The sequence below is a fragment of the Oryctolagus cuniculus genome, chromosome 8 (genome assembly GCF_964237555.1).
Source record: "Oryctolagus cuniculus chromosome 8, mOryCun1.1, whole genome shotgun sequence".
NCBI classification, from domain to species: domain Eukaryota; kingdom Metazoa; phylum Chordata; class Mammalia; order Lagomorpha; family Leporidae; genus Oryctolagus; species Oryctolagus cuniculus.
Window position 1 is genome coordinate 46,091,149 of NC_091439.1, and position 237,105 is coordinate 46,328,253.

At 41.5% G+C, this 237,105-nt stretch overlaps 2 protein-coding genes and 3 long non-coding RNA genes across 8 annotated transcripts; 3 read left to right on the forward strand and 2 right to left on the reverse strand.

The window, feature by feature from the left end:
- Nucleotides 1–11,461: 11,461 nt before the first annotated feature.
- SYNPO2 (synaptopodin 2) lies at nucleotides 11,462–232,499 on the reverse strand. 4 transcript variants are annotated; one of them, XM_070047672.1, is made up of 7 exons: nucleotides 232,401–232,499; nucleotides 231,863–232,004; nucleotides 214,379–214,457; nucleotides 50,687–50,838; nucleotides 46,871–47,673; nucleotides 42,440–44,613; nucleotides 11,462–14,954 (listed from the first exon to the last, which is right to left on the reverse strand). In XM_070047672.1, exons 2-7 carry the CDS (start codon nucleotides 231,880–231,882, stop codon nucleotides 14,409–14,411), a joined length of 3,774 nt encoding a protein of 1,257 aa, XP_069903773.1. In that variant the 5' UTR covers nucleotides 231,883–232,004; nucleotides 232,401–232,499; the 3' UTR covers nucleotides 11,462–14,408. The 4 variants fall into 4 exon arrangements, with proteins under 4 accessions (XP_069903773.1, XP_002717269.2, XP_051675764.1 ...); XM_002717223.5 differs by lacking the exons at nucleotides 214,379–214,457; nucleotides 231,863–232,004; nucleotides 232,401–232,499 and adding an exon at nucleotides 203,069–203,209; XM_070047673.1 differs by lacking the exons at nucleotides 11,462–14,954; nucleotides 214,379–214,457; nucleotides 231,863–232,004; nucleotides 232,401–232,499 and adding exons at nucleotides 34,695–36,614; nucleotides 203,069–203,209.
- LOC138843507 (uncharacterized) lies at nucleotides 18,506–25,000 on the reverse strand. Its single transcript, XR_011378273.1, has 2 exons — nucleotides 24,878–25,000; nucleotides 18,506–24,085 (listed from the first exon to the last, which is right to left on the reverse strand). It is a non-coding gene; the product is annotated as an uncharacterized lncRNA (long non-coding RNA).
- On the forward strand, nucleotides 25,073–32,242 carry LOC103350837 (uncharacterized). The gene is made up of 2 exons (XR_518699.4): nucleotides 25,073–25,640; nucleotides 30,744–32,242. It is a non-coding gene; the product is annotated as an uncharacterized lncRNA (long non-coding RNA).
- LOC138843506 (uncharacterized) lies at nucleotides 63,706–73,609 on the forward strand. The gene is made up of 3 exons (XR_011378272.1): nucleotides 63,706–63,749; nucleotides 64,094–64,197; nucleotides 71,924–73,609. It is a non-coding gene; the product is annotated as an uncharacterized lncRNA (long non-coding RNA).
- Nucleotides 177,320–183,414, forward strand: LOC108178129 (EP300-interacting inhibitor of differentiation 1). The gene is given in 7 exon segments (XM_017347547.3): nucleotides 177,320–177,331; nucleotides 182,635–182,679; nucleotides 182,681–182,697; nucleotides 182,699–182,777; nucleotides 182,780–182,846; nucleotides 182,849–182,947; nucleotides 182,950–183,414. Coding segments are annotated over 7 exon segments (627 nt in total). The 3' UTR covers nucleotides 183,258–183,414.
- Nucleotides 232,500–237,105: the final 4,606 nt, after the last annotated feature.

Consider the following 237,105-nt stretch of genomic DNA (forward strand, 5'->3'; position numbering starts at 1 on the left):
CCTTGCAGTTCTCTTTGCTTGAAATGCTCTTTCCCAACTCCTTACAAAGCTACACATCTCATCCTTGACCTTAATAAAATCCTTAAAATATCAAGTGCTTTGAGAAGGTTTTCAGATACCTCTTTATAAAATGACTGCTACAGTTTGAAGCTAATTTATCTCTTCTGAAACTCATATTGGAGTTTTATCACCATCGTGAGATATTCAGAGGGTAGAAACTTGATTCACTTCTGGTGTTCAAACATGAACCTTTGGGAGATGACTGGAATTAGATAGGGTCATCACATGGAGTTACTAATATAGTATACTAATGAATGCTAGTGGCTTTATGAGAACACACACACACACACACACACACGTATGCTCCCTGTCTCTTGACATGTGATGCCCTGAACTGCACAGGGACTGTGCCAGTATAATCACCATAATCACCATAATCATCAAACATAATCACCAATTATGGACCCTTAACTTTGGAACCCCAGAACCATGAGTTAAAATGTATTTTTTTTTTTTTTTTGGTAACTTACCCTGCCTATGGTATTAATATTATTAGCAAGAGAAAACCAACTAACACAATGGCCTTTCTCAATTAATCTCACTTTTACCTATGGCTTATTGTTTTCTTGGAGCTTGTTTGTTTATTGGTTTTTGTTATCTGCATTTCGTGCTATAGTGGAATTGGTAGCTCCATGAGAGCAGAAACCTTCCCCACCTTGTTCAGCACTGTAGCTTTTGTGCCTTGCAGAGGCCCTGCAACAAGTAGGCACCCAGTAACTATTTGTTGGAGGAATGAAACCTGTTGTGGCAAAAGTTGATTTTGAGATCAAGAAACTATAGCACTCTCAGTTTATTCATTCACTCAACAACCATGTATTGAGGACATTCCATGCAGTCACTCCTGTTGACTGCTGGACTGTTGGACTGTTGCCTGTTTCCTGTTGGAAAGTAAGAGGTAAGAAAAACCATTGTCTCTAATATCAGGTATATATGAGTCATTATGGCAAGGGTAGGGAACCTTTTTTTCTGACAAGGGCTATTTGGATATTTATAACATCATTCATGGTGGACCTTACAAAATTATCAGTTTAAAATTAGATTTATTCAATTTCAAGTCCTGTGTGAGGTTGCCTTGGCATGACCAGATCAAACAATTTTGCAAGCTTTATATGGCCCATGGGCTGGACATTTCTCACTTCTGCGTTATGGAAATGCAAAGAAGTGACTAAAATGTTATAATGAATGAAATGTTTAATGAACAATGTTTAAGTTGTTCTTGGAGAATGAACAAGTTCACCAGCTAGGGAAGGAGGAGGGCATTTCAGAAAAAGGAAAGGGTTTTTCAAAGACAGAAGAAAGGGAACATGAACAACAGGACTGGATAAATGGATTGTTGACTATTTGGAATGGTGGTGGAAATTAGAGTTGGAAAGAGAAATTGGTGGGGTAGATGCTGCAGCATAGTAGGTGAAGCTGCTGACTGTAGTGCCAGCATCCCATATGCGCATTGGTTCAAGAACTGGATGATCCACTTCCAATCCAGCTCCCTGCTAATGTGCCTGAGAAAGCAGTGGAGGATGACCAAAGTGCTTGGGCCCCTGCACCCATGTGGGAGACTTGCAAGAAGCTCCTGGCTCCTGGCTCCTGGCCTTGGTCTGGCCCAGTACTGGCCATTGTGGCCATTTTTGGGGTGAACCAATGGATGGAAAATCTCTCTCTCTGTCTTTCTCTTTCTCTCTCTCTCCCTATAACTCTGCCTTTCAAATAAAATAAATAAACCTTTTCAAAAAAGAGATGAAGAGAGAGATTAGTGCTTGATAAGGCAGAGCTGTAAGCCTTCAGGAAGAAGGAAAAGAAAACCATTTGAAAAGCTTAAGTGACTCGGCATGAACAGATCTGAGTTTCAGAATATAATTACTTTAGAAAAAAAAAGAACTAGGGGCAAACAGTCATAGTATGACTCTATTTTAATAGTTTGGGTAATATCAGAAGCTCCTGGCTTCAGACTGGCACAGCTCCAGCCATTGCGGCCATCTAGGGAGTAAGCCAGTGGATGGAAGATCTCTCTCTCTTCCTCAGCCTCTGCCTCTCTATAACTCTGCCTTTCAAATAAATAAACAAATAAATCTTTAAAAAAATAGTTTGGGTAATAAATAATGGCAGCCTAGAATTGGGTAGTAAAACAAGGAGGAAAGTGCTTATACACTTAGTGGGTGACCCTGTGCATTTTGTCCTTGCTAAGTCTCCATGCCCGTTCTGTAAAACAGGAGTTTGACTAGATACTGTCTATGATTATTTTCTGTGTGATGATCCCATATGTTAACACACCTTAGGATTTCCTTTATAGTAAGTTTGTCTGTCTGGCTTCCCAAACATGAGGAGGTAATGTCATCTACATCTTCTATAACGCGTATTTATATAAACAAGTGCATATTGAGTAGGCTGCAAAAGAGGAAGTCCCAAATTCAAATCCCAAGAATTTCACTTTCCAGTAGCATGACCTAGTCAGTTATGCCTTCTGTGCCTTAGTTTCTTCATCTGTAAAAATGGAGATAACAATACCAATTTTAAGGTATTTAAAATATTAAATGAGATGACAGAGCTGAGTTTTTAGTGTAGGGTTAGAAACATTGTGATTGTCTATAAAGAATGGCTCATCATCATCATCATCATCATATCATCACTCTTTCTGCTTAGTAGAGTATTTAACACCTGGAAAATACTTAATACTTCATAATGAGTTATCAGATGATTGTAGTAAAGGAGAGTAACGATTCAGGTAAATTATGCCCACTTTTCCTTAATTGTTTAAATAAGATATTTGTTAATTATATAAAAGTATATAAGTAACAGCAAAGTCTCTAGTAGAAATCTTCACCTTGCCATTTGAAATGATATATGTGATGAAATTGGCTTTTGTGTGTATGTGTGTGTGTATGTGACACTTTTCCTAATAATTTCTATTTGTTTTCGAAAATGCATAATAAATAAACTCCTGCGAATTTCTGTTTGCCATAAATGTTCACATATCCTATTGAAAGATTTTCACACCATTTTTGAACTTAAGCTATTTATGTGTGTGTCATAGACTGGCAATTTTCAGATTACAGAGCTGCTTTAGTTAGACTGAATTACTGGCTTTTTCTGTTACACTCTTTTGCAAGCACAGATTATTATACAACTTCTGTACTGTGTTTTCCTTCATTTTATGTTTCTCCACTTTGGGAGAATTTCAGAATGGAGATAATTACATAGCACTACATATAGCTATCCCTTCAATTGCCAATGACATCACCTCTGTCTGTAAATTCGGAAGGGAGGAGCAATGTTAACATGGCCATGTCTGGAACAGCATTGACTCAGCTCTACACACATCAGGTTCCTTAGGATCCAAAAATGAATTCAATAGTGCAGTAACACCAGTGTTTGAAAATTGCATTGTACCAATGATGGGATAATATTGCCATTTTAAATCTTGATGTTGAGCTTTTAAAAAAAAGTTCTCTGACCAGTTGTTTGAAGAAAGAACACAAGGTTGAAGGGAAAGGAAACTTGATCTCATTCTGGCTTTTAAAATCCCTCCTTGTATTTCATTACATACTTTGTAGATTCCCTTCTAGCTGAATGGTCTGTGAGGTCTGAAAACCTACCAAAGATATTTGTTTTAGTTCTTAATCTTTCAAAAATAATTTTTTGGTTTCAAAGCATTTTCATGGCATATTCAATTTTAAATACATTGAAATATATATTCGAGATTATTTTGCAAGGATGAGGTCTTGGATCATGGTGCAGGAAAAGAATCTAATTATTTCATTTTCCCAAGACTACATAACTTTATGTGTGCCAAACGTAAGTTTTCTAAAAAAGACTGCTATTCCTGTAAACCAGAAAGTAAATGTTCCAAAGCTGCAACCCCATCTGTTCCATGTATTGGTGGCTTGGAGAAGGTCAGTCATCCTGGTGTTCACTCAGGCATTACCATCTTCCCAGAAATCAGGAAAGTGGACTGGCAACGGTCACTCACCACAGGTCTCTGTTCTTCATCTGGTGAAGGAGTTAAGAGGAAGAGGCAGCTGACCGTGAAGGCATGTGTTTGGGATGGGGAGGATGTTCAGGTAAGAGGAGGTAGTACAGTGGCAGAGAAGGCTGGGCAGTAATGGGGAGGGACATGCCACTTTGGGGATATTCTGATGTTTGGCAATTTAGTAAAATATTCTCAGAGGAAAGGCAACATGATTGCCTTTTCACATGAAAAGACCTTTATTTCCTTTGATTGACGTATAATAATTGCACATTTTTATGAAGTATAACATGCTATTGGAAAATCCGCATACAACGTACACTGATCAAATCAGGGTAATAAGTATATTGATCTCCTTAAATTTTTTTTTTTTCAGGCAGAGTGGACAGTGAGAGAGAGAGACAGAGAGAAAGGTCTTCTTTTGCCGTTGCTTCACCCTCCAATGGCCGCCGCGGCCAGTACGCTGCGGCCGGCGCACCGCGCTGATCCGATGGCAGGAGCCAGGTGCTTATCCTGGTCTCCCATGGGGTGCAGGGCCCAAGCACTTGGGCCATAGTCCACTGCACTCCCAGGCCACAGCAGAGAGCTGGCCTGGAAGAGGAGCAACCGGGACAGAATCTGGCGCCCCGACCGGGACTAGAACCTGTTGTGCCGGCGCCGCAAGGCGGAGGATTAGCCTAGTGAACCGCGGTGCCGGCCCTCCTTAAATGTTTATCATTTCTTTGTGGATTTTCTAGTTATTTCAAAATATATAATATATTATTGTTAAATTTGGTCAGCCTATGGTGCAATAAAAGACTAGAACTTGCTCTTCCTAGGGATCTGTGTCATTGCACCTCCTGACCAACTTCTCTCGAGTCCTCCCCCTCCTCACCCCTCTGCAGCCTCTGGCTATCACTGTTTTACTTGCAACTTTATTAAGAAAGTTGATCTCATTTCGAAAGACCTGACATCCCCTTGTGACTTCCTCTTCCCCCAAATCTGTCTTCCCCAGTGCTGCCAGAACACACGTCCCACAACACAGACGTGATCATGCCAATGCCTTGTTTAAAATCCTTTAATGACTGTCCCTATTGCTCTGTAAAAGATGAGCAAACTATGGCCAGTGGGCCCAATTTAACTGAAGGCTGTTTTTGTACGGATGGTGAGTCACAACTGGTTTTTAGAGAATTCTATTTCATGACTTGTGAAAGCCATCTGAAATTAGAATTTCCATGTTCACAAAAATGAAGTTTTGTAGAGCCACACTCATTCATCTTCTTAGTGGCCGTGGCTACACTATACTACAGAGGTAGAGCTGAGCTAACATTTAATAGTTCCATAAACCTAAAATGTTTACTATCTGGCCTTTTATGGCTGTTTACTTCGGTCTAAAGGATAAAATCCTTTGTTTTCTGATTCTTACTTTTTCATGTAGTGAAAACACAGGCTGGCCTGGAATTTATCATGACCATGCTGTTCCCTACTTGAGATGGCTTCCCTCTGGGCTGTGCTCACCCCTACCTACCCAGCCTTTAAGACTCTGCCATAAATTCCTCTAGAAAAAGTTCTGTGAGGAACCTCCCACCCGCCATGGGTGGGTGTCTGCTCTACTGTGTTCTTGTAATAGTTCATGCATGCTTGTTCTTGCCTCCTTGCATCATACCCTCAGAACTGTCAGCTGCCTTGGGACAGAGATCACAGCTTACTTATCAGTGTATCCAGCACTGAACACAGTGCGTGGCACAGACTAGCTAAATGATAAAGGATTTCTGAGTGTCTCAATAAATGAATGACTCCACCTCCCCATGACAGTAGTTTCTAGGCTGCCACCAGATGGAAGTGCTTCATGTGCCTTTGTCAGAGTAATAGATTCTAGAAGAGTTACTAAGCATCCACAGACTGCGGCCTTCCATTTTCTTTCTTGGGCTTTATTCTTAAACTCCACGTAAGAGTCTGTAGCTACGGACTGTGGTGAGCCCATTAATATTAGTTTTCCAATCAGGGAGAGGATTTGAATTTATTTGGTGCCTTTAAGAAAATTCCAGGTATATTCATTATGAAGAAAAAAGTCTTGGTGCCGGCATTGAGTGCAGTTGTTAACCTGCGACTTGGAATGCCCACATTCCATGTCAGAGGGCTTGAGTTAAAGTCCTGGCTCTGCTTCCTATCCAGCTTCCTGCTAACCCACATCATGGGAGGTAGTAGGTGATGACTTATATACTTCGGTCCCTGCCACCCATGCAGAAGACCCAGATGGAGCTCCTGGCTCCTGGATTTGATCTGGTTCGGTTTCAGCTTCTGTGGGCATTTGGGGAGTGAACCAGCAGATGGAAGATTTCTCTGTGTCTGCCTCTCTCTGTATTTCTTTGCCTTTTAGGTACATAAATAAAACTTTTTTTTTTAAAGAGAAACAGAAAAACGTCTAGGGAAAAATAGAAATATCATTCAATATTATTAAATCTGTGGATGACTCATCCACATTGCTTGTTTCTCTTTGTTGAGAAATTAAAAACCAGAATGAACATTACCTTCTGGCCTTTAATTTTGATGACTTTCATGAGAGCCTCAATATTCTTAGATTAAAATCAAATCTTGCAATTATAACCGAGTAATAATAAGCTAGGGAAAATGCTAAACTTGGATAATTTATGCTTGAAGGGATTTTTTTGGTATGTGAATGCAATATTCATGTTTTATGGAAATATTTGTGATGTAATAATCAATGATTTCATTGTAATAAAAATGTTTAATACTTATGACTAAAATTCACTATTCCTCAGGTTGCCCTATCTCCATTCATCTTTACTTATACAATGACCCTTTTTAAAAAATATAAATTTTTTAAATAACAAGGAGAGAGGGAAAAAGAGACCTTCCATCTGCTGGCTCACTCCCCAAATGGCCACAACAACCAGAGCTAGGCCAGGCTAAAGCCAGGACCCTAGAAGTTCAGCTAAGTCTTCCACATGGGTTGCAGTGGTCCAAGTACTTGAGCCATTCTCTGCTGCCTTCCCAGGCACATCAGCAGGGAGTCAGATTGGAAGTGGGGCAGTCAGGACTCCAACCAATGCTCCCCTATGGGATGCATATGTCACAAGCAGTGGCTTAATCTGCTGTGCCACAACTCCAACCCTAGAACGACTCTTTTTAAAATGTGCTTTGTGTAATAGTAATAGTCATCCTTGCTAGGATTCGTGTTGAAACTTAATCTGCAGTGCAACAGAATGAAAGCTAGAACCTTTCAGAGGTGAATAGGCCTTCAGGACTTTGCCCTCATAATGAGACCAATGCCTTATACAGGGGCTGGAGGGGGCAAGTTTCTCCTTCCGTTCCCTTCTCTGAGTGTAGCGACAGCAACAGGCGCCATCTTGGACGCAGGGAGCAGCTCTCACAAGAAACCACACCTGCCAGTGCCTGGATCTTAGACTTCCCAGCTCACAGGACCAGGAGAAAATACACTCTGTTCCTTATAAATGATCTAGGTTCAAGCATTTTGTTATTGCAGCAGAAACAGATTAAGACAATTCTATAACTGGTAATGACAAAATAAAAACATTTAATGAACGATATGAGGCTTATTTTTGAAAGAAAAATATTTATTCACACTATAAAAAGTGACAGTTAAATGTATTCTTCATTGGCAACTTCCTTAGGCAAAATATTGTAGGATTTATTCATACCTCTGATTTTTTTCTACATCATAGTATTTTAGACCTTGAATAGTTACATCTTATTTATCAATGTCTCCCTTTTTGTGCAAAATGAGAAATACAGATACATGTCTTAGTCAAACATTGTATGAATGAACTGGTTGAATCATAATGAGAAATATAAGATTTTCAAAAACTACAACAGGAAAATACTGCTGGACATAAAACCTCTCAACCCTTATCCACCTCCCCAACTTTTTTTTTCTGTTTGGTTATTTTCTTTGTCAAGTTCATGCTTAACTGTGCATTGAACTTTGGCTATTTTATCACAAAATTAGGGTTGTTTTTCTTCTTAACCCTCTAAAACTTTCAATAAATCATAGCTATTTTGTGATGCTACTAGTCACAGCCCTAGTTACCATAGAGAGAAACCAGAGAGATCATCTGACTCCAAGGGTAAAGTAGCATTCAACTGGCATAAAGGCCCAAGTAATTATGTCTGGGCTCAGAGCAAGGCACTCCAGAGTGTGGTGCTCCTGCTCTGGCATGCTGAGCGCTTCCAACAGCAGCAGACAGCAAGGCCTCACAGACAACTCTACCTGAGCTTCTCCCATCCTTCTGTCTCCCATCCCTCCTTCCCTCCTAGAGTGAGACACAGAAAGTGGAATCCCAGGGGTGGGTTTTATGGTGTAGCAGAAGAAGCCCTGACTTGCGATAATGGCATCAGGAATGCCTGTTCAAGTCACTGCTAGTCTCTCTATGGTCCAGCTACCTGCTAAACCGCCTGGGAAGCTCCAAGTACTCCTCTACCCATGTGGGAGACCTGGATGGAGTTCTTGACTCCATTAATAAACTTGTCATCCAATACTGTTGCTAAGCTGCCTTTTGGTATAGGAGTGTCCCACTCCCAGGAGGAAGCAATGCAACACAGAAAGGCCAGGAAGAATCCCAACGGACGACCTCACTGGGTTTCCCTGCTGAATCTACGACCTTCTGTCCAGTCACATGTCTATACATCTGTCCAGTCTTTACCAAATGTAGGCGTGAACACAGTTTCCCCCTGGGGCCTCTGAGTCTTCATTTCCGAAGGCTTACATGTCTGTAAAACTGATTACATAAATTCGTTACACATTTCTCTTGTGAACCTGCCTTTTGTTAGAGCAGTGGTAGCTGCAACCCTTATGAAGGGTGAGAGAAGGGATCACACCTTTCTGCTTGTGTAGTAACAAGCTCTAGGAAATACTTTCCCCCTTATTTATCTATTTATTGTTTTTAAACTAGGATGCCTCTGTGTCCTATGTACTGGACCTGCAGAAAACTGCGGTATGAATGACATGTAGTTTAACAAGAAAAACCACCAAGCCAGCAGCCTCTTGAAATGAGGCTCGTCCCGACAGGTCAGGGAGCAGCTTTGAGAGCTGTGAAGCTTCTGCAGACTCCTGGGTTGAGGTTTCCTTTGCTGCTCTAAAATTGGTTGCTCTATCCGAGTGAGGGCAGGGATGGAAGAAAGCGTAGCACTTTACTTTCAAACATGGGCTCTAGAAATACCTCTGTGTTGAAGAATTATCCCTGGAGAATCCATTTTTAGCTCAATTATCTAAATAAAGAATCTTCCTTTTCTAGTAAAGGTGATGCTAAGAAAAGGCCATGCAGAAGATCCTGTCTCTACCTCTGTATGTGGATAGCTATGTGGACAAGCCTCTCTGGAAAAATCTGGGCTTAAGTAAGATTGTGCCTTTGCCTACATATGGACCATTGTAATTTGTTGGGTAGTTTAGGACAAATCTCACACTTATTTAAACCATCATGGTATGGCAGTCCCACTTTTATGAAGGCTTTTCGTCCCCTCACATAAAAAATACAGAGTGAAAAATGCTGAGGTGAGCTGAGTTTTTTCCTGGTAGAGGGGCTGGGAGCAGAGGGAATTTGATGAAGAAGGTTACAGAAGGAAGGAAAGAACACTCCAGCAAGCCTTCTGGACACCTTTAAAGCAAATGAATCCCACCCCACAGGAACATATACTGATGGTATTCCCTCTTATTTCTTTCAAAATATTTATTTATTTATTTGAAAGGCAGAGGGAGAGAGATAGAGATCTCCCTTCTGCTGGTTCACTCACCAAACAGCCTCAACGGATAGGGCTAGGCCAGGCGGAAGCCAGGAGCATGGAACTCAATCTGAGTCTCCCAAGTGGGTGGCAGGCGCCTAAGAACCTAGGCCATCTTCCCAAGCTTTCCCAGGTGCTTGAGTAGGAAGCTGGATTATAAGAGGAGCACCTGGGACATAAACTGCACTAATATGGGATGCCAGAGTCACAGGCGGTGGCTTAACCCATTGCACCACAATGTCGGCCCAGTCCTGATGGCATTTCTTATGTCAATTTTCATAGGAGGGCGTGATTGAAAGTGTTTATAAATAATGAAATGCCCCTTCATGAAAAATACTGATGTATTAAATTTGAGATGTCCTTTATCTTGTGATTTGCCAAAACTGCTTAGGAGAAGGGAGCCCTATGTTCTGAACACCTCTGTTATGTGGACTACGGACAAACTGCCAGGTCTTGAGGCTTTGCTGTTGCTGTCTGCCTGAGAATCTTGCCAGGGAATTGAACTCTCCTTGCCTCAGGCTGCCTGTTGGCTCCATATGGAGATGATATTACCCACCTCTTAGTAATGCTTTGAACTTCATAAGTTACTGGACACCAGGAATTCCTCAGAGTAAAGGGGCTTTTTCCATGGAAAAACAGTATTAAAAAGCTGTGCTGTGTGATTCCAGTTAACCAGGGAGTTCACATTCCGGCTGATAGTTTTAATATTCTGTAAAAGAGCCAAAGTCATTTTTCAAAATGTTTTGCTTAAAAATGCCTTTTTATGGTGAGGACTTGAGTCTACAGAGGGTAATCTTGGGCCAGCCTAATGGGGACAAATAATTGGAAATACTAGAATGACAAGCATGGCTTTAGAAATTCAACCAGCGTTTGTCAACCATGTTACCATTGTCTGTACCTGGACTTAGGACCGATTTTCAGTATACTAGTAAGGAAAGAATTAGTTAACATGAATATCTAAATAAGTTTGGATTCTAAACTTCATACCTTACTTGTTAAATTGATCCTATTTTTCAGATAAGGTTTCAAAGAAATTTTTAAATGTCACAGTAACAAAGAATTTTTTGCTTGGTCAAACTTTAATCAGGCTTCTGAGTCTTCTGCTAGACCCATCTGTACTTCCACGTAAAATCTTATTTTGGCAAAGAGCCTTGCTAAGTCAGTTTGCCAAGAATACCTCCTCCCCTTCTCCAATATCTGATGACCCTCCAATCTCAGTAGCTCCTCATGCAGCCCCCACCACCACTACCACCTATTAAGGCTGGTCACCCTGACCTCTCTTTAGTAAGAACCCTATTAGGTTGTTTCAGCCAGAATGCTCCCTACCCCTGGTGTTTTGTCTTGGTAACTTTCCATCTATTGACCAGTCCCCCCCACACACCCTGCTCCTTGGCTCTGAACTCCCTCTTGTCTATGTTTTGTTCAGAGTCAAATCCAATCTCTACCCCGTTACCACAAGACCCCATTGCAGTGGTCCTGAATAAAGTCTTCCCCACCATGCTGTAACAGGGGTCAATGAACACTTTCTTTCTTTAACAACAGTTTAAAGGTTTCCACCTAGCATGAAATTATTTTGATGTATCTGGAAGCTACTATGGAAAATAAAATTTAAAAATATGTAGTGGATAACAGTGAATCTTCTTTGGTATAAAGAACAATTTACAATAATTTTTAATAAGGAAAAATGAAAGGTTTCTTGACTTGATGTTCAAGTTACATTTATTACTAACATAATTTTGATTTTCAGTATGCATCTTTCATATACAGTCTGGATAAACAGAGGTTGAAATATCTATTTAATTATCAGGAGAACATAGTCTGCTTTTTAGTAGAAGTGTGGACAGTGGAGTTACTTCCGCTTTGAATAGAACAAAGTGTGAAAATCTACCCTCTTTTTAAAACAAACATTTCTATAATTCCTCTCTAATTATTATAACTAAGCCATTTGATAAATTTAAGTCTCAATTTATATGTGTATACACTTAAACCCTAATAGGGTGACCCTTTCCAATGTGTGTGACAGTGCCCAAATATAAGAGACATATTCAGAAATAAATGGACTTGAATCTGTGCATTAATAAAATTCAAAATACAGTACAAATTGTAAGTCAACTTAATAATGGACTCACACATGCAATGATATACTTAAGCTCAAGATGTAGAAAAAGTGCCAAATTAGTGCCTCTATGACTGGTATACTTTACTTTTACAGAAAGTTCTTTTAATCCACAATAAAGCGTGACCTCTTCCTACTCATGTGATTGCTACTATGAGAAAAACGTCTTGTGAAAAACATGTCCTCTATTTACAAAGCAACAACTCTTCCTGGTATTACTGAGAAGACAGACCAGCTTATTTTACTTTTTTTGTGCTGAGTCATCTAGATCTTCTATATGTATAGGAATTAGATCTCAGTGTGGTGGGTGTCCTGTCTCAACCATTAGCTTAAGTGGAAGCAATCTAACTTTGTCCATTTGCAGGTAGGCTAGAGAAAAATAATCTGAGTTTGACACTGGTATTTTTGCTTTTTCAGAATTTTCATCTGCAAAGTAGAGTTTCTTGAAGCATTCATTTTTAATAAAATAGGGGAAGTTCATTTCCTTGTGAGTGAAAAATGAGCAGCTTTCCTACCATGTATTATCTTTTCTGTGATGTATAGAATAGATTCAGATAATGCAAATAATTTTGATCTAATGCAAAGGAAGAAGAGTGTTTTATAATAATATTTAAGTTTAAAACATCTACTTCTCTCTATTTTGAGTCTAGTGAAAGTTCTAGTGAACACGACAAGTATAATGTGTATCAACTGATGGAAATAACACTAACACTTGTAAGAGAAAGCAATAAAATGGAATATGGTCCTAACAAGCAAAATCTTTTCCACTAAATCCTCCATTTGTTAAAACTTTCAAACCTAGAATGATTCAACCACTATAATAAACTTTGAACCAAGTAAGGATTTTAGGTGAAGGATTTCTGAGAATATGCTGACAGACTGATCCATATACCAGATATTATCTTTTAAGATTTCATGGAAATTTGTGGAGTCACTAACAATATTTTACACCTTGAGGGAATTAACACTATATCAATTTAAGATGATTTAACAATATAGAAAATATTTATGTTTTTTTTCTTCCATAACTGAACAAAGTACTATTTGGCTGGTTCTACCACTAAGGTTACCTTTAAAAAAAATTATTTTTTCTAGCCTTGAAGGTAAGGGATTACTTGCACCCTGGAATCTTTTAAATTTTATTCAATGAAAGAGAACATCATAATGATAAATTCGAGTTACAAAAGCAAACAAAGCAAAATTATCGTATTTAAAAACTTGAGCAAGTTTTGAATACTCAAGATTTTATTTAAAAATATTCTAGATACTTGCTTACTGTGTAAAATTTTGAATGTCCTTATATTTAGTGCTTTGTGGGTGTAGTAGTAAGAAGTGGTGTTGGATCTGATTGTTTATTATCAAGCTACAGAGTCATGGGTTAGGGGATTGATGACACAGCTGTCTAACTTCCTTTGAACATCCCACTAGCACCACTAGTTACATAGGCTTCCGTGGCATGTTTCTTCTAATCAAATAAGTGGTCATGACCTATACTTTCATAATAACAGGCATATTCATCTATCATTTCCTTAAACTCATTAATAGATTTTTTTCACATCAGTCCTCCCTCCATGTAACACGTAACATAAAACCTGCTGCCCAGCAATTCCTTTTGGGACCTTTGATGACACAGGCAGTGACACTAGTTACCTAATTCATTCCTAAACTTAATCTGACATTTGTAAAATGAACAACAAAATATGGACAATGCATCAAAGGTCATTTTACTAACGAGAGCATCCCAGAATATCCAAGTTGATAAGGAACTAAGATATCAGATAATCCAATTTTCTCATTTGATAAATTGGGATATCCAAACTCATAGCTACTCCTGTCTCAGGCTGCTGGCTCTAAATTAGATTAAAAATAAATCCTATACATAAACCTTTCAATTCTCCACACATTACATCATTTACCCCCCAAACCCATCTGAAGTGCCTAATAATCATATTCATTTACATTGATTACATTGATTTTTTCTGAGAACTCCTATATTTCAAAAAGAAAATCTTAATTTTACTAGACATAAAGTGTCTCAGACAAATGCTTGAAATAACACTAAAGAAGTCACTTTTTCATAATCATTACTCATTAGCAGGTTCCCAATGAAAATTTCTCCAGAATTATATTCATTGTTATTACAGCTGATGATAATGAGCACACCATATTCCATTCATTCCTTTCTGGACTAAAGCACATTCAAGAAAACACTTAATTTCATCTAAATTCAGTAGAGTTTAGTTGATCAGACCACTCATATAAATGTAATTAAGATTATGAGTTACTTTTAAGTGCCAGCACATCAATGCAAAAAATAAATTTTTTTCAGAGAAATTCTCAGTGCCTCACCAGATAAGGAAGTGATTCATGCTCACAAACCCCTATACACACATAAACACACAAATGCAGATCAATAACCTATAAGAACAAGAAGAGGCCAGAAGTGAATCAAAATCTACCAGAAAAGTCAAAAACTCTACAAAGGAGCATTAAGAAAAATCATAGTTGGCACATGATCAGTTCTTGTAACTTTCATGTTTGGCGTCTCCAGCCCCTTGGGTGTGGGTTATAGTTGTAATCAGCTACTGGAAGACAGTAATCAGACCTGGTTTCCAAGGACATTATTTCAGAATCATTTCTGGAGACTGGCCTATAACATGCATATGGCAACTGGGAACCATATTGAGAACTGCTGGACTTATTATTATTATTGGCTAGGGATGTGACATTATATTCTTGCTTTCTAAATGAGCTGATGTTGGCCTTCTGGGTTTGAGGAACATAGGAGAATCTCTCATTCCAATCTTGTGGAGGCCCTGGAAGCACCTTCCTCCGAGCTGCTGAGACCACATTTGCCACAATGGATTCCTGGATGTTTCTAGGTCCGAAGGCATCATCCACTAGACCAAGGGGAGACTTTGCAGCCGCTTCCCAAGGGGTTGGTCTCTTGCTTGGTTTGTCCATCCCATCAGCTGACTTGCTAGAGTAGTTATAAGCAGGTTGGTATCCCCAGGGAGATGTTGTAGAAATGGTGGGTGGCATAAATCTTCCGGGAACAGAAAGGGAGCGCCCAATCTCCTAAAAATAATAAAAATATTAATATAGCTCATTCATGCATTTGTGCTGATTATTATCCCAAAATATTCATGGTACCATTTCCACCTTCTGCACGAATCAACCTCCCACAATGCTTAGTCTTAGAGCCCGCACAGGAGATGGCTGTCGTGTCTTACTAGCTCTGGTCTGCCACTTGACTCCTTGTCCTCACTTGGCCTCCTAGCTGCTCTCCCTCTCTGAACCCATGACACCAATCGCTGCCATCTTTCTGAAGCACAATTCACGGCTGGAGCCCTATCATGGGTGAGAACCGCCTTAGCTTCTGCCCGTCCCAAACACATTCATATCTATTCCCTCAGCTCACCCTCATTCCAGTTCTGTCTTCCTGGCACAAAATAAATAAAGCATGTTGATTACCTTAGAAATGGGCCATAAGCTACTGTGCCTTTTACTTTTCCCTTGTGACTTTAAAGCCATCTCATTTTGGTCCAGTGAATGTAGCAAACACAAACAAGAGCTACTTAGACCAGGAATGATAGAGTGGTTGGCCTTTGACTTCTCAAAGATGACACGGATCTTTATTTCATAAGCATGGTGCATTGCCCACGTCTCTGAGGATATCATTTTGTTTATTTCATTTGTGCTTGTTTCCTTCCTTTTCATTTATTACATTCCCGTTTCTTTAAGACTTAGTGTCCCTGCAACACCCTGCTAGATGTTCTGCTTGACTAATACACAGCAGCTGAATTTATTGAAAGCTCTTGTGTTCTCTCCCATTGCAGGTTTTGCATTTCCAGGGACCCTGATTCCTGGCTATCCACATTACTTCTTTCTGTATTCTTAATTCTGGGTTATTTTCTTAGAGAAACCCCTGGCAAAAAGTAGCAAGGGCACACCTGGGGGAAATGAGTCAACTTTGAAAGTATCAAAACATTGTGTTTTTGAACAAAAGGCCCCTGCTTCAAAATTGTGTTCAGATTTCATAAACAGTTTCCACAGGTTTAAGCTTAATCAAATTCTTAACTTTAAAGTGAATAGCAACACCTGGACTTAAGCAAAATATCTAAAATGCAAATTTTTTGTTTGTTTGTTTTCCCTATTAGGCAAACAGAGAAGGTAGATGATACATTCTTGGTTCACAGATGAAAATTAAGGGGGTAAATATAATGGAAGTGAGTTCTCTGTTTTTAATCATTAAAACTTTACCAATAATGATGGAATCCTAGCAAAAATCTTATTTTAACTCATTTCTTTACCTTAATCCCAGAACTAGTCATAAATCCCCTTCACCATTAAGTTGATGGGGGTAGAGACCAGACACTTAGTCACCATTATTTAAGGCTTGGTTTCTATTCTACATTATTTAAGTGTTGCCTTAAAAATCATTCAAGAAAAACTTTTTTTCTTTTAACAGAGAGAGGTAGAGTCAGAGAGAGAGAGGTCTTCCATCCGCTGGTTCACTCCCTAGATGACCACAACGGCCAGAGCTGCGCTGATCTGAAGCCAGGAGCCAGGAGCTTCCTCCAGGTCTCCCACATGGGTGCAGGGGCCCAAGGCCTTGGGCCACCTTCTACTGCTTTCCCAGGCCATAGCAGAGAGCTGGATCGGAAGAGGAGCAGCTGGGACTAGAACCGGCGCCCATATGGGATGCCAATGCTTCAGGCCAGGGTGTTAACCCGCTGCACCACAGCGCTGGCCCCTGAAAAACTTTTTGAACACATAATATTTCCAGGCACTTTCCTATAAGCTAAAGATACAAAGATGAAGAAGTTCTTGCTCTCAAGAAGCACAAAGTTCAGGCCTATTTTTACCTCCATGGGGGCAAGTTAGTCAGTCATAGAGGAGGAGACTCTGTCTTGACAAGAAAAGGAAGAATGTTCTAACTTGTGAGTAGTATTAAGATTCAGTGTGATGAAGAAAAATTGAACTATTTTCTGTAGTGTATGTCTGTACCTCCCTTTTATCCCTGCTAATGGAAGAGTGAGAACAACAGTTTTCTACAGGATCCCTGGGACGATTTTCCCGTCCCATTGATAACTGCCTGATGTGGTCTTTGATCAGATGTAGAACATCAAGGGCTTGCTTTATCAGGTCTTTAAAACAACAGAGAGTTGAGAGTATGGCAATAGATAGAGAGATCTAAGGCTCCACAGATCTCTGTATGGCTAATAACTGGAAAAAGAAATAATTATTAATATATTTGAAAGTATTAAGTACTGTGTGAATGCTTATATGACAGTGACAAGATATCCAAAATGATAGATGAAAGATAGGAATTTATTTTCTGTTCTTTTTCCCACCCACTTTGTTTGAAAACCTTCAGAACTGAAATGTAGCAGAAATTAGAAAGTTAAAACATTGGTGAGTAATATCCTAATAACGAGATTAGAGGATTTTTGTTTCTTTTAGCTATGGTATAAATGTCAATCAATTGAATGTGTCAGGAGAAGAGTGAAATTTTGAAGCATGATTTGGAAGAGTAGGTTAAAGCTTTCTAAAGAGAAATTAAAAATAGCATGGAGGTTTAAAACAAAATCCCATGCAGAGTCCGCATATGACAATTTCAGCAGCAGTGTTGATTGTGAGAAAAGAAAAGCAGTCAGCTCAGTGCACAATGGTTATTGCTCTTCCATGTCTTATTCAGACTGCTGAACACTTTCCTTCCAGGGCTAACAATAGAGAAGAAAATTATCAATTATCCTAGACGAGAGATTCAACTGTGATATAAATAAATCAGCCTTTAGGCATATAGTTATTTCTGTTTATGCCCAAAATATTGCAGACCTCTGGTCTCTGCCTAAATCCAAACCCTAATCTTAACACACAAAGCAACTTCACGTCTTATTCTCTGATGTCATTTCCTTCTGTCCAGCTCTGTCCCTAGGCTCAGGCTGTTCTCTGCCTGGCTGACCAAAGGAAGCCACGTGATAGCCCCTGAGCCAGCAATGACCCAAGGGATCTGAAAATAACAGAGGTGTTTCTTCTATTTTGAGGTTTGAACGTCTGATGCTAGCAGCCAGTGTATCAGCCTGAGTTGTCACTCCCACTGTGGACTGAATTATTATCTGAGGAATTTAAATGTTGTATATGAGAACACTTAACTGTAACCAATATGCTAAACTGGCTTTACCCATAGCATTTCATCCAATTGCTTCCTTCTTTTTCTCTCCTACCACCATTTAAATTGCATTAAATAACAGAAGCTCTTCCACCACCACTGGGTGATGATGAAACAGGTCCTCGACATTCTGCTTACCTTTAGGAGTAATTCTAGGGTGACTTTAAGTCTCCCAAACCAGTCTTATTTTGAAAGAGAAGGTTCCATCACCTGTAATCACAAGCTCCAACTTCAAGTGAGATCTCTTCTGCTTCCCCAGTGGGGCCAATTTCATGAGGTTCAGTCCCTTTAGGGAAGGCCTCACTGTTGGCATCTTCACTTGCTCCCTCCCCTGTCTCTCCAGCTTGCTAACTCTGCCTGCTGGCACCCTGGGTTGAAGGGCAAGGATGGAGAAGAAGGAGGCCAGAGGAAGCTTTTCCTTACTTTGATAACCTTCTCTTCTGGCTTTTTCCTCTTAGGACCAGTCAGACCCAGAGAGGGACACTTTCCTGGGATATTGGAAGATTCCCATCATGGGGTACATTTTACCTGTAGGCTTTGATCCATCCCAATCTGTCTTTGTTCTAGGGGGTAACGTGACTTGTCTGTACTGCCTTAAGCAGCTGTCTATTTATGGCTTGTAGCTACCAGGATCCACTGCCCCTCTGGAGAGGCCCCATGATGACACCCTCCATCCCTCCCTTGCTCCTGGCCTGTACTGGTCCATGGGTAACAATTCCATCATTTGCCTGTGAGGATGTGGCAGCACATTTCCTGTTTTTCATTTTTTTTTTTCTCCATAATAGTTTGTTAGCCTGTACTTCACCCCCAGCTTTCCCAAGAGGGCATCAGATCCCAGTCCCATTCTGACCTCCTGCCCATCCCCATGCTGGCCTCTCATGTGTGATCTAAGAAGCCACCTTGATACTCCCACAAGACTTGAGATATAGGGATGGAACCTTCACTCCAGCTACTCCCAACACACACATCTACGACACTCCAGAATTCTTCACAAAATCCGCTTTCCTTGGTGTATCAGGTGCCCTTTAGTTACCTGGACCTGGCTGAAAGGTTCAAGAGTTAAGTAAGTACCTTGCTACCATTTCCTTTGTAAAGTATGCATTTTAGTCTGGACTCTTACGTCAGTGTGTAATGTCCAATGCGGGCTTTAGGTGAAACTTCAGCCTCAATATTCTGTTAGGCTAACATACCATTTTCGGTAGAGCATTAAGTTCTCTTGTTTGTCTTTCTAAAATGAAATAGGGGTGGGTATATAGTCTAGTAGTTAAGAAGTTGCTTGGGAGCCAGCGACGTGGCTCACTATGCTAATCCTTCGCCTTGCGGCACCGGCACACCAGGTTCTAGTCCTGGTCGGGGCACTGGATTCTGTCCCGGTTGCCCCTCTTCCAGGCCAGCTCTCTGCTGTGGCCAGGGAGTGCAGTGGAGGATGGCCCAAGTCCTTGGGCCCTGCACCCCATGGGAGACCAGGATAAGTACCTGGCTCCTGCCATCGGATCAGTGTGGTGCGCGGGCTGCAGCGCGCCGGCCGCGGTGGCCATTGGAGGGTGAACCAACGGCAAAGGAAGACCTTTCTCTCTGTCTCTCTCTCTCTCTCACTGTCCACTCTGCCTGTCAAAAATAAATAAATAAATAAATAAAAAGCAGTTGCTTGGAATGCCCACATCCCCACTCTCAGTGTGCGCTTCCTGCTAATGCACAGCCTGGGAGACAGCAAGTAACATCTCAAGTAGTTGGATTCCTGCTATCCAAAGCGGGGATTGAACTCCTGGCTCCTGGCTTCAGCCTAGCCCAGCCCTGACTGTAGCAGGCATTTGGGGAGTGAACCAACAGATGGGATCTCTCTCTTTCTGTTTCTCCAATAAATAAATGTCTTAAATTGAAATATAAACTAAACTTGGATGGAATTTTTTTTCCTACTAATTAATTCTAAGGAACCTCTCTAATAACTTCCAATAGTTGTAAAGGGTTGAAACCTCAGTCTGCCCTGAGGCCCTGCTCTTGGCAGAATCTTGCTTGTTACCAGGGCATCTTGGTCAGTGCTTAGGTTCTGGTTTAGGAGAAATTCTTCCCTACATGGAACTATCTTTACTGCACATTCAGTCATTCTTTCACATATTCCCAGTTTCTTTCACCCTTTTTGAATACTTTCACCATCCTGTTGCTATCTTTCATTTTCCATACTAGGAAGAAATAATACCCAGTATTTATTCCCTCAAGTTTTCTGCATCCCTTTTCCTCCCGTTTGTTGGATAAGGCCAACACAGCTATGATGATCTTAAGCAGATGTGTGCACTTACACCCCAGACACACCCATGTGCTGAGTGAAGACATCCTTCAAACTCCCCTGAGGACTGTGGCATTCGGCAGTTGGCATAGTTCATATTGCACCTGCAACATTCAGTCAGTGTGTTTCTAGAGCAGTCTGTCCTTTAGGACTTCAACCCATGAGAGAACATGCCAATATTTAGCCAATCCAATACAATTATGTAGTGAAGGGTGTAAGACTTCCACTGAACTCATGAATCACTGGATGTTCTATATCGCCCTAAAAGACTAAAGAAGCATTTTCCTACCTCTGCCTTTAGTAGTAGCCAACACTGATACATTACTTACTGTGTGTAGGAAATTGGTATTCTTGCTTTATGTGGCATATTTCATATATCCTCGCAACAATCCTACAAAGTAGACACTATCACTATCCTGCAGATGACAATTCTTGAAGAGGATAAACAACTTAGCCAGGGGTAGAAAGCTAATAAGCAGTAGAATAGAGAGTTGAACATAAACGCCTCATACTAGAGCTGTGAATCTAAGATTGGACTGTACTTGCAATGAGATTCTTTTGAGAGAACATCCTCTTTAAAAACAGTCAAGTTCATGCAAACTAAATGGAATGAGATCTTAGAAATTTTGGAAAGGTAGGGTGAGAAGAATCACTGTGTTCCTAAATTTGTGTATATAAAATGCAAGAAGTTTGTATTACTTAAATAAAATTTTAAAAAAGGAAGTATAGCAATTAAAAATAAAGAAATTTTGGCAAGGGTCATTTACATTGTGATGAGTGAATATTTGGCAGTTTGCCATGTGTCACGAGAACAAGCAGGTGGCCAGTGTAAAGGAAGCAGAGTACATCAGATTTAGATGCACTTCTGCCCCTTGAGGAGAAACAAATATGGGGCTCTGCATTTAGGAGCAAAGCTCAGAGCAGCTGAGGGTCTTTCTTGGCTTAATAAAAATCATCTTTTTATGCCAATTGAATGTTGATTTAGCCATACAGCTCATTAACAAAGTAGTGTAGTTAGCTTCCTTGTTGAACTGTCTGGTAACCAACTTAACTCGCCAGGAGCACTTGACACTTGAAAACGAAAGATTCTTTGAGGTTTACGTTTCTAAAGCAATGTAAATAGTCCTAGAAGCCAAAAGAGTTTAATGCCTTGAAGTTCAACTGTATTATGTCATACACCTTGAAAGCTATAAGGTTCCCTTGGCTGAAATCCTGCTTATACATGCAGTGTAGAGCAAGGATCTTCAACTGGTAACTATTAGTCCAACTCATTTGACTTCTTAAACACATAATCATTAATTACCCAGCACGGCTATTCCCAAAGGCCCAAGAAAAGTAAAAAGAGCAAATGGTATATCTTTTGACCTTATAACCATTGATTGGAATTTCTGAAAAGCAGAGATCCTAGAAGAGACACTCAAAGAGAAGAAAGCACTCAGGAAGCACAGGCATTTTCCAAATTCCCACTTGCTCAGATCAAAGTCTTTGGAGTCAGTGTGGACTACCCCCCATCTTACACTCTACGCCTGGTCTGTTAGCACTGACCATACAATACATCTAGTATCTGACATTTCTCATCACCTCCATGGGTACCATTTTGTACTAAATTGCCAAATACTCTTGCCTAAATTATTGACATTGTCTCCTGATTGGTTTTCCCAGTTCCATCCTTGCCTCACTCAGTCTATTCTTAATATGCCAGCCAAAATAATCCAGTGAATCTCTACATCAGATTATGTCACCCAGTCCTCTGATTAAAACCTTCCAGTGGGGGCCAGCATCATGGTACTGCAGATTAAGCCGCAGCCTGCAATGCCAGAATCCTGTATGTGTGCTGGTCATGATCTGGCTGCTCCACTTACAATCCAGCTCCCTGCTAATGTGAATGGGAAAGCAGCAGAGGGCAACCCAATTTCTTGGGCCTCTGCCACCCACGCAGAAGACCCAGAAGAAGCTCCTGGCTCCTGGATTCAGCCTGATCCAGCTCTGGCTGTTGTGGTCATTTGAGGAGTGAAACAGCGGATGGAAGACCTCTCTCTCTTTCTATCTTTCTGTGTAACTCTGCCTTTAAAATAAATAAACAAATCTTAAAAATGACTTTCCATTGGCTTTAAAAAGGAAAAATCAGTCTTTTTATTGACCCATAAGACACCACAAAATCTCCTGAGCAACTCCCTTTTTCCGTAAATATTTATTTATTTATTTATTTGAAAGGATCAAGGGAGGGAGAGATATCTATCTTCCATCCACTAGTTCACTCCCCAAATGGCCACAACAGGCAGGGCTGGGCCAGGCCAAAGCTAGGAGCCAGGAAATTCTGGGTCTCCCATGTGGATGCAGGGGCCTGAGTACTTGGGCCATCCTCTGCTCTCCCAGTCACATTTCCAGGCAGCTGGTACAAAGTGGAGCAGCCGGGATGCCAACTGGCACCCATATGGAATGCAGGTGGAGGCTTAACCTTTTAGGCCACAGTGCTGGCCTTGAGCAACTCCTTCCATCCGACTTCATCTCCTTACACTCTCTCCCTCTAACTGTGCTCCAGCCAGTTAGCAGCCTTCTGCTCTTCCTTGAACACACAGACAGGAATACTGCACACCTCAGGACTTTACACCTGCTGATCCCTCTGTCTGAACACAAAACCCTGGATGCAACCCCCACCTCCTTTCCTTCAGGCCCTACCCCAACATTATCCCATCACTCTATTTGGCTATTCCTTCACTCTCAGAATTCTCCACCTCCCTTCCCTTAGGTTTACATCCTCCTAACTGATCAATTTTTGACTTTTTTTTAAGTCTTTTTCTTTGTGAAATTAATTTTCATCTAAGGGTGAAGGTTTTTTTTGTTTTGTTTTGTTTTGTTTTGTTTGTTTTTTGTTAAGACATCCCTAGACCAGTGACTGGTGTCAGAATAGTAGGTGCTTAGTAAAATATTTGTTAAATGAATGAATGATCATTTCTATATCTGGCTGCCATAAATCAAAAATTTGGCTATCTTCACTAAAACTTTTGGGCAGTTTGAAAGGTGCAACCCTTCCCACACAGGGTTCAGATAATGGGATTCATACTACTAGACTCCTCCCTACCATATCCTATATATATGTGTACACTCCAAATCATCCTTAGCAGGTAAATTAGGTTGAATAAATATTTATGAATAAATCAATTTTATAAATAGATGTGATTTTTTAAATGCAATTAAATTGATTTTCATTCAGATCCATGGAAGTTTGAGAGTTTGCTTTGATCTCACAAATAAGAAAAACCTTAGAGAATTAGGCATGAATTTTGAAGAGAGCAAGATTTAAAAAAATAAGAGCTAAGAAGAGAAAGATAATGGACACTGAAATTAATTAGGACTGGAGAAGAGAAAACTGAGTGTTGTCTTCCCTTTTATCATGACATTGCAAGCAGATTTTACAAAATGGCAGCTCCTGCTAACCAATCTCATAGGATCACTCCCAACTGTAGTGAGTCTTCCGTGACAATTTTCTTGACAGCAGAAGCAATCCAACATTGGAAGACATTTTTGCATACAGGTAGAATCCTTTTATCCAGAGGCCATAAGTATAGGACAAATACTCCCCTTAGGTGATTTCAATACAATCAAGTTTGAAGGCAGAGGGCATGAGGACATCTTTAAGGTCACTTCTCTTCTAGTCTCTTAATAAAATTCTCTTCCTCACATTCCCTTAAACTTAAAATGCATCCTCCAAGTGGAGTGTTGGGAAATTCTGTTGTAGCCTTCTCCTATCTAGAAAAGGGAGGAGAATGATCTCTTATTAGGAAGAAGTTCACAGTAGTATTCTGCCTGTGAAGAGCAGGACAGAGAATCAGGACTAATAACCTGTATTTTAAAATAGAAAAGTAGCCAAGTAACCACACATTTTAAAAACAGTTCTATGGGGGCCGGCACTGCAGGCTTAGTGGGTAAAGCCTCTGCCTGCAGTGCTGGCATCCCATATGGCACCAGTTCAAGTCCTGGCTGCTCCACTTTTGATCCAGCTCTCTGCTATGGCCTTGGAAAGCAGTGGAAGATGGCCCAAGTCCTTGGGCCCCTGAACACGCATGGGATATCTGGAAGAAGCTCCTGGCTCCTGGCTTCGTGGCCATTGTGGCCAACTGGGGAGTGAACCAGCAGATGGAAGACTCTCTCTCTCTCTCTCTGCCTCTGTGTAACTCTGCCTTTCAAATAAATAAATCTTTTTTAAAAAATGATTTTGCATAAAATTAAAAAAAAACCAGTTCAATGAATGTAACCAACATACTAACACGTGAAGTAAGTAAGAGAGAGAGTATCTCATCTTGGTTCCATCACTATTATCTTAGACTAATTGTGGATTAAATTTTCTGTTCGGAAACAATAGGCTTTCTAAAAGTTGTATGTTTTGAGGAATTTCTCTTGTGAGGATACTTAAGGGTGGTAAATGACAGGGGAAACTGCCAGCATGTTGTATTAGAAGGGACAGGAGTGTGAATATCACACTGACCTGGGAGTCCTGCCTTTGCCTCTTGTTACCCAGGAGTCGATCTCTCCAAGCCTTACCTTCCGTAGCTGTAAAATGGGACTAATGCTGTCTACTGTAGAGATTGCACTTCAAGACTGAACGCCACGTAGCATAACAAATAGTGATGATTTTTGTTACTATGAGAAGAAACCGTGGTTCTGAAGGTGTCAGAGACCTGACAGGACCTTTTGTTCACAAGGCAACTGCATAGGCAGGCTGCCGACCTGGGATAAAAATAGGACAGACTTGCCTTTGAAGTGGCATTAGCAGCGCACGCCTGAGATGCCGCAGTGCCAGCCCCTGCCCGCCTCCCCGCAACAGAACGCAGGCAGCTAGGCTGGCCAGGAACATTGCCACTGACCTCATCTCCCTGCTAGGCCACAGTGGGCCAAAGAATAAACTTCTGGATTTTTTTTTAAACTTCTGTTATAAAAGAATAAAAATAACCACACTCAATTTGAGGTCATGGAGATTGATGATAGGGAGGAATTTGTTCTTATATTTCTGGGGTCCCTTTCCTCCTAGACGTAGTGGTAACAACAATAACTGAACTGTATAGAATTTTTCCTGTAGGCACAGTTCTAAGAATTGTATTTCTATGACCTCATTTATACCTGATCTTGGCCAAAAGGCCAACAAACAATAACAATTACTATTACCTCATTTAGTTCTTTCAATAACCCTACAATCTTTATATTGCCAATAAGAAAACTAAGAGGTAGAAATTAGACATCTACCCTAAGTCACACAGGTGATACTTTACGTGTTTGTACAAGGAAAATTGGAGCTTTAAAGCCACAGGTAACAAAATTTAATTTGAATAATGTATTTTGGGGCATTGAATCTGTCAGCAGAAAAAAATTGTGGCAGTAACAAATTTTGTCCTGTTATCTTTTTTCAAAAAAAAAAAAAAAAAACAACTATGTCCCTCTACAACTTATAGCCTCTAAAAATACTCCTATTAATATGACTTTTCTGTTTAAATGGCTGGGACTACCATTTTAATTTTTTGTAATTTTTGGGAGAAAACCCTACTTAAGTGTATTTTTATGTAACTGGTTTGAACATAAAAATAAATCTTTGAACACATTTTCAAATATTTTGTGAAAAGTTGTATTCTCCTCAAGATTTAAATAGTAAAAGTCATTCATATAGAGTCCCACAATAGAAAAAAATAATAGATGTCAAAAGTTCTAATTCCATCATTTTCTATAGAAAAAAGGTTAAATTTCAAAATTAATTATGTTGATATACTATGAAAATTTTTTCATTCTTTTAGAGGTTTATTTGTTCATTTGAAAAGGGGAGAGAGAGAGAGAGAGAGAGAGAGAGAGAGACCTCCCATCCACTGGTTCCCTCGCCAATGGCTACAATGGCCAGAGTTGGGCAAGGCAGAAGCCAGGAGCCCAGAACTCCTTCTGGGTCTCTCACATGTGTTTCAAGGGCCCAGCACCTTGGGACATGATCCACTGTCTCCCAGGGCATGTATTAGCAGAAAGCTGGATCAGAAGTGGACTATCCAGGGCTTGAACCAAGCACTTTCATATGGGATGCAGGTGTCCCAAGCAGCAAAGATGCTGAGTTGAATGCTCACCTTAAAATCAATAGACTTTTGACCTTGTGGGAAGTTTTGATAGAGAAAAAATACAGTGTTTGGCACATTCTAAACGCTTAATAAAGGGTGGTCATCATTGTTAGCATAAAAATTAACATGATTGGGTGGGCATTGGCACAGGCTTAAAGATACTAACCTTGAATGCCTGCATGCCATATTGGGCTACATGTATTTGAGTCCTGGCTGCACTTCTGACTCTAGCTTCCTACTGAAGTGATCACTGGGAGGTAGCAGATGATGCTTCAAATATTTAAGTTCCTGCCACCCATTTGAGAGACCTGGGTTGAGTTTCTGGCTCCTGGCTTTGGCTTGGCACAGCTCTGGCTGTTATGGGCATTTGGGCAGTGAACCAGTGGATGGAAGATCTCTCTGACTCTACCTTTCAAATAAATAAAAGTAAATAAAAAAATTAGAAAATTAACACACTATACACTTTATTTGAGTTATAATTATGATTAGTTATAAAACCCACTTAAAATGTGTTTAACTATGTGAATATAGCTTTAGCTGTCCATGATATCCTAAAAATATTTCTTTCCTAGGCCAAATCAAACAAATGTGTTTTCTCTCCTCATTCACAAAAAGAAAAACTAATGTGTACATGGTTTTAGCCCTGGAAAGGAAGTGAGGATGGGTTGAGACGATGTTGTATAGATTACGTGCTTGCTATTTGAAGTAGAGCTAAAATTCCTTAAGCAAACTCATTTTCCAAGTAGAATGGCTTTTGTTTCTTAGAGGAGAATTTTACCAGCTAAGATTTTTTTTTTTTTTTTGACAGGCAGAGTGGACAGTGAGAGAGAGAGACAGAGAGAAAGGTCTTCCTTTGCCATTGGTTCACCCTCCAATGGCCGCCACAGCTGGCGCACCGCGCTGATCCGATGGCAGGAGCCAGGTACTTATCCTGGTCTCCCATGGGATGCAGGGCCCAAGCACTTGGGCCATCCTCCACTGCACTCCCTGGCCACAGCAGAGAGCTGGCCTGGAAGAGGGGCAACCGGGACAGAATCCGGCGCCCCGACCGGGACTAGAACCCTGTGTGCTGGCGCCGCAAGGTGGAGGATTAGCTTAGTGAGCCGTGGCGCTGGCTCAGCTAAGATTTTAAGAACAAGTATTTTTAAGAAATGTGTACATGCAGTTGACAAGCTTGGATCGCCCTTTGCCTGATAATAGTCTCAAAACTTCCCACTGGTGTGTTTCTAAGCCACCACTTTATCATAATGCTTCATTACATTAAAAATTCCTCATTATATTAAAAAAACTGACAAATCAAAGCTTGTTGACAACCACACAACATGTGACAACATAATTTCAAAGATGCGTAGAATACAGTATGAGGAAAGTGACTTACAATGTCTATGCAATTGTTCTTCCATCTATTTTATCCCAGAGTTCATTAAGTAGATCCCTGGGTTTATATCCCAGGCCTTGGGGAAATTGCTTAACTTACCACTCTTTAATAACTTAATAACTTAAGATTTGGGGCTGGCACTGTAGCGCAGCGGGTTAATGCCCTGGCCTGAAGCGCCAGCATCCCATAAGGATGCCGGTTCGAGACCTGGCTGCTCCACTTCCAATCCAGCTCTCTATTGTGGCCCTGGGAAAGCAGTAGAAGATGGCCCAAGGCCTCGGGCCCCTGCACCTGCGTGGGAGACCTGGAGGAAGCTTCTGGCTCCTGGCTTCAGATTGGCTCAGCTTCGGCCATTGCAGCCAATTGGGGATAGAAGACCTGTCTCTCTCTCTGCCTCTCCTCTCTCTGTGTAACTCTGACTTTCAAATAAATAAATAAATCTTTTTTTAAAAAAAAGAAACTTAAGATATATTGACAAATTGTATTTATGGTTCCCTCATCTAAAACATGGCTCCAGAGTGATGTTTAAAATTAGGAAAAATAAATGCAACTCTCTATCAGAGAAGAAGTCAACAACTTGCTTCCTTAAGCTCAGAGTAGAAAAAATTGTGCTTAATTCCCTTCCCATATCTCTCTGGTCCAAGTGCTAAGTTATGTATACTTATATCTCTCTTGTTTGAAGGAACTTACACAATAATAATGTATGAAGTGATTTCAAAATGTTCATAGAAAACAAAATCAAATTATTTTGGTACAAAAAATTTTTTGAAATCCACACTTTTTTATAATATTCATTTTCCATGAATTTTTTGAAGATCCTTATTCGAACATTTCATGTTAGAGACACAAGGCAATGCCATAAGTATGTGGGATTTTCAAGTGAATGGTTGCTTTGCTGGAATAGATGGAAGAACCCCAAGGGGGAAACAAGATTATTAGAGAGTATACCATGAAAGCCATGATCATGTACTTTTCAAGTACAACAGGAAATCTGGAAACACCAAGTATCATTTTTCAAAATCAGAGGCATTTATCCCATTTGAAAACATGAATCCCCGATTTATTTGTAGTTGAACCTTTAACGGTTCAAGGGAAGGTATTAGAATGCTTGCCTACTTATCAAACTTTTAAAAATAAGAGATCAAATACTTAATTTTGCCCCTGATACTAGCTGTTAATAGAGCTGTTTTCCTTTGGCATAGTTTTCTTCATGTGCTCACAAAACTGTAACATGTAGTTATCTTGACACAGCTTTGCACATTTGGGACTGTGGGAGCTACACTTTATCAAACGTATCTCATTCTTTGCATTCCCTTGACTTCTCCTCACTTTCACATTTGCCCTCATTTTGAGATGATGCTAGATATATACGTGACTCTTCAAGTGCTAAACAATTTTCTCATTTGCAGTATTAATTTGTGTAAATGCACTCATAAATTTACAGAATACTTATGAATTAGCCCCAAACATTGCATCAATCACTTAGCTGTTTTGGATATATAGTCTTAGCCTAATATAAAGGATAACTCCTGGAGGCAGCACAATGTATAGATTCTCATAATTACACTTTTGAAAGCTAGAGGAAGAGAGAGCCCTCAGCAAGCAATACTTGTCTGAAACTCTAATACAACCAACTATCCATTGAAAAAAAATTTCTAGAAAAGCATGAAAAATAACCAGGGCTTGTCTATTTGTAAAAAGAGTCCTGGGGCCAGTGCTGTGGCGCAGTGGGTGAAAGCCCTGGCCTGAAGCGCCGGCATCCCAAATAGGCGCCAGTTCGAGTCCTGGCTGCTCCTCTTCCCATCCAACTCTCTGTTATGGCCTGGAAAAGCAGTAGAAGATGGCCCAAGGCCTTGGGCCCCTACACCCACGTGGGAGACCCTGAAGAAACTCCTGGCTCCTGGCTTCGGATTGGCGCAGCTCATGCTGTTGCGGCCAATTGGGGAGTGAACCAGTGGAAGGAAGACCTCTCTCTCTGTCTCTACCTCTCTCTGTAACTCTTTCAAATAAATAAAAATAAATCTTTTCTTAAAAAAAAAGAGTCCCAACTGATATCAGTCACAAAGTTCCTCCCTAACCTGTTTTGATCTGTGTCGTAGAAATCGTTACACACTCTAAGATAGCGGTATGCACTTTCACTGTTATTCCAAATCTTGCCCACTTCAGTATTGATTGGCGAGTCTAATACAGGTGAGTTCCTATAAACACCTAAGTAGATCATCATTTATTGGGCTCCATACAACTTTACTCCCTCTCCACAAATCTCCAGCTCTCTCCTGTTAGTCTTTTCTCCTCCCACTGGCAAATGCACAAACATACATCTCATATTACAGAACTTGCAGACACATCATCATCATTTTTGTTATAGAAATAAACCTTCCTGGATTAAAGGCTGAAAACAATGGGCCTGTTGGGGTCAAAGTTGCTACAGTGTAGGCCTACCTGTTCCTTTGTGCTGCTCACACTTCTAATATCTAAGCCAGGACCGACTTTGCTTTTTGTCGACCCATAACATTATTTGCTCAAATTAAAATGCTAAGTTAAAACAGAAATAACTAGGATCTCTCTCTGAGACAAGTAAAGTTCATGAACTTTGTTTTACGTTTGAAAATTCTACAATCCTATTTATGTTCATGCCAAATGTTTCAAAACTCTCCTTGATCCTAGATCCCCAAATAAGAATGTTTTGCTTACTGCCAGAGAGATTTAAGTTAGTGATTAGAAAGGCCAACTTTGATTGACAATAACTGCAGCCAAGGGAAGGCATAACAATCCCTTTTGCCAGAGATCAGAAAGAGCAGCAAGGAACTTGCGACAGTCCCTTATTCTAATGATTAACCTGTGTCTTTCTGTTTCTGGAAATATTTATGCTCGTCGTTGATTAGAGGCAGGGGTCAGACATCAAACACATCTCAAGGTCTTTTTCGTTCTTCTGCTTAAGAAAAAGCACATGCAAAGCAAATTACAACGCAACAAGCTTGAGAAGCACCTTCAGAGCCGGGAAGAGTTTGCTGCCCTCTCCTGGATGTTTGAAAACGCAGCAAGATGTGCGCTCCAGGGCCTGTTCCTCCCGCTTCAGACAAGGCACCAGCAGCCGGCAGTTTGCAAGCCTGGCTGGCCCGGACCAGGCGAGCAGAATAGAATAAAGCTGACTTAGTGTTTTTGGCATTAGGAAAGGACTTTCCTTAGTGTGGTTCACAACCCATTAGTAGCAGAATCACCTGGGGTGTAGAAGGGTACTTCAAAACATGCATGAGAAGATGGAACTAAACGATAAGCTTAATTTTCTTCTCCCCCACCCCCCAAAGTGAAGTCCATGCTTATGTTTTTCATAATATGCATTTTCCATGAATGTTTGAAGACCTTCATGTATTATAAAAAATAAAGAATTCCTGATCCCCAACCAGATCCAGTGACTCGGAGTCTCTAAGATGGAGCCGGGGGAATCTAAACTTCTGCCTGGGAACAAAAGTTGTAAAACTGCATTAGAACACTTTGGCGAGGCCAGCGGGGGCCGGTGCTGTAGCGCAGTGGGTTAACGCCCTGGCCTGAAGCGCCGGCATCCCATATGGGCACCAGTTCAAGACCCGGCTGCTTCACTTCCAATCCAGCTCCCTGCTATGGCCTGGGAAAGCAGTAGAAGATGGCCCAGGTCCTTGGGCCCCTGCACCCTCATGGGAGACTAAGAAGCTCCTGGCTCCTGGCTTTGGATCGGTGCAGCTCTGGCCATTGCAGCCACTTGGGGAGTGAACCATTGGATGGAAGACCTCTCTCTCTCTCTCTTCACCTCTCCTCTCTCTATGTAAATCTGACTTGCAAATAAATAAATAAACTTAAAAAAAAAAAAAACACTATGGAGACGATAGTTTGCTCAAGCAAATGTTATGTATATAAAGAAGTTGTATTAGTTCAGAGCACAGGCTTCAGTCCCAGCTGTTCCACTTCTGATCCAGCTCCCTGCTAATGCACCTGGGAAAGCAGCAGAGGACTGTCCAGGTGCTCGGGCCTCTGCAGCCCATGTGGGAGACCTGGATAGAGTACCAGGCACCTGATTTGGCCTGGCTGGGCCCCAAGTGTTGCAGTCATTTGGAGAATGAACCATTATATGGAAGATCTCTCTCTCTCTCTGTCACTCCGCCTTTCAAATAAATAAATAAATAAATCCTAAAAACAAACCAGACAAAAAAATACAACTGTGGGAAGATTGCTCTGGTACCTGAAATAAATCCTTTATTTTCTATCAACCTAACCTATTCCTTAGTGATTCTTAGCTCCAGAGGATGGTTTTGTGGACTTTACCCATTTGAGATACTCTAGAAGAAAAAGGACCAAAAGGTCTCCAAAGCAAGAAAAAGCCATACTTTTGTTTTGAGATGAAATTAAGTAGCACAAAAGGGAAACTAAATTAATTGTGCTCAAAACAAACAGTATTTTGGATTTGGATGAAATTTTCAGTCTCAGCTTGTTTTGATTTTGTTTTTTCCCTCAAGTTCAGTCCCAACTTCTGCTCATGACTCAGAAGGATTCTAGAAGTACCAGAAAAGCCACAAAAATTCCCCGGGTTTGAAAGGCAGCTGGAATGTCAAGTTCCTCCCTCCATCGGTCACTCTGCTTTGAATTGTTTTTCATCACTGGCCTGTGAGCTCGGAGTTTGCTCTGTTCAGGCGGAGGGTTCACTCTGTTTTTGGAAAGTGATCACGCTTCTCAGGCAAGGGGATCAATTACTCTCAACAGGCCAGGCTCCTGACCCTTTGTCCTAGGACAGAGTTGGAGAGGAGGGAGAAGGACAGCTGTGCGCTGTGCCCGCACAGGTCAGCCACTTCTGTGAGAGCCCAACTGTCGCAGGTCTGAAGTGGGGTAGGCTCAGCGACAGGGTTGCCAACTGTTCCACTTTCTGTGCGCCGGGCCTATTTAGGCTTCAGCTATCCTACTAGGATCTTACTTCAGGCTACCAACTACCCTATTTTGAGAATATGTTTGATTTATAAGCATTTCCCCAGGACAGTTCTTTTTAAATTGCTAAATACAATACATTTGTTCTAGGTAATATTGATACTTTCAGTTGCACACTGTCTTCATGGTGGAGTCTCTCAGCTGATGCTTTTTTTTTTTTAACTAGCAACCCATCTATTGTTCATGGCATGCCCTTTACATTAATAGCAAACATTTGCTATTTGCTGAATACTCTCTCTGTGCCAGGTGCTGTTCCACACACGTAACTCAGATGGACTCATTTCATGTTCACAACAGCTTGGTGGTGCACCTATCACTGTTCCTAATTCACAGCTGAGCTACTGGGGCACAGAGCAGCTGGATTTTTTTTCTTTTCTTTCTTTTTCTTTTTTTTCTTTTTTTCTTTTCTTTTTTTTTTTTTTTTGACAGGCAGAGTGGACAGTGAGAGAGACAGAGAGAAAGGTCTTCCTTTACCGTTGGTTCATCCTCCAATGGCCGCTGCGGCCGGCGCGCCACGGCCAGCGCACCGCGCTGATCCAAAGCCAGGAGCCAGGTGCTTCCTCCTGGTCTCCCATGGGGTGCAGGGCCCAAGGACTTGGGCCATCCTCCACTGCACTCCCGGGCCACAGCAGAGAGCTGGCCTGGAAGAGGGGCAACTGGGACAGAATCCAGTGCCCCAACGGGGACTAGAACCCGGGTGCTGCAGGCAGAGGATTAGCCTAGTGAGCCACAGCGCCGGCCACAGCTGGATCTTTTACCAAAGGTCTCCCAACTAGCAAGAAGCAGGCCTGGCAATAAAGACACAGGCAATTTGGCCTCAGGGCTCACACTCTACCGGCTATAGAAATAGGCCCCTGTGTGTTTAGTGTTCACATGCATTTCTCACCTGATCATACATGAAGTTCATTTAAGAAATGGTTACCTTCTGCTTCTCCTAAACCAAATCCCATCTTTTTCTTTTTAATTAAAAAATTGGGGGAATATTTTTCCACATTATTGTGACTAAAATTTGATAGATTTTTCTCATCGTCATTCTATTTTTCCTTAATTTGCATGGCATAAAATTATCACAGCTCTGGTAATATATGATGTTAGGTGGCTGGATAAAGTGGGTGTCTGAGCAAATAGGTCAAAGGAAATGAAAGCTACAGCTTACCTACAGTGTACCCTACTTGAAAGTGCCTATGGTTGGAGCTACCAAACTAAGACTTTTCAGCATGTCTTACTCTGAGTTAGAAGGTTCAAAGTCACTTTCGAGCTATTTCACACTTTACTAATTTTGCAGTGTCTGAGAAAGTTAACGCTCGGACTTGGTGTGGCCCTTGATTTGTTCTCCACCATCACTCCCTAATTAGGGGCTCAATGAATTTAAGGCCATGAAGGTCAACAAATACTCATCTAAAGGGTTTTTACATTAATCCACGTGCTCACATCTTTTTTTACCTTCAAGTTAGTGAAGCGGATGTTCAAAACCCTAAGTTTAGAAGGCGTTACACTAGCTCCCCAGGAGATGGGTTCAAAATAACAACGAAACAGAGTTTAAGGGGAAACAAAGATTGGAAAGCACACGATGTGTAAAAATGTCCTTGCTGGGAAGCAGTTGACAGAAATAACTGTTGAGAAATCCTCCAGTGAGGGCACTGTGGGACAGGAAGGGTGTGCTGCCTCCTGCACATCCAGGTGCCTGCTAGCTCCCCAGCTGTAAGACAGCAGTGGAGGCAAGGTCAAGATAGCTGAGAATATGTGCTTCCCTCAGCATTACTCTGTGCGGGCTTATTCTTACCACAATGCCTCAAGTCACTATGGCTTTGTAGCCGGCCAAGCTGAGTGCTAATTGACTGCTTAACAGGAAAGCTGCCTGGATTCCATTTAGTCTGAATGGCATAGAGCCAGGGGAACATTTCCCTTTCTGTAGACTTAAGATTTTGAATAGGGCCGGTGCTGTGGTGCAGCAGGTTAAAGCCCTGGCCTGAAGCGCCGGCATCCCCTATGGGCGCCAGTTCTAGTCCCAGCTGCTCCACTTCCGATCCAGCTCTCTGCTATGGCCTGGGAAAGTAGTAGAAGATGGCCCAAGTGCTTGGGCCCCTGCACCCACGTGGGAGACTTGGAAGAAACTTCTGGCTTCTGGCTTCGGATCAGCACAGCTCCAGCTGTTGTGGCCAACTGGGGAGTGAACCATCAGGTGGAAGATCTCTCTCTGTCTTTACCTCTCTCTGTAACCCTTTCAAATAAATAAAATAAATCTTAAAAAAAAAAAAAAGATTTTGCTTGAGTTTTCTAAGTTCTATTCCTCTCCACTTCCAGACCCTGGATATCACCGATTCATCCTGAAATTTAAAAAAATGAGGGACTTTTGGGAGCTCATTCCAAATCACTGTTAAATTCATCTTTTCAACTTAGAAAATAGATGCTTCCTCAGATCGCTTTCCACTCCAACATGCTGTCAGAGCAAGTGAGTTTACGAGCAATCTTAGGAAAGGGGGGGTCCTTCCTACTGTCACTCAGTGTGGTCAAAGTCATCAACAAAGCAAACACAGAACTCTCGTGGTAGCTCAGTCCGGCAACTCAACAGTGAAGAAGTTTCAGGAAGCGGGATTACAGAGGGTCTAACAAGGCTGGAAACCAGGCGGTACCCTAGGAAGTATGGCTTGGATGTCACACAAAAGTCTAAGCCTAACCTCATCTGCTACTTATATATTGCTTAGTAATTGTTAGGCAAGTAGCTTAGATTCTTTTAACTCTTTATACCTTTCTGTAAAACTGGAGTAATATCTTTCTTTTCAGCATAATTCTGAGAAATGAAATCACAGTGCAAAATTAAAAATGCAGGTTGCAGAGCTGGCGCTGTGGCGTAGTTGGTAATGTCTTGGCTGCTCCACTTCCTATCCATCTCCCTGCTAATGTGCCTGAAAAAGCAAAGGAAGATGACTCAAGTACTTGGACCCCTGTACCCACATGGGAGACATAGATGAAGCTCCTGGCTCCTGGCTTCCTATCTGCCAAGCTTTGGCCATTGCAGCCATTTGGGGCGTGAAGCAGTGGAAGATCTTGCTCTCTTTCAAATAAATAGATAAATATGTATTTAAAACTGCATGTTGCATACTAAATCCAGGGTTCATACTTAATATTGTATGACTGTATGAGCAAGTTATTCAGTGTCATTGTACTTAGAATCCCATTTCTAATCAGGAAAATGGGGATAGTAATGATTCCTATTTCATGAGGACCATTGATAAAAAGCAGTGATCTATGAAAGATACTTTGGCACAATCTGGGGCTAGATTTGAGCTCACTTTAGGTACTTATTATTATGTGAAATATTTAACACAGTTCTCAGCATACAATAGAAAATTAATACAAGAGCTCCCCAAACCCACCTCTTATCTTTTCCTCAGTCCTCGTGAGGTTGCTTGAATTACTGTCACAGCTTCCTTCCCACCCATGTCATCCTGACTTGGACCCAAAAGCTTGGCTCAGGTCTGTTGGATGGCCTTACAAAGAGATTATTCCACTAAATAAAACTACCAAAGATGCCCTGACTTCTAAAATGTATCCGGAAGACAACAAAAAACAATGTGCTTTTTTTTTTTAGGTACTTTCGAGAACATTTTTCTGTTTATTCCTAGAATGTGCATCTCTTGTTTTTAAAATTTCTTTCATGAAGAAACCATTCATTAATAGTTGTTAAAAGGCACAAGAAGTAGGAGCAGTGAACACAGATTTCTCCATGGCCGCTTGAGCACTATTATTTTGAGTATTATTGTCAGGTAGAGGAAGGAGAGTACTCTGGAAGCAGGGTCTTTGTGCTCTTTGGATGAAGGATCTTGAATTTGTTTCATCAGTCATGAAGCACATGTACCTAAGATAAATACATCAAGAATGATAAAAACAGGGGTTGGTGCTGTGGTGTACTGGGCTAAGCCTCTGCCTGCAGCACCTGGCATCCCATATGGGTGCTGGTTGGAGTCCCCTGCTGCTCCACTTTCAATCCAGCTCTCTGCTATGGCCTGGGAAAGCAGTGGAAGATGGCCCAAGTGCTTGGGCCCTTCCACCCACGTGGGAAACCCAAAGGAAGCTCCTGGCTCCTGGCTCAGCTCCAGCCATTGCAGCCATTTGGGGAGTGCACCAGTGGATGAAAGTTCTTTCTCTCTCTCTCTTTCTCCCTCTCTCTGTAACTCTGTCTCTCAAATAAATAAATACACCTTTTTTAAAAAAATACTAATACAAAGGAAATGGTAAGGAGCTTTAAATAAAAAACAAAAACGAGAGGTGGGTATTTGGTCTGTTTGTTAATTTGCCAGTTAAGATGCCAAAGTCCCTTATTAGAGTGTCTTTGTTTGAGTCCTAGTGCAACTCCTGATTCCAGCTTTCTGCTAAAACACATTCTGAAAGGTGGGTGGTTCAAGTAGTTGGGTCCCCACTGCCTACTTGGGAGACCTGGCTTGAGCTTCTTAACTCATGGATTGCTCGGCCAACTCCCAGCCTTTGTGGACATCGCAGGGAGTGAATCAGCAGACGGGAGCTCTCTCTGTCTGCTCTCCTCTCTGCCTTTCAATAAAAACAAAAGAAAACTTGAAAAATTATATATATATCAGTAACCAAAAAATCACTTAACTGTAGAATCCTATATAGGCCTTTCACTTTTTATATTTTAGATGCATTTTATTAGTTGATAAAACATTGATTACATCAAGAAACTGGGAAATGTTTGGCAGGCATCAGTATTTTTAATTAAGTTTCAGTTCAATTGCCTGTGAGTAGTTCTAAAATTTCCAATGCCCAGTGGTAGTTTAGTGTACACATGTGCATACCTAGAAACATTCTATTTTTTAAAAGTTCAGGAATGATCAGCACCTGCTATACCAAGGAAAGGGGGATTGTGATTCATAGGCTCCTGTGGACGGTGGGCTGTCATGGACCTGACAGTCACAGATGACTGACCTCTAATTTCTGTACATATTTTTGAGAACCATAGCAGGATAAACAAGAGACTGACCTCTTCCACCAATTCTGCCTGGAGTTTGGGTCCTGTGGGAATTTGTTAGTTTGCCTGTGGCCCTATGCCAACCCTGGTGGGAAGTCTAGAGAAGAATTCAGTTCTGTTTTTCCCAGAACACTTGTTGATGAACTCAGCAGCACCAAAGTGTCGCATGGGTCTTTGAGTCCCCCCGAGTCCAATGAGACTGGGGACATAAGACCAGCGAGGGTCAGTACCTCTGGGAATACAATGTGGGTTCTTAGAATTTACATCCTTTTCTCATGAACTTATCAAAAAAGTCTAAAAACAAACTCAACAGCCCTGACTTCAGTAGAGAATGAGCACACACCCCACCACTTCCCTTGGGAAGCATTTTAAGCATTTAGCTGTTCAGAAAACACTTCTTTTTGATGATGGTGACTTCAAATATGCTTCCTGCCGAGTTGGTGGTGACTCATCAAACAGCACCACTGATCTCAGGAATTCACTCTTAGAATGTAGGTGCTTACAGGGTCTCTAATTTGTAAGTATATAAAACTATACACAGCAATGAAGGTTTTATTTGGAAGATTAATTCCAAACTGAGGCTGGCACCGCGGCTCACTAGGCTAATCCTCCGCCTTGCGGCGCCAGCACACCGGGTTGTAGTCCTGGTCGGGGCGCTGGATTCTGTCCCGGTTGCCCCTCTTCCAGGCCAGCTCTCTGCTGTGGCCAGGGAGTGCAGTGGAGGATGGCCCAAGTGCTTTGGCCCTGCACCCCATGGGAGACCAGGATAAGTACCTGGCTCCTGGCTTCGGATCAGCGCGGTGCGCTGGCTGCAGCGGCCATTGGAGGGTGAACCAACGGCAGGGGGAGGACCTTTCTCTCTGTCTCTCTCTCTCACTGTCCACTCTGCCTGTCAAAAAATAAAATAAAATAAAAATTCCAGACTGAGACACTTAGCAGCCACGTGTCTTCTGCTCTCAAGTGGCTTCACTGAGAAAGAACCACATAGAAGGCTTGGCATGCCTGGCAGCAGCAAACCAACCTTCAAAGGTCTAACCGCACTGCTGCATTTGGGAAAATCCTCCTTACTCCACCTCACTCCTTTAATGTAGATCAGTAAATGGAAATCAATAGTTTTCCATGTCTCAGATGCGACTCTTGGCACCAGGCTAGAATTCAGGTTGTGTGATATCCCAGCTGTCCCACGAGGCCTGCTTCCTGAAAGTCAGCACTACCCCAGAGCAGTTCAGTGGCCCTGGCTTATTTTAAGGAACTGTTTGTAACTCGGATTGATTTTGCTATGGTTAAAATTGAGTTACTTCTTGTGAAGATTAAATGAAATAGTTAATGCAAAGGCATGATACATGTTACTAACTCATACAAGATGTATTTTGAAATGCAAAGTTTCACATGCTCTAGAGTAACAGCCCACATATGTCTTATAACATATAATCCTATAAGTGTATGCTGTATATGCTATCTACTATCCACATGCAGAAACAATGTATATCTTCTCTCAAAACAGAGTGTGTCTATTATTAAAACGTTAGAAATAAAACCGCAAATAGTCCAAGATTAAAGTGGCAACCTCACCAGTTCTGTGATCCAGTGTGCCCTCCTGTAAGGGGGGTGGTGTGTGTGCTAAACTTGCATTAACCTTTCTTCCTGCTCGAATCTCAAGCATGCATTCTCACTATGGCACACCATCCTCACCAGGAAGAGAGGTTGGAAACATTAATAAGGGGAAAGTCATGGAAAAAGAAATTTGTTTACAAAACTGCATAAAGTCAGTGATTATGATCACACTGTAGTCGATATTTCAGTGCCAGTATAAACCATGCAGTGGAGTCCTTAGGATGATGCCCACAGGGCGTCTAACACAACACAGGCACTCAGTAAATGACTGCTGCCATTATGCTGACAACGAAAACGGACTTCATGGGTGCTTTACATAGAAATAAAGCTAACAAAGGACAGAGGAAGATGCAAGTTGTTAAAAACAAAGCAAAAACTGCCTCTCCAAGTCCCATAACCAGCCAACCAACTACTCAACCAACCATCATTACAACAAAAACCAGCAATGCTCAGACTACAAATGGTGCCTGGAGAGAGGCTGATGCCCTGGGTTCTAACCCTCCCACCTGATACAATGATGTCACTTTCATAGCCTCAACCTGAAATGTGGTACATACAGCTCCCTGGAGGGAAGAGGGAAAGGAAATCTCTCTTACGCCAGGGAACTGCCTTAGTCCTCCCTCCCACTTCCATATGCCTCAGAGGTCAGGCTCTCTGTTGTGGATATTGTTTTAGAGTTTTCTCTTCTATAAAGAGGGATTACATGGTCCAAGATGAGACCTATACTACCAGTTCCCAGTTGAGGTTGTACATGCTTTGACCGCATGCCTGGCATGTCTCTAAGAAGCTTTTTGGAAACCCAAACAGTGCCAGGATGACTGGAAGACACATTCATGTTAACTGTGTCTTTAGTCATCAACTCCAAATAGGGACTCTGCTAAGACTGCCACCTGTCCAACAGGAAATGGACTGAAAACACTTCTCATTCCTGCATACCGCAAACCACTGGACAACTGGGAATATTTCTAGGTCATTACCATCCTAGCATACTTTGAATGGATGGTCTTAAATTGACTACCTGTGTGTTCCATGCCTTTCCTCTAGCATATGCTGTTCTTTAAATGCTATGTTAAGAATGCAACATTATGAAAATTATCTCCCTTCCTGTTTCACCTTAAAAAGACTTTTTTTAGTTAAAAAAATACAAAATCCACAGCACTCAACAGACTTCCTTTGCAGAAAATAAATAATACAAACAATTGTGTTATATGATAAAAAGAACACTTTTTCCTTTATCCTCTATTGATCTTCTTAACTGATTTCCCAAAAAGGCAAATAAAAGATGGAACTACAGCCTGTGTTTGTAACCTACTGGTAAACTGCCACCAAAGACAATGGAACATTTTCCAGAGAAAAAGCAGAAGAATCAGCTCCATCATTCCTCCTCTTAGTGTGTTGTGTTTTAGAAATACCTAAAGCCTGCAGTTTTATAATGTATAGAGACACGGGTACACTTGAAAAAGGAAATTCAGATGTTACGAAAAATGACTTAGAACAGGTCATATAAAGAAAACTTTTTTTTAAAATACACACATTGAACAGAGAAAGAAGAAAGTAATATTTTAATAGGGTAGTGAAAAATATAGCAGATTGACAGTGTCAGCAGAAAAAGAACAGGATTACAGATATTTTCAGAGGATTAAATGGTACCATGTACCCTCAAACCAGGCAAGTTTTTATGCGAAGTCTGTAAATGTATCTCCTGCTTAGAGTAGACGGTATTCTTTGGAACTGCCCTAAGTGCTTTATAGTTCTCTACATTAATTCCTGTTGAATATTTTCCATGGTTGGTCAGACTCAGACTTAAAATAGAAATGAGAAAGGTCTTCAGGTTTGCTTTCAGTAACACTATTAACTTCATAGCCAGTTGGATGATGACATGCTGTATGACCAATCCAAATATACAAGGTAACCTTGCCTGGATTATCCTGGTCCATCAAATAATAAAGTGAAGGTGCGAGAATAGAAATGGCAAGGAACAGTGGGAGAAGCAGCTGTCAAGAAGCAAAACGAACACAGGAAGAAAATCTGTGAGGTCACTCAGACACGGTGCTACTGACCGTGTGTTCTCACCCTACAGTCTCCATGCACACGGGCTCCTCATGCTTCACCATCAGCCTCTGCAGTCAGGAACCCTTCAGGTCCCAATCGTGTGGCTTCCCAAGGGAAAATGACAGCCAGCCATTCACAGCTCTTTGAGCTTCCTTCTTTGACTATGTGACTTTGTTATCCTGTACTTTACCAGTTGCCTCGGCTGCGGAAAACAAACTGATGCTTTCATGGGCAACTGGAGATGCACTCACTGAGTTCCTTAAGTAACAGGGGAAGAAAGATGGGACTCGATCTCCGGAGACAAGGATCCTCTTGCCCTATCCCATTTACTTCAAATAGGTCTTCTGAAATGAGTTAACAGGCGTGAAAACACTGGGCTCTTTAGAGAGCCTAACATGTCATGAGTGCTTAGTAATGACCAAGACCCTCTTTCTTACTCACCACCCGCTAAACTACGTGCATCCCCACAATCCCCAGAGGCTCTCCTCTGTGACATCAAACAGGTGGCCGAGGTTGCCAGACCAGAGCTGACCCCTGTCCTCTACAGATTTCCCACTCCCATAACACTAGCAATAGAAAAAGAAAGTCTCAGTAAATACATGTCCTATTTTCACTACGTTTGAACCTTTTCACCATAGGCTCACAGCAGTTCTGTTACATAAAGGCCGTGTTCCAATGTCTGATAACACTGATCACTGTCTGTCAAGTGGCTAACGCATAAGTCCTAAGTATCCTGCTTACTTAACATATGGCACATGTCTATTTTGGGGTGCTCCCAGATTTTTTTAAGTGTGCAAAGTAGATATATGTGTGTGTGCGTGCGTTAAGTCAATCTGAGTTGGATTTTTGACTCATTACAAATATTATACTCCTTGGACCCAGATTGGGAGGTGACATATCTGAAATTAAGTAAGTTGAGGACTTGCTTGGCATTCTCAGGGATTCAGGTAACACTGCAAACAATTCATTTCAAGCAAAGTGGACACTCAGCTTCAGCTACAAGATTACTCTTCCACAATGGATGGTTTCCACACCTGGACTGTGACACCACTTTTCTTGGCTGAGAACTTCGGCCTCGGCGCCACAAAATAAGATGAGGAGGCTGATCCTTGCTTTGGAGAAGTGGGGACGCCCACGGGCACGGGGGATGCGCTGACTGGTGAGCTGGCCTCTGCAAAGTAGGGAGGCTGAGAGGTATAGGCTGGCACTGAGTACACTGAGGAAGCCTGCACATTTGTGGGTGAGCCAACATTCACTGGTCGGGGAGGAAGAGCTTGCTTTATGGCCGGGTTGGAGTTGACCTTGGCTGATGCCTTCTGGGGGAGGCCATCCTTTGCATCGGGAGGTTGGAAAGTAAACAAGGATGCATTGAGCTGATATGGTTGGTGCTTCATGACATCCAGAGCATTGAGGGGTTTCTTGCCCTTTTTCTTGCTCACTTTAGAGGCTTGTGGGGCTGATGGCTGAGACTTGACAGCAGCCGGTGGGTAGGAGGGGGAGTGGATAGGATTGTAGGCCACAGGAGGAGGGGCTCGGACATTGGAGGAGTACTTCCAACTGGCTGGAAGAGATGGAGTGGGAGACTGAGCTCGGGCAGCATGGGCTTGCACTGTGTCTGAATCAACCACATACTTCTCCATTCTTGACTGCCTTTTGGCGAAGAGCTGGGCTCCTTTCCCACTCATTCCAGGAAGCTCATTGGATGGTCCCACTGCACCTGCATGGGCATTCACTGTTGGTGTGGGAGCTGCTGGCTTCGGTGTATAATGCTGACTGGCTACTGCTGCTTGTGGTCCTTTGAAGGGACCAGATAGGTTCAGTGCACTCGCAGGCCGGGCAGGATAAGCAGGCTGAGCTATTTTGATGGAGGAAACCATCGGGCCCTGCGATGCACTTGACATAGGGAAGGCAGGAGGTTGGGCTGGAGTCACCCCTGGAGACCAGACAGGAGAAACAGGAGTGACAGGCTGGGAGGAGGAGGACTTGACTGCAGGTTTTGGAGCAACAGGAGGTGGGGTCTTTTGCTTAGCAGAGGAGCTTTGCATGAAGTTGCAAGCTTCTGCCCCTAGGCTGAGATAGTCTTCTTCAGGTCCGGAATCGCCTCCAGTGCCCCGTTTGCCTTCTGAATTTTGAAGAAGGGACAGGAGTTCAGGATTCGGGCTGACTTTGGGCTCCTTAAAAGTAAACATGGGTTTTGTTGTGCTTCTCCTCTTGGCTTCCTGCAATATTCCTGTTCTTTTCGCTGGCACTGCGATCCTCTCATCCCGGGAAGCTATTCGCTCAGATGAATCGTAAAAGGCTGTATGGGACCACGGAGCAGGCTGCGGCCATGGCGGGGGCTGTGCGGGGCCAGCAGTCGGACTTGACACCCCTCTGGAGAAGGCTTCAGGTGGAGGAGTGACCGCAGAATAGGGTGGTGGCGCAGGAAAGTCGGAGATGGGACTTGTCATGTTGCGGGTTGGAGAGAAGGGGGTTGCTGGCTGGTTCACAGACCCTGGGAAGGGCTTGGCTGTTCTGTTCATCGGGTTCATCCTCTGCGCCTCTGCCGTCTCAGACACCCCACTGAAGCCATTCTGCTGCGGCACATGGCCGGGACCAGGGCCCATCTGGATGTAGCTCCTGCTCACAGAGCTCTGCACCCTCACGGATTCCTCTTCCTTTCTTTGGTAAGAAGTCGTGGTTCTCAGGCCATCCGTCTGGGCAGCATCTGGTTCTCTGCCTGGCATTCCGCTCACCCTCTCCTCTTCTTTCTGGGCTGTGATCTGATCCATTCTCTCCCTCCTCTTGGCAAACATGAGGGCTCCCTTTCCCGTCGTGTCTGGCAACATCTCCATCTTGTCGTCTCTGTTCAGTTTCTTTTCAAAGTCCACCAGTCCAGAATCCCAGTCAAAGTTCACAACTTGTGTGTTGTCGTCAACGTCAGAGAGTAACTCTTCATCCACCTCCGACTCGCTAGTGCCCAGAAATGCAACTTCACAAGTCTCCTCCCTGTCCCCTTCTTCCTCCTCCTCGTCTGCCTCTCGCTCAAGCTCGCCAGTACCGTAGCTGACTAGTGTGTATTTCCTGGCCCTCCGCCGGCGCTTCTTAAACATCAACACCCCCTTGGAGTTGGGGTTGGGGGCATCTGTTAGAAGAAGGGCAATGCTTTTGCATTTAGATTTGGCTTCTTTCACCTGCTTTTCTGACAGGCTTTCACTCCTCCTGAGCCCTAGGGAAAGAATAGAAACAGTAGTCAGTTGATGAGCTCAAGGCAGATTCCTCAGCAACCCAGAATCTGACTCCCATTGGGGAAAAGGAGCATGGGAAAAATTCTAGCAATTGGACTGAATTTTGAAGAAGCGCATACTTCTACAATAATATACAATCAGCCCTCTGTTCCATTTGCTTATATAAATATATTTTTATCTATGCTGATTACAATAGACGTTTCGTACCTTTGTTTCTCCATGGGTCCTTATGCTTCCACAGTAAAATTGGCTAGTAAATGCCAATTAGTAGTATAAATTAAAACTTTAAAGGGCATAATTTAAGAAAATGATTTTTAAAAAACATGACAAGACATTCTTTGTACTTCCATATTTAAAAAATAAAATGTCAATATAAAATTGTTTCCAAGCATTCTAAAAAGGGGAGAAGGTGTCTCAACAAAAATTTTTAAATCTTTCAAAATGTAAAGAATTTAGATATTTGGGGTTTCTTCCTCTTTTTCTTTAAATTTTGACAACCATCTCAAATTTTTCCATTTATAGCTATAGAATTAATATCAACTCAAAACACTGAACTAATAATTTATTGAGTAACTATTTATAATTCAGAAAACTAGATCATTGTGAGTACATGTAATCAACTTTAGGTACAAAGTTGTCCAGATAAATTTGCTCATAAATATATTGCTTTTTTGGAAATATAATACTCTATTAATTGCAGCAAGAATAAGTGTAAATCTTGGGGGAAATGTTTAAATTACATGACTTGGACCCTTTTTTAGAGTGTATAAAGAATGATACAGGAAAAATTATATTTAAAATTTTTATTAAAAATAACTTGATGACTAATTAATTTATATCAGCAGTTAATCATAATCATGTTTTCAGTGAATCACAAAGTTTTTAATTCCTCAAAGCAGCTAAATGCAAATCCCATAAAAAAATTAGAATACTTTATACTAGCTATTTTGGTCACTGGAAAAAGCATCACATTTAATGGTTAATGAAAAAAAATCTGATGAAATAATTGAGTAATGAAATTATAGCTATTCACTGGTGATCAAGTTTTATAGAGAAAAAATAGTTCAGAATGTGGTCACTACTAAATGTGACTCCTTTTTTGACTAGTGTTATACAACTTATTATTAAACTGACAGCCACAGTTGTTGCTAACTTCAGTGCCAACACGTAAAGTATGTGAATGCCGTCTTAATACTCCTGTTCAATATGCTATAAATGTGAAGATGGCACACAGACGCTTAAAGTATAAGGGATGATTAACAGCACTTGCCAATAAGGCTACAAATGGCTATGCTAAAAATAAGCTTTGAAAGGAATAACAATAGTTTAGAAAACTTAGGATATGACTTTGAATAATGGAGTTCACAGTTCCTGAGAATCATTCACACAGTCAAGTGCCTTTTCCAGTCAGCCTTTATATCCTCAAATGAAATTCCCAAATTTGTAAAATATATATATTTATATACATATTTGCATAATATAAATACGAAAGAAAACCACAAAAGTCGTAATACCCAACTGCAATTCTTATTCACCTTCTCTTTTCTGTGCACACTTCTCTGAATAAAACCAAAATGCTGTTCAGAGCCTTGAATGTAAGTTTATTTTCTGTTGGGGGACACCGAGATGCGTCCCTGTGGCCCGGAAGGCAGACTTCTGTGTCTAGAAGGTGGATGAAACACTTGCCGTCTAGTGAAGACTGGCAAAACGGAGGGGATCATGTAACTGCTCAGCCTGACACGTGTCCTTGTCTGTCAAACGCACTTCTGCAAGCATCATCAAGCTGCAGAACGACTTTTTTCAAAAGGAGGATCTGCTTTTAATATTAGCGGTGGAGCCTGTATTTTAAAGACAGCTCTTTAAACTCAGACACCACGTGATCTCCCACAACACTCTCTTATGCTATGGCAGCATGAAATAGTACAGCATTGGGAGACAAATTGAAAAGACACTCTGACAGCATTATTTTCTTGGACTGTGCCTGTATCTTTGTAATGAAAAAGAAATTCATGAAAAATCTTTATATCTGCTATGAAGTTCAAACACACTGCTTCCCAGGCAGAATTTGTGAAGTATACTTAACAATTTCACAATTGTTATTTTGTGCATTAATCACTTTTTTAAAAAAAATGCAATGGGAGACATAAAAGTCAGCTTTTATACAAGCAAGTGTCATGCAGGCAAAGCAGCAGCAAAACGCCCTACCCTCCCGAGCCCCTGCTGACAGCCCGGACTTACGCGCGTGCCTTGCTCTGTGCTTGTGAGGTCGGCTGTGATCCTTTTCCGAGCGCGCAGCGTCTCCCTGCTCTGTGCCTTCTGATGAGACGGCAAAGGATACCAGAGAAGGAGGTGCTTCTGACTGCCCTCCTTCCACTGGGGAATCCACACACCCCTTCCCTGGCTGAAGCCTGCACCCTTCCGTCTTCTGCCTGTCAGAGCAGTCGAGGATCACTTCCACTCGGGGCAGCCCCGCGTCTCCTGCTCCACTTCCCTGGGTCACTCGCAGCTCGCTGCCACTGGAGATCTGGATTATCTTGCTGGACCTCAGAGAAGGGTCTGGCTTCTCATAAGTAGCGACTGAATTTATGTGGATAATCTTGTCGTGCTGTGAAGTAGGGTGTGGGTCAGGAGACTTAGATTTTTCAGCTCCCAAGAGAGCCAGCACGGGGCCCTCGGATCTCTGCTGTGAAAGGGACAGTTGTAGCTCCACCACAGGGCTTGGCTGCCCAGCGCCTGCTCCTTCCCGGAGGATAATTTCTTCTGCCAAGTCTCCCCCTTGGGAGTCAAGCACTCGGGGGGCCCCGCGGTAGCTGAGGCCTGTTTCTTCTTCAGAGTTCCCTGAACAACCGGGACCACTTCTTTGGTCCTCAGCTGGGTTAACTGCCACCTTGGCTGGTACCACGAAGAGCTCTCTGTGCTGGGTGTTTGTGGCTGGGCGAATCTGGAGAGTGGTGCTTTCCACATACTCCTCTTGTGTGAGATGCTCATGGCTTTTGTTTTCGGTTTCAGAGCTCAAAGCCTCACTCATCCCACTGGATGGTCTGCACACAGAAAAACAAATCCAGGCAGTTAAACTGGAGCATGCTACACCTGCCACACAACTTTTTGACATTCATGATGTCTAAGCCGTGTGTGGTACAATCAAGATATTCCCTCCAAAATGTCAACAGCCACATGTTTAAAAACTAAAATTGGCAACATATTCATATTGTTATTTAAAGAATGTCCATATATGCTTTTGGGGCAGCACAACAAAAGGCTTACAAAAGATTTTGAAACCTAAATCCATCTTAAATTCAGCTTTTGTTTTGAAAAGTACACGCTGTAATTACATGGATGCCTACGATCTGTAATAATTTGGGTATTTCCAAATAACCATGTTTGCTATCATGTGACAAAACGTTTCAATGTCTAGACATCACAAAGTCACATAAACATATCTAGCAGCTTCATGTCAATCTTGAATTACAGATGATTCAGGTTACCCCTCTGGAGGCTGTGTTTTCTTGAAAGGAATGAAATGCAAGCTGTGTTTTAAGCTCTGGTGAGAATGTGTTTTGTAATAATGGACCCCAGCCCGGTGTTCTTGTGTAAAGAGAAATCCTTTCCATGCTGCAGTGAATCATGAAGTCATGGAGTATTTATAATTTGAGATGTCTCCCCTTCTCCCAGCTGAACCTGCCTCTTGCAGCATTTTCCTTTTGGAATCTTGGAAGTCATACTGCTCCTTTATCTCTCAACCAGGGACCCCAGAGCTGTTGGCCACAGCCTTTTGATTTTTGACCTTTACCATTCCCAGCTGGCTGTGCAAATCTGGGTCTGTGACAAGAAGTCATGTCAATTTAGAATTGAACAACATCTCTAAACCTCTAAACTCTACATGCTTTCAGAAGAGAAGCGCCATTCATAGAACAGCATAGAATCGTTACAGGGCTTTTTAAAAAAAGGTTTTTTTTTTTTTTTTTTTTTTTTTTTAAGCAGAAATGGCTATCTCCTCCTTCAAAATGCACCCTGACTCATGCAGAGAACATCCACTGAAGGACGTGTGCTCCTACTTCTTTCTACCGTATAATTCATGCCATAGTAAAATTTCAGACGAAGGTCCCAAATATTTACTTGTAACTTGGCTTTTGACTACATTAACAAAACAAACAAAAATAAACAAATTGCTGTTTTATTCATGCAAGTAACCTGAAAATCTTTTTGATAAAATCGTATTTATAAAAACATTATGATATAGTATTTAAAAACATAATGACAGCAAATTAGATCATTCTGATATAGGAAATGATGAATATATGCTAGGAAATTGAGTTTGAAGGTATCAAAAGGTCAGAGAGTTTTAATTTACAAAGCCTTGGGATTGAAGCAGATTAAATCACTTTGAGTTATGTTAGCAGTCAATTGTGAAGCTGAGAAGAGACTGGAATACAGGCAAATGGGCCAGAAAAACATTAACATTTATCAATAGATAAAACATAATGTATATACGTGGATAAAAATCATGAAAGCAGGACAGAGCAGTAAGAGAGACAGAGAGACAGAAAGAGAGAGATTAAAGCTGTATACCTCAAAGCATTTTCCTTGTCTATTTGGGTACTCAATTCCACAACTAATGTGTTCTAATTATATAATCATTTATTTTTATCTTATTTTAATACAATTTAAGATAACAGAGACCTAACCTGAAAGGAGCTTTAACAAATAATAATCTAGACAACAGTCCAAGGAAAGTAAAACATCTGTCCTCTAGTGATAGCTGATGGGAATAGGAGTAGGAGAAATAGTTAGTTGCAGAAACCATATTCAGGCACCCAGAGCGGTGGTGATGGTGGTGACGACAATGCTGCTGCTGCTGTGGCCACAGGACTCATTTTAATTTGGGATTCTGTTATGAATCCCATCAAGTAATTAGATATTTTGTAAAAAGTCAACATACTCAAGAGAAAATAGTAAAAAGCATGATTCCAGTTATTAAAAGCAGCAGAGAACTAGTCACCAGCCTATTTCTGAGAGTAAATATGTACCTAAGATTCAGCTTTAAACTTGCAAGGATTTTCCCCCATGATAGCCATCAGAATCAAAACAAGGATCAGCAGGGGAAGTCCCAGATGACAAAGGTATTTCAGTGAACTTGACCTCATTACGTCACTAAAGACACTAAGAAGTAAATAAATTAGAAAAGATGTTTTACCCCATTTTGGAAATGATTACACATTCCCGAAGAAGGACATTTTCAAATACCTCATAGGCTTGTTCCTGTTAATGGCAAACATTGTAACTACACTTGGCAATATTCCTATTTTGGCCTAGTGATAAAATGCTAACATCCCACATCGAAATGCTTGAGTTCAATTCCCAGCTCCTGCTCCTCACTCTTGCTTCCTGCTAAATGCACACCCTGGGAGGCAGTAATGCAGGCTCGGACACTGGGTCCCTACCACCCACAATGAAGACCTGGATTGAGTTTCCAGCTTCTGACTTCAGCCTCAGCCCTGCTTCAGCTGTTGTGGACTTCTGGGGAGTGAACCAGAAGATCAGGGCTTGTTCTTTCTTTCTCTCTCAATTAAATAAATATTTTGTTAAATAATAGAAAAAAGGCAAGCAGCTTTACAAACAAGTGGGATCCAACAGCCTTACACATTGGGCTTGATGAATAAATACTGAGATGAGAAATACCAAGAATAATGCTAGATTTCCTCTGCTGTCACAGATTTCAGCCACCACTTTAATTCATCTGGGAATCATAATTGAGTGATCTTGACCCACGGCAAAATTCTGACCCCTGTAAGGCTCACTTCACTGAGTCTTGTAAGGAGACTGAGTACTCTAAAATGCATAAGATTTTAAAGTTAATTCTCAATTAACCAAAAAGTTCAATAGAAGAGAATGGCTCATTTTTCATGCACTTGAGTGTTTCTGTTAAAACATACTGACTTTCTACAAAACACCACCAATTTCCCCTTAAAGGACAAATATCACATAGTATGCACTAGAAGTTATTGTTTCTATCCACTAACAAGAAAAAAATATATGCCAACGACTCTGTTGTACCTTTTGATGAGCATTTGGAGAGAGTCTGTTATACTTTCCATGAGTTTGATGACTTCAGGATAGGTGAGATCTGCGCAAGGGTTGCCATTGATAGAAACCACTTCATCCCCTTCACACAGCCCAGACCCAGAGGCTTTGCTCTGGCTTCGAATCTGAAGGAAAAAAGGAGGCAGAGTTAAATCATACAGCTTCTGAAATCCATCCCACCATTCCCGAGAAACAGGATCTGCAAACTTTAAAACAAACCCCGACTTTTATTCACCTGTTAACCTACAAGACCATCTTAGACACTTCTCCCCAAGCCCCTGCAACCAAACACACACAAAATTCATTATGTACCAAAATGTCAATATTTAAGTCAAGACATTGCACATAGATAGATGCAAACAAAGGAAACTAAGTCAATTTAAAGGAACCAAAAATAAAGCATAGGGAAGCTTAGGGAAAGACATGAGATGTTTGATTATACATTTAAAATAATTATTCCACATTGTGAAGTTTTATCCCAGTCAGAAAGTGACTTCTCTCATTACCAAGAATTCAGAAAGTCCCTTGCATTGCCGAGAAAGGTGAAGCACTGTAACAGTAAGGAGATGCAGACAGGAGAACTATCCCAGTTCCCTGAGAAAATCAGGTAGCCAGGATGGTAGGGAGTATGACAAAGAGAGAAATCCTTGCTTGAAATCAACTACTTAAGACATGGTACCAAGCAAACTTCAACAAAAAAGACAGATGAAGATTACTATGCAAAAAATAAAAATAGGCTTGCTGTAAGGACTGCATCATACTCTAGTACAGAATGACGTAGAACAACAAATGAATAAAAACCTAAATGAGGACTGTATACCATGGGAGATGAGAAATTCAGTGGAGTAGAATAATGGCAGATGGTTCCCTCCAGCTCCTCAGAGGCTTAAGGAGAGGTTGATAGCCCATGTAATTATAAGTGTAAAATGAGTTATTCTTCACCTGCCCTTCCAGGCCCAATCTCTGTCTTCCACTTACAGGAGTGTGGAGGTCTGGCCTCTCACAAACACACTGGCTGAGTTTCCTTGTAATCTGGCTCCTGGTTGGATTTGGTCAATAGGAAGCAAGAGTAACACATCAAAGAGCAAGGGCAATGAAAGACCCGAGTATGTATGTTTTCCCTGCAGGACCTGCTGGGCGGTTGTTGGGCAATGGATCCGTCCTGTCTGGAGAGTCGTAACTCCAGCCAGTCTGCCCCTTAACTCTCACTGTGTTCCAGTGACACACACTATCCCTTCGCATCTTCTGGCCTAAGGATAATAACAGCTTCATGCTCTTGGTTTCTGGGTCCTTCGTTATCTTTAGTTAGTTCTCTCAAGTCTGCTTTGGGTGCCTGCGTTACATTATCTTGAATTATCTCTTTGAGCATGCCACCTACTTCTTGCTGGGATACTGATACTAATGTGCTTAGATTACGTTTTATATTTTAAAAGCTTACTAGTTCTCAATGAGCTTTGTTTTGTGATCATAAAATCTCAAATTTACAAAACTTTCAGATACTTTTCTAGACATTTTCTACCTATCTGCCTATTAAAATTCAAATTCTGAGTTCAGAGGTAAACATCACATCTTAAAGAATGTCTCCATAGCCAGGCTTATTTCTGATTAAGCATGAAATATATTTCAACTTATCTTTCATAGCTGCCCATTAGTTCCTGCTAAGATCTTGGTTAATAATTAATATGTTAACTGATATAGGGTTAAAGTGTACATCTGCAAGTGTGTTTACATTTTAAATGACATTTTTGAAAGCCAAAGGATATCCTTAAGAGCCCAAGAAATGGCACTTCTAAAATTTGAAGCAATTCAGTTAGTTTTGTTCTGGGATGGACCACCATTTCTAGTCATAAATTATAATCTGTGGAAGGACTTAATCTTTTCTGATGAATCATTCTCATTACCTTTTTGGAGGAAGGATATATTGATTTATTAGGAAATATTAAATGAACTCAGTATTTCCCAAGCTATATACATGGAAACAAAGAATACAATGAAAAAGAATATTCACATGATTCTGGAAACATTCACTTTATTGCCAAGCATATTTGTTTTGTTTTGTTTTGTATAACATATTTAAAATAAAGGATCAGAAAGAGTTGTTAATCTGTCAAGGATAAGAAAATATCCAACAATAACCATTTAAGTGAGAGTTGGAGATTTTTGCTTACATATAAATCTGAATTTTATTTAAAAAGTAAGGTTACTTTGAGGCATTAAATAATGGGGTTAGATGTACTAGAAGCCAAATGGAAAATTCATCCTTTAGAGGACCAAAGAAGTTTTATGTTGACAAAACAGATACGTCTTATACTCTGTACCCACCAAGTCCCAGCCTTGTGGAGGAGGGTTCTCTTCACCAGCAATGAATTGTCTGAGTTTTGAACAGCTTCATAGGGTTGCAGAACCAGATGAAAAATTCATTCTTGGAGAATAAATAAATCCTAACCTTAACAGAGCTGTCTATCATCCAAACATGTGTTGCTTGCTGGGAAAAGTGCAGTTCATCATTATGCTTGTCAAGTAGAGCTTTTCATGGTATCCAAACAAGCCAATGCATCATGGTGCGAGTCGTTAGCATTCCTCCACAGCACACATTCTAAGGTCAACAGTTAGAATCAACTGCTGCCATTGTGTTCGCTGCCCTTTTACATTTGTCTGAACAGCAGGAAATATTTTTCCCTTAAGAACCATGTTAAATAGGGTGAGACCTGCCTTGCTACAAAAACTTTTCCAAACGTTTAATCTTCATTTTTCATAAAACCACTACTTCAAATAAATATGGTGTGACAGAGTCCCTGATGCCCAGACGTGTCCCTTGCAATCACCAATGTCATCAATCAGGTGCTGTTCATAAGGGTGTTCTAAAGGATAAACATCTACTAGTGTTTATAAGGTTCTTTCCTTATGTTTTGTATAATTTTTATTATTTATGTATATGTTATATGTAATTTTTATTTTTGTATAATTTGTTTATATTTTTATAATTTGTATAATTGTACATTATGTGTATGAGTAAAAACTCCATCTCTTGAAAATATTCTCACCTGTGAAAATGAGACACTGTCATCTGCTAATAATAATTGATAGAATTAAAAAGGAGAGAATTATCCAACATGGGGAAGAGGGATACACAGCAGACTCAGAGAATGACAAATGCCCTAAACAGCACTCTGGCCTCAGAATCAGCCCTTAAGGCATTCAGATCTGGCTACAAAGCCCATGAGAGTTTCTCAGGCATGGAAAGCCAAGACGCTCTGGCAAAAAAATGACCTAAATGAAAGATCTCAGCGAGTGAGATCCCGGTGGAAACAAGGGGCCATCAAAGAAGGAAGTACCTTTCTCTGAAGGGAGGAGAGAACTTCCACTTTGATTATGGGCTTGTCTAAATAAGATTGGAGTTGGTGAACTCAAGAGGCTTCCATAGCCTTGGCAGCTCATGACAGGAGCCTCGGGTGATTACTGACGTCATAAATAAGCATGTCAACTGTTAAATCAACAACAGGAGTCACTGTGCACTTGCTCCCCATGTAGGACCTCTGTTCTTACTGTGTTGTACTAAGAGAATTAACAGTAAAACTAGTATTCAAACAGTACTTAATACTTTGTCTGTGTGAGTAAAAACTGTTGAAATCTTTACTTAGTATATACTAAGTTGATCTGTATATAATGATAATTAAAAATGAATCTTGATGAAGAATGGGATGGGAGAGAGAGTAGGAAATGGGATGGTTTGCAGGTGGGAGGGAGGCTATGGGGGAAAAACTGCTATAATCCAAAAGTTGTACTTTGAAATTTATATTTATATTTATTAAATAAAAGTTTTCTATTAAAAATACATTAAAAAGAGAAAATGAGACAGAGACACTGTCAACAGCAAGTTTGGATATACAAATTGTTTGGCATTGACAATGCAATTCTCTGTCAGTGAAAAGAATCTTCTCCTTGGTCATTAGTCCTACAGTCATAAAATGTATGTGATAGTGGGAAAGAGTATCTGCTCTTGAGGGGACAAGCCCTGCGTCTCAGTGTTGCAGCTCCAATGCTTACTAGCTGTCTGAATACCACCCTGTGCTTTAATTTTATAAAGTGCAAGATAGGACTAGTAAATTTTTGTGTCTATACAGTTAATGAAGAATAGAAACGAAGAAAGCTCCATGGTGTACATATAGGCCATAGCTTACTGAGTGCTTAAGAAAGGAATAGTGAATACATGTGTGCTGCTTTCCTGCCGCCACTCCCCAGCCTCCACCAAACATGCCAAGTGAAGAAAAACTGTGAAAACGTTACTGCTTAGTCTACCAGATGTGTGAGAACGTCTGCCATTTATTTTCAGTTTTTATTCTGATCTTTGGCATTATCTCATCATAATCTAAGCTAATGTTTTATCTCTTTCCTTTAGTAAATATGCACTGCATAACTGACCAATGGATGAAGGCAAGCTTGTTCATTATGTTTCCCAGCATGAATAATAACATAATTAAACAATATAAATAACTAAATAGATAATTTATTTTCATTGAACATTTACTTTGGTTAGTCTTTTTCATCCTTATATCACTTATCCTTACAAAACCTGTATGAGAAATGTAAATATGCTTGCACTTGAACATGGACTGATGGACTTGCCTTACCATTATTGTACAGATAAGAAAACTGAGAATTAGAAAAGTTAGATACTTTGCCTAAAATTGTACAGAAATTAAACCCAGGGAATCTGACTCCAAAGCTTATGTCTTTAATCACTACACAAATTGTCATTTTAAGTCAACAGTCTAAAATTTCTACCATAAACCCTAGAATGAGGAAAGAAAAAGGAGAAAAGTACTGTGAGAACAACTGGCATGGGCAGTAAGTAAACTCAGGGAAAAAAGCAGAGGGACTTGGCAGAGGTGATAAACATTTACCTGGTTAGGCCATGAACTAACGGTTAGGAAAGACAGGTTTGGTTTTGTTGTGTCTTGTTTCCCTTCTTTGTCATCCTCTTAATATTTTAAGTTATATACAAAGTTCTATCTAAAGACTGAAATATAGGTAATACCATGATTCAATGCATCACAAATTCAAAATTGAGAACAATTATCATTTGCAAACTGTGATTTGACACAATATACCTATGTGAGCACACAATGTAATTCCTTTCCCTTGAGAAAGATCTTTCAGTGACCTCATTTGTTGGGCATTGCCTAAAATCTCCATTACAATATGGCGCCTGGTGGATGTTTGAGGGGCGTGTTTGCGGCTGCTGTGGTTAAGCTATGTAAGGTCAGACCACCGGCAGGGATAGGTCCTCTTTGGTTCCGGACACGTGGACAGTGCGTGATCCCTATACTTTGCTTAAGATGCCCCTGTGCGTGGTCCACCCATGCCTGCATGACCTTTTCGCTGATTGGCTCCCCTACTGCGCATGTCTTTTGTAAGCTTTATAAGCCTGTACACTTCCTCAATAAAGTAGTTCCTGCTTTGACAGAACTCACGGTGCTTGCAGTGTTCTTGACCCATCGACCTTATCTTTCCCGTTCGCCTTGTCAGGGAGCGCTTATACTGCTCCTGCTGGTCAGGGGACAGCCTCAGGCTTAAGACCCCAACACTCATTCCACACCTAATACATCCAACATGAGTTCTTATCCATGAAATACTGTATTTGCTTTCAGTATCTCTCAGTTTAATGAGGCCACATAACTAATAGATATTGGCAATGTAAACATTTACTGAATTCCATGTTCCACTGCTTATCACTTCTTGATCCATTCAAGGAAAATTTTTTTTTTACTGCAACCAAGGGAAAATGGAAGGTTAAGACTTTCCTGGAAAACTGAAAACATTATTTGCGTTTCATAGCATAAATCCAAGAGTTTTAGCTATGTTAATTTAGTCTTAGGGAGAAAAATTCCTTGGCAAAATGAAAAAAAAAAATAGCTCCTTTTCCTCTTCTGTTTCTATATCTTTATTTCCAAATCATCCAGGACTGATTGGAAAGCAGGTATAAAATTTGAATTCATGTAAAGCCTTGCATTTAAGCTTTTTTGCATTGTGGATAATGTCAATTATGTCAGCCTGGAGTCAGAAGAACTACAATTTTACCTCAGAAGCTACATTTTCATGTACAATTTACTGACAAGTCCTTTTGGAAAATGTCAAAGTTAAGAGTAGAACCAAGACAATTTCTGCCTTTAATTTCCCTACCATAATCACTTGAAATATAGGAAAAAGAAAGGGAAAATTAGCAGGAGTCTAGCCTATCATATGTGGGACTATTCTCAATCCATACCATGAAATTCCAGGGACCCGGCAGTAACTGAGAGAGGGAGACAGTGTGGATCGCAGACAACAACTACAATTTTAGAGATTAAGATATTTTAATAAAAACCAAAACTAGTCTGTGATTTGGAAGCTCTTTTGTAACTGCAGACCTTCCTCAGTTTTCCACTTTGAGCATTTGAGTAAATTTCCTTGTGTCTGTGAGACAAAATTTAATAAGCATTCCCTCACCCCAGAGGCCTCTGAAACAGAAGCCCTTGGTAGAATATTCTTCAATTAATTGACAGTGAAATAGTCAGTGGGAGGCAAAGCAGAAGCAAAGATAATGGCAGTTGAAGCTTTAGAAATAAGTACATAATTCTACTTTATAAGGATTTGGTATCCCAGTGCCAGCATTGTGGCGTAGCAGGTAAACCCACCACCGTCTGCAACGCTGGCATCCCATATCTGTGTCCTAGCTGCCCCACTTCCTACCCAACTCCCTGCTGATGGCCTGGGAAAAGCAGAGGAAGGTGGCACAAATGTGGGAGACCCATATGAGGCTCCTGGCTTCAGCCTGCCTCAGCCATGGCTGTTCCAGGTATCTGGGGAGTGAACCAGCAGATGGAAGAACTCTTTCCCTCTTTCTGTCTATCCCTCTCTCTGCACCTCTGACTTTCAAATAAACTAATACATCTTGAGAAAAAGGGGGTGAGGCTTACTATCCCTTAAAGGGGATGTTTTCCTAGTGTAAAAGTTGAGTTCACCAGCTGTTGGGAACTCATGTTTACAGTGACACATTACTTCTACAAATCACACAGCAAATGGCTAAATGATATTTTTGGGACAAGAAAACAAAATCAGTATACAACAGAATAAAAACAAAAAAAACTAACTAAAATCTTTATTGAAGAAAGCAAAACTGTATCCTGAATAGTGCAGAATGTCAAGCAGTAAAATGCAAAAAAGAAAAAAGCCTTGAGAAAATATCTAGAATATGAGGTTAAAAATAAAAAATGTAAATATTAATTGAGTAAATTAGCTATCATTGGGGAACACAATGGCAAATGCTTTGAATGGACTGTTCAGCCTCTTTCCCAGGCTACTTCTACTGTTCGTTGTGTGTGGCAGAGGATGAGAAGATAAAATAATATTTCACAGACTCGCCCATAGCTAGAATTGTAGGGGTGACACAGTTTCAACACAGCAGGTGTGCCTTGCAAGAAACTTGTTTTTGGGATTCAGTTGAATGCAGAAAGATATTAGACTGTGAGACATTAGACTGGAACAGATCTAGTGGATGATTTTACTTGGATTCAGCAGTTCTACTGGGAGCCTCTTAATCCCAGAGCACAGTTTAAAAATATATAACCCAAAGGACTGGCACTGTGGCACAGGAGGTTAAATCCCTCCACTCGCAATGCTAGCATCCCATATGGGTGCTAGTTCAAGTCCTGGCTGTTCCACTTCCTACTCAGCTCTCTGCTATGGCCTGAGAAAGCAGTAGAAGATGGCCCAAGTACTTGAACCCCTGTACCCACATGGGAGACCCAAAAGAAGCTCATGGCTCCTGACTCCAGTCGTTGTGGCCATTTGGGGAGTGAAGCAGCAGATGGAAGACCTCTTTCTCTCTCTCTTTAAGTCTCTACCGCTCTGTAACTCTTTCAAAAATAAAATAAAATAATAAATAAAAGTATATAACTCGAGACCCAGTAGTGAGCTTGTGGCTTCCTGGCTCCCCAACTTTTATTTATTTATTTATTTATTTATGAAGGCAGGGGGAGAGAGAGCACTCCCACTGTTCCATTCCCTAAATGCCTACAATGACCTAGACTGGGCTGGGCCAAAGTAGGGAGCCTGGAATTCAATTCCACATGAGTTGTAGGAACCCAATTACTTGAGCCATCACCACTGCTTCCCAGGAACCGGAAGTAGGTATAAAAATCAGGTACTGTGATATGGGATGCAGAAAGTTTAATTGGAGTCTTAACCTCTAGGTGAAACACCTACCCTCCCCAATCCCTACTCCAGTTTCTCAATTGTGTCAAATGCTGCTCATCCCTTAGGTAGCAGTTCTACAGTGTTGTTTGAAATAATTCCCAGAGGCCCTTCCTAAAGTCTGTGCTTCTAGATATTTAAATGATTCTATTTATTGCAAATCAACCTTGAATTGATTACAGAATTAAGGGCAAACAGAAGAAAAAAGAGGAGGAGCAACTGTTTCTCAAATTAGAAATTTGGAATAAAAAGCATTTGGGGGTTAATATTTCATGGCAGTAACAGATAATTCAGAAACTTATGCCACATAATTATATGATGTCATCATCTTCTCAGAATTGAAGAGGAAGGGCACAGAGGGAATTAAAATGGGAGGACAAGAAAGGATGTTTAGAAAGATCATTGTCAAGTTCATACTAAGAAATTGATGATGACAGAAGCAAAAATGTTGTGAAGACCTTACAAGGAAGAAAAGTGAGATGATGATCAACATGCAGAGTTGTTTTAGACCAGTGCTCTCGGAGAAGAGCAGATGCTTCCTAAAAGGTAACAAGGCTTTTCTCCATTACAGCACCGATTGGCAAGCGCATAAAAACCGAATACGATGGGGCTGGCACTGTGGTGCAGCAGGTTAAGCCATCACTTGTGACACCAGCGTCCCATATTGGAGCACTGGTTCAAGTCCTGGCTGTACTGCTTCAGATCCAGCTCCCTACTAATAATCCTGGGAAAGCATTAGAAGATTGCTTAAGAACTTGGGCCCCTGTCACCCGTGTGGGAGACCTGGCTTTGGCCTGGCTCTGCCCTGGCCATTTAGGCCACTGGCAGAGTGAATCAGCAGGTAGAAATCTCTTTTTCTCTTTGTCTTTTCTTCTCTGTCACTCTTTCAAACAAATAAAATAAATCTTTTTTTTTTATTTGACAGAGTTAGACAGTGAGAGACAGACAAAGAGAAAGGTCTCCCCTCCGTTGGCTCACCCCCCAAATGGCCGGTGTGGCCGCAGTCACACCGATCCAAAGCCAGGAACCAGGAGCTAGGAGCCAGGTGCTTCTTCCTGGTCTCCCATGCGGGTGCAGGAACCCAAACACCCGGGCATCCTCCACCGCCCTCCCGGGCCACAGCAGAGAGCTGGACTGGAAGAGGAACAACTGGGACCAGAACCCGGCGCCCACATGGGATGCCAGCGCCACAGGTGGAGGATTAGCCAAGTGAGCCACGGTGCCACACAAATAAAATAAATCCTAAAAAGAGAACTGAATAAGGGATTCAGTTCTATAAATTGTCTAAATAATGAATAAATATTAAACTGTATATTCAAATTAGACCTTGGGTGCAAATGGACATGGACACTAGGATTTTTTTGATTATTCTACATTCAACACCTCAATTCAAGCTCAAAAGTCTATTCTCATATCAGATTTTCATTTAAAGATTATGAGTGCTTCTGTCACTAATCATATGAGGGTAATTCAAAAAGTAGTAGAAAATGGAATAAAAGATAACTTTATTTTGTTGCAAAAACATTTTGAAATCTGTGCAGTCTTTTCATAACATGCATTTTCCATAAACTTTTTGAAGACCCCTCAAATGCATGGATTTCAACAAGTTTTTGCACTAAAATAAACTTTTTCAGGTACCCTCTTACATATCCAGATACTGAACCCCCCCAAAAAAATCTCCTCTTCGATGGTTGTCTTTACCCTGAGGGATCAAGTCACCATAAAAGTAAAAAGCATTTCTGGTAGCAACTTTGGAAAGATTCCCGGGCTAATAACTATCTTTGACAGGAATGAGGTCCCTAATCCATGGGGCTACATACTTCAGAATCTGCATACCACAGTGATTCCACAGGCAGAATCAGTAGGAGCTGTTATAAAGCAGCCACCATGATGCTAGAAAATCAACAAGGACAAATATGGAATGGTATTCTCTGCTTTCCTTTCGTTCTTAAGAATGTAAACATCTCAGCTCTTTCAGAAAAACATGGATGGACCAGGGCCTATGGAGGACATGCCATATCCTTTCTATTTTTTTATGGGGTTAAATTGTGAAAGATCACACAGAGATTTCTGAACTATAGGAAGGTTCTCTTTATAAACATTTATGTAAAATATGAAAAAACTATTTTAAAGAGCTCATAAAAAAGCACAAGTAAACATCAAAAAGATTAGATAAATAAGTAGTTTACTTAATCAGCATTACTAAGAAGAGAGAGCAGAACTGAACTATTTGGATTTCCCAGATCTCTGTTTATTTTTATTAGCTGGACATACAACTAGCAACTAGATAATTATTATGATAACAAGAATGCAGTTATTTAAATAATCTATCAGCTCCCAACTATCATTCAGGTGTTCAAAATATAGTAAAAAATAAAGCTCATTGAAACTGTGCATTTAGAGACACTGTCTGGGTCATTTTCTGAATCTATTTTATAAGATTCTGATAAAGTTCTTTGTTTGGCTTGCAGAATATTAGGAACAGAAAAGAAGCATGCATCCTCTATGCAGGAAGATATTACAGCTAATATTCGTGCCAAAGTCAGAGAGTAAAAGTCTAAATTTAAAAACACAATCGTCTTAGCAGCAACTGAGAAGACTCAGAATCAGGGTCATTAGATGAAGGTGTGAGAGACTCTCTCATGTGCAACAGGAAAATAGGATTAAAAGATAAATTTATTTTCATGTGCAAAATTTTTGCAATACACGGCCTTCAAAAAGTTCATGAGAAATGTGTAGTATTAATGATTATACTTTGGGAGCCGGCACTGTGGCGCAGCAGGTTAACACCTTGGCCTGAAACATCGGCATCCTATATGGGCACCAGTTTGAGTCCTGGCTGCTCCACTTCCAATCTAGCTCTCTGCTATGGCCTGGGAAAGCAGTAGAAGATGGCCCAAGTGCTTGGGCCCCTGCACCCAAGTGGGAGACTCGGAAAAAGCTCCTCGCTCCTGCCTCCTGGCTTTGGTTGGGTGCAGCTCCGGCCGTTGTGGCCAATTGGGGAGTGAACCATCGGATGGAAGACCTCTCTCTCTCTCTGCTGTCCTCTCTCTGTGTAACTCTGATTTTCAAATAAATAAATAAATTTTTTAAAAAAGGTTATGTTTGGATTTCAAAGAAATTAGACCAAAAGAAATTAATCTTTTAATTACATTTTCCATGAACTTGTTGGTATTCTCTTAAAAATGCACATATAAGGTACATCATGGTGCTTCCATTTTGGAAAAAAAAATCACAAAAAATCATTAACGAGATTTTACAAATTTATAAATATTTTGCATAGTTTTCATTCAGAAAAGTTATGTTGATTACACTGAACATTTACTGTAAAAGAGAACTGGGGAAAGACAATATCATCAATTTCAACATAAAAATCTTAAGTGTTGAGAAGATGTCAAATTCACAATAGTAGACAAGAGTTTCTTAAAATTCAGGTTTTTTTTCCCTGAAAGCTTAAACTGTCAGCTGTTTTCCTGGAAGTGATGGGCCTGCTTTGCCCATTTTCTAGACAATATTGATACCCAAGTCTGAATAACCATAGTTTGTCAATAACTCTAAAGTAAATATTACATCCCTTGAGAAAGATAGCTGGTTTTGCTTGCAATTCAAACAACTATACAAATGCTTCCTCAAGATAAACGCTGTATTTTACTAATCAGCCAAAGTGCTTTCCATGTTGTCATACAGAATATTAAAGATTTAATAAAATTCAAACTTGTACTGCTTCATCGAGGACATCCTTGTGTGAAACAGGCATCTTGTTTTTTTTTTAAGTCAAATGCATGACAATGAGGATTATAATGGCTACTAGTACAGTTCAGTGTCAATGCCTTGAATGCTACGGGGAAACTGTGTCATCCACCATTGCTTTTGCACTATTAACACAAATGTCAATATGGTGAAAAACGCAAATAGCATCTTATTATTATTATTATGAAAAGTGATTGTGCCTAAAAACATCTAAGACCACCAGATGTCTGCAGACCATGCTTTGAGAACCACTGACTTAAAGGGGCAGGGATTCTATGTGACAAACATCCTTAGCCTCTTGAGTATCTGAGGGGGAAAGGAGCAATGCATGGGCAAGCAAGAATGGTCTGACCTAGGGAAGAAAGGCTGGCAGAAGCCAGGAAAAGAAGTCAATTAAGGGCTGTGTACTGAAAGAGCACACGGAAAAACCATGAAATCCATCTAAAGATCACTCTGATCAAGGGAGATGGAGAGGCAAACAGTTTCAGCCCAGTTCTAGGAACTCAATGTCCTTTGTGGAGATAAAAGTCAAAGAGAAGAAGAAAATCTTTACTGGGCTGGAAAGTCAAGGTTGCTTTGGAAAGCACTCCATTGAGTTTCCAAATCACTGGCTAGCTGAAATTCCTTGAGAGCTGAGGTTGCAACACAAAGATGTTTGTATCTCTTAGAAACTGAAATACGTCTTGCATGCAGTAAGCCTGCAATAGATAAGTGCCAATTAAATGACACTATCAGAAACTGGAACTTTACCCAAAAGTTTGTCTTCAGTTTCCTAGGATGTGGCTCAACAGGCACTCCCAAACCTACTACTTCCTATTTATTTTTTCTTAGTCCCTTTTAGGTACAAGATTATTACAGACTATCATATGATAAATAGGGAATTCCTAGTGTGCTCATAACTGGCCCCATTGAATATTAGATGTCAGAAATAAACTCAGGCACTGAATCTTCCCCAGTAAGGGCAATGGTTATACCATGACTCAATAAGCAACTCCACAGCTGTCCCTGCCAATCATTCCATTTCACCATCATTCCTCCGGCCCCATGAGAGGTAAAATCCCAAGGCAATCCGTAAAGCTTGAAAACATTCACTATGTATAGGATTGGTTGCAATTCATGGGGATAAACACATGCCTGGCAGCAGAGGAGGTGCTAGAGCTGAGGTGCTAGTGCAGTGCTGCTGCATTTCCTATGTGCCCTGTTTGTCTTGGCAGGTCCATGTGAGCTGAACTGGGCTGGGGGAGTGATTTCCAAATCCTGTACTTCAAGAAGGGAAACGAGGCTCATGCCAAATGTCTTCTGTGTCCATGTATGTGTACTGTCGATGCACTTTCAAACCGGTCATGCTCCCTGCTATGTTTGACTCACAGTTCTCCTATTTATTTCTGATTGTAGCCTTTGTGAATGTCATCAACTTGCCAACAAGATCCCGGAGCACAGCCAGCCAAGGAAAGCCTTGGAAGAACCCTTAGCCGTTCTCCTTCATCACCCAGCCAGAGGTCTGTGTTCAGTTTATTTAAGGACCTGGACTTGGAACCTGAGGTTTTGCTTATGATACCTCATTTGAATGATCAGTTGAGCAAGTAATTATATTACATATTAACTGATGCCTTTTATGTGACAGACAATGGCATGGGCTCCAGAATACAGTAACAAATAATGTTCTCAAGAGTCTCATATTCTTAAGTTATTGTCACTGCCTCCCAGGGCCTTTGTTAGCAGGAAGCTGGAGTCAGGAGCTGGAGGCAGGCATGGAACCCAGGTACTCTGATATAAGACACAGGCACTCTAACTGGTATCTTTACCACTGATGCTCACATGGGAGACCTGGACTGAACTCCCAGATCCTGGATTTAACCTTGTTCCAGCCCCATCTGCCTCAGGCATTTGAAGAGTTAACCAATGGATGGCAGAGTTTCTCTCTCTCTCTTTCTCACATATACATACATACATACATACATACACACACACACTCACTCTCTCTTCTTCTCAAATAATTTTTTAAATTCAGAGTATAATATTCTATGATTGATTTAAAAAAGTAGATAAACTGCAACCCAATACGCTAACCTTTATGAGTAAACAGCATGGCATGGGAGCACATAGCAGGGCCATCGAGGAAGCTTCTTGAAAGAAATAATTTCTGCTAAAAGACAAGCATTAGCCTCATGAAGTGGGGTGAAGGAAGCTGAAGTGACAAACGCATAGGGCCCAGCACACGGTGAATGCTCAGCCACTGCTTGTGGGAAGAGCCATCTTTTCACAACACAATGTTGCCTCATATTAACGCTGTAATATAGGCTGGAGTACTCAAAACACTTATTGTGTAGGTGAGGGTACAGGTGTACCCTATAAAATGGTTAGGAAGAAAACCTCCTTCTTGCTATGTAATGTGAGTGAGGTTCACAGACCAACAGTTTTGGATCACTTTGAGGCTTGTTAGAAGTACAGAATCCAAGAACCCAGACTTATGAAATCAACATTGGCCTTTTAACAAGAGCTTCAGGTGATTTTTATGCACATTAGGGCTTGAGACTGTGCTGTATAAAGGCTCACAAACCAATAATAACCTTCTAGGAGAGTGGTTTGCAACTTATGGTGACCATTAGGCTTTCCTGGGGAGGAATTTCAAAGTACAGAAATCCAGTTTTATTCATCTACCTTCCTGAAAACAGAACCTCTGAGGCTGGAACCCATGCACCTAATTTTTAATGTGCTTCCCCAGGTGATTCTTAGGCTAATTGTTTGATAAAACATCATATTATTATCTACCTTTTTCCTATAAAATACTTTAGAGAAATATGTTAGGAGCCAACGAACTGTGTGTGTGTGTGTGTGTTTATGCATGTGACAAATAGGCAGATTTTTATTTGATTTTCCTCCAAGGAACTACATCATTAATTCTATTATGTTTATTCTGTGTTTTAAGATTTAGTTATTTATATGAAAGGCAGAGCAAGAAAGGGTGGGGGAGAGATTTTTCATTTGCTGGTTCATTCCTCAAATGGCTGCGAAAACCAGTACTAGGCCAGGCTGCAGCCAGGAGCCTGAAACTCAATCCGGGTCTCCTACATGGAAGACAGGGCCCAGGTAGTTGTTCCATCTTCCACTACCTCCCCAGGAACATTAGCAGGGAGCAGGATTAGAAGCAGAGCAGTCAGGACTTGAACTGACACTTGGATACGGGATACCAACATAACAAGCAGTGGCCCAATCTTTATTAAGTTTCAAATAACCATACTTTCCAAGGAAACTAAAAGACAAATCTATAATTATTATTTTAAGATTTTTAGCCTGTCTTTATTTTAATTATAGGATTTTTATTACTCTGTAAACAAAGATGTTATGAAGCTAAGACTCTCTGGATCAGAAGTACAGACAATGTAAGCTAGTGTACGGCTGAAGATTACCACCAATGTGGAAATACTGCCACTCAAATTCCATTTGTTAGCAAATCATGTTTGCAAAATAACTAGCTCTTCAAAAACATTTTATATGAGGCAAGGTGTTGTGGCCACAGTGGTTAAGCTACTGCTTGCAACAACTTTGTCCCATATGAGAGCACAGATTCAAGTCCTGGCTGCTCCTCTCACAGTCCAGCTTCCTGTTTATGTCCCTGGGAAGGCAACAGTAATGGCTTAAGTACTTGGGTCCCAACTCTGTGGGAGACCCAGATGAAATCCCTGGCTCTTGGCTTCAGCCTGGCCTAGCTCTAGCTGTTGTAGCCATTTGGGAAGTGAAACAGAAGATGGAAGATCTCACTCTCTATCACTCTGTCTTCTAAATAAATATTTTAAAAAGATTTATTTATTTATTTATTTGAAAGGCAGAGTTACAGAGAGGCAGAGGCAGAGAGAGAGGTCTTCCATCTGCTGGTTCACTCCCCAGATGGCCTCAATGGCTAGAGCTGTGCTGATCTGAAGGTAGGAGCCAGGAGCTTCTTCCAGGTCTCCCACGTGGGTGCAGGGGCCCAAGGACATGAGCCATCTTCTAGCTTTCCCAGGCCATTAGCAGAAAGCTGGATCAGAAGTTGAGTAACCAGGACTTGAACAGGCACCCATATGGGATGCCTGCACTGCAGAAGGTGCTTTACCCACTATGCCACAGTGCCAGCCCTGACATTCAAATCATGATTTACTTTAATTATAAATTTTTATTCTCTACCTGATCACAAAATTTAACTTGTTGAAGATAAGGAATTTCTATCTGTTCTTGATTTTCCTTTGAAGCTAATTATGATGAAATTTAAGTCTCCTCCTTATTAGTACATAAACCCAAAGCAAAGAAATGGAATTACCATATTCTTGTTCTGTTAAAAAAATCTCCACACTAATTTAGTTATAAATAATACGACATCTTCTAATATTTGAAGGAAACTGAACTATCAAACGGCACATAAATATATTAAAATAGTTTAATAAGAATTAAAGTTCAGAATAAAAACATTTTATTTAAGTCAAACAAACAGCACTCTACATAATTAGGCTCTTAAAGAAAAAAATAAACCATATTAATTTGTCGAGATAAGACATTCATAATTTAAAAATTAAGTAATGCTGAGCCTTTTCTTGGCATAAAAACAACTTGGATTTGAATGAAATCCTCCAATTACCACATTTTTTCAAATCATTGGTTTGGTACCCATCTCTCAAAATAATGCAGCAAAAACTCTACTGCTATTATAACATCATTTACATTTGCTAAAACATCTCATTCAAAGCTTGCTTTGGGAAGAAATAGAAAGCCTAGGTAATTTAAACCAACATGCTGGCAAGTTTGCACAGCTCATTTCAGCTCAGTGTTGAAGGCATTCATTTGTCCACAGGTATGTGTGCCTCAGACACAGGTACTGTTCTGGGCATCGTCCTAGAATGAACCCAAGAAGGACTTGACAGTTGACCTCTATCTGGAAAGGCTAATTCTATGGCAGGTCCTATGGTCACAGGAAATCACAAGGACTCACAGCGAGAGGGGCACTGAACCCATCAGAACTGACAACCCAACAACAAATAGATTTTAAGCTCCTAGTATGTGAAAATTAGTATCTTGTGAAAACTGTGACAAGGAAGATCACAGAACTCCTAAACAAAGCCTCTGGGACAGGAAAATTGTTTCATTTGTTTGGGCTCCTTTCCTCCCTTCCTCCTCTGTGGAAAACAAGAATGTACAACTTAAAGGTTCTTTTGAGCTTGAGTCTAGTAACTGAGGTATCCAGGCTCCAAGTAGGGTTGCCTGAGTGGGAGAAAGGGTGAGATGAGATGCCCACTTCCTTAGCAAGAGGAGCTAGTTTGCCTTCTTACATACTTTTTCTTTTCAATGAAGGAATTGTCTGGCTTCTATTTTGCTGTGTGTGAGTATGTGTGTGTTGAGTGGTACAATAGAAATGTTTATGATCCTCTGGACACTAGAGACCATCTCTTTCGTCTCACATGAAGAGCTACATTGCTTACTGTGATGTCCATTACCCTCAGAAATCCCCATAAGTTACAAAGATAGCAGTAAAATAATGAAGCCACAAGGCAATATATTAAGTGAACCTGAAAAATATGAGACAATTTAGAATGGCCTCAAAAATTGTTACAAGTGCACAGTAAAGATGACTTTGGTTGCTAATAAATGTAGATGGGAAGATAAATGGTTTTGGGAGACCATGTCTGTAGGTGCCAATACCTTAGCCACAGCAGTGACCCTGGCTCTCACAGCTAAATGGCAAAGCTGTGAACATGAGGGAGAAGTCACTCCCAGATATATGTACTACAGAAATGAAGTATTACAAGTTTTACAAAGAAAATAAAGAAACAACCAAGATGCATGTTCCTTTGGGGACTGCCTGAAGTTCATTATCTGGTATACAGATAGCAGTGATGTACACTAGCTCTTTAGCAAGTTCCTCCTCTATATTGATACTTTCCTTGTTGTTGGCCTTGTCTTTTGTTTAGCTTTATGGGATGAGTACCACAGATTGAGAGGCTTTCATTATTTTTGTCAGCAAAATACATTCTTTTATTTTCTTTGCAGCAGCTGTAGCTTATAAATTCTAAGAAGCTGACGGCCACTGATTCTCTAAGGAAGCCCCAAGGCACCCGTGAGCAGCGCTGGTGCTCACAGCCCACATAGCAAAGCTATCCCCGCAGCCAGAAGACGCTTGGAGTTGGGTTTCTGAAGACAAATTCACTGGATAATTAGTGTTCTAGGAAAAGACCAGTGTAGTCCACTCTGTTCCTGAAATGTTAGTTGCGCTTCTTCTTCATTGACTGCTCGGATTCCATCTTACACCACTTCTGTATCAGAATCTCCTTTTCTCTTTCCATATTGTAAAGTAAAGCCACAAAGAACACCAAAATTCACACCCTCATGTTCAAGTTTTTCTTTAAGGTTTCTTTACAGATGCATCTGGTAGCAAGAAATACATCAGCGGAAATGTGGCCCAGTGGACTGCAGCTTCTTCTTACTAAGGAAGCCCACATCTCTGCCTTTCTCCCATCCAGGTGGTTCTGGCTGGAGCTTGGACACCTCAGTTTCTCTCTAGGGACATACAGAGGGCCAATACTGTTTTCTTTTAATTACCAATTTATTCTCTGTGTAGAATATAATAGTTATAGGTGCTGAATGTTCCAAGTGGATATAGATATTCCTAGACTAGCTTGATATTAAAGCTCTTTCAAATTAACCAGTTGGTTGTTCTCAGTAACTACTTGCACACATTGTTTTCCAACAATAGATATGTATTTGCCATGTTAAAACTTTGCTCAGTTATAAAGAAAGCTAATTGTGAACAAATCTTAGACCTGGGAATGTTGAACCCTAAGTCAGGAACACAGAAAGCCAAAAAGCAACACAACTTGCCCTACAGAAGTCCCGAAAGTCTCAATAATTTGTAGCAACAGTTCCCTCTTAATACAAGGATGAGAGTAAGGCTGAAAACAGGAATGTTAGCTCAATGTCTGTTTAAGACATTAGATCCTCCCAGTATCATTTCCTTTCCCTCACGGCCAAGTGAATGACCTTTATTCACCCTACTGCACACCAGCCACAGCTGAGGGTGAGTGTACCTTATGATAGAGGGGCTTAACTGAATGATTAACTATTGGATGGGTGAGACACCTACCCCGACCCCAAGTCACCTCTATCTGGGCTCCGAGGACTCCACAGCTGGACTTGATACACTTTAGGAAGGTGACTGGAAGACACTCTTTAGTCAGTGAATAAAAATAGTGATATTACAGCTTTGCCAAATAATGGCCCAGCCTGGTCACTCTACAGTAAACAGACTGCCAAGGAAATCAGTCTTCTCATCTAAAGTAAAGTCTCTACTGTAAAAGCCAGAGTCCAAAGGAAAAAAAAAAAAAACTAGAAAACAAACACAGATACTCTGCCGAGAGATGAAGCCATTGTAACTATTCTCACTAATGTCTCCAGAGCAATGTCCAATTCATGAAATACAAATATGATGATGTAAAAAAGAATATGGACAGCTCTGGGCAATTAAAACTATGTTAGTAGAGAATCTGGAAGACAATGTTGAGGTCAGTTGCTAGAGTTTCCCATAACCTAACATGTCTGAGTAACAAGACAAAGAGACCAAAAATAGAGGAATAGGGCTAAAAAATTTACACAGGATGCACACAAGTTGTCCTTATATGAATAATAGAAATTTCAGAAAAAGGAAGCAGTAAGTGAAATAAAGAAATCATCAGTATTATAATTCATATATATGAATTATTCATATATATATAATTCATATATTACAATCCAAGAAAATTTCCCATAATTCAAAGAGCAGGATTTCTCAATTAAAAGGACACACATTAGATGAAAAGAACGCTCAAAACAAGGCATATCATCATTAAGTTGCATTAAAAGGTCTTATAAATTTCCAGAAGAATAAGTTACATGCAAAAGATCAAGAATCAAATGACTTTTGACTTTTTTTTAAAGATTTATTTATTTTATTTGAAAGTCAGAGTTACACGGAGGAGAGGCAGAGAGAGAGAGAGAGAGAGAGAGAGAGGTCTTCCATCCGATGGTTCACTCCCCAATTAGCCACAATGGCTGGAGCTGCGCCAATCTGAACCCAGGAGGCAGGAGCTTCTTCAGGGTCTCCCACGTGGGTGCAGAGGCCCAAGGACTTGGGCCATCTTCCACTGCTTTCCCAGACCACAGCAGAGAGCTGGATCAGAAGTGGAGCAGCCGGGTCTCAAATTGGCACCCAAATTGGATGCTGGTGCTTCAGGACAGGGCATTAACCCAATGCACCACAGTGCTGGTGACTTTTGACTTCTAAACAACAATGCTAGGAGCTAACGTTTAGACCAGTATCTTCAAAATTCTGAAAACATTTTGTTTCAGGCTAGAATTAGATACCTCATTAAATTATCAATTAACTGTGAGCATAATGATATCATCATATACTGTAGGTTTCCAAAAATTTAGCACTCATTACCCATGGAGAAAAGTGCTGAGAAAAAGAGGCAGAAAAGCAAGAAAAAGGAAGACTTATGGGGTAGGTATTTTGGCACAGTGAGTTAAGCAATTCCCATATCCCTTACTGGAGTACTAGTTTGAGTCCTGGCTACTCATCTTTGGATCCAGCTTCCTGCTAAGGTATCTAGAGAAATGGTAACAATGGTCCAAGTATTTGCGTTCTGCCACCCGTGTGGGAGACCCAGATGGAGTTCCAAGTTTCTGCCTTTTTGCTGGCCCAGCTCTGACTATCGTGGACATTTGGGGAGTGTATCAGAATGAACCTTTTCTATCAGTTGGTCTATTCTTATTTTAACTAATCCATGGCAGGACCCTAGGGCTAGGGCACCTACATACCACCCAACTTCATGGGGGTGTGAGCACACTGGACACATGTGAGTGGCACATAAAGCCAAGGACAAAGCAAATGGCGGGTATGAAAGTGTGAGGACAGAAACAGCAGTGTGGAATAAAATTCAACAATGTTAGCACACAATTCCATTCCACTTCACTCCCTTGAAAATCTAGACTAACACACTTGGGCCCCAGTGACGGATTTTGGATGCTTCAAGATTTTTCTATGTCTCAACAGAAGTTGAGAGACAGAAAAGTAAGAAAGAACAAAAAGACATGGACCATCTGTGCAAATGACAGGATTTAACCCCAGAAAGTGAAATTACCTATTTTTATTGCTTTTAATTTGCTAATCTTTGCTTCCTTTCTCTCCTGTCCACCTCCCTTCCCCTTGCTCCTGGAATCCAGCCCTGGCAACTCAGACCATGATGAGGTCATAGGCTCCAAAATATGGCCATGGTATGAAGGTGGCAGCATAAATTTTTGAACAACATTTCAGCACCACACCACACTGCCGAGAAGGGAGACTTGTGTAATGTGAGCAAGTATAGCTCATGTCATTTTATTAATCCAGGGTGATGACCCCTGGGCTTGAATTACGTGTGTGTGTGCGTGCGTGTGTGTGTGTGTGTGTGTGTACTTCAGTTTCCTATTCTATATGGCAGTTATCAAGAAGTCTTCCTCGGGGCTGATGCTGTGGCACAGCGGGTAAGGCTGCCGTCTGCAGTGCTACCATCCTATATGGGTGCCAGTTCGAGACCCAGCTGTTCCACCTCCGATCCAGCTCTCTGCTATGGCCTGGGAAAGCAGTAGAAGATGGCCCAAGTCCTTGGGACCCTGCACCCACATGGGAGACCCGGAAGAAGCTCCTGGCTCCTGGCTTCGGATCAGCACAGCTCAGGCCGTTGCAGCCAACTGGGGAGTGAACCAGCAGATGGAAAACCTCTCTCTCTCTCTCTGCCTCTCCTTCTCTCTCTGTGTAATTCTTTCAGATAAATAATTTTAAAAAAATTTTTTTAAAAAAGAAGTCTTCCTCAGCTCAGACAGTCCAAGGGTGTGGAGACAGATAACTTGGTAACAAGCCTCACTCTGGATTCTCACCTATTAGCAAAGTCCCTGACATTTAATGCAAAGAAAGGATGAAAGGGGAATGATCTTTTCCGAGCTGGGAAGGGAAGGCAGGCATCTCTGTGGGTTACAGGTGATCTTCCTAAGCAAGGGGGCAATTCCTCACATCACTTCCTGTGTTAGCTCCTTGTTCCTTATCACCTCCTTAAGTCACCAAACCTTGCTGCCTGGCAGGAAAGACTGATGGCTGGGACCTGGCCTGCTCCCTGCCTCTCCCTCTGCTCGCCTTTCTCCCAGGGAGATCATGCTCTGGAGTGGAAGAGCCCTTCCTGAAAGCTCTTCAACTTCTCTTTCGCTAGTTCCTTCAGGTGAAAAATGATTTCTTGGGCCAAAACTTGATGGGATCTTTAATTCAAAACTTTTTTTTTTAAAGTACCAGCATAAGTGCAAACCCCTGAAGACAGAGGAAGGGCAGAAGGAAACTACTGTCCATGCTTCAACTCTTCCCTGCCTTCCCCAGGATGTCCACTCAGTCTTCAAATCTGATTCACGCTTCACACCCAGGGCATATGGCACCTCCTCCCTGAAGCCCTCCCTGATGATACTTTGCTATTCTCCAGGCAAAGGTTTTTTTTTCAGTCTGTGAACCTGTTAAAAATTACTCTGGGAGGCTGGTGCTATGGCATAGCAGGTAAAGCTGCCACCTGCAGCACCAGCATCTCACATGAGCACTGGTTTGAGTCCCGGCTGCTCCACTTCTGATCCAGCTTCCTGCTAATGCACTTGAGAAAGCAGCAGAAGATGGCCTAAGTGTTTGAGCCCCTGCCTCCCACATGGCAGACCCAGATAGAGTTCCAGGCTCCTGATTTTGGCCTAGCCCAGTCCTGGTGCTGTATGCATTTGGGGAGTGGACCAGCAGATGCAAGATCTTTCTCTTTCTCTGTCTCTCCCTCTCTCACTGTCACTCTGCCTGGTCAGATATATAAAACAAATCTTTCTAAACAAAAACAAAAATAAAAAACACTTGCAGATTCCCTGAGTTTCAGGAGTTGTGAGAGCCTTGAGAAGTTAGTATTACCCACTTGGTTTTTCAGGGAGAATAACAGCGGTTAGGACCCTGTTCAAGGTCACACAGCCAGGGATGCATCGAGAACCAGGACAATTATTCTACTTTCCTTTCTCTGTAAGATATCAGTTTTGAGTCAGGCACCAAAATGTTAATACGCATTTAAAAGAGAACGGCAAGTAACACACATTCAAATTTATTTGTTGGCTTCAACTTTTGTTTACTAAAGTCCTCAGGCTCCTGAAAAGCAAAAACTACACTTTATAAAAGTTTACTTGCTGTTCTTTCCTCTTTGAAGACAGGTCTTCAAAGAGGGAGGTGCCTTTCTCTGAAGGGAGGAGAGAACCTCCACTTTGACTATGACCGTGTCTAAACAAGATGAGTCGAAGAACTCAGGGGGCTTCCATAGCCTTGGAAACTCATAACTGGTGCATAGGGAGATTACTGATGCCATAAACAGGAGTGTCAATTTGTGAAGTCAACGGCAGGAGTCACTGTGCACTTACTCCTCATGTAGGATCTCTGTCCTTAACGTGCTGTACACTGAGGCTTAATGCTATAACGAGTACTCAAACAGTATATTTCACTTTGTGTTTCTATGGGGGTGCAAACGATTGAAATCTTTACTTAATGTACACTAAACTGATCTTCTGTAAAAAAAAAAAAAAAATTATCAATTCCCAACTTGACTCTCACTGGGATTAAACATGACAATAGGTCTGATCTGATTTCATCATCATTTAAAAAAAATCATCTATTATTTTTCACTTTATGTTTCTGTGTGGGAGCAAACTGTTGAAATACTTACTTAAGGTATGCTAGGCTGATCTTCTGTATATTAAGATAATCGAAAATGAATCTTGACATGAATGGAGGGGGAGAGGGAGTGGGAAGGGGGGGGTTGTGGGTGGGAGGGACGGTATGGGGGGGAAGCCATTGTAACCCATGAGTCGTACTTTGGAAATTTATATTCATTAAATAAAAGATAAAAAAAAAAAAGTTTACTTGCTGAATTTTCTCACTCTAAACACACAGAATGATATCTAAAATACGTAAGATAACATAATTCTCTTTTGTTTATTCACCAAGAAGGAAAGTTTGCCTTAAAATGTGCTTCTCTGCTAAACAGCTATAACCTCACCAACTGAACATCCACACTCACAAACAGAAAATCCAAAATGTTTTGGATTTCTGAGCAGTGTGGACTTCACATTTTAGGAACAGGGATGCCCAACTGGTATAAAGTCCATATAGATTTCATCAAATCTGAGCAACTCCACTATTTGAAGCACTTCTGACAGTCCAAGCATTTTTGAATAATGCCTCATCCATAAACAAGCTGCGAATTCATACTTCTGAACTACACAAAGGTGGTGATGTTTAGAATATGACCAAGCCAATGAGGTAGAAGAATTAAAAAGGTATGAGTCAGCTCAGGGCTTTGTAATGCCCCTGATTAACTGCTATCTATTTTCAGAAAAATGTGATTGTCAAGAAGGGCAGTTAACCAAGTCCTAGATGACTCCCAAATCTAAAAAGCAGAACCCTATGCTTTCATAGTTCCATGCCAATAGCTCTCATGCCCTCCCACTACCAAAATTCTAGTGCTGTCTCCTCCAAAATTCTCTCCTCTTCTCCCCAAATCCCCCAGAGCACTATGCCAGGAAGCATGGACATAAAGATCTTGGCAACAAGGGGACCTTCCTCCCAGGGTTAACTCTAAAGTAAAGAAGTAACGTGGGAGAACAGAAATACTCCATTTAAATGGACTGAGCCCACATCCAGCAGACTAATGGAGGGTATTAACATATCTAAGGAAAGAATGTGTTTTTCTGAATGCATTGTCCAGAAACAGAAATTTAGAAATAATCAGAGATCAGCAATGCCTTCAAAAGCACAGCCCAGGAGACTTGCTCTGTCCCATAAGAACTACAGGTGTGTTCAGTGGGGGAGGTAAACACAGCAGAACTGGTTTGGTTTTTAAGGGAAGATACAGCATTGGCCAGAAGATCGCACATGTCCAATCTTCTTGTTAATGCTGTTTCCCTTTCTCTAAAGAAAGCAAACAGAAATCCAATTTAACCTGGGGCTTCTTTGTCTTCAGGAAGCATGAGTTAGTATCCCTCACCCAATTACAGCTTGAATAACACAAGATTAGTTACCAATATGCTTAGCTGAGGGCCTGCCCTGCCTGGACTTGCTACATATACAAAGCTAAGGCCAAATTAAGAGACCTTTTATTATCAGCTAGTTGAGTCAACTTTTCCACATCCCAACTTTTTCTAATGTTTTTTTAATTCCAATCAAATTCATTGACTTTTTCTCAGCTTGCAAGTCAACATTCTTTTCCTTTTCCTTTTTTTTTTTTTTTTTTTTTTTTTTTTTTTTTTGCAAACACCCTGTAAGGCTGCCACAAAACACTCCAAACATCAGAGTAAAGGAAAGGGTTTATTGGGGGAAACCCGACAGGGAAGGGGCGAAGAGGGAAAAAGAGGGAGAAGGAGAGTGTAAGAGAGATATCAAGAGAGAGAATGAGAAAGATCAAGAGACACAGAGAGAGAAAGACTGAGAGAGTGTCAGAGAGATGGAGAGGGGAGAGAGAGAGACAGAGAGAGAGAGAGTCAGAGACAGAGAGACAGAGAGGGAGAGAGATCAGGAGACAGAGAGAAAGAGAGCCATATGTTCAAGAACAAGTCCTCTTAAAACTTTGCAGGGGTGAGGGGGTGTTAGAGGGTAGGGGGATGGAAGTGGGAGGTGGCCAGGGAAGTAGAAATAGCAAATCTCATTAGGATGGGGGTGGGGCTGACACCAGTGGTTGGGCCATATGGCGATCTGGCTTCCAGTGGTATCCGGAGCATAGATTGCGCCACAGATAAGACTGCACCATTTTACTATCACATCATGCCTGGGTTACATTTATTTTCTTTCTACTAAAGTATATCTCTCTTTTCAAAAGTACACATTGCCCTATTTTATTTAATCACTGTTTCATGTCAATATAGAAAGAGAATAAAAGGCAACTGTATCCTCTATATGCTCAGGGTTGGGTTGGCAGACAGAAAAGCAAGTTATAGCAGGGGTTCAAACAGTTCACTATCTGGATTTAAAAATATTTTGCACCAAGATACATACACTAACTTGTTATATCACGTTTCAACATATTCTAGTTGGAGGCACTAAGAAAGATAAGTCCCTATCAGAGCATTACAAACTTTGCTAAAATTGAAGCAAGAACAAAACACCCTGTTTATGTGGAAAATGACCCCCCAACAGCAGTTTATTAACTGATAAATCATTTTAAGAAGAGACTATGCTGAAGAGGAAGTCCACAACAGCAGACCATCCACATCAACTTGTATGTATTCTACCTGAAGGACCAATGGAAGGGCAATGAACACAAAAACAATGGCCAACACCAGACATCTCCATTGGTTCAGCTTACACAATTCTGACTGAAAAATCAAAGTGGAGTAAACTTTCTGCTTGATGGGTGTCAACATTTTTGTGTCCAGATCAACTGCAAGCAACAGCAGAGATTTCAACAACATTTTCAACCAGTGGGATCAAGGTCCAGAAACATTTCTTTAAAGAATTGTAACAGGAAGAAGAATACAGACTTACCAGCGTGATCCAGAAGACAACAGTACCATCAAAGCAATGGCTACCAAGAGGTGGAAGTGGCCCAGTCAAGGCAAAAGCAGACTGGTCACAGGAAAAAAATGGCAATAGTTTGGGGGTAAGTGGAAGGCATTTTGGAGGCCCAAAGAACAATAATATTTGCTTCTTTGAAGAGTGTCTTGAGAAATTTGAGCCAAAGCTTTAACAGAAAAACTCCCAGGAAAGCTCACCATAGAGTTCTTCTCAACCACGACAAAGTTCCTGTTCAATCCCTTCATCAAACAAGAGCAATTTGGGAAGTGGTTTGCTGGGGAATCATTAGGAATCCACCGTATGGTCCTTTTCACTTCTTTCTGTTTCTTGATCTTAAAAACCTTTAAAGGGTATCTGTTATTCCTCAGTCAACAATGTAACAAAGTCTGTTTTAGCATGGTTAAATTCCCAGGATCCTCACTACATTGCTGGTATTGTCACTTACAAAAGTGTATACACTTGATGGAGCTTATGCTGAGAAATAAAGGGTTTTTTTTTTTTTTTTTACCTTTTTTAATATCTAGGGGTTTTATTTGAAAGAGTTACAGAAGGAGGTAGAGACAGAGAGAGAGAGGTCTTCCATCCATTGGCTCACTCCCCAGATGGCCGCAATAGCTGGAGCTGCACCGATCAGAAGCCTGGAGCCAGGAGCTTCCTCCAGGTCTCCCACGTGGGTGCAGGGGCCCAAGGACTTGGGCCATCCTCCACCGCCTTCCCAGGCCACAGCCGAGAGCCAGATTGAAACAGGAGCAGCCAGGGCTAGAATCAGTGTCCATATGGGATGCCAACGCTTCAGGCCAGGGCTTTAACCCACTATGCTAGAGTGCCAGCCCCAGGGTTTTTTTGGTTTGCTTGTTTTTTGTAAGATTTATTTATTTATTTGAAAGTCAGAGTTACACACAGAGAGAAGGAGAGGCAGAGAGAAAGAGAGAGAGAGAGTATGTGTCTTCCATCTGCTGGTTCACTCACCAATTGGCCACAACGGCCAGAGCTGTGCCAATCTAAAGCCAGGAGGGAGAAGCTTCTTCCAGGTCTCCCAAGCAGGTGCAGGGACCCAAGGACTTGGGCCATCTTCTACCACTTTCCCCAGGTCATATCAGAGAGCTGGATTGGAAGTGAAGCAGTTGGGACTCGAACCGGTGCCTATATGTGATGCTGGCACTGCGAGCAGCGGCTTTACCCACTACACCACAGCGCCAGCCCCATGTTTTTACCTTTTAATTCCATTTTTCCCCCACAACCATTTTGAAGTCTCCTTGCACATGTGGTAGAGGCAATAATACAAGTATCCTAAAGAACACAAGCATTGTAAAAGTGGGGGAGATGAATTCAGTTGGGGGGTCTCCTTAGAGTAGGCGATGCCCGAAGTAGATTTTTCAAGATCTATAAAACCCACCATTATGACCAAAAGGGAGAGGATATTCAAAGCAAGGGGAACAATATGTGGAAAGACAAACATGTGTAAATGAACTGGGAACCACAACACAGCTCAAAGTTTCTAAACTGTGAAGTGGCAGAGAGAGGGTCATGAGAGGTATAAGACTGGACTGATGGGGAGTGCATGAAGTCTGTGGATGCGCTGGGTGGAGTCTGGACTTGCCCTTGTAGGTGCTAGGAGCTCAGAGAGGTTCAAAGCTTTTTAAGTGCAAAAGGGTAAGGATCAGCTTTACTTTTAGAAAGGCATCTTTACTACCAGTACTGACAGAAATGGAGACAGAGAAAGCAGTAGACAGCTAGGTAAAGAGACACACAGGTAGATATGAAAGAAGGTGTCTAGAAAAGTCCAGACCTACACTGTCCAATACACAAACCACAAATGTAAGACATATATTATTTTAAACTTTATAGTAGCAACGTTAAAAATGGAAAAAGAAATGGGTGAAATATATTTTAAGAATTGGCCGGTGCCGCGGCTCAATAGGCTAATCCTCCGCCTAGCGGCGCCGGCACACCGGGTTCTAGTCCCGGTCGGGGCGCCGGATTCTGTCCCAGTTGCCCCTCTTCCAGGCCAGCCCTCTGCTGTGGCCAGGGAGTGCAGTGGAGGATGGCCCAGGTGCTTGGGCCCTGCACCCCATGGGAGACCAGGAAAAGCACCTGGCTCCTGGCTCCTGCCATCGGATCAGCGCGGTGCACCGGCCGCAGCGCGCCGGCCGCGGCAGCCATTGGAGGGTGAACCAACGGCAAAAGGAAGACCTTTCTCTCTGTCTCTCTCTCTCACTGTCCACTCTGCCTGTCAAAAATAAAAAAAAATAAAAAAAATAAAATAAAAAGAATATATATTTATTCCAATATATCAAAAATATCTTTCCAACACATGACCATAATAAAATTATTAACGAGATAGGAACATGACTTAAGTTTTTGAAATCTGATGTGTATTTTCTACTTATGGCACATTTCAATTCAGAATAGCTCAGGTACAGACAATAAAAAAAATGAGGCATTGGATGTAGGACAAGAAGGAGGGTATACCTTTCTAATATATTTATAAAATGAACTGGAGGCCGGTGCCGCGGCTCACTAGGCTAATCCTCCGCCTTGTGGCGCTGGCACACCGGGTTCTAGTCCTGGTCAGGGCACCGAATTCTGTTCCGGTTGCCCCTCTTCCAGGCCAGCTCTCTGCTGTGGCCAGGGAGTGCAGTGGAGGATGGCCCAAGTGCTTGGGCCCTGCACCCCATAGGAGACCAGGAGAAGTACCTGGCTCCTGCCATCGGATCAGCGTGGTGCGCCGGCCGCGGCAGCCATTGGAGGGTGAACCAACGGCAAAAGGAAGACCATTTCTCTCTGTCTTGCTCTCTCACTGTCCACTCTGCCTGTCAAAAAATAATAAAAAAATAAATACATAAAATGAACTGGACAGAAATTGGTTAGTAACTGATTATATCAACAAAGAAATACTAGCTGAATATAGTTTTTTACTTTAGAAAACTTGCTGGATGATAGTTCTAAGAACTAAGCTAAGGAAACGAGTTTAGAGAAAATAATATGATGAAATTGAGTTGGATTTCAGGTGTGTGTGTGTGTGTGTGTGTGTGAACATGCCTATTGAATATAATAATACCAACAGCAGACACAGATAACATTTGATATATGCTTATCAGTCTTCCAAATACTTTTTTGTAATGAATATATTTATTCTTCAACACTCTGAGTTAGGTTCTCTTACTGCTGACATTACAAATTGTAAAACTGAGGTATAATGAGAGCATATCAAAATGGCCTACATGAAAGATCTCTTTGAGTGAGATTCCAGTGGAAAGAAGGGGTCATCAAAGAAGGAGGTACTTTTCTCTGAATGGAGGTGAGAACTTCCACTTTGCTTATGGCCTTGTCTAAATAATGATGGAGTTTGTGGACTCAAAAAGCTTCCATAGCCTCAGCAGCTCATGGCAAGAGCTTCGGGTGATCACTGACATCATAAATAAGAGTGTCAGTTGTTAAATCAACAACAGGAGTCACAGTGCACTTACTCCCCATGTAGGACCTCTGTCCTTAATGAGTTGCACCATGAGAATTAACGGTAAAAGTTGTTTTCAAACAGTACTTTATACTTTGTGTGTCTGTGTGGGTACAAACTGTTGACATCTTTACTTACTATAGAGTTGATCTTTTGTATATAAAGTTAATTAAAAATGAATCTTAATGAAGAATGGGATGGGAGAGGGACTAGAAGGTGGGACGGGAGAGTGGGAGGGTGGGTATGGAGGGAAGAACTGCTATATTCCAAAAGTTGTACCTATGAAATTTATATTTATTAAATAAAAGCTTTCAAAAAAAAAAAAAAAACCTGAGGTATAGAGAGACTACGTCATTTGTTTCATGGTTGTCAGGGAGAATAGCTAACGCTTCAAACTGGGTGGTCTGGCTCCTAAATTAAAGCTCATGGACGCTGGAGCTTAAAAACACTGGACACTGCTGCTCTAAACGGAGTCTATGGAATCAGAAAAATGCCAGTTCAAATAACTCCTCCACTTACTGGTTGTGTGACTTTGGGTAAGTTCTTTAATTACCAACCTCCAGTTTTCTCATTCATAAAATAGTTGACATAATATATATACAAGGCTCATCATAGTGATAGACATACAACAAATACCAAGTAGCAGCTGTCATCCTTATTATTATACACTCATATATGGAGTTGGCAGTGAAGACTATCCAAATTGGAATATTTATTTTCCTTCAGATACCTCACACAGTATATGGTCAAGTCTGCTTTTTTTTTTTTTTTTTTTTTTTTTTTTTGACAGGCAGAGTGGACAGTGAGAGAGACAAAGGTCTTCCTTTTCCGTTGGTTCACCCCTCAATGGCCTCTGTGGCCGGCGCACTGTGCCTATCCGAAGCCCGGAGCCAGGTGCTTCTCCTGGTCTCCTATGCAGGTGCAGGGCCCAAGCACCTGGGCCATCCTCCACTGCACTCCCGGGCCACAGCAGAGAGCTGGACTGGAAAAGGAGCAACTGGGACAGAACCGGCCCCCCGTCCGGGACAAGAACCCAGGGTGCCGGCGCCGCAGTTGGAGGATTAGCCTATGGAGCTGCAATGCTGGCCAAAGTTCTGCTTTTTGAAGCAATAGCTTGAATGCATTCCAAGGGCAAATGTTTATAAAGAACTGCACAGATGAGAGCTGTAGTTAGAGATTATCCTAAATCAGTAGCTCAAACAGTTGTGACCATTTAGATCATGACACAGTACAGCTGAGTGTTCAGAGCTTTCATATACATGGAGAATTACATTAGGAGTAAAATATCTTTATTTACTTTCAAGAATCTAAAAGATCAGATAAATATATTATGAGAGCTCATTTGTTGATATATTTTGCATTCATTTAAGATTTCAAAAAATGACAAATAAAAATTATTCATCAAACAAGGCTCCATGGTCATTTGCCCCAATTCCAAGAAAATTTAATTTCAAAGTCTGAATATTTTATATCCAGTTCAGATAATCTCATTCTTGCATGGGAAGACATTTGGATAAGATAATGGAAGCCAACATTTCAAAAATTAAATAGGCAGGGGTCAGCCTGTGGTGTAGTGGGTTTAGCTACCTTCTTCATTGCCAGCATCCTATATGGGTGCCAGTTTGAGTTCCAGCTGCTCCACTTCCCATCCAGCTCCCTACCTATGTGCCTGAGAAAGCAGTGGAGGATGGCTCAAGTGCTTGAGCCCTGCACTCATGTGGGAGATCCAGATGAAGCTCCTAACTCCTTGCTTTAGCTTGGCCCAGCCCTGGTCATTGCAGCCATTTGGGGAGTGAACCAGTGGATAGAATATCTCTCTCTCTCTCACTCTCTTTCTCTCTCTCACCCCTCTCCATCCTTCTCCCTTTCTCCATGTAATCTTGATTTAAAGTAAATTAATAAATAAATCTTTAAAAAAATAAATAGCCAAAAACCATAAGCAGGGAACATCTTGCTCTACAAATCCTAGGGTTTTTAACTTTAGATTTCTAAGATATAAGAGAATTTCATGTCACTTCCCACCATGCCTGTGGTCATGTAATCTAACTTTACATTGTAACTGAGGTCACAGTTAACCAAAACTTTGCTTTTTCCTGGATGATGAGACACTGGGTACACAGTTTCTTAAGTAGTTTCTAAGAAAGTCCTTCAGTCACGAATTAGTATCCAAACACTCATAATCCCCCAGCTCCTACGTTGACTCCACAGTGCTCATATTGATGTACTGAATCTAAGTGTCATTCCATTCCTCAACTCTTCAAATTGCATTTAGACAGCAGGTCTGTTCCTCCAAACTGGGACTGAACCAATTACTCACTTGATGCTGTGAGTGCCAAGTTCTGTCAGGAGACCTAGCAGCCCTCCCCTCTACAAGATGTTCCAGGGGCCATGTACCTGGCTTGCCCAGCAGTCACAGCAGATGAGTAACAAGTGTGTTTATAGATTTTGTGGTGCTCCAGCTGTCACTGATGTCAGTGTTTTCAGCTAAAATTGATGTATTTTTGGCTAGCAACCTCATCCCCTGGGCAGTTCAAACATCACCAGCAGGGTCCAATGGTGTGAGGAGGCCACACTCCAGAAAAGGAAATTAGACTCTCAGAAGGAACAGAACTACTCAACAGAGGACAGACTAACGTGGCAGAGACTGACCTAGAATTTCTACTGTAGAACCAAATGTTCAATAAGAATCAAAGGAAATATTAATCACCTCAGGGACAGTGCATGGGATAAGGCAGCAGGACAGGCCTACGCCTGTGTCTCTTCTGGCTTCCTGGGTAAGACAAAGTGAAGTGCTGACTCACTCCAGCTTCCATTATTGGAAGTCCAAGGATGAAACCTGGTATACATACTGAGACTATCAGAATTTAAATGGATATCCACTGGAGACTCTTTAAAATTTAGGAAATTCAGAAAAATATGTCAAATAATAATAAAAAAGAAAATGAGGGAAAATATGACGAAAGGAAATACACCCTGATATCAGTCAAGCAGCAGATATATAGAAACACACTAATAAGGCAGAGCTTATAAAGGGGAAAACTATGTCCTGAGACTCTCCAGGCTATGACACTTGCAGACTAAGAGAATCAGGCCTAAAGAGCAAACTGGAGACAGAGATAGGGAGGTACTGACTCCACACAAGTATTCAGCAAGTGGGTGATCCAAGACTTCAGTGGTGAGATGTTAGCGAATCTCAGAAACTCATGCTGACATGTCACCAAGCTGCTACTGACAACTGAATCCAATGAGACATGATTTTGCTTTTGAGTTTTCAACCAGTTGAAATAAAAAAGACCCCATAAAATGAGGTAAAGTATCCAAAGGAAAAAAGTTTCCCAATAATTTTTAATCCACTAAAATTATGTTTCTCCACACGGCCAGTCTGACATTCTCTATTGTGTTTGCTACTTCATTTTCACCTTGTAATGGACTTTTTCCTTTTAAAGAGAACACATACACACAATTTGATTTCTTCCCTTTAGTTCCTCCTTCTTTATCAATTCTGCAAATCAGTTAAATGGATTAAATATTTGTCTCATGTTTTTCAAATACTCAGAACAAATATTCACTTCCTGCTAACTTTCATATCTACTCCTACTGCCTTATAGTTCTGCTTCGTTTGGTTTCAGTGGTTTTCATAAGAAAGTTGTTGACCTTCGCTTAACTACCTTCCCAGTTTCCAGAGTGGAGAAGGCTTTCTTTATGGTCAGAGTTGGATTAGAACTTTCTTCCAGATAACAGAAGATGCATCAGATCTGAGAAGCAAGAGAAGCCAGAGATAGATGCAGAGTCAGGGCTCAAAGCTGGTGGATGGTTAAGAAAGCAGCTGAAATAGGAGGGCTCAGAGACCAGCTTAAAAGGTTGGGCATGGGCTACTGGGCCAGGTCAGCAATCCCAAACCTAAGAGACAATAGCAAATCCAAGAGCAAATAATTCCAGATTAAGTGCATTTAGGAGGTTGGTGAGCAGGTCATAGAAAGAGGTCAGCAATAGGGAGAGGCACCTTAAGCAATTGCTTAGAAGAGTATAGTACAGCCTAAAGACCTTAGAGGTTATCAGAGACCCTTCTAAGGGGTTGAGGGGTCAAAGCAATCTCATAATAATAGTAAGGCATTTATCTGTCCTTTTAAATATTATGCATATTTGGGAAGATTTTGAGAGGCTACAGGACATGTGATGGCACCCTCACTTTGATAGATAATGTAATGTGTCGCTCCCCCATTCACGGAGGAATGACACAGGACCCTGCGCTGTTCTTTTGTCTGCTCGGCTCTTCCTGGGTTTGCTGCTGGTCCTTCCCGGGTTGGCTGCCGACCCCTCCACCTCCGTGGAGGGGCGTCACCCCCTGCCACTTTCCCCGCTTCCGCGGAGGAGCGGCACACTGCCGGCCAGTTATCTCAGGGGCTGCTCAGGTGTTCCTTCAGATGTTCCTGGTGCATGTTGTCTCTCTCCTCCTTTATAGTCTTCTTCCACCAATCCATGCTCTGCTACCCACACGCCGAGCACGCTGCTCTCCTCCAATCAGGAGCAGGATCAGCTCCTGCAGCTTATCAGTCAAGTTGGCGAGAGGCAGCTGCGTAGAAGTTTACTCCTCCCCAGCGCCATATTGTGGGAGAGCAGATGCATAGAATAAGTCTTAATTCCAGTAACTTAGTCTAGTCTTAGTAGCTCCCCACAGTAATGTGAGCCACCTAAACTGGAAACTTCATTGTCTTCTTTGATTCCGGATCTCCCACATGGGTGCAGGGGCCCAAGGACATGGGCCATCTTCTACTGCTTTCCCAGGCCATAACAGAGAGCTGGATGAGAAGAGGACCAGCCGGGACTAGAACTGGCACCCATATGGGATGCCTGCACTTCAGGCTAGGGTTTTAACCCACTGTGCCAGAGCGCTGGCCCCAAGGCTGCTCCACTTTTGACCCAGCTCCCTGTTAATGTGCCTGGGAAAACTGAGGAAGATGGCCCAAGTGCTTGGGCCTCTGTACCCATATGGGAGACCTGGATGAAGCTCCTGGCTCTTGCTTCAACCTGGCACAGCCCTGGCCTTTGTAGCTATTTGGAGAATGAACCAGTGGATGGATGATTCTCTCTCTCTCCCTCTCCCTCTCTGAAACTCTGACTTTCAAGTCAATAAATAAATTTTAAAAAATCTAAACACATCAATATTCTGGCTCAGCTTTGATGAAAACTTTGGAAAAGCACTCAAATGATGTCTGTGTTTGCAGCAAGTCTTACAGTTCCCTCCATTGATTAAAATAAATAAAGAAGCAGGATGGTCACACACACAAAAAGAGTCATTGAGTTAAGAAAGACTAGGCTTTGGAAATTGAACTTCAAGTCTTAGAACCTATTATCTTTGTTGCATCAGTCTGTGTTAACACAGGGAAGTTGATCTGGAAAGTTTTTCCTAAGAGGTTGAATCTCATTCCCCGAACACAGCTGAGAGTCTCAAGTCTCCATCTCAGCCTCCCTTCTCAACACCACTGTGTCTGTTTCCTTCCCTCTCCCTGGGTGATAATCTCTACAAAAACCAGGATCTTGTCTGTTTTGTTCATCACTTATCTCCAGTATCTGGCACAGTCTACATATCAGTGCTGTGTAAACATTTTCTGCATAAATGATTGAACAAAGAACTTCACTTATTCCCAGGATCAAGCAAAAATGTCATTTCCTGGGTAACACCCCTCTTCCCTTTCTTGGACAGCCATCGCTCCGGCCTCTGAGCACCTGCAACACTGCACATTCCTCTGCTAGAGATGAAGGAAGTATTTCCCAATGATCTGTCACATGCACTGTGAGCTGATATTTATATGCTTTTTTCATCTCACTCATTCAACAACACCCTGTGAAAGACATCTTTACTTGTATTTACAGATGAACAGAGTCAAAAACCCAAGTCATGTAGCCACTCACATGTGGCAACACTTGTATTCAAAGTCAGCTCCATTTCCCTCTTTTGTAAAACCCCTTTTCATTAAAACACACTGGCAAATGACAATGTACTTGAGGTCCTATTTATCAGTTTATAGGTTGTCTTGACTTTGGGGACAAAGTCAATATGTATTCATCTTTATATTCATAACACTGAGGATGGCACCTGCTATACCATACTTAACACTGAATTATAGAATACATGAATGATTATGGGTCAGTCTAGAGATGGATAGGTAACTTCCAGCCTCAAGGTTTACTCTCAGGGATTCTTGTTGTTGATGTCTCCCCAGGACAGCTTCTGCTTGTATTCCTGGCTAAATACAAGTTGCCCCCAACACACACCAACTCCTGATTTAGCCATTTATATCTTTTGGTCTCTGCCACAACATTTACAACCACTGAGTACATCTGGCTCATGTCTACCCCAAGAGATATTTCTATCTTAGCGAATCAATGAAATACCGTGGAAGCATGACCATGACACACCTCTTTATTACTTGGAACATAAACCTGCTTTCTTTATTTGCAGCTGAAGTCACTGCTAGCAGTAGCTGTCAGTCAACAAGGTGAGCTAATGACTCTGGAAGATTCTCTGGGGAAGTCAAAAATGGCCTGCTCCCTGTCTTCAGATGCTTTCAGGCTTGCCGAGGAGATGTGATCACACATGAAGTAATCAGCAAGTGGCGCAACCAAGCTGAGAATCCCAGGCCAAATTTAATTACAATTTGAGGCCCTGACTCTTGGACTTGAGCTAGCCATGATCTTCACTCTTCCCAGTAGCACTCCAGAAATTTCTGCATAAGCTGTTCACACCCCCAAGAAGTTGACAGTCTATTCTTTAGCTGTGGGCACAAGGTGTCACACATATAATCAGGATCCAGGGACTGACTTTTTCAGATGCATTCAGTCTTCTGGCAACAGCACCAGCCTAAAGCAGCCTGTGCTACAGCCTGAACCCGCTCAAGATGACTTCCCCAACAAACTCCCCTGACAGGCTACTAAGATCATTGTTTCCAGGAATTCAAATTCAATTTTCAAAACCTAGTTCTAGTTAATGTAATGATCCTTTTGTTGCGTGACTATTTTTTATGGGGGTAAAACCAAGAAGGGAATTGTAAAGCATGATGTTGCTTGTCATAAACATCAGTTGAGGGCCCTTGCAGAGTTTCCTCAAAGCTGAGCCTTCTATAAAGGTGTGGAGACCCTTAAGACTAAAGTATTTAGATGCTTTTAGGGGAAGGGGAGAGGTGTATGGTGCTTACTAAGGATTCTTAGCCACTGGCCTCTGCAGAGATGCCTGAAGGTGCTTGGAGAGAAGCAACTCTGCTATAGCTCTAACAGAGAATCTTTTTTAATATTTAATTAATTAATTAATTAATTTGAAAATCAGCATTGGGGCCGGTGCTCAGTGGGGTAAAGCCCTGGTCTGAAGCGCCGGCATCCTATATGGGCACCGGTTCGAGTCCTGGCTGCTCCTCTTTCAATCCAGCTCTCTGCTATGGCCTGGGATAGCAGTGGAGAATGGCCCAAGTCCTTAGGCCCCTGCACCCACGTGGGAGACCCTGAAGAAACTCCTGGCTCCTGGCTTCAGATTGGCGCAGCTCCAGCCGTTGCAGTCATCTGGGGAGTGAACCAGTGGAAGGAAGTCCTCTCTCTCTCTCTCTGTCTCTACCTCTCTCTGTAACTCTTTCAAATAAATAAAATAAATCTTAACAAAAAAGGAAAGAAAAAAAGAAAATCAGCATGACAGAGAAAGGAGGGAGTCTTCTATCTGCTGGTTTACTCCCCAAATGCCCAATGGCCACGGCTAGGTCAGGCCAAAGCCAGGAGCCCAGAACTCCATCTGAGTCTCCCAAATGGGTAGAAGGGACCCAAGTAATCATCTTCTGCTGCTTTTCCAGGCACACTGTCAAGCAGCTGGGTCAGAAGCAGAACAGCTGGGTCTCCATCAAGCACTCAGATCATGCTAAGTATCACAAGCAGCAATTTAACCACTGCAGCACAACACCAGCCCCTGACAGCTATTCTTAGGGAAAGAAGAGCACAGGATGTGTAGACCTGAAAACCGTCATTACAGGATGAATTGAACCCTTTCCTTCTCTCAAAATAAAAACTATAGTCACTTAATAACTTGCAAATAAAAGTCCAAATTCTCATCAATTTTTTGCAGAATAATTCATGGATAAACTGTCCTTGGAGCCCTTCAAAAGGAAATGTTGGGTGTACTTTCCAAAACTTCATTTAGAAATAAAACAGAATCCAAATGTCTGGTCCTGGAGGCTGAAGCAAGCAAGCCCCATTTTTAGCCTTCGGTTTCACTCAATCTGCTGTATAAGGCTATGCTGGGAACCTCTGCTTTTACGGAAGTTTCCCAGTCTCCTGTGGAGCAAGACTGTTTCATCTCACATTTATCTGCCTCGCAGGGAACACCTTCTCCCTGTGCCCAGAACAAAAAGGCCGAACTCTTAGTGTAAAGATAAAAAAAAAAACAAAAAAAAAACCGTACAATATGAAACCTAAAATCAAAACTAACATAGAACAAATGAAACAAAAAGACACACAGGTGGACATTCATGAAAATTAACTGATTTGTCAGAAATATTGGCAAATAAATTCAGTTTAGGCAGTATTTGCTCTTGTTGTTTAAACAAATGGAATTAAAATAACTTTTCATCTCATGAAATCGATCCAATGTGTATAATAGCAAAAATATTCTGTTATATTTGAGTTTGAACTCAGATTTTCCCTTTTAGTCACTGTATGACTTTAGGAAAAATAGTGATAACTTCAGCTGACATTTGTTGAGAAATTATTACACGTCAGGCACTGAGTACTTCTCCTATTACATGTTTTCTGAGTCATTTTCCATTTCTGCAGGACTATGATGATAATTTACTCCTTATTGGTTGTAAAGAAGGTAGAAAAGGCATATAAAAGAACTAGACAGAGTCCCAGGGGCCAGTGTTGTGGCACAGTGGATTAAGCCAGCCCCTGTGACACTGGTATCCCATAAGAGCACCAGTTCAAGTCCCAGCTGTCCTACTTCTGATCCAGCTCCCTGATAATGCTCCTGAGAAAGCAGCAGAGAATGGCTCAAGTGTTTGGACCCCTGCCACACATGTGGGAGACCCAGATGGAGTTCAAGGCTCTTGGCTTCATCTTGACCCAGCCCCACATATTGTGGCCATTCAGGGACTAAATTAGTGGATGGAAGCCCCCCCCCCCCCCATTGCTCTGATTTTCAAATATACCTTTACAAAAAAGAACCACACATGGAATAGGTGATTATATAAAAGGTTATTTTCAAAATAGAGTGGAACACAGTAGCAAAAGCACCACTAATGTATTTGAAGAGCAACAGAACCCTTGTTCTATGTTTCAATAGTAAGTGAAGGATAGAATCTCAAAGCACTGATTCTGGGCCCTGAGACATTTTAATAAATAAAGGAAATAAAACTAACAACAAGTAATGCAACACTGTCTTTGCATCAGAGTGAAATTCTAAAGAATGAAAAGCGTATTATCCAGTTTCTCCTTGATGTTATTTCAATGGGACATTCTATGTTTTGAGAGAAAATAACCTATTAGAGGCATAGGAGCAAATTATTAGATCTTTGTTCATTTATTTCACTTTCATCAAGTTGTGCTGTGAACTTGATTTAGTCCATTTCTTTCCCATGTCCATTGAGATGTCCAAAGACAACTCATTACAGATTTTATTTAACTGTAATTTCACCTACACCAGTGCTAAAGCTAATGAGATATCTAAAAAAGACTTTGACTTGGCAAACTCAGCGAATTCTGTTGGTTTTATTAAGTGAGACATACAAAATATTTGCAATACACATGAATGGACACCAGTAATCCACTGGAGGTTTCTGGCCCATTCATAGATGTTCCTAGGAGAAGTTGTTGGGAGCTCTGGGGGCAGCAGTAACAGCACATGGGTAACATTCTGCTTCCTGGTTCCTCTCATGAAGCCAGAGCACTTATTTAACGGGAGCTGAGATGGGAAAAGGAAGAGCATGTGCACCACTCAACCTGAAATAGAACGTGGAACAATGTGGGAAGTAAAATTCCCAGCCAGAATCCTTCTCAGTACAGAACTGTTCTCTGCCACCCATAGTGGTTTAAATTAATCCCAAATAAAACCTGGAAGTCTGAATCCTGGACTAAATCACCGAGTGGAAGATAGTGCAATTGTTCACAGATGCTTCTTGTCATCTATAAAGCTGGGAATGGGCCAGTGACATTTCCAGAGACACCTTTATTATCATCAATGCCAATGAGGGTCAAGTTTCCGTTGACTTTTTAAAACCACATGAAATCTTAGAAATAAAGAAGGCCAAAAAATGTTTAGATCTTCTCCATGGTGGTGTTGCACAGACACTTGCTCTCTGTTGGTTATCTGTGTTGCCGGAGTTCCTGTTTGTCTTACTCAGGGTGACCTAGCAGAATGTGTGCTAACCTCCAGGAACCTTGGCCTCCAAACTCCAGTTTGAGTTGACATTTTTAAACATGCCGAACTTATTTTACAATCTTGAGCTCATAAAAGAGTAAATGAGCAGAAAAGAAGCAAAAGACTGAACTGGATTTCTGGGTTGTACATTTATGGTTATAGTTTCCACTGTGACTGTTTGAAAATATAGTGTGAGAAAATGTGTCATGTGGTGTGAGAGTATTTTATAGGCTGAGTCAGTTTTAGAAAGGGTTGGGGTCATATGGTGGGTTTAAATAATAATGTTAAGCTTTGAAAAGACCTCAAATTTTAAGAACAAAGGTCTTTTATACCTTGGGTCAGGGTTTTTATCTGTATATGGACAAGCAGAGGGGAAGAAAGATTGTGTCTCAAATCACACACTTGTCTGTAGAATTTCTAATCCTGATTCAATGGACAAACAAGGAAAACCCAACAGTTGGAGGTGCACCATCAAGCTAAGATTGCTAAATAGCCAGTCTCACAGGCAGGCTGAACAGCTGGCTTATTCCCTGTTCCCCCCCACTTTATGAACGGCTACAGAATTATGTAGTAAACAATGGTGTTCATGTGAAAAACAGCTCAACAACCTGCCTTGACCACAGATAGCCAAATGTGGATGACATGGCACAGAATTAGATCCTAGATCAGGGATAACATAAGGACACTGAACAGACTTGTGCACAGGGCTCAGCCCAGGCAGCAGATGTTAAATAAGACACTCTGGATATGTACCCAGCATTCAGTAAATACTTGTTGATTAATTGATTGACTTACTGATTGACAAAGCAGTCACTGGGCACGCCAAGTTGAATGGCAGGGCTTTGACATTAACTCTATTAATATGTCAGCAGCTTAGGCAAGTCTCAAAATTTTCCTGCCACAGGATCGTCATTTCTACCACACAGTGGATAATCACCTTCCTGTAGTAGTCACAAAGAAGAAGAGAAGACTGAAAGAAAAGACAAGATTACCGGTGAAGTCTGAGGTTCCCTTCTCCAATCAAGAGGAGCCAACGACAGCTTTTGCAAGGAGCCAAAGCTTGACAGCTCAGCTGTCAGTCTCCTGAAAGGAGAGACAGAGGGCAAACCACGTTCCAGGAGCATGAGGCACGGCCAGGCGCAGGGGACAGGCTGGGCAGCAGGGCTGGAGGACTGGCAGAAGCTGAGGAACGCTGAGCAGACAAATGGAATCAGGATGAAGAAACCTCAGGAATTTTCTGTCTTTAAAATCTTTCCCCTAAACCCTGCAACCCCCCTTGGAGCAGCGGCTCTCAAACTCTAGTGTGCATAAGGATCACTAGGACATTTGATTTGTACATAGAGTGCCAAATCCTACCCCCCAGACTCTGAACTAGTAGGTCACAGCTGGAGCCAGGAACCTGTATCTTAGCAAGCTAGCCACAGGTTCCTGTAGCAAGAAGTCTAGCACCACACCCAGAGAAGTATTGACGTAAAGGGAGACCATCAAGCTCTGTACATGGTAACGGCAATGACAGACACCAGTGATGGCCCAAAGATGACACTGGATTTTATATCCAAACTGCTCTAATTTGGATTTCTCAGTGTCTCTGGGACCAAACATTCAGAAACCACTTCCTGAGTGTTCATCCTGTGAAAAGCATTGACCTAATGGATGCAAAATAGACAAGGATAAGAACAGTTATGTGCACAAGGAACTACAAAACAGGCTGACTTGGATCATCAAGGGCTTAGGAGGGAAGGAGTGGTTCTAAATGCTATGAGCTGAGAGAAAGCACTTTGGCATTGGTGCTATATGCAGTGAATTTGGAAGGAAGCTAGGACTGCATTTGTGATGTAGAAGGGTACCACAGGTAGACATGATGGCCCAGAGGTAGGGAGTCTTTTCCTACCAAGGTTCATTTGGATTTTTTTAAAAGACTGATCTACTTATTTAAAAGGCAGAGTTATGGAGAGAGAGGGAGAGAGAGAGAGAGAGAGAGAGAGAGAGAGAGAAAGGTCTTCTATCGCTGGTTCACTCTCCAAATGGATGGAGGCTGAAGCCAGCATCCAAGCACTTGGGCCATCTTCCAACGCATTACCAGACACATTAGCAGGGAGCTGGATCAGAAGGGGAGCATCTGGGACTTGAACCGGTGCCCATATGGGATGCTGGTGTTATAGATGGCAGCTTAACCCACTAAGCCACAGCGCAGGCTCCCATTTGTTTATTTATAACATCATTCACGGGCCATACACAATGATCAACTTAAAAATCAGTCTGCTACAGATTTATTGAATTTCAACTACCTCCTGCAGTTGCCTTCTCAGGGCCTGACCAAATGATTCTACAGACCTTGTAAGACCCACAGGCCTTACATTCCCCACCCCTGGAAGACAAGCAGTCTAAGAATCCAGAGTGATGGCATAAGAGTTGCCTATGGAACGTGTTAGAATGGAGACAGGAGGCAGAGAGAGCAAAAGAGAAGGCTAGAAAAGTGGGCTCTGGCCACTGCTTAGGGGACTTTGAATGACAGGATGAAGACGTCAGACTTTGCTCTTAAGGCAACGTTTTAATTTTTAACTGAATAGTTAATATTTAATGCTTACCTCAAACATTATTAATAACAGCTAACATTTTCATAGGATACAAAATTTTAAAAGGACAAGATGGTGCATAAGGTAAATTTCTGCTTCGTTCCATTTCTGTCTTCTAGCCATTTATTTTGGAAGCAACTAATGTCACCAACTTCTTTTGAATAGGAAGGATCACTTGCAAAAATAGCCGAGGGCCAAATATTGGTTGGACTGGGGTGGGGAAGAGAGAGATTAATGACAGAGGCTTGAGTTTGGTGATCATTTCAAACGTCTAGCTGATGGAAGGAAAGTTTGAAGCAGAGCACTGTGGGCGTATACATAAAGCAGATCCTGAACGGACATTTCATAGTCCTTCACTTTCAATGCCCAAACCACATACATACAAAAGCAGGAGTCCAAGATGACTTGATCCTAGACTTTAGGAATGGTTAGGAGGGGGAAGTTAGTTTGGGACACAGAGATGGGGAGGCTGTGCAGGAAAGATGAACTCTATTTTGGAAAATTAAAAAACCGTTTATTCATTTTTATTTATTTGAAAGGCACAGGGACTGAGAGAGAAAGAAATTTTTCACCCACTGGTTCATTCCCCAGCTGCCTACAACAGCTAGGGCTGGGCCAGGCTGAAATCAGGAGTTAAAAACTTCATCAGGGTCTCCCACGTGAATGGCAGGAACTCAGCACTTGGTCATCATCTACTGCCCTCCAGGTGCATTAATCAGGCATCCAGGGGGCAGAGGCAGGACTTGATCCCAGGCATCCTAATGTGGGAACTACGCATTCCAGGCAGCAGTTTAATCTGCTGAACCACAATTCCTGCTCCTATTTTGGGAATTTTTGCTTGAGGTAATGCAAATAGACGCCTAAGTGTCAAATATTGCACTGGGGGGAGGGGAAGGGCACACAGCTTGGAATGGAGGTGAAATATATAGTGGGGAGTCAATAGCAAAGGGACAGTGGTCATTAAAGCTGCAGGATTAGATGAACTCAGTGAAGAATGCATAGAAGATAAAGAGGCCAAGTGCCAAAAATCCCCGCATGTAAGGAGGAACTAGAAGTGGGGCAGCAGAGACTGGGCAGCAATGGTGGAAGGGAGGTGAAGAAAGAATCTCAAAGGGAGAAGGGGGCCGGCGCCGTGGCTCACTAGGCTAGTCCTCCGCCTTGCGGCGCCGGCACACTGGGTTCTAGTCTCGGTTGGGGCGCCGGATTCTGTCCCCGTTGCCCCTCTTCCAGCCCAGCTCTCTGCTGTGGCCAGGGAGTGCAGTGGAGGATGGCCCAAGTGCTTGGGCCCTGCACCCGCATGGGAGACCAGGAGAAGCACCTGGCTCCTGGCTTCGGATCAGCGCGATGCGGCCATTGGAGGGTGAACAAAGGGCAAAAAGGAAGACCTTTCTCTCTGTCTCTCTCTCTCTCACTGTCCACTCTGCCTGTCCAAAAAAAAAAAAAAAAAAAAAAGGGGGGAGAGGGGTGGGAGTACTTCAGGTCAATATCATCATCATGGTAGGAGGCTTGTGGTTCAGTAAGAAAGAGCAGAGCACAGCAGAAACCACTGGGCCACCTGGAAATGAGCAGGTCACTGATGAGCCCCCAAGGGCAGGACAGATGAAGGGGGGCAAGGATGTGGGGGACCCTTCTTTGAAGAAATCTGGGGTGAAGAGAGGCACAGAGCATAGGAACCGGAAAGGGAAATATAGTAAAGGACTTTCTTCACAAATATAAGGGAAAGGTTGACTAGACGGGAATGAGTAAGAGCAAAAGTAGCAATGAAGGGAAGTAAGCCGCGGGATTTGTATCTGATCACCCCGGTCATCTCAGCAAAGCAGCTGAGGTCACCTGTGTGTTCTGGGAGAATGTGTTTCTATTAGGAAGTTTGGAAAGAAAGGAAGAAAGAGAGAGGAGAGAGAGAGAGAGAGAAAGACAGAGACGAGAGAGAGACAGAGAGAGAGAGAGAAAGGAAGAAATTTGATAGGATACTGACATGATGTGAAAGGAGGAATTTTCAAGAGACACAAAAGATCCACCTGAGGTGGGACTGAAGAAGTTACCCCTTGGAGAAGCTTCCAGTCATGCCTAGACCTTTCTTCCACTTTCCCCTCCACAACCGCAATCTTAAAAGAACTGAAGTTTAAGAATTTGGCTTCTTTAGATAATCTGTAAACTGTGTTCCAGAACTACTGTGTTCTTTCAGAGCGCCACAGAAGTGGAGAGAGGAACACAGAATGTCTCCCAAACAGGTCTCTGCATATTAATTCCCAATCTTTTTTATTTAGACAGCTTATGAAGTGATAGTTTGAAAGAGAATTTAAATACAAAGCAACTTCAAAAAGTTCATGGAAAAATTGAATGAATGTTTATTTTGGTGCAAAAACCTTTTTGAAATCTGAGGGTAAGCATTTGGTTTAGTGGTCCAGCATCCTATATCAGAGTACCTGGGTTTGAGATATGGCTCTGCTCCCAATTCCAGCTTCCTGCTAATGTGCACCCTGCAGGCAGCAGGTAGTGGCTCAAGTAGTTGTGCTCTGTCACCCATGTAAGAAACCCTGGTTGAGTTCCCAATTCCCCTCCATTTGAATGAACAAGTGGTTGGGGCCTATAGGAAGGAATGAAGGAGGGAGGGAGGGAAGGAAGAAAGAAAAGAAGGAGAGGGAGGAAGGAAGAAAAAGAAATAGCATGTTTGGTACTGTAAAGAGGTACATATCTAAAATAAAAAAAAAAATCCATGATAGTTTTTCCATAATATGCATCCCCCTTGACCTTTACAAAGATCCCTTGCATGCATGCATTTCAAAAAAAATTTTGAATCAAAATAAAATCTTTTAATTCCATTTTTCCATGAACTTTTTGAAGTTCTCTCACTTATCTATCAATTGTCCAATTGTGATTTGCTTATTAGCACTCTGGGGAAACTCCAAATGGCATTCACAGGCTGGGAGATGAAAAGAGACAGCAGGTCTCCCTGCATGGACATCACTACCCGGGATTCTCCCACAACACAGCCACAGGCTGTCCTGCTCCTCCCTTTCCTCCTAGACCCCTCCCTTTATCTGCACTCGCCCATCCTAGACTTCCCTACCTCCCCCAAATGGAAGAATGGCAGACACCCCCCTGCTTAGATCAGAGGCGGCTGTCACGTGGACATATCAGTGGTGGCTGTGTGTTCCCTGGAAGAGCGGGGAACCCCGCAAACACTCTCAATATTGCTCCCAAACTTCGTTGTGGGATATATTTTCATTTGGCTTTTGTGGCTACACTGTCCTGGGTCTCTTTTTGTCTTTTGTCTTTTTTTTTTTTTTTTTTTTTTTTTTGACAGGCAGAGTGGACAGTGAGAGAGAGAGACAGAGAGAAAGGTCTTCCTTTGCCTTGGTTCACCCTCCAATGGCCGCAGTGACCGGCCCGCTGCGGCCGGCGCACCGCGCTGATCCTATGGCAGGAGCCAGGTACTTCTCCTGGTCTCCCATGGGGTGCAGGGCCCAAGTACTTGGCCATCCTCCACTGCACTCCCTGGTCACAGCAGAGAGCTGGCCTGGAAGAGGGGCTACCAGGACAGAATCTGGCGCCCCGACCGGGACTAGAACCCGGTGTGCCGGCACTGCAAGGCGGAGGACTAGCCTTGTGAGCCGCGGCGCCGGCTGTCTTTGTTCTTAATTACACTCCAGTTCATGGGTAGATCTCTCCCTATAAAAAGTTCACATCATGCTGCCTCAAGCAATTGTGTTACATATGAAAGCGCACTGACATTTATTCCTTCATTCCTGAAATGAAAGTAAGTAACTTGGGAATTTTCTCATGATTTGTGATTTTATTCCCTGAGTTCTAGTGATGTGTCTGCAAACCCCACACTGCCTGGCTACTCCTTGGGCTACACAGCATTTGGACAAAACTCATGCTTCTGAGCCTATGCTGCCCTCAAGTGGTGCAGCTTGAGAATAGCCAACTACTTGTATTTTCTTCTGGAGGCAAACTGCATTTTCCATCCAGACCTGTTTGAAGAATTAATTCTTGATCTTAAAAATAATAATAATAATTATTATTATGGGCCAATTCTGAGAACATAATAATGAGAAGAAGAAAGGCAAAGAAGGACTTTACTTCCCAATATGACACCAAAAATCCAGCAACCACCACAGTTTGTCTGTGTTAATTATGGAGTACCAGGCTGCCTATATGTGGCTGTGGGGACGGAACTTGGAACTGAACCGGCTCCCTGTGCCTTTGGGGCCGGGCCTTGGCTCCTCTGGGGTTAAGTCCTCATTAGAACTCATGACCTCATGTTCCATAACACAGTTATTTGGAAACAAGGCCTTCAGAGCAAAACATTCAACTCTTCCCACGTGGCCAAGCCTTTACAAAGGGAGGTCGATAATTAAGGTGATTGTGGTAATCACAGTTCTGCTACAGGGAGAGGGTGTTGATGTGATGACCCATAATGGAGCTCTGTGGGCGCTCTGCCCTAATTGGCCACCATCAGACCCTCTAATGACCATGATTTACTTCCCCCACTGCTTATGAGGGAGGAGGAGACCACCAATCAAAGCCATGAGCAGCCTGCTGCTTCTGCTGGGGTGTTCTGTTCAGGGCAAGGCTTGGAGGGAGGTTGGCTGCAGGGCTGTGAGGCTACTCAGAGAAAAGCACATGTGGTCTTGTCCTTGGTGGTTTGTTACACTGTTTCTGGTATTTGGGGATGATTTTTGTTAATCATGAATCTGCCTCAATTATAAAAAAGTTTTTGATCAAGAAAAACGCTAATTCTCCTGAACGGCTCTTGAGTGAAGAGTTGAATTGGGCCAGTCCAATGAGGAGAAATGAGTTCTTTATCTGGTGACTATCACGCCATGGGGAAAACCCTGAAAAGGATACCATGTGTAGAAATCTGCCCTAGACAATCAGCTTTGCAAAGACCAGAGATGTGGCCTCAAGTGAGCCACATCTCCTTTCTGGCTCAGTTTCCTCATTTGTAAAGTAAGACCTAGAGGTCAGATCAGTGGTTCACGTAGAAGGGGTGGCCACACAGCCTGCAGACAGGAAAACCCAAGAGGCAGGGTGCATTTTCCCTCCTCTTTTTGACCAATACAGACCCACTTCTATCCATTCTGTAATGTGGAATTTGGAAACCACTGGATTAGAAGTTCTTAGAGTCCTTTCTTTCTAGTTTCGTTATCCTATGAAAGGGACAGACCCTGGGATGGTGGTGGCAACACTATTAGTGAAGTGCTTCCTTTTAAAGAATCTTTTGTGAAGTCACAAATGGTCTTGTTATGGTATGAGTTCAGATACCCATAAAGTGAGTTCAGTCTGATTCTGGAATGACGGTGTGTGTGTGTGTGTGTGTGTGTGCACGCATGTTCTGGGGGGAAGGGGAGGAATGTGACTGTGTCCCACTGGAGACTGTGTCATGGATAGCACCAGGCAGAACTCACCAGGCAAACCAGACAGTTCCTGGGATGAGGAAATGGGCATCCGGGTAGCTGCACCCTACGAGACTGGGGAAGGTCACAGTGGAGGGATACTCTGGAGAAAGTGCAAAGGAGCAAAAGCAAAGTAACACTCACCACTGTGTCTCAAGAAGACATCACAGATCACACTGTATAGACCGAGTGGGCCCCCAACAGAAAGACAGCTCAAAACGAGTTGAAAAATCAAAATTTCCAGAAAAATGGAAACTTTTCACTGCATTGTGCATGCAACTATGTCTGTTGACTCCATGGCAACCATCAGTAATAAAAAACAGGTGGCTGGTTTAAGTCTGTGGCCTCAGCCATAAAATGGGAACAGTAATACCTAACTTAGCTTTTTGTAAAGAAAGAAGAATTTTAAAACAAGTTGTTGTGAAATTAATTAACTTTTTAAATGTTCTGAGTGATCTTGGACTGTTTTTTCAGTGTGGTCCCATATATTTGTATGTTCAGCAGCTACAGATGATTGTAACTGATAAAACATTTATGTTGGTGGCTGGCGCTGTGGTACAGTAGGTTAAAGCCCTGGCCTGAAGCGCCAGCATCCCATATGGACACCAGTTCAAGACCCAGCTGCTCCACTTCTGATCCAGCTCTCTGCTATGGCCTGAGAAAGCAGTAGAAGATGGCCCAAGTCCTTGGGCCCCTGCACACACATGGGACACCCAGACGAAGCTCCTGGCTCCTGGCTTCAGATTGGCCCAGCTCTGGCTGTTGTGGCCATTTGGGAAGTGAACCAGCAGATGGAAGACTCTCTCTGTCTCTACCTCTCTCTTAACTCTGTCTTTCAAATAAATAAATTAAAAAAACCCCACATTTATGTAGGGGCTGATGTTTTGGCACAGCAGGTAAAGTCCGCAATGCCGGCATCCCAGATGGGCACTGGTTCATGGGCTGGCTGCTCCACTTCTAATCCAGCTTCGATCCAAGGAACTAGGAAAAGCAGCAGAAGATGATCCAAGTGTTTGGGCCCATACCACCCAAGCAGGAGACCCGGACTGGCTTAGCTCTGTCTGTTGCAGTCATCTGGGGAGTAAACCAATTGATGGAAGGTCTCTTTCTATATAACTGATTTTTTTTTTTTGAAAAAGATATATTTGTTTGAAAGGCAGAGTTACACACAAAGGGGGAGAGACAGACAGACAGAGAGACAGAGACAGAGACAGAGAGAGAGACAGAGAGATCTTCCATCCATTGGTTCACTCCCCAAATAGCTGCAATGGCTGGGCCAGGCCAAAATCAGGAGCCTGGAGTCTCTTTGAGGTCTCCCACAGGGGTGCAGGGGCCCAAGCAGTTGGGCCATTCTCTTGCTCTTTCCCAGGTCCACTAGCAGGTAGCTGCATCAGAAGCAGAGCAGTCGGGTCTCAAACCAGTGCTCATATGGGATGCCGGTGTCACAATGGTGGCTTTACCTGCTGTGCCACGATGCTAGCCCCTGTAACTGACTTTCAAGTAAATAAATAAGCAAAATCTTTTTTAAAAGTTTATGTAACTTCAGGACCAGAACAGGGCCTCATTTATTTTGGACCTTAATGAAAACTGAAAATTATGGTTAAGACGATACAAGGAATGAAGAAAGAAAAAAAAGGATATTTATGGTGGGTTCTTTTGAGGGGGAGGAGACTTTTTGAATATGAACTGGCACTTGCCCAATAGTATTCTGAATTCGGTAAAATACTCAACACACATGGATTAAATTTCCAATGAAAAACATGAAGCTTAAAAAGTCAGTGGAAAGTACTTGGCAAACACATATTTACATTTGATGAAGGGGAATTTTATGGGGGTTGGCCAAAACTGATACGCACAGGGTTTAACCCATCGTCACTCATCGTATTAACCACTGGTATCATACATTTTTTAATAAGGATTTATTTATCTATTTATTTGAAAGGCAGAGTTACAAAGAGGCAGAGGCAGAGAGAGAGGTCTTCCATCTGCTGGTTCACTTCCCAAATGGCTTCAATTGCTGGACCTATGCTGATCTGAATCCTGGAGCTTTTTCAAGGTCTCCCACATGGGTGCAGGGGCCCAAGGACTTGGGCCATCTACTATTGTTTTCTCAGGCCATAGCAGAGAGCTGGATCAGAAGTAGAGCAGCTAGGACTTGAACCAATGCCCATATGGGATAGTGGCACTGCAGGAGGAGGCTTTACCTGCTACACCTCGGCACTGGCCCCCATGCAGTGGTTTTCTCATATAAATTGACACCACTCTGAAAGGAAGCCAACCTCTGCGTGAAAGCAGTGTGTGTTGCACATGTTTGCCTTACTCTCAGTGAATGAACTGATAAATAAATGAAGACTTCCTATTATCTATAAGCCAATTTCTAAAATGCAGAGAAAAGCTAATGTCTATAATTCCCCTTGAGAGGTATATATGTACATAAATCTTTGATTTCATTATGATGATATTTCTAGCACGGTGAAAGACTGATACTTCTTAGATAATTTACTCATGGTCACACAGCTAATGAACAGTAGAAGAGAAATTCAAACTCAGGACTATTCTGCTCAGAAGTTCAAATATTTTCTACTCTATCTGCTGCCTGACAAAAGACTGGCAAGAGAGGAGAGACCAGCCAACTTCCAAAATATGAATTTCTGGTCCCATAATATCTAATAAATTTCTAACCTTCAAAGGAAAGGCACTGAAATTATTAGCACCTACCGTATGATGAAAAATAAATTGGGCCTCAGGGACATTTTTGTAGCTTGCCCAAGGTCATGGAGAGCCAGGATTCCAGCTCAGAGGTGAGTGACTACTGAAGGGTAGGCGATGGACGAAACGTTTCATGACATCCCTTTAAACCTGACAACAACTCTAGGAGAATTTTAGAAGTTATGGATAAAACTGAAATCAGCACTTAAGACACAAATTTGCTAGGTCCCCTTATGAATTAGTTTAGACAAATTAGTTCCTATGTTTTTGGAGGGGATAAAGGGGGCAGAAAGAACCCATCATAAATATCCTTTTTCCCCTCCTTCCTTACATATTCTTAATCACAGTTAACTTTTTTCTTTTTCTCTTTCAGTTAAAAGACACATAATAAACATCTGTTGATGGATTAGAGTAAGAGTCTAAACAGCAGCTGGTATTTAAATGACCCTTACTTGGGCCACAACAGCTGCCATAAGGCACTGAGCAAATCTCAGAAACCACACAGATCTGTCCTCACATCAAAGAATAACAACTTGTATTTTAAGAAGGAGAGAGCGGAGGAAGAAGAAAGGGGCTGATGGGGCCTTTCACTGGTGCTAGAACGCACTCACTCCCAAAGCCACTCCAGGTTTCTGGCACTGCACAGAGTGCCATGCTCACAGCTGACAAGTCTGAGGTGGCATAGGGTCACGCGGGTCAAAACAAGTGAAAAGACTCCATGTCCTCTGGATGCATATGGAAGCTTCTTTGAGAGAAGCAGAAGGGGTCTTTTGAGTGATTGCTTCATTCATACATTTGTTGACAAGAAGTTATAAAGCATCTACTGTGTGCAGGAATTCTAGGTGAACAGTCTGCTCTGCATATGCAAACACTCTTGAGATGAAAGGAACATCTGCAAAGCCTAATGTGGTCATAGATCAGACCACAGTCCCAAAACAACTTAACAATAAAGGTGATTTATTTTTAGCACCTTTTCGCTAACTCTAGCCTGTTTCTCAGGTGATTTGGAGTTGAAAGAGAGAGAGAGAAAAGAGGAAAATTAATAATTTTCTTCCAAAATTTAACAACATGCTTACTATAAAGAAAGCAATTAATGTTATAGAATTTATTGTGTTTAAAGATTTATTTATTTATTTATACAAAAGGCAGGGTGACAGAGAGAAAAGAGAGGAGCAAGGGAAAGAGAGACAGAGACAGAGATCTTTCATCCACTGGTTCACTCTCCAAATGGCTGCAACAGCCAGCTTGAGGCCAGGCCAAAGCCAAGAGCCAGGAACCTCATCCTGGACTCCCTCTTCCGTGTACGACAGAGACCCAAGTGATTGGGACATCATCCACTGTTTTCCCAGGTGCATTAGCAAGGAGCTGAACTGGGAGCCAAGCAACCAGGACTCAAACCAGTACTCTGCTACGGGATGCCAGCATCGCATATGGTGACTTAACCTGCTAGGCCCAGGATTCATTCTTAAAACACTCTTGTAGGGGCTGGCGCTGTGGCGCAGTGGGTTAAAGCCCTGGCATGAAATGCCAGCATCCCATATGGGCGCCGGTTCTAGTCCTGGCTGCTCCTCTTCTGATCCATTTCTCTGCTATGGCCTGGGAAAGCAGAAGAGGATGGCCCTGCACCTACCTGGGAGACCTGAAAGAAGCTCCTGGCTCCTGGCTTTGGATCGGCGCAGCTCCTGCCATTGCGGCCAACTGGGGAGTGAACTATCGGATGGAAGACCTTTCTCTCTCTCTCTCTCTCTCTCTCTCTGCTTCTCCTCTCTCTCTGTGTAACTCTGAATTTCAAGTAAATAAACAAATCTTTAAAAAAAAAACACTCTTGTAGTATAGACAAGTTTCTATCAACTAAAACGCTGGCAAGCACAGATGGACAGTGTTGGATGTTACTCCCTGTCGGGTTCTGGTGGGACCACTGGCTGAAGAACCACGCTGGCCACAGGACCCAGGAGACCGAGAGAAGCTGCTTGAGGAGAAGACTACTCTGCACCCGCACAGAAACAGCCAGTGAGGCACACGGGGCCAGCTAAGACTCTTGAGAAGTTTGGGGCTTCCTTCAGGGTCCGTATGGAAAAACAAACAAGGCCACAAGTTGCATGCTGCATAGTATGACTTCAATAAGTTAATCCTAGAAAAAATTTGAAGCAAAATTAACTAAATGCCTGCCTTAGCCACAACAAAATGAAAAAAAATTGTATTAAAGCAATTAATAGTGAGCAATAATGTCCTTGCATTTTTCTTATGTGGCACTTGGAGATTTGAAGTCTCCTGTATATTCCTTGCGCAAATCATACTCTTCAAAATATACTCTTGATAACTGTGGGGAGCAACTCGGACTAGACTGTTACTGGAATTAAGACTTATTCTATGCATCTGCTCTCCCACAATATGGCGCTGGGAGAGGAGGAAACAGCTTCTACACAGCTGCCTCCAGTTCAACCAATAAACAGCAGGACCTGCTCCTGATTGGAGGAGAACAGCGTACTTGGCATGTGGGTAGCAGAGTTGGGATTGGTGGAAGAGGACTATAAAGGAGGAGAGAGACAACATGCACCAGGAACATCTATCTGAAGGAACACCTGAGCAGCCCCTGAGAGAGCTGGCCGGCGGTGTGCCGCTCCCCCACGGAAGTGGGGAAAGTGGCAGGGGGAACCGCCCTTCCACGGAGGTGGAAGGGTCAGTAGCCAACCCGGGAAGAACCAGCAGCAAACCCGGGGAGGGCCGAGCAGACAAAAGAACAGCGCAGGGTCTAGTGTCGTTCCTCCGCGAAGAGGGGGAGCGACATAATGGTGCCGTGACTCGATATGAAGCCTAGGCAGGGTTTAGTGTCATTCCTCCATGAAGAGGGGGAGCGACAATAACTAAATAAACTAATTTGCCAAATAGAAATAGTGCTTCCCAATCAGTTAAATGTCAAAGACATCCATCTTAAGTCAGGATGTTGATCCTGTAATTCTTTGTTTTGGCAGTAACTGGATATAGCAAGATCAGTTTTCTATTATAGTCACTCCAGATCTATAATAATGAAATGAGATTATCTGCACTTGGAAGTGTATTTATCTTTCTGTATGTTACAGGCACATTTGTGACTGGAGAGTAAGTGAGGTGAATAAGGTAGATGCATGCAGGCATGTTATCCCAGGAAGAGACCAGTTTACTTGAAGGAACATAACCAAAAAAGAAGAATACAAAACCCATTCCTGTTTTATTGAGTACTGAAGAGTACTAAGGGATAGACTTATCTTCTGGTGACTACAGCATGGATCCTACTCAGAGACAATAAAACTTCTAGGGCTCTTGGAGATTTCTCCATAAAATGTCTGTTGTGTTTTGTTCCCATTCAATTGTGAGCATCTTGGAGCACAGTGGTTTTTTCATCTATGGGTTTTTGCCTGGTACAGAGTAAGCATTTGACATATAATTATTAAGAGAATTAAATCTGCTTATAATTCAGGATTTCAGGCGAAGCTTTTGCAAGAGGGAGCACAAATTCCAGCATGCCTCCAAGAAGGTTCATGAGTGAGATTATAAATTTTTTTTTTGCTATCATTATTAAACAGAAGTCCCACAGAATACACACAAATGGCATCTAATACTATTAATAGCAGGTAAATATACTTGAAATGTTGAAAGTACTCTTTTTCCTTATGTTAAGCACGCAATTTTCAAAAGCAAACATTCCCACAAAGGAATTCTACTATGCAACATTTAACTTTTTAAAGAGGTGGATTCTCATCTAAGATCATCTTTGGGGGCTATTTCTACTAATTTTTCATGTTTTAAAAAGTAATTGATATTTTACAAATAAAAAACTTGTAACTAACTTCCAAATAAACAACTATTTTAGTGATCTGGTAGGAAGAACCTGCAGAACTTAATAACCCCCCTGAAGACTTGAGAAAATCCAGGCTATTGGCTACTTCTCTGTTGGGATTTTCAAACTGCCCCAGCGAACACATGAAATATGCCAGCAAACATTAATAATAATGACCATAAATGAAAGTTGGCCTTCCCGGCCGGCTCCGTGGCTCACTAGGCTAATCCTCCACCTTGCGGCGCCGGCACACCGGGTTCTAGTCCCGGTCGGGGCGCCGGATTCTGTCCCGGTTGCCCCTCTTCCAGGCCAGCTCTCTGCTGTGGCCAGGGAGTGCAGTGGAGGATGGCCCAGGTGCTTGGGCCCTGCACCCCATGGGAGACCAGGAAAAGCACCTGGCTCCTGGCTCCTGCCATCGGATCAGCGCGGTGCGCCGGCCGCAGCGCGCCAGCCGCGGCGGCCATTGGAGGGTGAACCAACGGCAAAGGAAGACCTTTCTCTCTGTCTCTCTCTCTCACTGTCCACTCTGCCTGTCAGAAAAAAAAAAAAAAAAAGAAAGTTGGCCTTCCCTAGTCAGATCCAGAAGTCTCTGCTTTTCAAATTCAATGCTGTCTTTAGGGCAGCAGAGGGCAGTGAAAGCACTGTTTTAACAGAGAACATAAATCTTTTACAATCTGGAGGGCTGCATTTTATTTCCTTACAACTGTATTTTCCATTTTTAACCAATACCATACCTGCGGCTATCTGAAACACATTTTTAGTCTCAGATGCATTTTTGGGGTCACACAGTACTTTTACAAAGTGCAATGAAACGTCTACAGGCATCTTAACAACTTAAATTTAATACATTAGAAAAATATGTTAGGGAATAATGCTACATTGTGAATGTGGTTTAAAATCGGCCTACATTGTGCAAAAGGAACTAAAACATGCTAATCCATTAGAGATTGACTGTTGTGTTTTTATCAGCATAGAATTGGACGGCTACAAGGGCCCTTTGTGGCCAGCTAATGATCCGCAGCCTTTTTAATCGACCTGGAAAGGTCACCATCTCTTTTAACTAGTGAGAGGCTCAGATATCATCACAATAGTGGTCTCCTCACTCCTTTCATTCTTCAGTTTTTTGTTTGTTTATTTATTGCTCTACCATATCTCATAACACTAAGCAGTTGGCAGATCTCTGATGTTTTTATCAGAGTTCAAAGGTCAAGAATTTTCACCTGGAAAAGGTCTCCAGAAGTTTGTTTTCAGTTTTGAAAGGAGAGACTTCCATAGGTGAGGAGAAAAGAAACCCAGTTATACTACAAATATAGCAGTTCAGGATATAATTCAAGTTCTTGAAAAAGAAAACCCTGTCATTCCCCTATCCTGACCTCAAACCAAGCAGAAAACACTGCTCTTTAACCTCTGCAACACATGCAGATCCAGCCCTCTCTCCTTCTTAGAAAACACTGATGCTGTATCATGATCAGAAAGTCTACTGAATGGCACTGGAAAGGCTTGTGGGTGCTCTGTTACCCATGGCCTTTCAAGGCTGAGCTTTGATTTGGAAAATCTGCCACTTATTTTCCCTTCTGAGTTATGAGCGTTAACATTAGCCATGGTAATGTGTGGACTAAACGGCTCATGGTGAAACTATAACCACTGGCAGAGAGGACTCTCAGTGAAGCTAGGGCATTGCTGTAAGTTACACAGAAATATTTTGCCTCTGTACTTTGCTGATCTATCTGGAATCATGAGTTCTGATTGGTATTAGCAAGTTCAAGGGCCTCCAGTGACATTCTCCTGACCCTGCCATAGACTTCTTCCTCCTTGAAAGAATACACAGTGAGCCTGGGGCAGGACCTTCTGCTTTCTTTTTTGCTAGTTGGCTTCGCTGCTGCTGGCTTTGTTCTCAGCCTGTAGTCTCTCAGCAAGCCAAGGGCCAGGCTGAAATCCCAGAACAAATTCCTTCAAGGCCAAACAAGGCAATGCTCAAGGACTCTTTGGAAACCAATAACCAAGAATACTAAGCTATCTTACTTGCAAGTCACTTCGCTGGATGCTACATATTTTTCACCGAAATTAGACATTTTACGGGTTAGCTGTGTAACTTCTTTACACAGTGTATTCCATTCTCTTGCAAAGTTTAAAGGTTCATGGATAGGTCCATGTTTTAAGTAGACCACATTTTTTAAAATTTTATTTTTGAAGCCAAATCAAGCCTATTGTAGAGGCTCTGGAGGTAAAAACTTCACTTAAAGTGTTGTATATTTTATGGTTTCTTGGGGGGGGGGGAGATGGTTAATACCAATGGGAATTATCCAAAGGTGTGTGCAAAAACATGAAACCTCTTTGTACAGCAATTGTAAGGTCTTGTTCTATACCCCTTTCCTCAGTGGCAAATGGTTCTCTGGAAATCACCAGGAATAGGGACTTCCCCAGTTCACTTGTGGTTGTGTTTGCCAAAGCAGCCATCAAGCCTGAGGCCAAGAACCAAACCCAGTGGAATTTTGTTTTCTCCTGTGGTGAAATGCACTACCATCCAGCAAGGATTAGTCTCTGAGTGCAACATGCTAGTTTGAGAAACCTGAAGCCAGAGTTTCAGAATCCTGGCTCTAAAGCACACCTCCAACAACAAGAGGAAGTTGTCTGTTTGGAAAGCCCATTCTCAGGGAACACCAGAGCCGACAGGACAACTATAGAAGAAACGGGAAGCTCAGTGAACACACAGCTTACAGGGCTGTATGCAGGGTTTTGCTTCTCACAGGGGAGAGGGAGGAAGAAAAAAAAAGAAAGGAGGGAGGAAGGAGTGAAGATAACATAGTCATTACAGAGTGGGCATTCAAACACGCTGTAAGTTAAAACTTAGTAGCTGGGGCCAGCGCTGTGGTATAGCAGGTAAAGCCGCTGCCTGCAGTGCCTGGCAACCTATATGGGCACTAGTTCAAGTCCCGGTTGCTCCCCTTCCAATCCAGCTCTCTGTTATGCCCTAAGAAAGCAGCAGGCACATGGGAGACCTGGAGGAAGTTCCTGGTTCCTGGTTTTGGATTGGCCCAGCCCCAGGCCATTTGGAGAGTGAAACAGTGGGTGTAAGACTGTGAGACTTGTCTCTTTCTGCCTCTGCCTCTCTAACTCCGCCTTTCAAATAAATAAATAAATCTGTTAAAAAACAAAAAAAAAACGTAGTAGCTGAGTTCAATCACCTATTTTCTGAGACATTACATGGGAATAATCTCATCTATGTTTTAGAGCTGTCCTAAGAATTCATTGAGTTACTCTCCATAATCTACTTAGTGCACTGCCTAGAACATACCAAGTATGCTTAGTACAAGTTAACTATCAGTATTGCTGTTTTTAAGTGACTAGATAAGGAGGGAAAACACACATCTACTGAGAGATGTATCGTTCTTTAAACACTCTACCTTTTTTCAGCTAATCATTAGGAGTTTTATAAGGAAGGAATTCTTCATGTACATTGCAGGAGGCAGGAACCCTAAGAGCTGCATCAGTCTCTTCAACCTACATTTCTACAATCTGTGACAAATGAGGTCGCCATTTGTATACTCAGGTATTGCCTGAGTGTTGAGGTATGGGAGCTAGAGTGCAAGATGATAGGTGAATTCTCAAATAAACCACTTTTCTATTTCCTTTTTCACTCCAGCAGCCTGAATGAATGGTAGAGCTTCATAGCCAGCTTTCATCATTGAGCCCTTCTGTCTGGACTGCTGTTCTCTGATCCACCTAGATTAATCCTGTTCGGCCTGTCAGACACAGTTTTCCACGTTCTGTAATAGTGTCCCATCCCAGATGAGGTAGGTGTTCCCCTACTTGTTATTACATTAAGAAATTACATTTACAGAAAGTAAACCCATAGAGACAAGATCTGTGCCTAACCCGCACAATGTTCTAACACTTCAAATGGTGCTTTGATGGATAGCAGATTCCATACTAAATATTTTTAATTAATGAATAGGCAGATGCTATTGCATGGGGAAAGTATATTATAGAAACCCAATTGCCTTCTATGGCATATGGAGAGTGTATCTTGGAACATGAAAGACCCTTTGCCTCAGCATCAGGATGGATTTAGGTAAGAACACAATGGGCCCGGAGTTGAATCTGTGGGAATGAAAAGGACAGAAGTACTCTGCACACCAGACAGCAAGAATATTCTAGGGTTGGAGCATGGGGCATGGGTAGAATGCAATGCAGGAGGGATGGCATGAAGAAGGAAAGTGGGGGATGGAAGAGAAGATTGGCAGAAGTCTGGGTGCTATATGGGGTGCATCAGGCAGTGAAAAGGCCCTGACTAGGCAGGGGGTGCAACTGGATCCACAACAGGGATGTGCACTGTGCCAATCTGAAATTTATTATGGTGCTCTCTCCTGACCCCAAATACTCTACACTGAAATTTTTTATCAGCCTTGTTTTCATGATTGCACTGTATGGGAGGAGAAAGAGCAGATGGGGAAGTGTGGGAAAGAACAGAAGGGTTGTGTCCCAAGCTTGAGTTTATGCCTCAACAGAGATAAAAGAACAGCCACAAGATGCACAGTACCTCAGAAAGCAGGAAATCAGAGTCCAGCCAACCGCGAACTCAACAGAAGTTTGGGGAGCCGGCTCTGGGCTTCAAAAGGACATGAAATGGAAGTTTTGTGCCAATCTTAGCCAAATCTCAAGGACCTGGGAGGTCCTGGCTGATACCTGGGACACAGTCCACAATCCACACAAAGGTTAATTTTCTTGTCTGGGAGCCTTTTGGACCGTGAGCTCCCGGCAGGCAGGGGTTTCCTTACGTGTCCGAGTATCTGTATGTCCAGTGCAGTATCTGACAGTAGCTACTGTACGTTGAGTGTTGAGTGAGAAAAGAGTGGCTTTCCCACAGATCTTCTTCCTTAGGACACACCTAGGATGACTGAGAGAAACAAATGGGAGACGGGCAGCAGAGAGACAGAGAGATGGAGCTGGAGGCTGGCTGGAGCTGGAGGAGAAGGAAAGGGAGGAAAAGGAAGGAAAGAGTGACAGACACACAGGATAAGTATGGAACCTGCTTTGTAAAGCCTGAAGGCTTCCTCAGACGACATTCTTTTCCTTTCCCTCATTTTTTAACCTATCATTTCTCACTTATCCTCTAAAATTTCCATTGGTACCTGCTCCATGTGGTAGAATCACATTGTGCAGAGTTTAAAGCCTGGCAAAGGATGCTGATGGGTGGTCTTCTGCAAAAGCCATGAATGTCCTAAAAGACTGCAACCCCATCTCAGCGGGAGTCGGCATCACCTGGGCAGCACTCCATTAGTACTCACATGTCAAGGACAGGATGTTCCCAGGCCAGTTCTGGCCACTATGCTACCCATGTTTGCCTAATTGGTTTCCTAGGCCTTGAAGCAAAAAGCTTAATGCAAATTATTAGGGTAGAGGATCTGAGGATGTGGAAGGATACTTTAAAAAGTTTGCTGAGAAGGGCCAGCACTGTGTGTAGTGGGTAAAGCCACTTCTTGTTGCAGTGTTGGCATCCCATATGGGCATGGGTTAGAGACCAAGCTGCTCCACGTCTGATCCAGCTCTCTGCTATGGCCTGGGAAAGCAGTAGAAGATGGCCCAAGTGCTTGGGCCCCTGCATGGGAGACCAGGAATAAGTTCCTGGCTCCTGGGTTTGGATTGGCCCAGCTCTGCCTGTTTCAGCCATTTGGGGAGTGACCCAGCAGATGGAAGATCTCTCTCTCTCTTTGCCTTTGCATCTCTGTAACTCCGCCTTTCAAGTAAACAAATAAATCTTTAAAAAATATGCATCACTCTGGCCTCAGAATCAGCCCTTAAAGCATTCAGATCTGGCTAAAAAGCCCGTAAGAGTTTTTCAGGAATGGAAAGCCAAGACACTGTGGAAAAAAAATGACCTAAATGAAAGATCTCTGTGAGGGAGATCCCAGAGGAAAGAATAGGCCATCAAAGAAGGTACCTTTCTCTGAAGGGAGGAGAGAAATTTCACTTTGAATATGGTCTTGTCTAAATAAGATCAGAGTTGGTGAACTCAAGAGGTTTCCATAGCTTCGGCAGCGCATGACAAGAGCCTCAGGTGATTACTGACGTCATAAATGTGTCATTGTTAAATCAACAACAGGAGTCACTGTGCACCTGTAGGACCTCTGTCCTTAATGTGTTGTACTATGTGAATTAATGGTAAAACTACTACTCAAACAGTACTTTATACTTTGTATTTCTGTGTGGGTGCAAACTGTTGAAACCTTTACTTAGTATATACTAAGTTGATCTTCTGTATAGAAAGATAATTGAAAATGAATCTTGATGGAGAATGGGATGGGAGAGGGAGTGGGAGATGGGATGGTTGTGGGTGGGAGGGAGGTTATAGGGGGAAAGCTGCTATAATTCAAAAGTTGTACTTTTGAGATTTATATTTATTAAATAAAAGTTGAAAAAAATTTAAAAAATGTTTGTGGAGAAATGAGATTAAAAGGTAAATTTATTTCTCTGAAAACAATTTTTGAACTCTACCTGCCCTAGGACCTCTACAACAAAGGTTTTACAGTCTATGGAAACAAGTCATGACATTTGTCAACACTAATAAAAATACCAACTGACCCTCATTTCCCTGTGTATTTGAAAAGGAATAAGTAGAATCTGATGTCTTAAAATATAGACACAAAACTTAAAAATAATTTTAGGACAGGTCTAAATACATACGAATCCAAATGTCATAAGTTTTATTATCACAGATTTATTCAGTATTAAAATAGCAGTGACTGACAATACAGATCAATTAATCAGGCAAAATGATTCCTTAGCCTGGTGGTCTATATGCATACATCCTTAAATTACTATACTCCACTCTGAAATTGTTGATGGGGGTGCCGGCACTGTGGTAAAGCTGGTAAAGCCACTGCCTTCAGTGCAGCATCCCATATGGGCACCAGTTCAAGTCCTGGCTCTCTACTTCCAATCCAGCTCCTGCTAATGCACCTGGGAAAGCAGTGAAGGATGGCCCAAGTACTTGGGCCCCTGAGACACATGGGGAGTCCTGGAGGAAGCTCCCGGCTCCTGGGTTCGGATCAGCCCAGCTCCAGCCATTGTGGCCATTTGGGAAGTGAACTAGAAAATGGAAGATCTCTGTCTCTCTCTGTAACTCTGACTTTCAAATAAGTAAATAAATCTTAAAAAAAAAAAAAAAACTGTTCATGGGGATGAAATTTATTTTTCCCAGATGAAAACACATGTTTTAAATAATTTTTATTTATTTACTTAAGGAGAGAGAGACAGAGAGAGAGAGACAGAGAGAGAGAGATGGAGAAAAGGGAAGAGGGAAGAGGGAAAAGCAGGCAAGCACTCCCATCTGTGGGTTCATTCCCCAGTTATCTGTAACGGCCAGCTGGGGCTGGGCTGAGGGCCAAAACCAGGAGCCAGAGACACAATCCAGGTCTCTTATATAAGTGGAAGAAATTCACCACTGCAGCTGAGAACCTGAAGTAGCAAAAAGCTGAAATCAGGAGCGGAAGCAGAAATTCACACCTACATATTCCAATAGGGTATGTGAACATCTTACCTGCTAAGTTAAACACCTGCTCCTGCACATGTGTTTTAAATAGGACAGAAACTACCAGTCTGCACACACACTGTGCTAATCTAATAGGACTGATAATTGTGAGGGAGTTTGTGGAAAGTAACTGACTTTGGGCACAAAAATTTACTCTCTCTAAAGGTGTTACAGAAGTTCCTGTTTTAGGATGTGAGGTAGTAATTGAGTTCACTCTCAGATATGGTTAACTCTAATTCTATATCCTATTTTAAAAATGATCCTTTATTCCTTTCTTTCTTCACACTATGGGACACACCTATGAGGCAAACTGATGTGTTGCAGTTCTTACACGTGGCTGTACCAACCATTTAACATGGTCCTCAGCTTACTTGCCCTCAGATTCTAGATATTACAGATGGTTTGCATTCCTCAAGGCCAAGACCATGGCTAATGGGTGATAAAGAGAAAAGTGCCTATCATTTGAAAAAACTGAACTATAACGAATTGAACCTATAACAAGTTGAACCTATAACAAATTAAACCTGTAACAAAATATGGCTCAAGAAACCATTTCCAGGGACAGATGTTCAGAGTAGCAAGGGGGATGTGGGGAACTCACATCCTACATCAGAATACCTGGGTAAGAGTCCCAGCTCCACTTCCAATTCTGGCTCTACTTTTAATTCCTGCTTCCTGCTTCCTGAGGTCCCTGCCAACCATGTGGAGAATCAGATGGAGTTCTAGACTCCTAGCTTTGGCCTGGCTCAACTCTGGCTGCTGTGGGCATCTGGGGAATGAACCCATAGATAGAAGATCTGTGTCTGTCTGTCTCTGTCTGTATCTCAGCCTAGCAAATAAATAAAAATAAATGAATAAACAATTCTTTTAAAGAAGAACTCATTTCCAAACAAGGAAATGGAACTAGATCTTTTTGGGACAGGTGGAAGCTTTTGCCAGTTGTTTATTCTGCAGATTTCCCAAACTGATTTCTCAATCACTCAACACAAGATGAAAGGAAACAAGAATTACCGATTTCCAATTATTTGGAGCCACTAAAATGATACAAGTTTTCCTTACAAGTAAAAGAGAAATTATAAAAATTAGGGATTTGAGGATTATCCTGAAGTTTTTTATAATTAGAAAAATTTTACTACAGGCTTAAAATTTTAAAACTTTGAATGTCAGATGTCAGTAAGTGAATACTTTCATTATTATTATATTATCTCACATGTTCCCACTCTGCTTTCTTAGTTTGTAGGTACCTTTCATAGCTAAGTTTGTTTTTTGCTTTGCCAGAAAATTTATAGCTACTTAGTAAGTAATGAGAGGACTATCTGCCCCAAATACTAAAGTACAAAATGGGCTGGCGCCACGGCTCAGTAGGCTAATCCTCCGCCTGCGGTGCTGGCACACCGGGTTCTAGTCCCGGTCGGGGCGCCGGATTCTCCCGGTTGCCCCTCTTCCAGGCCAGCTCTCTGCTGTGGCCAGGGAGTGCACTGGAGGATGGCCCAAGTCCTTGGGCCCTGCACCTGCATGGGAGACCAGGAGAAGCACCTGGCTCCTGGCTTCGGATCAGCACAGTGTGCCGGCCACAGCGCACCAGCCGCAGCGGCCATTGGAGGGTGAACCAATGGCAAAGGAAGACCTTTCTCTCTGTCTCTCTCACTGTCCATTCTGCCTGTAAAAAAAAAAAAAAGAAAAAAGAAAGAGTACAAAATGTCAGAGGTGCATTAACAACACTTCCTTTATGAACTGGCTGTATTCTATCACTCTTTACTTGAGGCTTCAGAGGCTTTGCTTCATTTTTATTTTCCTGTTACTTTTCTAGTCACTTTCTACTTCCTTTGAAGACTCAACTCTGTCCTCTAATTCATAAGAGTTGGTTCTCTCAGGGCAAATCCTGGACTTTTCTCTCCAAAAGTGGTCCTTCTGTGAGCTCACCTGCTCCCAGGAATTCATCCATTACTACCAGGTGGATGCTTTAGAATCTAAACTGCAGGAACAAGTTTCTAGCTACCTAAAAGTCTGTTCTTTCTTTAGGACAACAGGTTTACAGGTAAAATTACATGTTTCCTACAAATAAGCTGGGTGAAACATCCTGCTAGATCTGTCCCTGGAGTGAAGACTCAGGTGGAGGGGCTGGTGCTGTGGCATAGATTAAGTCTCTACTTGTGGCACTGGCATCTCATACAGGCGCTGGTTGGAGTCTTGGCTGCTCCACTTACAATACAGCTCCCTGCTAATGCAACAGGAAAAGCAGAGGAGAATGGGTCAAGTGCTTGGACCCCTGCATCCATGTGGGAGACCCAGAAGAAGCTCCTGGCTCTTGGCTTCTGCCTGGCCCAGCCCCAGCCATTGTGGCCATTTGGGAAATGAACAGTTCTCTCTTTTGCCTTCTCTCTCTGTATCTCTGCCTTTCAAATAAGTAAGTAAATATTTAAAAATAAAAGACTCAAATGGAGTGACACAGAGTCTCATACTGGAAATTGATAAGAATGAGAAAATAAACCCACTTTTGTGGTGATATACTGCATTGCTTTTGACACCAAACATTTTAGGGGTATTTAATTATTTTCTGTTGCTTTGCACTTTTACGTCATTGACTTGGCAAATCTGCCAGGTAGACATGGCACTAGATGAAGGCAGAAAGCAATGAATTTGAAAGACCTTAAGTAGGCTTATGATTTAATAGAGAGGAAACTCACAGTAAACAAATAATCATAGAATAAAATAAAGTGCCAGTAAGAGGTGTATAGAAGATAAAATTAGGCTAACATGTTAGAGCAACTAGGCATAGGATGGTGGAGGCTGCTTTAGTAAAGGTAATTAGGGAATGCCTCTCTGAAGATAGAAATTTGAGTTCACAGCCAAATAATAAAGATATAGAGGTACAAAGATTTAGGAAAAGTTTGGTTGAACTCAATGGGGGAGTATACCCAAAGGCACAGAGTTTAGATAAGCTCAGATTGTTGGATGAGGAATGAAGTAAAGTCAAGTATGACTAGAAAGTGGTAAGAGGAAGAGTAGAAGGAAAATGAAGCAGTAAAACCAAGCAGAATTCATTTATCGCAGAGTTTGTAGGCCAGGATTTCTCATTCTCAGCCCTACTGACATTTGCACCAGGTAATTCTTTTTTATTTGAGAGGTGGAGTTACAGATAGAGAGGGAGAGAAAGCGAGAAAGGTTTTCCTTCTGCTGATTCACTCCCCTAATGGTCGCAACAGCTGGAGGCAGGCTGATCTGAAGCCAAAAGCCAGGAACTTCTTCCAGATCTCCCACGGAGCAAGGGCCCAAGCCCTTGGGCCATCCTGCATGGCTTTCCCAGGCCAGAGCAGAGAGCTGGGTCGGTAGAGGAGCAGCTGGGCATGAACCGGCACCCTTGTGGGATGCCGGCACTGCAGGCGGAGGCTTAGCCTACTGCCACAGCTCCAGCCTCCACCAGGTAATTCTTGACTGGGAGGTAGGGATGCTATTTTGTGCAGTATAAGATGTTTAGTAGCTTTCCTGGCTCTATCCACAAGATGCCAGTAAGCTCTCCCTCGTGGTGAGAAAGAAAATTATCTCCAGACACCAGCAAATGCTCCTGGGGGCAAAAGGGCCCGCAACTTGAAAAATCAGTGTTGTGAGCAAAGGTAGTAAAGTTGGATATGATTCTAAGGGCAATGGGAAGCCAGCAGACAACCTTACGCATGTAGTGATAAGATTTAATTTGTGCTTCAGAAAGTTTATGCTGACTCTGTGGGGAGAGACAAGAGTAGGATGAAATGAGAAGACCACCACAGAGACCCAAGTAGGAGGTTACAGACAAACATGGTAGTGAAGAGGATTCTTCTGAGAATAAGGTAGGAGGTGGTGACAGAAAGGAAAAGAACCAGGGGCCACTGCTGTGGTGTAGTGGGTTAACGCCCTGACCTGAAGCGCCGGCATCTCATATGGGCATCGGTTCTAGTCCCGGCTGCTCCACTTCCGATCCAGCTCTCTGCTATGGCCTGGGATAGCAGAAGATGGCCCAAGTGCTTGGGCCCCTGCACCCACGTGGGAGATCCAGAAGAAGCTCCTGGCTCCTGGATTCAGATCAGCGCAGCTCTGGCCACTGCGGCCAATTGGGGAGTGAACCATCAGATGGAAGATCTCTCTCTCTCTTTGCCTCTCCTCTCTATGTGTAACTCTGACTCTTAAGTGAAAAATAAATAAATCTAAAAAAAAAAAAAAGGAAGGAAAGAACCAGACAAGATGCCTGAGTTCTTTCCTAGAGCTTTGAAGTAGTTTGGCCCCCAAAGTCTGGAATGATAATGCCATTTATTGGTGTGGACGATTTGGGAGGAAATTTGTGAGGCCAGGCATTGGAAATCAAGAATTCTCTTCATCCTAGTAAGTTTGGGATGTTTATTAGATGTGCAAATGGAGATGTCAAGTAGGCAGTCAGATGAAAGAGAATGGTGCTCCAACAGGTCAGGATTGGAGATTTAAATTAATAAGCCATCTCTTGATGAAATTTGAAGATGAGAGACTGGGTGAAATTGCCTGGGGTCTTAGTGTCCTGTGGCTGCTGTGACAAATATCTATAAATGAGGGGCTTAAGACAACAGAATTTTATTCTTTCAGAATTCTGAAGGCCAGAAGTTGAAAATCAAGGCACTGGAAGGACTATATTCCAGAGACTCTTGGGGGAAATCCATTCCTGGTTTCTTCTTCTTCTTCTTCTTCTTCTTCTTCTTCTTCTTCTTCTTCTTTTTTTTTTTTTTTTTTTTTTTTTTTTGACAGGCAGAGTGGACAGTGAGAGAGAGAGACAGAGAGAAAGGTCTTCCTTTGCCATTGGTTTACCCTCCAATGGCCGCTGCGGCTGGTGCGCTGTGGCCGGCACACTGTGCTGATCCGAAGCCAGGAGCCAGGTGCTTCTCCTGGTCTCCCATGGGGTGCAGGGCCCAAGTACTTGGCCATCCTCCAGTGCACTCCCTGGCCACAGCAGAGAGCTGGCCTGGAAGAGGGGCAACTGGGACAGAATCCGGCGCCCCGGCTGGGACTAGAATCTGGTGTGCCGGAGCCGCAAGGCGGAGGACCTGGTTTCTTCTAGCTTCCAGTGGCTGTCAGCCATCCTTGCCTAGTGGTCTTTTCACTCCAAGTTCTACCTCTGTGGGCACACTGTCCTCTTCTCTTCTATCTATCAAATCTCTTATAAGGACTCCTGTCAGATTTATTGCCACTTGAATAATCCAGAATTTCTTCATCTGAAGTTCCTTAACTTAATTACATCTACAAAGTTGTGTTTTCCCAAGTAAGACAACATTCACAAGTTCTGAGAACTAGGCTAATGTGGACATATCTTTTGGTGGGTCATCATTCAATCCACTACACCTTGTCAGAGTGCACAGACAATGCAAAACGGCCACAGTTAGAGTCTTGGGGACTCTGATAGAAAGAAGTTGTTAGAGGAGGAGGACTTGGAAAATATGGCCAGGCAGTGCAGTGGTCATGGATCACAGATGACCAGTGAGGGCTGGTGGTTCATTTATTTTTTCCTGATCTCTCAGGTTTCTTTTGTACTGAATTTGCCCCAGAGTAAGAATAATAAATACTTCTTAAAGTGAAATGAATGTTTATAATGGTGTTCTAAAAAAGCATGTTACCCATGCCATTTAACTACCTTGGGATCATGGAAAAACCCAGAGGTAATCATCTACACATTTATTGCTTTAGGTGAGCACATGGAAAAACACAGGAGGGAAAAACTTGTTTTATTTTGTGCCAAGTTTTTACTCTAACAGTAACCATCACTCTTCTTTTAATTCTCCATTCTCAAGCCCACAAAGGGCTAACATTTGAAACCTATTTAGCAAATTCTTTGGAATTTGCAGCAAACTTCCAACGTTAAATTTAGGATCCAAACCTCTGTGATTGGTCAGTGAATTGGAAGGGATGGAGAGTAACGATTCCAAGCAACTGCTTTCCTCTTATGCCCTGATATGGTGATGGGAAATGTGCTTGGTGATGCAATTACTCCTACACTCCTGGGGAAAATACACTCATTGTCTTCTCACAAAAATAATGGATTCAGTGTTACCAACGACTTCATAGTGCAGACATTTCAGCCTTACTTGCTGGTCAATAAATATGTCCCAAAATCCTTTAAATGAAATGTAGCATGTAGGGTCACAATGTCATTTGTCTTGTAATATAAAAATTGATACCTTGGAGAAACACATTTTAAATCCAATAAAACTGAATGCATCCCCTCAAAATGCACTAATATCGTTCTCCTCTCCCCGCTAAAAAATCAAGTGTTGCCCCCTTAGTGACTGGAGGGACATTACAGGACTTAATCCTAAAAAAGTCTAGCAGGAGCAATTTGAGGGAAACATATCAACTTCTTACCAAGTCATCTTGTTTCTGGAAGGAAAATGATGATAGGGAGCAGTCTGTTTCCTGAGGTGGCTGAAGACTGCAAGCGCAAAGGATTTTCTACAATTTCCCTTTGCTCACACTACTGTGCACAACTTGGAATGGCTGCACAAATTGCCATCCTATACTGCCAAGCCTCACTCCTCCATTTCCCACCTTTATGCCTACCTACCATGAAGCTCTAAGGGGTAAGTAAAATTACTTAAGGCTGACATCTGCCTGTCTAGGTTCTTGAGCCTCCCAAGCAAGTACATTATATATTTAAAAACAGGCCATGTGATTAATTGGATGCTTAAAATCAAAGAGTTTGAAGTATTAATACATGTCTCAAGAAATTTGAGATTAAATTCTCTTTAATCATGCTCATCATGAATCCCCCCCATCCTGACCCCAAACACTCAACAAACACACCATACAAATGTCCAAACCAGTGCTTTGATTTGAATATATATGTGGAGGGACCAACAGGAATGTAACAAACCACATTTTTTGAGATGGGAGAAGGATGAAAACAATGCCCACTATTCAAGAATGCTAGGAGTAAAGTGCCTGGAAGAGCAGAAGTGTCAAGGACTTGCTGAGGGCAGGAAATGATGCACCAGTTGCCAAAAGTCAGAAGTTCAACAAGCAGCTCTTTTATGTGACTAGAGAATTAGCTCATCTCTGCTCACTGTGTTCTGCACATAAGTGGAGTGGTATTTTGGCAAGACAAGTGGCAGCATATTCTTGGCTTTCCCCATCAGATACCGAAAGGCGTGAGGATCAGTGGGTTCCAGTTCAGCCTCTGTGAACTTCTTTTGTGATTGAAACAGGTCCTTGCCCTTCACTGAGGCCTTCTTTCTCCATCGGCAAAACAGAACTTATCATGAGCACACGGATCCACTCTCAGGGTACTGATAGACCATCAAGTATGAGTGGATGTGGAAGGGCCTTGTCAGACCCTGAAGATGTAAGTTATTTTATTATGTACCAAAAGCAGTCATGATTGAGACCTGAGCCACTACTTAACACCTCACAATCAACCAGGACAACTCCTAAAATAATAGAGTATATACCATGTTTTTAGTGTGTCATATAGAAAGAATATTTAAAAATAATCTTTGATATAATGTTATAGTTGAGAGGGATTAAATGATGATCCAAATCACAGTTCTGGTAAATTCAGGAGCTGGAGTTTGGATCCAAATCTGATTCCCAAGAACATACCTTTCCACACTAGGTTGTGCTGGTCAAACAACAGAGAGGTAGTATGTGGACCCCAATTGCATGGGTGGGTGTGTTGACAGAATCTAGTGCACCTCTTCTCATCACTCATTCTCAAGAGGCTTTTCAAATCAGAATCATCCAGTGAGTCCCCTCCATGGAAGACTGTTATGAACTTCCTTTTGGAAGAAATCACTTGTGTTTGTGAGAGACGACTTTTCCAAAGATCCATTTTATGGAAAATGCATACTATGAAAAAATATACATGATTTCAAAAGTTCTGCACCAAAATATACATCTTCTAATTCTGTTTTTCATGACCTTTTTGAAGGCCACTTGTACTGTCCTGGTTCTCCACAGCCTCTACTTTCATGGCTACATCTCCTCAGTTTCCCTTCATGGATTTTTCCTCTACTTCCTGTCCCTTGCCCACAGACATTAACTTATTATTATTATTATTATTATTATCTTATTAAGATTATATCAGTCCCCTACTCTTTCTTTCAAATCAGTCCTCATCTACAGGGTTAAATTTCTAAATAGTGGCTTCACACCCCCAAACTCTTTCTACTCATTTCTGGTCTATCTACTTTTCGTTTTGATTTCATCTTACTCTGTGTAATCCAAGTTTAAACCTAAAATAATCTCTGATGTTTTTCCTTAATCTTCCATTTCTGTTGATTTTTTCCCTTGGTAGTGTATCTAGAATTCCTGCTTTCATTTTTATTTATTTAACACAAATCTATTAAATTGCAGGTCCTCGTGTCAGCAAAAGCTCAGGCCCTATTCTTTTTGTTCCTCTTGCACATGTTTGCCAGATTAAGGATCCTTGAACACTATTTTTTATTTTCCCATTCTTGTTCTTGACCTCCTAAGACAACTCTGCTTTATCTGTGAAATAAAGTGCAGGATCTTGGCCTGACAGTCATATCTTTATAACATCTGGAGTTAAGCAACCTTTCAAAATACTTCTACTTTTCTCTACTTGAGCCTGTTTCTCTGGCAGACTGGCCTTGTAATAACACTCTGTGCGTTCTGATCTCCGAATACTGGCTCCAACCCTTCCCTTTGCTAGAATGCCTTCTATCTTCTGCTTCTCTCCTGCGATTCCCCTAGAGCAGCAGGCCCACTTCCATTCCTGCCTTCTAAGAAGCTCTCCCTGGTTACCTCAGTCCACAGTAAAATGGGCAGAGAGAGCACATACTCTACTTGTGCAGCAGTTTCTGTCTCTGAGCCCATGCACCATCTAAGTATACCGCATTGTAGGAGGTCTGACATTAGGGAACTGAGTTGTCATTTGTATCTTGCACTTTCTGTGAAGCAACCAGCATCTTGCCATGGTGTTAAAGAACACAGAGTTTAGAATTGGGCTGTCCACATGTTAGCCATTGTTTTCCACCTGTGTGGCCCTGGGTAATTTGTCTTATTATGCTTCAGTTCCCTCATATTAAAGTAATATTACCTCTCTCTCATCAGGAGGATTCAATGAGTTACATGTGTGTGTGGTGCTTAAAACAGTGCTGGCACATGGTACTTGGTGTTAGCTGTTCTTCACACACATACACACATACAGGTATGGGAAGAGAGAGATAAAAATCATGTGAGACAACGGTTTCCAGACAAGTTTGTGTCTACGAAGGATCACTGATCAGCTGACCGGCTGGTTTGGGGAGCACAAGAATACCATTTGTTTGAAGAACGTGGAAGTATTTTTCCCTCTGCAGCTCAGTTTTCCAGCTAGATCATGCCCAGGGTTGCTGCAGCAGCTTTCTTCCCTTCCTGCTTGCCAATGACTGTTTTTGCTGAGCCAGAGAGATGGGCAGCACACTTATTTTCAGTCAGGATTTTGACCAGAATAGAAATGCCCATTTTTGGTTGAATATCCTTTCACAATGTGAGGCATACATGGTCCCTAGATGGTAATGATGCACCTATATAAAAGAGTGCTTTGTATTATAATCTGTGTTCAGTTTGAAAAAAGGCTCTAGGACTTTCTCCATGAATAATCTTCCCGCAACTTTAAAGAAAAAAGTGAAGGGGAGAAAAAGGAAAAAAAAATCCTGTTAAATAATGAAGACATTTTCAGGCACATATGTAGGCGAACTGCCAGTTTTTAAATGCCTTTTGTGGTAAAGATATATAGAGATTGTAAAACATCATTGCATGAAAACTCACTGATTTACACCTTCTAAAAAACTGAAATGAAATGGTTGTTTTGTAACATAATATTATAAAGCATATATATGAAGATCCTAAGTGATTGGGAACGCTAAGGATAAGTGAGATGCAGAATTTGAGGGGACAGCAGAACCATGCAGGCAGATGTGTGTTTAAAATGCCAGGAGGGCAGGGATGGACAAGGGCCTGCAGGAATCATGGCCCTCTGGTGGAGGAGAGGAGACAGTGAGTGGCACAGGCTCCCTCCCACCTTTGCATTCTGATCCATTCTTTACCAAGGAATCCAGGTTTGCTAGAGAAAAATTCACTGGAGAGGAGGATGAAAGGAGATCAATATCCCAGATTCTCCATAGAGCTCATCAATACCCAATGCACATTGGCTTATGAACTGCACATTGGTTGCCCTTGGTGATCTGTATTAAGTCTTAGGAATCTATAATATGTATGGTGACTTAATAGTTATACATGACAATATAACACATTCTATGTGTCACAAAGCACTAAAAGCCTTATAGTATGCACAATTATGAGTATTTTTAATTAGCAAAAGGAAAGGCTGCAGTTGGAGAAGGGCTGGATCCTGAAGAGTTCCTACTTTCCTTGCCTGAAGTTGAGAATACCTCTCCCATTCATTTCGGAGAAGCCAGTGGCTTTAGCCAATAATTTTTTTTTAACTTTTATTTAATGAATATAAATTTCCAAAGTACAGCTTATGGATTACAATGGCTTTCCCCACCCCAGAACTTCCCTCCCACCTGCAACCCTCCTCTTTCCCACTCCCTCTCCCCTTCCATTCACATGGATTCATTTTCAATTCTCTTTATATACAGAAGATCAGTTTAGCAAATATTAAGTAAAGATTTCAACAGTTTGCACCCACACAGAAACACAAAATGAAAAATACTGTTTGAGTACTAGTTATAGCATTAAATCACAATGTACAGCACATTAAGGACAGAGATCCTACATGAGGAGTAAGTGCACAGTGACTCCTGTTGTTGACTTAACAAATTGACACTCTTGTTTATGGCATCAGTAATCACCCTAGGCTCTTTTCATGAGTTGCCAAGGCTATGGAAGCCTTTTGAGTTCACTGACTCTGATCATATTTAGACAAGGTCATAGTCAGAATGGAAGTTCTCTCCTCCCTTCAGAGAAAGGTACCTCCTTCTTTGATGACCTGTTCTTTCCACTGGTTTAGCCAATAATTAATTCATTCAAATAGTCCATGAATATCACATGAACACCTATGCTGGCCCCTATGCTGGGCAATGTAGATAGATAGGAGGCAACACAAACTCATTACTGGCCTGCTCAAGACTCAGAATCTTACGAAAACTTTAGCAAAGAATTTGATAGCGCTGAATCCTATGAAAGGAGAATTACAGAGCAATTTAGAATCACAGAAATAATGGTGTGTCCTTTAAAAGCACCAAGATAGAATTCATGCAGGAAAACTTGCTTCATTTTTTCAATGCAGTTTGGGTGAACCCACCAAATGTTTTAGCTGAAAAATGAATAATGTGTTTAAATTCATACACAATGGGTAAAAAACATTGTCTTCCTACCCCTTTAACCTGGTACTTCAATTAAGTGATATTCCAAGGTCACTTCTGTTACATATCCTAAGGAAATTGCAATCTTTTTTTCCCCTTTACTCTTCATGTTACTTCCCAATAAGAGACAGAAAGAGATATTTACAGGAGAGAATATGGGCTTCACAGTTTTCTGGATTAGAATCCCAGCTCTATTTTCAAACCGTATAATTTTGGGGGAATCATTCAGCCTGTCTTACCTTCTCTTTTCTCCTATATAAAATTATGATAATAATTACTTTCAAGGTTGCTACACTATTAGAAATATATTTAGGCCGGCGCCGCGGCTCAATAGGCTAATCCTCCACCTAGTGGCGCCCGCACACCGGGTTCTAGTCCCGGTTGGGGCGCCGAATTCTGTCCCGGTAGCCCCCCTTCCAGGCCAGCTCTCTGCTATGGCCAAGGAGTGCAGTGGAGGATGGCCCAAGTGCTTGGGCCCTGCACCCCATGGGAGACCAGGAGAAGCACCTGGCTCCTGGCTTCGGATCAGCGCGGTGTGCCGGCTACAGCGCGCCGGCCGCGGCAGCCATTGGAGGGTGAACCAATGGCAAAAGGAAGACCTTTCTCTCTGTCTCTCTCTCTCACTGTCCACTCTGCCTGTCAAAAAAAAAAAAGAAATATTTTTATTTATTTAAAGCACCTGACATATAGCCTAACACAAGAAAACACTTGATAAATGATATATATTCATATTTTTTCTTTTCTGAAGATTATTTATTTGAAAGGCATAGCAAAAGCGGTGGGGAGAGAAGTGGAGGGGGACAGAGAGAGAGATCCTCCAACCTCTGGCTCATGCCAAAGTGGCAACAAGAGTCAAGGTTGGACCAGAATGAAGTCAGGAGTCGGGAACTCCATCTGGGTCTCCCATGTTGGTGGCAGGGGCCCAAGTTTGTGAGCCACCATTCATTCCCTTCTCAGGCACATTAAAATCAGAGTGGAAGGAGAGCAGCCAGGGGCAGGGATTCCTATCACTACTGAATAATACTGAATTCTTATTTGTTGGCCTGTATTTGTTTTTTTTTTAACTTTTATTTAATAAATATAAATTTCCAAAGTACAACTTTTGAATTATAGCAGCTTTTCCCCCCATAACCTCCCTCCCACCCACAACCATCCCATCTCCCACTCCTTCTCCCATCCCATTCTTCATCAAGATTCATTTTCAATTATCTTTATATACAGAAGATCAACTTAGTATATACTAAGTAAAGGTTTCAACAGTTTGCACCCACACAGAAAAATAAAGTATAAAGTACTGTTTGAGTACTAGTTATACCGTTAATTCACATAGTATAACACATTAAGGACAAAGATCCTACATGGGGAGTAGGTGCACAGTGACTCCTGTTGTTGATTTAATAATTGACACTCTTATTATTTATGACGTCAGTAATCACCTGAGGCTCTTGTCATGAGTTGCCAAGGCTATGGAAGCCTCTTGAGTTTGTGTTGGCCGGTATTTGTAAAAACGAAAAATGCACTAAATTGGGGCAAGCATTTTGCCTCGTGGTTAGGACACTGGTTAGGATGCCTAAATCCCACATTACAGTATCTGTATTTGGTATCCAGCTTCACTTTTGACTCTAGCTTCCTGCTAACGCAGAAAATGGGAATCAACAGCGACGACTCAAGTAACTGGGTTCCTACCACCTATGTGACATATTTTTTTTCTTTTTACAGATTTATTTATTATTTGAAAGGCAAAGTTACAGAGAGGCAGAGGCAGAGAGAGAGGTCTTCCATTTGCTGGTTCACTCCCCCCCAAATGGCCACAATGGCCAGAGCTGGACTGATCTGAAGCCAGGAGCCAGGAACTTTCTCCAGGTCTCCCTCATGGGTGCAGGGGTCTGAGAACTTGGGCCATCCTCTACTGCTTTCCCAGGCCATCAAAGAGAGCTGGATCAGAAACAAAGCAGCCAGGACTTGAACTGATATCCTTATGGGATGCCAGCACTGCAGGCAGTGGCCTTATCCACTATGCCACAGCGCTGGACCCTATGTGAAATATTTAAAGGAGTATTTAAAAAGGGTGTTGTGAGCATTTAAAGAATGAACCAGAGTACTCTCTTTCTCTGTTTCTCAAAAAAAAAAAAAAAAAAGATTACTATAATACCAACAGTAACAATTGAAAAAGTAAGGTTTATTATTCATGTTTGCAGTTTGACGTTACATTGTTTCTGGCATTTTCACTGATTTCACCAGTCCTCCTGGAACAGAATTTGAAAACTGATTATAAAATCAGCTGGAGTTAATTCAAAATACATAATTATAAGTAATTTAGATTCAGACAGAACATCCTCTTCTTTTCATAAATTACAAAGTTGAATGTTGGATAATAGATAAGAAAAAAATTTGATAAAACAGAGAGCTACTTCACTAAATTTCAGTATCAGAACAAACAATTTCATATGTGATAGGTGAAATCTTGGTGAATTTATTTTTAACTTAAAATGCTGACTTGATGAATTTGCCTATCTTTCTATTTAAATTGCCAAAATGCTCTGCTAGACAACTGCATGTACCGTGTGATCTATCTGCACCCTAATTCTTGTGTGAGGGGATTTCCAGTCCCTGCTTCTAACTATTGCAGAGCAGGGATCCAGAGGACCTCTCCGAGCACCCTTCACTCACTCCTGAAGGAGAACTGCCTTGCCTGACTGCCGAGACCAGAAGGGACTGAGGAAGTGTGGTTGAAGTCAGAGTCTCTCCAGAGACTCCTCATGCAGCCCACGTGATGCACTCAGGACACTAAGCTCTCTGCATCTTTGCTTGAGACTAGGTGAGAAGTGTGGTTCTGGATAGAAATATTGAGAAGTTCACTCTGGTTGCACATGTTGGCCACATTCCCAAATTCAACTCAACTTACTTCTTTAAAAAGTTCATAGTTCAGGGCCGGCGCCGTGGCTCAATAGGCTAATCCTCCACCTTGCGGCGCCGGCACACCGGGTTCTAGTCCCGGTCGGGGCGCCGGATTCTTTCCCGGTTGCCCCTCTTCCAGGCCAGCTCTCTGCTATGGCCAGGGAGTGCAGTGGAGGATGGCCCAGGTGCTTGGGCCCTGCACCCCATGGGAGACCAGGAAAAGCACCTGGCTCCTGGCTCCTGCTATCGGATCAGCGCGGTGCGCCGGCTGCAGCGGCGGCCATTGGAGGGTGAACCAGCGGCAAAAGGAAGACCTTTCTCTCTCTGTCTCTCTCTCACTGTCCACTCTGCCTGTCAAAAAAAAAAAAAAAAAAAAAAAAGTTCATAGTTCAAGGCAGGGTTCGTAACTTGGTTGGTTGAGCCACCATTTTGACAGCTGCATCCTATACTGGGGCACCGGTTTGGGACTTGGCTTTTCCGCTTCCAATCCACCTGCCAGCTAATGTGTTTGGGAAGTGGCAGATGATGGCTCAAGTCCTTGGGGCTTTGCCACCCATGTGGGAGACTCAGCTGTAGTTCCTGGCTTCTGGCTCAGCCTGGCCCAATCCCAGCTGTTGGGATAATCAGGGAATGAACAAGGTAGATGGAATATTTCTCTCTCTCTCTCTCTCTCTCTCTCCCTCCCTCCCTCCCTCCCTCCCTCTCCCTCTCCCTCTCCCTCTCTCTCCCTCTCTTTAGCTCCCATCACTCTGCCTTTCAAATAAATAAATAAACTTTTTTAAGCTTATATTTTAATTTTCACTCACATTCTATGTTTGTTTCTCAACTGTTGCCAATTTCAAGAGTTGATATTGTAACTTACAACTTATAATGAAAAAGCTTGTGCTTGGTGAGGTCACATGTGTACCCCAGTACACATGTAAACAGCTGATTCAGAATTTTGGTCCCAGCCTACTTGACTTTATAATTCAATTTCTTTTCAGGATACAGTACCAGTACTGCTTCCTTTTTTTTCTTTTTGTTGAGCAGCAAAAATAACAACTACAGCAATAATATTTCCAATTTGCTATCTCTTCAAATACTAGCAGTGTCTAGTGCTATGTTCTGAATGCCCATGCTGAAACTTAATTGCCAATGTGATGGTATTTTTTTCTGCCCTTTTTTTTTTTTTTTTTTTTTGACAGGCAGAGTTAGAAAGTGAGAGAGAGAGACAGAGATAAAGGTCTTCCTTTTTCCATTGGTTCACCCCCCAAGCAGCCGCTAAGGCTGGCACGTTGCTGCCGGCGTGCTGCGCCAATCCGAAGCCAGGGGCCAGGTGCTTCCTCCTGGTCTCCCATGTGGGTGCAGGGCCCAAGGACCTGGGCCATCCTCCACTGCACTCCCAGGCCACAGCAGAGAGCTGGACTGGAAGAGGAGCAACCAGGACAGAATCCGGTGCCCCAACCGGGACTAGAACCCGGGGTGCCAGAGCCGCAGGTGGAGGATTAGCCTGGTGAGCCGCGGCACCGGCCAATGTGATAGTATTAAAACCTAGGGCGCCTGGAGTGGGAATTATTTCCCGAGGGCTGAGCTCTTATGAACAGGATCAGTAACCTTATAAAAGGACTTAAGGAAGTGAGTTTGTCTCTTTCACCCTTTCTGCCCCTTCCACCAAGTGTGAGTACAGTCTTGGTCCCTTCCTGAGGTTGCAATAGATGCCATCTTGGAACCTGAAACTGAGCCCCCACCAGATAATAAACCTGCTGGTTCTTTGATTTTGAAACCCCCAGCCTCTGTAACTGTGAGGAACACTTCTGTCCCTTCAAAATTACCCATCCCATGGTGTTTTGTTACAGCAGTAGAAATGGACTAAGATATCTGGTACTACATAGTGTCTACTCTGACCATCCATTGGTATACATTGCCTCTGCACAGAGAAAGCACACATAAGAGTAAGACAGGAGCTACCAACAACAAGGACACAATATCAGTACAATCCTGCCTCAGTATACTTCCTCCCAACAAGTTTTCACTGTAGCATGATAGGCTAACCCTCCAGCTGCAGTGCCAGCATCCCATAGGGTCACCAGTTCAAGTCCTGGCTGGTTCTTTTCCAATCAAGCTCTCTGCCTATAGCCTGAAAAATCAGGGGAAGATGGCCCGAATGCTTGGGCCCTACACCCATGTGGGAGATCTAGAAGAAACTCCTGGCCATTGTGGCCATTTGGGGAGTGAACAAGTGGATGGAAGACCTTTTTCTATATTTCTCTCTCTCTCTCTGCCTGTAACTCTGCCTCTCAAATAAGTACAATAAATAAAAAATAAAAAAGAGCGGGTTAAGTATACATTAGCAGGAAAACTTGAACAAGTTTATACTTGGTTGTGTAGCAATGAACCCAGACTTCGTTGTGCATAGTTACAATATTTTCCTTTAAAAAAAAAAAAAACATTACTTGAAAAGCAGATTGACAGAAAGAGATAGACACAGAGGAAGACAACTTCCATCTGAGAGTTTACTCTCCAAATATCTGTAACAGCTAGGGCGGTCCAGATTGAAGCCAGGAACCAAGACACTCCAGTCAGGTCTTTCATGTGGGTGACTAGAACTCAAATATTTGGACCATATTGGCTGCCTCCCAGGCACATGAACAGGAAGTTGGATTGGAAGTGTCGAGTATCCAAGATTTGAACCAGGCACTTTGATATGTACCAAGCAGCAGCTTAATCAACTGTGCCACAGTGCCTGCCTTTAGCTTTGTTATTTTCACATTTGAGTATCTTTCTCCTTTTCTATAACCAATCTAGTTTATGTCTCTTTCTGGGACATGACTGCATTTGAATTGTAAGAGCTCATTTAATCACAGTTCATTTTCTGTACTCGTGGTACTCTGGGATTTGGAACCCCTCTGGGGAGGCACTGTCCTTCCCAGGGTGAGCTAGCTAATTCCTAGAAATAGAAAAGGACTGGTCTGCTAGCTCACTTTCCATGTGTAGACTACCCACCCCTGAGTTCATAACCCCACCACCTCTTTTACAGGCTCTTACACTCCGCAAGGCAATTGTTCCAGAGGTTAGGGACAGCAGGGCCACCCCTTGCAGCGCAGAGCCTGAAGAAGTTATTCAAACTATCCAGTCCTAAGCCTGCTCAGCTGCTTAGCTTTCCACACCCATTCTTTTCTGAGTGAACTACAATAAGGCTTCTTCACACGCTTTCTCCCTTTCTTCTGCCTCCTGCCTCGCCCTGGTGCTTCCCACCACGGCACTGTCTTCTGCCCCCTACCCGACAAGATGCTATTGCTATACATACACCAGGCACTTTCAGAAGTTTGTGGCAAATGGAATGATGAGATAATTTCATCTTGGCGCAAAAAGTTTGAAGTCCATCCATAATTTTTTCATGATGCACTTTCCATTAACTTTTTAAAATTCCTTGTGCTATACACCTGTTGTGTACTATGGCCCTGTGGAGACCAGCAAACCATTGTAATCACTAAAAATATTTTCATCCCCCTCTCCTCCATGAATTGATTTTCATGCTGTTGGGGGGACCATATCCCCCTTACTGACAACACATACTTGGGATTACCAGTGGTTTTTTATCCCTGACTGCACATTAGAACTATCCGGAAAGCTTTTAAATACCAAGGTCCTACTCAGAGATTTTTATGTAATTTGTGTGGGCTGGGACTCAGGGTTTATTTTTCTAAAACTCTCCAGTGAGTTAGATCAAGAAAGATTGCTCATTATGAGCAGAGAGAGGGGCAACATTAAGTGAGAATTCAAAACTTTAACCCTGTGGCAAGTTCACTAAGTAACACAAAAGGCTGTGTAGGTAACCGACCTTAGTTATAAATTGACATACATCAGTTCTTTCACACAGTACCAAAAGCTTGTCTGTTGATATGGATTTCCCATGTACAACTGAAAGGTGGATTAATTGGAGGAAGCATTTCTAAAATAAAAAGGAAAGTGGGCAAAGAACATGATTCTAGGAACACAGAATATGAAAGAGAAGCCCTTTGCACTTCAGAAGCAGCAGAGGGACATGACCTGGGACTAACAGGACCATCTAGAGCCTTCAGTTTGTACTTGGGATCCCAGGTGTAGGACAATGTGGTTCCTAGACTCCTGGTCTCAGCATCACTGTAGAACTTGTTAGAACTGTACGTAACTTGGGGCTAGTTTTGTGGTGCTGTAGGTTAAGCCAGTGCCTGTGACACCGGCATCCTATACAGTAGTGCCAGTTTGGTCCGGCTGCTCCTCTTCTAATCCACCTTCCTGCTAATGGGCCTGGGAAACCAGCAGAAGATGGCTCAAGTACCTGGGCCCCTGCCATCCACATGGGACACCTGGATGGAGTTCCAGACTCCTGGCTTTGGTGGGCCCAGTGCTGGCTGTTGCAGCCACTTGGGGGAATGAATCAGCAGATGGAAGATCTCTCTCTCTCTCTCTCTCTCTCTCTCTCTTCCCCTCCCTCCCCCTCTTCCCTCTCTGTCACTCTGTCTTTTAAATAAGTAAAATAAAAAATTTTTAAAGAAAAATATATGGACATACTTGGACCTTAATCCAGACTTGTAGAATCAGAAATGCAGGGGTGGGGATAGTGACCCGTGGCTTAGCAAAGCCCACCAGGTGGTTCTGATGCATGCTCAGGTCTGGGTATCACCTGTACTTAAATATGGTACTCATGCATCTTAGGCCACAACCACTGATTTTCTTAAGAAAATTTACCTTTTATTCCTATTGCTGATTGTTAGTCTGTACTTGGTTAATTTATTTTCCATTCTGCCTGGTGAGCCATAATGTTAACAATCTATTATTAGTGCGAGTTCCTAATTTTTTAAATTTCCATCTTTTAGAAACTGCTATAAGAAATATTCATTCAGATAGAGCTCAACAGCAACAATTTTTTTAAAAGATTCATTTATTTATTTGAAAGTCAGAGTCACACAGAGGGAATAAGAGAGAGAGAGAGAGAGAGAGAGAGAGAGAGAGAGAGAGAGAGATCTCCCATCAGATGGTTCACTCCCCAGATGGCCACAACAACCAGAGCTGGGCCAGGCTGAAGCCAAGGAGTCAGGAGCTTCTCCTGGATCTCCCACATGGATGCAGGGGTCCAAGCACTTGGGACATCTTCTGCTGCTTTCCCAGGCTCATTAGCAGGGAACTAGCTTGAAACTATAGCAGCCAAGTCTTGAACCAGTGCCCAAATGGGATGCTGGCATCCCAGAGTGCGGCTTCAACCACTGTCACAGCACCAGCCCCAACACTATTCTGAACCTCTTGTGACACAAATTCTAAAGACGGAAAAGAGCAGTGTTTTGTTGTTGTTTTTTTTGTTTTGTCTTTTTGCCTTTGCTTACAGAGCTGACCAAGGAAGCTTCCTTTTGAATCATTATGGAAAACATTTAAAATTTTGATCTTTTGCTGGAAATATCAGATAATCAAATCCCTAAAACTAGGGCAGCATTAAACAAAGTCATTTAAACTAAAGTGATAACAACATCCAGTCTACTCATTATTATTTAAATCATGTCAATTCCTGAGCTACAGTTGTCCTTTTAAAATTACACACACACACACACACACACACACACACGCACACTGCTATGAAAGCACTTCCTGTTAGGATTTAAAACACATCCCACATGCCAGAATTAAATTGCTCCATTCCCTGAAGTTGTCTTCACTGCTGTTTTAATTTTCCATATGGTTCAAAACTGCCTTTTACAGGGGCATAGGCTCTAATGCAGCAGTGTCACAGTTACCTCTCCTGGACCAGCTTTCTTAACACGACACTGATTCTGCCTTTACAGGGAGAGAAAGAGGGCTGAGGATGACAGAGGATAAAGAGCAGAATTTGAGGCAATAAACTTATTTCAGGTGGCTTTAATCAAACACAAGAGGACTGGACCTGAAGGTCACCTCCTCCTCTGCACTTCAAGAGGAAATGCTGCTTTAAATACCGCTCAAGCTATTGACATGAACACGCTCAGAAAATAATATTGCCTGGGAATCCAGACACAAAAACAAAGCACTGTGTCCCATTTGCTGTGCAGTTTACAGGAGAAAGCTGCACCACGTCCCACGTCTCACTGCCATAAAAGGTAATAGAACTCCGCTTGTGACCTTACTGTTCAAATATACATTGTGCCTGATGTAAACCATTTCCCCCATCTGGCTGTAAAAGAGATAATACAAAGATGACCACAGAGTTTATCACCAGACAGTCTGAAGTTCATAGCATTCAATCTGCTTAAAGATGAATTAAACTGACTGGAAGCCAAGTCACAGTGTGATCTCCTGTAAAACCTAAAACACCAGAAAAATATTCATCTTGATAGAACAGAGAGATCAGGAAAAGTATTTGGTTCAAGAACTGGAGCTTCACATAAATAAATGCAACTAGTCAGTCCGCTGAAACAACTGGTCTACTCCAGTCAAAGTGGTTGACCCAAATGTCTGAACCTAAATCTATTTCTTTAAACCCTACTCATTTTTACAGAAAAATAAAGTTTCTCTAAAAATTAATTTCACTCTTAAAATGCTCATAGCATTCTCTCAAGTACTTCATATAAGACACTTTGAAAAGAGAACATGCTAAATTATTTTGTCTTGGATTTGAAATGTTGGAGTGCAATTATAAGGAGTTTGCATACTTTAACTTTCTAGGATTTTACTATCTCTAAAAACTTTAATGAAGACATCAAATATACCAATTCTTACAAAGGTTAAAAACCATAAAAAGGATAAGCATTTAACTACTGATTTCATGCTACAGATAGAAATCAACAATGAGCTAACAGCATGTAGGGACCACATAGGAAAGCAGAGACCAATCCAGAAGATGACTGCCACACTGTGCAAAGCTTCAATAACAGTTGTTCTTATCTTTTTGGGCAGCAGATTTCTAAAACTGGGTCATAGAGAGAGCAAAAAAAAAAAAAACAAGTCCCTTATCTATCCTAGTCATCTCTCAGCTATATTCACAAACCTGCAGAGCTCACGGAACAGCACATCTTGAGCCCTCATTTTGGCAGCAAGTGTTATTTTATCCTGATGTTCTACCTTTCTTTCTAAACCTTCCAAGGGAGGTCTCACACAGAAAATAATATCATTCACACACAGCAGACTATTATCTTTAAGGTTATGGCATCTGGAGCTACTTATTCTATGCAAGTAACTTGCTTGCTGGATGTCCCTTCCTTTCCCTTTTTTTTCTTTCTGTCCAATATGTAGTCATTAGATGTTTAGGGTTTTTTTCCCCCTTACTTCATCTTGATTTGGGAGCATTTGCAAAGGGTTTTATGACATGGATGATTTTTTTTTCTGTCCATGTTTTATTGACTTTTGAGAACTAGACTCACGTATATCCTTTGTCAAAATTCTTTATCTATTTCTTGAAATATGACCCTCTGCAAAGAATACAAGAAATAAGTTAAAGGGACAGCATAAATCTTAAATATAGTCAGAACATATCACTATAAAAGCTTCTCATGTAAGTAATAATGATTATTATATCTTGGAATAGTGTTAAACAGTATAAATCATCATTTTTTAAAGAGTTATTTATTTATTTGAAAGTCAGAGTTACAGAGAGAGAGAGAGAGAGAGAGAGAGAGGTCTTCCATCTGATGGTTCACTCCCCAATTGGCCACAACAGCCAGAGCTGCGCCTATCCAAAGTCAGGAGCCAGGAGCTTCTTCCAGGTCTCCCACATGGGTGCAAAGGCCCAAGGACTTGGGCCATCCTCCACTGCTTTCCCAGGCCATAGCAGAGAGCTGGATCAGAAGTAGAGCTGCCAGGTCTCAAACCAGCACCCATATGGGATGCCAGTGCTTCAGGTCAGGGTGTTAACCAACTGTGCCACAGTGCCAGCCCTAATAAATCATTATTACTTAAGGAATAGCAATGCCAGGAGATAAATACTGTAAGTATGCTTGTTTGTTTTATGAAGGTACTGAGGTTAAGTGAGGCTAACAACTAGCCAAGATCATAGACAAGGAAGTGGTAGGCATGATGTAAACACAGGGCCCTGGAATCCAGTGCTTAACCATTACACCATCCTCTCTCCTGACTGTGTAATTCTGAATACTCCCTCTGTGGTGGTATGTTTTGAATTCTTCCTACTAATGTGTACCCTGAGATAGCAGGTGATCACTGAAGTCCGTGCACCTCTGCCACCCATGTGGGAGACCTGGTTTGAGTTCCTGCCTCCTGGTTTCAGCCTGGCCCAGCCATGGCCATTGTAGGCATTTGGGGAGTGAACCAGAAGATGGAAGCTCTCTGTCTCTCAGCTAAACTCCACCATAACATGTTTTTCATGCATTGTATAAAATTGCTAAACATACCCCACTATGTCACTGATAAACTAAAGCTTAGTTTTATGAAACACAATTCTATCCATGTCCATGGACATTAGCTGTCAACAGATTTCTAACAGAACCAAAACAACTACTTTAAGCACGCTGGATTAAATTTATAAAATTATATTATTATTTTTGTTACTGTTATCATTGGTTGGTAAAACACAACCTGAACCATCACCATAAAGCAGAATTTCTAATTTCTATCTTGAATCAGTACATAAGTTAGTGAGAAGCTCTGCCTGTTTTCATTTGATTCAAGTTGCTCCACCACATCCACTCAATTTCCTTTACTTATTATGAGGATCCATTGATTTCGGAGGAGTTGGAACTGGAAGTTGGGATAACTCAATTTGATGGGATTAAGGAGTTTCCTAGGAAGTACGACTTTCAGTTTTAAAATCAACACAGGTCCAAGCAAATTGCAATGAATTGGTACTCTAGGAATAGACTTGAAGCTTTATTTTCTTAATTTTCCCAATAAAATACCAATCTACCTGATGTGTATGATTTCACACTGAAAAAGCTATCCTAGATTAGGCCTGTGCAGCTAAAGTAAAGCTGACATCTAAGAAAAGAATTGATGGATAAAATCCCTCCTCTAGTCTGGGAATTTCTACATTCTGAATTGTGGTATCACAGCTTAAAAAATGAAACTTTAATATATAAAAAGGAATAATATTTATCCTAAACATTCTCCCTCTAACAGAAATTAGGTTGCACACAAGCTTGGTGTTACTTCCACATATGTACATAGCACTAAAAGCAACATGATTATCAAGCAATGTTTTGCTAATACTCAAACCTCAATATGAGCATTTATCCTGAAAACAGTCACCTTGAGAGGTTATAAACTTAACCCAATGGTGATGACTTGGCCTAAGGCAACTACTTTCTGAATTTCCTTTAGAGTCAGATTTTTTAAAAAATTATTTACTTATTTATTTGAAAGGCAGAGTTTCAGAGAGGTGGGGGAAGAAGGAGAGAGGTAGGGAGAGGGAGAGGAAGAGGGAGAGGGAGGGAGAGGGAGAGGGAGAGAGAGAGAGAGGGAGAGAGGGAAAGAGGGAGAGGGAGAGAGAGGGAGAGAGAGGGAGAGAGGGAGAGAGAGGGAGAGAGGGAGAAGGAGAGACAGAAACCATCTGCTGCTTATGTTCCAAATGGCTACGATGGCCAGGGCCAGGCTAGGCTGAAGCCAGGAGCCTGGAACTCCACCTGAGTGTCCCAAGTTAGTGGCAGGGAACCAAGCACTTACGCCACCCTCACTGCTTTCCCAGGTACATTAACAAGGAACTGAATTGGAAGCGGAGCAGCCAGGACTTGGACTGGTACTTGTATGGGATGCCAGGGAAGCAGACTGCAGCCTACCCACTGTGCCAAAACATGAGCTCCAGATTTATTTAACTTATAACTTACCTTCAATTTTTATGAAAATTCTATTAGGCGCATGAATGACCTTCTTACTTCAACTTATGTAGGTCCAATTAACTTAATTTTTTTTCTAAAATCAAATGCCTGCCTTACAAGTATTGCTTTGATCAACAGTAACATGTTGGCATAAGAAGACAACTCCAATTTCAAATACAGCAACTTTGGAGTGACAAGGTCTATATACTTGTTCCCCCTCTCTACTTAATGTATGTGAATTTAAAATCACAACTTTCAGGCCAGCATTGTGGCATGGCAGGTAAAGTCGCAGCCTGCAACACCAGCATCCCATATGTGCGCTGTTTCTTGTCCTGGCTGCTCCACTTCTGATCCAGCTCCCTGCTAATGAAGCTGGGAAAGCAGTGGAGGATGGCCCAAGCGCTTGGGTCCCTGCCACCCATATAGAAGACCTAGATGAAGCTCCTGGATTCAGCTTGGCCCAGCCCTGGCTATGGTGACCATCTGAGGAGTGAACTAGCGGATGGGAGTTTGCTCTCTCTGTCTCTCCTTCTCTTTCTGTAAGTTTTTTCAAAATAAACAATAAATCTTTAAAAAAATAGTCATACCTTTTATCTATCAACTAAACCACTAAACCACCCATAATTCCAGTTCTCATTCTAAACCCTTGCTTTGGTATTTCCATGCTGTCTCAATCCCATAGGTTGCATTTCTTGGTATTTGCTTAAACACTGGACCTCTCCCTTATAGCTTATATTCTCTGAAAATTACTTTTCACCTCAGGGCTGCTGTCTTCACCTCTAAGATCTCAGTTATCTTGGAACTGCTTCACGCCAGGGTCTGGGCACATAGTTGGTTGTGTGAGGTCTTTTAAGGTAAACTTGTCAAACACACCATCCTCTAATGAAAGAATTTTTAACCTCAGCACAAGTGACCTTCCAGATAGGATAATTCCAGGGGGAGGGGGTGGAGGATTGTCCTGTGTACTTAGAATGTTTAGCAGCACCCACAGCCTCCATCCACAGATACACGTTGTGACAACCAAACACATCTCTAGACACAGCCACATGTCTCCTGTAGGGCAAAATCGCCCCCTGTAAGGAACCACTAAACTGACACACAAAAGACATGGAGATCCGTTGCCCTCTTTGTAGGGTTTTAAGTAATACACATTATGCTGAGCCAGATTAAACTGCACTTAGATAAAAAAAAAAAAAAATAGATCCCTCACACTTAAACCAAATGAAAATCCAATTTAATTAATCAAAATAGAAAAATCTATATTTAGAAGCATAAACACTAATGATACATGCTGGGTTCAGAAATGTCCACTTCACTCTGCTAATATTTACTGAGTGTGCACTCAGTCAGAGACACCAAGCTGAACCCTGGGATTACAGTGGAGAACCAGACAGGATGGCTGCTGTAGAGAAACCTATGATCTAGCAAGTTTGGGACATGTGAACAATACAGTGAGACAAGGGTTTGCTTCAGACCACAACAGCTGGTAGGGCAGTCTATTAGTCACAGTTTTTATTTTCTATGTTTTATGATGTTTTGACATCTCTGGAGTTGGGAGGAGGCTTGTGTACTGGGGAGACAATGCCCCTCCCAGAGCTAGTTTATTCCACAAATAATAAACAACTCACCTTCCAGTACTCCTTTCATATGCAAACCAACCAATCTTTAATCCATATTCCCAACTATCTCCTGTGTCTAACTCTCACACACCAAGCCAGTCTTTATTTCCCCTGCCCTCAGTCAACCCAACATTAGGTGGTACCTAGATAACTAGGAACAGCTCCTCCGTCCCATAGCCTCCCAGAATTATTCAAACTAGTCAGTCAGACCCTATTTCCCGTGGTTCATTCATGGAAAATAGAACAAAGGCTGTGACCTATGTCATCCCCTTGTTCTTCCCTGCCTTCAGGATGGCACTGGTACCTTCCCATATGGCCACTCGTGGTGTGGCACGTCTCCTCCTTCAGGAAATAGAATAAAAATGTTCTATCAGTGACATGAGCCTCACCGTGTATTACTTATTCACCTTTACACATTAAAATCCTGTAGGTAGTCATTGAGACAGGTAGCATGTAGAAGAGAAACCCTAGTCAGTGATCAGAAAAGCTTCCTTGAGGAAGGATTAGAGTCATCAAGATAAATATATGGAGACATACCTCTTCCTCAATGGCGACACCAGTTTTCTTACCACTCTCTCCCTGGCCCAGCGACAAGCACATGGTAGATATTTAATACATACTGTATTTGTTAAAGAAATGAAGAAATGAAAGTTCTCATGCTGGAGTCACAGGACAGTCCTTTGGGTAACGACCTGAAACCAATTCACTCTTAATTGAGGAACAAATCTATTTTCTGACACATACAAATACAAGAGAGGACAGAGAGAGGGACATGTGCTTATACACACTGACAGAAGGACTGAAGGCTTCAAAATAAAAGGGAAGTTAAAATGCTTTTTGTATGTGGCAGTCTAGTATCCCTTAGTGTAATGCCAGCATGTTCACAATATTGTTGAAAAGAGTCTCTAAGGAGGCTAAATCATGAGTCATAAAACTCTATGAAGTAAAAGTTAAGAGAGTGAGTGTACATTTTTCATAGATTCATATATAATTATTTATAGTTTTTACTTTTCAGTTCAAAGATTCATACAACTTTTAGAAAAATTCAAAATATAAAGTAATTATGCATTTTAGTTTGGTTTCCACTTATCTAGAATATGTGCATTATGGAGATTGGTCCATTCTCTAATAATAGCACTCTTTATTAAATTAAACAATTTGCTAATAATAGCACTATTTATTAAATTAAAAATGTATAGGCATTACACAAGATTACAAAACGGCATCTCTTTCCTTTCTACCTATAAACTCAAAAATACAAAATTTCTTGTTTAATTTTAATTTTTCGTTAGTAAGACAAAGTTTCTTATAGAAACATATAAAGGCTAGCAACACATTGCCAACACTTAGCTCCCTCATTGACACGAGTGTCTTTCATGTGGAGGTACAAGAATCCAGGGAGACTTCTATCAGTATGAGGCCCCACTCTGTCCTTCCATGAAGAGCATGTTATAAGCATATTCTGATGCCTTTTGCAGTTAGCATGAGCTTCACTGCCACCAAATTAAGACTCTGTTCTTGGATATGAAAATAAAGCTCACTCAAAAAATATTCCTAAATAGGGCACAATGGTTAAACTGGCAATGCTATAAATACTGCAAGACCAAAGTGTATTTTTGTCTTTATTTCTCTATGCCAGACACTGTTAAACCAACTGTTAATACACAAACTTTTTTGTTGTTGTTGTTGTCAAGGAGAGTGTGCAGCTTCTTGAAGGCTATTTTAAATTCTGTGCTTCAATTCACATAAATATTTATGCAAAGGAAGGTGTCTGACAGTGAAAATCTATACAGTGTCATAATCCCTTTACACAGAGCAGTACTTTCACTGTATAGATCCTGCCGAAGGTAAAAACTCCCCTGTGGAAATCCCATCATGAAATGAGTGAGTAAAGAGGGGGAGAAAGGCAAGGTTATCATTAGCTCCACAGTTGACGTTTATAAAAACAAAATGTCTTTGTCACGAGGCCCATCCAGTGTGCCCTTTTTTGAAATATGCTCAACTTAGCATCTCAAGGGAAATATTACAAAATGATGGTGAGTTATTTTTCAAGGCATCTGAATGTAAGAACTTAAATATTTTCTGTAAATTAAAAAAAATTTCAAATATTTTAAGAGAATCTCTGAAGCAGAGAACAAGTGATTTATTAGTTTGGATACCTTGAAATGCTTAACAATTTAAAAGAAACACTCAGGGAGAACCACAGTGAGGCTACCAGTTAGAAACAAATTTTTGTAGTACTGTTCTGACTAGTATAACAACTTTTCTAGAAATGTCTTAGGATCATTCAAGAAACTAGTATTATTTCCTAGTGACTTTCATGTACAGTAAATAAATATCCTAAAATAATAATAGTAAAATAATAATGATATAGGTTGAATACATACTATGTGCCAGGTACTCCATTTAGTATTTTACATGGATATTGTGGTTAACCATTGAAAAAAGGTAATCATATTTTCTCAACACATATTTTCTGTAAACAGGTATAGAAACTGGCACTAAGCATTCCACATCCCAGAACTATCAAGGGCGGGCACAAAGACCAACACCCATTCAGTCTGACTACAACCTGGAGGCTCAGTAGTGAACAAACTCACTTCTGCAGGGGCAGACTTCAAACACTCCAAACAGTATACACATAGTTGTTCTGAAGGAAAACTGGGGGATATTTTTAAAGAATATAACATGGGGTCCTCAAAGGGGACATCAGAAAAGACTAAAGAGTAAGTGACACTGACTGAGAACTAATTATTAGTAGGATTTAGTCAGTCTGAGTGTTCCAAGCAGAACAGAGGGTCTGTGCAAGGGTGCTGACGCAGAAAAGACGTATTCTAGCACGGGAAATGAAAGGAAATGGGGATATCTGGACTGCATTAGGCAATCAAGAGAATGAAGATGGGCCTGGGTACATAGGCAGAGCCTCTCAGAGTCTGAGAGGTGCCTGAATTTCATCCCAAGCGCAGTGAAGAACAATGGAAGAATTTTGAGCACATAAAGGCATGCCCCTGTTTGCAGTGTAAAGTCATCTGGACTAGAGGGTAGGAAAAGCCTAGTTTGGAAGCCACCACAGGAATTCCAGGGGGCAGATGGTGGTGCTTAGACTAACAGTCACATTGAGGGTGGAGGCTTGCAGTGCATTGTGTGAGTACACTTGTGGTGGAGCAGATGGAGAGAGGCGTGTCAGACACCTCGTTCCACGCTTTCCTTAAATCAATGCTCAACTCCTTCCCACTTCTTTGTCTGACTGGTACCAGTCCTTTTGAGTTAACACCAGTATAAATATCCAACGAAAGGGAAAAGGGAGGAACACTACGAACTTGCCAGTTATTGTGAGTGATACTAGGCTGTAAGGAGAAAGCCATTTCCTCTGTGTTTCTACGTGGCAGTGATGGGGTTTGGTGGGGAGAATGGAAAATGAGGTGGAAGCACGTGGCCTGCCCCCATAAAACAGCTGTGGTACCACCTGATTGTCAAATTTTCCTTAGAATATGCTTCAAGCTGGGCGTCCTGGAAGGGTGTCCCTCTATTGCACTCATAGAAGGGTGAAAACTAGAGAGTTCAAATTACAACAGAATCTGAACAAGGTCATTTCCATATTATACTTTTAAAAGTAATACAAGAAGAATTAAAATGCTTCACTTATTGATTAAAATACCAAAAGCATTAAATTTTACAATTTCAGGTTTGAAACCTCCAACTAAAAAATAAGCAATTAAAACCCCATATTAAATGTCAGAGATGTTCAAAACACATTTTTTTTGCACATGTTCTGGCTATGGATCTTTGGGTTTAGGTAATCATCTCTGAGACAGCTTCCTCTGCAGACTGCTGTTAAAGGTATTCTGCACAAGATTTAGCCTCCTTTTCTTCAGTCTCTTTCCACTCACACTTAGAGCAATAAACTACTTCCCAACAGCCACCCTGGGAGTCTCTGTGTCAGGATCATTGAAGTGTGTGTCTGAATTTGGAATTGACTAACCAGAATTTATACAAAGCAGAGTGGCCAAAAGAGTGAGAGAGTGTTTTATACCTTTTAATATTAAGAACAGATGAGAGAATGGGGATGTTGAGCCAGCAGAAAAGAGCCTTTAGGAAGACTATTGTAACTGTTTCAATAATACCTTAGAAAGACTGTAACTTGGAAGGGTTGAATTTACTTTTGGTGGATAAAAAAGACAAAATAAGAACTAATGCTGCGGCCCAGGAGGGCAGTGGAGGATGGCCAAGGTCCTTGGGCCCTGCACCCGCATGGGAGACCAGGAGAGGCACCTGGCTCCTGGCTTCGGATTAGCGCGGTGCGCCGGCCACAGCGGCCATTGGGGGGTGAACCAATGGAAAAGGAAGACCTTTCTCTCTGTCTCTCTCTCTATCACTGTTCACTCTGCCTGTCAAAAAAAAGAAGAAGAAAGAAAGAGAGAGAGAGAGAGAGAGAGAGAGAGAGAGAGAGAGAAAGAAAGAAAGCAAGCAAGGGGAAGCAAATGTATCCTCCACGTAAGGAAGGTCTTTGCAAAGAAAAACACTCAAAATTCAAACAGGTTGTCCCAGAAGATGTGAACGGCTCAGGCTCCTTGTCCCAAGTGATACCTGCAAGCAGTTAAATGACCAATTTGCATTAATGTGTTGTGAGGTTTGATCAGTGAGAAAGGCATTTGACTGAAGAGTCAAGTCTCATTCTATTCCTGAGATTCACTGGGAGGTTGGGTATGTTTGCAGCATCCAGTCTCAGCATCCTAACAGCCACCAATTTCCATTTAATCATCCATGTAGTTCACTGGCATCTCCTTTGAGCATTGGGGGCCTGGAGGTTGAAGCTAGGCTAAGTTTTGGTGTACCCATTTCTCTGGCCACCCTGACTGGGTCAGGAGTGAACATATGACTTCATCCTTTCTTTATCCAATGGCTTGGGAATTCTGGAACAAATAGGCTTTCCTCCCACCAGCTATCACTAGGAAAACATGTAGCCTCTACAGTAACTGGCAGTCATCTTGGTAACACAGGGAGAAAGCCTGCCTAGAATGAAGTTTACGATAATAAAACCAAACAAAGAACTGAAGACAAAAAGCACTAGAGTGGGTCACAGGACGGGAACCAGCAGATCAGACCTTGCCTAAGCGAGTTCTCCCAACATACTTGGTAATTATATGAGCCAATGAAATCACCTTTTGATTTACGCAGTTGAATATATTTTGACACATGCAAACTCTGATTCTTATCCAAATATGTATAAAGTAATATCCCATCCTTGGAAAGAAAATAAAAAAGATCAGCTGTGCTTTGCAGCAGGGTTCCACTTAGCAACCAAGAGATTCCTCTCAAACTGACCTCTGAATCATATAAATCTCAATTTATAGATAAGAACTGGCTTTCATGGCCACCAGTTATCTCCTTCAGAACAAACCATGTTACCAATACTTCAACTAAAAACTTAATAAAGATTTAAAGCAAACTGAACACAGTTTTGTGGAAAACTTTCCATCCTAGCTGCATAATCTTAATCGTCTTCTTCCTTGCAGGACTATTGTTAGTGAGAAAAAGCACTTACAACCAATTTAGAAATCCTACAATATTAATGACCTTTGAGTTTACAATATTTAATGCATTAATAATTTCTTGATTTGCTTAAGATTTTGGTAACTTCTCAACACTAGAACTGTAAAAGCCATAAACTATTTTGCACACTCTTTTCCAATCTCTCATAATCTTGGTTCTATAGAGCTGGTATTTGACCCACATTAGTAAGTCACCCTTAACTAGGTTCACATTTTACCACCCTCCAATTATCTGTGGATTTAAAGTAAGAAGTGAAAACCACATGGTGTACTGAGCACAGACATTAGCATCAACCTGGCCTCTAGGATAGAACCCTCCCAGCTGCTGATTTGTGGCCCATTGATGTGCTGAGGGTGTTGATTTCTTTTCTCCTCTCAGTCTTCAGGGCAGCTGGGCAGGGACATGGATAGAACAAGACCCCACAGCAGCAGCAGCCTTGTCTGTTTGCCAAAAATGCTGTATAAATATTTTCATTTCCAGAATGTACTACCCTAAATACCACTATTTAAAGGTACTATCTTATTCCTGCTTTATTGAAATTTATATTGTCCATCTTTGGAATTCTATAATAAATACTGTCTTCCCAGCATATCAGTAAAGGAAGGTAAGGCTTCCCTTTGAATTTGAATTCAAAGAATTCAAGAAAACCCAAAAGTTATTTTTTTTCAGCACTGACATAAAATGTTTTCACTTGTCTCCCTTGAAAAATTATTTTTATATTATTTTACTCAGTTTTAAGAAAAGATAGATTTTAGTATTTTCTAATTTAAAAGTAAATTTGTGAATTTTCAGTGGGGAACATGTTCATGTACAAGATTCCCACAGCACAGAGAAGCAGGAAATGGTGGCTAGCACTGTGGTGCCGGCATCCCATATGGGCTCCAGTTCGAGTCCTGACTGCTCCACTTCTGATGCAGCTCTCTGCTATGGCCTGGGAAAGCAGTAGAAGATGGCCCAAGTTCCTGGGCTCCTGCACCTGCATGTGAGATGTGAAAGAAACTCCTGGCTCCTGCCTTTGGATCAGCACAGCTCTGGCCATGGTAGCCATCTGGGGAGTGAACCAGTGGATGGAAGACCTCTCTCTCTCTCTCTCTCTCCCTCTGCCTCTGCCTCTCTATAATTCTGCCTTTCAAATAAATAAATAAATCTTTTAAAAAAGAAGTAGGAAATGTTATTTTAAGGATCACACAAGGTCTTTGGAAAATTTGTTACAGACATTCTATAAAGAAGGGTGACTGCGACAGTCAAATGATCCAGCACTTAGAGCACCAGTTAGGATACCTGCACCTCATGTCCAAGGGCCTGGGTTCAACACTTAGCTCCAGCTCCTGACTCTAGCTTCTGGCTCCAGCTTCCTACTAAAGCACACCCTGGGAGGTAAAGGTAATGTATCAAGTGACTGGGTTCCTGTCTTCCATGGGAGAGACCTGGCCCCAGTTCCCAGCTCCAGGCTTGGCCATTGCAGGCATCTGGGGAGTGAATCAAAGGATGAAAGCATTCCCTATCTCTATCTCCAACTCTGTGTGTGTTTCTCTCTGCTTCTCAAATAAATGAATAAAAAAGAAAACGATGGGTTCCTGTTTTAATACGATGATGCCAGTGAACTGTGAACCACTTATATGCTACTTTTATTAATAACAGTTACTTAACTATTCCAGTTTTTTGTTTTTTTGTTTTTTTGTTTTTTGTTTTTTGTTTTTTGTTTTTTTGTTTTTTTTTTTTTTTTTGACAGGCAGAGTGGACAGTGAGAGAGAGAGAGAGACAGAGAGAAAGGTCTTCCTTTGCCGTTGGTTCACCCTCCAATGGCCGCCGCGGCCGGCGCGCTGCGGCCGGCGCACCGCGCTGATCCGATGGCAGGAGCTAGGTGCTTTTCCTGGTCTCCCATGGGGTGCAGGGCCCAAGCACTTGGGCCATCCTCCACTGCACTCCCTGGCCACAGCAGAGGGCTGGCCTGGAAGAGGGGCAACCGGGACAGAATCCGGCGCCCCGACCGGGACTAGAACCTGGTGTGCTGGCGCCGCTAGGCGGAGGATTAGCCTAGTGAGCCGCGGCGCCGGCCAACTATTCCAGTTTTGAATACAAATTCTTAAATACGAGTTCTTACATTTCAACTTAATGTTGACATACAAAACACCATTTTATGGCAGGCATTAATCAGAAATTCAGACTGTGCAGAGTTCCTTTGAAGATTTCTTATTTAATCAGGTTAAAAGACTTGATTATCTATAAAGCATTAAATCTGGATATTTGTTGGCTAAAGTAAACAAGAACCAGTCTAAGTAATTTAAGTTTTACAACTAGAAGATAAATCACATCAAGATGCTCATTTTTATAAGATGAAACATCTTACTTGATTATTAACAATAACTAGTCAGATACATATAAATTTATATGATCAAAACTCTGCTTTAATTCTGAAGACAGGAAACTTTTTAGAACATTTCCTTTCCCAAACTAGAATGTTCTTTTGAATTCACCTTAAATAATGCCTTCCTTTTTCTTTGTGGGGTGAATGGTGCCGCTAAGAACACAGGTAGGTCAAAGAAAATGCTCTTATCTATTTTGGAACATCCTGGGATCTTTGAAGCAAAAGTTCTTAAAAATAGTTGAAAGCACATTATTGGAAGTGTGCTTGGAAATGCCACCATTTCAGTTAAAAAAAAGATACCTGCTGGGGGGAAAGATGACAAAAATGAAAAGACAGCAAAATCAAATGGTTTGCAGCAGCTGGCACTTCATTCTGCTAGGTTCACAGCTTCCAAAATGGGTGATAAAAACAGAATGGTTTTATAACAAGTAAAAATTTTGACCAGTGGCAAGTATTTAATTCAGGGACAAAAAACCTGAAACTCACCAAATTTAAATTAATGACTAATACAGTAAGGAGTTTTCACCTAGGAAGTGAACAAATATTCATTGATTTTTCTATTATGTATTGGGGTAGCCCTACACTAGGCATTGCATAAAAGCCCGAGGCATTTGTTGGCAAACTCAGCCAGAGTTCTTGATTCAATAAGCCAAAGGAATGGGAATAGATGAATTGTATAGAGGTGGATACTAACGCGTGGGTATGGAGTTAGTTTCTGGGAACCTGATTTGCTTCCACAATTTCTATGCCTCACTTACTCCAGACTAATTCTGATCTACACAACAGAGATTAATTCTTCATACAATTTGCTTTATAGAGTGCTATGGATTCACTTCAATGCTGAATTGTTTTTTCCCTCCTAGGAGAAGTCAAGCTTCTTGGGAATACACTATGTACCTATAATAGTTTTCACAAAGGAACTTACCATTTTCTAATTGTTTGATAAAAATAATAATGACATAATGATCCCAGATAACTGAGGAATTAAGAATTCACATAAATTGAAATATCAGCTGTTGTAATAGTATAAGTATGAGAGTAAGGACCCAAACTAGCATTCAAAAGACCTTTGTTCTCATCTCAGCTCTACCATGGATACTCTGTGAACAAGTCACAAACTCTTCAATTACCAATTTCTTTATTTAGGAGTTTCTAATTCATCAGGGTAATCATGAGAATCCAATAAACTATGTTTTTTCTTGAAAAATTCTACAAAGTATTTATCTATATTGACTGTGTAACTAAGATGTAATATTATTCTTGTATCCTCATTAACATTACATAATAGATCAAATTTAATACTTCTTACAATAATAAAATTCTCTATGTAAATTACCTTCATTTTTATCCTTAATTCAAAAAATATCAATTTAAGTCATCTGTGTAAGTGTCAAAGGGATCATGTAAATAAGGCCAGTGTCTGCTAATAATAATTGATAGAATTAAAAAGGAGAGAATGATCCTACATGGGAAACGGGATACACAGCAGACTCAGAGAATGGCAAATGCCCTAAATAGTACTCTGGCCTCAGAATCAGCCCTTAAGGCATTCGGAACTGGATAAAAAGCCCATGACAGTTTCTCAGACATGGAAAGCCAAGACACTGTGGCAAAAAAACATGACCTAAATGAAAGATCTCTGTGAGATCCCAGTGGAAAGAACCAGCCATCAAAGAAAGAGGTACCTTTCTCTGAAGGAAGGAGAGAACTTCCACTTTTATTATGGCCTTGTCTAAATAAGGTCGGAGTTTGTGAACTCAAGAGGCTTCCATAGCCTTGGCAGTTCATGACAGGGGCCTCGGATGATTACTGACGTCATAAATAAGAGTGTCAATTATTAAATCAACAAAAGGAGTCACTGTGCACTTACTCCCCATGTAGGACCTCTGTCTTTAATGTGTTGTACTACGCAAATTAACGGTATAACTAGTCTTCAAACAGTACTTTATACTTTGTGTGTCTGTGTGGGTGCAAACTGTTGAAATCTTTACTTAGTATATACTAAGTTGATCTTCTGTATATAAAGATAATTAAAAATGAATCTTAATGAAGAATGGGATGGTAGAGGGAGTGGGAGATGGGATGGTTTGTGGGTGAGAGGGAGGTTATGGGGTGGGAAACTGCTATAATCCAAAAGTTGTAATTTTGAAATTTACATTTATTAAATAAAAGTTTTCTAAAAAAAGTCACAAGTCAGACATTTCCCTCTCAGAGGTGCCTGTAATCTAATAATGGCAATAAACCCAGAGATATCCACTCATTTAGCAAATAAATATTTACTGAATTCCACTAGATTACAGGAACTGTGCTAGACCCTTGCAACAAATAGAACAAATCCTGCGCCATGACTTCAAGCAGCTTGTGTTCTAGTAAGAATGGTAAAGATTTGTGGTGGTGTTGTTTAAAGCTGCAATTTATTCCCTGAAGATACGTAAATGCTGAAGGAAAATACGTCCAATCAAGTTTAAAAGTAAGGGTGTAAAGGAAGCAACGGAGAAGACAGAAGGTGCTAAAATATGGTAACTAGAACAACTGATGAAAATCTCAGCATCAAATTTATGTTAAAATTCTAATTATGATCTTTTCCAAGTGATCTGTAAAGTGAGGGGGAAGTCTTCCTAATAAGACTTTGGTAAGGATTAAATGAGGCAAACACATATAAAAGTTTAGCTTTACATCTGGCCTGTGATAAACGCCCAGTGAATGTTTCAGTACTGGTAGCACATATACAGCACATCTCATCTCTGCTTCACTGCCTAGACAATGTTATACACATGGCAGCTTCCCTGGAAATTCTTAGTTACAAGTCTACAGAGCCATTGTAATGAACATTAATCTAAAGATGTTTGTCATCATAAACATGTATTACAGCAGTTCAATGCTGAAGATGTAATTCTGATTTACTAAATTAACACCAGCCATTTGCTTTTGTTGTCTTTTTCTTCTAAAAGCAGGATGGAGAAAATATATCAGCAACCAAATAGACATATCCAAGACAAATCAGTGTGCTGAGGCTTGTAATTAATGGAGTTTGACATTGCTTATCAATCTATGTATGAAATATGATAGTCACTATTTAGTTCTATTGTAAAACTATACATATATTTTTTATTTCATTCATAGCACAGAGGAAAGTTATCGCAATTTTAGAGATCCTTGGGAGATAAGTGATGGACTCTATTTGTACAAACAGCAAGATGAAGATTTGGGGCAGAATTCAACTGAGAAAGAAATAAAGTAAAAATTCTTCTGTTAAAAACCAAGAGGTGGGGGCCGGCGCCATGGCTCACTTGGTTAATCCTCCGCCTGTGGTGCCGGCATGCCATATGGGCACCGGGTTCTAGTCCCGGTTGCTTATCTTCTAGTCCAGCTCTCTGCTGTGGCCCAGGAGGGCAGTGGAGGATGGCCCAAGTGCTTGGGCCCTGCACCCGCATGGGAGACCAGGAGGAAGCACCTGGCTCCTGGCTTCAGATTGGCACAGCGCTGGCCATGGCAGCCATTTGGAGTGAACCAATGGAATGAAGACCTTTCTGTCTCTCTCACTGTCTATGATTCTACCTGTCAAAAAAAAAAAAAAAAAAAAAAAAAAAAAAAAAAACCACAAGTGGTGGGTATTTTGTGCAGTGGTTAGGATGCTGTTCGGGACACTTGCATCCTGTAATAGCAATACCTGGGTTTGAGTCTTGGCTCTGTTCTCCATTCCAGCTTCCTGTCAACGTGCACTCTGGAAAGCATCAGGCGATAACTCAAGTAGTTGGGCCCCTGCCAACCATGTGGGAGACCTGGACTGAGTTCTGGGCTTCAGGCTCTGGCCTGGCCAAGTCCCACTGTTGGAGATATTTGGGTAGTGACTCAGCAGATGGGAGATCTCTGTTTCTTCCAAAATGAAAAATAAATAAGTAAAAAGAAAGAAAGAGCTAGCTTGCTCAATAAAAAAAGATGTTTTTAAAAAAAAACTGAAAGCCAGCTCTCCACTTTTGTTTTTTCTTAGGAAAATACAACCAAACAATAAAGGATACTTCAAAAGTTTTCTAGGAAAGATGTTTATTTTGCTGCAAAAATTTTTAAATCCATGCATAGGTTTTTTCATAATATACTCTTCCATTAAATTTTTGAAGACCTCTAATGTTCCTTTTTTACCCCAATATAATTAGCCAAGACTGAGAGTAGAAACCTCATGGTTTGGAGGTGAGCATAGTGGTGCCACTTGGGACACCCGCATCCTGTATCAGATGGTTCAAGTCCCAGCTACTTCACTTCTAATCTTCCCTGCTAATGCTCCTGGGAAGCAGTGGATAATGGTTCAAGTATTTGAGTCCCTGCTACCCACATGGGAGACCAGGATGGAGTTCCTGGCTCCTGGTTTTTTGCGGAATGGTAGCAGGCCAGTCAGGAAGAGCCAAGCTTGTTTGAAACCCCCCGGTTGCTTAGCAACCTAGCTCTGTCCTGGCTCAGCCCCAGTTGTTGCTGCCATTTGAGGAGTAAACCAGTGGTTGCAAGACCTCTCTCCATCTCTCTCCCTGTTTGTCACTCTGCCTTTTACATAAAATATATTAATAAATACATCTTTTTAAAAATGGGACTTCATGGCTTTAAAACTTTGAGACACTATTTGATTTTCTTAAAAGTCATCCATTTAGGGGCTGGCACTGTGGCGTGGTGGGTAAAGCCACTGCCTTCAGTGTTGGCTTCCCATATGGGTGCCGGTTCAAGTCCTGGCTGCTCCACTTCTGATGCAGCTCTCTGCTATGGCCTGGGAAAGCAGTGGAAGAAGCCTAAGCTCTTGGGCCCCTGTACTCATATGGGAGACAGGAAGAAGCTCCTGGCTCCTAGCTTTGGATCAGCACAGCTCTGGCCGTTTTGGCCATCTGGAGAGTGAACCAGCGGATGGAAGACCTCTCTCTCTTTCTGAGTCTCTCTGTCTCTCTCTCTCTCTCTCTGCCTCTATGTAACTCTGCCTTTAAGATAAATAAATATTTTTAAAAACGCATACATTTAATTGTTGCCTCTATAAACTTAGAAATATAAATAATTCAATTACCAAGCAAATTATTCACCTAAAATTGAAAAGATCCAAAGAATTGGTCAGTTCTTTATTTTTGTGGCAAATAAATAGTAGGCAACACACTGGAATTTTGTTTTTTGCTTCTCTTCCTCTTTCTGCTCATTCCCTCTCTCCTTTCTTTCCTTCCATCTTTCCTCCCTCTCCTCTTCCCTCTTTCTCTTTCATTCTCTACCTCTTCCTTTCTTTTTTTCTTTTTTCCTTTATATAGGCAAGGTCTGGGCATTTCCCTAATTGCTGGCAAAGAAATAGTGAAGAAAATAGAAACGGTTCTTTTATCACAGAGCTTATAATCTTCTATGGAAAACTGCTAATTACACAAGTGTGTTTATTACATTATAAGCACCATAATCAGGCAATAACAGTGTAGAATAAGAGCACATTGCTATGGAATGTAGCTTAGCTCATGAAGGAGAACAAGCAATTACGCAAGATTTCTGAAGTTACTTTAGGTATTACTATGTTTGTATTTATATACAAACATGGCCTGCACAGTACCCCAAGATAACTAGGTCTGAAGCACCTAGAAAATAGGTTCACACTGATATATGCAATAATGTCCCTCAGTAGCTGTTAATAAAACAAACAAATGAAAGAGTTAAAGAAAAGTTCTCTTTGTTCTGTGTGGGGGTGGCCTGAGATGTCTGGAGTAACGTCTAATCTTTCTAATGAAATGTCACGGCAGACATTTGGATGGCCTTAGAGCTGGTCTGGAATTTCAAGTCTTAAAGTGTTAGTTATGACCCAGTAAGACCTATGCTGTCTGTTCTTTTCTCACTTGCAGAAGTCTTTTTTTAAGCTTAGTATAGAAGGACCTATTTTAAATGTATTTCTTCCCACACAAATTTATATGCAAGTTGGCAGGCGTTCTCAAAGATCAACACTTCTGACTTCATCGTAAAAGTTTTTTCCTAACTGTAATCACAGATGACTGTTTTCCAAGTGCTTTTTATAAGTTTTTGATCCTGACCAATTAGCTAATAAACCCCTACATGGACTGATTAGTTCTGTACAAACAAACCTCTTGCCATAAAACATCAACACTCCTGAAAGGGTAACGCGTCAGCCATTACCGTCCAATTCTAATTTACTGCACCTCCCTGCCTTCTCCGGGAATGGCCCCAGGCCAGGCACGGAGCTCCAGGCTTGTTTGAAAGCTCCCCCCGGTTGCTTAGCAAACCTCCCGTCACAGGAGCCAGGCAGCCTGGCTTCTGCAGGTCCCCAGCACCCTGCAGACACCCTCCTCCTCCCAGGATGGGCTCTAAGAGTCACTCACAATGCACACAGTCAATATAGGGCCTTATCAAGGCAAAAGAAGAAGACAAGCTGGAATAGTTCTAGATCAATACAGTTTCCTGATCTGTTTCTTTACAATACCAGCACAATATAGGATGCTTTTACCCAATGTTGATAGCATTGTTACAGTTTATCAAAATCTGAATTTTATCTACATTTCTAAGATAACCAGGTGCCAGCAGCAGCAAAAATAGCCTTTGCAAAGTCTTAGTCATCTATAGAACATTAAGTACCCATGCTTCTTCAAAGTTTCATGATGGCTGTAACTTCCCAACCATTTGAGGGGGAGAAAAAAAGCTGTGGAATAACACTGTTAAATGTAGCCATGCTTCAGCATGGTCACACCGCATACAATAGGTATACATATGGCTGGCACATTTATACAAAGCAGACAGAAGCTCCACATTCAGAGGTCTAACACAGAATATCTCACAGCCATACTACAGCTTTATTTTTTCCCAGCAGCGAGGGCTAATGTTTTGAAACATAAGCTTCTATCTATCTATCTATCTATCTATCATCTATCTATCATCTATCATCTATCCATATCTATGTCTCAGTTTCCCTCTTATGCTAATTAAGGAGAGCTCTGGGATGTAGCATGGGAATGGGAGAAATTCTTATCTGAGACTCATGGCTTGAGCTGTACACTGGGCTCAAATTCTCCCTGACTGCATAGCTCTAAACAATTCACTTGACTTTTCTGGGCCTCAAGAAAACTCATGAGACTGAGCTCAAATGTCACATAACAGAATTGGTCAAAGTAATCTTTAGGATCCTTTCTTTTTTTTTTTTTTTTTTTTTTTTTTTTTTTTTTTTTGACAGGCAGAGTAGACAGTGAGAGAGAGAGACAGAGAGAAAGGTCTTCCTTTGCCGTTGGTTCACCCTCCAATGGCCACCGCGGCCGGCGCACTGCGGCCAGCGCACCGCGCTGATCCGATGGCAGGAGCCAGGAGCCAGGTGCTTTTCCTGGTCTCCCATGGGGTGCAGGGCCCAAGCACCTGGGCCATCCTCCACTGCACTCCCTGGCCACAGCAGAGGGCTGGCCTGGAAGAGGGGCAACCGGGACAGAATCTGGTGTGCCAGCGCCGCTAGGCGGAGGATTAGCCTAGTGAGCCGCGGCACCGGCCTAGGATCCTTTCTTAATCTATCATTTTATGCCTTATCAAAAATATGAGCAGACTTCAAAAAATCATGGAAAATGGAATGAAAGTTTACTTTGATATAAAACATTCTAAAAGCATGTACTGTTTCTTCATAATATGCATTTACTATGAACTTTTTGAAGATCCCTCATATGTAACAAGAACCCAGTAGCTACTAGTTAAGAACCTGAAGGTAAATACCTGAAGAATGTCAAATTTGGGAAGATTTAAAAATGTAGAAAACTCTCCATGGCAAGAATTTCATTCTGCCTCTTTGGCCAGCACCTGTGAGGGTCAGGCAAGGCTGCTCATGTTACATAATTAGTGAGATGGACCAAGATGGGTCACCTGCATGAAGTTTGGGTTTTGCTGAGAAAGAGAAAGCAGAAGGTGATAGTGCAGACTGCTGGGTAGCTTTTAAAGTGTGCCTCTAAGAAACAGGTCTCAGGCTATAGACAGCAGTGCACCAGGCAGGGGCTGGCAGAAGGCAGAGCAGTGTCACTTCAGAGTCCAGTTAACAAAGTGGAACCCAGAGTGGGGCAAAAGTATCCCTACTCTTTAGGGATGAACGCGCTGGAAGAAGGGACCTGCCCATGCACCATGGGGCTTAGACACATGTGGGATAGCTGCATACCAGCACCCTCCCTCCTCTAAGGAAAGCCGATCAGATTATAAGAATCATAATTTACGTTTATGACATTTTGTAGCTTATAGCATTTTACAGCTTTTGTTTTATTATACCACTTAATAATGTGCCTCTTCTAAAAGATTGTATTTTTCCTTTGTTTTTACAGCTAGAAACTTTGGAGGCAAAACTGAACCTCAGCCATCAGGGTTGCTGTGTATTCTTGTATAAAAGTGCGTGAACATTTCCAGGAGATACTACATTCTTTTTGTCTGTTCCACCACCATTAACCATAGCAGAAAGTGCGTCCCTCCATAATCCATAGCATTCTTTCCCCTGACCTCCAACTGACCATCCACAGCACTATCTAAATGCTGATTTTTTAGAAAAAAAAAGTATTTATTCATTGTTATTCATTTTAAAAGCAAAGTTGGGGGGTGAGAAAGACAGAGATGATTCATCTGCTGGTTCACTTCCCACATGCTGAAGCCAGGAGCCTGAAACTCAATCTGTCTCCCACTCAGACGGCAGGAGCACAGATACTTGGGCCATCACTGCTGCCTCCCAGGGTGTAGGTTAGCAGAAAGCTGCAATAGGGAGTGGAGCCAGAACTTGAACTGAGGCACTCCAACACGGGATGTAGGCATCCCTAGCAGCATCTTAATCACTGTGCCAAACCTACACATAATTCTTAACCTCCCTAAACATTTCTTAACCATGTCCTATTTTCTTCTACCCACGGCAGCGGCCATAATTCATATCGTTGTCATGTTCCACAGTTGAGACGGCTTCCCAGCAGCTCCAGACATATATCAAAAAGCAAAAGCTGGGGCTGGCACTGCGCTGTAGTGGGTTAAGATGCTGCCTGCAGTGCCAGCATCCCATTTTGCAGGCAAGCCTCAGGTCTAATTTATCTTGGTTTTCCAAGTACTAGCAAAAGTCCTGATCCTTCTGAAACATCAAGGTTTGGGGATGACTGTACTGAGATTTTAGAGCATTAAGGCTATTCCAGGCTATCTGTAATCATTACCCAAACCCACCCACGCAGGGTGATAATCACACACCCTACCAGTAAGTTTATGGAGAAATGCCTGTGTCTCTTACTTATCCTTAAAATGATGCACATTTCCTTTTTTTCTGTAAATACTGGAGACAGAATTAAATTGACTCACTTATTTGAATAATAACTAAATACAGTTGCATTCAGGAACCTTATTAGGTTTAGATTTGAATAAACTTGAAGGTGATGAATGTTGCTCTGGGAAAGCACCAGAGCTCAAGCTATCTAAGCCTCTGTCCTCATATAACAGCTTTAAAGGAAAAGAAAAAGTGACAAAGATCACAAGCCCTACATCCCTGGGGTCTGTGTTGAGGTGGAGAGCCTGAGATAGAGGTGAAGGCCATATACTATGACTGGCAAACAAATGCAACCGGGGTGGGGTTTGGGGACAAAAGAAAATATCAGTGTATTATTTCCAAGCAAGCTGGGCTTTTGAGATCAACAGTCACATGGTTTACAGCCAGTATATTACCAGCAGATGCATTTCAGTGGCAATTATGCAAGAAGGGCCTCACACACTAGTAAGTCCAGGTAATGAAGTTGTGTTTCGTTGGGTGTTCTTGCATTATCAGAAACGTTTTCCCTATTAATGCTTCCCTAATATTCATTTTGGACTTAATTTGGTGCTGAAATGACCACATTTTTAAAACAATAATACCCTCCACCAAAATACTCAATTACAAACACAGATTCCAGCAAAGTACTATATCTTGCCATGCAATGACATTAATGGAACAGCCCTGTGCATATCTCATGTGAGGAAAAGGAGAATCACCTACATTCCAAGGATATGGTTCTTGGACAACTACAGCTATTCAGATTGAGGATGAGATTTTATGTGCCTAGGACAGCAACTTTAGGACTGCTTCTCCAAAAACCAGTAATATATTCAGTATTCAAGCCAAATATGCTGGACTTTTACAACACAGATACTGACAGAAACAGGATAGGAGAGAAGCTGTGTTATCACCTGTAGAGTGGCCAAAAGGAAAATCTCCCTTTAAGACAGCAAAGATGCCAGCTTCCAAGTACAGAACTTTATGTGGCCAGAAAAGATATAATCTGAAAGAAAACACCACATCTTTTTGGAGATTCTTCAGCCTTTCACAATCTCTGCTTGGTGGTGTGCCATACATCTCAGGACCAGAGTTAATAGGTACCTAAAAACGTGAGCATAGATAGGGGCCGGCGCTGTGGCTCACTTGGTTAACCCTCCGCCTGCGGTCCTGGCATCCCATATGGGCGCCGGGTTCTAGTCCCAGTTGCTCCTCTTCTAGTCCAGCTCTCTGCTGTGGCAGGCAGTGGAGGATGACCCAGGTGCTTGGGCTCCTGCACCCGCATGGGAGACCAGGAGGAAGCACCTGGCACCTGGCACCTGGCTCCTGGCTCCTGGCTTCAGATCGGAACAGCGCTGGCCGCAGTGGCCATTTAGGGGGTGAACCAACGGAAGGAAGACCTTTCTCTCTGTCTCTCTCTCTCTATCTATATCTCTACCTGTCAAATAAAAAATTAAAAAAAAGTGGTCATGGATGGACAGAGAGAAGAAAACACCAGCAGGCATAATCCATCCAACAGCACTGACCAGGGTCTTGGCCTTCTCGGCTCTGAATTCCCTATTGGCTTCCATGTTACCAATACATAAAGTGCATGTGTGGGCAAATAACTCTTAAGAGCCATGTTATTACTAAAGGATTCTGAATGCTGGTGGTTTTGTAGCCTCTCAAATGAGAACACCTAAAGGCAATGCCAAATTTAAAGTTTCGATTTTCCTTGTTAGGGTTGTGCCACATGACCCACGCTCATGAAAAATGGGCAGAAGTTTACTGCAAGCAGGTAAAAATCCTGGAGTAAGGGTATACCTAAAACAGAAAGGATTGCTTTCTGGTATCTGTTTGCAAGTTTGCAGAGACCAGTGGGTCCTTAATCTGCTAGGGAATGCTACACACCACAGAGAGCACCTGGCTGCTGCTTTTCACCTTTCATATATATCATTGATTTACTGACAGATGTGTAAAATCAGCTGCATCGAGACAGCTCCTGTCAACCACACGCATACTGAAACACAAATTACAAAGAAGTGCAAATTATTCCAGCTGAGATCAGAATTAATTGAAACTTGGACTAAAAGTCTCCTCAAGACTTTTTTGAAACTCATGTGGCCACACAAACTTGTTTTTTTTTTTCAGTGCAGCCTGTTGGGGTGTCTGTCCTCTCCTCACGCAAGGATGTTTTCCAAAGGGAGAGATTTAGAAAGCTGAGGAGGAGCAGCTGCATTACAGAGGTGGCACAAAGGTTACAGCAACGCAAAGAGCCTGTGTCAGGAGCTGGCACTGTGGTGCAGCGGGGTAGGCTGCCATTTATGACACCAGCATCCCATACTAGTGTGCCAGTTTGGATCCCGGCTGTTCCGTTTTCAATCCAGCTTCCTGCTCATGTGACTAGGAAGGCAGCAGATGATGTTCCAAGTACTTTGGCCCCTGCCACCCACATGGGAAACCCAGATGCAGTTCCTGGGCCTGGCTTAAGATTCCTCTCCCTTTCTCTGTCTCTCTCTCTATCTTCCCCTCTCTCTCTCTCTCTCTCTCTCTCTCTCTCTCTTTCTCCCTGCCTATAAATCTTTTTTTTAAAAAGCTGATGTCAATCTCCAATAGTTCTGCAAGTACTTCCTCTCAGCTACACCCCATAGAGCCAGCATCTGTATGACAGAAGAGATGACACCCATCAGTTAAACAAAAACCTTACTGGTAGTTTGAGCTGGGGAACAAACTCTGAAGTCAGTATTTGGTTTTTAGATTCTGTTATTTGTGAAATATGGCTAAAGCATAAATTCCTGAAGCTGCCACCATGCTGTGTATGGCAGAAAACACTTTTTCCCCCAAGAAAACTATAGACAAGGAACCTGGATGCTCTAGTTTCTCTATTATATGTCCATAGAATTTATTATTTTATTGAAAGGATTTACCTTGTGTTATAGGCACAGATACACAATTAAAGATATGCACAGATAAGATTAGCAAGTCCAAAAATGGCCAAGCTATTTAACATAGATATCTCTAAATAAATGATCTTATTTCTTTTTTACAGACTGGGACAATTAGCTGTCTGGGATTGCTAAACGTAATGGGATTAGTACAAGACATTTTTCCTTGGAGTTTCAAATGTAAGACAATACTATGTCTCTATCTGATTATAATAGCAGCTTTACATTCACAAATTACAGAAATCAGAAAACACCAGGAGTTAATGTATTGGAAAAAGCTGTCAACCCTCTTTGGTTTCAAAAGTAAAGATGGCAAGTGACTTTTTCTAAGAAATCTGCAGGTTCCAGTGGAATACATAGGCAGAAAATATCTATTTCCCATGGAGATGTATGCAGGTAGAAAAGAAGTTTTTTAAAAAAAAGACAAGAATTGAGGTCAAAACCTGTTTGATCACCCCATGAGGCTAGAAAGCAAACCTCTGGCATTTCCTCAGGAAATTCTTTAGAAGGATAAAGTAAGGAGTGCTGCAAATATGGTATGTTTTTACTGCCAGAACGGATAGCCTACCTACAGATCTTGAACCAGAAAGTCAATCTCTTTTTCTCTAAAACTTACAGGTATCTTGAGGGAAAGAAATAGCCCTGTCCAACCTATAGAGGAATGTCTACCTTAGGCAGCACCTGATTAGGATCGAATAATTAGAACTGGTAGTGAAAGCAACTTGAGAGAAACAAATCTGCACATGGTAACTGGAATTACTCAATGGCTAAAATATTACATGGAAGTACAAAGATACATTTTCCATGTGAGCTTGTCTTTGACCTCCACTTCTTTCTTGTTTATTTGAATATTCTATAAACATATGCTAGACACTAAGAAAGGCTTGAATTATATTTCTTCTGCTTCTTAATTTTCAGAGAAATGAATATGATATAGTCCAAACCCTCAGCGTGCTCCCAATACAGTGATGGAAACAGATAAACAGATAATTGTGGAACAATGCGTTAAGTGACAAAGATATGTACACAATATCATGAAAACACTGAGGTAAGGTAATTAACTCTGGGCCAAGGTAAACTATCTGGGGAGGTGACAGCTATGTGGAAGAGGGAGAAAACTGCATACTGGGGGAGAAGCAAGAGCAAAGATAGAATAGCAAAAACAAAGCATTTGTGTGTGTGTACAGACACATGAGGGGGTGTCTAAAAGTTTGTAGAAAATGGAATTAAAACAAGTTTATTTTGGTGCAAAAAATTTTTGAAATCCACACATATTTTTGATAGCATGCATTTCCACGAATTTTGTTGAAAATTCCCTCATATTCATGGATTTCAATTTTTTGCACCAAAACAAATTTACTTTTTAATATTTTTTCCATGAACCTGTTGTAGTACCTTTGTATATCACATAAGAAGAATAACTAGAGGCAATCTGGTGTTGTTGTAATTTAAAACTTCAGTAATAATAAAAATAATAAAGATTAGACTGGAGAATGATAAGACATTGTTAACAAAGAATCCGTTTATCCAAGTTAAAGAGCTTTGGCTGTAGCTTCCCCTGGAGATGGGGTTTTAATCAAGAAAGTGGCATGAGCAGATATGTGTTATAGTTCTATCAGCCTGGCTGTTGTGTATGGGATAGAATTGAAGGCAAGATCCTGGGTGGAGGTACAGAAATATGAGTCTTGAACATTATCATGATAGTCAAACTTTTGAGAATGAAATCATCTCCAAGCAAACAGTGTTTAGAGTGAGAAGGCAGTAGACTGGCCATGAAACCCTAAAAATACTGACATTTAAAGACAAGGAAAGAACCTCAGTTGATCTCAGTAAGTTTTTCCCAGAGAAGAGATCATGCTTGATGAGGTCAGTTTGCCCACGCTGGTTGTCACGTACAAAAAGAAAACTGGATCACATGAGTCTTATGAAAATACTAATTTAAAATTTATTTCCACCTCAGAAAAAAGTTCTGTTATACAATTTTTAATAAAATTGGAGCATAAAGTATTTATTATATAGCACCAAAACTTCTACAATTTTTTTGATGTTTAAATGACTTCACAGTTTAGAGTTTAGAGAAAGACTAAGAAAATTATTTCTTTTCCTCTGTTCCATGGTGGGTTATTTTGTTTTTAGGGCCTATGGTCCAAGACAGAACATGTACTTGGTGGTGTGCCCATTGTAAGTGCCAAGTGTTCCTGATTATACGTGTGCGGCTGGATCACTCAGATAAAAGTTGTTTTTCATGACATGGGTGATCTCACCCACTCCAATGACTTCAATCAGCAGCTGTACACAGATGAATTACAAATCCTTCCTTTTCCCCAAGCTCTGAGTCCTAATGAACAATGACCTACGAGACATCCCAATTGTCCTTCAGGAAACCCATGCTCCAGATACATAAATGTGAACTCATTAGCTTTCTTGTGCAGCTGTTCCTTCTCTACAGGCATGGTCTTAAATAATGACACTAATATGTTCTCAATTACCTGTCATCCCATAGTCCTCTTTCTCCTTCACTGCCTCCCACATCTCTTCAACCACCTTATCCTGCAGAACCTAATTCTTTTGCATCAATGGCATCTATGTCCTTGTTCCTGCTCCTCATCCCTGTCAACTTTACTAGCACAGTAATCATAACAGCTCTCCCAGTTTTCAACCTCTCACCCACCCAGTAGATTGATCATATGATTCACATGGTTAAAATGTTTTTGATGGATTTCCATTGTCTTAATAAAACTGCAACTTCTCAGAAGGAAGCACAAGCCCCTCCAGGGTGTGGCTCCCACCTAACTCCCAATGGTATCTTTTGTGGGCTCTTGTCCACCCTCAGCCTGCTCCATATTTGGAGACTTTGATTAGAGCAAACCCCTGCACCCAGAGACTCTCAACAGAACGTGCTGTTTATGCCTTAAAGCTGCTGCCTCCAACAGTTCTGTGGTCCTCTCCTCCAGTCACAGACACATTTTTGCATTTCAATCTCCAGCTTCTCCTGCATATTCCATCTTCTAGAAAACTTCCTAATCATCTTCGATCATCCTCCCTTGCACCTCCACTGTCCCCGATACCATCAAATACATCAACACTTCCAAATCTTATTGCACTTAAACTGGTCATATATTTGACTCCTTCTACAATAGTGTCAGTTTTTTTGAAGAAAAGAACACTGTAACATTTATCTTTGCTTTCCTGAAGCCTATTTTGATTCATGATGAGCCTTTAGTTGGCGTTTATTAACATTAAAACAGTTTAAAAAGTTGATATCCAACGGGAATAAATTTTTCTCTTTTTATTCAACTACTTTGATATGTAAAAAGTAGCCAAAAATATGAGAGAAGAATGTGGTTAAGTACAATGACTATAAAGAAATTTCAGCTCAAAATCCAACTCTGGCCGGTGCCGTGGCTCACTTGGCTAATCCTCTGCCTGTGGTGCCGGCACCCTGGGTTCTAGTCCCAGTTGGGGCACCAGATTCTGTCCTGGTTGCTCCTCTTACAGTCCAGCTCTCTTCTGTGGCCTGGGAAGACAGTAGAGGATGGCCCAGGTGCTTGGGCCCTGTACCTGCATGGGCGACCAGGGGGAAGCACCTGACTCCTGGCTTCAGATTGGCGCAGTGTGCCGGCCATAGCGGCCATTTTGGGGGTGAACCAACTGAAAAGGAAGACCTTTCTCTGTCTCTCTCTCTCTCTCTGTCTAACTCTGCCTGTCAAAAAAAAAAAAAAAATCCAACTCTCATAATTCCAAATGACTGACAGAAGCACAAGGTTGAGAGATAAAGAGGCTTGATCCAGACCAGAAAGAATGAGTGTGGTGATCATCAGCACTTCCCATCATGTTAATGCCTTACAGTTAATGCCTTATAGTTGCCCTGCCTCACATGATGTAAGGATTAAATCAGCAAGTCCCTTTGAGTAAGTATTCAACAGGTACTCCTGAAGCAATCACCCTGTGCCCGTGAATGAGCCAGAGTCTGCATTCAAAGGCTATTCTCACTGGGAACACCATGCTCAAAATGGCAAAGGTCACTTCTGTTTGGTGTTGCTACAGAATTTTTAAGATGTGTATTTTGTTTTATACTGGTCTTTATTTCAGCCTCTGCAATCTGGTTGATACAATATTCTTTAACATGTGATTTGATGGACTTGGCTAAAATAGTTATTTTGAATTATCTTCAAAGTACTCAAAAGAAATTAACATATCACTACTTAATATATTAACTATATATGTCATGTTTTTGGCAAATACTTTAAAAACTAGATATACTGAGTTTAAAAAGCAAGTGAAAAGTTTATATCAATGTTTGGGTTCAGTGTTTTTTACAGGAGAAATTTATGTTATCTACAAAGTAGATTTAAGAATGTTTTCTTCTAAAAATTACTGTCTTATTCCACACAACCTAATTAAGGTCCCTTTCATCATAATTTTATCTGAACTCTATATGCTGTAGTGCTGGTCTGCAAATGAGTCATAAGAGAACTATTCCCAGTGTGTAGCCAATTCACCAGAGAAGCAAAAGAAAAACGAAACAATTGCCTTTTAAGGAAATCAAACCTGTTTCTAGTGATAAACCTCTTTCCATTTCTCTCTCAACATAGTCTCAACAAAAGAACAGAATACTATGAAATAGTGTATAAAATATAGTAGCTATTGGATGAACCACTCAGCCAAACACATCAGTAGGTTTGTTTAATGCTTTCTCTGTACCATAATCTATTATATACAAATAAATCATATAAATAAACACACCTGGGCACATGTGAAATGTTAACATAAAAGAACATTACTTTCCCTGCAAACGTTATGACATCTGGTTGCAGCTGGGAATTCTAAGTTGGCTACTTTGCTCAAGAGATTTATTTAAGAATCTTTTTTTGTAAAAAAAGAATTTTAAGTTTCTAGGGAATTTGTATAACATGAGTTTTTGCATGGCAAAGAATTTGTAGAAAAAGCTAAATGGAAAATATTGTTAAAGGTAGGATCATGCATCTTTCCATTAATTTCCTCCCCAACTCAAATTTGACAGAGGAACTGCCATATAAAGTTTGTGATATCTCTCTAACTCATCTCATTCTCTGAAGTTAAAAAGTGACAGAATGTAAAAGTTTAGTATTCAATGGCTTGATATTTAGCCATTTTTCCAAATATGAGGGTACTTTAAAAAGTCCATGGAAAAATGGAATTTAAGATTATTTTGGCACAACATTTTTTGATACATGTAGTTTTTCGCAATACACATTTTCCATGAACTTACTGGGTCTCAGAGTTTCTTTGTATCAAAATAAATTTTCTTTAATTCTACTTTCCATAAACCTTCTGACATACACTCATGTTTTGCAGCTGTTTTCTACCACTAATCTTTTGTAGTCAGTCTCTCAGAATGGACTACAGAAATGACACAACGTAATGAAATATTTCTTTGTAAACTACAAGTGATGATGCCTCTGCAGTAACCCAAAATATTTCTAACAGACTGAAATATTTTTATTGGCGTTGCTGCCTGGCAGTCATATGTAATAAGGGATATACATATACATATATGCAAACATATGTGTATTGAATAAAACTAGGCTTCTGTTTTGACCAAAATGTATCCTGCTTCTCTTACCCACATAGCAAAGCTACACCAGAAGAAATCAAAACTTTAAGCACTTGATTCTCATCTGTTAAGTCACAAAACCCATATCATTACTCACTCAGATTATAATGTGTGAATACTCTGAATTTGAGGGGGATTTTTGCTTTTTAATCAAATTATTTTTAATCTCCAAGATGATTAAAACAGACTATTTTGAAAACAACAAATTTGCCCTGGAATTTAAGGAACAGCATTTAAGAAAAATGGAAAGTTGACTATAAAAATGTATGTTATGCAAAATATCAGAGAAAGCATTTTAAAATAATAATTTGAAAACCTGATAGTACAGTAAATGAAGCTGTAAATATCTTGGACTTTGGGGTAGGCAAAATATTTGTTTAATAATATGCCAAAATAATAACTATTAAAATCAATGTTTGACTATATTAAAATTATTGTTTATCAAGAGAAACCTTAAACAACATAAAAACACAAGTTAATAAGTCAGGGGGTCATTCACTATTACATATAACTGACAATGTTTAATATGAGAAACATATAAAGTACCTATACTAATCAAAAAGGATACAAATAATTCAATGGGAAATTATTCTAAAGATATGAATAGGTAATTTATAGCAGAGAAAACACAACAGTCAATAAACATGTGGAGAGACAGTCCTTGATGGTCAGATGGATACGAATCAATACTACAATGAGGTACCATTTTATATCGAGAAGAGTAACAAAAATTAAAAAGCCAGTAATATAAAGTGTTGACAAAATGCACAGCCAGAGGCCGGCGCCGCGGCTCACTAGGCTAATCCTCCACCTTGCGGCGCTGGCACACCAGGTTCTAGTCCCGGCTGGGGCACCGGATTCTGTCCCGGTTGCCCCTCTTCCAGGCCAGCTCTCTGCTGTGGCCAGGGAGTGCAGTGGAGGATGGCCCAAGTCCTTGGGCCCTGCACCCCATGGGAGACCAGGAGAAGTACCTGGCTCCTGCCATCGGATCAGCGTGGTGCGCCGGCCGCAGCACGCCGGCCGCGGCGGCCATTGGAGGGTGAACCAATGGCAAAAGGAAGACCTTTCTCTCTCTCTCTCTCACTGTCCACTCTGTCTGTCAAAATAATAATAAAAAAAAATGCACAGCCAGAGGATTCCTTGTACATTGTTGGTGGAAATGTAATTCATGCATTCATTTGAAAAAGAATTGACATTTTCTCATTCACAAACCTAGACCTTGCAATTCCATTCCCAGCAATACAATGAAAAGAAGCCCTTGCTCATCAGCCTGTTCCTTAAACCCTGCAATATTTATTTTTGATAACACATTCTGCAAAATATTCTTTGTTCTTATAAGTATAGCAGGAAACGTGTTCTAGCAGCACAAGAGCAAAAACCCAGGAGCCACACAAATGCCCATCAACACAAGAATGATAAGTAAACTTTGGAATAGTCACACATGGATATTATACCTCAGACAAGACAAACGAACCAGTTATAAATGCAGGGTAGATACCGTGGTGATGTCTTTAGTAGAAAAAAGAAGTCCCCAAAGACTACAAATAACATTGTATCATTTTTATAAAGCTAAAACTAGTTAAAATCAAAATACCTACCTCTTAGGAATGCATAAATATTAAGTCAAACTATATAAGAAGAAATATAAGTGATGATGAAATAGAATTCAGGATCCTGGTTGCCACGGGTGGGGAAAGGCATGGGGTAGAAATCCATAGTGTAGGACAAGGGTATTGTCTTGTGTTTTGTTAGGGGAACTGAGTATACATGTGCTGGTGACATTATTAAAAATAACTTTAAAATGTGCTATGAGCAAGAATTATAGTTATTCATCTCTATTCTCCTGTTTTTCAAAGTAAAGTAAAAAATTTTTCGAACAAATAATTAAAAATTGATGATCCATGCCTCAAATGCCTTAGAAGGCTTTGAGATATTGAATGTATTAATTTATTTTTATGTTTTTCATATAACTCTAAAATTCAATATTTTTGACATATATAAAAACTTAAGTTTGGTTGATTGTAGTTCTTCTCAACGCCTCTGATTTTGCTGTAAGAGTTCCTCTCCAACACTCTCTCTCTGTCCTTCCAATACTCTAGAAAACACTTTCCTGGATCATCTTTTCCCTCAAACAGGTGCCAAGTTCACTCTCTGTTTTCTCACCAGTGACATCCTATTTGCAGCCTTTCTCACAGTGCCTGCATTTCTCAGCCAAACACTATGTTGCTTCCAAAATCCTTACCATTTTAGTGAGAAAATGTCACCAATATCACCCCACTACCAGGTGTCAAATACATGGGATTCTTATCTGCCTCTTCCTTAAACCTCTCAGTATGTATGTTTTTATGTATTTATGTATTTATTTATTTTTAAAGACTTACTAATTTTATTTGAAAGACAGAGTTAAGAGAAATGGAGAGACAGAGGGAGAGATCTTCCATTTGTAGGTTCATTCCCCAAATGGCCACAACAGCCAGAACTGGGCTAGACTGAAGCCAGGAGCCAGGAGCTTCTTCTGGGTTTCCTATGTAGGTGCAGCAAGGGGCCCAATGCTTGGACCATTTTCGGCTTCTTTCCCAGGCACATTATCAGGAAGCTGGATTGGAAGTGGAGCAGCTGGGAATTGAATCAGCGCCCATATGGGATGCCAGCATTGCAGGTGGCAGCTTAACCCACCACACCACAGCATCAGCCCCCACAGTATTTATTTTTTATAACACATTCCCTAAAATATTATTGTTATTATCAGAAATTTTTATCTTTCTAGTGGCCTCTTTTAACTTCTTATTTGGCTCCTCTTTTTCTACTTATACTTTAAATACCGTGAAAGTGTCCATACTCTGTTCTCTTTGCTTTATGCTTCGTGCTTTTCAACTATTATTATCCCCAGATTTTCTCTAGCATTTTCCATTCTCTTGCTCCCAGAGTGATATTCTTAACTCTCCATTAAACAGTCCCTTCTCTGTCCCACAGGTAACTCAAGTTCAATTTATTTAAATTCAATTTATTTTCTTTCTCCCATAACTGCTCTTCATTATTTAACACAATCTTTCAATAAATACAATACTCACCCTTTTGTCATCCAAGATAAAAGCTCCAATTTACTGTCAACTCTTTCCCTGACCTTGCCATCCATGGTCCAGATCTTTCTAATTTGTTTATGTTTCTTCCTTTCCATCCCTGGCGAAACTGGATTACATCCACAGTCTTGCTATTTGTCACAAAGGGTATGGTAGTCACTATTCTCCAACTTCCACCCTTCAATCCATCCCCATGTTGCCATCAGTCATGTTGCTAAGTATACATGAGATCATGATGCATTTCTGTTTAAAAATCTTTAATGAGAATTTAGAGAAAGAGTTTTTAATGAAGGTAATGCATTTGAAATAAAAAAATACTCAAACCCTAGCTCTTCTCAACCTCTGAGTTAATAAACTGAAGAGGTTAAAAAAGTATCTTTTAACTCTTTCGAGGGTGGTGGAGGATCAAGACATTAACTATGGTTTTTCTCACAACATATTTGCCTTTGATGCACACACAAAGACCATACAAGCTACGGAGAAATGTGGAGATAATTGAATATTATTATAGGAACATGCAAACGAGCTTTTATGCATGGACAAAGAAAAACAAAAGAAAACAAAGACTTGGGGGACATTCTGAATTCCATCTGATTGAATTGAGGCTACTGGGATTTATTGCAATGCTTATAAAGGAGGTCACCACATCACCAGAACCGACACTCTCTTCCGATGGTAGAGGTCTCTTCAGCACACTTGCCATTCCTTGACAATGCCCTGCTCATGCACGCTCCCTGTGTCTCTGCCTAGGTAAAGAAGCTACCTGTCCAATTCAGACCTCAGGCTGCAGCCTGAATGTGAACTATTCTGCTCCCTTATGCTGCTATGCAGAATTAATTTCTTCATGATTTTGTAGTACATTATTTATCATCTCTTTAAAGCTTTGTCACCTTGTTTATAAGTCAGCCTCTTCCATGGATATTTAAGTTAAGAACAAGGACAATGTCATATTCACCCTAGAATCTAACATAGCGAATGTTACATAACACAGCAATCTAATACAAAACAAATTACAACTTTATGCTTACTGAATTAAAAGGAATAACAAAAGCTGATGCTAAAAATTAGTTAGAAACCATAAATCTAGGATATATGGTTGATTTTATCCTAAAAAAGCTCTTCTAATGGTTATGGACCCAACCTGGAAAATTACTGAAAAAAAAAAAACTGTGGTTAAAGCTGCAAACAGAAATAATAATAATTGCTTAGCAAAACGCTTTCCTTTCAATGTTGCCTGCAATTTTGTAAGTGCTGAATGTCATGCAGTATTAATAGTGAGCTTGGCCAACCAAGACCTTAAAGTCATTTTTCTGAACCAGTATCTAGTTGGTATCACATTACAGAAGAGATTTCTTAAATCAAATGCAGAACGTTGAATGTACTGTTCTAGAAGCCAGGGCTTAAAGGTAGATGTGTGCCATTCAAAGGATAAACTTGAGGAAAAGAATGATTGGAATTCCTAGACAAGTCTTCATTTGAACAGCTGTCGTAGGAAGAAGGAGTAGACTGTTCTGTATTTCACTGAAGGCTGAGTTTGAATCAATGAGTAGAAGTTACAAGAAGGAAAATTTCATCTAAATAGAAAGAACAATTTTTCTTTGTGTATTGGTGACCAACAGTGAATTATTTAGATTTGATTGGATCATGTGATCAGAACAAATTTTTAAAGGCTGGCTGTTTATCTGTTAGTAATGTTGTAAAAAGAAGTCCCCCATCTAGGTAAAAGTTGAATCAACAGAGAAGTCTCTTTCAAACTCTAAAATGTTATGATCCTATTAATACTTTCCATATTTTTCAGTTGTTGCCATTCTGCAGTCTTACTTTGCACCTAAACTCAATCCTGTCAATCGGCTTAACCTGTCAATTCATGTCTGTGCCTCAAGGGAAATTAAATAAGCCTGTGTGCTCATGGTATTTTACAACTATCATAGAGGGAGACAAAAGGTCCCTGGATGAAAATGGGATTTGTAGCAGCAGCTCTGGTTTGGGACTTTGGGGGCAGGGGCCAACAATGTTGGCTTATGTTTTAGAGCAAAGTAGTCACTCCAACCTGGGTAAGCTTTTGAGACTGAATTCAAAGTCGGTGAGGATCATGAAATTCCAAACAGAAAGTAACAAATGCTGGCCCAACAGTGTAGAAAGGGGAACTCTTACATCCTGCTGATGGGAATGTAAATGAGTGCAGCCACTGTGGAAAACAGTATAGAGATTTCTTTAAAAAATGAGAAATGGAACTGCAGTGTGATCCAGCAATCCCACTACTGGGTATATATCCAGAAGACATAAAATCATTGTATCATGGATATACTTGCTTCACTATGTTTAGAACAGCACTGTTCACAATAACCAAAATATAGAATCTACCAAGGTTTCCATCTTTAGATGACTGGATAAAGAAAAGGTGGGAGATACACACATATACTGGAATACAATTCAGCTATGAAAAAGAATGAAGTCCAGTCATTTGCAGCAAAATGGATGCTAGTGGAGAACATTGTGTTAAGTGAAATAAACCAGGCACAGAAAACTAATCCCATATGTTTTCCCTCACAGGTGGGAGCTAAAACAAATCAACAACCTCAACTTGACACACAATGTTGATTACTATAGGCTGGATGAGGTGAAAGGGACAGAAGGAGTCTGGATCTATAAAATAGGGGAAGCTGGGTGTGGATCATTAACAGTGGCACATATATCACTATGAGATGTTAATAATAAAGGAAGTGGATTCTTTGTATGGCTACTTCACAATTTCTGTAAATTTAAAAATATTCTGAAATAAAATGTTTTTAAAAAGGAAAGAAAATGGAATTTGTAATCTCAATGAACATTAGCCCATACCCCATCTCAGCTAGAATTAATGATCTCAAAAGAGTTTCTGGATGTTAATTTCTAAATGCTAGACTCTGACTCAAAGATTTTATACAAACAGCAAAATGTGGAGGCTTTAATATTATCATAGGAATATGCCAAGAAACTTTTATGCACGCACGAAGAAAATAAGACAAAGAATGGAAGGATCAGGCATCAGAGAATAGCATACTGGTATTTCTACTCCAGCTGCTTGAAAGGTGACAGAGTTCAATAGGAAAACCAACGGTGAAGGGAGGAAAACAAAGATTGAATTAATCTCAGACATACATCTGGAGTTTATAAGACAGGCACAGAAAATGCTTTGTGACTGATCCATACTAATGGATGACCAAGAAAGTTCATGCAGTGATAATGCCGGCAATTCTCAATTATCCATGATAATAGGCTCAGGGATAGCATAAAATGATTTGATAAGTCTGATAATTCAAATATAAACTTGCTTCAAAATTTCATTCTTGTACCCATTAGCTTTTCTCAAATCAAAATATTTTCATAATTTCCTTTACTCACACTGCAATACAAGACAAATAATAAATAGGAAAATCTAAGAGGTTTCTCAGATATTTATAGAGTTTTTTTAATGTGCAAGAAATTATCAATCTTTAGGATCAAACAACAGTGAGAAACAGCCAGCACGCGCTGCTGCAAACACAGGATCCAACACTCAAGGCGGCAACCCAGAGGCGAGCGGACGATCGTGGAGATGCTAGCTAGATTAATGATTTGGGGCACATTGAAAACACTGACTCTGGAAGTGTAACAGAAATAGTGGGGTACAAAGAGGAACTGTGTTCAGGTCATCTAACAAGTAAGAGAGACCAGGAACACATTGAGAGCAATCAGTCAAAGCCATTGTGGAGTTCCTGTGTCATCTCGCTTGTACTTTGTGTTTCCAGACAGCCTCTAGTATGTGGACTTCAACTTCAGGCAAGCGTCTGAGATAGGGCTGCAGGCTGTGCTGTGGGAATCACACAGACATCCATGCAATCACAATGCCCCCAGAGACGCTAATCACTGGGTGTTTGTAGGCTGAGAAGCCCCAGCAGCAGATGTACCACTCCCTCCACTCATCCTTGCTCAGTAACAAGCTCACTCACCTCCATCTGCTCCAGCCTTCGCAAGGCCAAGGCATGGACCACAACCCACTTCACATCTGCCTCTACCATACTGGTCTGTGTATGAGAAGAAACAGGCAGAAAACACTTCTCCATAGTGCTATTGCCCACACTGTCACTGGACTCTGGCTTGGCCAATACTGTGACCTTCATAGAAAATCTTCCTACAGCCTCCATCTACACTCTTACTGTATGCTGGAATGAGACGTTGTCCCTGGGCAAGGCCAGGGAATGGGCATTTCTCCAACCCACAGGCTCTCCTCTCTTCTACACCCAAAGTGATATCAATCCCTAAAGGTTAAGATTCCCAGAGACAGGTCTGTAGCCCAGGATCACTCAGGACCAGCCCCATTACAACCACAAAACTCAACTAAAGGCCATGGAATGGAAGAGTTGTCCATTTCTACCAGTCTCATCCCTTCCATGTCTCACCATCCTGCAAGACTACTCTCTCAAATTAAGCATCCCTGAGGGTAAAGTTACAATCACAGGTGCTTTCTGTGGTGTCTCAGGGATGTCTGAGAGTGCACATAAGCCAGGCACTCTTCAGTGCGAGTGCTTCTGGAGGAGCTGGACTCCCGGCCAGGCTGCTAGGTGTGTGTATCTAGGGCCCCATGCAATGCCAGACAATCAAGCAGTCCCTAGACTTGATCTTTTAAAGCATAGATTATTTAGTTTCATTTTCTAAAAATCAGGTCAGGGACCATTTTAAAATTAAATTAGGGGCCTGGTGCTGTGGTGCAGCAGGTTAAAGCCCTGGCCTGAAGCACCATCATCCCATATGGGTGCCGGTTTTAGTCCCAGCTGCTCCTTTTCTGATCCAGCTCTCTGTTGTTGCCTCGGAAAGCAATAGAAGTTGGCCCAAGTCCTTGGGCCCCTGCACCCACATGGGAGACCTGGAAGAAGCTCCTGGCTCCTGGCTTCAGATTGGCGCAGCTCCGGCCATTGCGGCCATCTGGGGAGTGAACCAGCAGATGGAAGACCTCTCTCTCTCGGTCTCCACCTCTCTCTGTAACTCTTTAAAATAAATAAAATAAATCTTTAAAAAAAAAACTGTTTCAACGATGTGTTTCCTAATAGGAAGGTCTTCTTTTGAAATGGACCCTATAACTTTAGGAAAACAGTACTACAATGGTATTTATTAGCACTACTTTTTTTATTTTTTTTATTTTTATTTATTTTTTTTTTTTTGACAGGCAGAGTGGACAGTGAGAGAGAGAGACAGAGAGAAAGGTCTTCCTTTGCCGTTGGTTCACCTTCCAATGGCCGCCACGGCCGGCGCACCGCGCTGATCTGATGGCAGGAGCCAGGAGCCAGGTGCTTTTCCTGGTCTCCCATGGGGTGCAGGGCCCAAGCACCTGGGCCATCCTCCACTGCACTCCCTGGCCACAGCAGAGAGCTGGCCTGGAAGAGGGGCAACCGGGACAGAATCCGGTGCCCTGACCGGGACTAGAACCCGGTGTGCCGGCGCCGCTAGGCGGAGGATTAGCCTAGTGAGCCGCAGCGCCGGCCGCACTACTTTTATATATAGCTTTATCATCCATACACCTATTTTCCATACCTCTCCAAAGAGAGATCCAATTTGGTTATTTAGGATAGATTTTCTTAAACCTGATTTATCTATCTTGTCTTGATAATTCCATGGAAAGCCACACACCTGGTCTTCCTATTAATATCTCCTTGCCTACCACTTCTAAGATACTTATTTATGAAAAATGTTTGTTCTGAAACCATCTGGAAATTTGAAAGAACTGAAACATACTTGAAATTTTTTCTATCAAAAATTTTGACATTTTTTAAAGTTACAAATCACTATTAACATTTTTAAATGTTTAGGAATGGAAATACACTGTCAAGATTTGAATGTTACACCTACTTATTGTATCAGCAAAAAAAAATCTATATTGGCTAATATAATAATGAGTCACATGTATCAATAGGAAAATTCCTTTTTTATATAATAGTCCTGAATTAATCCACACATTCTTAATTTTCACACACACAAATAGAAGAAGTAAATTTAAGAAAGCCACCATATAGCATATGCTTGTACTGACAATTTCACTTCCAGGGATTTGATCTAGGGAAATGATCAGATAAGTACACAAACATATTTTGCATATATAAAAGTATTCATTTTAGCATTATTTTAATGGGTAGAAATTATAAATAACTTGCAAGTCTGGTAGGGAATGGAGTAAGCAAATTATGCTCACTCCCCACCAGGTAATACTCTACAGCCATTATAAATTGTAATGTAAATCAGTATTCAGACACTGAAAAATGTCCATGATCTGCTAATAAGGAAGCATATTAAGCAACATACTTTTTATATAGAATGGACTGTAAGAGTGATGGTGAGTTGGTATGTACGCAGAGAAAGGAGTCAGAAAAATTGTTTGCCAAGATGTTAATAATGTGTTATTATTGGCTAGTATGCTTTTTATATTGTTTTTATATTATTTTATCCTTCTCTGCAATGGTTGAATTATTTTTACAATGACAGTGTGTCACTTTTTATAATCCAAAAATAAAAGCTATTTTCAATTTAGAATTTTAATTTTTTTTTTCAAATATAAATCTTAAGGAATCTTTTCATGGAATAGGGTCATGATGCGATTTTTAAAAAGCCACAATTTGAGACATGGAGCTAAATTAATCAAGTCAAGTGTACAAACAACCACTTCTTTTTCTCTTTGGCATATTTTACTCAAATGAGAAAAGCTCAAGAACAGTTGAACAATTGTAAATACGTTGCCTCTTCTGTCCCCATAGTATTAGGGTGCTTCACTGAAGTGAATGGTTAGGTCAGATTACTGTAGCCATTTTAACAAAGGAAAAAAACGGTTTAATTCTAGGAGATGGTCCGTGTCCATTATCTCCATAGCATTTCTAGAAGACGAAAGAGAAGTAAATGTAAGCGCTATCAATGATGTTGCATTTAGAGTCCAGTAACGAAGTTAGATTTATAATAACATTAATTGTGCTTAAATCTATGAAAATATTGATTAAATTGGTATTTCTGGGAACTACCTTATTATTTAGAAAATATGTAAGGAAATAAAAACAAACATCTATTTAAAAGAAAAGAAAAAAAAACATTAGAAAATGCAAACTTTCATATCAATTCACTGAAATGCCATTTTAAGCATAAAAAAGGAAAATCAAGTGAAAGTATACATTAAATAGATACCATTATAAGGTTTTATTGCTTTTTATAAATACATATATCCTGCAAATTATGACTTGAAGAAATGCAAATAAACTTACCATTTTGAGAAAATACTTTCCTGTTCAAATTAACAGAGAAAATATAAGCATGCATGGGCATTTCTTTTTTCCTGTTGTCTTCTTGATTTCAAATAGACAAAATAGGTCTCAAAGTCATCTATTCTAAATCTACCATAATATAAATACAGTAGGTTGAGCCAGTTTCAGCAATGTAGTTAAGATAACAGTAAAGGTAAATTAGATTTATGCCTAGAACTCCCGATTCTCAGTTCAACCACTGGTCTTCTCATTAAGCCTCTCAACGTTGTGCCTTGCTACTACATATCAAGCAAAAACATGAAGACACACAAACAAATATATTTGTCACTATTATAATCACCCTTTAAATAAATTGTTCTTTTTAAAAAGCATCAAATAAAACATCAGCAAAGTCAGGCTTTTTAGTTCTTGCCATTCACACACTAAGAATAAAGATGCACATTCATTCACTCAACAAATATAAAAGTATACTTTCCACAGGTATAAAAGCCTGCTGTACATACCTAGTCATGCACACATGTGGCTTACGTTAATCATCCACCCAAAGAACACTATTTTAGAAGAGCCCAGGTGCTAGGAAAGATATGGTTCTCACTTTGAAAGAGCAGTATATAAAAATTGCAAACCTTTTAACTAGAAATAGGACTGAGAAACAAGTTTCTATATCATAACAAATAATAGGACTTGTGTGAATGCGAAAAAAGAACTCATACCAAGGACCGAAGAAGTCACCTCGCTACCATGACTCCAGGGCACTGGGGCCTTCGCTGTAACTCCAGTTTGTAAGATTATCCTTGTTTCAGGCTGTGCCACAGACCCCAGTCCCTGTCACCCCTGTACGCTTCTCCCTGCCCTCCATCCTTTCTAATCCTGCAGCAAAAGTATCTTCCAGCTTCCACTGGCATTTAGTGCAGATTACGAACTTCAACTCATAATTACATCCTCAAAGGTTTGAATGAAGTATATGAACTACTCCCAAAATAAATGCTTGTTTTGATTGAATGCAATTTTATCACTTACTAAATTAAAAATAAGGATCATTGTTAATCCATCAGTTTTATAAAAGTCTTTATTGCCTATCTATTCTGTACATAGGAGGAATTAATTAGAGGAATATTCTATTTCAGAAAAAAAGCAGGGGAAAAATCATACAGACTTGAGGGAAGACTAAACATGACATGTTTGTTAGAAAATGAGAACACCCTCACTGGAAGAAGCAAGTGGCCCACACAGGAAAGCTGTGTGGATGGTGGAAAGAGAGCAGGACCCTAGGGCACAATGGAAGGATAAAGGGTCTAGAAAACCTTACGTAGAGAATTCCATAAGTGAGGTGCTGGACAGCTAAAACGCTCCCTGAAAATCATGCAATGCCTACAAGAATGGAATAGCTTTGTAGGCTAATTCACCTCATCTCTGCTTCCAAAGACTGAGTATGTTGCTACCTTTCTGTGAAAAATACGCAAGAGAGAATTGCACAGAACTTCCTATATTCATTCTCTCTCTCTCTCTCTCTCTCTCAGACACACACACACACACACACACACACACACACACAGTCTTTGTTCCTCTTTCTTCTGCAGGTCATGCAACAATAGATTTTATGTCCTGGTTTGCTCAGGAAGCTTCTCCGGGAAAAAGAAGCCTATGAATATAACAGTGCAAGAAAAGAGAATGGGGACAGTGAAGACGAAGAAGAAATTTTCCTTCTCAAATGAGAAAGAGAAGCAGAGGGTCAGAGGAGGGGAAGATAATGAAGAACATAATGGAATAAATATCCCAACAGGAGCCTTAATCGTATCTGTGTCGACTCTCAGCCCTGCGTCTGCAGCCGATGGGACCCACGGTCACCTAGACAACATGGGCTGCAAGGTCACTTCGACATGCGGGAGGACTGAGTGACAAGCTTCCTCTCCCTGACTGCGCTCTGCCCCAGGATGCTACTACTCTGGTCAACATCTCCCCATCTGGCAGGCAGCCAGGCAAAAGATCCGAGCCCTGGGAATGGATCCCTGCACTCTGACTTCCTGCGCCAGCCAACAGATGTAACAGAATATTTACACAATTCAATCTAATAACAGTCACGCTGAGCACCCTCCAATGGAAAATGTTAAGTTTTAATGAAAGAAAAAAAAATACAGATGACTTCTATGATATTATCCACCACTCCCTTTCACAGATTTTGTTTTTCATTTTAGCTTGATCTTGACTGATGAAAATAACTCACCACTGTTGGAAGAGCTAAACACACCAAGGAGTGTAACACATTATCATTTACTTAGAAAAGGCAGCCTTATAAGAACATCTTCTAATTTAGAAGACAAGAGTGTGGGTGGGGACAGGGGAGGAAATGAAACGCTTATTGCCTTTTGCCAAAGGCCCTGGCACAGAATTTTCCTGACTCTTCAGAGATCAGTATCCTATATTTACTTACCAGGGACAATTTATTTTCTTTTGTATTTTCAAAGCACTTGAAATGATTTCTTCTCTTCATGATGATTTTCCTATGCTGTTTCCAATTAAAGGGCGATGGGTTATTCGGTAAGCACAAGGCAACATCCTGAAGCCATTAAATGCCACCTCACAGGGAGGGACCCCAAGAGCTGTTAGAAGTCCTCCAGTGACATCCAGGACTCAAAAGTACTGAACAGAAGACAGCAGATGTGCCTTGACTTTAAAAAAGTTGGTGAAATAAAATTAAAACAACCCCAAGAGTAACCAGAGTAGTCTGAAACGTCCCTTGCGCTGTTCCCGTGTGCTAAGGAATTTGCATGTATAATTTCCCACCCTGAGAACAGTCATTGGTGATGGCTGCTATCACTATCCTCATTTACAAAGAGGAAGCAGACACAGAGACAAGTACAATGGACAGAGTAACAGTCCACTTTCTCTAAACAGAGCTCAACAGTTATATGCCGTAAATTCTCGATAGCTTAAGGCACTTCCTTTTAAAAATCTATACTATTTTTAAGTGGGACAAACATTTCATGTTATTTACCCTTATAAAATACATTAGTTTTAGGATTCATTGCTATAAACCAATTAAACTGTATGAAAATAAATTCTGGTTGTAATGGATACTGCAAATGTTTTGTGAAATATCATGTTTTGGGGCTGGCGCTATGGCACAGTAGGTTAATCCTCCGCCTGCGGTGCCAGCATCCTATATGGGCGCCGGTTCTAGTCCCAGCTGCTCCTCTTTCAATCCAGCTCTCTGCAGTGGCCTGGGAGGGCAGTGGAGGATGGTCTAAGTCCTTGGGCCCCTACACCCTCGTGGAAGACCAGGAAGAAGCACCTGGCTCCTGGCTTTGGATGGCCGCAGCTCCGGTTGTTGTGGCCATTTGGGGAGTGAACCACCAGAAGGAAGACCTTTCTCTCTGTCTCCCCCTCTGTCTGTAGCTCTACCTCTCAATTAAATAAATAAAAATCTTAAAAAAAAAGAGAAATATCATGTTTAGGGGCCAGCTCTGTGGTGTAGAAGGTAAAGCTACTGCCTGCAGTGCTGGATCCCATAAGCGCTTTGTAAATTTGTGAAATAGCATGTTTTACTCACAGTTCGAGTCCCGGCTACTGCACTTCTGATCCAGCTCTCTGCTAAGGTCTGGGAAAGCAGCAGCAGATGGCCCAAATCCTTGGGCCCCTGCACCTGCCTGGGAGACCCAGAAGCCCTTGGTTCCTGGCTTTGGATTGGCTCAGCTCCGGCTATTGTGGCCAATTGGGGAGTGAACCAGCAATGGAAGACCTCACTCTCTCTCTCTCTCTCTGCCTCTCCTTCTCTGTGTAACTCTGATTTTCAAATAAATAAATCTTTTTTAAAAAGTGAAAGAAATATCATGTTTAGCAAAAATGAAAATTTGTACTGAATTAAGGAGTCATCACAGATGATTCTATCTGACTTAGTGCCTTTGGTTTTCATCTGTGTTTCTGGAGAAATCCAATTACATTATTGCTTCTCTTAATTTCCGAGAAAATAAAATTGGTACAGAAGACATGCTTACTTTTCTAATTACTACTTACTAATTATTTCCTTTACTGATTATTTCCTCTAATTACTTCCTCCACTAATTACAATAATAGCAATGATGAATGCAAACCCATTTCTGCATGATTACTGTGTGCCAAATAACTGCCTCAATACACAATCCTTACAAAGCCTTGTGAGATATTATTAACAGATTCTTTGAATCTCAGATCCCTGATCTATAAAAGAGAATACTCCAATGTTTTAAACCTACAAGACAGCAATTTCATTCCATAGCACCCCATTTTACAGATAAGGAAACTGAGGCTCAGGAAAAAAAAAAAAAAACATGTTTAAGCCACACAGTTAAGTGGTACCCAGAACTGAAATGCTTTTGTCCTTCCTACTGTGTCAATTTCCAAACAATATGTGAATAAAATCATCGCCTTTTGAAGGAGACCTGAAATTAAGACACACTAGAAAATATAACAACAACCCTCTTTGCTCTAAGTCTGATGCTGAAGTCAAAATAAACAAGACCTGTGTAGCAAATTCTCCTCAACACTTCTTACATTCCTATTCCCTCACTGGGAGAATCAATTTCAGAGGAAAAGGCAAGATTATTATAAAATTATTTTTAACCAAATGTCTATGTAAGAGGTGGCAGTGATTATCCACTCAAATAAAATGTTCTAGTGACTGGTCCATAGGCTGCTACACCACGAAAAGCCAAAATGGGTGAGGAAGAAATATGAAAATGCCAGTTCAAAGTTGTTCTCCTAAGACCAGGATGTTACTCACATAAGGATGGGAAAACAATCGCATGGCCAAGGTTCCAAAGAGAAGAGCTTTTTCATTTTTATGTCTGTGAAAAACTAGTTTTCTTAAAACAATTTCTCACGGGAATACGTGAAAGCTACATTGGCATCTGCACTGTTCCCTGAACATACCAAGCATACAACTGTCTCAGGGCCCTTGAACTTGCAGATCCCAGTGCCTGGAACTACAACTGGACTTCTTTAAAAAAGATTTATTATTTATTTGTTTGAAAGGCAGGGTGAAAGAGGGAGAGACAGAGAGATACGCTTTCCACTGATTCTCTCCCCAAATGGCCACAACCACCAGGGCTTGGCCAGTCTGAAGCCAGGAACAAGGAACTCCATCTGGTCTCCCAGGTGGGTGACAGTACTTCAGCCACCGTCAGCAGCTTCCCAGGTGCATAACAGGGAACTGGATCAGCAGTAGAGCAGCCAGAACTCAAGAGTGGCACTTCAACCCAGAATGCGGGCATCCCATTTATTGGTTAAACCCACTAAACCACAATGCCCACCCCACAACACCCAACCCCAACTAGACTTTTATGTGCACTAACTGTCATCTACAAAATAAGAATGAAAGGATCAGTGCTAACATTCAATCTACTTGAATATGGACTGACACTGGTACCCTGGGCCAGTATGGTCTGTGTGCTAGACAGTCACATACTTCCTGTAGTATTAGACCTCACCACAGAGGGTCCCTGATATGTCACAGTGGAAGACTTTTCTCATATGTTCATTTTCTTTCATCATTTTGCAATATATCGTTTTACCGTGATTGATGAAGTGATTTCCCTGTAATTATCTGGTGTGAACTAAATCAACTCACAAAATGACAAAGGTTTAACAATATTTCTGAAAGAAAGCCATTAATGAAAGATAATGTATTTCAAGCAAAGAACAAGAACATGACAGAGACGGCTCGCTCTCTCTCTGTTCCTAGTGCTACTCTGCACCAGTCATACTGGAAGGTTGAAGACCATGGCTGTTGAATCATGTGCAACCAGTAGGTAAAATATTCAAAATTATAGATTATTTGAAATATGGACTTATCTCTGCTGTTGTTACAGAGGAACTTTCCTTATTTTGATCTATGGTGCTAGCTTGTACTGGTGAGAAGCAAACAGGATTAGAAAGATATTTAACAACAAAGCATTCAGAATATGAAAACTTCTAGATTTGTTTCTTTCAAAAGTGACTGAAATCAGGCAACACTCTATTTAAAATTATACAGAATTTGGGGCCGGCGCTGTGGCATAGCAGGTAAAGCTGCCACCTGCAGTCCAGCATCCCATATGGGTGCCAGTTTGAGTCCCAGCTGCTCCACTTCCAATCCAGCTCTCTGCTATAGCCTTGGAAACCAGTAGAGGATGGCCCAAGTGCTTGGGCCCCTGCACCTACATGGGAGACCCAGAAGAAACTCCTGGCTCCTGGCTTCAGATCTGCATAGCTCCAGCTGTTATGGTCACTTGAGGAGTGAAACAGTACATGGAAAACCTCTCTCTCTCTCTCTCTCTTTGTCTCTGCCTCTCTGTAACTTTGCCTTTCAAATAAATAAATAAATCTTTAAATAAAATTAGAAAATTAAAAAATTATACAGAATTTAAACCAAAACAAAATGTTCAGAAAGATTTTTATGGATATAATTTGAAAATGGCTAAAATATAATATGGCAAGAAAGCAAGATTTTTTTCCAGAAAGTAATATCAAGGGTGCAAAGAAAAAAAACACTAGACATTGGTTTAAATAGTATTAAAGCAAATTGTATTTTGGATGACATATGTTGTACAGCTGGGTTAAGGAACATGTGTTTCTGGTCTATGTCAATTTATTGTACTTTCTACATTCAGTTTCAATACTGAAATAAAGAACTACTTCTTTAGAGACTTCAACAATGAGAGAAGCTGAAGATAAATTTTCAATTGTATGTTAATTATTTAAGAAAAATCAATATTTTACAGAAAATTGTATAAATACAATTACTGGTGGAACACCTGCATTAACAGGAATTAACAAAAAATAATTCTATCGTAAGGTTATGAAGGTGACACATCAAATCCATTCAGTGCACTGCTTGTAGGCAAGCTAATGAAGCAAAACAGATTGAAAGTAGAAATGCAAATGTGTAGCAGAATGTCATCAACATGGCTGACTTTATAGACTCATATTAAAATTATAATGAAATCTTTAAAACATATTGCAATGATGTAGTCTCCAGGAAAACCTTTTATTTCACATAAAAATGGATACCATTAAAGTTCAATGGTATCTCCTGCAAATCCTTGAAAGACTCATAGAAAATGTTTCACAGTTTTATTTAACAAATATGTGGATGTTCTAAATTTGATTCTTGGTCTCTAGTCACCTCACATTTTTAAAAAATTATTTATCTACTTGAGAAGCAGAGAGAGAGATACAGAAAGACAGAAAACTCCCATCTATTGGTTTACTCTTCAAGTGTCAGTGATGGCTGAAGCCAGGAACCAGGAATTCAATCCAGATCTCCCACGTTGCTGGCAGAAATCCAATCATTTGCGTCATCACCACTCCCTGCCAGTGTCTACATTAGCAAGAAACCATAGTGAAGAGCTGAAGGTGTTACCAACCCCAGATACACTGATATAGGATATGTACCTCTTAACAAGTATCCTAAATGCTATACCATATGCCCATACTGATAAATATTTTAGAGTAAAAACACAATATGTCCCCTATCAATAAATTACTTTGAAAACAACTTTAAAAAATGAAATGAATGAAAGAGAAAATGTTTTAAAAAGGGTTATCGAAAATGTTCTATAATTAGAGAATTTTTGTGGCTGAAAATTATCTAAGTATATTTTTCTTTAAAATGTTCCATCTGCACACTTAGCTACAAACAAGAATATCTAAATTGGTCTCATGTCTTCATGAAAGTACAGTGAGGATTTAACATCAAAGTATTAAAACATAGCCTCTTCCAATCAGTTGGTAAGAACAGAAGGACTACATCAGAAAAGATGAAAATCTACAGGTCAAATTGCAACAATGAGCATTTTGCAAGAACCTGAGCGGGTTCTACAAAGTCGCAAATGGTAGAGCTGCTGCAGCTGCATGAAGAGTGCAATGACCTTGCAGATGGATGTGATGCGAGGGCAACCTTCCGCAGGTGGAGGTAGACAGCGCAACCCGAAAGCCATTCCTGCGTCCCTCCCGCTACGGGCTCCGCCACAGCTCGAAGAGGAAGGTGCGACCCAGGAGGCTCAGCCAGTGGCAGCGCCAGCCAATAAACGCCTGGCCTTACTAACCCCGGGGAGCAGCCCAGACAGATCTCGTACCCAGACTCTGAAAGCGAGGGCTTTGATAACCGTGAGGAATTTGATAACCGGGAGGACTACGACAAGAGGAGCAGCTGAGTGGCACAGGACACAGAGTATCCACAGCCCTTGAAGAAGCCAACCAGATGTTTCTGGGCACATCCCAAGCCAGAGAAGCAGCCCTGGACGGCAGGTTTCAGACGCAGGAGCAGAGCCGCTTTCATCTGTTCGTTTTTATTGAAGAGCTTTATTCACTTCTGGTTGTCAGTTGTCTAACCCAAGAACTGGATTGTGATGAGATTATTGGTAGAGAGTGGCTGAATGTGGATAAAAGAGGAGGAAACTACGTGGAGGCTCAACATTCCGCTTTCTTTAGGGTTCATTCCAGATAGTTCTGTGCCAAGGAAAAATTTTATCTTCAAAAAAAGTTGTTTTTGTTTCTACGAATAGAAGACAATGGGACAGTGACTGCACAGTTATAAAGAAGCATAAAAGGAAAAGGAACCAGGACTGTTTTCAAGAATGCCCTGAAATATGATTTTGTTAATAATCCAGATTATTTTCCTTTCTTGGGAAAGATGTTTTCATATTTGCTAGGCTGAAAGGACAATTTTGCAAGAGTAATCCATGACCAAATCAAACTGCCAATATAAGAACCCATTATTATGTATATTATTATATATTATATATAATTATATAATAATTATGTAATGAAAAAAAGTGTCCGCAAGATTATTTGGATCGAAGGACTGTTGAGAAAACTTTGAAAGTTACACATTATGATCTATTTAACCTATGGTTTTCAAAGGCTAAATTTTCACTGTAAGATAAATTGAAAATTCTTAATTATTCAAAAGAATAAACAAACTCAAAAAAGAAGTATTCATCACAATGGTATATCCTGAGATGTGTTTCAAAAACATCTAAAATTATGCTGTTTTTTCATTTTGGTTGCTTATAAAGCTACTATGATCTGTAATTCAAGAAGATCCATTGTTTTTATCATTTTTTAAAAGTCAAAAATTAAGATGATAAACTTTTAGAAGTTTAAAATATAGACATTAAAATGTGAAAGTACAAAGAAAACAAACCTTCTCACAACCTCATACATTAGAGAAATTTTATCTTATTTGCTTTGTTTCTGATTTAACTTGACAGATCGAAGATTAGTTGACCTTCTTATTTTAAGAACTGCTAGTGAAAATTCCCAGAAGAAAGCCCTATATCTAAAAAAGATTTTATGAACAATTTTACTCTTGGCCTTTAAAGGTTTTAATCTGCCCAGAAATTCAACTCAGTATCTGAAGTTTCCCTCTGTCTCCTCTAAATAAACTTATTATAATTTGGTATTTACCAGCACTGGATTTAATAACATTTCTTGTTCCGAGTAAAAAAAAATCAATAATATCTGTAGTACTGATTCATGTAAATGAAAACTGATTATCATCTAGTGATTTCTTCAAAGTGCAACTGCGTGTATGAAGAGACTGTCTTTTCCAGATATTACAATCTTTAAAGTATTAAATTAAAATTTTACTAGAGCTTTGAACCATATTACCACATAGGGTCACATTTAGATGTTTAAATCATAAAGTCTGTCATTCAATCAATTACATTGTTCACACACACACGTACAATACAATCATAAAAATACCCCTCTGGTCAGACAGCAAAAGGACATTTTGCATTGTCAAAAAAGTAAAATAAAAACTAACTTTAGTAGTATCATTCATATCACCTTTTATCTTACTCTTTTAAATGCTCTATTTGATATGTTTTATATTGCACATAAATATTACCACAGAAATACACATATATCTGTTTGGATATTGTATTTCACATATATATCTAGGCTACATGAATCTATGGGATACTGAGAACAACAATCAGAACACTTTGGAAACCACTGGTCTAATGGAGGAAACACATATGTGAGCAAAGGCTGTAGCCACAGGCAGAGCAATACATGGGAACTCAAGTGAAAGCTGTGTGACCATGGGAACATGGAAAAACAACTGCTTACCTCTGACTGGAAATCAGACTCAGACTTCCCAGAAGCCTACCTTTAGGAGACTCTTCCAAAGGGAGAAGAATTGCTCCAAGCTTATTTGAGTGGGAGCTGGGGAAAGGGACAGACAAGCCCACCAGCCGAGGCCACAGCTGAGATGAAGCCACAGTGGGGGCCGGTGCTGTGGTGTAGTGGGCTAAGCCTCTGCCTGTGGCATCAGCTTTCCATAGGGGCACCGGTTCCCATCCCTGCTGCTCCTCTTCCGATTCAGCTCTCTGCTGTGGCCTGGGAAAGCAGTAGAAAATGGCCAAAATGCTTGGGCCCCTGCACCCGTGTGGGAGACCGGGAAGAAGCTCCTGGCTCCTGCCTTCCAATCAGCCCAGCTCCACCCACTGGGGCCATTTGGGGAGTGAACCAGTGGATGAAAGATCTCTCTCTGTAAATCTGACTCTCAAATAAATAAATCTTTTTAATAAAAGAAAGAAAAGCATAGTATTTTTTTAAAAAGATTTATTTATTTGAAAGGCAGTCACAGAAAGGCAGAGGCAAAGAGAGACAGAGAGAGATCTTCCATCCGCTGGTTCTCTCCCAAGATGGCCACAATGGCCACAGCTGTGCTAATTCGAAGCCAGGAGCCAGGAGCTTCTTCTGGGTCTCTCATATGAGTACAGGGGCCCAAAGACTTTGGCCATCCTTTGCTGCTTTCCCAGGCTATGACAGAGAGCTGGATCAGAAATGGAACAGCCAGGACTCAAACCAGCACCCATATGAGATGCCGGCACTGCAGGCGGTGGCTTTACCAGCTATGCCACAGTGCTGGCCCCAGAGGCATAGTGTTTAGAGAGAACTACAGCCTTCTCAAATGGACAGATGCAGTTCCAGAAGAGTGACAGGTGCTGAGGCTGGGCAGTTTGGCAGGACCCAGATCCTGGAACACTCTGCGTGCCTCAGTGGAGCCATCAGCCAGTGAATGAGCTTCAGTGCCGTACGGCCCTTAGGAGCATGAGCTCTGCACTCAAGCTGCCTCTGTCCTGTACTTGGCACCGGCTAACTGCATGACCCTACGATACTGCCTTGAATTCATCAAGCCTCAGTTTCCACATCTGCAAGAAACGGCACTAGAGGCATTGCAGTTAAACAACTCCTGAAGCACCTAGCCAACTGTCTGTACACATTAAGATAAAAATAATGTTATGATTATTCTGATGACAGTGACAGGGCAGCCTCTGAAGTATTTTAAGCAGTGGTATAGCAGGTGATTAAAAACAAATCTTTCTGGCAGCTCCCAGGAGCATGAACCTGAACAATGTGAAACCAGAAACAGAGACCAGTTACAGGGCCTACAGAGTTGTGTAAGAGATAACTATTGAGGGCCTGAACTGGGGTAGTGGGGGTAGGAATACAGAACAGGAAACACTACTGAGATGGCAGAAAATCAGTATTGACTGCCATCCAAATGCCTTGGGTTTGATAACCCTTTAATAATTTCACCTTTACAAGCCGGCGCCGTGGCTCACCAGGCTAATCCTCCGCCTAGCAGCGCCGGCACACCGGGTTCTAGTCCCGGTCGGGGCACCAGATTCTGTCCCGGTTGCCCCTCTTCCAGGCCAGCTCTCTGCTGTGGCCAGGGAGTGCAGTGGAGGATGGCCCAAGTGCTGCACCCCATGGGAGACCAGGAAAAGCACCTGGCTCCTGGCTCCTGCCATCGGATCAGCGTGGTGCGCCGGCCGCTGCGGCCATTGGAGAGTGAACCAACGGCAAAGGAAGACCTTTCTCTCTGTCTCTCTCTCTCTCACTGTCCACTCTGCCTGTCAAAAAAATTTAAAAATTAAAAAAAATTAAAAAAAATAATTTCACCTTTACTATGTCTTGGGCTCCATGATAAGATTGCCAAAAATGGTCCTGCCACTAGAAGTGTCTTATTTAAAAATAATTTCTCATATTTTTAAAGAAGACTAGTAGGGGCAGGATACCTGCATATTATATCAGAGTGCCAGGGTTCAAGTCTTGCCTCTACTTCCTATCCAGCTTCCTCTCAGTGTACATCCTGGGAAGCAGTAGGTGATGGCTCAAATAATTGGGCCTCTTGCCACCTACATGGGTAATGGAGATGGAGTTCTAGACTCCTGGTCTTGGCCATGTCCAGCCCCAGATGTTGTGAGCATTTGGGGAGTGAACCAATGAATGAAGATCCCCCCCCCCCTTCTCTCTTGCTCTTACTTTCAAATAAATGAAAATAAAGAAAATACTGGGAGTCTAGCAGAAGAGGACAGACAGAGCAAGGCAGTAGAACAGAACTTTCTAGTAATCATCCCCCTGCAAATGAACAACTACCCATTCAAAATAATATCTTCACAAGAGCTAAGGAAACCAGGTAAGAAATCACAGTATTTGGTTATTGCATACTAATAAGAAAAGATGCATTGGAGAGGGTAGCAAGCCTAGTTTTACATGATCTGAATCACATCTTTCCCAACCCTATGCAATGCCGTACAGAGAGGGGTAACATCCACTTGGGGGAAAGAGAAGTAAGCATAACATTCTGCTTTGAATTCCTAATGCGTTCGCCATGGCAAAACCCAGCACTCCCATGGCCCTGACTTCAGTCTGATACTCAGATTGTTCCTGTCTGCCCCACTTCAGTGTCAAACAGGAGCATGTAGACGCCATGAGATATATCTGAGTTCCAGCTTGCATCACCACAACTGACAAAGTTCCCTGGGTTCCAAATAACTCACCGTGACAGGTAGGCCTTGGTGGCCAGGGGTTTGAGGCATACTCCAATGCTATACCACCTCTGCAGCTGTGGGCTCTAAGAGCATCCCAGCACTTCGTGTCAGCCCTGGTGGTACTGGGCTTAGATGTGCCTTCCAGCACTGTAACAGCTTCAGCAGTCTTGAGCTTAGGGACCACAGACAAATTTCCAATCAGAGTTATGAAGGATATTCTCAGACAAAGCCAGACTATGAAGGCTGTCATAAGCACCTGCTTCTTCAATGCACAGAATTCACTGCACAACCACAGAGATCAAGAACCATCAGGGAAACATGGCCTCCCCCAACAGACAAAATAGGGGGCCAGTGAAGGACACTATAGATTAAGATGTATGAACTGCCTGACAAAGAATCAAGCTAGCAGCTTTAAGGAAGTCCAATGAATTTTCATGAAATACAGAGAAAAAATTTCAGCTAGGTGAGGAAATAGTGACTAGCCCAAGAAATTTAACACATGAATTGAAATAATTTTTGAAAAATCAAACAGAAGTCCTAAAGCAAAACAATGCAATGAAGAAAACAAAAAACTGCAATAAAGAAAATCAATAGCAGAACTGATCAAGAAGAAGAATCTGTGGAATTGAAGACAGGTTATTTAAAAATACACAAAGAAGAAAAAAATGAAAAGGAAGGGGAAAAAACTTTGAGGATTTATGGGACAGTATCCAAAGAGAAAATTTATGAGTTATTGATATTCAAGAAGAAATAATAAAAATAAAGGATTAAAAATTTTAATTTAAAGAAATGATGGACAATTTTCCAAACCAGAAAAGCATACAACAAATACACAAATATAGGGATGTCAATTAGCTTCAACCGAAATGAAATTACCTCTAGACATTTTATAATTAAATTGTCAAAAATCGAAGACAAGGGCAGGTGTTTGGCACAGTGGGTAAATTGCTGCTTAGGATGCCTGTATCACATATCAGAGTCCCTGGATTTGAGTTCTGACTCACACATACCAAAACTGGGGCTCAAGTTGTGGTGCATTGCCAACACTTGCAATGCCACCATCCCATATCCAGAATGCTGGTTTGAGTCCTGGCTGCTCTGCTTCTGATCTAGCTCCCTGCTAATGTACCTGAGAAGACAGTAGAAGATGTCTCAAGTACTTGGGCCCCTGCCACCCATGCAGATGACATGATTTTATATATATAAAAGCATAGAAAAACTGATAGAAATATAAAAGAATTCAATAAAACTGGGTATACAAAATCCATATAAGAGGCCAGTATTGTGGTACAGTGGGTTTAGCCACTGCCTTTGATGCTGGCATCCCATATGAGTGCCAATTTGACTCCCAGCTGCTCCACTTCCAATCCAGCTCCCTGCTAATGTGCCTGAGAAGGCAGCAGAAGATATTCTAATTACTTGGGCCCCTGACACCCACGTGAGTTTCTGGCTCCTGGCTTTGGCCTGGCCAACTCTCAGCTATTGAGGACTTTTGGGGAGTGAACTAGCAAATGGAAGATTCTCCCCCTCTCCCCCTTTCTTGGTAACTTGGCCTTTCAAATAAGACTGACTAGTGTGATTTTTGGAAAGTGTGATCACTTAGGACCCAGGGAAAGACTGGTTCCACTACTGTCGGAGATAAGATGTGGAACTTCAGGCAAGCCACTGAGCTCTCTCAGGCTCTGCCTCTAACCCTGCAAGTGGCAATGGGAGCCAGAAGGTAAGAAGCCTGGGCTGGCGCCTGGCTCACTTGGTTAATCCTCTGCCTGTGGCGCCGGCATCCCATTTGGGTGCCAGATTCTAGTCCCGGTTGCTCCTCTTCCAGTCCAGCTCTCTGCTGTGGCCCGGGAGGGCAGTGGAGGATGTTTCAAGTGCTTGGGTCCCTGCACCTGCATGGGAGACCAGGAGAAGCACCTGGCTCCTGGCTTCATATCGGTGTAGTGCCAGCTGTGGCAGCCATTTGGGGAGTGAACCAATGGAAGGAAGACCTTTCTCTCTGTCTCTATAACTGTCTATAACTCTACCTGTCAAAAAAAAAAAAAAAAGAAGAAGAAGGTAAGATGCCAGGGGCTGGTGCTGTGGCACAGTGAGCTAAGCCTCGCCTGTGGCACTGGCATCCCATATGGGCGCTGGTTCTAGTCCCAGCTGCTCCACTTCCAATCCAGCTCTCTGCTATGGACTGGAAAAGCAGAAGATGGCCTATGTGCTTGGGGCCCCTGCACCCATGTGGGAGACCCAGAAGAAGCTCCTGGTTCCTGGCTTCATACTGGCCCAGCTCCAGCCTTTGCAGCCATTTAGGCGGTGAACCAGTGGATGGGAGACCTTTCTCTCTGTCTCTCCCTCTCTTTGTCTATAACTCTACGTCTCAACTAAATAAATAAATAAAATCTTTAAATAGCATAGCACCACACCTCTGAATGGAATAAGGCTCTTAACATGGTAGTTATTATCTCACATGTGGCTTTTTCAAAAAAAAAAAAAAAGAAAAGAAAAAGAAAGAAAGCTCTCTTGTGTATATGCTCGCTCTCTCTCTAAAGATTTATTTATTTGAAAGGCTTGAAAGGCAGAGAGAGAGGGGGGCAGGGTATCTTCCATCTGCTGTGGCAATGGGAGATGGAAGGGAAGATGATGGGGGCCAGTGCTGTGGCGTAGTGAGCTGAGCCTCTGCCTGTGACACTGGCATCCCATATCTGCTGGTTCACTCCCCAAGTAGCTGCAACAGCTGGAGCCATGTGGCTCTGAAGCTGAGAACCAGGAGCTTCTTCCAGGTCTCCCACCTAGCAGAAGGGACCCAAACACTTGGGCCATTCTCTACTGCTTTCCCAGTCACATTAGCAGGGAACTGGATCAGAAGAAGAGCAGCTGGGACTCAAACCAGCACCCTTACAGAATGCCAGTGGCAGCTTTACCTGCTAAGCCACAATGCCATCCCCTTGCGCATATTCTCTTGCTCTCAACCTCTTGCCCTCTCCCTTGCTCTGCTCACCAGATGCTAGTATCTCAATATAAGATTCTCCAGCCTCCATAACTAGACTAAATAAATTTATTTTACTTATAAATTATCCAGTCTGTAGCATTCTGCTAAAAACAACATAAAAGGCACTAAGAAAATAGCCAGCTGATTTTTGACAAGGGTACCAAGAACACACACTGGAGAAAGAAAGATCTCTTCAATAAATGGTGCTGGGAAAACTGTATATCCACATGCAGAAGAATGAAGTTAAGATGCTTAGCTCTCAATATATCCATAATCAATTCAAAATGAACTAAAGACTTAAATGGAAGACCTGAAATTACAAAACTACCAGAAGCAACAGGGGGAAGCTCTATGGCTTTGGTCTGGCCAGTGATTTCTTTGGATATGGCCTCAAAAGCATAGACAACAAAAGAAAGATAGATACACTGGATTACATCAAACTTATTTTGCAAAAGAAACAACCAAAAGAGTAAAGAGACAACTTTCAGAAAGGGAGGACATTTTTACAACCTATACATCTGATAGGGGATAATATAAAAAGAACCTCAAACAATAGCAAGAAAACAAATAACCCAATTAAAAATGAGCAAAAGATCTGAGCAGCTATTTCCCAAAACAAGGCACACAAATGACCAAAAAAAAAGTTATATTTAAAGTTCTAAACATCTCTAATTATCAGAGAAATGCAAATCAATACCACAATGAAATATTATCTCACATCAATCAGAATGGCTATTATCAAAAAGACAAAAAGTAGCAAGTGTTGGCAAAGCTGTGAGGAAAAGGAACTCTTACATACTGTTGTGGCAATGTAAACTAATATAGGTATTATAGAAAATAATACAGAGGTTCATCAAAAATTATAAATCAAACTACAATGTGATTCAGAAATCTCATTATCAGGTATATATCCAAAGGTAATGAAATCAGTATGTTTAAGAGATAGCTACACTTCCAAGTTTGTTGCACAATGGCAAAGGAATAGAAAAAAACCTAAGTGCTAATCAACAGAAAAAGAAAATGTGACCTATGTACACAGTGGAATAGTATTCAGCCATGGAAAGAAGCAAATTCTCTAATTTGCAGCAACACAGATGAACTTGGAAGACATAATGTTAAGTGAAATAAGGCAGGCATAGAAACACAAATACCACAGGATATTACTCATATGTGAAATACAAACACAACTGACCTCATGGAAGTAGAAAGTATAATGGTAGTTACCAGCAGCTGGGGGAGGGGTGATGGCTGGGGAGATCTTGATCAAAGAATAATAATTATGGTTAGTTAGGAATAAGTTCAAAAGATCTACTGTACAGTATGGTGACTATGTTACTGACACTATGTTGTAGTCTTGATTAATGCGAATAGAGTGAGTGTTAAGTACTCTCACTACAAAAATAATCACTACACAAGGTAATACATTTCTTAATTAGCTAGATTTAACTATTCTACAGTGTATATATACCACAAAAACCAGGCTGTTATGATAAATGCATTCAATTTTGTCATTGTAAAATAAATAAATAAATGAGACATGAGAAATCTAAGAAGAAAATCAAAGAAAAAAAGTCCTTCAAAAGGCAGAATTGTATGGGCTGACGTCATGGTGTAGCAAGTAAAGCTGCTGCCTGTGATGCTGGAATTCTATATGGGCGCCAGTTCGAGTCCCGGCTGCTCCACTTTCAATCTAGCTCTCTGCTATGGCCTGGGAAAGCAGTGAAGATGGCCCAAGTCCTTGGGCCCCTGCACCCACATGGGAGACCTGGAAGAAGCTCCTGGCTCCTGGCCTCAGATCAGTGCAGCTCTGGCCATCGCCACCACCTACAGAGTGAACCAGCAGATGAAGACTTCTCTCTCTCTCTCTCTGCCTCTCTGTAACTTTGCCTTTCAAATAAATAAGTAAATAAATATTTAACAAAAAAAAAAGAAGAATTGCAAAGATTTCTAATCTATTTCTACTTTATTTCCTAAATTATCTGCTCTGGAAATAAGAGTTTCAAAGAAAAGTTATTTCATTTAACTTATAGGAAAACAAGTTTGGTTTAAGGTATCACAAACATCTCGGTTTAGATGCCTGTCTCCACTTTTCATGGCTGTTCACGAAAGTGACTGGTGTAGCAGCTAAGAACACAGACCCTGGAGGCAGATCAGCGAGGTGACCCTAAGCACGCATTGGACTGGGAAAGTTACTCAGCCTCTTTATGCTTCTGTAATGCAGATATTACGTGGGAATAACTTCAGAATTTGATCATTGTATGTTTTTTTTAAGATTTTTTTTATTCACATGAAGGGCAGAGTGACAGAGAGAAGAGAGACAGAGAAAGAAAGATCTTCTATCCCTGGTTCCCTCCCTAAACTGCTACAACAGCTGAGGCTTGGCCAGGCTGAAGCCAGGAGCTGGGAACTCTATTCAGGTCTCCCACATCAATGGCAGGAACTCAAATAACCGAGCCATCATTTGCTGCTTCCAGGCACAATTAGCAGGGAGCTGCATAGGAAGCAGAATGGCCTGAACCCTAACCAGCACTCTGATATGGAATGTGGGTATCCTAAGTGGCAACTTAACCCCCTGCATGGCAATGACTGCCCCACTCATTTTATTTAATAGGTGATTCAAGAAGTGCCAGGCATCAGTCAACATCATATACAAATTTCTTCAACAGAACTACCTGCAAGAGTGGGCATTTCCACGTCCCATATACACATGCCTGGGTTTGAGACCTGCTCTGGATCCTAACTCCTGCTTCCTGCTATGTACACCCTGGGAGGCAGCAAGTGATGGCTGAAGAAACTGGGCTCCTGTCACCCACATGGGAGACCTGGATAGAGTTCCTAGCTCCTGGTTTGGGCTTCAGCCCTGCCCCAGCTGTCACAGGCATTGGAGGGATTGAACCAGTAGATGTGAGTGAGCTCTGTTTGTCGATTTCTCTTAAATTAAAAATTAAATTTATCTGCAAAAGGTACTGTTAAAGGCAGTAAGATGTTTGGGGTAAGGGGAAGAATGATACCCATTTACCCTTATTACAGACGTCCTAGGTTAAAAAATGTGTCCTAAAAAGATAAAATTCAAGCAAGGTTAATTTTTATAAAGAGGGGATGAAAAGGGCCAGCGTCGCGGCTCACTAGGCTAATCCTCCACCTTGCGGCAACGGCACACCGGGTTCTAGTCCCGGTCAGGGCGCCGGATTCTGTCCCAGTTGCCCCTCTTCCAGGCCAGCTCTCTTCTATGGTCCGGGAGTGCAGTGGAGGATGGCCCAAGTGCTTGGGCCCTGCACCCACATGGGAGACCAGGAGAAGCACCTGGCTCCTGCCTTCGGATCAGAGCGATGCCCCGGCCGCAGCACGCCGGCCACTGGAAGGTGAAGCAACGGCAAAGGAAGACCTTTCTCTCTGTCTGTCTCTCTCTCACTGTCCACTCTGCCTGTCATAAAAAAGGGGGGGGGGATGAAAAGGAAAGAGGGTATCAACTGGGAAGAACCAGACAGAACATAAATGCACACCTCTGTTCTGGATAACTTCCTTGTTGTGTCACTTCTGTACCCAGCCTGCTTCCAAACACAGAGGAGAAGCCAGCCCTGAGGGAGAGGGATCATAAGAACCAAGCACCAATGGAAAGGAAGACAACTACCTGTTACAGAATCTGGAAGCACAATGTCTCATTCACTATGTTTCTAATGGTGAATCTACGAACTTTTTTAGTACATTTCTCTGAAACACAAGGGATCTGTATGCTACTGACGGAAAACATCATCTAGTGATTTGCCATGTGCCAAAGGATTTTACAGACTTTAAATACAAAAGTTTCAGGAATCTGTAGATAATGCAGAAAAATAAAGTGCCTAAAGTAATCATGTAAATTTGTTCTTACCATGAAGGTTAAATGAAATATTCCCCAAAGAGCAATGGGAACAGAGCAATCTGTTTCTCAGATGAGGTTTTTGACTTGTTGAAGTTGTTGACTCTGTTGGACTGTTTACTGAGACTGATTCAGAAATCCCCCATTTCCTGTTACAAAAGCCTCATGGCATTGGTTGCATCAGGAACCTGTTAATATACACAACTAACATCTGAGTCCATGTATTTTTCAGGTTTATTCACAAGTGAATGAATTCCCTTTCCAGTCTTTCTCCCATTGCACAGTAGCTTGGAGATGAGTGCTTTTCTGTAATCCTTTTCATCAGGTCCATTAAAAGAAGAAATTGTCATCAGTGTTTTTAAGAAAGATCCAAGGCCGGCACCGCGGCTCACTAGGCTAATTCTCCGCCTTGCGGCGCCGGCATACGGGGTTCTAGTCCCGGTCGGGGCTCCGGATTCTGCCCCGGTTGCCCCTCTTCCAGGCCAGCTCTCTGCTGTGGTCCGGGAGTGCAGTGGAGGATGGCTCAAGTGCTTGGGCCCTGCACCCTATGGGAGACCAGGAGAAGCACCTGGCTCCTGCCTTCGGATCAGAGCGATGCGCCGGCCGCCGTGGCCATTGGAGGGTGAACCAACGGCAAAAAGGAAGACCTTTCTCTCTGTCTGTCTCTCTCTCACTGTCCACTCTGCCTGTCAAAAAAAAAAAAAAAAGAAAAGAAAAAGAAAAGAAAAGAAAAGAAAAATCCAAGATCTGGTGAGGTTCATTGTCATACAAATCCCGTGTCGAAGTCTCTGGAACTATCAGTAACACTAAGTGGCTGACTGTCCTCTTTACCCAGGCTCTCGGGGGAGTGCTACATAATGACTCTGGTAGAAGCAAAGAGTTGTATTTGACTTTGGAACCTTTCATACAATTTTTTTGCAATTTTTTTTCAGTATCAATTTCCTGAATCTATAAACTGACAATTATAAAACTTTGTCAATTTACTGGTATCAGGCAATAACATGTATTAAAATATGTGGAAAATTATTAAGATATACAAATGTGAAGAATTTTAAGCCAAATATGTAAATTAGCTTACATTCCTTGAACATGTATTAACTAACAGAGGAGGTTATTTTTGAAGCTACATTCATCCTCTAAAATCATCACCATGAAAAATATGTATACATTATCCAGTGAGGTACAGTTTATCTATCACAATGGTGTTGCATACTGACTTTCCCAGTGTCAAAGCAAAAGATCCCTAAATTTCCTGTGGATGAGTGACTATCATGAAAACATGGATGCTTTTGAACACTTTTTCCAGTACCCTATTTGGAGAGATTAAGCTCTTAGCTTGGGGCTGGCAAGAAGAGGTCACTAGGTCCACTGAGACCTCAGTTGATGCCATCTGAGGTCTCCAAAGCTGTATCACCTCACTAACAGACGTGCTACTATGGAACAGATGGTCCTTAACAGTGTTGTTGTTATGTTAACCAATCAGGCCAGGTAAAACCACATCCGTCAAACGATCTTAACTATGGTCAAGAGAAACCCCCCCCACACACACACACACAATTTCCTCTCCTCTATGAAATCCTCTCATTATTTGATTAATGTCACTCTTAGGACCATAGGCTGCTATTCTCACCCTGGCTTTTATACTATCTTGTCTGTTTAAGTGTTTACAGGAGGTGATACTGGAAAAAAGCAAAGCCTTCACCAACCAGGTGGTCAACCGAATGCTGCTACAGGGATATACTCAGCTCCCCACCCAGGAGATTGTGGCTTGAGACATCACTCCACGCTAGCGGAGAGTAACTTATCACCCCATGTCAGCAGGAAGTAGCTCTAAAGACAGATCATTGTCCCTCCACCCCTCCTGGACTTCTGGGGCTGATGTAATCCCATACAACACTTGCTTTATAAGAAGCGAAAGAGAGGAATGTTAGTAAAGTGGTACAGTCTTGTTTGTGGCATGATTTACATCCTGGACACCACCTTAGGCTCTAACCCTGGCCACTATTGCTGGTAGCAAGGTGACCAGATGGCTCAACAACGGGTGTCACCTCCACCCCCACTCTAATGGGATTTGTTGCTCTTACTTTCCTGTCCCCTTGCAAAGATACAACAGGACCTGCTTCCTAAACATGTATTCTCTCTCCAGATCTCTTTCTTCTTCACTCTCTCTGTTGATCTTTCTCTCTCTCGACCCCCCCCCCCACTTCTTTGCTCCTTCCCTCCAGCCAATAGGATTTCCCCCATCAATAAACCCTTACCCTAAAAAAAAAAAAGTAGGTTGGCATCTTGATGAGCCACTGTACTTGGAAGGTACAGAAGAGATTGGGCAGGTACCTAAGTTCTTATGTTTGGGAACTGTGCACTGGGGAGACCCTCCAGGGCTCCTGCAAGAAACCACATGTGTGTCTACCAAGAAGTCCCCAAGAAGACATTAATGGTCATTCAACATTGACTAGAAAAGTCAACTAACAAAGAGACAAATATCCCTTCATTCGATTACAAATAAATAATATTCATTTTTGCCTTGCCTGTCCAATCTCTGCTCCTCCCTGAAATCTTGGAGGGATGTGAATATACAGTAGACAGTGCCTTTCTCCCCACACCAAGACCTGGAGCCACAAGTCTGGCCCATGGTGCTTAGGGAAAGAATTCAGTCAGATATTAGATTGAAGCTTTAATTGAACTAGACTGTTTTAATAACTAAAAACCACAAGAAATGTATGGAATCTGCCCAAAGTATCATTAAGGAAGGGACTATTTGTCTTTATTTTGGTTGGGAGCAGTTACTGGCAGACAAAATGGTTTCATGTTTATAACTGAATGACTTTATACTCAAAAAAAAAAAAAAAAAAAAACCGGTTACATCACAAAGGTTCCTGTCATCAATCACATGTATTTGATGTTTGGTCCTGAAAATCTATCACCAACTTATGTGACTTCCATTGATGCTTATGTTTCTAGATATAATGAATGGAGATTTGATTTTGGGCTCAACAAGAAATATAAACTTTTCCTCCCCCCCCCCCTTTTTTTTAGTGCAAATCTGTACTTTAGTAACTTGAGATGTAATTAGTCAGATGTATCCTTTGAATTGGTCTAGAGAAATGTTTCTTGAAAGTTACTGTCAAAGTCTAGAACTCTCAAGTTAGAAGTAAGTGCTCTGAGCTTTGGTTGGGTATTAAACTAAGGTGATTGTTAATTTTAAAGAACATTATATAATCAGAGTCTCTTCCCCTCTCTCTCCGCTCCCACCCTTCTCTCCACCGCCCTCCCCCACTGCTTTCCTTCTCTCCCTCCCCTGCATGTTCCTCCAGTCTTACTCTCCCCTGCCCTCTCCCCACACTCCCACCCATGCCACTCAGAAAGGCCAGCAAGCCATTAGTAAGGAAGACAAACTTCCAGGGAGCAGATTATCAGTCTCCCATTCTGGAAGGCACCCCCAATCTTCACAGTGATGAGCCTGGATTTTCCCAACACCTATTATCTTCCCCTCAGCCAACCTACCTTGCCTATAAAAATGGAAAATTCTCCCACCACTAACTATGACCTGCTCCCAATAGCTCCGATTGGGAAACGTGGCCTCCTTCTGGTCCTTCTCTTAACTTGGCTGGGAAAGGGTTTGGGAGAATGCTGAAGGGCATATGGCGCCAGCCTTCTGGAAATGCCATGGAGACGCATCTGGCCCCAACTTTCTATAGTAGAGGTTGTGAAACTTAACCACATGGCAGGATTGCCTTTAGATTGTTCATAGATCCTAGGGCCCAGGGAGAATCCCAGACCAGTTAAAATCAGGAAGGATGGGGCCGGCATTGTAGCATAGTGGGTAAAGCCAACAGCTCTGAAGCTGGCACCCCATGTGGGTGCCAGTTCAAGTTCTGGCTGTTCGCTTCCCATTCAGTTCCCTGCTAACGACTTGGGAAAAGCAGTGGAAGATGGCCCAAGTGCTTTGGCCCCTGCCACCCACATGGGAGACCCAGAAGAAGCTCATGGCTCTTAGCTTTGACCTGGCCCAGTGCTGACTGCTGTAGCCATCTGCGGAGTGAACCAGCAGATGGACACACTCTCTCTCCATGTCTCTCCCTCTCTCTGTAGCTCTGACTTTCAAAATAAATTTTAAAACCTTGTTTTTAAAAAAAAAAAAAACAGAAGGAATGGTATTTCTTTTATAAATATAAACTTTCCTTTTGGGACCAACTTAACCTACCTTTGTCCTTTCAGGTACCTGTTTCCACCAAAGAGGAAGCAGAAAAATCAAATCACATTGTTGTTTTTTATAGCTTAACCTTTGGCAAGCAACTTAGCCTGTCTTTGCCTCAATTTCCTCACCTCTAAAACAAGAATATTTGTCATACCTACTTCTCAGGTTTCTAAGGATCCTTTGAAGAGATAATACCTTAAAAACACTTGGGACATTTCCTGGCATGTGGCAAAGGCTTAGTGCATGTTAGCTACACATGTGCTACGTTCATATCATAGCAAAGTTCATGCATAGTCAATATTTCATCTTGCTGTCATTTTTCAACAGTGATCTGTCTTAACCACTAAGCCCCAAGTTTTCAATTTTGTGAAAATTGGTAATAGAATATTTATTTCAAAGTTATCATAAGTAGTATATCTACTGCTCAATTTTAGTCTTTCTAGGTGTGCTATATAATACCTATAGCACAAGGGGACATAATGGGTTAAAACATGCAATTCTAAAATAACACCTGCTTAACAGATTTACTTAGTACCCATTAAGTTTTGTAAAGAACCTTATCTTTGAAATTTCTAGAAAGAATGAAAAACTAAATTAAACATTTCAGTAATTAGGTGTGTATTTTAATAAAGATATTACTGGTTTCCATTGATAGTAAAGAATATTTATTCTCAAATATACACATCCAAACATATTAAAATCTTTTTTAGTCTCTTTAGAAATAGCTGTATTTATGAAATTAATCTACCTGAAACATTTAGAACCTCACTGATGGCACTAAGTGATCAGAACGATGTTATCTGAAATAGGTCTTACCTATTTGGACACAGTTTTAAGGAGCACTTATACAATAATAAATAAGATTGTTAAATCCATTTCTGCCTCTGGAAATGAATTATTGTACTCTATCATCTCAATTTTAACAATTACTTGAAAATTTGAATTAAAATTCAATAAAATAAGTACCATAGGAGTTTACAAGATTTGAAGAAAAAATAAATTTCAAACTATATTAAAACTTGGAAAGTGTGAACACATTTTTGTTCATTATTTTCAAAATGTGAGATATTTTTGAGTAGTGTGTATGATTTGTTTATAAAGCAAGTTTCTCTCCGCTTCTTTCTGTGAAGCTTTTCCAAAGTGATCTGCCTAGAGTAGGTCCAGAGGTTTGGCCATGTACATATATTTTTCCCAAAGAGAGAGCTTTGTAAAGCAAAAGTGCTAACATTCTTTTTACAAGGACATCTGCACACACACAAATGCAGTGTTATGTCTGAATAAGTTTTACTTCTGTGGATGATCTCTTGAAAATAGACTTTTCCGAGTAGTACTACTATCCTACTGCTCAGTATTATAAATGTTTGCTTCCCATCACAAGTATTTAGAACATAAATTAAAAGATATATAAACATTCAAAACTAAGCTAATGTTACTGATTGTTTGGGCCTTTTAAAAAATTGACTATTTTTAAAATAAAACATTATTATGGCATTGACTTTCAACTGTCAATGAAAAGTTTTGATTGTTAATATTCTTGTTAGTACTCTTTAAAAATCTGTGGTTTGTGAACATTTCAGCCCACCAAACACTAAAATTATTTGACGTCTCTTACAAGTGACTTAACATGCTACTAGAAGGGTATTTATGGGAAGTTATAAAACTACTTAGTAACATCAGACTAACTTTTCTTGTGTTTTTTTTTCCAATCTGTTATGTTTTCATTCTATACAGTATTATGAAAAAATGAAAATCCTCTAATATTCCACAACAATTTGTTTTTGTCTATAGAGAGGAGCATTGTTCAAGCATTGGGTGAAATTGTATTTTCCTTGGAAATATTTATTTTCTCTAATTCCCAAATTTATAATCATGAATATTTTATTAGCCAGCAACAAGTCTCCACTTGGCCTTTCTTTCTCTTTCTTTGCGTTCTCCTATTTGGAGGTGACAACGCCCTAAAGGGTTAGGGCCAGGAACATGCACCTCACCTTGAACTCAATGAGAGAGCACTACTAGAACTAAATTGACTACGTGCTTTAAAAACAAATAATGATCCCACCAAAGCCACAGCTTTGATAACATAAAAAGTGACAAGCACTTTGCTCCAGGGCTTTCTAGGAGAAATAATGCTACTAAAAAAAATGTATAACAAATTTGAACTAAAGAAAAGCATATACCAACAAAAATGGGTATTGCCATAGTAACTTAGAACTTGCATCTTCTTTAGAAAGCTCTTCAGTCTCTTTAACATATGGAAAAAATTAATCCTGCAGACTATGATCTCTCTCCCTCTCTCTCTCTCTCTCTCTCACACACACACACACACATACACACACACACGAAGATGGAAATCCAGATTCTTTCATTCTGACATTTTAAAACCCCTAACTCTGTAGCAAACACTAGAAAACTAAGGCAAACACCTAGAGGCTTTAAAAATGATCCTGTAAGAACTACGAATATATTGCCTAGACATTTTAGGAAAGATGATTTGGGGGAAGTATAGGGACTGGATTATTTGTCCCTCCCACAAGCTAACAGTGTCTCTGAATGCTGGCATCAGAGATGTGGCCATCAGAGAAATGTCTCCACAGTCCCCTTCCCCAGAAAATCGCTTTAGCTCTTCCAAGAATCACAAGGTGGTTACATTTTGAAATTAGAACACAGAAAACTCAGGAGAAAGCCACTGCTCACTCTGCTCTTCAGGTCTGGATACCAGGGAATAACAGCTTTCAGCCACCGCTGGCCCTGCACTTCAATCAATTTGCAAGTATTCCAAAAGAATATAGTGTCAGGAAGGTAGGATACTCAAGCAAGACAGCACTTCATGGATTAAATATTTTAATTTCTTCTTTACTCCTTTCCCACTGCGCTGAAAATTTTTGTCTCTCCCTCTACATGCACACACACACACACACACACACAGCTGATGAGACAGCAAGGGTGAGCCTCAGGCCAGGCTGCAAGTTAGATCAGAGCTGGAATTAGAACCCAAATCTCAGTAACAGGAGCCAGCCAACTGCTATTCTAGACTCAGAACAAATCTGCTTCAGCCTCATGAATTGTATTTACACCAAATCATGTTTAATTTGATGCTGCTTGTAATACATTGACTCCTAAAGAAACCTGCTGAAGCCCCCTTTCTGGTCTTAGATCCTGCCAGTTGCAAGCTGAAGGCCAGCTACTAAGGCGCCAGGCCTCTTACGCGACCTCTCTGGACACTCCCCTCCTCTAAATTTAGTGGACTGAACTGGAGATGTCTGAGGAACTTTCCAGTTGCAAAAGTCCTGCTTTTCATCCCCTGCTTTATGCTACACACTTGATGTTCACAGTGTTCACTAGGTGGCAGGATTCCACCATCACATTCTAGAAAAGGATTTTCCAGTGGATGCCTGGGAGCGGAAGATTGAAAAGAAACTCCTTTTTTCACATCAAACATTAAAAAAAACCAAACCAACAAACAAAAAAACCACACAAGCCAAAAGGAAAGAATAACTGTAAGGGCAGTGGTCTATATACTTTATAAAGATATAGGTCCATTTTTAATACAAGTATTAAGATAGGAAATTAATCTCTTAGAACCTCACATTCTTTCAAACAGTATTACAATTTGCTATTACAATCAGGCAAAAGTTTGCTTGGCTTCATGTGTTTTAAGATTAGCTGGATATTAATGAGATAATAGCAGACCCCCTTGAGCAAGCTGGTAGTATATTAAGCTAAGAAACAAGCAATCTAATAGCAGCAAAAACACTGGAAATACTTATTCGAGGCATTGTAAAGATACCTCTTAAATACCTTATATTTCAGGTATCTTTGAATTTTATTTCCAGTTCTTAACCAGATGCCTAAAGAGGACAGACTACAGTACATGGGTTTCTGCATCAATCTCTGTCCAATCCTTAAAAGGATGTTTTTAAAAATAGATTTTATGACATTTCATCATACTTTAAAAGTTATTGCCCAAAATTGGCCTTTTCATGAAATGCTACATAACAAATGTTACTACCAAAAATTTTATAAAAGTCCCCCAAATAACCAAGCTAAGTGGTTATGCTGAACTGGACATTTCTTCTTTGCTGGAGCCAAGAAAAATGGCACAAAACAGTAACTAACAATATTCTAGCATTACTCCCTGGCGGCTTGCTGCTTGTCAATTAATAAAGTAGGCCTTTTCTTCTGTTGATAAATATGGCAGACTCTTTTTTCCCCTCTTATCAACTGCAAATTAATTACATAACATATGCCAATATATTATTCTCCAAAGTTTCTTTAAAAGACAGCAACAATCCACATCCTAAAAAAACTCAACGGCAGCATCACAATCAAAGCAATAGACGTCTGCGCCAGAACTTGAACAAAGGTCAAGAAGTTGCCTTCCTGCCCTCCTGGCCAGCACCGAGCAGCGGTAACACCTCGTTCGTGCGCCTACCTTTGCCACTTGTAAGGGCTGCTTGTGCTCCTTGCCACCTTGCAGTCGGAACCCCCAGGGCGCCCCTCCAGTCATGGAAATGCAGATAAAATCCCCCGTGCCCATTTTTTCCTCTTAGTTGGGCAGCATGAAGAGCTGGGGGAAAAAAAAAGGCAGGCGAAGCTTGGGTGCGGCCGAAGATGTGCTCTCAGCGCGGGGCGCCCGCCAAGGACGCAGGACTGGGGCGCGCAGAGCCTCTCGTTGCCGCCCCGCCGCTGCGCTGGCCGCCGCTGCGAGATTGCGGCGCTAATGGGCTCATTGAGATGGAGGCAGAGGCGCCCGCTAGCATCCAGGACACAGCCCCCTCTTGCGTCACGCTCCTTCGCTCAGCCCACCTTCGGTGCAGGGAAAAGAAAGCCACCGCTTCAGGCCATGATGGAATGGAATCGCCGGGACGGAGAGGTATGGCTAACTTTCCCTTGTACTAACAGGTAAAATCCCAGCACTTAAAAGAATGATCGGAAAAATAGACATTAGTAATTCTATGAATTGCAGAGGACATATGAAGGTTTTAATCTCCATGCCTGGACTGACATCCTCGGCTAACAGAGGATTCGATTCTCCCAAATTCATGCTCTAAGAATTACCACATTGATGAATGAAATAGACAAAAGGGAGGCCAAGTGGGTTGGATTATTGTTTCTGTCTACAACCTGCAGAATTAGTTGTACAAGAGGAAACAAAAGAAACCCAAATATATTTTTTTAAACCTCGTACCCTGAGAAGTACTTTTCTGAACTCTGATACACATTTAGAGAAGGGAAAGAGCCTGATAATTTCCTCCTGGAAACTACATCCTTACAACTTTGTTGCATAGATTGGGAAACTTTAAATGTAAGTAAGTGTTTCATTTTCTTCCTTCCTGCTGGAGGAAGGGAGGACAACACAATCAGCAACTGTGGCCACTGGCAGAGGGCCTCTGAAGGTCCTGAGAGGCAGATCCTCACTCCAAGTTTGAGTCTCTTCGGAAACATGAATCAGCTATCTCAAAATTTTTCTTAAAAACAAAAACAAAAAACTTAACAATTCACATCATCAATAAGCTCTGGAAAAAAAAAAAGAGTTAAAAAAAACTTTTCACAGTTGCTCTTTCCACTCTCCCCTGTCTTTTCCATCTCCCTTCTTTGGCAGATTCTATGCTTCTGCTTGCCCATTAAATGGAGTTGTTTATTATAGCCATGACCTGGTCCTCTTTCTCACTCCACTTTTGTGTGGGTTCTCTCATTTATCCTGCAGAATCTAGCTGTCCCCTGCAATCTCAGATTTCTTTGCTTAGCTCTAGGTCAGTATATTAAACTACTTATTAAATCTATCTCAAGGTGTTAATTTATCTTAGAAACCTAAAACTCAGTGTATTCAAAACCAGGCTAATTAATTTCCTCATGAACTCTGCTTCTCTCCCTCTGTTCCTCATCTCAGGATAACTGAGTACCCTACGCCCTTTCTTGTATGCCTGATTTCCTTCAACTCTTGCTTACATATAAAAGTGATGATTTGAGGTTGAACTGGGACACCCATACTGTGATCCTAAGGCAAACACTAAGATAATTGCAGAGACAACATTCTTGAATGAGTCAATATCATCAGCTCTTCACCTCCAATTCCCTTATCATACAAGAAAAATAAATCGGATTTGTTTAAACTGCTGTAAGTCCAGCACATAGTTAACTTGAATAGCTTCTCCTATCCAACCAGCTTGCCTAGACAGAACCAGGAAATCAAATTTGGTATAATTTATTGAAGATTACTGTGTGCCAGGAGCTTGACATACAGTATGTTATTTATTCTCAAAGCAGTCCTTCTAAGTAGTTATTAGTACCTGTCTTTTGCTGGTAATTAATCAAGCCCTAAATCCTATCATGAGTGGGGAACCTTTTTTTCTGCCAAGGGCAATTTGGATAATTATAACATCATTTGCAGCCAAAATTAGAAACTTAAAAATTTGACTGCTATAAATTTATTGAATTTCAAGTCCTGCCTGCAGTTGCCTTGGCCAGACTAAATGATTTCTCAAGCTGGATGTTTCCCACTTCTGTTAGGTGGTAGAGCCAAGATTTGAGCTTTTATCTGCCTAAGTTTAAAATACCTATTCTTAAGTACTGTTATCCTGCCTCCAGGCTTTAGGAATCCCATTATGCTCATCTCATGCATCCAGGGGTCTATAAAAGCTCATGGATCCAACTTATAAATATATTGCAAATGTGATGCTTCACTCTGTTCCCACTTGGACATCAACATCCTCAAATGATCTGTCTGTTCCAGGCTTGTTTCCGCCCTTAATTCAATTTTCGTTCCATAGACGAAATAAAATTTCTGAACTATAATACCTATTTTGTTGTTCCTGTTTAAAATGTTCAAGAGCTCCCAGAATAAAGTCAAACTCCCATAGGAACATGACACTTTCTGCCTCACACTTCCCACTCCTCCCACCTCATAGTTCGCTGTTCCTCACCTTGAATTCCATGATTCAGACACACAGAACTACTTTTAATTTCTCTGACTTGATTTGTGATGCCATCTGCTTGGGCATTCTTCCAAACCATCTAGTCCTCTCCAACGAATGTATCACCTGGTAATTCCTAGTCACCCTTTGAGGCTTATGAGTGAAAGTCATAAGGAGTCTTCCTGACTCCCAGGTTAGGGGCTTCTTCCACGTATGGCCATCACTCTGTACTTCCCCTCCCATCCTAATGGTCTGTTAGATTGACTGAATTCTACACTAGATTAGGACTCTGTGAAATTAAGGGTCATTTCTGATTTATTCAGAATTTATTCCCCAATCGAATGCAGTTTATAAGGAATAATTAGTGCTCAATGAGCATGAGTAGATGAAGATTTCTCAGAATGAAGTTATAGAAAAGAGAGCCAAGGAGTTCTGATTTATTTTCTTTTTTTTTTCATTCCACTTGGAAAAATCTAAAAGCAGACCAAAATCCTTAAATTATAGCACACAGAGACCATATGAGTGCATTGTACCTTTTCCTCCTGGGCTCCATTTGTCCTTCTACCCCAGTTTGGAAGAATCCATTGACCTATGGCCATCAGACTCATCATTTCTTCTAACCACAGAGATTAGTAAAGAATGAATACAAAAAGTATGCCTCAATCAAGGAGTTATCCTTGACCCCAGGATTAATTTATGCATGATTTAATCATGGAGAAGTTCAAGACTTCTGGATAGTTGTCAGGGTCAGGCCATCTCCCCATGGATAGGGAAGTCAGTGTGAGGATGAAACCACTACATTGTATGTTGGGACAGACAGTACTTTGTGGATCTCTTGTGCTCCCACATCTTTCTGGATATGCCAAAATTTTGGACTTCTTTCTGCTAACTCTTTCCCTGAGCTGTTTCTTAGGGTTATGTTTAGCAAACAGTATAATGAAGCAGTATCTCATGTCTGACCAAGAACAGGTTTGCTAACTGGTTATCATGAAAGCAACAAAAACTCTAAATTTAATGTTCCCTAGCTGTGATGCAAACTCACTGTGTGTTTGCATCATGGATGGATACTTACAGATGTGTGTGTAGCATCCATCTGAGTCATGCTACGTTACTCCTATGGGACTTGGGGCAAGATGACCCAGTACAAGCGTGCTGATGTCATTGCTACTTGTGGGCCTGGAGTAAGATAGTTCTTTGTTTCTGACCCACAAGTCACCTGCCTTCTTTCAGTACTATTAAACAGTAACAGGCAAGCTAATTTAGTAGTTTGCAAGAACAGTAAAACAGGATGAAAATGAGACAGGAGTAGAATCATGGAACCAGAACCCTGATCAAATAGCACTTAGCCTACCCTTTATTTTATTTGGGTTTTAAGAAGAGCAAATGCAAGAAATTTAAATTTATAAAGACAAAGAATGACTTAAACAGTTTTGACAACAATCTTCTAGGACTAAATCTACTTCCATGCTATTTAAATAATTTAAAAATGTACCAGATGCTTTGTTTTATACTACATTTCATTCATTTACTTGAGTAATTCTTCATTCAGCAAATAATTCCCATTAAATTATTTCCCACTTTGACAGCATGGTAAGATCTCTGGGCCTAACTTGAACTGGGAAGGCACATTATGAAGCAAAAATATTTCATTAAACAGAGAAAGAAACACACCAAAAATGTTTGCATATTCCATAATAATTTCAAATTGGCTACTTATGCCTGACTCATGCCTCTTTTTTATACTTTTAGCTAAATTTTCACTCTGAAATGTCACTGCTTTCCATTTTGAGCTAATATCTATGATTTTTTCCTGATCATTCAAAGGCCTAGAAGTGAGTTATCATTATGAATTAAATAGTGACTTGTTTTTGGAGAAACCAAAGAATCACAGCCAAAGGAGTGAATATTATTGTCTAATTGCATAAAATTTAAATAGCCAAATCTGAGATGATGCACTGTGATTTCAATGTCTTCATTCCCTTTGGATCACTAAAACGTTATGCTTTCTAGAAGTTCTTCTAAAAGAGTTAGCAGGCATTTTGCAACATTGGATAATGTATTTATGAGTTCAGTTTAAACGACTCACCAGTTAAAAAACACATGAATTAAAGTCCTCTTAACACACATGTATATGAAAAGTTTCAATTTCAAAAAGCATATTTATAAGAACTTGAAGTGTGTGTTGTGTTTTAGGAGAGCTATGGTGAAGTTAAATAAACATATTTGAAGATGTGGTTTTAAACATTTGATATTCCTTAAAGAGTATACATTGGCCTGTAATGTCAAGTTGTAAAATGTTAATGCTGTGACTTGTAATATCTACTGATTGTAATGTGGCTACTTTTTTTATGAATAAATATTACACATTTTGTACTTTAGGTAGTTCTGTATTATATGAAACATCAGAAAAAGATAATTTTTAAGGAAAAAAATGTACTGCCAATAAGTTATTGAATATTTAAATGTAGCTTCCATATTTTTAAACAAATCCATTTTTTCCTTGGGTCATAGTCATTATTTGGAACTGTCTCTAACATAGAGCCCTTAAATCAGTGTTTAAATTTAAAATTTTAAAACAATGGACTTTGTTTCTGTTGTTTCATTTTATTTTTCCCTCAAAAAGAGCAACTGGCAACAGTGAGACACAAGATTACATATAAAGAAATAAATTAACATCCCAAAGATAACAAGATATTTTTAAATGATTTTTGTTCACCTCTAGGAAACATAGTTGCTGAGATTACTAATAGATAGCAGCTCTTTATCCTAAGTGCTAAACAAGATGCATTTCTAGACAATTAACATGATGAATAACTATTTGGGAAGCCAAATTTAACAGTCATGAAACTGGCTAGCAAGAATCACTACTTCATCACCTGCTGACCCCAGTGGGGCCTGATGCAAGTTGAGTATGTGTGTCCCTTTCCTGGAATGCATGTCAGGGAAATGCCATCGTCCCTGAAATGCCTTTGGAGCAGCTGATGGTGGCGCTCTGCAGCATTCCAATGGGGGAGAGAAAGAGCAAGGTGAAAGGAGACGCCTCAGGCCCTCCCTTCAAACAAATTTGCCTGGTGTGTGCAGACTCTGGGTCAGGGAGTTGCAGGGATGGGTTGTGGAGGGGGAGGTGGTTTGGGGAAAAACTATCAGTGTGGCTGCAGCTGCTGATTTAAAATTCTGAGATACAGGCTGGGAGTACCAAGGAGCTGTTCACTCACAATGCTCGCTGTTGCTGCCTTGTTCAATCTCAGTGGTAGGGCTCCATAGGAAAGGACCACAGTCTGGGTCATAAACAACAAAAATGTATTTGTTCATTTTCTTGTGGCTGGAGGACTGAGATGGAGGTGTTAGTAGGGTTGGTTCCTTCTCCAGTCTCTCTCATTGGCTTCTAGATAGCTTCCTCTCAGTCTTTCCATGGCCTTCCTTTGGGATCTGTCTGTGCTAATCTCTTCTTCTTGTAAGGGCCCTAGTCCTATTGGATTAGAGCCCATCCTAATGATCTCATTTTAATGTAATTGCCTCTTCCATCACCTTATCTCTAAATGCAGCTACATTCTGAGTTACTGGGGCCTAGGACTTCAATGTATGAATTTGGAGGGATGTAATTCAGCCCATAACAAGGAGGCATAGCGTACTGACGACCCGACTGTCAGTTTCTTTCCAGTACACAAAAATATATGAAATATATGAGATGGGATGATTTTTCAGATTTTTTATGTATTTGGAGAGAGAAAAAGAGAGAGAGAGAGAGAGGGAATCATCTGTATTTTGTCTTTCTTCTTATAAGGGCAGTAATCCTACTCATGATGGCTTCATGACCTAAATATCTTCCAAAGGCTCTCACTTCCAAATATCATCACATTAAGGAACTTAGGCTTCAACATACAAATTGCAGGAATGCACACTCAACCCACAGCACCTGGGGAGGAAGAGGCCCTAACCATATCTGAATTGGCTCCTCCACCAACCCAGTGAGATGGGGACTAGATTTGGAGTAAATTGATTAAACTTATAAAGATGATACTCTTGAGATAATTAAAAAGGTCTTTATATACTTTCAAGTTCATAGTTCATTCATTCATTCAAACAGTATATGTATGAATGAATGAATGATGTCAGTTGCTCTTCTGGGTTCAGATGATGCATCTATGAGCCACACAGGCAAGATTCCTGCTTTCTCAGAGACACCACGTTTTCCTGGAGTCATTATACAATAAATAAGTTATCAAAATATATTCAGATAAAAGTGAGGGGTGAATGAAAATACAGCAGAGAGTGATTGGAGTGGTATACATACGGTAACCAAAAAAGCCTCCCTGAGCGGAGATCCAAGTGACAAGGTGCCCATTACGGGAAACATGGGAAAGTGGGAATCAGGGCAAGAGCATGCTTTGCTAATCCAGGGCAGAGATGACAGCAGGTGTAGCTGCAGTGCAGTGGGTTCATTCCCCATCTCTGGAAGACAATTTAATAGGAAGCCAGAGGAAGCAGAGCTTCTGGGACCCTCATTTCCATGATCCTGTCCAAGGCCTTGGAAGAGCACCAACATCTGCTTACATGTCCACAGACCTTTGGACAATTTGCCAGTGTAAAATACTTAAACCAAATTTGGTTAAGATTCCTGTCAACTCCAACCTCCCTGTTCTACAACATTAGAGTAGTCATGAGAATTTCTGAAATACAGCTCAGGCGAAGATGAGTTGAAGGTTTGTTCAGTTTCAGTTGAGTGAAAGATGAGCTGGCTTCAAAATTTCATGGAAAATGCACGTTATGAAAATCCATTCATGGGCCAGCACTGCGGGTTAAAACCCTGGCCTGAAGCGCCAGCATCCCATACAGGTGCCGGTTTGAATCCCAGCTGCTCCACTTCTGATCCAGCTCTCTGCTATGGCCTGTGATAGCAGTGGAAGATGGCTCAAGTCCTTGGGCCCCTGCACCCATGTGGCTCCTGGCTTCAGATCGGCTCAGCTCCAGCTGTTGTGGTCATCTGGGGAGTGAACCAGCAGATGGAAGACCTCTCTCTCTGTCTCTTCCTCTCTCTGTAACTCTGTCTTTCAAATAAATAAAATAAATCTTTAAAAAAAAAGAAAAATAAAATCCATTCATGTATTTCAAAACTGTCTGCATCAAAATAAACATCTTTTATTACACTTTTCCACAAACTTTTTGAAATATGTTCATATTTACATTTATAAGGTCAATACGAACATTTGTAAAAGTTGTAATAGTGGTGTTTAAAGTGTCTAACAAGTAAAAGAAATGTAGTCAATGGAGTCCTGAGGGAAGCTTAGCATTGCAGCCAAATTTTTTATATGGGTAGCAAGTTTTTAAATTGAGAACCACTTGGGGCCTTTGCTGTGGCATAGTAGGTTAAACCTCTGCCTGCGGCATCAGCCTCCCATATGGGTGCCAGTTCACATTCTGGCTGTTCCTCTTCCAATCCAACTCTCTGCTAATAGCCTGGGAAAGCAATGGAAGATGACCCAAGTGCTTGGGCCCCTGTACCCACGTGGGAGACCTGGGTCCTGGTTTCAGATCAGCCCAGCTCCAGCCATTGTGACCATTTGGGGAGTGAACCAATGGATGGAAGACCTTTCTCTCTATATCTGTAACTCTGCCTCTAAAATAAGTAATTTTTTTAAAAAGATCCATCCATTTACTTGAAAGTCAGAGTTACACAGAGAGAGGAGAGGCAGAGAGAGAGAGAGAGAGAGAGAGAGAGAGAGAGAGAGAAAGAGGTCTTCCATCTGCTGGCTTACTCCCCAAATGGCTGCAATGGCTGGAGCTGTGCCGATCTGAAGCCAGGAGCCAGAAGCTTCTTCTCAGTCTCCCACATGGGTGCAGGGGCCCAAGGACTTGGGCGATCCTCCACTGCTTTCCTAGGCCATAGCAGAGAGCTGGATCAAAAGTGGAGCAGCTGGGACTCGAACCAGCACCTATATGGGATGCTGGTGCTTCAGGCCAGGGCTTTAACCCACTGAGCCACAGCACCAGCCCCGATAAATAAATCTTAAAAAAAAAAAAAAAAAAAAAAAGTTGAGAACCACTTGTAACTGAATATGCAAAAGTATAAACGCATTGCTGCATTTTGTTGCCCTGCAATAATATTTACCTGACCAAACAGTGTGTGCTATCAGCAGATCACAGGCGGGCTAGCTACTCTGCTTTGTCCATTCATCTAACACAGTTTCATTATTTACAACAGGCACTGTTCTAGGTACAAGACATATAGAACTGAACAATTCAGACAACACCCAGGCCCTGCAGAAGCTCATATTCTAACACACAGGAGAAACAATAAACAAAAATCACTCTGTTTTACCAGCTGTTGGCAAGTGCTAGGAAGAAAAATAAAGCTGCGTGTATGGGGTTTATGGAGGAAGGTTGGCTACTCCCAGGAAAGCCTTTTTGGCATGAGGAGGTGACATCTGAGCAGAGTCCTGTTCTCTGTGTTGCAGTGGTGGTCGTCATGGATTTATGTCATAAATATATTCTGATCAGTTGGTGACTGCTTGTTAGTTTCAATGGGCAGCATAGGTAGGTGGAGAGACAGAACATTCGTGCGAATTCCAAGCCTAGCTCTGCTATTGTCTGTACCGCCTTGCATGAGTCACTTGTGCTTTCAGAACCTTGGTATTCTCTTTCTTCCAGATTGCTGTGAAAAATAAATGAGAAAATATATATGGAGAGAGAGAAAGAGACTTTTCACTTGCTGGTTCACTCCCCAAATGGCTGCAACAGCCAGGTGTAGGCCAGCCTTAAAGCTGGGAGTCAGGAATTCCATCCAGGTCTCCCACATGGATGGCAGGGGTCTAAGCACTTGGGCCATCCTCTGCTGCTTTCTCTAGCACATTAGCAGGGGGTTGGATTGGAATTGGAGTGGCCAGTACAGAATCAGCACTCCATTATGGGATGCCAGTGTTGCAAGTGATAGCTTAATCTTCTGTGCCATAACACTGGCCCTAAACACTTTCTTTCCCCTGTTATTTATTTGAAAGTCAGAGTTCCAGAGAGAGATTGGGAGAGACAGAGAATCTTCATCCACAGGTTCACTCCCCAGGTTGAAGCCAGGAGCCAGGAGCTTCCTCCAGTCTCTGACATAGGCACAGGGCCCAGACACCTGGGCCATCTTCTGCTGCTTTCTCAGGTGCATTAGCAGAGAGTGGATTGGATGTAGAGCAGCTGGGATTTGAGCTGGTGCCCAAATGAGATGCTGGTGCTGCAGGCAGCAGCTTTACCTCCCATGCTACAGCACTAGCTCTGACAGTTGTTTTTAAAACAATATTTAAACAAATGCCTGACAAACAGTAACTGCTTAATAAATCTTTGCCTTTTCAGGGTGTCCTGTCTGGATGGAAATATAGCTACATCTGAGTGGAGAAGGATCCTAAGTTAACAGTCAAGAGTTTCTGGAAGAAAATAGCTTTTTTTTTTTTTTTTTGAGAACCAAGACAGAAATTATTTTAATACACAAAATAGAGAAATTATGCCCTACATATATAATAAAATACATCAGGCATATTAAAATAAAATATGCAGAAGTGGGCGTTATGGTGCAATGGGTTAAGCCGTTGTGTGGGAGGCCCACATCCCATATCACAGTGCTGGTTCCAGTCCTAGCTACTCTGCATTTATGAGCCAGCTCAGTGCAGCAGGCTTCTCACAAGAGTAAGAGATTTCCTAGAAAATGGGTAATTATGGCAAGAGAGTCAGCAGTTACTGAGCAGAAAGTATAATGGCCACCACTGTTTGAAGAATGGAAGTTGCTAACCAGATTTCATGACCCTTCTGGCCTTAAGTTTTTGAATGGCTCTGCCACCCACTAGCTGGTTGCATTGGTTCTCAGTGTATCAGTTTCTTCATTTGTAGAAGAGAAAAGGCACTGTAAGGAATGGAGGAGGTAAGTTAAGACCTAGCGCTGGCCGGCGCCATGGCTCACTAGGCTAATCCTCCACCTTGTGGCGCTGGCACACCGGGTTCTAGTTCCGGTCGGGGCACCGGATTCTGTCCCAGCTGCCCCTCTTCCAGGCCAGCTCTCTGCTGTGGCCCGGGAGTGCAGTGGAGGATGGCCCAAGTGCTTGGGCCCTGCACCCCATGGCAGCCATTGGAGGTGAACCCACGGCAAAAGGAAGACCTTTCTCTTTGTCTCTCTCTCTCACTGTCCATTCTGCCTGATAAAAAAACAAAACAAAACAAAAAAAACCTAGCGCTGTGCTGGAATGGAGGGACTACAGCTTATTTCTGTTGTTGGTATTGGTGGCACATCACTTTTGGGACACAGACACCTGCCCATTCACTGCCTTCTAGGATTCCCACAGAACCTTGAAGTAGTAGAAATCACATCATGCCCTTGAATGACACTGTGAAATGAGCCAGGTAGCCATGGCTGGGATCCCATTGCAATTCTCATAATCCCCAGCATCTAGAATCCCCAGCATATAGAATCCTATAAGGAGCTCAGAAATATTGACAAATCAGTTGTCCCATCTTCCAATTTCAAGTTTTGTCCACTGTACCACAAGCTTAATGGAATTGCTGAACCACAGGGACCTTGGGAGACTTTTTTCTTCTGCTGTTCAAGCAAAGGAACTCCTTGAACTTCCAACATGGCCAATGAATCAATCTTATGGCCCTGGGCTTTGAGTTATCTTCATGCAGTAAGAGCTCCTTGATAAACACACGTGAAATGAAGTTGCATAAAATCAAGTTGAATTAAATACAAATGCAGCACTAAAAGCAGAGCCAGACTAACATATTAAACCTATCTTAGACTTTGTTTCCAAATTTCAACTTTAATTGAGCAACGGGTAACAAGAAACAATAATTTTTACCTCTTCAATAACTCTCTTTGCAGTCCTGAAGTGCTTGTGTATACTGAGCTCCATCAAGAAAGTGTCATTTGGCAAAGTCCTAAGGGAGAAAGGAAAAAGGCAGCCAGGTCAAACAGGTCTTCTGAGGTTACCCTGGAATCAGTGAAAAAGCAAAGCAGACTCCAGAGCCCTCTTACCACATCAGTGGCACACAGAAAAACTTATTTGGAGGTCACCTGAGCCATTTCCTTGGCAACAGATTTAGGGGATTTTTCTGTGTTTTGTTTTCCAGCACTTTGCCAAATCTGGCCTTAAGTATCTCAAGGGATAGCATTTCCATCTATTTTCCTTCTTTCTAATGTGGGTAATCTGAGAGCTCTGATTGCCAGGAAAGGTTTATCTCTCATTCAATGTATAACTTCCAGATCTTTTTTCATTATTTCCTATTATACTCTTCCAATTATATCTTCTTATTCTTTTTTAGCATTGATAGTAGGAATGATTAGGATTATTAGAGCCATCATAAAGAACATTTTCATGGATGCAATTGAAAATGTCCTTTAAAAAACCTTCTTTCCTTTTTTTCTAAACTAAAACGGAGATTTGTTTATCAAAACATTTCAAATAATGTTTGAGAAAATTGTTCTGCCAGTTATGTACCGAGTTTTGAGAAAACATAAGGAAATTTTTTGGAAGCCATACATTAATGTGATTTAAAACTTACACAGACTGGTAATTGAAAAATATATTGCTATGTTGTCATTACAAGAAAACTTTATTCGCACATGAGATACTCCAAATACATGGTTTCTACTGTATGTAACTTAGGAATGCATTTTTTAAAATCCAACCATCACTCAAATTTAGATCTATCAGATTTAGAACATTATATTTTGGGAGGAATTAGATGTTTTAACAAGTGCATCTAATTAAAAGAAATACATGAAATCCAACAGAGCTATTGCACATAAATTTCAAATAAGATTAAGTCCCTTACTCCAATCTTTTCCATTAACTAGTTTTTTTTTTTTTTTTAAGCTGGAGGAAGAGGAGGAGTGGATTAGGTCACTGTAACTCTTTTTCCTATGAAGTAAATAGTTTTAGTCAAAGTTAAACATGACAGAGCCTGACTTGGACACTGAGGGAAATTTTTAGTCCACAAGCAAAACCAGATAACGATCATTAAAAGCGATTTTACTTTATTTTTCAAACATCTTATCCTGCCTTAGTAATAAATGAAATCCAGATGTTGGAATGATGCAACAAACTGTTTTAAGTTCAAGGCAGCAGAGGCATGCTTTATAGTTAGGACATCCATTCATTTGAAAAACAAACCCTTTGGTTTCTTTACAGAATTGCTTTGGCTTAAGAAATCTTGGGGTCTAAATCATTCAGGATTACCAATAGCCTTCAGGAGATAAACAAACAAATAGCAGATCCTACCCAGGTACAGTCGCAACTGAAAACCATAAAGAAACACTGTTTCATCATTTCAAGTACTTTCTGTTCCAAAAATAAGATTTATAATTATGGTAAATAACTTTTTTATGGTAAATGCTTTTGTCACATAATTAATGGGATGACAAATACACACATATTAATATTCAAAATGCAAAATTAATTCAGAGTAACATTTGACTAATGATGTTCATCACTAGGGAATAGTAGAGTAAATCATTCATAAAAATTTGAAAATGTTGAGGGGGAAGCATACAGATGACTACCATATGGGCGGACAGGGCACACAAATTTAGTCTGTCGATGACTGTTCTCAACAATCTTGTGTTATGAATCATTTCTCTTCCTTGGTTTGTGAGCCTTATTGTGACTCACAATTATACTAATTACTTCTCTCTCATTTGTGATCTCCTTGAAGGATTATAAAAAGGGAAGTATCTCAAGGGCTCTCTGCTTTTCCAATAAACTAGATGAAGGCATCCTTATTGCTGAATATATCAAATGTAAATTGTGCTCTTTGATGAATGTTAAAGACAAATGTAACATTAACATGTATAATATAAAGAAGATAATGAGTAAAAACAAATAAATGATCACCTACAAAATACACTGATTTTTTTTTTTATCTGTAGGTAGGACTGATTTGTAATGAAGTTATTCACGTTATCCTACACTCTCTCTCTCCCCTTTTAAAAGATTTTATTTATTTATTTATGTGAGAGGTAGAATTACAGACAGAGAGAGGTAGAGACAGAGAGGGAGGTCTTTCATCCGCTGGTTCACTCCTTAAACAGCCAAAGGGCTGGAGTTGGGCCGATCGAAAGCCCAGAGCCAGGAGCTTCTTCTGAGTCTCCCAGGTGGCTGCAGGGGTCCAAGCACTTGGGCCATCTTCCACTGCTTTCCCAGGCCATCGCAGAGAACTGGATCAGAAGTGGAGCAGCTGGGACATGAACCAGTGCCCATATGGGATGCAGATGCCACAGGCAGACAGCCCACCACGCCACAGCACTGGCCCCTATCCTAGTCTCTTTGTAACAAATAACATTTCTGAAACATGGGTAGTGAAAGTTAGAGAGACAGTCTATGATTGAAGGGAAAAAATTAATAGAACCAGTCAGGAATTGGGTATATAATGTTAAAATGAAAGTCTTTGGCATTATTTTTAAATTATTTGACTCACTATGCAATAATGCACAGATATAGTGATTAGGCATTTGAAAGAAAATGGCTGAGCTCAATTTATATTTTTAGATAAATATAAGAAAATATAAACATGCAGCTATTTGGCTACAATTTGGGTATATACTCATAACAGATAGGATAGATGCAAATTCCCAGTCCTGCCTTCAAAAGTTTCAAGACTCAGAGCAAGGGTTGGCAAATCACAGCCCACAGGCTTGTCGCTCTCCCTCTTCGTGGAGGAACGACACTGAACCCTGCGCTGTTCTTTCGTCTGCTCGGCCCTCCCCGGGTTTGCTGCTGGTTCTTCCCGGGTTGGCTACTATCCCTTCCACCTCCGTGGAAGGGCAGTTCCCCCTGGCCGCATTCCCCACTTCCGCAGGGGAGCGGCACACCGCCAGCCGGTTCTCTCGGGGGCTGCACGGGTTCCCTTAGATGTTCCCGGTGCATGCCGTCTCTCTCCTCCTTTATAGTCCTCCTCCGCCAATCCCAACTCGGCTGCCCACACGCCGAGTACGCTGCTCTCCTCCAATCAGGAGCAAGTCCTACAGTTTATTAGTTGAACTGGAGGCAGCTGTGCGGAAGCTGTTTACTTCTCTCCCAGCGCCATATTGTGGGAGAGCAGATGCATAGAGTAAGTCCTAATTCGAGTAACTTAGTCTAGTCCGGATTGCTCCCCACAAGGCTATACAGTCTCTGCCAAACTGCACTAAGGTCACAGTGCAAAAGCTGCCGTGGAAATTATAGAAAGGAATACGAATGACTGTGTTGCAATTAAACTTCATTTCCAAAACACACAACAGCTGGATTTGGCCTGTAAGTTGCCACTGGCTCACCTCCTAAAGAAAAAAATAGTAAAAATAAATCAAAAGAAAAAGAGATAGTTCTTTGGAATTCTATTTCTGATATTAAAGGACACCTTTAGTAGGACAAAATTTTCAGAAATAATTACTAGAAAGTGTCGCTCCCCCTCTTCACGGAGGAACGACACAGGACCCTGCGCTGTTCTTTTGTCTGCTCGGCCCTCCCCGGGTTTGCTGCTGGTTCTTCCCGGGTTGGCTACCGTCCCTCCACCTCCATGGAGGGGCGGGCCCCCTGCCACTTTCCCCACTTCTGCAGGGGAGCGGCACACCGCCAGCCAGCTCTCTCGGGGGCTGCACAGGTGTTCCTCTTAGATGTTCCTGGTGCATGTTGTCTCTCTCCTCCTTTATAGTCCTCTTCCACCAATCCCAACTCTGCTACCCACACGCCGAGTATGCTGCTCTCCTCCAGCAGGTCCTACAGTTTATTGGTTGAACTGGAGGCAGCTGTGTAGAAGCTGTTTCCTCCTCTCCCAGCGCCATATTGTGGGAGAGCAGATGCATAGAATAAGTCTTAATTCCAGTAACTTAGTCTAGTCCGAGTTGCTCCCAGTTGCTCCCCACAAGAAAGATAACAAAATTGAAGACATAAGGAATGTTGACTCAAATAGGACTAGTGGGTGCCATGATTCCAGAGAAGGACAAGAGGGTAAGGGCACAGGATTTGCCTAGAAAGAGGACTGCTGTGGGAAGTAAAGAAATCCACAAAGCCTTTGTGAGTCTAGTGGCCCTGGGCAGTGGTTCTCCCCCAAGAGTAACTTTGTCTCCAGGGGACATCTGAGAATATCTGGGCACAATTTCAGTTGTTATCTTGGGGACTGGGAGGGGATTCCTATTGGCATTTAATGATTGACCAGTCAAAATATCAGTAGCACCAGAATTCGAAGCCCATGTGCTAGACTACTGAGACAATGCTGGCGACTCACAAACATACATACCCACACACAATCATAATTCTTACTCTTGATTTCAGCTCAGGCATTTCCTATAAATCACTTTGTTATGTTCTTATAGTCTCAGGTATAGAATTTTTCTGCCCCTATTGAATTCCACACAGAAAGTCCTCTGAACCCTCTTAGCGCTTGTGGGTCCCAGCCCCAGCCCCACCACACTCATGTGCAGCGAAACACCTTATTATTTGGCTAAAAATCATCCTATAAGCATTCTACTTCCTTCTTTTCCACATAGGTTTTTTCCTACAACTTCACTCATTTTCCATCTTTAAGAAAGTCTTTCCCCCAATCCTGCCCCCATGTTACCAAGGAAATTCCTTACCTGTTTTCCTTCTTTCCTATTCCAAAATATAAAAATCACTTTTTGTTATTCCTGCTATCTTTTCCAGGTTTCTCCCTTGTCTTCTCCCTCCTGTTGCCCAAGTTCTGAAAAGGCAGACAGCACCTACAGCATGTTTTATTGCAACCCAGCCTCTATTTCAGTAGTTGTCCACAAAGACCTTGGCCAAAACTAGGCCTAAAGCAAAAGGTCTTTCTCAGCTAAAGCCCACAAGTCCTTCTCTGATGCATACTAAGGTGATTCTGCCACCTTTTTCTGTTACCCTTTAGCCATCCCTCTTGTGAAATGTGTACCAGAAGACTTTTATGCTCGGTATGTCAATAATTAAATCTCAATTGCATCTTAGTTCTGCTTTGCCTGCTGTTCCATGTTAGGTCTGCCAAGAGAAGGCTTGGGAGGCAGACTGCAGGGCCAAAAAAGTTCTGAGAAAGGGACTTGGCTGCTTCCTGCATGCTTCCAGGTCTTCCTGAAGTTGGTTCTGCTGCCAGCAGCCAGTTGCAGCTGTAGTTCTTGCAACACCTGTAGAACCAATCTCATCAGGCCCCTAGGAGACACCGGCAGCAGCTGAGTGTGATCCTGTCTCAAAAGCCTGCCTTCGCCCCATGAAATCCCACCTTCAGATCTCCCAAGTTTTACTACTTGCAACTTCTTTTTGTTACCGAAGGCCTCTAGAGGGGGTAGTGGTGAAGGACTCCTTCCTGTAGCTGCCACCCCCACAAAACCTTGATGTTCCTATTTGCTTTTTCCATGATTTAATAATAGAGCCAGTAAGAAATAGAATAGATATTTTTATAACCACTATCATGTAACCTGCTTTAATCTTAGAATGCTTTGGGTTTATTCTTCCCCCAACTAACAAGTTCATTTATAACACTGATGTTAATAACCTAGCATTGCTGATAGAGGCCTGGTACCTGAAACCTTTTGTACGCGTGGATTTGTCTATATGTCGTTAAGATGCCAAAGCTTTATAAAATATATTGAAAGTTGGCCTAAAAGGCTTAACTAGAAGCCAAGTTCACCCTTTCTACCTCTGGATAATGTTCCCACGTCTTGTCAGAAAACATGGGCAGTCCTGATATGGAGAAGGTGGGGACCTAAAACTGCAGGAAGTCTGAAAGCTTGGAGAGAAAGGGGGTTTCAGTGAGTATACAAATCTTGATTACATGAGCCCCTAAAAATATCTGTAACCTTTGTCTTAGATATAGCAGGCATTATGCATTAATAGCTTCTAATATTTTATCACTTAGGTTTATTAATTTTTAAATTATCCCCAAATCCCCCAAGAAACATGATTTTTCAAAGAAAGGTTCTAAGTGGGGTAACATCATAGGGGAACCTGCTGTAGGTTGAGTTCTAAGGCCACAGAAAACAGATTCAAGACTGGAAAAACCTGAGATAGGTCTCCCAGCATGATCCTAACTTACCCTTATTGTTCTAAATCTTCAGGCCTATATACTAGGGAGGCAGACCTATGAAAGAGATCTATGGGCCAAAACCCAGAAAGGCTGGAAACATGAATTCTGCCACCAACATGAAAGAACAAAGCAAAATTTTTTCACAGTTTTCTTTTGAGGAGATGTCATATATTAAAAGGTTGAGGGATGGGCAGCTAAGATACTACTTGGGACATCCACATCCCACATTGAAGTGCCTGAGTTCAAGTTTTGGCTCCACTCCTGATTCTACCTTCCTCTTCTTGTGCACCCTGAGAGGCAGCTGACGTTGGCCCAATTACTGTGGCCCTTGCCACCCACAGGGGATACACAGATTGAATTCCCTGATTCTGTTGGAGCTGTTGTGGACATTTGAGGAGTGAACTAGGAAATGTCTTTCTCTGTCTCTGTCTCTGCCTTTCAAATAAATAAATTTGAAAATGTCTTAAGAAATAAAATGTTAAAAATATTTTAAATTTTGTAATATTTTAGTCTAATTTAAAAAATATTTATTTACTTAGAGTCAGAGTTTCAGTGAGAGGAAGAGAAGGAAAGGGAGGGAAGGAGAGAGAGCGAGAAAGAGAGAGAAAGAAAATGAGAGAGATCTTCCATTCACTGAGTCACTCCCCAAATGGCCACAACAGCCAGGGCTGGACAAGGCCAAATCCAGAAGCCAGGGGGTTTTAACTCCATCTCAGTTTCCCACTTGGATGGCAGGGGCCCAAGTATTGGGCCATTGTTTACTAGCTTCACAGATACATTAGCAGGAAGCTGGATCAGAAGCAGAGCAGTGAGGATCCAAACTGGCACTGTGATATGAGATGTTGGTATTATAAGCAGTGGCTTAACCCACTATGCCACAACTATGGCCCCTCATATGATTTTTTTTAATCAAGACTCTATCTCATAATAAATAACAGTAAACTCTGAAATGAAAACTGTCTAATGTGAGGATACTTTTGTCATAGAAAGATTCATAGAAAGATGGAATAAAAACTAAGTTTATTTTGGTGCAAAAAAAAAACCTTTGAGAGTCAGGTATTTCATGCAGTGGTAGGGTCACCACTTATTAAGCTTCAACCATATCAGAGTACATCTTTCAAGTTCTAGTTGTTCTAATTTTGATCCAGCTTTCTGTTGGTGTGCAACCTGCAAGATAGCAGATGATAGCTCAAGTTGTTGAGTCTGTGCCGCTCATATGGAAGATGCAGGTTGAGTACCAGGCTCCTGGCCTTGGCCTCACTTAGTCCTGACTATTGTAGGTGTCTGGGGAGTCAACCAGCAGATACAAGACATTTTTCTGTCCATCTCTCTCTCCCCCCCCCTTTTTTTTTTTAAGAAACCATTTTGTGGTGGATATTTCTCATTGCTACTATTCTTCAGTTAGCTGCTTTATGGAAGTTATTTATTTTATTTAAAAAAAATTTTTTTGGCCGGCACCGCGGCTCACTAGGCTAATCCTCTGCCTGCGGCACCGGCACACAGGGTTCTAGTCCCTGTTGGGGCGCCGGATTCTGTCCCGGTTGCCCCTCTTCCAGGCCAGCTCTCTGCTGTGGCCAGGGAGTGCAGTGGAGGATGGCCCAGGTGCTTGGGCCCTGCACCCCATGGGAGACCAGGAAAAGCACCTGGCTCCTGGCTCCTGCCATTGGATCAGCGTGGTGTGCCGGCTGCAGCGCGCTGGCCGTGGCGGCCATTGGAGGGTGAACCAACGGCAAAGGAAGACCTTTCTCTCTTTCTCTCACTGTCCACTCTGCCTGTCAAAAATTAAAAAAATTAAAAAATTAAAAAAATTTTTTTTGACAGGCAGAGTTAGACAGTGAGAGAGAGAGAGAGGAAGGTCATCCTTCTGTTGGTTCACCCCCCAAATGGGTGCTACGGCCGGTGCACTGTGCCAATCCAAAGCCAGGAGCCAGGTGCTTCCTCCTAGTCTCCCATGCGGGTGCAGGGCCCAAGCACTTGAGCCATCCACCACTGCCTTCCTGGGCCACAGCAGAGAGCTGGACTGGAAGAGGAGCAACTGGGACAGAATCTGGTTTATTTGAGAGGTGGAGTTATAGGCAGAGTGAAACACAGAGAGAAAGTGTCGCTCCCCCTCTTCATGGAGGAGCGACACTGAACCCTGCCTAGGCTTCATATCCGAGTCACGGCACCATTATGTCGCTCCCCCTCTTCGTGGAGGAACGACACAGGACCCTGCGCTGTTCTTTCGTCTGCTTGGCCCTCCCCGGGTTTGCTGCTGGTTCTTCCCAGGTTGGCTACCGACCCTTCCACCTCCGTGGAAGGGCGGTTCCCCCTGCCACATTCCCCACTTCCGCGGGGGAGCGGCACACCGCCGACCGGCTCTCTCGAGGGCTGCACAGGTGTTCCCCTTAGATGTTCCTGGTGCATGCCGTCTCTCTCCTCCTTTATAGTCCTCCTCCGCCAATCCTAACTCGGCTGCCCACACGCCGAGTACGCTGCTCTCCTCCAATCAGGAGCAGGATCAGCTCCTGGAGGTCAGCACTCAAGTTGGCAAGAGGCAGCTGCGTAGAAGCTGTTTTCTTCTCTCCCAGCGCCATATTGTGGGAGAGCAGATGCATAGAATAAGTCTTAATTCCAGTAACTTAGTCTAGTCCGAGTTGCTCCCAGTTGCTCCCCACAAGAAAGGTCTTCCATCTGCTGGTTCACTCCCCAATGGCCGAAATGGCTGCAGTTGGACGGATCCGAAGCCAGGAGCCTGGAGCTTCCTCCAGGTCTCCAACATGGGTTCAGGGGCCCAAGCAATAGGGCCATCTTCCACGGTCTACCCAGACCATGCCAGAGAGCTAGATCAGAAGAGGAAGAACCTGGACTAGAACCAGCGCCCCTATGGGATGCCAGCACCACAGGCAGAGGCTCAGTGTCGGCCCTTCTGTCTTTCAAATAAAATTAAAATGAATAAATAATTTTTTTTCAAGAGAGAAAAATGTAAACTTGAGTATAGTTGTGTCATGATGTGGATTTTTCATTTTTTTTTGAAAACCCTAGTGTCGCGGCAGTCTTGTCTTTTGTGTCATGCTGAAGAACTTCCATGTGGACAGAGACATTAAGCAAAACGAAGTTTATTGAAGCAAAAGACCTCCTGCCACAGCAGTCAGTAGGGGGATTCCAAGGGAGGAGTTGTCCGAGAGGCTTTTGAGTGCTGCCTCTTTTATACATAAAGTGACTCTGGCCTCTTTCTGAGAAGTGAGTACAGGTTTAGGTAATCATGGTGGGGCAGAATAACAGTGAATCAGAAGGCAGGGATAACAACCAATCAGGAGGCAAGAATAACAATCAGGGAAATGAAAGTGTCCTAATGAGACATGCTACATGAACCAATCAGGGACTGACATTGGAGACGCTGAGGAGAGTGCTCAGTCAGGCCCTGCCTGCAGACTCAACATCTGATTACCTTGGAGATATTTCCCCAGTCTCCTGCCTCCCCCCCCCCCCCAGGTTCCTGGAAAGTTACACCATGTGTTTTTTCTTTCCTTTCCAAGGCCCCCTGGAGTCCTTCTCACAAGTATGCATAGATTAAAATTTTTTGAACCAAAGTCAAATGTATAGTCTAATTCCATTCCTCACAAATGTTTTGAATTACTTTTTCTTCTTTTCAGGGCAGCAAGGAAGTGGAAAGGAGAGGGGCTACATCATCCCTGTTACACAGTCAGCATTACTAGAAGGGCAGCAGGAATTAGAGAAGATGGCAACCATGTTACAAAGGAGAGTGAAGAAGGCTGAGGCCCTCAGTCCTGAAGATAAGTGAAGAAATGAGGGTAAGGGGAACCAGCCTAGGGTGAGAAACTGACCCCGAGTACTTACTAGTCCGGGAGCTCTGTGATTTTCAATAACACAGAAGTCGAAAGTGAAGTAAAGCAAGAGAAATGCAAGTGAAATGAGATACGATCACCACCTCTCTTTAAAAAAAATATTTGTTTTATAATGTTTGAAAGGCGGAGTTACAGAGAGAGAAGGAGAGACAGAGAGAGAGATTTTCCATCTGCTGGTTCACTCCCCAAATGGCCACAATGGCAGTGTTAGACCCTCGGAGTGAGGATGCTAACACATCGAGAGGCACACCTCAAAGACTCAGACTCCAGACCAGCTGATGCAAAAGCAAGAGGATTTATTCAGCGTCTGCGCAGACGGGCCTCCTGAACTCGGGAGTCCAGAGAGCGCCCCCAGCACAAAGCCACACGGTTTATATACCCACAGCAACCAATCAAAAGCACTATAGAGTCCATGCACACAGCAGTCCAATCTGAGAGCTGATCATGTGAAGGGCATGCGTCTTCTATCCAATCAGCTACGGGATCACATGGGAGGTATGCACCTCGTCGCCATTTTGTTGTTTACTTCTTTAGTAGTTCCTTTCCCTGCCAGCGCCATCTTGTTCACCCTGAGGGGGGACGACGTCTCGCTCCCTTTGTTCCCCTTGTGGGAGAGCAGCGTCCCGCTTCCCACACCGTTATTTGAGTATTAGGAGGTATACAAACTGGGTTAGGTCTTAGCACAGCCATGCACAAGTGTCGCAGCTAGCTAAGCATAGGGTCCCTTATTTTATAGCTGCACCTAATTTTAGCTTTGGGGGAAAAAGTTTAGGGCTGTAATTTTAAACTTTAATTTTTTGGGGGGCAAAGGTGACTTCTTGTTTTTAATGGTATTGGCTTAGGTCACTCCATCTTGGTTTGATTTTTAAGGTTCTTCAGCAGGGGCTGTGCCAGGCCAAAGCCAGGATCCCAGAGCTTCTTCCAGGTCTTCTACATGGGTGCAAGGGTCCAAGTACGTGAGCCATCCTCTGCTGCTTTCCCAGGCACATTAGCAGGGAGCTGGATGAAAAATGGAGCAGCTAAGTCGATGCCAGCATCGAAGGTGGAGGCTTAACCTCTCTCTGTAACTCTGACTTTAAATAAATAAAGAAAGAAATATTTATAAATAAATAAATAAAATGAGACTATTATTTATATTCCATTGAAAGCTATGTGCATCTTCTCCCTGACACCAATAACAGAACGAGAGAAAACATTAGTTTTTAGAATACATATATCTGAAATATTCAATGATCTAGAGGAATCTTTTTAGGCATTCTACTATATATGACTTAGCATGGGACTTTGCTGGTAAGGAGTCCTTTATTACCCTGTGGCAAGTTTACAACAGTCCCTGAGAAATCTATAGACATCTCAGAACTAGATATGTACTAACCTCATGAACAAGAAAATAACTAGTTTACTGGCTTAGAAAAATTTATCGAGTCAACAATGTGTTCAGCCCCATTCGCTGATATAATAGCTGTAGAGGTAATTCATTTCACAGGATATTTGTTGAGCACCTAATAGATTCCTTGCACAAAGTGCTAGTTATATATAGCCCCAACTGATGAACACACCCTGGCTAGTCATGGGACCAGATGCAAATGCAAGTCACAATATAAAAAGTGACACATACTAGAATAGCACATTATGTTCTGGTATTTCAGAAAAGAAACAAAAGAATTTGCTGGGAGAGGTGATGAGAGAGGGATGTTTATGGAACCACTTCCAAGAGAAAAAATTGTATTTATGCTGTGCTTTTTACACAGAAAGGGTGATGGTGGAGTTCTGAGTGGTATTAGCACAAATATATACACATCAAAAAAAAAAAAACATCAAGCTTTAAGTCTTGTAAACTTTATTATTGTGCATAAGTTATACTTTCATTTTAAAATGTATTTATTTATTTGAGAGGCAGAGTTAGAGAGAGAGAGAGAGAGAGAGAGAGAGAGAGAGAGAGAGAGAGAGAGAAAGGGAATCTTCCATCCACTGGTTTACTCCCAAATGGCCTCCACAGCCAGTGCTTGGCCATGCTGAAATCAGGAAACCAGGAGCTTCTTCCATGTCTCCCACATGGGTGCAGGAGCCCAAACACTGGGACCATCTTCCAGTGCTTTCCTAGGCACATTAGCAGGGAGCAGGATTGGAAGTGGGACAGCTGGGACTTGAACTGGTGCCTATATTGGATGCTGGCAATGTAGGTGGCAGCTTTACCCACTACACCACAGGGCCAGTCCCTACCTTCACTTTTAAGAGCTAATTCAGTAAAACAGTAAAAATTTTGTGGGCAGAATAATTACTGTTATGACACCTTCACGTATTTTAATTAGATTCCTAGTCATATCGACCTCTAATATCATGTCACTGGTGTTTTCCTGAAGGATGTTCTCATTTACTAGGGTCCCGTTACTTTGTAAACTTCTCTGCATCATTTATAGTGGGATTTTTATTTTTCATATATTTGGAATTACTGACATTTTCAATTGTTTCTTCCTTTTTAGCATACTTTTTTCATTAATTTATTTAATGTCAAAGTTACAGAATGAGAGAGACAGACAGACAGAAACAGAAATATCTTCTATTCACTGGTTCACTCCCCAAATGGTCACAATGGCCAGAGCTGAGCTAGGCTGAGGCCAGAAACCAGGAGCTTCATGCAGGTCTCCCATGTAGGTGTAGGGACCCTAGTACCTGGGTTATCTTCAGCTGTTTCTTCCAGGCCATTAGCAGGGAGCTGGGTTGAAAGTGGTCCAACTGAGACACAACCCAGCACCTTACTGGCTATGCTATAACACTGGTCCCAACAAACTATTATTTATTTATTAATTTATTTGACAGGTAGAGTTATAGACAGGGTCCTCCCTCCAATGGTTCATTCCCCAAATGGCCGCCACGGCTGGCACTGTGCAGATCCGAAGCAAGGAGCCAGGTGCTTCCCCCTAGTCTCCCATATGGGCGCAGGGGCCCAAGCACTTGGACCATCCTCCACTGCCCTCCCGGGCCACAGCAGAGAGCTGGACTGGAAGAGGGGCAACTGGGCCTAGAACCCAGCGCCCACATGGGATGCCAGCGCCACAGGTGGAGGATCAACCAAGTAAGCCACGGTGCCGGCCCCACAACATACTATTGTTAATATGACAATATTCTCTACAGTTATGAAGTAACTACTCAGATTTAAAAAAAAAAAAAAACTAAATGTGATTAAGGCTAAATTGAGAATATTCTCAATTATTACTGCTTGGAATTGAAATATACTAATATTTCAGCCACAGAATTTTCTTTCATAGGCACTGACTGTATTTTTGCCTCCATTCAGGATATACTTTTCAATGTTTTTTTAATTGATAAAGTAATTACACATACTTATGGGGTACAGGGTGATATAGATATCATAAAATGTGTAATGATCAAATTAAGGTAACTAATATATCCAACACCTCAAACATTTGTCATTTCTTTGTGATGAGACCATTAAAAATTCTCTTCTATTTCAAAATATATAATAAATTACTGTTAACTATAATCACCCTATTGTGCTATAGAACACTAGCACCTATTCCTATGTAACTGTAAATTTGTATCCATTAATCAACCTCTCCCTAACCCCATCTTAATAAATATTTTTATTAGCAAAAACTTCATCAAGTAAATTGTTCATGATTCTTTTGAATCATTTACAAAATTTAAATTCTTTTCTCCGGGGCCGGCGCTGTGGCACAGTGGGTTAAAGCTCTGGCCTGAAGCACCAGCATCCCATATGGACGCCGGTTCTAGTCCCAGCTGCTCCTCTTTTGATCTGGCTCTCTCCTATGGCCTGGGAAAGCAGTAGAGGATGGCCCAAGTCCTTGAGCCCCTGCACCCACTTGGGAGACCCAGAAGAAGCTCCTGGCTCCGGGCTTCAGATAGGCACAGCTCTAGCTGTTGCAGCCATCTGGGGAGTGGACCAATGGATGGAAGACACCTCTCTCTCTCTGCCTCTCCTCTCTCTGTGTAACTCTGACTTTCAAATAAATAAAAATAAATCTTTAAAAAATTATTTTTCCACTTAAGAATAGACAGTTCCTCAAGAATCGTCTTATAAGTCAAGATATTCCAAAAATCTGGCCGGTGCCGCGGCTCACTAGGCTAATCCTCCACCTTGCGGCGCCGGCACACCGGGTTCTAGTCCCGGTCGGGGTGCCGGATTCTGTCCCGGTTGCCCCTCTTCCAGGCCAGCTCTCTGCTGTGGCCAGGGAGTACAGTGGAGGATGGCCCAGGTGCTTGGGCCCTGCACCCCATGGGAGACCAGGAGAAGCACCTGGCTCCTGCCATCGGATAAGCGTGGTGTGCCGGCCGCAGCGCGCCGGCCTTGGCGGCCATTGGAGGGTGAACCAACGGCAAAGGAAGACCTTTCTCTCTGTCTCTCTCTCTCACTGTGCACTATGCCTTTCAAAAAAAAAAAAAAAATTCCAAAAATCTACAACCAAATTTCCAAAATCAAGCCTTTTGAGCTTTCTTGAATGTGTTTGCCTGTTTTTTGCCTTAGTAAAAAGTTGAATGTCATCTTATTTCCAAATCTTATGGTCAGTACTTGCAACTTATTAAACACTTTAAGAGCTTAAATTTGGGGCACTCCATTTATTGAGTACTCTGATTTTAATACTTATAAGAAATTCTGAATACCTGCAACTAAGTTTAGTGTTATTGTGTAAGGCATACAAAGAAATTAGGGTCTTGAGCACTTCTAAATTTAATTAATAATTACTTCACCTTTTACAAGGTATCAAGAAAACTTAGAAACTAAAAATGAGCAAATTTAGAAGTAAATTCATTTGATCCAAATGAAAAGTCATACTTTAAAGAGTGGCATGTAAGTGCTTTCTGTGGCTGTGGATGTTAATTCATGATCTCTGGGAAAATTAATCTAGAAATGACATTAACTTTTGGAGCAGATGATTTGGTTTCAATGTAGTTAGCAATTATGGCTCATTGTTGGATAGGAAATTTTAACCTTTTCCAAGTGATACTTTTTAACATTAGCTTTTTTTGAAAAGCAGAAAATCAGTACTTAATTTTTCACTAAGTACTCTTGAATTTTGGCTCACTGCTGCCAAAAGAATTTATTGAAATCTTTTTTAAAGGGCATGGACAACAAAATAAATACATTTTTAAAAAAGACTTACTTATTTGAAAGACAGTTACAGAGAGAGGTAGAGACAGAGAGAGGTCTTCCTTCTGCTGGTTCATTCCCCCAGTGGCTGCAATGGCTGGAGCTGAGCCAACCTGAAGCCAGGGACCAGGAGCTGCTTCTGGGTCACCCATATGGGTGCAGGGACACAAGGAGTTGGGCCATCTTCCACTGCTTTTCCAGGCACATTAGCAGGGAGCTGGATTGGAAGTGGAGCAGCTGGAACTCAAACCAGTGCCTAAATGTAGTGCGGGCACTACAGGCTGGAGCTTTAACCCACTGGGCCACAGCACCAACCCCATAAATACATTTTTGATGATTTATAAAATAGGATTCTATTAGCAAAATCATTCAGACCATTCTCTTAACACAGCATGGAAGGACTATTTGGCCTGTATTTCCCACACCTATTCCATAGGCACTTAATTTGTACATTTCCACATTTCCCGGTGACCCTGCTGATTGACAGCCTCATAGTTTGGCAGTTTGCTCCATCTTGAAAACCGGCACAGGCAATGGCCTAATTGGTTGGATCACCAAGTAGACTGCATGGCCAAAGTGTTGATTAATGCTCCTTCTACCTCCAAAACTAGAAGGGTTTAACTCTCCCTAGGTGCATATCATTTTGTCAGGATTCTGAATATTGTTCTGAACAGGAGGCATTAATTGTTTTACATTTAGGAAAGTTCTGGAATAGAAAGATAAGTTACGTATGGTTGTCTTTATATGTGCTCCTAGAAGTCTCACATTTCTAGGTGATATTTTATAGGGAATTGGAGGTATGAAGTACAGGCCCATCCAATTGGATAGCATTTTAATGCAATGATTCATACTGCTTGTTTAAGTCAGGTTGAAAATACTAAGCTGGATGGTAAAATAAGAGGATAGATTTAAATAAAAATTTTCGTGGGGAAAAAGGGACATAATCCTTACAGTAGTTTCAATTCATAGTGGTGACAATTGAGTTTAAGTTCAGAAATATTTGTGCAGGTCTTATTAAGTCCCAGAATCTTTGCTATGAGATGAAAGGAAAGTACAAATAGGGATTAAGTCAACTCCTATTTTTTTCAACTTATAAAGAATATGGGATGTATGTAGAGGATTCATATCCTAAGTAGAATGGTATGATATCTTTTTTTTTTTTTTTTTTTTTTACAGGTAGAGTTATAGACAGTGAGAGGGAGAGACAGAGGGAAAGGTCTTTCTTCCATTGGTTCACTCCCCAAATGTCCGCCATGGCTGGCACTTCGCAGATCCAAAGCCAGGAGCCAGGTGGTTCTTCCTGGTCTCCTATGTGGGTATAGGGGCCCAAGCACTTGGACCATCCTCCACTGTCCTCCTGGGCCACAAGAGAGCTGGACTGGAAGAGGAGCAACTGGGATTAGAACCCGGGGCCCATATGGGATGACGGCACCGCAGGCAGAGGATTATCCAAGTGAGCCATGGCACTGGCCCCGGTATGATATCTTCTTAATAATTAATTGTGTGTGTGTGTCGGGGGGGCATTTGGGTACAGCCAGTAAAGTTGCTGATTGGAACACCCATATCCCATATCAGAGTGCCTGGAGTTGAGTCTTGCCTCTGCTTCCAATCCAGCCTTCAAAATGCAGACCCTGGGAGGCTGTAGTAATGACTCAAATAGTTGGGTCCCTGCCACTCAACTGAGGAATCCAGATAGAGTTCCAGGCTCCTGGTTTCAGCCTGGCTCAACCCTGGCTATTGTAGGCATTTGGGGAGTGAACCAGCCAATGAATGTTCTCTCTTGAGTACTCTCTTTTTTGTTATCTCCATCCCTCACTCTCCCTTTCAAATAAATACAATACATTTAAAAATAAATAAACTTAAAAAATAACTGAGTGACCATATCAAAGGAAATAAATGTTTTTGCCAATGACAAAATTTCAGCTTCCAAGAAAAAATGAGAATTTGGAAAAGTTGTATTTATTGTTATGAGCTTGACAGTTTCTCAACATTTAAAGCCTTTCTCTGATAAGATTGATGGCAATAAAATATTAACAGTTGTGATAATGAACTGTGTCAACATTTTGAAGACTTGCATAACTCTGTGAATCAATGTTTTCCAAATTACAAATATGTATTATGGTACAAAATCATGCATGAATAAAAAGTCACCATTCAAATGATAAATAGACCAATGGATTTTCATATAAAAGCTTGAAAACATTATTGAAACTTCAGATTCCACGTTGCACTGAAACCTTAAGAAACAACTCCTTGTTAGGTTTCTGTGTAGTATCAAAAAATATCCACAGTTTTCTAAAAAGGTTATTAAAACATACCCTCTTTTTCCATAGTACATATTTGTGTGAAGCTAGATTTTCTTCTGTGCTTGAAGGAGAGCAGGGCATCGTATTAGGTTAATTATGGAAGTGGTTGTGATAATCCAGTGGTCTTTTGTTATGTCGCATATTCAAGAGATGTCTAAAAATGCAAAAAAAAGTTTAAAAATGCAACTCATAGGCTGGTGCAGCGGCTCAAATAGCTAATCTTCCACCTGTGGCGCTGGCACCCCGGGTTCTAGTCCCGGTCAGGGCGCTGGATTCTGTCCTGGTTGTCTCTCTTCCAGTCCAGCTCTCTGCTGTGGCCCAGGAAGGCAGTGGAGGATGGCCCAAGTGCTTGGGCCCTGCACCCCATGGGAGACCAGGAGAAGCACCTGGCTCCTGGCTTTGGATCAGCGCGGTGCACCGGCCACAGCGCGCCGGCCACAATGGCCATTGGAGGGTGAACCAACGGCAAAGGAAGACTTTTCTCTGTCTCTCTCTCTCTCACACTGTCCACTCTGCCTGTCAAAAAAAAAAAAAAAAAAAAGCAACTCACCATACTACATAGTCATTGCTTCTGCAAAATCAAGGAGCTTGCAGTTTCCCTAATGTCTAGTTCAGGTTTTTTCTCCTCCAGGAATGTCCTTTCCTGCTGCTTCAGAAAAGAAAACCAAGTCACCTTGGATTGTTCCCAAGGCCCATTTTCTCTAAGAACTCATTTCTTCACAATGGGTTAAAGATTTTTAATTTCTTCTTTTAATAATAACATTTGAAAGTGATTATTTGCATTTGAAATGTTTCTGAAAGTATTCTTAATTGAATTCTCCTCTCCATAGTCAGAGGAAATGACTTCCTGCTCCACTGCACAAAATACAATGGTTTTCATACAGTTTTATGCTCTACGATGAAAGGCAAAGACAATGTAAATAAATACCAGAAAAATACCAAATTGGGTGTTTCTTCTAACAGGCAAACAAAGGGCTAGGGTTTATAAATCACATGTCCAGTATCCACATATGTAGTATGCTCTGGAGTACCTAAAAGATAATCTGTTGAAGTGAAATTGACACTTTGAGATGTGATGACTTTGAACAATCCTTTTCTCAATTGTTGAGGAACAGTTTTTTTTTTTCAACTATTTGTTGAATTCTTTATTTAGTATAGAGTTAATATTATGTCTATAAAGTTAATTGAAAATAGATCTTAGTAAAAAATAAGAATGGAAATAGGAGAGGAGGAAGAAGGGTGGAGTGCAGGTGAGAGGGCAGGTAATGTGGGAAGAATCACTGTGTTTCTAAAGGTGTATTTATGAAATGCATGAAGTTTGTATACCTTAAATAAAAGGTTTCCTGAGTGCCAGTGCCGTGGCTCACTTGGCTAATCCTCTGCCTGCGGTGCCGTCGTCCCATATGGGCCCTGGGTTCTAGTCCTGGTTGCTCCTCTTCCAGTCCAGCTCTCTGCTGTGGCCCCAGAGGGCAGTGGAGGATGGTCCAAGTGCTTGGGCCCCTACACCCACTTGAGAGACCAGGAGGAAACTCCTGGCTCCTGGCTTTGGATCTGCGCAGTGCCAGCTGTGGCGGACATTTTGGGGGTGAACCAACGGAAGGAAGACCTTTGTCTCTCTCTCTCTCTCTCACTATCTAACTCTATCTGTCAAATAAAATAAAAAAAAGATTTCCTGGTAAAAACAAACTGGATTCATAAATGATTTGTTTAACAAGTGATTTGCATGATATTCAAGGAATTTTATTAATTTACTATTATGAAAATTTTAATAGATTTGAAATTCTTTTATATCATCATGGATTTTGTTTTGAGAAATTTTCTTCCCCAGAGCTAAGTTTCTAATCCATCATTTTAACATCGCTGGTCATTCACAGGTCATCTTTAAAGGGATTAAAATTCTTAGGCAGCAACATCATAGCCCTATTTGTTATCCCCTGAATGCAAGGGATACTGTTACAGATAAAGCCTGCCAGAGAATTATTTCATTGTTGGTTTCAAGTTCCCATCATCCATGAGCCCTTGCAGTTTTCTGTGAAAATATAGGAACTTAGAAGGATGTTTATGAAGTCAGTTTGAAAAAATGGGATGTTTTTAACTTAAAAAGTACATTCAGGTCAATTAATTATGTGTATCTGACAGTGTAGGTGAACTGGTAGTGATCTCAACTTCATTAAGAGTTTTCTAATTTTACTACTAAAAAATCTGTTAGGAGGATTTTTTTCTAAGAACATTTACAGTAAGTGATATCACCAGGGTTGTTCTTTTTTTTTTTTTTTTGACAGGCAGAGTTAGACAGAGAGAAAGGTCTTCCTTTTTCCGTTGGTTCATCCCTCAAGTGGCCACTAAGGCCAGCGCTGCACTGATCCAAAGCCAGGAGCCAGGTGCTTCCTCCTGGTCTCCACCGCACTCCCAGGCCACAGCAGAGAGCTGGACTGGAAGAGAAGAAACCAGGACAGAATCCGGTGCCCCATTTGGGACTGGAACCTGGGGTGCGGGCGCCGCAGGCGAAGGATTAGCCTAGTGAGCCACGGCGCTGGCCCTAGGGTTGTTCTCATACTTAAGTCCTCTTTGTGCTTCAATTTCTAGGTCTTAAAGACAGAATGCTGGTATAATATTCTTAGTAGGTACCTAGAAATCATGTCTAGAGGTGTTGCTTAAACACAGAGCTGGAAATTGTTCAAACAAATTTGGATAGAAATATATACGATTTACTGAGGAGATGCAAAATGTTCATAGCTTATATAGATGGATTGTATCACCATATTATTCCAGTTATAAAATGACAAGTCACACTTTTACACACAGGAAAAGATTTTCAAGGTCTACCCATTCATGTAAGAGCAGAAACAATGATCATAAAGGCAGAGGAAGCACAGCACCTCTTGTTACTTTGGGTACTCAGTGACTTGAGAGTAGTACAAAGTCTGTTAACAGTTCTGATGTTTTTCTAAGCCTTGAAAGCAACATGTATAAGAAAGCAAAAAGTTAAATTTTTTAAAATAAAAGGCTAATAATATAGGAAGTCAAGAAATAAGTAAAGGAGGCAGGATAGTAAAAAAAAAAAAAAGAAAAAATTTAAAATTCATCTGAGAGATCAGCCTTCATTTGTGGAGATTATAGGGTTATATAAATCAGGATCCTTAATGTGGATAATAAGAATAATCAAGACTTAAGTGAAGCCAACATTTTATGTAAGATTGTTAAGATCTCTGATAAACCACAGTTTATCTATTTATTTATGTTTGAATAATATTCTGTTTCAGTGAAAGCACTATGGTTAGTTTAGTGGGGGTAAGAAATGGCTTTTTAGAAAAAAGAAATGGCCTGAAATGGAGGTGGCAATAGAATAAAAGATGTTAGTAATTCATTTCTAGTGGAAAGGCAGCTCTCAGCTTCAGAAATAAAAGGGTGAAGTCTAGGTGCATCTCTGAGAGCGTTAATTGTAAAACCATCCTATCTGATGAGAACACTCTGGTTTCTCAACTTCTACTCCTCACTCAGAGACAACTTTGCTTCTGCATTATGTAAAGATGACATCTTAAGGCTAAAATCCGGAGGCAGAAGAACTGGCTTTTATAGTTAAAGCCTCATGCTACAAAAGCAGGTTTGCACCTTCTCTTGGATTACTTGGAAACAGTGGATCCAAGCCACAGAAAAGAAGGCATAGAGCCTAGAAAGGAAGAAACTAAGAGCCAAATTCTCAGGCAATCAAGGACTGCACAATGTTGGCTTAAAGTAAGTCATAAATGGAACATGTCTTCCTTCCTTCTCTTTCTCCTTCCCCATCTGTGGGGAGCAATCCGGACTAAACTAAGTTACTGGAATTAAGACTTATTCTATGCATCTGCTCTCCCACAATATGGCGCTGGGAGAGAAGTAAACAGCTTCCGCACAGCTGCCTCCAGTTCAACCAATTAACTGTAGGACTTGCTCCTGATTGGAGAGCAGCGTACTCGGCGTGTGGGCAGCCGAGTTGGGATTGGCGGAGGAGGACTATAAAGGAGGAGAGAGACGGCATGCACCGGGAACATCTATGGGGAACATCTAAGGGAACCCGTGCAGCCCCCGAGAGAACCGGCCGGCGGTGTGCCGCTCCCCTGCGGAAGTGGGGAATGCGGCCAGGGGGAACTGCCCTTCCACGGAGGTGGAAGGGATAGTAGCCAACCCGGGAAGAACCAGCAGCAAACCCGGGGAGGGCCGAGCAGACGAAAGAACAGCGCAGGGTCCTGTGTCGTTCCTCCGCGAAGAGGGGGAGCGACACCCATCCCTTCCCCTCTTTTCCTTTACCTACTGGGTTCAAACAAGCAAAAAAAAGAAAAAAAAAAAAAAGAAAAAAAGACCTCCCCCCACCCTGCCCCTTGATGGTTGTTTCCTATCTCTCTCTGGTTTTCTGGTTTGCATCTGCCTTGTGTGGGTGGGTGGGGCGGGGCAGGAGATGGGGACATGTGTCTCAGTGCACATATGTATTTTAATGTATATAATTCATTCTGTGGCTTAAAATTGGCTCAAAAGTATCCTCTTGAAATGCAGTTCTAATTTAATGGTTTGTGCTTTTAGTGAAAATACAATTTAGAAAATGTGACAAGAGTTTGCAATCATGGAAAGTGCATTGGGGTCCCCATGAAAAGATCTAGGTTCTGGTACCAGTTCTTCCAAAATTCATGTGATTATGAGCTTAGATCTCTGAACCTCAGCTTACCTATTTGGAGAATAGGCTAGAATGATTTCTAAAGCATTTTCCTATTCTGACATTTGGTTATTCCATGAAGTCTAGGTGATGTTAAGGAGAGTCACCCTCTACAACACATGAACAGCTGGCAGAAGCACATCTAAAGTGCAAGAGTAGGGAGAGGGCAAAGGCAGCTTCAGAAATGTTGACGTTTCCTCTTTTGACAAATGAGTAGCTTACTTCATAATTAAGTTGGAACAAAAAAGATCATGGTAATAGGTACATGTATTACTTTTTACACCCAAACAGGATGAAAAATAGCAAAGCCAAGGAATACATACATAAGATCAACATAAGACAAGAACCAACAGGTAGGCAGGGCTTCCCACTTTGTTAAAGCTTTCAGGTGGGACAGAATGCAAATGAAATTTAGAAATCAAGTAATGAAATTGCAACATAGTAGTAAATCCAGTGGGAAACAAGCACTCATTGGAAGAGGGGTCCAAGGTTTGACAGGTTGTACATAGTTGGCTTCTCCACTTTAATGTGTACTTGTACAAGTGAATTATGTGAAGAAAATCCAGAA

What these genes read in the sequence shown, in the direction of transcription:
- SYNPO2 (XM_002717223.5), bottom strand. Translation starts at nt 203,173, where the DNA reads ATGGGCACGGGGGATTTTATCTGCATTTCCATGACTGGAGGGGCGCCC. An exon ending in AGCCCTTACAAGTGGCAAAG is followed by an intron (nt 50,839 to 203,068) that starts GTAGGCGCACGA and finishes TTTTTCCTTCAG; the next exon opens with ATTCGAAGCCAGAGCAAAGC. An exon ending in GCACAGAGCAAGGCACGCGC is followed by an intron (nt 44,614 to 46,870) that starts GTAAGTCCGGGC and finishes TTCTTTCCCTAG; the next exon opens with GGCTCAGGAGGAGTGAAAGC.